The sequence below is a fragment of the Neoarius graeffei genome, chromosome 27 (assembly GCF_027579695.1).
Source record: "Neoarius graeffei isolate fNeoGra1 chromosome 27, fNeoGra1.pri, whole genome shotgun sequence".
NCBI classification, from domain to species: Eukaryota; Metazoa; Chordata; class Actinopteri; order Siluriformes; family Ariidae; genus Neoarius; species Neoarius graeffei.
The window spans coordinates 39,074,953-39,290,731 of record NC_083595.1 but is presented as its reverse complement, the minus strand read 5'-3'; the positions used below and the strand labels follow the sequence as shown (position 1 = coordinate 39,290,731).

The window sequence follows — 215,779 nt, the reverse complement described above, 5'->3', positions numbered from 1 at the left end:
AACCATTCTAGAGGCTGTACGTCTCCCACAGACTCTACTGTTCATCGGTTACAATCAACTTAAAGCCTCTTGGTATATAATCCGGGTCACCGTTTTCCCCTACTGCACACAGGATTGGTAAAGCCTTATAAAGATTATTAACCCTTTGGCCTCTTCACTTATAGTCCATTCTACTATCAAACAGCACAGTAAACAGTCGTGTTTTTCGCTCAATAGCCTGCTCAAGTGGAAGTTTATTAACTGTGGGTCACTGCCTGGATTTCTCCGCCGTTCAAAATGGCTGCCTTTCAGTAGGCAGGGAGATGGGCAGCCATTAATCAGAGCTCTGGCAGCTGCTGGAGTCAAAACTGAATTCTCAAGATTTTTGTTCGGAGGACAGAAATCCTATGAAGGATCAGAAGCCATGGTTTACACAGGTACAGAGAATTGGTGAAACTCAAACCAGGCTAGTTTGTTGTTGATGGAGTTTTGTGTTGGTAAAAAAAAAAAAAGAGGAAAAAGACTGGCAGAAGGCAGAAGGTAAAATATTGTATTCATTCATTCATCTTCAGGAAGTGCTTTATCTTGGTCAGGGTCATGGTGGATGCTGAGTCTATCCCAGGAACACTGTGGCGTGAGGCAGGAATACAGCCTGGGTGGGATGCCAGTTCATTGCAGGACACCATGAAGACACATGTTCACACTTCAGGGCAATTTAGATTCACCAATTCACCTACACTGACCGCAAGTTGGCCTTGTGGTTAGCGTGTCCGCTTTTCGATCGGGAGATCGCGAGTTCTATTTACGGTCGAGTCATACCAAAGGCCATCATAAAAATGGTACCTACTGCCGTCTGGCAAGGCACGCTGCAATACAGATGCGAGTGGGGAGTCAAACTCTCACGGTTACCAGAGGACCCGCCCCCCACTGTAACCCTAGCTATGTACTGTAATAGGCGAGAGGCCGAGGGCTACGGAAATGGGGCTCAGCGCTGCCCTATGTGCTACATGGTGTGGGAAGGACTTTGATTGATTGATTTGAATTCACCTACATGTGTGTTGGGAGGAAACCGGAGAACCTGGAGGAAACCCAAGTGGACAGAAGGAGAACATGCACAGACAGTAACCCAAGCTCAGGATCAAAACAGGAACCCTGTATTCGTGAGTCGGCAACATTGGTGCAACACTGCTGTAGAAGGTAAAACATCATCCATCCATCCATCCATCCATCCATCCATCCATCCATCCATCCATCCATCCATCCATCCATCCATCCATCCATTATCTGTAGCCACTTATCCTGTTCTACAGGGTTGCAGGCAAGCTGGAGCCTGGTAAAACATAATTTCCTATTTTATTCCCATTATACGTTTAACATCGAGTGCAGGATAATTTATTTAAGCTTCCTGGAGACTGAGGCTCTAAATTCCGCGGTGGAAGTGAGCAGGTGGATGAAGATATTTTTACTTTTTTACACAGGAGAGAAGACAGAAGCTTCTATCTCTATTATGAACAGAAGGACTAAGGCCTAAGGCGGGGAGTGTTGGCCAGCAGCATTCACCGGTGGGCAGGTGTCCAGTGAGCGCCAGTTGGAGAATCAAGCACCATTCCGATTGGCATGCACGAGCTGGTAGCGTCTTCTGTCTCAAGACAGCTGTGGCGCAGCAGTGCGCAACGCCGCCATCAGGTGTGTGTTAGTGCTGCAGAATGCTGATAGCTCGGCAAAACAGTCCACTGGTGAGATCTAGGTTGCTGACAGATTTTCCTCCTGAACAGAGATAGAAAGGAGAAGGAGGCACAGCAGGACAAATGGTGACCTTTGGGAAGATTAATTTGTTTACCAACAAAGGCAGGGGCTGTCATTGCTGTGTACGGTTGACCTTTATGTTACTGTCAGCAGGTTGGGAAGGTTTGCAGTTTGAGTCATCTGTTCATCCTGATCCTCATCATCAGAACCAGGACAGTTGGACAGTCAGTTAACGGAGTGTATATGACCAATTTTTAAAAGATGAATAGGTCTGGATGGGAGACATCATAAGTACAGTTGTCACTCCGTGGGACAATACAGGCAAGATAATTCAATAATTTACTCTAGAGTCATTATTCATTTTAATTATCTTAAAAACTCTTCTGCTATTATTTAGTATTAGATAATTGTAAAATGGCACATGTCTAAAAAAGTGACAATGGATTTGTGTAGTAATTGAGATCAGAGACATTTGATTCAGTACGTTGCGAGAACATTCCTTCAACTGGCTCATAAATGTCTTGCTGCAGTAACACAATACATCAGTGTAATGTAAGGCATTAATGGTGGCCCACAATGAAGCTCAGCAAGAGGAAAACCAGGTGTTGGTGAACAATAGCCATCAAGGAGCTTTAAACAATCAGCTTATGTACTTCAGACGCAATAGTCTCCAACTACCCCAGTGTGTCAGACATGTATGTCTTGACCTGTCTGCCTGTTGGGGTTTGCCTTTTTGAATCAGAAACCTGAGACTGTCTGTGACTGATTTAACAGCAGACCATTAGGACCTACTTTGGCCAACAGAGGGCACCAAGAACTCCTTCACAAGAGAATTCAGACACTTCACACCTAATCTGTACTGGTCTGTTTCCCCGAGCAAATTCTTTGGATCGTTTGGATGTCAAGACTGTAACTCATTTAAGGCTGAGATTTGCTAAGTGTAAGATTTCAGTACAAATCTGTCGCAGTTAAAATTCCTGTCTGTACTAGCACTGAAGTTTGGGATCTGACAGATTTCCAGTGGTAAGGCTGAGGTGCTTGACCTCTGGCTACTGACTAAATCATCTATCAGGCTCTCTCTATTATCTAATTTTCCATTACATACAATGACTTCCAGACACATTACATCATTCTTTACTCATGTAAGTAGGAGTTATTAAGATAAAGAGTTGAATGCTACTTGAGTTAATGTGTTATTCATTAGTAAAGAAAACATTGTGGTGATGCGTGCTAGCAGCAATCATTACCCTTTGTATAAAAAAAGGACATCACTATAGTTCCCCCCCCCCTTTAGAAATGGACATGTGGTATGGGAACTGAATATTCAGAAACATCTATAGATTTCTCAAACCACTAAAGAGGGTTTGTCTGAGTTCCAATCATGCATTTACACTAATTTAAGTATTTCAACTTTTGTATTCGAAGATAAAGACTACAAAGTATTGTATATTTACAACCCCGATTCCAAAAAAGTTGGGACAAAGTACAAATTGCAAATAAAAACAGAATGCAATAATTTACAAATCTCAAAAACTGATATTGTATTCACAATAGAACATAGACAACATATCAAATGTCGAAAGTGAGACATTTTGAAATTTCATGCCAAATATTGGCTCATTTGAAATTTCATGACAGCAACACATCTCAAAAAAGTTGGGACGGGGCAATAAGAGGCTGGAAAAGTTAAAGGTACAAAAAAGGAACAGCTGGAGGACCAAATTGCAACTCATTAGGTCAATTGGCAATAGGTCATTAACATGACTGGGTATAAAAAGAGCATCTTGGAGTGGCAGCGGCTCTCAGAAGTAAAGATGGGAAGAGGATCACCAATCCCCCTAATTCTGTGCCGACAAATAGTGGAACAATATCAGAAAGGAGTTCGACAGTGTAAAATTGCAAAGAGTTTGAACATATCATCATCTACAGTGCATAATATCATCAAAAGATTCAGAGAATCTGGAAGAATCTCTGTGCGTAAGGGTCAAGGCCGGAAAACCATACTGGGTGCCCGTGATCTTCGGGCCCTTAGACGGCACTGCATCACATACAGGCATGCTTCTGTATTGGAAATCACAAAATGGGCTCAGGAATATTTCCAGAGAACATTATCTGTGAACACAATTCACCGTGCCGTCCGCCGTTGCCAGCTAAAACTCTATAGTTCAAAGAAGAAGCCGTATCTAAACATGATCCAGAAGCGCAGACGTCTTCTCTGGGCCAAAGCTCATTTAAAATGGACTGTGGCAAAGTGGAAAACTGTTCTGTGGTCAGACGAATCAAAATTTGAAGTTCTTTATGGAAAACTGGGACGCCGTGTCATTCGGACTAAAGAGGAGAAGGACGACCCAAGTTGTTATCAGCGCTCAGTTCAGAAGCCTGCATCTCTGATGGTATGGGGTTGCAGTAGTGCATGTGGCATGGGCAGCTTACACATCTGGAAAGACACCATCAATGCTGAAAGGTATATCCAGGCTCTAGAGCAACATATGCTCCCATCCAGACGACGTCTCTTTCAGGGAAGACCTTGCATTTTCCAACATGACAATGCCAAACCACATACTGCATCAATTACAGCATCATGGCTGCGTAGAAGAAGGGTCCGGGTACTGAACTGGCCAGCCTGCAGTCCAGATCTTTCACCCATAGAAAACATTTGGTGCATCATAAAATGGAAGATACGACAAAAAAGACCTAAGACAGTTGAGCAACTAGAATCCTACATTAGACAAGAATGGGTTAACATTCCTATCCCTAAACTTGAGCAACTTGTCTCCTCAGTCCCCAGACGTTTACAGACTGTTGTAAAGAGAAAAGGGGATGTCTCACAGTGGTAAACATGGCCTTGTCCCAACTTTTTTGAGATGTGTTGTTGTCGTGAAATTTAAAATCCCCTAATTTTTCTCTTTAAATGATACATTTTCTCAGTTTAAACATTTGATATGTCATCAATGTTCTATTCTGAATAAAATATGGAATTTTGAAACTTCCACATCATTGCATTCCGTTTTTATTTACAATTTGTACTTTGTAATCGGGGTTGTAGAAGTTATTCCACAAAATTGAGTCGTACATGAGCTGATAGCCGACGAGACACATAGCACTGAGTTGGCTATAAGCTATGTATGACTCGATTTCGTAGAATGTTTTATTCTATCCACATTCACTGGATTTTGAGAAACAGAGCATTTTATTTTTTGCAAATTCGATAAATAAAAACTTTATACAAAGCGTCCAACAAAATAATTTCCACTTAAAATGTAAACAAACCGGCGAAATGACAGGAGCAATTTGTGAAAAATGCGATAATAATAATTCTTGAAAAATAAGAAAAGATCCATTCTTACCATGAAATACTTTTATTCCATCTTTTGTTGATTTTTTAAAATATTTTTTGAGGTTTTGTTCTCGAGGAGAGTTTTTATTTCGTCCTCGGTTGGTTCAGCAACACGCGCCGCCATTTTGTTTTTCTCTACTCACGGTATATGAGCTGATATCGTAGTAGTAGAGTAGCCAATCAGAGCACGCGATTGCTCATATCCAGTGAATGTAGATAGAATAATACACTATATCTTTGACTAGAAAAAAAAATAGAAGATATCTTTAGTAATATTTTACTGGGAGAAATTCTTATTCCAGGTATCTACGAAATTAGGACTTTTTAACGGATCATATACAGTCTACATACCCATAAAGCAGTTTTTACTAGCTGCAATTCCAGCTTGATATATCTGCAGTATTTAATATAACCCTAGCTATCTGTGTAACTAAACATGCAGTATCTTGAATAAACATTATGCATAGTAAAATTAGACTAATTTGACCAATTGACTTGAATTTGACAAAATAGTTGGTGGCATTTGAGGCTGAAATGGCTTGCCGAATACAATTTTGAGCACTGTACAAACTCGACCTTTGACCTCAGAAGAATTGGAATTGCTGCTTGTGCTTTTCATGGGAAAACTTTCTCACGAGTCTTGTCTTTCATAGCTTTAGGGTGTAAATATTATCTGACAAAATCAACCCAAATGCTACATGCTTTGTGTAATGCTTCAGTGCAGCGAGATTAGCGTATTTGAAAGTATTTCTCATGTAAGGGCAATTTACCCATTTGAATAAACAAGTAGAGATGTAGTCACATAAGTGGGCAATTCAAGCATGACATGAGTCATGTAAGTGCACGTCTGTAGTGCTGAGGTGAGAGTGAATACTCAACCTGTGTCCCATTATTATATCACTGGAGTGTGGGAGAGCAATAGATTAGCAGGTTCGTCTCACCCTGCCCTGAGGGTCTCCTGAACAAAGACTCCTGTCATTTTTGAATAGAATACAGTGTCTATACAGTCTGCTATGGGTCAGTAGCTGTGGAGTTGTGTTACACGTAACCAAGCAATACAGACACACAGCAGGGGAGCCAGACACCTAAACACAACAAGCTTAATATTGTCATGTGGAACTTCCTGGAATTCCACCAAAGAAATTCAATGTCAGAGTCACAGTGAACCCTGATGAATCATGTACTACATAAATCTGATATTCTTAGCATTGGATTTCCCAGGAGTCTCCACCTAACACCATCTCTTTTCGTTTTATAGCACTACAGTTTTTAAATTTGCTTCAAATTTATAACAGCCATGTCAGAAGAGATTAGCCAGACAGGTTCTCGCTGACTCAAATAATCACTCTATAACCGTGAACCTTGACGTGGATGGTCTGTCAGGCAAGAATGTAAATCTGAAGCGACAGTGAGCATAGGTTCACAGAAACTGAACAGTTGAAGAGCATTTGTCATTGACTTTGTTGAGTTTCTGTGAATCTGTGCCTACTTGGATTCTTGACCTGTATTTACATGATCTTATTCTTATGCATTACACTGTTGCCACATGATTGGCTCCTCGGATAATTGCATAAAGTGTCTGGCGAGTGTATAACCCCGATTCCAAAAAAGTTGGGACGCTGTGTGAACTGTAAGCAAAAACAGAATGCGATAATTTGCAAATCATGGAAACCCTATATTTCATTGAAAATAGAACGACGACAACATATCAAATGCTGAAACTGAGAAATTTCATTGTTTTTTTAAAAATATATGCTCATTTTGAATTTGATGTCAGCAACAGGTTTCAAAAAAATTAGGACAGGATCATGTTTACCACTGTGTTGCATCACCTCTACTTTTAACAACACTGTAAACATTTGGGAACTGAGACCAAGTGCTGTAGTCGGACGCGCAGCTTGTGAACAGGCAAGGCAGGCAACTGCTTGGGGCCCCCTGGCCCAGGGGCCCCCCAAGAGTCGGGGCCCGAGGGCTTATTTATTTTGTTTTTTATTGTTTTTATTGTTCTTTACCATTGTATTTTCACATTTGGAATTTAAAAAAACTTTGGTTTCATACATTTTTCGTTGGTGTCAGATTATTTATAACATATTGGTGATGAACACTGGTCAGAAGGGCCCCCTGGAAATTTTTGCTTGGGGCCACAACAGACTCTAGAATTGCCTCTGGCTGTAGTTTTGAAAGAGAAATGTTGCTCCATTCCTGCCTGATATACAATTTCAGTTGCTCAACAGTTCACAGTCTCCTTTGTCATATCTTGTGCTTCATAATGTGCCAAATATTTTAAATCTGAGTTACAAGATGGTGCCGCCGGTGTTTTCACGTTTGTCTGCGTAGTTTATTTGTGTTTGTATCTGTGTTTTTTGTAAGTTTGATGGGCTACCTGATTCGGAATAACTTTCATCCTGGGTCTCAGAACTGTGCTAACAACTTGGTGTTGGCAAACAGTAGGCTAAATAGCAACATAGCCTACTTTTATAACAACAAAGCAAACTGGACTGGTCTGGTTGCATTAACAACATGAGGCTATTGGTTTACCTGTTGCTCGCTTATGTGCTGAGCTCACCGGACGTTCTGGGAACTGGTGATGGATCATTCGCATCTTCCCAGATTATTCTCCCAAATTCTGGAACTATACTGCTTCCTGATACTGGCGGCTTTACATCAATCCACGTGGCGTTATCGGTTTTTCCTGACTGTTCTATTGAGACCCTGCACAAGTACGAACTTCTTAGTTGGGCAGAAATATGGCAGTTCCAGTTCATCTCCTGCAGGCGCGACCAGAGAGTCAGCACTGCCTACCCGACAAGATCAGCAGGCTTTTGGATTATTCTACTCCTGTTCCTATCAGGTAACATCCATCCCAAGCCAGGCCCAGAACTGATTGAGCTTTTGAACCCTGACGATTTAAAAAATAGTAGTGGCTTGCGGGCGGCATGGTGGTGTAGTGGTTAGTGCTGTCACCTCACAGAAAGAAGGTCCGGGTTCGAGCCCCGTGGCCGGCGAGGGCCTTTCTGTGCGGAGTTTGCATGTTCTCCTCGTGTCCATGTGGGTTTCCTCCAGGTGGTCTGGTTTCCCCCACAGTCCAAAGACATGCAGGTTAGGTTAACTGGTGACTCTAAATTGACCGTAGGTGTGAATGTGAGTGTGAATGGTTGTCTGTGTCTATGTGTCAGCCCTGTGATGACCTGGCGACTTGTCCAGGGTGTACCCCGCCTTTCGCCCGTAGTCAGCTGGGATAGGCTCCAGCTTGCCTGCGACCCTGTAGAACAGGATAAAGCGGCTAGAGATAATGAGATGAGATGAGATATTCGTCTTGTCAGAGAAGTGGCTTAAACCATCAATCACGAAAAAATGATTCACATTGAAGGGTATAATCTCTTTAGGACGGATCGTGTGAATAAAGTAGGGGGAGTAGTCATATATGCTAAGGCGTCGTTGGACTGTTGTTCCGTCGAAACAGTAACAAAGCCAAAGTTCTTCGAACTATGTGCCATTAAATTAAATCTTCCCAATGGTGCTTCTCTGATTGTGGTAGGATGCTACCGCCCACCATTGGCTGCAGCTGGAGCAACTGTCCTGCTGTCTGACTTTTTGCATAAACTGCCCAACGAGTATATTGTCCTAGGAGATCTGAACTGGGACTGGCTATCGACTTCATCAGCATTAAGTGACTTATGTGATGAGTTACGCCTGACACAACTAGTACAGTCACCTACACGCCTCAATCCAAAACAAATGGACAAGTCTACATTAATTGACGTCATTCTGACTAATGCTCCACATAAGTACTCGGCTGCTGGAGTTTTTTGTAATGATGTCAGTGATCACTGTATGATTGCCTGTGTTAGGAATTGTGAATTGAAGAAAACCAAGCCACGGTTTATTTTTAAACGAAATTGCAAATGTTTTAATGAACAAGCTTTCCTTCATGAAATCTATCAGAGTGATTTAAACTTAGTTTGTGACATGGATGATGTTGAGCTGGCTTGGAATTATTTTAAAAAGACCTTTTTAGCCATAGTTGACAAACATGCCCCTATTAGAAGATATCAAGTGAGGGGCAGAGATAATCCTTGGTTTAATGACTCTATTGCAACTGCTATTAGAGAACGGAATGAAGCATGGACTAAAGCAAAAAGAAATAATAATGATAAATGTTGGTTAAATTCTAGGGTATTACGAAACAAATGCACAAGACTAATAAAAAGTACAAAAAGTGAGCATTATCTGAATTTAATAAATGAAAACCTTAAAGATCCCAAAACATTCTGGAAAGCAATTAAATATTCTTCAGGTGATGTGCCATCCACCACGATCCCTGAAGTTATAATAACAAGCCAAGGTGAAGTCAGCGGTAAACAAAATATAGTAGCTATTTTCAATAAGCATTTTATTAATGCAGGAATACACGGAGTGCAGAATTATTAGGCAAGTTGTATTTTTGAGGATTAGTTTTATTATTGAACAACAACTATGTTCTCAATCAAACAAAAAGTCTCATAAATATCAAAGCTGAATATGTATGGAAGTTAGAGTGGGATGTTTTTAGTTTTGGCCATTTTAGGAGAGTATGTATGTGTTCAGGTAACTTTCACTGTGCAGAATTATTAGGCAACTTAATAAAAACCAAATATGTAGCCATTTCACTTATTTATTTTCACCAGGTACACTGATATGACAACTCCAGATTTGCAAATAAACATATCTGACATTCAAACACAAAACAAAAACAAATCAGTGACCAATATAGCCACCCTTCTTCATGAGGACACTCAAAAGCCTTCCATCCATAGATTCTGTCAATTTCTTTATCTGTTCACGACCAACATTGTGTGCAGCAGCAACCACGGCCTCCCAGACGCTGTTCAGAGAGGTGTACTGTTTTCCCTCTTTGTAGACCTCACATTTTATAATGGACCACAGGTTCTCTATGGGGTTTAGGTCAGGTGAACAAGGGGGCCATGTCATTATTTTTTTCACCTTTCAGACCTTTACTGGCTATCCACGCAGTGGAGTATTTGGACGCATGAGATGGAGCGTTATCCTGCATGAAAATCATGTTCTTCTTGAAAGATGCTGACTTTTTCCTCTACCACTGCTTGAAGAAGGTTTCTTCCAGGAACTGGCAGTAGGTCTGGGAGTTGAGTTTGAGTCCATCCTCAACTCGAAAAGGTCCAACAAGCTCGTCTTTGATGATACCAGCCCATAGCAGTACTCCACCTCCACCTTGCTGGCGTCTGAGTCGGAGTGGAGCTCTGTGCCCATTACTGATCCAGCCACAGGCCCATCCATCTGGCCCACCAAGAGTCACTCTCATCTCATCAGACCACAGCACCTTAGAAAAATCAGTCTTAAGATATTTCTTGGCCCAGTCTTGACGTTTTATCTTGTGTGCCTTACTCAGTGGTGGTCGTTTTTCAGCCTTCCTTACCTTGGCCATGTCCCTCAGTATTGCACACCTTGTACTCTTTGACACTCCAGGAATGTTGCAACTCTGGAATATGGCAGAACTGGATGCTAATGGCTGCTTGTTAGCTTCACGCTTGATTTTCCGCTGATCATATGCAGTTATTTTGCGCCTTTTTTTCCCCCACACGCTTCTTTCGACCCTGTTGACTATTTGCAATGAAACGCTTGATTGTTCAGTGATCACGTTTCAACATCTTCGCAATTTCAAGAGTGCTGCATCCGTCTGCAAGACATCTCACAATTTTATACTTTTCAAAGTCTGTCAGATCTCTCTTCTGACCCATTTTGCCAGAGGAAAAGAGGTTGCCTAATAATTATGCACACCTGATATAGGGTGTTGATGTCATTAGACCACACCCCCTCTCATTACACAGATGCACAGCACCTGATATACTTAATTGGTAGTAGGCTTTCAAGCCTAAACAGCTTGGAGTGGGACAACATGCATTAAAAGGATGTTGTGGTCAAAATACTCACTTGCCTAATAATTCTGCACTCAGTGTAGCTACTCAGTCAATACTTCCAGCCAACCCCATGGATAGTGCAACCTCCATCACAGACTCGTCTAATGCAAGTTTGAATAATTTTAATTTTACTTCTATATCTGCCTCTGAAGTACAAAAGGCACTGTTAGGCCTGGACTGTAAAAAGTCTGCTGGCCCAGACCAGATTGAGCCATATTTTCTTAAAATTGCTGCAAACTTGATTGCTGGTCCTATCTCTTCCATTTTCAATATTCGTCTATACAGTGGTTCTATCCCTAAGTCATGGAAATCTGCATTTGTCCTCCCACTATTAAAAAGTGGAGACCCGTCAGTCTTAGATAATTACCGGCCAATCTCCAGACTCTCTGTCTTGACTAAACTGTTTGAGTCTCTTATAAATGAGCAACTGAAACATTTTTTAGCTGATAATTGTATTTTAAGTCCCACTCAGTCTGGTTTCCGACAAGGACACAGTACAATTACGGTTGTAACCTCTGTTATAAATTATATTGTTAATGCTTTGGATAACAAAAAGTCTTGTGCTGCTCTATTCATTGACTTATCTAAAGCATTCGACGCCATTGACCATCATCATCTTCTGCATAGATTGCATAGGTTTTAGTAGCACTGTGTTAAATTGGTTTTCTAATTACCTGAGTGGTAGAACTCAGTGTGTGGTATTAGATAACTGTACCTCATCCTTGCTATAAGTAAAAATGGGTGTCCCCCAAGGATCAGTTTTGGGTCCTATTTTATTTTCTATTTATATAAATAATTTAGGTATGGATCTGAAACAAAGATTGATTCATCTTTATGCAGATGATACTATTTTGTACACTTCTGCTACAACCCCGATTCCAAAAAAGTTGGGACAAAGTACAAATTGTAAATAAAAACGGAATGCAATAATTTACAAATCTCAAAAACTGATATTGTATTCACAATAGAACATAGACAACATATCAAATGTCGAAAGTGAGATATTTTGAAATTTCATGCCAAATATTGGCTCATTTGAAATTTCATGACAGCAACACATCTCAAAAAAGTTGGGACAGGGGCAATAAGAGGCTGGAAAAGTTAAAGGTACAAAAAAGGAACAGCTGGAGGACCAAATTGCAACTCATTAGGTCAATTGGCAATAGGTTATTAACATGACTGGGTATAAAAAGAGCATCTTGGAGTGGCAGCGGCTCTCAGAAGTAAAGATGGGAAGAGGATCACCAATCCCCCTAATTCTGTGCCGACAAATAGTGGAGCAATATCAGAAAGGAGTTCGACAGTGTAAAATTGCAAAGAGTTTGAACATATCATCATCTACAGTGCATAATATCATCAAAAGATTCAGAGAATCTGGAAGAATCTCTGTGCATAAGGGTCAAGGCCGGAAAACCATACCGGGTGCCCGTGATTTTTGGGCCCTTAAACGGCACTGCGTCACATACAAGCATGCTTCTGTATTGGAAATCACAAAATGGGCTCAGGAATATTTCCAGAGAACATTATCTGTGAACACAATTCACCGTGCCATCCGCCGTTGCCAGCTAAAACTCTATAGTTCAAAGAAGAAGCCGTATCTAAACACGATCCAGAAGCGCAGACATCTTCTCTGGGCCAAGGCTCATTTAAAATGGACTGTGGCAAAGTGGAAAACTGTTCTGTGGTCAGACGAATCAAAATTTGAAGTTCTTTATGGAAATCAGGGATGCCGTGTCATTCCGACTAAAGAGGAGAAAGACGACCCAAGTTGTTATCAGCGCTCAGTTCAGAAGCCTGCATCTCTGATGGTATGGGGTTGCGTTAGTGCGTGTGGCATGGGCAGCTTACACATCTGGAAAGACACCATCAATGCTGAAAGGTATATCCAGGTTCTAGAGCAACATATGCTCCCATCCAGACGACGTCTCTTTCAGGGAAGACCTTGCATTTTCCAACATGACAATGCCAAACCACATACTGGATCAATTACAGCATCATAGCTGCGTAGAAGAAGGGTCCGGGTACTGAACTGGCCAGCCTGCAGTCCAGATCTTTCACCCATAGAAAACATTTGGGGCATCATAAAATGGAAGATACGACAAAAAAGACCTAAGACAGTTGAGCAACTAGAATCCTACATTAGACAAGAATGGGTTAAGATTCCTATCCCTAAACTTGAGCAACTTGTCTCCTCAGTCCCCAGACGTTTACAGACTGTTGTAAAGAGAAAAGGGGATGCCTCACAGTGGTAAACATGGCCTTGTCCCAACTTTTTTGAGATGTGTTGTTGTCATGAAATTTAAAATCCCCTAATTTTTCTCTTTAAATGATACATTTTCTCAGTTTAAACATTTGATATGTCATCTACGTTCTATTCTGAATAAAATATGGAATTTTGAAACTTCCACATCATTGCATTCCGTTTTTATTTACAATTTGTACTTTGTCCCAACTTTTTTGGAATCGGGGTTGTACATCATTGAAGGAAGCAAATCATTATCTACAGTCTGCTTTTAGTCAGGTACAAAAATGTTTGGTAGGATTAAAGTTGGTATTAAATGTCAAAAAAACCAAATCAATGGTTTTTACACGTTCACATTCTCTTATAGATTTCACTATTTTAACACAAGATGGTACTCCAATAGAGAGAGAGTAACTTCTTACAAATACCTAGGTGTTTGGTTGGATGATAAATTGTCTTTTGGGGTCCATATTGAGAGCCTTTTTAAAAAACTCATACCCAAGTTAGGTTTTTTCTTTAGATTAAAGAAGTGCTTTCCTTTTTCAACAAGGAAAAGGCTGGTGCAGAGCACATTCTTATCAGTGTTGGATTACGGTGACCTCATTTATATGCACTCTACTTCATCTTTATTAAAAAAAAACTAGATGTACTATACCATTTAGCCTTGCGTTTCATTACAAGTGCAGTAGCTAGGATTCTGTTTCTCAATGGTCCTCCCTCTCTCTCAGAAGGAAATTCCATTTATTGATTTTCACTGTTAAAGCATTAATGGGTAAATTACCCTTCGATATTTCAAACTTGCTTACTTACCATAATAGTGTTTATAGGACAAGGTCATCAGAAAAAATACTACTAATTATTCCATTAGCAAGAACAGAACTTGGTAAAACAGCTTTCTCATCATATGCACCAAATGTCTGGAATGAACTCCAAAACACTTTAAATCTAGAATCACTCCATCTTTCAATACTTTTAAAAACTTTTTAATGTCAACTCTGACTGAACAGTGTAATTGTTTTTAACTAGGTACCCTTTAGGTTGTGTGTCTGTATTAGCTTGTTATTTGTCATATTAAAGTGTAATGTCTTGTTTGTGTTTTAGTATGTATAGTACGGGATTTGTGGTATAGTATGTAACTTTGTCTTGTTTTTAATGTATTTTGAAACGTTTTGCCGCCAGTCTTGGCCAGGACTCCCTGGGAGAAGAGTTATTGTAACTCAATGGGACTTTTCCTGGTTAAATAAAGGTTAAATAAAAAATAGGAGACAGGTCTGAACTGCAAGCAGGCCAGTTTAGCACCCAGACTCTTTTACAATGGAGCCATGCAGCTTTAATATGTGCCAAAAGCGGTTTGGCATTGTCTTGCTGAAAGAACGAAGGCCTTCCCTGAAAAAAGATTTTGTCTGGATGGCAACATATTGCTCTGAAACATGTATATACCATTCAGCAATAATGATGCCTTCAAAGATGTACAAGCTACCCATGCTATGTGCACTAATGCACCCTCATACCATCGCAGTATTCAGGGGTTAAATCTTTCATAGGTTTCAACAGTGTATGAACATTAACGTTAATTTTTGTTTTAATAGGCAATTATTAACAAATGATTAAAATGTGAATAAAGCAAGGTTGCAATACACCTGTTGTCTGTGCATTAAGTAAATGTGAAAAGAAAATGTTTATAATTTATTGTGCACAGTGAACTGTGGACAGTGGCTGAAAGAATAAGGTCACTAGTAGGGATGTACTGAAGCATCATGACATGATGCATCACAAAGCAAAAAATCTGATGTTCATCATGAAAATGTGCAGTTCACATCATGGGATTCAGCATTCTATTAATTATACATCTAATATACAGTGATTGCTCTGTTTGAACACTAGATTTCCCAATCTGTGCAACCCTTAGAGTTAAAATATAATGAGCATGTGCTGGGGATGATAGCTCCAGATCACAATGACTGCTATGCATTATACATTATATGGTTACACAGCCATAATATAACAATTAAAAGAGCTCTTCAGTAGCTTTCAAACGAGACAAGCCTCACACTGCTGTGATCTACAGTGCCTGAGAATGAGGTTGCGGAATACGGGCATTTTAGCCGACTTTGGAGCTCTATTACAGTTAAAATGACACCTCAGGTGCTGCTGCAGAGCTCGTTATGTTTCAGTCAATCATTTGGTCAGAGACTTTGTTTAACCAGTCAAATTTTTGAGAGAATTTATCAACGTATCTATTTATTTTGAAGATATGGCAAAGCGGCCGGCAAGAGCCTTTCTGTGTGGAGTTTGCATGTTCTCCCCGTGTCCGCGTGGGTTTCCTCCGGGTGCTCCGGTTTCCCCCACAGTCCAAAGACATGCAGGTTAGGTTAACTGGTGACTCTAAATTGACCGTAGGTGTGAATGAGAGTGTGAATGGTTGGTTGTCTCTGTGTCAGCCCTGCGATGATCTGGCGAATTGTCCAGGGTGTACCCCGCCTTTCGCCCGTAGTCAGCTGGGATAGGCTCCAGCTTGCCTGCGACCCTGTAGAAGGATAAAGCGGCTACAGATAATGGATGGATGGATGGATGGATGGAATCTGTGCCCAAGGATAGGTAAGTCTGGGCTGAACTTCTCAATCTGCCATCACCACAACCACCAGGAAAAGCTTAAGGCTGACTAGATGAATGAATGAATGAATGATAATTTATGAAATGACCAACCACAGAACACAAAAACTCATTGTGTCACTGCTCATAGTGGATGATAGTGTATACGTATGGAAGTGCAGATAGATTGCAACAATTTGGTCGCAACTTGCAAGATTCTGGAGTTTGTGCCAGGGAAGTGTACAAAAAGTATCAGATGCTATCTGGGCTGTGAGCAGAGCATCGCAGAGTCTGGGACTATCTAAAGTGTGACAGCATGAATAGAAGTATATTATCAGAATTACTCATTTCTATTTGATTTTATCCTATTAGTGTTTGATACCCATCAGTGGGTGGCATGGTGGTGCAGTGGTCAGCACTGTTGCCTTACAGCAAGAAGGTTCCAGGTTTGAACCTCACGGCCGATGGGGGCCTTTCTGCGTGGAGTTTGTACGTTCTCCCCATGTCTCCTCCAGGTGCTCTGGTTTCCCCTACAGTTCAAAGACATGCATATTAGGTAAAATACCCAGCCACAAGCCAAATGCATCCTTAGTGCCAGTCCCAAGCCTGGCTAGATTGGGGAGGGTTGTGTCAGGAAGGGCATCTGGTGTAAAAACTATGCCAAATCAAATATGTGGAACAGATCTGCTGTGGCGACTCCTAATGAGAGCAACTGAAAGAAGAAGCTTGATGCACATCGGTAAGAGCAGGGGTTTCATGTGGAGGCCCTACTTTTTTTCAAGGGTGCCAACAGTGTAGATTCCGGTATTCCTTATTAGTTTTAGCATCAAAACAATATCAGTTCTCAATATTATCTGGAAAAGATACAAGACAAGAAAGCTTCTAATCTAGCTTAATGAATACATTCATCTTTAACGATAATAGAAGTAGCGCCTATCACTTCAAGATTAAAATCAAGAAAACCCTTCAACATCAAAACTTCCTGGAGACAGGAATGGAACCAGAATGTTGCCAGAGGTGGGGAACTAATAGAGGACCCCACCAATCCACTACCTGGCTTCCTCAACCAAACTTAAAGACAGTGGATTCAAGCAAATAGGCTTAGATCAAGACATACCAGAAGAGCCACCAGTTTGCATTGTTGGGGCTACATAGAGTCCTCTATATGCTCTAAATGTCAGGAATCCCCACAAGACACTGACTTAACAGCAGTGCTGGGGGCTACGCCACTATACATGAAGGAGGCAACACCTTTAACCGAGATGCTCATCTAGAGGTGTGACACCATACAAAACCATCCATCCATTCTCTCTAGCCGCTTATCCTGTTCTACAGGGTCGCAGGCAAGCTGGAGCCTATCCCAGCTGACTGTGGGCGAGAGGCGGGGTACACCCTGGACAAGTCGCCAGGTCATCGCAGGGCTGCACATAGACACAGACAACCATTCACACTCACATTTAGAGCCACCGATTAACCTAACCTGCATGTCTTTGGACTGTGGGGGAAACCGGAGCACCCGGAGGAAACCTACGCAGACAACATGCAAACTCCACACAGAAAGGCCCTCGTCAGCCGCTGGGCTCGAACCCAGGACCTTCTTGCTGTGAGATGACAGTGCTAACCACTACACCACCGTAATACTTTTACAGCCTTGTGGTTGTTAAATGGTGGACCTGAAAAATACGTCTTTGCCTAAACATGACGAAATGGTGAGAGTTTTGAAGCCGATCTACAAGCGTTTGATCTCAAAGGAATAAGAAGTGCTGTCTGTGTCTTTCTTGGGACAGAAACTTTCTCACGAGTCTTGCTTCAGATCTAAGCAGTATATCCAAGATATACCCAAGTTAACGATCATCACACCATTTGAGATATATCTTTTTATTAAAAGTACATTAATAACAAATACGATGTATGTTTGACATTTTAAATGCGGAGAAAAATAATAAAAGTACATATATATCTTCATACGAAAAGAAAGACATTTAAAGCATAAGCACAGCTAAGCACAATGTCACATAATAAGCCAAGTAAAACAGTCAACAAATAACAAGAACAACAATAATGCATACTACTCAAAGTTAACTCAACAATTTGCTGATAAACTTCAAATAAAATGTGTGTTTTTAGTTTTTTCCTCAAGGATGAAAATCTTATTGTTTGGCAATAGGATTTTAAATCCATAATCCATAAATACCAATATCAGGATATAACTGCTATAATTAATCACAAATGAACATTGTTTATTATAACAATACATGCTATTATTTCTTAGAACATAAATGCCTGAAGCATGGAATAAAAAACAACAACAACAACAACAACAACATATCTGTTGTTGGTAAACTGTAGTTACTAGCTTTTTGAAAATGTTGCTTGCTAAAGAGGTTTCCAGAATATTATCTGTTCTATTTAAACGTAAATTGTAAAATCCTGTAATTAATGCAGTAATGCACGTTTCTGCGATTAAACTCCAATAACCGAATCAGTTTGAAATACTGATTACTGAACATCTTACACAGGTATTTTGTGACAGTTGGCATGGCTCCATGTGGACAGATCACGGGGAAGTTTACTACAGGGATAATAACAACTTTCGTTGTTCAAGCAACTCACGACACGCTCCCGTCACCCACCATCACTGTTCTCAAAATGCTCTAAAATGCATTTGAGGTTAAAATTTAAACTCATTCATGCACATTCCTAGATTTCATAGTCTCCAGTCTCGTGAAATTTGGCAAGATTTGATGACCTGCACTTAAAAGAAAAAACAAAAACAAACAAACAAACAAACAAACAAACAAAAACCCCCAGAATCCGTTATACACAATCTCATAAACGTTTCCCTTTTAAAGCCCTTTCCCCACTTCTGTCTTTAGTATAAAAATACATGGCGGCCTCAAAAGAAACCCTGCCAGCATTTTATTTTATTTTAATTTTTTTTGCCTCATTTGAAATTGTTATCAAAATAGTACTTGGCTAGAACTTTCATCAAGCATGCGTCAATCTACAAGGCATATCTACAACTATTCAGGAATCATGAATTGATTAGTATCAAGCGTAGAAAGTTCATGCAAAGGCACACTCTGAATGGAGTGGACTGTTTCAGGAGGGGATGAGTTTGAGGACATCTATATATGCATGCTTGTAGAGAAATAAAAATAAATGCACCTGAATATATACATACATACATACATATCCCCATACCGTAGATACACTTTCATTCATTTTGTTTCATTTCAAATGCAATGCATTAAAAACAAAAGTAAAAAAAAAAACCACTTTGTTATAGAAATCTAATTTAAAGACTTAAATATAAACATTTTTTGAATATTATTACTTAACCAGAATTGAGTACAAAGGTACGGTTGTACTAAATGTCCAAAACAAAATGTTTTGTATATTTGAATCAATAATGCATCTTGGAAAATTTGGTCTATGGAAAAAAAAATTCGACATTTACACATTGCTTTGTTGCATAAGCCACATTAATGTACCAACTGTCCGTATTTGGAATCTGTACTGCCCCAGTACAGATCTTGTCCCGTTATTGTTGCTGTAGTTCAGTGCTGTATTGTTCATCCTGTACAAGTTCGTCCTTACAAAACATCATTATATTAAGCTTATGATTGTGCAGCACTTTGTAGGGCAAATAATTCGACGTTATTCATACGCTGAGGTGAGTTCGAGATGAATCAACACTATTTAACATGAATGTACAAGAAACTACAGCTCCTGGCTGAATGAGAAGGGGCTGGCTTTTCCTTCTGTACAAGTGACAAACGAAATGAAATCAAATGCAATCTGTGTTGAAGGAGAAGCGACGTGAGCCTCTATGACAAGCTGTCGACTGATATCCGAGATCCTCTTTAATCTAGTCAATGTAATGACCGCTTTATTTGTTGTCTACAAAACACCCGGGGACCTGGACTGAATTCCTGCTGCAAATATAGAACGGAATCACACAATGCCAGAGCTTCAGCACGGATATCAGTTACACGCACCTTCCACACACAGGAAGGAGGGCTGAGTGTCAACTGTTCCTCACAGACAAAGATTATCTGAACTCACCAGGAGCCTGGCCAGACACACACACAGACGCACAGCAGAGACAGCTGGCACGCAGATTAAACAGCTACCATAGGCACATCTTAAAAGAACACACACATGCACTGTGCGAGACTTGGCATGGCCCCATGTAGACAGATTAAAAACACTGATGTGGAGCTCTACCACAGGAGTAATAACAACCTTTCATCCGTCAGTAATCTACAGTGACACCCTTCCCCCCTCCATCATTCTGTTTTCTTAATGCCGCAAAATATGTGGTAGTGTGACTGCTCATGGCGATGCTGAGGCGAAATCGCTGTACAGCGTTCCGATAATATTTAAGGGATGATTAAACTTTCTCGATCTAATCTCGATCAACTGTGTGTGTCGTGTATGTGAGATTACTACCAAGAATTTCCACACGTTCCTCTGGACTGAAAAGAAAGTCTAATAACAGCTATTACATTCCATGGGTAGCACCCTGAGAAAACCTGTTGTATGAAACTTTGACATTTAACAGTTATTCCACGAAATCTCGTCGTACATGAGCTGATAGCTAATGAGGCGCGTAGCACCGAGTCGGCTGTAAGCCATGTACGACGAGATTGAGTGGAATAACTGTTTTATTCTATCCATGTTCACTGCATTTTGATAAGCAGAACATCTCATTCTCATCTCATTATCTCTAGCCGCTTTATCCTGTTCTACAGGGTCGCAGGCGAGCTGGAGCCTATCCCAGCTGACTACGGGCGAAAGGCGGGGTACACCCTGGACAAGTCGCCAGGTCATCACAGGGCTGACACATAGACACAGACAACCATTCACACTCACATTCACACCTACGGTCTAAGCAGAACATTTTATTTTTATTCTTCGCAAATTTGATAAAATCTTTATACAAAACGTCCGACAAAATGATTTCCGCTTAGAATGTAAACAAACCGGTGAAATGACAGGAGCAATTTGTGAAAAATGCTATAATAATAATAATAATAATAATAATTCTTGAAAAATAAAAAAGATACGTTCTTACCATCAAATACTTTCAATTCCATATATACAGTGCCTTGAAAAAGTATTCATACCCCTCGAACTTTTTCACATTTTTCCACCTTACAACCACGAACTTAAAAGTTTTTTACTGAGATTTTATGTGACAGACCAACACAGAGTAGCACATAATTGTGAAGTGAAACGAAAATGATAAATGGTCTTCGAAATTTTAAACAAATAAAAATCTGAAAAATGTGGTGTGCATTAGTATTCAGCCCCCTGTACTCTGATACCTCTAAATACAATCCAGTGCAATCAATTGCCTTCAGAAGTCATCTAATTAGTTAATAGAGTCCTACTGTGTGTAATTTACTCTCAGCATAAATACACTTGTTCTGTGAAGGCCTCAGTGGTTTGTTAGAGAACACTGAAGAACAAACAGCATCATGAAGACCAAAGAACTCACCAGACAGGTCAGGGATAAAGTTCTGGAGAAGTTTAAAGCAGGGTTAGGTTATAAAAAAAATATCCCAAGCTCTGAACATCTCAAGAAGCACTGTTCAATCCATCATTCAAAAATGGAAAAAGTACGGCACAACTGCAAACCTACCAAGACATGACCGTCCACCTAAACTGACAGAGCAAGCAAGGAGAGCACTGGTCAGAGAAGCAGCCAAGAGGCCCATGATCACTCTGGAGGAGCTGCAGAAATCCACAGCTCAGGTGGGAGAATCTGTGCACAGGACAACTATAAGTCGTACACTCCACAAATCTGGCCTTTTTGGAAGAGTGGCAAGAAGAAAGCCATTGTTGAAAGACAGGCATAAGAAGCCATGTAGGGGACACAGCAAACATGTGGAAGAAGGTGCTTTGGTCAGATGAGACCAAAGTTGAACTTTTTGGCCTAAATGCAAAGCACTATGTGTGGCAGAAAACTAACACTGCTTATCACCCTGCACACACCATCCCCACTGTGAAACATGGTGGTGGCAGCATCATGCTATGGGGATGCTTTTCTTCAGCAGGGACAGGGAAGCTGGTCAGAGTTGATGGGAAGATGGATGGAGCTAAATACAGGGCAATCCTGGAAGAAAACCTGTTGGAGGCTGCAAAAGACTTGAGACTGGGAAGGAGATTCACCTTCCAGCAAGACAATGACCCTAAACATACAGCCAGAGCTACAATGGAATGGTTTAGATCAAAGAATATTCATGTGTTAGAATGGCCCAGTCAAAGTCCAGACCTAAATCCCATTGAGCATCTGTGGCAAGACTTGAAAATTGCTGTTCACAGACGCTCTCCATCCAATCTGGCTGACCTTGAGCTATTTTGCAAAGAAGAATGGGCAAAAATTTCAGTGTCTAGATGTGCAAAGCTGGTAGAGACATACCACAAAAGACTTGCAGCTGTAATTGCAGCAAAAGGTGGCTCTACAAAGTATTGACGCAGGGGGGCTGAATACTAATGCACACCACATTTTTCAGATTTTTATTTGTTGAAAATTTTGAAGACCATTTATCATTTTCGTTTCACTTCACAATTATGTGCTACTCTGTGTTGGTCTATCACATAAAATCTCAATAAAAAACTTTTAAGTTCGTGGTTGTAAGGTGGAAAAATGTGAAAAAGTTCAAGGGGTATGAATACTTTTTCAAGGCACTGTATATATATATATATATATGTATATATATATATATATTTGTATTTTTGTTTTCGAGTCGAGTTTTTATTTCGTCCTCGGTTGGTTCAGCAACACACTTCGCCATTTTTTTCTCTACTCATGGTATATGAGCTGATATCCTAGTCATAGAGTAGCAAATCAGAGCACATGATTGCTCATATCTAGTGAATGTCGATCGAATAATTTCTACTATTTGTCATTTCTATGTACCTCTATGTACTACGAGTAATGTTCTAGTATTTTTAAAGTCTGCTTCACGTAGCATCACTAATGTTTTGACAGCTGATATCTGACGACAGACTGAATTGATTATGTGTTTTTTGCGACAGCATGTACGACGTGCAAGTTTGAAATTCGGTGTGTGACAAAAATCACACTTTTCTAGCAATGTTTTTGACAAGTTTAGTCAGTCTGACTTTTCATCATTTTGTTTTGTTAAACTGGCGTCTCAGCCGGTGTAATCTTTAGCTCTGAAATAATAAAAAGTAAGTAAAATATTTCCATGCCACTTTTGATGAACTATACACTACCGTTCAAAAGTTTGGGGTCACCCAGACAATTTTGTGTTTTCCATGAAAAGTCACACTTTTATTTACCACCATAAATTGTAAAATGAATAGAAAATAGAGTCAAGACATTTTTCTGGCCATTTTGAGCATTTAATCGACCCCACAAATGTGATGCTCCAGAAACTCAATCTGCTCAAAGGAAGGTCAGTTTTATAGCTTCTCTAAAGAGCTCAACTGTTTTCAGCTGTGCTAACATGATTGTACAAGGGTTTTCTAATCATCCATTAGCCTTCTGAGGCAATGAGCAAACACATTGTACCATTAGAACACTGGAGTGAGAGTTGCTGGAAATGGGCCTCTATACACCTATGGAGATATTGCACCAAAAACCAGACATTTGCAGCTAGAATAGTCATTTACCACATTAGCAATGTATAGAGTGGATTTCTGATTAGTTTAAAGTGATCTTCATTGAAAAGAACAGTGCTTTTCTTTCAAAAATAAGGACATTTCAAAGTGAGCCCAAACTTTTGAACGGTAGTGTATTTATAGTTGCTTAAAGTACAAGTGTCAAATTGTATTGTGCAGAAAAAAAAAACCAAGCACTTTTCATGCTATTTTCCATCTTTTTTGTCTAGATACATAACGGGTTTTTCCAGGCTGCCATACATACGGTACGTTAAAGGAACAGTCCACCATACTTCCATAATGAAATATGCTCTTATCTGAATTGAGACGAGCTGCTCCGTACCTATCCGAGCTTTGCGCGACCTCCCAGTCGGTCAGACGCGCTGTCACTCCTGTTAGCAATGTAGCTAGGCTCAGCATAGCCAATGGTATTTTTTGGGGCTGTAGTTAGATGCGACCAAACTCTTCCGCGTTTTTCCTGTTTACATAGGTTTATATGACCAGTGACATGAAACAAGTTCAGTTACACAAATTGAAACGTGGCGATTTTCTATGCTATGGAAAGTCCGCGCTATAATGACAGGCGTACTAACACCTTCTGCACGCTTCGGCAGCGCATTGATATCTGAGCTCCGTATCAATGCGCTGTCGAAGCGCGCAGAAGGTGTTAGTACGCCTGTCATTATAGTGCAGACTTTCCATAGCATAGAAAATCGCTACGTTTCAATTTGTGTAACTGAACTTGTTTCATATCACTGGTCATACTGTATAAACCTATGTAAACAGAAAAAACACGGAAGAGTTTGGTCGCATCTAACTACAGCCCCAAAAAATACCATTGGCCATACTGAGCCTAGCTACATTGCTAACAGGAGTGACAGCACGTCTGACTGCGTCTGACTGACTGGGAGGTCGCGCAAAGCTCGGAGAGGTACGGAGCAGCTCGTCTCAATTCAGATAAGAGCATATTTCATTATGGAAGTACGGTGGACTGTTCCTTTAAACTACACAAAATAAAATCTAAAAATACTTTACAATGCGGGCGGCACGGTGGTGTAGTGGTTAGCGCTGTCGCCTCACAGCAAGAAGGTCCAGGTTCGAGCCCTGTGGCCGGCGAGGGCCTTTCTGTGCGGAGTTTGCATGTTCTCCCCGTGTCCGCGTGGGTTTCCTCCGGGTGCTCCGGTTTCCCCCACAGTCCAAAGACATGCAGGTTAGGTTAACTGGTGACTCTAAATTGACCGTAGGTGTGAATGTGAGTGTGAATGGTTGTCTGTGTCTATGTGTCAGCCCTGTGATGACCTGGCGACTTGTCCAGGGTGTACCCCGCCTTTCGCCCGTAGTCAGCTGGGATAGGCTCCAGCTCGCCTGCGACCCTGTAGAACAGGATAAAGCGGCTAGAGATAATGAGATGAGATGAGACTTTACAATGCAAAACAATCGTACAGTATAAAAACTTGTCACACTCTAAGAATATAGATCTTGGGATCAGAAACAATCCGATCGTCCCTCTTAAAAAGTTTGGAGCCTTATAACATAACCGTAAAATGCCTTTAAGTGAAGAATTTATGAAACTGTTCTTCAACGCATAACCGTTTACTGACACCACAACAGCTGCTGTTAGACTTGCATCAAAGCTTAGTTTTGAGTAAACAGGGTTTCTGTTATTTTCTCACTACAAGCAGACGTGTTGAAATTCTTGTCTGTAGGAACCACACCTACACTTCAGATGTGGTGAAGAGACATTAGGTTGAAAAATGCTAGTGCATTCCTTTAGCGATTAATGTTAATAATTTCACTCTTCCATCTCAAGGCACTGAGGAATTATGGCTATGCATGGGGAGGGTGCTTCTTCAGTGAATGTGCTCAGTTCTACCTCCCAGAAAAATTTTCCTGGCATGAGACTCAAAAAAAAAAAAAAAAAAATCAGTCAGGATTAAATCAAAAGGTAAGCATGCACATGACGAGTTTTGCTCACAATCTCCAATCTCACATTAACATTTAGAATATACTACACCGTGAGCTTTCTTCTGTTATTTTGTTCAGAGATAATTAACCAAAACTACAGGTTTAACTAAAATATATAAAACTCCATTAATATTTCACTGTACACAGAAAGACAACAAAGGGAAATCTACAGTACACATGATCAACCAAATTGATTCAATTCACCAAAATACAAGAAGCTAAACAGGATGCCGGTGATCAACAATACGGACAAAGGAGAAACAAAAATTGTATGCTGAATACACACTTCCTCTTCGAGATGAATGTGTGTGTGTGTGTGTGTGTATGAAAGTGCTACTGAAATGGGGTGGGTTTTGTAAGGCTCTAGTTTCCTACTGACTCATGGCTTTTAAAATCTCAGTTCCTGGAGAAATACATATCTGTTTGTGTGGTTTTGGATTGGCTACTTCCTGTGGTGTTAATAAGAGGATTTTTCCTAGGACTCGCTGGAGCAGCGGATGGAGGGAGAGCCCATCTGGGTAAGGACCTTGTCCAGCCACTGCAGGGGTCCGTTGAGGTGGAGCTCTATCCAGCAGGGGGTGCTCGTGACCGTCTGCCGCCTACAAAACAAAGTCATGGGAGGGAGAGAGAGATTTATATTAATACGCTCAAACTAAGAGGTTCTTGCTCTACACCATACACAGGGACTGGTAAGACAGACATGTCACATAACCTAAACCTAAGAAACAAATACAAAAAAAAATGGGTTGTTATTTAACAGACAATTAAATGTAGTCATTGTGTTGGTGAAGTCTGCAATGAGATATTACATTACAGGCATTTAGCAGATGCTCTTATCCAGAGCGACATACTGTACAACATACCCAGAACAGCCTCGGGAGCAGTTGGGTGCCTTGATCAAGGGCATTTCAGCTTTTGCTGCTAGTCCAGGGAATCGAATCAACAACCTTTTGGTCCCAAAGCTGCTTCTCTAACCATTAGGTCATGGCTTTTTTTTTTTTTTTTGTATATATAGTGCTAGAGTGAACAATAGCCAAGTAGTTTCCGAAACTAAAGGACTAATCAGATGGTTCACAGCAGCTTAGACAGCCAGAAGAAAGCGGTGGGCCCGAGTTTTGAATGATAACCGCGAGTTGGCCTAGTGGTTAGCGTGTCTGCCTCTCGATCCGGAGATCTACTCACGGTCGGGTCATACCAAAGACCATCATAAAAATGGTCTACTGTTGTCTGGCAAGGCACGCTGCAATACAGATGTGAGTGGGGAGTCAAACTCTCACGGTTGCCAGAGGACTAGCCCCCTACTGTAACCCTAGCTATGTAATAGGCAAGAGGCCGAGGGCTACAGAGATTGGCGCCGCCCTATGCACCACATGGCATGGGAAGGGACTTTGATTTGGTTTTGAATGATGCCAGGTCTGCCAGGGTGATGTTACCAACCACACTATCTGGCAGAGTGTTCCAGACTTGGACTGCTTGGTGGATAAAGCTTCTGTCCAATGGCTTCTCCTTAACATCACTTAATGGAAGTTAATATCACTTTTATGGAAGGAGTCTCCAGTGTCCGTGTTTTATAACGTCCATCCATCCATCCATCCATCCATCCATCCATCCATCCATCCATCCATCCATCACCACTTATCCTGTGCAGGGTCGTGGGCAAGCTGGAACCTATCCCAGCTTACTATGGGTGAGAGGCGGGGTACACCCTGGACAAGTCGCCAGGTCATCGCAGGGCCGACACATAGAGACAAACAACCATTCACACTCGCATTCACACCTACGGTCAATTTAGAGCCACCAATTAGCCTAACCTGCATGTCTTTGGACTGTGGGGGAAACCGGAGCACCCGGAGGAAACCCACATAGGCACGGGTAGAACATGCAAACTCCACACAGAAAGGCCCTCGTCAACCACTGGGCTCGAACCCAGAACCTTCTTTGTTGTGAGGTGACCACGCTAACTATTACACCACCGTGCCGCCCTGCTTTATAACAGTCAGATGTAAAGCTGTTCCTTTAAGATTTCCTCCATACCAGGAGTGTGTGTTATTGAGAAAAACATGGCAAATTGCATTTTTTTCCAATTAAGTTTAAGAAAGAGAGAAAAAAGGTTGAGACTGGAAAGGAAACGACTGTTTATACTGTAGCTGCTCTAATGTAAGTGATAACAGGAGGCGCTAACTTGTTTCACAGACGCTCAACAACATTAAACATATGAGATTAAAACATATGACATGTTCTTTAATAAATAAAAAAGTAAACGTTGGAAAACTGCTGTAGTATCAGAAGAATAAAACGTCGATGAAAATCATGCTCCGGGTGGTAATAATAATGCATCACACCATCCTGTCATGTCGTATCTTCAAGTCAAAGTCCTTCCCACGCCTTACAGTACCTGGTATTCCTAGGCAGTCTCCCACTCAAGTACTAACCAGGCCCAACCTGTATGTGGCGCATCGGGCGGCGCCGATCTCCGTTTCCGTAGCCCTCGGCCTCTCGCCTATTACATAGCTAGGGTTACAGTGGGGGGCTAGTCCTCTGGTAACCACGAGAGTTTAACTCCCCATGCACATCTGTATTGCAGCGTAGGTACCATTTTTATGATGGTCTTTGGTATGACCCAACCGTGAATAGAACTCACGATCTCCCGATCGAGAGGCGGACACGCTACCACTAGGCCACTAGTCGGTACCATGTCGTATCTTTTACAGCTACTAATCTCAGATGCTTTATTTCGGTAATAAATCAGCAGGTCATGACACACACAGCCCAACGGCTGCAGTGACACTAGTGTCTCTGGATTTGAGCTCAGTCTGTGTGTAAACTCTGCTCTACACGACTCCAGTCTCTCCCAGGGACCACCACCACTGCCAAACACACTCTCCTACATTCCACTCTGATTACACAATGGCCCAGTCTCTTTCTCTCCATTACACACACACACACACACATATCTTGTCTCTGGGTCCTGGAGACCTTGACTCTATGCCTCACCTTATTCCGTTCTTATTCTGCTCTTCTCCGCAGAGTTACTTTTTCTCAGTCTGGTCTCTCTAGTTCTCTCTGATACTCATTTGCTCACTCTCTCACAACACACACACACACACACGGTCCAAATCTGTCTAATTGTGGTTTCCGCTCTGTGTTCCTAATTGAGTTTAATAGCTGCTTTGACACTTGAGGAAATGTTGAAACAAAGGCAGCTCCCTCACTCTCTTCCTCCCTGAACGTCTCTCTTCAGATGCAGCCGCTATTTTCTGCAGCACACTTAACTCCTTCATGTCCCTGAATGACTCTCAGCCTTGAACTGCTGGCAGCTCCTCCGCCACGACTGAAAACTCACCGGAGATCAAAGGGAGGGAGAGGAAGTATGGAGTGGTGTAGGGAGAGTAAGCAGACGGAGAGGAAAAACACAATGAAAGATTCGTTAAGAACAGGAGCGACAGATGAGATGAGGCTTTGATTTAAAGGGATTTATTGCCTTAACTTCAGTTTAAGGTTTGTGCTGCTTTACATTATTCTATTCAACCTGTGAGCAGAATTAATGACTCACTGACTGCACTAACGGAGAGGAAAATGCCAGCCCGAATACAGCTGCAGGCGCAGTGCTACATGCGGAATTTAGTTTAATATGCGATGAGGGTGAAGAGCTGCTTAAGTATTACAGCATAAATAAGTCATAAAGCATCTTTTGCATACTTACCCTTTTAAAAATTCAAAGACGGATATTTGAGTTCCCGAGTTGTGCAACAGAAAAACGGTCGCCACAGCCTGCTGTCTAGGTAGGGAGGATGGCGTTTTCATAGGAGGCCGTTTTAATAGGGACACCCTGTGCACTTGTTGATTCATTTAGTTCTTCAATCAGCTGGCGGCATAAAAAAACTTCACTGGATGTTTTTTGTACCATGTGTGAACTCTGTAGACTGATATCTGATGAAAATCACAGATCAGCGATTTCTGAAATACTCAAACCAGTCTGTATGACACTTATAACCAGGCCACAGTCAAAGTCACCGAGATCACATTTTTCCCAATTCCGATCCATCCATCATCTCTAGCCGCTTATCCTGTTCTACAGGGTCGCAGGCGAGCTGGAGCCTATCCCAGCTGACTACGGGCGAAAGGCGGGGTACACCCTGGACAAGTCGCCAGGTCATCACAGGGCTGACACATAGACACAGACAACCATTCACACTCACATTCACACCTACGGTCAATTTAGAGTCACCAGTTAACCTAACCTGCATGTCTTTGGGCTGTGGGGGAAACCGGAGCACCCGGAGGAAACCCACGCGGACACGGGGAGAACATGCAAACTCCACACAGAAAGGCCCTCGCTGGCCACGGGGCTCGAACCCGGACCTTCTTGCTGTGAGGCGACAGCGCTAACCACTACACCACTGTGCCGCCGGATGTAAGCATAAAGTTCTTTTTTTTTTTTTAACCTTGGCTTGCAAATCTTGACTTTTAAAGCTAGACGGCCTTTCGACTTCATAAAAATCGATGAAATTTAGTTCCCTCTGAAATTTGGTCATTGTGATATATGTTTATTTCTGTAATATCTAAACCCCTCCCCCCCCCCCAGCCATTCTGTGGCTGGGAAGTTATTTAATTTGAAGGGATTCCCAAGCAAATAATGTGCATGAAATCGCTCGCTTTGCTTCACTTCGCTTCGAGCAGACAGAGGAAGTCCGTATGCACATGCGCAGGTTTACCTTCGTTCTCTTCTTCTTCGTTTGGGTTTTACAGCAGCTGGCATCCATAGTGTTGCATTACTGCCATCTACAGGTTTACCTTTGACTGTGCACTGACAGTTCCAACATTCTGTTGCTAAACGAACAGCTGATCACACCGAAGTGCTCGCTGACCGCTGATATTTATTAGCTTGGTCCTGCGTTTCCTTTCCTTCGTATATAACATAACGTCTTTTCTTCTCGCTGTCTGGTACTGTAGTCGGTCTTTCACGTTTCATTCGCACACTCACGTCCTCCATTTTTCTCTCCTGTTTCAAATTTGTATCCCACAATGCCTTGCGTGAACGGGGAAAGCCCACCACATGATGCATGATGTAGTATCTTGAATTGGGTCATGGTGAAGCAGGAAAAAATAGTGGTGAATTTAGGGCCACGTGGCACTAAATTCATTAATTGTTCTATTAAATAATAATAATAATAATTAGACTGCATTTCTGCAGAGAAAATGCAAAGTGTGCTTGCTGAGCTGTAGCAGAACAGCTATCATGCTAAAAGCTAGCATGCCAACATGCTAATGCCAACATGCTAACAACTAGCATGCTAACAGTTAGCATACTAACATGCTAAAAGCTAGCATGTTAACATGTTAATGCTAACATGCTAATAGATAACATGCTAACAGCTAGCATTCTAACATGCTAATGATTAACATGCTATTTGTTAAAATTCTAACACTAAGGCTAATATGCTGACAGCTAACAGGCTAACATGCTAATTGCTAGTATTTTAACTTTTAGCATGCTAAGACGCTGAGGGTGACATGCTAACAGTTAACATGCTAACATGCTCAGGCGAACTCGCTAACAGCAAACATGCGAACTCTGCATGTTACCATGCTAATCCTAATATGTTAACAGCTCTCATGATAACATGCTAATGGTGAACATGCTAACAACTCACGAGCTAACAGCAGGCATGATATCGTAATGGGTAACATGCTAACAGCTAGCATGGTAACACGTGAATGCTTATATGCTAATTGCTATCGTGTGGCGTGTAAGTATTCCTAATAAAGCGGCCATTGAGCTGAAGTTGATTTGCTGTCAAAGTTTCAAATGAGCAGATCCTTGCCAAATGCATCATCACCTATGGGGGGAGGGAGGAATGACTCAGTCAAGCTTCCACTGATTAGCGGCAAAATGGAGAAGAAATGGACAGATGAAAGGCAAGACAAAGACGAGTGCGGGTCAGAACCGATATCATGTGTGTGATGGTGATTTGGCCTGAGGTGCCGTATGAAGTTTGGTGGATGTGTGGTGAAGTGTTACTGAGCAAAACTCCATTCATTTGAATGGGGCCAAAAATCAACGGAAGCCTATGGAGGTAAAAAGAGATGCGTGAAAACCAAGGAAAAGACGAGTGCAGGTCTCAGATGAGGGGATGGATCTGTGCGGGGACTTGGCCTGAGGCATCAAGTGAAGTTTCTTGAAGTTTGGTCACTTGGTTAAAAAAATTGGAGAGTGAAAGTTTTTCTCCTGAAACACCATTCATTTTCAATGGGGCCAAAAATCAATGCAAGCCCATGGAGGAAAAAGGGATGAGCAAAAAGAAAGGAAAAATATGAGTGCGGGTCAGAACTGATTGCATGTATGTGTCGGGGGAGTTGGCCTGAAGTATCACATGAGGTTTGGTGCATCTGCGATGGAGCGTGTCCGAGTAGGACGATTCGATTCATGAGCCCTGTTCATTCTCTATGGGAAAAAACCAAAAGAAAAACGACAAGAACAAGAGAACGGGCGCGTTGATCCAAAAGCTGTATACAAGCACACGACACCACTTCGGGCCAGACGTCTCAGAGTTGGAACGATGTCTCTATCTCGAACGCCCTAGGAGGAATAGTAGATCCAAAAAACTTGTCGGAATAAGGCAGAATAAGTAAACTTAAGAAGAACAATAGTGTGCTTGAGCAAGCACACGAATAAAATTGGAAGTCTGTGATTCAAATTCAGTAGCTTTTGGTCCACTAAACAAAAATAATTGGGTGTTGGGGGGAATTCTTTTTATGACCTACACTTGAAAAATCTGAAAGGCAGTCTAGCTTTAAATCTTGACTTAAAGGAAAACTCCGGAGTGAAATGCTTTTTAGGTCTATTTTCGCATTATTGGGAGTGCATACATTGGGCTGCTATCACAATCACGTCAATCGGATGTGTTTTGAGAAAATCAGTTTTTTGCGATTTCAACCGGAAAGCGCTAGCACGGCAGTGGCCGGGACATGTCTTTTTGCCGATACAAAATGCTAGTTTTAAAACCATTGCAAAGCTCAAAACAACATGACAGTTCTGTGGAAGTGAGTTTAGGGTTCCTACAAGCAAAACGAGTTGTCCCTGGCTCTGCATGTGCACGGATAGAGTGTGCTAGAAGAGTAAATAAAAATCCAGCGACCTTACCTGAAGTCGGGCTTCCTCAGACGCCATCTTCAGTGGACAGTCCGTAAAAGTCGAGTGCTGAGTGCAGAGCCCAACCCGCTGAAAATGCACAATGAGCTCTGCACTCGGCACTCGACTTTTACGGACTGTCCACTCAAGATGGCGTCTGAAGGCCTCTGCATGCTCTTACGACAAGGCTTTCGCAGATAGCTTTTCGCAGACAGTTGTAATTTATCGTTGAGCGGGGAGTAATAGGCGTGCGCGATGTTATTCACCGCCACAACGCAAGGGGGCGCAAAGTCGCGAAATCGCTAGGAGTAGTTGGTGGGTGTGGTTAGTGGAGTGTTTATCCTCCGGTTACTTATAATGACTAGAACTGGAGTTGTATAGATGTACGTACTTCCTCACTTCCTCGATCAACCGCTCTTTGTGCTGCGCCATCTTCGCTCGTGTTTTTAAAAATGGCGGTCGTGAAAACAAACCAAACCGGGAAAGTAGGGAAGCGGAAGTGCGTGTACAGCAGATGTAGAGTGGACCAATCAGAGCCCTCTTGTCTGCGACGCTGTCTGCGAGGCTTCTGCGGTGGTCACAATTTTTGGGAGGTGCGCGCAGAGCGTCTGCGAAGGTGGTGGTGGGGGGTTACGCAGACGCTATCTGCAACACCGTCTGCGAGGACTGCGTTGTCAGCATAAATTGGCCTTGAGGAAGCCCGACTTCAGGTAAGGTCGCTGGATTTTTATTTACTCTTCTAACACACTCTATCCGTGCACATGCAGAGCCAGGGACAACTCGTTTTGCTTGTAGGAACCCTAAACTCACTTCCACAGAACTGTCATGTTGTTTTGAGCTTTGCAATAGTTTTAAAACTAGCGTTTTGTATCGGCAAAAAGACATGCCCCGGCCACTGCCGTGTTAGCGCTTTCCGGTTGAAATCGCAAAAAACTAATTTTCTCAAAACACATCCGATTGACGTGATTGTGATAGCAACCCAACGTATGCACTCCTAATAATGCGAAAATAGACCCGGGGCGATTCTAGCATCTGATCTTTGGGGGTGCTTAGCCCCCAGATCTGACAGGCACCTGGCTTGAACGACAGTGTTTCCACGTTTATTCCGCATTTAGACTAGACTTAACTAGACAAGAAGACTAGACTAGACAAGACTAGACTTATGCAATGTTTTAACGGAAGCTGACCCAATAAACTATGATATCTACACATTTACAACCACTGACACAAATATTTACGTTATATTTTAAACTAAACAAGACCTACTACTGCATTTGTAATGTTGGAGCTATTCCGTACCTTCACATCTCGCTATCCCAGTAATACTCAGGTGCTACTTCGAGTTCCTCATCGGCGTGGAATCCAGTTAAAAAAAACACCATGTCGTAGCAAGCGCTCGCGCGGACAGGCAACCCAATCAGAGGGGACGCAAGGAGGAGAGGGATTTTACTGCTCATACAGTGGTGCTTGAAAGTTTGTGAACCCTTTAGAATTTTCTATATTTCTGCATAAATATGACCTAAAACATCATCAGATTTTCACACAAGTCCTAAAAGTAGATAAAGAGAACCCAGTTAAACAAATGAGATAAAAATATTATACTTGGTCATTTATTTATTGAGGAAAATGATCCAATATTACATATCTGTGAGTGGCAAAAGTATGTGAACCTTTGCGTTCAGTATCTGGTGTGACCCCCTTGTGCAGCAATAACTGCAACTAAACATTTGTGGTAACTGTTGATCAGTCCTGCACACCAGCTTGGAGGAATTTTAGCCTGTTCCTCTGTACAGAACAGCTTCAACTCTGGGATGTTGGTGGGTTTCCTCACATGAACTGCTCACTTCAGGTCCTTCCACAACATTTCGATTGGATTAAGGTCAGGACTTTGACTTGGCCATTCCAAAACATTAACTTTATTCTTCTTTAACCATTCTTTGGTAGAACGACTTGTGTGCTTAGGGTTGCTGTCTTGCTGCATGACTCACCTTCTCTTGAGATTTAGTTCACGTACAGATGTCCTGATATTTTCCTTTAGAATTTGCTGGTATAATTCAGAATTCCTTGTTCCAAAAATGATGGCAAATCATCCTGGCCCAGATGCAGCAAAACAGGCCCAAACCATGATACTCCCACCACCATGTTTCACAGAAGGGATAAGGTTCTTATGTTGGAATGTAGTGCTTTCCTTTCTCCAAACATAACGCTTCTCATTTAAACCAAAACGTTCTATTTTGATCTCATTTGTCCACAAAACATTTTCCAATAGCCTTCTGGCTTGTCCACATGATCTTTAGCAAACTGCAGATGAGCAGCAATGTTCTTTTTGGAGAGCAGTGGCTTTCTCCTTGCAACCCTGCCATGCACACCATTGTTGTTCAGTGTTCTCCTGATGGTGGACTCATGAACATTGGCTAATGTTAATGTGAGAGAGGTCTTCAGTTGCTTAGAAGTTACCTTGGGGTCCTTTGTGACCTCGCCAACTATTACACGCCTTGCTCTTGGAGTGATCTTTGTTGGTCGACCACTCCTGGGGAGGGTAACAATGGTCTTGAATTTCCTCCATTTGTACACAATCTGTCTGACTGTGGATTGGTGGAGTCCAAACTCTTTAGAGATGGTTTTGTAACCTTTTCCAGCCTGATGAGCATCAACAACGCTTTTTCTGAGGTCCTCAGAAATCTCCTTTGTCCGTGTCATGATACACTTCCACAAACATGTGTTGTGAAGATCAGACTTTGATAGATCCCTGTTCTTTAAATAAAACAGGGTGCCCACTCACACCTGATTGTCATCCCATTGAATTAAAACACCTGACTCTAATTTCACCTTCAAATTAACTGCTAATCCTAGAGGTTCACATACTTTTGCCACTTACAGATATGTAATATTGGATCATTTTCCTCAATAAATAAGTGACCAAGTATAATATTTTCATCTCATTTGTTTAATTGGGTTCTCTTTATCTACTTTTAGGACTTGTGTGAAAATCTGATGATGTTTTAGGTCATATTTATGCAGAAATATAGGAAATTCTAAAGGGTTCACAAACTTTCAAGCACCACTGTAGAACTATCACGTAACAGGTGAATTCAAGAACACACACACGCCCACGCACACATTCATTGCGCAGTGCGCAAGGGCACTTATTTCTGAAAATTACGTCCAAAAGCAGTGTTTTTGAGGGTGCTGAGCTAGGGGGTGCTGAGCTCGTTTTTGGGGGTGCTTGAGCACCCCCAAAAATAGGCTAAACACGCCCCTGAATAGACCTAAAAAGCATTTCACTCCAGAGTTTTCCTTTAAAAAAAAAATCTTGTCTGTATTGTCCTAAATTTTACCCTGTTGGTTTTATCTTTTAATTCTAGTATTTGCTTACAGGTATTAAAGGATTTGTACAGTTAATTTCTATTGCTGTTTATGTTCTTGTATTGGTACCGTATATTGTGTATTTGTATCAGACAGAGTAATTGCACTGGTATATCCCTGCATTGTTCACTTTTTGCACTACCGCCATGGTCCACATTCTGTTCTACCATAGCATCCTCCCAGCAAACACAAAACGTTTATAAAACGTTTCATTTGGGTTGCATTAAGGTTAGGTTTTATTAAACGTTTCTGAAACGTTAGCCAAACGTTTATACAACGTTATATAAACGTTTTTGTGTTTCCTGGGAAAGTACTTACCTATCTATCTATCTATCTATCTTGACCTGTACCTGCATGATTTTCTGCACTGCCCTCCTGCCACATGATTTGCTGATTGGATGAATGAGCAGATGCACAGGTGTTCCAAATACAGTGGCTGGTGAGTGTGTATTCGATGAGAGTTGGTTCCTGAAATGTCCCTAAAGCCAAACACATGTTTGTATTTGGTACCGTGTTTAGGTTTTCAAATAACACCCATGTAATAGGAAATAAAAATAAAGCTGAGTAAAGTCGAGCGCTCAAGCTTTAAACCAATACCAGTTTCTAATCAGCCTTGAAAGGCCACCATAACTCATTCTTTTAAGCTGCTGGATGTAAGATCTGGGATGTTTGGCCTCTCTTCAGAACTTGCCCTTTCGACAAACAAGAGCTCAAACAGGCTTCAAAACTCGTGAACTACTGACAGGTGCTTTTTTGTTCCAAGCCTGTTTCATAAAGTAGTATAGGGACTGGGATGTGTCTCACACGGAAGCATGGAATTATCCGCTGCCGTTACCACAGTGTTATGGAAATGAAAACTTCTGCATTTATTGTGCGCATCAATGTGACTGTCAGTTACTTATTCTACTAAGCAAACCCCTCCGACCCTCCTGCTTTAACAAGAACTTGTCTTTTAAGCCTAGGTCACAACCGGACGTACGATTTTTTGGCCGTCCGATTTTTGGCGTTTCCCAAATCACTGCGTTTTTTTTTGTTCGTGGAGAAAGACGCACGTTGGCTGTCTTGCAACCTGAAAAAAACGTAAGCGCCCGTAGAGTTTGTTTGACATGACAAAGAACCTCTGCGGCCGGTCTGCGGCCAGTCTACGGCTCGAAAATCAGCACGTCACACGCGCGCCCTCCATGCATTTCACGTGTTCCCTCCGTGCGTTTCTTGCGTTTTTTGCACGTAGACCGGCCGTAGGAGCACGTACGGCCGGTTGTGACCGAGGCACTAGCCATCACAGATCGAGTCCTACCATCAGCTGTGCTTTACTGAAATCATACAGTGCTGTGTATCTGATCACTGATCCCTGCGAGATCAGAACACAACACAGAGGCTAGTCAAGCAGCGCTAGCTAAAACACAAGGTCTGGTTAAATGCCTCGGTCTATTATGATCTGTAGCTTATCATTAGCCTCAGCCATAGACTGCAACTCAAAGACATGGGCAAAGGCATTTCTATGTTATGGACCTGTGTGACACTGGACGAGTAATTTAGGGTTGAGTACGTACACAGGCGCAATGATCGAGGACGGAGCCGAGCTGGGTGTGTGTTTGGAAACTCTCATCAATTCGATTCCAACAGCTCGGTCTGAGAATGAAAAAGTGAAGCAGATTTGCTGTTTTTCCTGTAAGTACTATAACAGAAGCTTTACGACACAGCAGCTCAGGAACATCACGTTATATTTTTCTTCCCTGTCACAATAATTTTTCAAAAAAAAAAAAAAAAAATCCTCAGCACTGCAGCTTTCAGAAAGTGTGCGGGAAATAAAACGTATGTTTCAGTTAAAGACAGAAACAGACAGAAAGAGCATGAGGGGAAATGTCTACTCAAATACAGAAAGCTGTTCAAGAAACAGACTCTGTATTTTTACTCTTTCTTCCTTTCTCTCTCTCTTTTTTTGGTCTCCCATATGCCTTTATGGTGAATTTCCCAGTGGAAATCCTCAACTGGTTTCAATTATGGACTTGGTTTCTCTCATTCCAACAAAAGATTAGTCATGAGAGAGAGTGAGACACAAAGGCAGAGGAAAGAGAGAGAGAGAGAGAGAGAGAGAGAGCACGAGCGAAAGAACCAGGAAACTCTGACACTTCTCGGAGCAGTGTGTGTGTTTTCAGAGCTGTGTGACTTGCTAGCACAGACCTAACAGTTTACATGGCTGGTATGCTTATCGAGAGGTCTCAAGGTGTTCATCCAGTGGTGATTCTGGTTGGTGAACACCAAAACCTGCCCAGGAAAATCCAGACAGCTCAGACAGACAGAAACATCTCTATCCAGCTGCTTGACACACATTCAGCTCTTCTAAACACTGCAACAAGAACCGCTACACTGCATTCAAAATCCCAAATTCGACCACTGAATTGCACGTTTGAACTCATTTTACAGGTTAACAGAAAAGAAAAAAAAAAAAAAACCTGACTCGTTGTGATACCTTTTCTTCATTTAAAGTAATACCTACTAATGAGTTCCACAAAAACAGCAGGTTTAGAAATAAGGGAACGAAACTAAACATTAACCAGACTTTAGTCTTGATGACGTCTTTGGTTATAGCCTGGTGATGAAGTAGAATGGATGTGGATCAAATAAAGCAGATTAGACTCACCTGTACTCAGCTCCCCAGCCCTTGACAAAGCTCATGCGGATGGTGCACATACGGGTCAGCTGATACACAGCCTCGAATCCTTGATTCACCGACTGAGCCAAAAGAGCAGCGAACTCTTGATTATTGAAGATCTTCAGATTACAGCCTGACAAAAGACCCACACACACCAGATATTACAGATACAGGTTGTCTGAAAGGGCAGACATATCTCATCTCATCTCATTATCTCTAGCCGCTTTATCCTGTTCTACAGGGTCGCAGGCAAGCTGGAGCCTATCCCAGCTGACTACGGGCGAAAGGCGGGGTACACCCTGGACAAGTCGCCAGGTCATCACAGGGCTGACACATAGACACAGACAACCATTCACACTCACATTCACACCTACGGTCAATTTAGAGTCACCAGTTAACCTAACCTGCATGTCTTTGGACTGTGGGGGAAACTGGAGCACCCGGAGGAAACCCACGCGGACAACATGCAAACTCCGCACAGAAAGGCCCTCGCCGGCCACGGGGCTCGAACCCGGACCTTCTTGCTGTGAGGCGGCAGTGCTAACCACTACACCACCGTGCCGCCCCGGCAGACATATCAATATATCGTATACTGATATCAATATTGTGATATATTTGGATCCACGTGTCATGATTAAATTTGAGTATTTCGAATATCAGTCACTAAACTGACCAGGGGTGGGCAACAAGGATGTAATGGTTACCGGTGTCACAGTAAACTACAGTAAATTTCCCAACAGTTCGTATTTTATGTTTACCCTGATGACCCTTTGCACACTACTGGCATTATCTTAACCAGCTTCATGAGGTAGTCACCTAGAATGCTTTTCAATTAACAGACGTGCCTCATCAAAAGCTAATTAGTGCAATTTCTTGCCTTCTTAATGAGTTTGAGATCAAACAGTAAATAGCAAATATTAAAAATAGGTACCCTATGTAGCTACTATGTAGCTACTACTTATAAATAAAATTATTTTCTGATCCCATGTCCATACAGTAAATATAGCATATATATTTACTCTATGAGGCAGTAGCCACAAAAATGAAGCGTCATCCAAAAATGAACAATTTAAAAATCACAGAAGTAAAATATACCAAGTGTCTGTACTTTATATTATTCTTTATACAGTTTTCGAAACTGAAACCTCCGAACCGAGGCTGACACACACACGCTGTCGCCATGACCCAAACTCTTATTTCCCGGAAAAGGCCCGGCGCTAGAGCTCAGTGGTCTCAATACTCTTTTTGACAACTTCCTGTAACAACTCGGAAGTGCGTTACATCTACATCACACGTGGGACCACTGGCCGAAGAAGGCGATGAAAAGGGGGACGACCTGGAGTATATTTTAAAATAGGAACGCACTTTCCCTCGGTAATAAGCATAAACATGTCTGAAAGCGATTTCTTTAGTCTAGTCCGTTTATTTTGAATGATGAACCGAATTGTATACACTCACTGGCCATTTCAATAGGAACACCTGTATGCGTATGCGCAGTGCGCGACTGTTACACTCATTCTTACATTCTTACAACATGATGACATAGTGGCTACAGCCTCTATATGATGCAGTAGCCACAAAAATACAGTAAATAGCTCTATTCCACAACTGTAGTAATCCATATCATGCCAAGAAAAGACAATCCATCATTACTTTAAGACATGAAGTGTCTTTTAATGAATAAAAATAAAGAAAAACCAGCGAATTAGAATGTCTATCCAGACATTTAACTGGTACTGTCTAGGTTTGCTCACAAACTGGCAGCAATAGGCTAGTGTTGCATAAAAAAAGAAAAATAAATAAATAAATTTAAAAATATTTTTATCAATGCCCTTGGACGAGTCACATACGTCATGAAATCTTTTACCGCTGTACCTTATGACGGAAGAATGTTTTAGGCATTGACTGTAATTCATATGTGCCACTGTGAAGTAAAAGTAATGTGCCATGTAAGGTACATAAAAGGAGGTGTTTATGACGAGTAGCGTACGTCATAAGGCACGGCGGTAAAAGATTTCATGACGTACGTGACTCGTCCAAGGGCACTGAAGGGGTTAAAAACAGACGAATATTTTATAGATAAAAACATTTTATCCACAGAAATAAAATAAAAAAGCATTTTAACATGTAATTAAATAAAAGCAAAATTAAATGTCAAATTCAATATTTATGTTTTTTCATGCATCTTCAAAGTGTTCAAGTACTGTGATATATTTTTGCCAAATTGCCCAACCCTAATAAAGGAAGGAAAACAAACAGGGGACACATTTGTGATTTCAGGCCAAGAATAAAATCTTGTTACTGAATTACTGCCTGCTTATATTTGTTGTTCATTTTAATGTCATGATAACGATTTACTTTAATCTTTCATATAATTTAAGTTCATATTCGACTAATGATGATACTTAAGAACAAGAAATGAGGAATAACAGGACCAAAGGAACTGAAAGAGAGAGACACAGAGAGAGAGAGAGAGAGAGAGAGAGAGAGAAAGTCCCCTCATTTTTCTAAACTCAGTTTAGTGATGTAATAACTGAACAAGATAGCTTATAAGATAGGCTCCAGCTTGCCTGCGACCCTGTAGAACAGGATAAGCGGCTACAGATGATGGATGGATGGCTTATAATCCAAAAACACATCATGTGTTTTGAGTTAGTGGCTTAGTTTGTCTCTGACCTGGTGGAATCTTGCAGACGGTGGCGGGGTGCCAGCCGTATCGCTGGTTGCAGTTGGGACTCTGAACAAAGATAGCGCTGTCACTGAGACACTCAGCAAACACCTCACCTCCGATGTAGTATAAACGCACCCCTCGGCCTAAATCAACACACACAGAGTTATAACATATATTAACCTAAACCATTATGTATAGTTAGAGCTCCAAGCACAAAAATAGATGTTGATTTCCTTGAATGAACTTGCCGTTTTAATAAAATTGTTGGTCCTCTTCCAATTTTATCATGTTAAAATGCATTAATAAGAAAAGTAGAGACACAGCAACAATGACTGGGTCTGGTCAAGGAAATTACTATCATTTATATGAAGTTGGATACAGTTTTAAACCATGATCACCATTTTACCATGCAACCTTACGTGAAGAAGAAAATGTAAACTGGTCATAATTCAGGGGACTTTTGTTAAAAAGTTCCACCATTGGGTTTCGCAGAAAAGTGGAGAACCTACTGAAGTCTTCTAGAAAAATTAATGACGTTCAACACTTGAACAATCAGACTGAGCCTCAGGCGGGGTTTACATTAGACCGTATCAGCGGATCATCAGATTAACGTTTTTAAAACGATTAGTGTGTACACAGCAACACCAATACACGATTCGCGTGCACACAGCAACGCCAATACACGGATACGCTCGTCTCCGCAGGCATCCTGCGCTCCAAATCACTCCGCCCTGAACAGCGAGTGCCCTCTGGAGGGTGTGCAGTCCGGCCCTGCGCAGCTCACAGAGCGCGCGAGTGAAGCGCACGAGCAGTGATTCGGGACTGAGCCGCTGTGTGTGTGATCCCAGCGCATATCACTTACCACTTGCAAGTGGAAGGATGGCAAGCCTAAAGACAATCATAACTACACAATGGGCAGTATTTGCATCAGTATTTGCAGTATTTTCATACTTTTATACTCTTTAATGAAAGGTGATACAAGGCGGAAGTCCGCGCCGTTTTTCAGCAGTCGCGTCACATGACCAACGCCAGCGAATCAGGAAGGTGGATGTCACAGTGACGTTGTCCAATGACAACGCCAGCTAGAGCTCAGCACAGCGTATCCGCGCATTCTTAATGTTTACACAGCACCGGAGCTGACACGATCTAGATTGAATACGTGGACGCTGGCGGATTCCCGTTTCCCGGCGTTTCCAGGCGGTTTAATGTAAACGGACAGTGCATCCGCGAAGAAAACGAGACAGATACGGTCTAATGTAAACTTGGCCTCAGTGGGCAAGTGAAAACAATCACTAGTTGATTAAGGGTGGGAAAAACAAACTAAAAACAACCCAATGTCTTTTCTAGCTAAATCCGATACCAGGCATTACTCAATGGTAGCAGTGCTTTTATCGTTACATCATCAAACCACAAAAAGTGCTCCAGGCAGTGCTTTTTCAATACAAAATGCCTAATGTGATCAGGGTGAAACACTGCTTTGGATGTCTCTTGTCAAGAGGAGGTGAATCTTGTCCATTTTTAAATTTTTTTTTAAAATCGAGAACTATATATTTGACCATTTCTTGTTTTTTTCCCCCTTCCTTTATGAAGTATGGAAATCTAATGTACCAATGTGTCTGCGTGTGAGCTCCACGGCAGCGTTGCGATTAATATTGGACAGCAGACCCAGGCAGAAACGCTCAGAGTTGGATGGATCGGTAAACCCGTCTACTGTGAGAGAGGGCTGGGATGCATGGAAGATTTCCCCCACCCGCTGGTTCAGCTCATAGTAGGATATGGAGCACCAGAACGCTGGCTCACAGTAGGTCACAGGCTGCAGGTCTGACAGAGAGAGGAAGACAGAGATGGTTAAAAAAACAATAACAATAAAAGAAATATATATATATATATATATATATATATATATATATATATATATATATATATATATATATATATATATCTCACAAGTAAAACTCAATCATGAAGTAAAAATAGTTTGCAGCAAGAAATAGGTGGAGCTCAGTGAGACAGTAATGATAGTATCAAGTGTCAATTCCAAGAAACAGGGCAATGGAAACACCAGCATTACTTGGGTAGGAAAATTATTGCCTTACACCGCCAGCTTCATAAACACACCATAATTCCTGTAACTGCTTCAGAAAAGGAAAAAAGAAAAAAAAAAAAAAGAAAGAAAGAGCTTCAGGAAATGGATTGGATGAACAAAACCCCTATGTGTAAGGGTTGCATGTGGAAGTATGCTATTTATTATTCCAGGAACAAGGGGGAAGACAAGCCCCAGGACCTTCACTTCGGATCATAAGCAACAGGATACTGTCATGCATGTGAAGTGTGTGTCTTATTTGTCCAAGTGCTCATACAGAGATCAGAGCAGGGGTTGACAAAAGGTTCATTCAGCTGTGGCTTCCTCTGGGTCAGTGACCAGAGGGAAGAATTTATAACAAGTGTACAAACACTGACACGTACACTACAGACACGCCGTAAGGTCCTACCTAAGTTGCTCGGTGGTGGAGATAAAGAATTTGGTGAAAGGCTTGGAGATCCTACAAAAAAGAAAAAAAAAGGAGATGGTTATAGATGAAGAGACTTCACTGAACTGACTAAATATGATGGAGTACACTGACAAGTATATCGAATCACAATCATTCTCATTCTCTCAGCACTAAAATATGACCTAATTTATATACAGTGCTGTGCAAAAGTCTTAGGCACATACAAAGAAATGCTGTAGACCAAAAATGGCTTACAAATAATGAAATGAAACGTTTCAATATGAAAAAAATATATATATATCTAAACAGCAGTAAGCCATAATAAATGAAAGTCAATATTTGGTGTGAGACAGCCCTTGGCTTTAGAAAAAAAAAAATAGTGATCTCAACGTCATGAAATCTTTTACCGCCGTGCCTTATGACGTACGCTACTCGTCATAAACACCTCCTTTTATGTACCTTACATGGGACATTACTTTAACTTCACAGTGGTACATTACCACAAATTGGCCTAGTGGTTAGTGTGTTCGCCTTTTAATCGTGAGTTCTAGTCACGGTTGGGTCATACCAAAGACCATCATAAAAGTACTAGCTTTCATCTCATCTCATTATCTCTAGCCGCTTTATCCTTCTACAGGGTTGCAGGCAAGCTGGAGCCTATCCCAGCTGACTACGGGCGAAAGGCGGGGTACACCCTGGACAAGTCGCCAGGTCATCACAGGGCTGACACATAGACACAGACAACCATTCACACTCACATTCACACCTACGGTCAATTTAGAGTCACCAGTTAACCTAACCTGCATGTCTTTGGACTGTGGGGGAAACCGGAGCACCCAGAGGAAACCCACGCGGACAACATGCAAACTCCACACAGAAAGGCCCTCGCCAGGCACAGGGCTCGAACCCGGACCTTCTTGGTGTGAGGCGACAGCGCTAACCACTACACCACCGTGCCGCCCCTACTAGCTTTCAAGTACTAGTAATTCATATTTATGGACAGGTTCTCATTGACAAGACCTGTTGTCTTGTTTTTTTTTGGGATGTTTTCGATTACTAAAGTTATTTTTACTCTACAACAGTGTTTTTTGGACACAAATATTAAAAATATAAAGTTCTGAACAAGTTAGAGAAAGACTATGAAAATATCCCAATTTTGACCTTTTTTTGTCCTATATGTCTACAATTAATTATGGCTGGCAGCCAAGGGGTTAATTTTGCACCAAAACCCAGTAGCCTTCATTATGTTTTCTTTTTTAATCTGAAGAGTGCTTTCTTGTGGAATATGCTGCTCAGATACAAACTTTTTTCCCCTGGTAACATTTAATTTTGTTCTGGAAAATGAACGTTTGGAACTCTAGAATGTTTTTGTACTGACTCGATGATGTAGAAGTCAAAAAAATAGAAATCTATAACAGAGTTTGTATGGGGCGGCACGGTGGTGTAGTGGTTAGCGCTGTCGCCTCACAGCAAGAAGGTCCGGGTTCGAGCCCCGTAGCCGGCGAGGGCCTTTCTGTACGGAGTTTGCATGTTCTCCCCGTGTCCGCATGGGTTTCCTCCGGGTGCTCCGGTTTCCCCCCACAGTCCAAAGACATGCAGGTTAGGTTAACTGGTGACTCTAAATTGAGCGTAGGTGTGAATGTGAGTGTGAATGGTTGTCTGTGTCTATGTGTCAGCCCTGTGATGACCTGGCGACTTGTCCAGGGTGTACCCCGCCTTTCGCCCGTAGTCAGCTGGGATAGGCTCCAGCTTGCCTGCGACCCTGTAGAACAGGATAAAGCGGCTAGAGATAATGAGATGAGAGTTTGTATGAAAAAAAAATAGTGTGCCTAAGACTTTTGCACTGCATGTGATGTTTTATAGACGTCCGTCTGGCACTATGACTCATCTCTGATGTGTTGATAATGTTGACTCACCTGTGTCCATGTTAGGGTTCAAGGAATAGTCGCTGGTCTCCCCATCCTCACTGAGGTAGCCTGGAGGAGGTGTTTCTGAAAAACAAACTCTTGGATTACTAGATGTGTGAGTTACTTATGAGAGTTTGTCTTGTTTATGAGTGCAGCTAAATACTGAACACTAACTCTGAGTAACCAGGACCTTTTACCTTTTGTTTGTTCAAAATGCAAAATTATTATGGATTTGTTCGCCACAAAAATATATACAGTAGACAGAATATTCTAGTGAGGTTTTTATTGACAATTATTAATACAGATAAGTAATGTTATGCTACACCTAAACCTAACCATCTTTTAGCTTTTTAAAGAGAAGGTGATTTTTTTTATTTAAAAAAAGATATCAGATAAGTCAGACCTGTTCCCAGTGCATGTTGGACTCCGGCAGGGCTGCCCTTTGTCACCGGTTCTGTTTATAATTTTTATGGACAGAATTTCTAGGCGCAGCCAGGGGCCGGAAGGAATCCTGTTTGGGAACCACAGGATTTCATCTCTGCTTTTTGCAGATGGTGTTGTCTTGTTGGCTTCTTCAAACCAGGACCTCCAGCATGCACTGGGGCGGTTTGCAGTCGAATGTAAAGCGGCTGGGATGAGAATCAGCACCTCCAAGTCCGAGGCCATGGTTCTCGACCGGAAAAGGGTGGCTTGCCCTCTTCAGGTTGGTGGAGAAGTCCTGCCTCAAATGGAGGAGTTTAAGTATTTTGGGATCTTGTTCACAAGTGAGGGAAGGATGGAGCGTGAGATTGACAGGCGGATTGGTGCAGCCTCCGCAGTGATGCGGTCGCTTTACCGGTCCGTCGTGGTGAAGAAGGAGCTGAGCCAAAAGCCGAAGCTCTCAATTTACCGGTCGATCTACGTTCCGACTCTCACCTATGGTCATGAGCTTTGGGTAATGACCGAAAGAACAAGATCGCGGATACATGCGGCCGAAATGAGTTTCCTTCGCAGGGTGGCTGGGCGCTCCCTTAGAGATAGGGTGAGGAGCACAGTCACTCGGGAGGAGCTCGGAGTAGAGCCGCTGCTCCTCCACATCGAGAGGAATCAGCTGAGGTGGCTCGGGCATCTCTTTCGGATGCCTCCTGGACGCCTCCCTGGGGAGGTGTTCCAGGCATGTCCCCCCGGGAGGAGGCCCCAGGACACGCTGGAGGGACTATGTCTCTCGGCTGGCCTGGGAACGCCTCGGTGTTCTTCCCGGGGAGCTGGCCGAGGTGTCTGGGGAAAGGGAAGTTTGGGCTTCCATGCTTAGACTGCTGCCTCCGCGACCCGGCCCCGGATAAAGCGGAAGAAGATGAGACGAGATGAGACGAGATATCAGATATTGCTTTTCTTTTGTAGAGTCCCCAGCATGACCTCCAACCATCCCCTCCCCACACACAAAGACAAAATATGCACTCTTACACAAACAGAGGCCATGCAGGTGATTCAAAAATTAAATTACAGTAAATTCAAGGACGCATTCCATTTCTGTGCAATTATGGACTCCTCTGCTGAACAATTCTTCTCTTACAGGCAGAGTGGTTTAGCCTTACATTTTTCAGGCAACATTAATCATTAATAGGGTGCTTATTCATCGAGCACAAACTAGTAGAGTGGGGTGTCTCCCATAACCCCGTATGGAAAGCATGAACCGGAATGGGACGGTACATGACAATAACGTTATGTTTTCTATATATTCAGGCGTTTCATACTTAACATCTTGTACTCACACGTATCACTGTTATGTATTCTTTGATTATCCAGTATTATTATATCCCGTCACATTGTATTAACGTTATATTCACGATATTTTCAATCGAAATTGATCTAAAAGCCCGGAACTCCAATTACGGAATATACCAGGGCGTGACGTCACAAAGAAATCCCGTGTGGCGGAACGAGCGCCATCCTGTTGGGATGGGCTCTCACTGGATAGTTGTCTCCACTTTTAACTGTCATGATGGAGATGTTGATGTGTTAAGTACGATTCGCACGGGATAAGTATTACCTATGGACCTCTGGTAATTCGCAATTACCCCCGCACCTCTGTGTTATTGTGTGGCGCATTCGGACGGGATAAGCAAAAGTCTGTAATTCACTGAATTTACAGACATTGTGACCGGATGTGTTGTAAGTTCACAGCATCCTGTTTCATCTTGTAGACAGTAGAGATGGGATTTATAGCTCTTTGATGGGATCCGCATCTTTGTGATCCGTTCTTTGAAAAGAGCCGTTCAAAAGACTGGCTCATTTGGCTCTTTTTAAATATTTATTCAGTTTTAAGAAGACAGCGTCTAAAGAAGCCAGATCCCTCTGCTTAGACAGTGACATCAATATTTCTGGACATACCTTTTATATAAAGCAACCTAGACTTACATTATTGTAACCCCTAAACGCTCATAAATAACCATTAAAAAACAATGAGGGCTTCAATGAATGTCCATGCAGAACGGCTTTTCTGTAAAAAAAAAAGAACCCACTCAAGAACATAGTTATCAAGAACGCAAGAATATTTTATAGAAAAACACTTGTTTTACAAAAATATTTAAGTCTGAGATACAAAATAGATACAACTACAATAAATATAACACAAGAACTAGTTATCACACAAGAACATTTTAATAGAAAAAAACAAACTTTCTATATTAAAAATATTGAAATTGTAACAAAAATAGATACAACTAAACAATCAGATAAATAGATAAAGTTATAACAAGAACACAAGATTATTTTAATAGGAAAAAACAAACTATTAATGCAAAAAATATATTATTAGAAAAATAGATACAAGTAGACAAACAGATAAATAAATAAAATACACAAAAATAGAACAAACAAAATGACGATAGAATAAATTAAATGAACGTCCGTGCAAAGTAGTTTTCCCACAATATTATCATTAATATCTCACAACAGCATTATAAACTATATACAAAACAATTTGAACTATTAGGCAAACAGATAAAACTTGAATAAATAAAAGACAAATGCTGTTTAGCCTACTTCTTGTCCTTGGGCAAAAGCTTTTTCATCTGAAACACAGTACAGAAAAAGAACGACAGAAAGAACGGCTCCCCCAGCTCGAGACTCGGTTCTCATCGTTCATGCCTAGGAGCCGTTCAAAAGAATCGGTTCGTTCGCGAACGTCATAACACTAGTAGACAGGGGTTCAAAATGCTTATCTGGTTCAAATACGGGATAGGCCTACTACCACTTGCCCCTGAAATGCTGTTTATCAAAATTTCGCCCGTATCCTCCATTATTCACTCCAGAAAAGTACAAGAGACGGGCGTTTAATAATTACAAACACAGACATGCGCATTCACACGGGACTTGTATTACCACTGGACGTCTGTGTTTTGCCGAAACACAGTAGGTAATTCGCGGCGGAATTATTACTTGGCAAATTACGGACATGGCGCATTCGCACGGGACTAAGAACTCAGACATTCTCTGTAATTATTCCGAATTACCAGAGGTCCACAGGTAATACTTATCCCGTGCGAATAGGGCTTTAGACAGTGGAGGAGGCGACTATCTCAGGTTAACATGCTTAAGAAGTGTGGCTCGGTTTGCAAGACCAGTGTCATCAATGTCACTAGTTTTGAAATTTGAAGATGTTCAATCCCAACCTGATACTAATTCCTGTGATGTGTTTGCCATAGCAAACTGTGTCAGTATTTTACATGGCATTGACTCGTGTACTGTCGAGTATGATATTAGGGTCATGAGAGAGCACTTACATACTTGTATGCAAAGCAAACTCTTGACCATGTTCCCACATAAAATCGTTGAGAAAACTGATAGATATAGAATTGTTCATGTAGAAAGGCTTTACTGTAGTTCTAAGTTACCAGAAGATTCAGATTTGTATTTTATGTGCAATGAATGTAAAATGTGGTTTCACACTGATTGTGGGTCATAAAACAGAAGCACAGAGCAAAACAGATAAGAACTTGAAATGTATACAATGTCAGCTGAAGAAATGAAAAGGTAGAGATAGGGGAAGAGGAAAGAAACTGTAAAATAGATGAATAAATAGTGGGTAAGTTATATGTTTGACAATAAAACAACTAAACAATATATTTTGTTTTTCTTCTAACTTTATTTATCATACGTGACGGGACGGGTTCATCTATAAAGGCGGGATGACTAATATAAGTACCGATTAAGAAAGTGGTGGACGTGACGGATGTCTCTGTGAAACCGGAACAAAAAAGGTAAGATTATACATTATGTAAATAAATGTCACAAAAATGGTATTGCAGGACGGAACACTTGTTATACATGGGACGGAACAGCATATAAAAACCCGGAAGGCAAATATAAGAAAATACGTGATGGTACTGTTCCGTCCCGTTCTGTTCCGTACCGGGTTATGGGAGATGCGTAAAGTAATAAGTTAAATTAATAATAATAATAAGTTAAATTTATATAGCGCCTTTCAAAAAACCCAAGGACGCTTTACAATTATAGACAAGGAAAGAAAAATAAATAAAAATAGATAATAAATAAATAAATAAATAAATAAATAAAAAGTCCACCAAGTAGGGGTCAGGATGTAATTCCCGTGGTGTAGCAGCCACAGTCCCACCAAAAGGTACACGAAAACAAGTCCCACATCTCCAGCACCGCCGCCGTGACGCCGTCAGCCACATCGCTCGAACACCACACCGTGGAGCCACAAAGCGAGCAGAGAAGCTCCGCCACGCAGAGCGCTGGTGTGTCCCAAACCGCCTGCACAGCCGCCACGACACCACCGAGCAACATCGCTCGGAACATCACGCCAAGTGTTAAAGCACAGAGCGCTGGACAACCATGATGTAAAATGAGCAGCGAGCTCGCTGCAGTCCACAGCTGGGAGCGCAGGCATCACCCACAGCGAACCAAGGCCTGGAGGGAACCAACGCCCAAAACTAGGTCCGGAGCTACACCACAACCAGCGGACAAAACACTCAAACAAACATCAAACTACACAAACACACAGGAAAAAAATAGAAAAAGAAATAAAATAAAATAAAAAAGCTCTGGTGAGAAGCGGCAGCCAGAACGCGCACGACGTACTCTCAACCGGAAACGTGGGTGTAGTAAGAGCTAGGTCCTCACTGTGTACCAAAAATGTCAAATTAAAAAAAAAAAGATATGCACCTGATATATATATATATATATATATATATATATATATATATATATGTTATTTACCAGCTGGAAGGTCCGTATCGTGAAATACCGTGACCGAGGTCTTGAAAGTACTGAGCGAGGCCCTCTGGGCCGAGGTCAGTATTCAAGGCCGAGCTCACGGTATTTCACCATACGGACCGACCTTAAGCTGGTAAATAATATATTTATTTTTTTCTTTACCAAATTCTAACAGAAAACGAGAGCGCCCGAAAGGGAAACCCGAGCCGAGCCGCCATTTTGAATCCTCATTCACGGCTGTAATGCAAATGGCTTCCTCCTCGGTATACAAGTGCACTTCCATGGCAGGAAAAAAACTACATTTTGCCGCCTATGTAGTCCCCTATTTATACAAATAGGAGTCATTGAGGATTCAGCCATGTTTTTGCTCGGTGTTAGCAAGTTAGAGGTTTTTAGCTTTCTCCTGAAATGTTTTCTTTTATTTCTTCTTCCTCAGGGCAGTAAAACTCGCTTTCACTGTGAAGACTGTCGTTATCGCTATCCATGCTGTAAAATTAATGCTGTTCTCCTGAGAAATGCTGGCAAAAATTTATGATTTTTGATAATCTTATAAATAAATCTTATTAAAAAAAGATAAATGTTGACAAAAAAAAAATGCGACTATGTTTGTTGTTGTGAACGAGCGAGTCGCCAGAGGTCCGTAACTGGGGTCCGTATCGTAGGATACGGACCTGCTCGCCAGCCAATCAGAGCGCAAGATTTGATGGAAACCGGACCGCGAAAAAAGTAAATAAGGTTATGTAACACCAAGAAATACACCCGATATGTAACGTAAGAGAAACACCTGATATCTGACATCATAATACACCTGACATGCGACATCATAAGAAATACACCCGAGATGCAAAGAAGAAAAACTTCAGCAGTCGATGCCTGCGCACGGACAGTTCCCAACTGCGCACTAGACTCACTACTGGTTTCAGTATGAAAGCAGAACGCTCAGCCTCACAACAAACACACAACCATGCAGATCCAAAGTCCTCCTGCTACTTAATGGAACCCGAGAGTCAGCTGAGGAGCAGAGCGTGAGCTGATGCTGAATTTACTGAGTAAAGAAACATCCGACGGTGTTCTAGAACCGCTTGGTGTTCTAGATGGGCTTCAGTGAGGCTGCAGAGCAGGGGTCTCAAACTCAACTTACCTGGGGGCCGCTGGAGGTAGAGTCTGGGTGAGGCCGGGCTGCATCAAGTATTCCACAAAAAAAAAAAAGGGTTTCAAGTATTCCCAAAAAAAAGTGCAACTGATCCAATCTTCTCAATCTTTATTATTAACAGTTCTTCAACATGAATGTTTCTTCTGAACATGAATGGGTTCTTCAGAACATGCAGCCTGTAACATGCACTTTTTGACGAACTCGCCTTCTTTGAATGGCTTTCCCGCCTTAGCAATCATCTCACTCAGCACGTAGCTAGCTTCGACTGCTGCGTCATTCTCTTTGCTTGCTTTCTTGAAGAAATCTTGTCGCCTCAGTAGACGTGTTTTAAGATCGGCGACCCGTTTCTCTCTCTCATCTCCCTGGTATTTTGCATACTCCTCAGCATGTCTAGTTGAGTAATGATGTCTGACGTTGTATTCCTTGTGCACCGCAACTTTCTCTGTGCATATAAGACACGTTGGGATGCCCCTGTGCTCAACAAAAAAATATTCCGTCTCCCACTTTTCCTGAAATTGTCTGTACTCGTCGCCAACCTTTCTCTTCACGGCAGGTTTTGAGAAAGACATGACTGGGGCTGGGTGACAGGATATATTTTCCTTCCACTTGGTGTCACTCCGGAATCACGTTTCAACCAAGTGACTAACGTTGCTAATTCGCGTTGGCTAACTTGACAACAAAACGCCACCGGAAGCTGTCACGAGCCTGAGCTATCTCATCTCATTATCTCTAGCCGCTTTATCCTGTTCTACAGGGTCGCAGGCAAGCTGGAGCCTATCCCAGCTGACTATGGGCGAAAGGCAGGGTACACCCTGGACAAGTCGCCAGGTCATCACAGGGCTGACACATAGACACAGACAACCATTCACACTCACACCTACGGTCAATTTAGAGTCACCAGTTAACCTAACCTGCATGTCTTTGGACTGTGGGGGAAACCGGAGCACCCGGAGGAAACCCACGCGGACACGGGGAGAACATGCAAACTCCGCACAGAAAGGCCCTCGCCGGCCACGGGGCTCAAACCCGGACCTTCTTGCTGTGAGGCGACAGCGCTAACCACTACACCACCGTGCCGCCAGCCTGAGCTATGGTGTGATAAAAAAAAAAAAGCCCAGGGCAAGCGCGGCACGCGTAACGACTTGGCAAAAAGGTGCGTTTGAGAAAAACACACGGGCCGCATTAACACTAAACTTTGATGTCAAGTAGGGGGCCACAAAATATCGTCCCGTGGGCCTCAATTGGCCCGCAGGCCGCGGGTTTGAGACCCATGCTGTAGAGGATGTTATTCAGAGTATTAGGCAGCCTTTTGAGTTCTCATTAGTACACACTTTGAATACTGATAAGGGTTTCCTTTTGGTTTGGACCTTCCTTGCACTTGACGGAGGATCTGAAATTTGCCGATGCTGCCAGGCACACCACAAAAAATACTGTATTTAATAATGTTGACAATAGGCTTTATTATAATCAGACCTCGTATGATAAATTTATTTCATTTGAGAGGCTACTAAAATATTTCCAGTAAAAGAAAAAAAAAGCATCTGATATGTAATATCTTGCAACATGATAAAAACCACCTGACATGTAACATAAGAAATATGCATAGTATGGAAGTTTATATGCTTGAAGCTCATTATACTGTATACAACCCCGATTCCAAAAAAGTTGGGACAAAGTACAAATTGTAAATAAAAACGGAATGCAATGATGTGGAAGTTTCAAAATTCCATATTTTATTCAGAATAGAACATAGATGACATATCAAATGTTTAAACTGAGAAAATGTATCATTTAAAGAGAAAAATTAGGGGATTTTAAATTTCATGACAACAACACATCTCAAAAAAGTTGGGACAAGGCCATGTTTACCACTGTGAGACATCCCCTTTTCTCTTTACAACAGTCTGTAAACGTCTGGGGACTGAGGAGACAAGTTACTCAAGTTTAGGGATAGGAATGTTAACCCATTCTTGTCTAATGTAGGATTCTAGTTGCTCAACTGTCTTAGGTCTTTTTTGTCGTATCTTCCGTGTTATGATGCGCCAAATGTTTTCTATGGGTGAAAGATCTGGACTGCAGGCTGGCCAGTTCAGTACCCGGACCCTTCTTCTACGCAGCCATGATGCTGTAATTGATGCAGTATGTGGTTTGGCATTGTCATGTTGGAAAATGCAAGGTCTTCCCTGAAAGAGACGTCGCCTGGATGGGAGCATATGTTGCTCTAGAGCCTGGATATACCTTTCAGCATTGATGGTGTCTTTCCAGATGTGTAAGCTGCCCATGCCACACGCACTAATGCAACCCCATACCATCAGAGATGCAGGCTTCTGAACTGAGCACTGATAACAACTTGGGTCGTCCTTCTCCTCTTTAGTCCGAATGACACGGCGTCCCTGATTTCCATAAAGAACTTCAAATTTTGATTCGTCTGACCACAGAACAGTTTTCCACTTTGCCACAGTCCATTTTAAATGAGCCTTGGCCCAGAGAAGACATCTGCGCTTCTGGATCATGTTTAGATACGGCTTCTTCTTTGAACTATCGAGTTTTAGCTGGCAACGGCGGATGGCACGGTGAATTGTGTTCACAGATAATGTTCTCTGGAAATATTCCTGAGCCCATTTTGTGATTTCCAATACAGAAGCATGCCTGTATGTGATGCAGTGCCATCTAAGAGCCTGAAGATCACGGGCACCCAGTATGGTTTTCCGGCCTTGACCCTTACGCACAGAGATTCTTCCAGATTCTCTGAATCTTTTGATGATATTATGCACTGTAGATGATGATATGTTCAAACTCTTTGCAATTTTACACTGTCAAACTCCTTTCTGATATTGCTCCACTATTTGTCGGCGCAGAATTAGGGGGATTGGTGATCCTCTTCCCATCTTTACTTCTGAGAGCCGCTGCCACTCCAAGATGCTCTTTTTATCCCCAGTCATGTTAATGACCTATTGCCAATTGACCTAATGAGTTGCAATTTGGTCCTCCAGCTGTTCCTTTTTTGTACCTTTAACTTTCTCAGCCTCTTATTGCCCCTGTCCCAACTTTTTTGAGATGTGTTGCTGTCATGAAATTTCAAATGAGCCAATATTTGGCATGAAATTTCAAAATGTCTCATTTTCGACATTTGATATGTTGTCTATGTTCTATTGTGAATACAATATCAGTTTTTGAGATTTGTAAATTATTGCATTCCGTTTTTATTTACAATTTGTACTTTGCCCCAACTTTTTTGGAATCGGGGTTGTATAATAATACATAGTGTGTTTCAAGGTCATGATGTTACACATCAGGTGTATTTTTTGCACTTTTCAACACAGAGCTGTTTCTAGATTTTTACTTCAACTGAAGTAAAATCTTGCAGCATGAATGAACCCGGACACACCCGCACACCCACACGGACCTGCTAACAGGTGTCGCACTTTTGACTCATAAGATCTTTCCTCAGACTGAACTTCCTGTTTAGAATAAGTTTATTTTCAGTAGCAGCAGTGCATAAACGGCCGTCTTGGAAATGGAAAGTGAACTTACTGTAACTGACCGCTTTTCCAAACCCTGAATTAAATACCATTCCTATGACGCAAATGCAAGGCACATCCCAAGTTACATCTGCCAAATGCACCACAGATTAGCCTTTTCCCACATGGACAATATTGTTTACATGGTTGGGTCAAGACCAGGAGCTCAGTGGTTTTTTTTTTACTATAGCCTGACACTGCCTTCACACTCAGTCCTGCAGATTTAATTCCAAGTAAATGAATATAAAACGGTTGAAGACATTTTTGTGGGTTTTTTTTCTAAAATATGCATTTTCTTTTTTTTTTAGCCTGTAAGAGTGTGAGTTTTTACCTACAGACCCTGTGTATTAATCTAGTATTTCAGTATTAATATTAAAGATGAACATGATATTTGGCTGTTACAGTAAATTTTGTTAGGTTTTGCCTAATCTTCAATCATTTTCAGAGAATATGAAAAAAAAAATACTGTAAGCCCACCTGTAACAAACATGAGCTAGCAAGCAATGAGCTGGCTAGCTGTTTAGGATGGGAGGAAGACAAAGGGAAGGGATTTCCAATTTTTATGAAGGTAGTGTAGTGATTTTCCTATGCCATTTTAATAGCTGGGCATTACAAACGTATCATTTAGAAGCTTACCAGGGTCATTTTTTCTTGATCGTGTACAGTGGTGCTTGAAAGTTTGTGAACCCTTTAGAATTTTCTATATTTCTGCATAAATATGACCTAAAACATCATCAGATTTTCACACAAGTCTTAAGAGCAGATAAAGAGAACCCAGTTAAACAAATAAGACAAAAATATTATACTTGGTCATTTATTTATTGAGGAAAATTACCCAATATTACATATCTGCGAGTGGCAAAAGTATGTGAACCTTTGCTTTCAGTATCTGGTGTGACCCCCTTGTGCAGCAATAACTGCAACTAAACGTTTCCGGTAACTGTTGATCAGTCCTGCACACCGGCTTGGAGGAATTTTAGCCCGTTCCTCCGTACAGAACAGCTTCAACTCTGGGATGTTGGTGGGTTTCTTCACATGAACTGCTCGCTTCAGGTCCTTCCACAACATTTCCATTGGATTAAGGTCAGGACTTTGACTTGGCCATTCCAAAACATTAACTTTATTCTTCTTTAACCATTCTTTGGTAGAACGACTTGTGTGCTTAGGGTCGTCGTCTTCTCTTGAGATTCAGTTCATGGATAGATGTCCTGACATTTTCCTTTAGAATTCGCTGGTATAATTCAGAATTCATTGTTCCATCAATGACGGCAAGCCATCCTGGCCCAGATGCAGCAAAACAGGCCCAAACCATGATACTACCACCACCATGTTTCACAGATGGGATAAGGTTCTTATGCTGGAATGCAGTGTTTTCCTTTCTCCAAACATAACGCTTCTCATTTAAACCAAAAAGTTCTATTTTAGTCTCATCCATCCACAAAACATTTTTCCAAAGCCTTCTGGCTTGTCCACATGATCTTTAGCAAACTGCAGATGAGCAGCAATGTTCTTTTTCCTTCAGTTGCTTAGAAGTTACCCTGGGGTCCTTTGTGACCTCACCGACTATTACACGCCTTGCTCTTGGAGTGATCTTTGTTGGTCGACCACTCCTGGGGAGGGTAACAATGGTCTTGAATTTCCTCCATTTGTACACAATCTGTCTGACTGTGGATTGGTGGAGTCCAAACTCTTTAGAGATGGTTTTGTAACCTTTTCCAGCCTGATGAGCATCAACAACGCTTTTTCTGAGGTCCTCAGAAATCTCCTTTGTTCGTGCCATGATACACTTCCACAAACATGTGTTGTGAAGATCAGACTTTGATAGATCCCTGTTCTTTAAATAAAACAGGGTGCCCACTCACACCTGATTGTCATCCCATTGATTGAAAACACCTGACTCTAATTTCACCTTCAAATTAACTGCTAATCCTAGAGCTTCACATACTTTTGCCACTCACAGATATGTAATATTGGATCATTTTTCTCAATAAATAAATGAGCAAGTATAATATTTTTGTCTCATTTGTTTAACTGGGTTCTCTTTATCTACTTTTAGGGCTTGTGTGAAAATCTGATGATGTTTTAGGTCATATTTATGCAGAAATATAGAAAATTCTAAAGGGTTCACAAACTTTCAGGTACCACTGTACAGTATGTGTGTATGTACATGTCCCACCAGGGGAATGAAACACAGTGTGTGAACAGGATATTAAGATTACAGTGAGGTACAGCACTGATTTTGATTTGTGTGTGTGTGTTGCTCGTCCTTGCTGGCCTCCTTGAAGTGGACTCTGCTAAACTGTTTCTCACCTCAAGTGCTCAGAGCATTCTGTGGTAAGAAGTGTTCTTTGAATTTTATTTGCTCTAAGTTTTAACAGCATGTTCTTGACAGGCGAAGAAGACAGGAATCTCATCTCATCCCATTATCTCTAGCCGCTTTATCCTGTTCTACAGGGTCGCAGGCGAGCTGGAGCCTATCCCAGCTGACTACGGGCGAAAGGCGGGGTACACCCTGGACAAGTCGCCAGGTCATCACAGGGCGGACACATAGACACAGACAACCATTCACACTCACATTCACACCTACGGTCAATTTAGAGTCACCAGTTAACCTAACCTGCATGTCTTTGGACTGTGGGGGAAACCGGAGCACCCGGAGGAAACCCACGGGGAGAACATGCAAACTCCACACAGAAAGGCCCTCGCCGGCCCCGGGGCTCGAACCCGGACCTTCTTGCTGTGAGGCGACAGCGCTAACCACTACACCACCGTGCCGCCCCTAGACAGGAATCTTATGCATTTAAACCAGTTCCTGGGGCAGTAGTGCTTTTATATTTTCTGGGAGATACGTACACAGAGTGAGTACAGTTTTGAAATTTATTAGTTTTTATTTTTGTGGTTACTGCCTCATATAGAGTCCGTAGCCACTCTGTCATCGTGTTGTACGAATTTAAGAATAAGTGTAACAGTCGCGCACTGTGCATGCGCATACAGGTGTTCCTATTAAAATGGCCAGTGAGTGTATACAATTCGGTTCACCATTCGAAATAAATAGACTAGACTAAAGAAATCGTTTTCAAACATGTTTATGCTTATTACAGAGGGAAAGTGCGTTCTTATTTTAAAATATACTCCAGGTCGTCCCCCTTTTCCTCGCCTTCTTCGGCCAGTGGTCCCACGTGTGATGTAGATGTGACGCACTTCCGAGTTGTTACGGGAAGTTGTTGAGAAAAGAGTATTGAGACCACTGAGCTCTAGCGCCGGGCCTTTTCCGGGAAATAAGAGTTTGGGTCATGGCGACAGCGTGTGTGTGTCAGCCTCGGTTTGGAGGTTTCATTTTCGAAAACTGTAAGAGGTCAGAGTAGAATAATATAAAGTACAGGCACTTGGTATATTTTACTTTTGTGATTTTTAAATTGTTCATTTTTGGATTACGCTTCATTTTTGTAGCTTCTGCCTCATAGAGTAAATATATATATGCTATATTTACTGTACGGACATGGGATCAGAAAACAATTTTATTTATAAGCAGTAGCCGCATGTACACAGTACCTATTTTTATTTAGTTTTGCAGTTTTTTATTTCAGTTTAGTTTTAGTTAGTTTTACAAGTGCATAAGTAGTTTTATTTTTAGCTTGAGGAATTGACGAGTTTTATTTTAGTTTTTTATTTAGTTTTAATTTTTAGGTATTGTACAGCCATAGGTATCCCATAATAACTTGAAAACAATTAGACGCCATATTGGTTTGCTGATTCTCATCATCTATCCATTGTCTGTAGCCGCTTTATCCTGTTCTACAGGGTCGCAGGCAAACTGGAGCCTATCCCAGCTGACTATGGGTGAGAGGTGGGGTACACCCTGGACAAGTCGCCAGGTTATCGCAGGGCTGACACATAGACACAGACAACCATTCACACTCACATTCACACTCACTGTCAATTTAGAGTCACCAGTTAACCTAACCTGCATGTCTTTGGACTGTGGGGGAAACCGGAGCACCCGGAGGAAACCCACGCGGACACGGGGAGAACATGCAAACTCCGCACAGAAAGGCCCTCGTCGGCCCCGGGGCTCGAACCCGGACCTTCTTGCTATGAGGCGACAACGCTAACCACTACACCACCGTGCCGCCCCGATTCTCATCATAGATATCCTATTTTATATATTGCATTGCTGACTATCAAGTCAAGTCAAAGTCCCTCTCATGCCAGAATCTGGTCTTCCCAGGCAGTCTCCTGTCCCAGTACTAACCAGCTCTTTAAGGCGTATGGGTGTGGCGCCGATCTCCGTTTCGACAGCCCTTGGCCTCTCACCTATACAGCTAGGGTTACAGTAGGGGACTAGTCCTCTGGTAATGCCTCGGTCACAACCGGCCGTACGTGCTCCTACGGCCGGTCTACGTGCAAAAAACGCAAGAAACGCACGGAGGGCGCGCGTGTGACGTGCTGATTTTCGAGCCGTAGACTGGCCGTAGAGGTTCTTTGTTATGTCAAACAAACTCTACGGGCGCTTACATTTTTTTCAGGTTGCAAGACAAACTTACGGCCAACGTGTGTCTTTCTCCACGAACAAAAAAAACGCAGTGATTTGGGAAACGCCAAAAATCGCACGGCCAAAAAATCGTACGTCCGGTTGTGACCTAGGCTTAACTGCAAGAATTTGACTTCCCCACTCGCATCTGTATTGCAGTGTGCCTTGCCAGACGGTAGTTGGTACCATTTTTCTGATTTTTATAATAAGTAGAACCCATGAGCTTCTGGCTGAGAGGCGGACACGCTAACCACTCGGCCAACTCGCGGTCATTGCTGACTCTATTGATGAAAATAGGTGTCTTAACACCGAAATAATTCTTGTCAATCATAAAAATCTGACCGAGGGTTTGTGATCACTCCGAACATGTCAAACAGTCGTGTCGGTGAGCACGCTTTTCATATGTTTACAGTCAACATGAATGAAATTTGTGTTTGCTCAACTAAATGATACTGGATATTATGACAGGTGAGACTATTATGTTTCATCGTAGGTCTGTCTGATACAGAATTCTCCTTTGTGCCTTTCAAATGTAAGCTTTATTGATATTTTTCAGTGTAACGAAGTATTGCTCAATTAAAAATTTTTGGAAAGAAATGGTGTTTGCTTGTCATCGTGGTGACTTGTGTCAGCTGTCACACCTGTTGTGACACTGAGACTCATCATCGTCGATAAGAACATTTAACTACATTTCTGAGCTGGGGAAAAGTCTTGATTAACATGCTGTTCCTTCATGCATGAATCCCTCCAGTACAGTTAGTTTGTGGTTAGCTATTTAGAATTCAGGAAGCTATAAAAATGTTGTACATGGGCTTTACCGAGCTCAATCGTCTTATCCGTCAGTCATCTAATCCTTTAAATAAATCTCTTCTACACCCTTCCTTCCATGCACAGTTCATTATAATGAGTCAGAACACATTATCATGTTATATAAATATCAGCGTACCGTATGAAAATCAGGACACCCAAACGCCAAAATACCAGAAATACGTATGTTTTGAACTTGAATTCTTCCTTGTGGAAGGCGAGAAGTTTTTTCTGAGCGCCAACATCTTTTTTCACTTGTTCCCAATAAGAAGAGAGTGTATGTCATTGATTTTATGTCACCGCTCTCAGCGCCTCAAGCCGCTCCTTTTCAGGCAACCAATCACACAGCGGTTAGAGGGTTAACATTTTTCACAATATTGTTGTCAAAGAAACAAAACCAACATGCAGCATGGGAGTGCTTTTCTGACGCTGGGGTGAAGCGATGGCAAGCTACCCAGCTCTGATTTTACCTGCATCTCATCTCATCTCATTATCTCTAGCCGCTTTATCCTTCTACAGGGTCGCAGGCAAGCTGGAGCCTATCCCAGCTGACTACGGGTGAAAGGCGGGGTACACCCTGGACAAGTCGCCAGGTCATCACAGGGCTGACACATAGACACACACAACCATTCACACTCACATTCACACCTACGGTCAATTTAGAGTCACCAGTTAACCTAACCTGCATGTCTTTGGACTGTGGGGGAAACCGGAGCACCCGGAGGAAACCCACGCGGACACGGGGAGAACATGCAAACTCCACACAGAAAGGCCCTTGCCGGCCCTGGGGCTCGAACCCAGAACCTTTTTGCTGTGAGGCGACAGCGCTAACCACTACACCACCGTGCCGCCATTTTACCTGCAATTTATTTTATTTTATTTTTGTTTGTGTCGCATTGTTCATTGTAGTTTTTATTTCATTCTCTTTTCTTTTTTTTGAAAAGAGTGATTTTTAAAAAAAATTTCAGTTAACAGAATTTTTCTTCATTGCGAGTTTAAGTCTTAATTTTCTTTAACTACATTAATCCTGGCATGTGCGCACACACACACACGCGCGCGCACTCTTGTACTTTTACCTGCAATGTAGTTGCTCGGTGGCTCGATGCCAGCAGGGAAGTTGGTGTTTTCAGGGATGGAGTGACTGTAGTCATCCAGAGGAGGAAACTCGCTGGGAATCTCAGTGTGCCGAGGCACCAGAACTGGTGGCAGGACTACAGACAGAGAACAGGGATACTGGTTATTAATGGACAACAAATCCCATATGACATAACCATATATTCATCTTTAAAAGGACAGCACGAAAAGCTTTGCTTTCAAGACAAGACGCCTTTATTTATCACATGTACACTCAAGCACAGTGAAACTCCTCCTCTGCATTTAACCCTTCTAAAGTAGTGAACACATAAGTGAGCAATGAGCGCACACACATACCCAGAGCAGTGGGCAGCTATGCTACAGCACCCTGGGAGCAGTTGGGGGTTAGGTGCCTTGCTCAAGGGCACTTCAGCCCAATCTTCAGGCCATGGCTAGCCCTATGCTAACCTAACCGCATGTCTTTGAACTGTGGGGGAAACCGGAGCACCCAGAGGAAACCCACGCAGACACGGGGAGAACATGAAAACTCCATACAGATAGACCCCGTTGGCCTCTGGGCTTGAACCCAGAACTGTCTTGCTGTGAGGCCATAGTGCTAACCACTACACCACCGTGCCACCCTTTCCAGACGTTAGCAATGTCTAGTTTCCAAACTAGATACATAGACAACCAAACACAATCATGCTACCTGATGCAACACTGTATGACTTGGTTTTAAGGTATTATTTAAGAAAAAAAAAATCAGGGACCCTTGGCTATACATACAGACCACCCAAAATGTAGATACCACTATATACAGTAGTATCGACATAATGTGTACATACTGAAAAGCGCTTTCTCTCAAGGTGGACACAAAATAAAAGGGATTTATTTTAAATCCAAAATAAAATGTATGAACTCTAATGTAGTTAATATCAGTGTGTGTAGAGCAAAACAAAAGTGTGGTGAGAATCAGCGTGGTGGAATGTAATGCAAAAAGAGAGGAAGAAGGAGAAAGAGAGACAGGCCCCAGCCAGGCCCGGTAACCTCTCTCCCTCTCTCTCCCGGCCCCAGAGCAGCACAGTCAGTTATAAACAAAGTCCGAGTTGGAGTCAGCCAGCCAGCAAACTCCCCCTACGGACTAGGAGGTAGTAGTAGTAGTAGTAGATAACTTTATTGTCTCCGAGGGGCAGTTGGGATTGCAGCACAATCACAAGGCACTTCATGACAGAACGTCAAACATATAACACAACACATAGTACATCCATCAGACACCAACAAAAATAACATTCATCACGCCTACAATGCACTATGCGCCATTGGGTATGGCCAAACCAGCTGGACGTCTAGCTACTTCAACTGATTTAAGGCTTTTATGGCTTGTGATACAAATGAAAATTTGGATCTGTTCTTAGTCAGAAAGGATGAGCAAAAACGATGCCTTGATGGCAGTAGTTTAAAAAAAAAACAAAAAAACAACCTGTATTACTGTAGGCTTCAGTGAGGAGTGAGGCGGGCGCGGCACGGCAAAGCCGGGTGCGACAATATACACTACCGTTCAAAAGTTTGGGGTCACCCAGACAATTTTGTGTTTTCCATGAAAAGTCACACTTTTATTTACCACCATAAGTTGTAAAATGAATAGAAAATATAGTCAAGACATTTTTCTGGCCATTTTGAGCATTTAATCTAGTCTGGCTAACGCGACTTCAAAGCTCTGCGAGCATTTGGTCTGGCAAAGATATTAAGCCCAACCGTTTCCCAAAGCGTGTGGTTGACCCGCCTCCCTGAAATGCCTCAGTTTGCTACTGGTCGAAGCCAGAAAAGGCTGTGACGAAGCTTAAACCAATCACATCACTCTTTCCTCTGACGTATGTGACGCGATGGAAACTGCTTGAGTGACAGGAAGAAGATAAATACCTCCAGGGCTGCTCTTTGCTCCGTTTTCAATGAGAACTTCCCGTTGAATGCTTTCAATACAGCATCTACCGCTGTGTCAAAGGCTTGCCGCTGCTCCATGTTCGTAATGTTTCTAGTGAATGAAGCGCTTCTGGCATAGATTCTGTAAACAATCTATGGCTTCCGGTCGCAGTTCTACTACGTCACTGCCTTGAACACGCCTCTACCCAGGGCCGTTGGAGATGCTCAAAGTTGATTGGCTCCCGATTTTTCGGGAGCTTGGAAGAGCTGGAGATAGCTTGCCTTGCCAGACTAAGCTCGCAACAGGCCCTCGTGTTGCGTCACACTTAGGATGGGCGGACCCAGGCTGCATTTAATCGACCCCACAAATGTGATGCTCCAGAAACTCAATCTGCTCAAAGGAAGGTCAGTTTTATAGCTTCTCTAAAGAGCTCAACTGTTTTCAGCTGTGCTAACATGATTGTACAAGGGTTTTCTAATCATCCATTAGCCTTCTGAGGCAATGAGCAAACACATTGTACCATTAGAACACTGGAGTGATAGTTGCTGGAAATGGGCCTCTATACACCTATGGAGATATTGCACCAAAAACCAGACATTTGCAGCTAGAATAGTCATTTACCACATTAGCAATGTATAGAGTGCATTTCTGATTAGTTTAACCCTCTGATGCAAAACATATGCACACCCCTTCTAATGCACAACATAGGTCAAAAATGACCCGCATTCATTTTCCAGGTTATTTCATGCTGACTGAGTTTTTCTTTGCTCTATCTTTTGAAATCAATTTATTTTATGATTTAATATTCCAAGTATTCTTTTTTTTTTTTTAAAGATATTTTTTGGGCTTTTTTCACCTTTATTGGATAGGACAGTGTAGAGACAGGACAGGAAATGAGTGGGAGAGAGAGACGGGGAGGGATCGGGAAATGACCTCTGGTCGGAATCGAACCCGGGTCCCCGGATTTATGGTATGGCGCCTTAGCCACCTGAGCCACGACGCCCCCCCAAGTATTCTTTAAATATCTTGTTTTTAATTACCACAAATCATTAATTTAATTTTTTCTTTCCTACTTTATGAACAAAAATACTTTTTATATTACTACACATGGGTCATCCAAGTGTGATTTAAAATTAAATATCTTAATACTATAATAATAATTTGTTTCAAGTAATTACTTTAGCAGTGAATGGGGCCAGTTATTTATTTATTAACTATGTAGTTAGCTAAGCCAACTACAATAAAATTAGCTAACTAAATTAGAATATGTCAACAGCTCGGTAGCTAATAGTAATTACTTGTAACTTTCTGACAAGTAATCTACTCACTCTCAAGGTAACCTAAACATAACCAATTTTTTTCTAAGGTAATGTTAGAACAATTGAAAAACATTACTTCCATGTATGAGATGGGCAAAGGGCGCTGTGCTGAGCTGTGAAATGTCTGACACAAGCACAATTCACAGTTCCCACCGAACGCTGGAGTAAATGCATGCGGGTCGGTTCTGACCCATGTGTGTAAACTTGATGTAGAATTACAAAAGCTGTGCTTGTTCATAACTTAAGAAAGGAAAAATAAAAAATGATGATTTGTGCTAAACAAAAACAAAATATTTGCTGCATATTTGGAAAAGTAAATGACAAAATGAATTTATTTCAAAAGTATATCATAGAAACACTCAGCCGTACATGAAATAATCTGGAAAATGAATGCAGGTCGTTTTTGACCCATGTTGTGCATTCGAAGGGTAGTGATACAAAAAGGGGTTTTATTCAAAAAGTAAGAAAGGAAAAAATAAAATAAGGATGTATGATGATCAAAAACAAGTTAATTGAGGAATACCTTGAATACTGAATGATGGAATTAATTTATTGCAAAGATATAGAAGACAAAAACTCAGCCGGGTCACTTTTGACCCATGTTTTGCATCAAAGGGTTAAAGTGATCTTCACTGAAAAGAACAGTGCTTTTCTTTCAAAAATAAGGACATTTCAAAGTGACCCCAAACTTTTGAACGGTAGTGTATATACAGTTTTTTTTTTTTAAACTGGCTCTGCTCCTGTCTATTTCAGTGTTAGCAGAATGAAGCTCTTAGGTCAGGTAAACTACTGCTGCTTGACCACGACAAACAAGCACAGTGCCTCTCTGAAAGCAGAACAGAAGGGCCTGTCTCTTACCTGGCGTCTCTACACGCTGATAGTGGTAGGGGTTCACACACACCTCGTCTTTCTTCATGTGGAAAGCAAACTCACACAGCTCCATGGCTCTCAGCTCGTGGTGAGACTGAAGGTCTGGCCAGCGCCACAGCCGGCAGTAGATCACATGAGGGAGACCCTTCCTATGAGACACCTGTAACCTCCCATCCAGAGACCTGACACACACACACACACACACACACAAAGATAGTAAGACAGACAAGTGATGGAAAAACATCAGCTGTCAGCAAGTAGTTAATTTATTTGGTTATCAAGCACCAGATCATTGTGTAGAAAACCCTTAAATATAAACATAGTATAAAACAGGATTGCGATTTTTTTTCATTGACACCTTTTTCCTCGCAGTGAAGTCAGTATGGAGACCACTTACATTTTTAAGAGATTTTTTTTTTAAAGTCATTATTCATTTGGTGTTTGCCAGAACCGCTTAACATAGTCTTAAAGGAACAGTCCACCGTACTTCCATAATGAAATATGTTCTTCTCTGAATTGAGACGAGCTGATCCGTACCTCTCTGAGCTTTGCGCGACCTCCCAGTCAGTCAGACACGCTGTCACTCCTGTTAGCAATGTAGCTAGGCTCAGCATGGCCAATGGTATTTTTTGGGGCTGTAGTTAGATGCGACCAAACTCTTCCGCGTTTTTCCTGTTTACATAGGTTTATATGACCAGTGACATGAAACAAAGTTCAGTTACACAAATTGAAACGTGGCGATTTTCTATGCTATGGAAAGTCCGCACTATAATGACAGGCGTACTAACACCTTCTGCGCGCTTCATCATTATAGTGCGGACTTTCCATAGCATAGAAAATCGCCACGTTTCAATTTGTGTAACTGAACTTTGTTTCATGTCACTGGTCATATAAACCTATGTAAACAGGAAAAACGCGGAAGAGTTTGGTCGCATCTAACTACAGCCCCAAAAAATACCACTGGCCATATTGAGCCTAGCTACATTGCTAACAGGAGTGACAGTGCGTCTGACTGACTGGGAGGTCGCGCAAAGCTCGGAGAGGTACGGATCAGCTTGTCTCAATTCAGAGAAGAACTTATTTCATTATGGAAGTACGGTGGACTGTTCCTTTAAACATTCTCCCGAGAAATGTTCATCAAAAGCCCGATAAAATGTACAGATGTGTACGACGACCGCAATGGAGACTTCAAAGGTCTACATACGGCTTTTCGTGACGTTGCGTGCGGGACGCCTCCTTCTGAATCCTACATCAGCGCTGGTTTGTTTATGAGAAAACGACCTGGTGATTTTCTGCAAATTTCTTCAACGTTATCGCGTAATTATTAAAATGGTTAACAGATGTATCGTAGGAGAGTGTAGCAACACTAATCTTGATGGGATTAGTACTCATCGTTTTCCAAAAGACCGGACGATGAGAGAGAAATGGGAGCGCTTGGTCTACACAGGCTGTGCACTGAAACCGTGCAAAGCTCGCGCAGCCTGCTGGCGCTTCCGCAGGTAACGTCACGGATCTGGCTCCAGACTCCCTTGGGATTTTTCCAGAAGTGCTTTGTTATTTTATTTTTTTTCTGCTGTAGACAGATGGCCTTGTGCAAAATTACCCTTCTGGATGAGAGTGTAAAGAGACATACTTTCATATAAATAAAAAAAGAAATTGGTCCAGAATATGCACTTTAATGGACGTAACCCTGTACCTTGGATCAATGGAGCCATAATAAATCTGATCAAGAAGAAAGACACTATAAGACAAAAACTGAAGAGATCGTCTACAAATCATCTCCTAAAACACAGGTTTATACCACTGCGAGCACAAGTAAAGCGCATGATAAGGGACAGCCGAAAGGAATTCTTTGGTTCTTTTGAACCAGATATCCGAAACGGTTCTGGTCCATCTTAAAATTGAAATCCAAATTACGCCTGATTCCTGGTCACATCACATTGGCAACATCTACCGGTGTGAACGAACAAGCTGTATATGATCGGGCATCTTGATGTTCAGCTGACACACCTCTGGAGATAGCCAACTTATTCCACTCCTACTTTGCCTCAGTTTTTTTTCATGTTGTGGAGCTTCCGAGACATCTATCAGTGTAGTTCCTGAACTTACTACATGTCAACTAACGCTCACAGTTGGTGAAGTTCTAACCACACGAGAATCTCTTGATGTCACCAAAGCAACAGGACCAGATGGCATCCCAGCAAAACTGCTTAAGGAGACGGCTTCTGTAATCACACCATCTCTCTGCAAACTATTTAATAAATCACTCAACACTGGAGTCTTTCCGCAGGAGTGGAAAGAAGCGAACGTCGTACCTGTATTCAAAAAAGGCAACCCTGAGTATGCAGAGAATTACAGACCTATCTCTTTGCTTTCGCTGGTGCCAAAAGTTCTAGAACGATGTGTCCTCAACAGCTTCAAAGACCAACTGTACAACACGATCAGCACGTGTCAGCATGGATTCCTTAGTGCAAAATCCTGTACGTCTAACCTCCTAGACGTCTTGGACCACATGGGATCAATGCTAGACAATGGTGAACAGATTGACGTGACTTACATGGGCATGTCAAAAGCCTTCGACAAGGTCAGTCAGTCATTTGGTACACAAGCTGCGTGAGTTTGGTTATGGTGGTACTCTCATACAGTGGTTCAGCTCGTACTTAACAGATTGCCGCCAATGTGCAACTTATGGCTGGTGCTACGTCAGACCCTCTGCCTATTGGTTCCGGAGTTCCCAAAGGCTCGATTTTGGGACCAGCCTTCTTCCTGCTGTTTGTAAACGACCTCCTGGATGCAGTTGAGTCAAGTGATGTCGCCATGTTCGCCGGTGACACGATAAGATCATCAAGTCTCTGGAAGATGCTGCGTTGTTACAATCTGATATAAACAGTCTACACGCTTGGTCGTTAGCATCCGGTCTCATGTTCAATGAGACTACATACAAAACGCAAAGAATCACAAGAAAGCTTAGACCTGTCATATCTACCTGCAGTCTCAAGAACACTGAACTCGTATCTGTTAATGCTGAACGCGATGTGGGTGTCTGGGTTTCTAACAACTTAACTTGGAACAAGCAGGTGCTGGAGCTAACAGCTCGTGCTAATAGACTTTTAGGTTTTATCAGAAGAAAGACTTGTTACATTCAAAGTGTCTCTGTGAGGTGAACGCTGTATCTCACGCTTGTTTTGGATACCATCTGTGCTGGTGGTGGCTGTGAGGCTGCCACAATCACTAGGGTGAGAGCCGCCAGGGGCAAATTCAGGGAACTGCTGCCTATACTGTCTTGCAAGAGCTTGTCGTTTCAAACACGGAGTAGGGTGTATGGTAGCTGTGTTGGGGTGCCATGCTGTACGCCAGTGAGTGCTGGGCCCCAGGAAGATCAACATGGCAAGGCCGGAGAGAAACGAGCGGGTGATGCTAAGGTAGATGTGTGGTGTCAAACCTGATGATGTTACCAGCATTAGTGACCTACGTGCAAGGCTTGAGATGGTTGACCTCGTGACTGCTATCAGATGTAAGCGGCAGCGATGGTTTGGACATGTAGAAAGGACTGAGAGCTGTATTAACACCATAAGGAACATCTAGGTTGATGGGCAGAAAAGAAAGGGTAGGCCACGCAAAACATGGTGCGAAGTGGTCACAAACGACCTAAAGGTGACCAATCTCACTGCAAATGAAACAAGGGACCGAACAGCATGGAAAATAAGGGTGAAAGCCTATCATGCAACGTCACACCTGCCGGCTGGTGGAAACTGATGTTAATGGATAGTGAGTATGAGTGTGAGTGAGCACAAACATGGGCACCACAGTCTATTGAACTGATCTCAAGAGTAGAAAGGATACAATGACGTGCCACCAAGTATATTCTTAAGCTGCCATTTTTATCCACAGTCTCTTACAGCTCAAGGCTGAAAACTGTCTTTACTACCGATGACTTATTGGCATGAATACCTAGACATGTTTTTTTTTTTCTTTAAAATGACTCATGGCCTGGTACACATGAAGTCCAACCTATTACCTGTTCCTCGTTGTACACGACCAACAAGATCATCAAGCAGCAACGCTGTCAAATACACCGTACGTCAGTGCAAGACTTCTACTTACCAGGAATCATACTTAATCGGGACAACTAGAATATGGAATGCTCTGGCTGATGAACTAAACCTGAACACGGACAAACTGAACTCAATTAAACGCATCATGTTACGCGACTATTTTCCGTCACTGGACAACTACAACTGTAACGATCCACGGACTTTTAAGACAGCCTGTTTGAAATGTAACTCTTGCAGAAGCCTTGCTCTCGCTACTTCTTGTTGTTAGTTATTTAATGTAAATTTAATGTGTTTTATATATTCTATTTAAACTTTTCTTATTCATCAATATTTATACATTTAGTTGTTACAAGATTTTTAGTTGGGCCTGCAGTAATTGGCTTAACGCTGTAGCGGTTTCCCTGTCTCATATACCGGTACTGTATATATAATATATAATATATATACACTGCCAGGGTCCCACTCATGCCCTTTTCCACCAAAGCAGTTCCAGGGCTGGTTCGGGGCCAGTGCTTAGTTTGGAACCGGGTTTTCTGTTTCCACTGACAAAGAACTGGCTCTGGGGCCAGAAAAACCGGTTCCAGGCTAGCACCAACTCTCTGCTGGGCCAGAGGAAAGAACCGCTTACGTCAGCCGGGGGGCGGAGTTGTTAAGACCAACAACAATAACAAGACCGCGAAAGATCACCATTTTTAAGCGACGAGAAACAGCAGCTGTACAAACGCGAAGTCATCCATTATTATTATTGTTGTTGTTGCTGCTGCTGCTGCTTCTTCCGTGTTGTTTTTGCTTTGATATTCGCGCCAAGGTTTATGCAAACGTAGCGACGTAACTGACGTATACATCCACGTAACTGACGTATACAGTGACATAATGACGTGGCTTCCCTTAGCACCGCGAGCTATGGAAAAGCAAACTGGTTCTCAGCTGGTTCGCAAGTTGAACGAGTTGTGAACCAGCACCAGCACCAGCCCCGAACCAGCCCTGGAACTGATTTGGTGGAAAAGGGGTACCAGTGCCCTCACTGCCTGTCTCCATGACATACAGGCATGGATAACAAGAAATTACCTAAAACTCAATAGCAGTAAAACTGAGCTTCTACTCATTGGAACCACAACAACACTTCAAAAAAGCAATATCAAATCACTCTCTATAGGTAAGGACATTATACCAGTCTCTAAACAGGTAAAGAGCCTTGGAGTTATCCTGGACAGCACCCTCTCATTCTCCAACCACATCAATAATGTCTGTCGAACTGCGTTCTTCCATCTCAGGAACATCTCTAGACTGCATCCTGTACTTACCCAGCACTCTGCTGAAGTGCTTGTTAACACCCTGGTAACGTCCCGCATAGACTACTGCAACGCAATTTTGACAGGCATCCCAAACAAACTCACCCATCGTCTACAGCTCATCCAAAACTCTGCGTCACGCATTATTACCTGTTCAAAGTCCTTCCACCATGTTTCACCCCTGCTGATTCAACTACACTGGCTTCCAATATCCCAACGTATTGACTTTAAAATCCTGCTAATCACTTTCAAAGCCTTCCACAATCTTGCCCCGCCATATATTAAAGAACTCCTACAGACCTACACACCCTCCCGTTCACTACGGTCATCTAACACGGGATTATTGGCTGAACCAAACGTCAGACTCACTACAATAGGAGAAAGAGCTTTCCCAGATCTTTCACCCATAAAAAACATTTGGCGCATCATAAAACGGAAGATACGACAAAAAAGACCTAAGACAGTTGAGCAACTAGAATCGTACATTAGACAAGAATGGGTTAACATTCCTATCCCTAAACTTGAGCAACTTGTCTCCTCAGTCCCCAGACGTTTACAGACTGTTGTAAAGAGAAAAGGGGATGTCTCACAGTGGGAAACATGGCCTTGTCCCAACTTTTTTGAGATGTGTTGTTGTCATGAAATTTAAAATCACCTAATTTTTCTCTTTAAATGATACATTTTCTCAGTTTAAACATTTGATATGTCATCTATGTTCTATTCTGAATAAAATATGGAATTTTGAAACTTCCGCATCATTGCATTCCGTTTTTATTTACAATTTGTACTTTGTCCCAACTTTTTTGGAATCGGGGTTGTATATATCTCATCTCATTATCTCTAGCCGCTTTATCCTGTTCTACAGGGTCGCAGGCGAGCTGGAGCCTATCCCAGCTGACTACGGGCGAAAGGCGGGGTACACCCTGGACAAGTCGCCAGGTCATCACAGGGCTGACACATAGACACAGACAACCATTCACACCTACGGTCAATTTAGAGTCACCAGTTAACCTAACCTGCATGTCTTTGGACTGTGGGGGAAACCGGAGCACCCGGAGGAAACCCACGCGGACACGGGGAGAACATGCAAACTCCGCACAGAAAGGCCCTCGCCGGCCACGGGGCTCGAACCCGGACCTTCTTGCTGTGAGGCGACAGCGCTAACCACTACACCACCGTGCCGCCCCGGTTGTATATATTACGAAGCTAATAAAATAAATAAAATAAAATGTAGCTGTGGTGGAAAACAGTTGCCATTGTTTGTATTGAGCATCGTTTCTTCCTGTAAAATCTGAGATGTCTATCCTAACAGGGATAAAATGACCAGATCTGGAGTTTGTCAAAAAACAGAAGGTATTTTCAGATGGAATTTTAGAGAGATAAAAAAAACACCGATATTACAAATCCAGACAGAGGTTGAATCACAGAGCTGCACTTGTAAAGGATCAGATTCCCAGAGCTCCACGTGCGAAACTATCACTGACCAAATAGGGCGATACTGATCGGCTATTCTAATAGAAAGAGGGTGTTTTTTCACTGTTTCTCAGAAATGACTTCAAATTGACAAAACACTGAGCTAAAAATGAGCAATGAGAACACCGTTTCCTGACAAAAAAAAAAAGTAAAAAATAATAAGTCACATGCTTTTGTACCATCGGTCCAAAAACGAACAGGAAGTGAATACACAAGAGGCTTTACAGGAAGGTTTATGGTGCATTTCTTTTCAAAGAAAAAGAAGCAGCTTGTTCGAATAGACACATTTTATTAAGTGGCACAAGGTCCTAAGCAGAGGTTTAAACCTCAGAGCTGAATGTTTTAAGTTCTGAACAAGGAGCCAGCTTTCTTTATTCTCCTCCAGATTCGTTACAAGCCTCGAGCATCATCCGAATCCGCTCAGCCATGAAAACACTATTGTGTGAAGACTTTTGAGACACCCAGAGGCAACTCTTTCTCTCTCATACATACCACATACTCTACGTTTAAACAAACGAGCATGGACACACATGTACGCGCGCAAACTTAAACGCTTTAAGGCACCATAATATCAAAGCCCGAGAGATCTTTAAAAGATGTCTGTTAGACTGTAGAAACAAATGTGCTTTCAGTTTTTAAGCCTTGATTTTGCTGCCAATTAGGAAGGAAAAAAAAAACTGATGTAAAAAACAGAAAGCCAGACATCCTGCTGAGAGACAGTAACAGTGAAGGTCTGAGTGAGCGAGCAAGAGAGAGAGAGAGAGAGAGAGAGGCTAAAAGAGAGGAAAATCAAAATAAATCTACTAAATATAAAGTCTAATAAAAAGAAAGGAATTACACGATGAAATGCTTTAATTTATTTCAGTCACAGCCTAATTTTTAGTCATCCACAGCTTGTATTTGATACAACTACGGAATTAAGGTGAGATCCGTCATTCACCCTTCTAAACACACACACAAACACACACACACCCCTCCTCGTGTCAGGGTCAGTGACTGGTCTGAAGGAGGAAAGGCAGAGCCGCAGGGGCTTCAAAGTTTGGGAGAATAGCAGGGTACAAATAATTTACAGCAGGGTGCAAAATGGTAAAATGTCTGCCAGCGGCAGACATAATGCACGCAAAGCGTGCAGAGATAGATAGATAGATAGATAGATAGATAGATAGATAGATAGATAGATAGATAGATAGAAGTACGGATTTTTCATGGGGCGGGATGGTTTGGAACAGGCCATCTAAAATTGGGATAACATTTACCCGGGATGGGTATTTGAGGCGGGTCGTCTAGCTTAAGCTTGATTAGAGTTGTTACGCACGCCAGTGTTTCCCACAGAAATTTTGGAGACTATGGGGGCAAGCCATGGGGGAGGTGCGGGGGTTGTTTAAAATTGAGTGATATGTTAAATATTAAGTTATTACTGAAAAACTATTGATTAAAATAAGACACTGAGAAATGGTCCTATAAACAACTTTACCAATATAAAAGATTACCAGGACTACAAAAATGCAGAAAAATAGGCTTTACTTATCCAAATACACCTCATCTCATCTCATTATCTCTAGCCGCTTTATCCTTCTACAGGGTCGCAGGCAAGCTGGAGCCTATCCCAGCTGACTACGGGCGAAAGGCGGGGTACACCCTGGACAAGTCGCCAGGTCATCACAGGGCTGACACATAGACACAGACAACCATTCACACTCACATTCACACCTACGGTCAATTTAGAGTCACCAGTTAACCTAACCTGCATGTCTTTGGACTGTGGGGGAAACCGGAGCACCCGGAGGAAACCCACGTGGACACGGGGAGAACATGCAAACTCCACACAGAAAGGCCCTCGCCGGCCCCGGGGCTCGAACTCAGGACCTTCTTGCTGTGAGGTGACAGCGCTAACCACTACACCACCGTGCCGCCCCCAAATGCACCTGTTGGTTCAAAAGTTAAAGTGCAGAGAACCTCACAGCACAACATGAAGTTACCTTAAAATATAATATAAATGCCTCAGCTTTCATGTAAGAAAAAAACACTATTAATACTAGTACTGTGTGCAGGCAGTCTCTCCTGAAGACTAAATTAAACAATAATTATAAACTAATAAAATAAATGGCTCAGGCTTCATAGAAGAAAAAAAACAATTTGAACAGAATCTCACAGTATGATGCTGAAGCTGCCTAAACAATGGAAAATAAAATACCATTTTGGCAAAAACGTTGTCATCCATTAATTTCTTGTATTAAGTAAAAAAATATGTTGCCAGATACTGCTGACGTTTTACAGCCCAAAATATGTTCAAAACCCGCCAAAATGCACTTAAAACCGCCCAAATTGGGCGGGAAAACGCGCAATCTGGCAACACAGGCGGCAGTAATGGCTGCACTCGTGTCGAGGATGTAAACACAGTTGATGCGGCAACGGACATACATGACATAGTGGATGTAATTTACGTTCACAATCTTTTTTGCTGTCAGAAATATTTAATATTAAATTTTGTGACTCGACTGACAGTAGCCGGTGGCATAACAAGCCATAGCCGGCGATTTGCCGCCGGTGACCGGCTACTTTTGAGACCGCTGAGCCGTGCTTTATTCTGTATATATATACACACACACATACACACACACACACACAAGCTGTCATTTCCTCTGGTTTACACTTCAGTGCACAGAGATAAGGGGTGTTCACACGGCAACTTTTACTCCGGTGTAGCACCGGGGCTGCCCCGGTAGCGCATTCACACGGTACAAAGTTATACCGGTGTCGCCCCTGAAAGCTGCTTAAACTGGTGCAAATCTAACCCTGCTCGGGAGGTGGTTTAAGAAATTTACTCCGGAGTAAATGCTAGTTTGCGGGGCAGCACCGATATAAAATGGGACGTCTGAACGCTACAGGGGTAGACTCGCTACGCGTGAGGAGAGTTGATTACATACGGGCATTGCATAATTTGTATCCTGGTATTTTGCGCTTCCAAAATGGTGAATATCAACAACAACAGAACTGCGTGTCTTCCAGTGTTGCCAGACTGGGCAGTTTTAAGTGCATTTTGGCGGATTTGAACATATTTTGGGCTGGAAAACGTCAGCAGCATCTGGCAACACTGGTGTCTTCATCCACGTTCTTTTCCCGGTGATGCCATGACAACCGGGAAAAGGAAGTATATTTTCACGCATGCGCATATTTCATTTCCGCATTATTACTATCGTGTAGCACGGTCGCAAAAACTGCCGTGTGAACGCAAGTGGGGCTGCACCGGTGCTAACACGCTTCTCTCTAGTAAGCAGGTTTGTGACGTGTGAACGCTCCACAAAATTTACACCGGTGTAAGATATATCGCAACAAAATACATCGGTGCAGCATCGATGCAAATATGTGCCATGTGAACACCCCTAGAAACAGAGAAGGAGAAAGAGAGAGAGAGAGAGAGAGAGAGAGAAACAGAGTCACAGAAACGATGAGAAAGAGACAATAAACAAAGATTTAAAAAAAGAAAAAGGCTACCCAGATACAGTAGCAATTTGATCTGAGCCGGATCAGCACCGGATGCACTCCAAAGTCCGGTCTGAATACAGCAAACGGATCCGTCCCACATAACTTTTGCTCTCCGCCCCGTATCCGGCACAGATACAATTTTTGGATCTGGAACGGATCACTAAAAGTCTCTCTCTCACTGCCCAAATCAGGTACGGATGTGAGTTGGATCAGGGCCGGATGGAGTCCAGATATGTACAACAACTGTCTGAGGTAAACCCCCAGCCCTGCTTTATTAGCATTAATAAGACAAATGTTAAGAAAAATCTTCAATCACAACGTGCTTTTATTGACATGTGACTTTGTAGATCAGCTATTTTCACACTGGTAATTGGTATCAGCTCACAAAACTTCTGGCGCAGTGCAATAATGAACAGTGCAAAAAAAAAGTTCAACAAAGTGCTGAACTGCATCGTATACATCACCATATACACTACCGTTCAAAAGTTTGGGGTCACTTTGAAATGTCCTTATTTTTGAAAGAAAAGCACTGTTCTTTTCAATGAAGATCACTTTAAACTAATCAGAACTCCACTCTATACATTGCTAATGTGGTAAATGACTATTCTAGCTGCAAATGTCTGGTTTTTGGTGCAATATCTCCATAGGTGTATAGAGGCCCATTTCCAGCAACTCTCACTCCAGTGTTCTAATGGTACAATGTGTTTGCTCATTGCCTCAGAAGGCTAATGGATGATTAGAAAACCCTTGTACAATCATGTTAGCACAGCTGAAAACAGTTGAGCTCTTTAGAGAAGCTATAAAACTGACCTTCCTTTGAGCAGATTGAGTTTCTGGGGCATCACATTTGTGGGGTCGATTAAATGCTCAAAATGGCCAGAAAAATGTCTTGACTATATTTTCTATTCATTTTACAACTTATGGTGGTAAATTAAAGTGTGACTTTTCATGGAAAACACAAAATTGTCTGGGTGACCCCAAACTTTTGAACGGCAGTGTATGTAAAACATGGATATAAAACAGATGGCTTTCACACCAAAATCTACTCAAGTTCACGGTCCAGGCTTGTAAAGTGAACCTTACGCATGCTGTCGCTGAGGTAAGAGAGGTTGCTTTCACACCAAAACGTCCTGAAGTTCACACAAGCCCAGCATGCCAAGTGAACCATGGCTTTAAAAATTGGGTTAAAAAAAAAAAAGAAAATGGCAGTGTATGGTACTGGTACAAAGTCTTCACACGTGAATCCGCGCCCTCAGAGAGCAGCCCTCTCTGCAATCACACGTCATCATTAGCCTCGCGCTCAGCCTCTCGTACCTGAAGATGAAAAACATTGATCAGTTCTCAAAATGGCATGATTCAAACACGATCACACACAAAATAACTTATCCCAAACAACCTTAGCTTCGTTCCGTAAAATACTATGGTTATTCATCCAAAAGAATCGTATCATAAAACAACTTAATGTCGAAAAGGCACTTACCGAAAAAGTCTGCCAAGTGCTGCATACAGCGAGTGGACTGGACTGAAGTGGTGTCTGTTGAAACTGTTAAAGAAATTGTTGGTGTCTGTTGAAACTCTTGAAGCGCGCGCCCGCGTGGTCCCGCCCCGCAGGTGTATAAACCTATCACTGCGTGTATCATTCCGCTCACATCCGACGCTGACCCGGGGAAAGGGTTGGCCTGTCAGACAGAGCCAATGCGGACCTTAGAACATCAGCCGCGGACTGTAATGCTATCTGGGTATCTGGTATTTCTCAGAATGAGATTATAATATAACATCTTAGGCTACGTTCACACTGCAGGCTGAAGTGACTCAAATCCGATCTTTTCGCCCTTATGTGACCTGTATCCGATCTTTTATTGACAATATGAACGACACAGATCCGATTTTTTCAAATCCGACCCAGGCCGTTTGGATATGTGGTGCTAATTCCGATTCCTATCCACTCTTTTCATATGCGACTTCAGTCTGAACCGCCAGGTCGCATTCATCCGACTTACACGTCATCAACAAGCCACAAACGTCACTATTCTGCGCTGAAGTAGGCGGCGGGTCTCTCAAAAAAGTTACAACAACATGGCGCATAATCACGGGCGCAGATAGAGGGTGGGACGAGTCATATTTAAATTCACCTCGTTCGGTCCCCCCCACTTATAGGGAGGAAAAAACGTCTATGCTGTCTTTCTTTGCATAAGGCAAACCTCACAGAAAAATCAAAAGACTAATTACCATTCGGTTTATTGAGGTGCACAGCAGTGTATACATAGTTGCAACAACTCACATAAAACAAAACAAAGACTGATATTCGGTTGGTTGAGCTGCGCAGACTGCACAGGTTGCGAGCTCGAGCTTGGTTGCTATGGTTACTAACAACAAGTTTGACAGGCCTATCGGGGTTGGGGTTGGTTTGCTGGCAGCTTTGTCCCCCCCCAGTTTTTTGTCCCTCCCAGTTCAAAAAACGTATCTGCGCCCCTGCGCATGACATCAATGCGAGGGACGCTTCGGGCTGTGAAGGTTCTGAATCCTCTCAATGGAAGGACGCAGAGGTTAGGGAGCTGATTTCCATTTGGGGGGATGCAGCTATTCAAGCTAGATTGGATGAGTCATACCGCAACCAGGCGGTTTTACTTCCGTAAACACTGGCCATGCTCACTGCGTGTGACGTCGTCGTATCCTGCAGTGCGCATGCGGAACACTTTGAGGTCGCTTTTCGTTCATACTGAGGATCACATACAAGTCGCATATATTTGTTAATGTGAACGACCTCACAAAAAAATCGGATTTCACAAAAAAATCGGAATTGAGCATTAAGCCTTGCAGTGTGAACGTAGCGTTAGAGGCATTAAATCTACTTCTAAACATATTGATTAATTTCACTGTTAAAACCGGCAGGTAATTCGGTTTAAAATAAAAGTGTGAAAGAGGCAAAATTATCTGGCCGTACAGAAAAACACAACTTTGTACTTGAGGAACAATATCTTAAAATTTGTAAAATATTTTTGCTTACGAAAATATTTTATACAGCGCTCCTCTGATGTGTTTGCGGCCTCGACAAAAAGTCGGCTAACAACGCCGACGTAACCTGTGCGGTCCAGTCTTCGACTCCTGACGTTACAGATAAAAGACATCATTATTAGAGCCTAATTGGTGTTTTTATTTTCTCTCAATACGTTTATCAGTCGGGCGGCACGGTGGTGTAGTGGTTAGCGCTATCGCCTCACAGCAAGAAGGTCCGGGTTCGAGCCCCGTGGCCGGCGAGGGCCTTTCTGTGCAGAGTTTGCATGTTGTCCGTGTGGGTTTCCTCCGGGTGCTCCGGTTTCCCCCACAGTCCAAAGACATGCAGGTTAGGCTAACTGGTGACTCTAAATTGACCGTAGGTGTGAATGCGAGTGTGAATGGTTGTCTGTGTCTATGTGTCCGCCCTGTGATGACCTGGCGACTTGTCCAGGGTGTACCCCGCCTTTCGCCCGTAGTCAGCTGGGATAGGCTCCAGCTTGCCTGCGACCCTGTAGAACAGGATAAAGCGGCTAGAGATAAAGAAATGAGAGAGACGTTTACCAATCAGGTGATGATTACTTACAGCAGGACACACTTGTGTGTTCCTGATTCTGTCAATAAATAAATTCTCTGTCATCCATGCAGGCTAATTAATCCACCTCGTAAATACTATCTTACTAACAGCACGGCTGATGAATACCGTGAGCTGGCCTAGTGGTTACCGCCTATCGATCGGGAGATCGTTAGATTTACTCACGGTCGGGTCATACCAAATATCATCGTAAAAATGGTACCAACGGGCAAGGCACGCTGGAATACAGATGCGAGTGGGGAGTCAAACTCTTGCGGTTACCAGAGGACTAGCCCCCCACTGTAACCCTAGCTATGTAACGGCCGAGGGCTACGGAGATCGGCGCCGCCCTATGCGCCACATAGCGTGGGAAGGGACTTTGATGGCTGATGAAGTTGGAACTACGGCACTCGCCATTTACAGCATCAACGGCTTATACACAGCTACATACTGAACGAAATCTTTTAATTTTGCGATCAATAAAAAGTTTTCTTCTGTTTGTTGAATCTGTTCGTTGAGTCTGCCAGGCAGCTATGAATGATAAACTACGAGCCCAGACACAAGACAGGTCCGTTTGGCACTACAACATAAACTTTTACTCTGCAAAAAGCAGTCATACTGTAAATAGCTTTACACTCGCAACCTTGTGCTCATGAATGCCTTGTTACTGACTTAACAAACGGCTTGTGAATACTTTTACAGTAGTGATGTGGACATGTAATCGCTGAGGAGTTTTATGGCTAACGATACGGCTAACCCCTGATATAGAGATCTTGCATGTGACGTCACAGCCGATCCAGATTGTGACAGACGCCATCTTGTCGGTCAAACGCCATATTTCCGCCTTCTACTTCTGCTTCTACCTTTTCTTCTGGAAAACCCTACTATATACAATTCTACTACAACGGCTGCGGCTACAAGCTCTCCCTACCTGTGCACGTTTTTTATGTTTTTCATGTGTATTTTGCGTGTTGTTCGTCTGTATCGGACTTCAATATCCACTACAACCGTATGGACTTACTGGACATTGGTTTTCAGCAGAAAATGACGGTTTGTAGCGATTTCCATCGCATGCACAACATTCCGGACGAGATAGCGAGACCAGCGGGGTCTCCGTGGATTGTTATCGGAAGCAAAGCGAAGGAGGCGGCGTCGGGAGCGGAAGCAAAAGCGAGGCTGCAGGCAGAGCCGGCCTGTTGACTGAGCTCAGAAAACAGCCACACAAATCTCCACTGCCAAGCCTCTACCTCTCCAACGCCAGATCCATGGTAAACAAGACGGACGATTTGGAATTACAGCTAGAATTACCTTATTCTATTCTATAATCGGCTGGTCAGTGCTATACTAGATACCACTGATATATCTAGTATCAGTACTAGTAATACTTAAGTGACTTACCCGTCCAATGAGGATTGTTATTTTCTTGTTTACAAGATGCCACATCTGAGTCGCTGACAAATCCTGAATTTCTGTAAAGATACACTGTAAAAAAAAATTTGTTGTTTTAACTTAAAAAAGTTAGTGCAAGGGCTGCCTTAAAATTTTGAGTTCACTGGAATTCACATAGTAAGTTAAATTGTTGTGAACTTACTATATTAATTTCAGTGAACTCAAAATTTTAAGGCAGCCCTTAAGGCAACCCTTGCACTAACTTTTTTAAGTTAAAACAACAAATCATTTTTTACAGTGTAACTGTCCAGAGATTTATAAGCACGCAGTGCTTCACCACTGAACAGCGAGGGAAAGTTAATGAGGTAATTATACACGTCTGGGTATTCCACCTCTGGCAGTTCAAAATCCACTGACACGGTCGTGAAAACTACGTCCGGAAAGCCATAAGGGTCACTAATCTGTAGATTGTTTATTTTAGACATATATCTAATTATCTGTTCATTAGAAAAATGAGCCGTGTAGTCCGTCGGTTGAAATTGATCCATTCTGTACACGAGTGCAGCAGTATTCAGCGGTGTTTTTTACCGACAAGATGGCGGCTGTGTACTTTCCGGTCACGTGACTGCAAGATCTCTATAGGGACGATACGATCTCTTTACAATCTTTCTCAATTCAGAAAGTTCTCAGCTCACATACAGTACATCGCCCAAATCCAATGCGAAACTGGAAAATTAGGTTTCCTTCCGGGCAAAATGTGAACTGTGAAATTTTAGCCCTTGAAATCAACGCTATATAGGACAAAAGCGATGCCGATTAATCATGCAGCGACAGCAGAGATACTTGGCGTTAAATGCAAAAAATCCACATGTTGGGAGTGGGATTGCAGACTCCTGAAGTTCTGACCCCCTGCTCTTCTCATACATTATGCATGACGACGGCATTATCCATTAAATATGCATTAGCGCACTCTTAGTCCTTTTACCCTGAGTGATCGGGAGAAACAGAGACAGACACAGAGAGAGAGAGAGAGAGAGACTAATGAAAAAGGTTATCCTGGTTCAGCAAAGCTTCCCAAGTCCTTTTCGAATCCAAGGCACAAACACCATTCATGTCACAAACACTTAATCATCAGGAGAGAGAGAGAGCGCGACAGACAGAGAATGAGGATACCAAGTAGCACCCTTTTCATATATTCAAGAACTTTATAGATGAATGATGTTCATGGCAAAGGTGAAATGTTTTTAAAATTCTATTACAAAACGCTAAACTTTGCTTAATAATTGTACAATTATATGAAAAGTTCCCTTACGTAAATGCTCACTTTTCAGTTCATTTACCTTGAAGTCACAGCACTCAGACTATATTGTCAGTACAGATAATGTGGGCGAAGCGGACTTGGAAAATGACTGTCGGCTGACTGTGGAGAGGAAAGTTGATTAACAGAACTGTGACATAAACGGGGACACGCACGCACACACACACACACACACACACATCCGGAGGGTAGGACTGCCCCGCTGCCCCAGTTCAGAACAGAGGCTGTCATTTCAGCTCAGAGAAGAGTGAAATGTAGGAAGAAGAGTGTAGGAGGGAGAAAAAGAGAGAAGGACGGAGAAATGACAGCTATGACCTGGCAAGATCTAAAGCTGGCAGGCAGATTTAATCTGTACAGCAGAAACAACAGGCTTTCAGATTCTGTGAATGAAACAGTACAAACTCAAGGTGCTTTGACATATACAGCGTTGAGTCAAATTAAATACGACCCTGGTGCTTTTTCCTGTTTGGTGTGATTCTTTTGGGCGAGTGACTAATGACACGGCGAATCACACTCAGGTAACTACTACTACTACTACTAATAATAATAATAATAAGTTAGATTTATATAGCGCCTTTCAAGAAACCCAAGGACACTTTACAATTATAAACAAAGAAAAATAAAAAATAAATAAATAAATGAATAAATAATAAAAAATAAAAGTAAAAAGTCCACCAAGTAGGGGTCAAGATGTAATTCCAGTGGTGTAGCAGCCACAGTCCCACCAAAAGGCGCATGAAAATGAGTCCCACATCTCCAGCACCGCCGCCGTGACGCCGTCAGCCACATCGCTCGAACACCAGGGCTTTGAACCAGAATTTTTTTCCTATTGGTTCGTTCCGAACAGAAACGGAATTTTAACGTTTCCGGTTTTGGGTTCCACCATTAAATAGACGTTCCCGAACCGGTTAGAACAAAAAAAATTTCATTCCCGGAACGGTTAATTACGTTCCCTGTCAGCTGTTTAACAAATGGCTATAAAATTATGTCTCTGTCTCATCCAGCTTAAGCCAAATGTAGGCTAATTCTATTACAACCTTCATTAAATAAGACAAGAAATAATTCAAAACAATTATTATTTCAAATGTTGGCGATTTGGATTCTCAGTATGTCTTCCCATCTACACAAACAGAAAAAGTGCCAAAAATGAAAGATAATTCGTTTAGTGTGTTACCAAAGGCTAGTCAGGCCCTATGCATTGATAGGCTAACAGAGGTTAACGTCATTTAATGTTCGCGAGCCTCTCATTAACGTGGACAAATATATTGATATCGTGTTTGAAATTGACGTTTTTGAATAACGATAGACTGCAATATTTACCTCTTATTTAAGATGTGGAGACGTGATAGTAGTCCACCCTCCCGCTCTCTCCATTCAGTCAGCGAACGTCACACAGGAAGTGAACCCCAGCGGGTCATAGAAACTTGCGCAGGAGAAGAATGACTTTTTTATTTGTAGGCTACGGAAACTTTGAGGAACGAAATAAAAACCGGTATTAACCAGTTACCATTATTTTTAATAAGCGTTTCTGTTCCGGAACATAAAAAATAATAACGTTTCTGGTTTCGTTTCTGTTCCATGTGAAATAGAAAAAGTTCCCGGTTTTCGTTTTCATTCCCTGAACCGGTTCAAAGCCCTGTCGAACACCACGCCATGGATCCACACAGCGAGCAGAGAAGCTCCGCCACGCAGAGCGCTAGTGTGTCCCAAACCGCCTGCACAGCCGCCGCGACACCACCGAGCAACATCGCTCAGAACATCACGCCAAGCATTAAAGCGCAGAGCACTGGACAACCATGATGTAAAATGAGCAGCGAGCTCACTGCAGTCCACAGCTGGGAGCGCAGGCATCACCCACAGCGAACCAAGGCCTGGAGGGAACCAACGCCCAAAACTGGGTCCGGAGCTACACCACAACCGGCGGACAAAACACTCAAACAAACATCAAACCACACAAACACACACAAAAAATAAATAAATAAAATGAAAATTGAAAAAGAAAGAAAATTAAAAAAAAAAAGCTCTGGTGAGAAGCGGCAGCCAGAATGCGCACGACGTACTCTCAACCGGAACCGGAACCGGAAGGAAAAAAAAGATGAAGGGTTTAGGAGTTTCCGAGTAACTGGTCAGAGCGAGGTCGTCCTGGTCCACTTGCGATTCTGACAAAACCGAGATAAAGGACGGAGGTGTAGCACCGCAGGAAATTTGGTCTGATTGGGGAAGAAAAAAAAACCCCCACAAACACTGGATGCAGGAAAAAGGTTTTAATCGAATGTATTTTAATAGGGGTCGACCGATTATCGGAGCCGACGTTCAGCGTTTTTCTGATTATCAGAATCAGCACTTCGAGTTGCTTCCTTGCCGATTAAAGCGTTCTTGTTGTTTGTGCAGATTACTGATGCAAAACAGCGCACTTCTGTCGTCTGGTCCAATGTCGCATCCACAGCTTTACTGGACTGCTTCAAACGTAGATGATGCATCGGGTATAACCACACAACACTTCTGTAGTCTGTCTCTATGTCCCGCCCACAGTGCTACTGGATTGGCAGAAATGTGGACCATGTGTCAAGTAAATCTAGTCAAACATGATTTTCAGTGTTTCTGAGAAACGCGGGAACGAAGCAGCGCCTGCATTCGCGTCCACAGTGACAGGAAAGGGAAGAACATATTGAGGTCGAACAGCGCAGTTGGCAAAAAGCATAATGCACTCAATCATATACTTTCACTCATTTACTCTCACAAACATCGTGAGACGACGGCTGTCAGTGTACTTTTCACACAGTTTTTGTTCAAAGTTCTTCATTTTTTAAATTATACTCTAATATTAAACATCGTGTTCATTTAATGCAAGTTGAGAATAAGAACTGAATTCTTGTAAAATGTTCAAACTACACACGTCAAATTTATGGTAAATGAATATCGGTCCCAGATATCGATTATCAGTGTCCTTAAAGGACATATTCTGGACCAATTTCGTGTTTTTGTTTTTTTAATATATATATGAAAGTATGTCCCTTTACACACTCATCCAGAAGGGTAATTTTGCACAAAAATCCCAACGGAGTCTGGAGCCAGATTCGTGACGTTACCTGCGGAAGCGCCAGCAGGCTGCGAGAGCTTTGCACGGTTTCAGTGCACAGCCTGTGTAGACCGAGCGCTCCCATTTCTCTCTCATTGTCCGGTCTTTTGGAAAACGATGAGTACTAATCCCATCAAGATTGGTGTTGCTACACCCTCCTACGATACATCTGTTAACCATTTTAATAATTACGCGATAACGTTGAAGAAATTTGCAGAAAACCACCAGGTCGTTTTCTCATAAACAAACCAGCGCTGATGTAGGATTCAGAAGGAGGCGTCCCGCACGCGACGTCACGAAAATCAATGTTTGCCGGGAAATCCAAATGCCAAGTTTTTTCAGAGGCGGACCAATTCACCTCAAATGGCTTGATTTCAACTGAATTTTTCTGGTATTGCGCAAGGTAAAAAAATTGCACAAAATGCAGAATGTTACAGATATTTGACCAAAGTTTAATATAAAATAGGAGAATTACATTGATCTTGCGCCTGAATTTACCCGTGATATGCACTTTAATTACTAATAATCGTTATTGGTATTGGCCCAGAAAGAAAAAAGGAAAAAAAAAACCACATCAGGTCGACCCGTCTTTTTTAGCACAATGTTTTCTCAGTGCTTGGCCGATTTTGACAAAGTTTTCTTCATTGTATTTGAGACCAACGAATTAAGGCAGAGATGTCCACAAGCGCAGGCTACTCGATCCCAGAAAAACAAACAAAAAAAACTTGCCTTTCAAATGTTCAGGTGATTTATATCGTCTCTGCTGCCCATAATTTGCTGCAAATCCAAATATTTCACCACAAAATTGTCTTCAAGTCGGGTCTACCATAAACGGAAGCGACACCATATTTGTTAGTCGATTCTTGTGCTCCGATTGGCTGAGCCAGACCACCTGACCATGCCGTAGCGTATGTAGTTACATTACAGAACCAGGCAGCGTACTACACAGGGTAACGGAGAAAGCCAAGCACACACACACACACACTACACATCTGGAGGGAAATTTCACACATTTTGTAAGTATTTTTACAAAGAAATGGTTAGTAATGTGTTAGCTAAGAACGCACCAGAAAGCATGTAAATTTAAAAATTTTCAGGGGGCCGCATGCTCCCAGACCCACCTAGCATTAGCGAGGCTTTTCCAGAGCCGCCTACTATTTTTTTTTTTTTAGCCGGCTACTTCAGATTTTCTGGAGAACCCTGATTACATCCCTACATGCCCCTCATTCAAATGTTTTTTTTTTTTTTTTGGCTTTTTGTTTAGTTGATGTTCGGATGTTTTGTACGGGGGGGTGAGATGTGGTGAATAGGATCCAGAAGCAGAACACAGACTGTAATCCAATAAATAAGATGATTTAATACAGGGAAGAAAGGGTGTGGCAAAAGGTAAAACAAACAGGACAAAAAACAAATGGCAAAAATAGTCCGGGAAAAATGAGAACAAACAACTTGACAAAAACCTGAGACAGGCAAAGACAAAAACGCTAGCGCAAAAAAACATGAACCAGAAAAACGCGAGTGCAAAAACCATGAACAAGAGAAAACCGCTAGAGAGATAAACCATGAGAAGTAAGAGAGGCACAGAAACGGCTAGAGTAGCAAAACAAGACGTTCTGGCAAAGTATGAGTCTGAGAACGGCGTATTTATAAGCAGTGGTGAAAACCAGGACGTGAATGCAGGTGAAAAGGGATTCCTGTCCCGGATCCGGATCGGCGCTGGCGTGAGAGATCCGTAATCTCCAGAGTGGATGTCCGGGGTGGAGCATGACACTTGCAAACAAACCAGAAGTATCAATTTCGCTCTGATCCCGAAGCACTCTAAACTTCAGCGCTGCTCCACATTACGTTAACAGCTTTACTCGCTTACTGCAAACATGAGCATTGTTCATTAAAATGTGTTAGAGCAGAAAATATCACACCTGGTGTAGCTGCAGCTAGAACACATTACAATAACTAAAATCCTCAAGCTGAAAATTGTGCATAATTACAGCATGAATTATTAATTATTTCTGCTACTTTTAATGCAAGATATAAACCTTCGAATCACTTTTTATGTAAATACCTCACTGCAAATACTCAGCTGCATTTACTGTTCTTTGTTGCACATTGAGGATTGTTAAAGATTATTATTAATATCGATAAATACAACATTATTACTCAACCGTGATCAACGTTCGGTGCTTCAAGTTCAAAGACCAACGGAGAAAATTCAGTGTTTCAGAAGACCTGAACAGTCTAAAGTCTGTGATGCAAATGTGATGCACAGAAACACTGAAAGAGCAGACTGCTTCCAGCACGCACATGACCTTTGACCATGAACCACAAAATACCAAAACTCCCTCCACAATGTGTGCTTACCGCCCCTCCTCCAAACCCACTCATTAAAATGATACGGTACCATGAAGGCTCCGGTCAAAGACAGGACAGGACAGCTTCCCAATTCAGCGTGTGGTTAAAAGATTGACGTTTTCAATTTAGCCATAACGTTAAAGTGCATATCACGGGTAAATCCAGGAGCAAAAAGAGAGTCCCATATACGTTTTCGTACATTGTGGGAGTGCCTGTTAGAGAGCACACTTGTCCTGGGCCATCGGCATAGTGAGGTAGGGTGGCCAGTTCCTTTCCTCGCCGCCTTAACTTCCCCAGTGTTTCCACCAGGTCCCCATTCACTGCTGGGTGGACAGGAGGCGAGCCCCAGATCACCGTCCGAGGCGAGGCTCGAACCGGGGACCGTTCGCTTAGTGGTCAAGCGCTCTAACCACTTGGCCACTTCGCCTCAAATCCAGGAGCAAGAGCAATGCAATTCTCCTATTTTATATTAAACTTTGGTCAAATATCTGTAACATTCTGCATTCTCTGCAATTTTTTTACCTTGCGCAATACCAGAAAAATTCAGTTGAAATCAAGCCATTTGAGGCGAATTGGTACGCCTTAGGGATGTTAACCGATGACCGTTTGACCGATGGTTGACCGACTCAACGTCAACCGGTTAATTTTTTTTTGGTTGTCGGTTAAAAAAAAAAAATCAATCGTTTTGAAGCTGCCGATTTTGGAGCGGAGAACCTGGAATTCTGTGTTGTAAACGCTTGGGGCATGCCATGCGGTGTAAGGACGACAGCTGACAAATCAGAAACACCCATTCAGTCATGTCCCGCCCTCCCGCCCCAGTTGAAGACAGCTGCCACTCACTCACACTCACTCACTATCCGTTTTTACGTCCTTTATCCTCAATGCAGAGGGTTGGACGGCGCATGGTTCGTCAGAGTTCTCCAACGCCTTCTGTCTTGGGTGTCAGTTGAACTTAGACCAAGCCCTTTAAGGTCAGTTTCCACACACTCCCTCCATGACTTCTGTGGCCTCCCTTTCCTTCTGTTGCCATCAACATTGAAGTTGTAAACGCGATTTAGTATTGAACTGCTCCTTTGCACATGGCCATACCAACGGAGTCTCCGCTGCTGGAGTGTAGACTTTAGATCTTTAAGACCAAGCTTCTCTCTTAGGACGGCAGTTCTTGTTCTGTCGTCAGGTCTTATGTGGCAAAGCCAACGCAACATGGCCCTCTCATTCCTTTCGAGTCTCTTGATATCGCTATCCTTCACTGGCCAGCACTCGCTACCATACAGCATAGCTCCTCTTATGCAGGTGCTATACACCTTCCCACGGGTTGACAGAGACAGGCTCCTACTGAACAGGACTGGGAGTAGCTCTCTAAACTTGCCCCATGCACATCTTGTTCTAAGGATAGTAGCAGTCTCACAGCCACCACCAGGCGTAAGGGTATCCCCAAGGTAACAGAACGAGTCTACAACTTCAAGCCTTTGGTTGCCAATGACCACACGGTCACACGGTCTGGTGTCGATTGGACGGGCTATTCCGCAACACCTACTACATCTAAAGGCAGAGTCAGCGGTCAGCCTTCCCTTGATGCCACTACACCTCTTGTGGATCCAGTGGGAACAGCCTGAGCAGAATATAGAGTTGCTGCCTACACCACTGCGACAGACACCACACGGGTGCTTTCCAGAGTCCTTGAGAGGGTTTAGGTTTGGACCACAGAACATAACCTTAGTTCGCCACTCGGCGAAAGAAAAGTGTAGACACAGGCTTTTTAGCTTACAAATTACTATTCTGTTTTTTTTTTTAAATTATTATTAGAAGGCACATCGAGTTTAGTCCTGCCTTGGCCAGTGCATTCTGAAAGTATGTTTCGGTCTGTAGCCAACAATGCATGTTATTGCAGATCATATCTCTCCACACAAACTAAAGGCGCAGACGCCGACTTTTGGAGGGAAGGGGAGAGAATGAAATGACAGCGGTGTCTGGAGGGGGAGTGACAAACGCAGCTTTTATGTCTGTGAGCCAAGTCGGTGACGGCTTCAGAGCAACTTCAATACCATGCAGTAATGGCGTGTTGATATTGGTAACGGCGTTATAACGATTGTAGCTAATTAATTAGATTACCCGGCATTATACCAGCCTTTATTTTAACGCCGTTATTCCCGTCACTGAATGTTATGTACTTCTTCTAGCACTTGACTTTATTTTCAACGCCATCATGACCAACTGAAACTGTCTCTAAGCTGGAGCCATTTGTCCTCCGCTCCAATACAAACCCCTCGACATCAGTGCCGCGTTTGACTCAATGTTTCGCGCTGTAGAAAAGGTAATGTGAGTGGAGGGCAGCGACTGGGGCTGAATGTGCGGATGCTCGCGGTTAGATTTAGAATAGATTCTAATAATTCTAATTCTAGAATTTTAAACTCATAGGTTAACCGACTTTAACCGGCTAATGAGGCTCGGTGGTCGGTCAAGATTTTTTTTAGTTTTCGCCATCCCTAGTCCGCCTCTGAAAAAACTTGGCTTTCGGATTTCCCGGCAAACATTGATTTTCGTGACGTCGCGTACGGGACGCCTCCCTCTGAATCCTACGTCAGCGCTGGTTTGTTTATGAGAAAACGACCTGGTGGTTTTCTGCAAATTTCTTCAACGTTATTGCGTAATTATTAAAATGGTTAACAGATGTATCGTAGGAGGGTGTAGCAACACCAATCTTGATGGGATTAGTACTCATCGTTTCCCAAAAGACCAGACAATGAGAGAGAAATGGGAGCGCTTGGTCTACACAGGCTGTGCACTGAAACCGTGCAAAGCTCTCGCAGCCTGCTGGCGCTTCCGCAGATAACGTCACGAATCTGGCTCCAGACTCCCTTGGGATTTTTCCAGACGCATTTTGTTATTTTATTTTTTTCTGCTGTAGACAGATGACCTTGTGCAAAATTACCCTTCTGGATGAGTGTGTAAAGGGACATTCTTTCATATAAAAAAAAAATGAAATTGGTCCAGAATATGCACTTTAACGTTTTCAATTCTTCCTCCATCACATGTCCTCTGCAGAAACTACGAGCTTCACAGCTATAACACAAAACCCTCAGACCCAGTTTACACTCAGTCCTTTCATGCATCTCGAGTATCAGGATTGTATGTGAATAGCGATTATCCACTTAAAAACGCAGGTGCCAATTCATCCATGACGCAAGAAGCAGGTTTATTCTGACATTTATTTTTGCAAGCTATCGCTCGAGAGTCCACTACAGCATATTACAGCCACTGTAGGCATAAAAAAAGATATAAATAGATAGATAAATAAATTAATAAAAATTACAGGGCTGAGGGAGGAGAAATATTTTGAGAAATAACTTGGAATTTGTAAGCTTAAAGTCATAAATTTACAATAAAAAACACTCAGATATTATCATATCATAATCTCGGAAATTCTCTGAAATAGTGTTTGGGTTTTTTTGTAAGAACCAGATCATTTCACTTTACAAGGCTGAATCAACGTCATCACGCCACAGATGTCACAGCTGAGCAAAGAGTGATAGGAAATGTAGTTTTTCCTCCTCAAACACACTATATCAAAGAATGAAGCTCCAAAAGATTTTCACTGACTACATTTCCCAGAATGCACTGCAGCCGGTAAGCATGTGACTGTTGTGCTTCCTGGATCCAACGGGAGATGAATGGATCAGTCGCACTGCTTTGTTTATCGGTCTCCTTTTTTGTCTTATAAATGTATAATTTTTGTGCAAGAGCAGTTTCCTGTTCCTTTCAGTGTGTGGATTCTTCTCACCTGTCCAAATCTCTGTTACTTTGAAACGGCTGAGTCGAGAGTTAGAGGAAATGCAGTCTTTCCTCCTTGAACGTGCAATATAAACAATTACTATACACACAGGACACTTTTCCCATGGAATAAAAACATGTGTTCTATTCCCTTCTAGCGGGTTTCATTCATTTGGTTTGATAGCATGTAATATTGTTAGCATATCGCTTATGCTACATGTATTACGTTACTCGACCCAATGGAGAACGAGTGCTGAATATGGTTTACGATATTGCATGGTTGTCAAGACAACATGACGTCACGCGTCGGAGATGTAAAACTTCCGCGCAAGTGAGCGACTGTGATAACACGTCCGCCAGGTTTGTTACGTTAAATACGGAAGGTTTTGAGAGAATTTTGAAAGAGAAAGACACGTTGAACACCCGAAAGGAATGTGTATGTATAATCATAATATTGGCTGGCTTTTTTTCGTGATATATTAGCTTGCCTAGCATGACCTGAATAGCTGAATGGAATATATCTGATATACCACTCAATGCCAGCCAATATTATTTAAATAAAGTGCGAAGACATTTTCGATCGGATTTCCCAGAATGCACTGCAGCCAGGAAGCAAGCGATTACTGTCTCAGAGAATACCGTTGACCTCTCGTAAATTTCTGACTTTTTAATTTCACAGAATATCCAAGTTTTTTCTTGTAAATTTACAACTTTACTCTTGGAAATTGAGCTTTTGCCCCTCTCAGAATATTACCCCTCTCTTCGAGTTCCATAATTGTGGGGTTTTTTTTGGCCTACAATGGCCCTCATACGCTGTCATGTTGCCCCTTTTCCACCAAAGCAGTTCCAGGGCTGGTTCGGGGTCAGTGCTTAGTTTGGAACCGGGTTTTCTGTTTCCACTGACAAAGAACTGGCTCTGGGGCCAGAAAAACCGGTTCCAGGCTAGCACCAACTCTCTGCTGGGCCAGAGGAAAGAACCGCTTATGTCAGCGGGGGGGCGGAGTTGTTAAGACCAACAACAATAACAAGACCGCGAAAGATCGCCATTTTTAAGCGACGAGAGGCAGCAGCTGTACAAACGCGAAGTCATCCATTATTATTATTGTTGTTGCTGCTGCTTCTTCCGTGTTGTTTTTGCTTCGATATTCGCGCCAAGGTTTATGCAAACGTAGCGACGTAACTGACGTATACAGCGACGTAATGACGTGGCTTCCCTTAGCACCGCGAGCTATGGAAAAGCAAACTGGTTCTCATCTGGCTCGCAAGTTGAACGAGTTGTGAACCAGCACCAGCACTGGCCCCGAACCAGCCCTGGAACTGATTTGGTGGAAAAGGCGTAACACTGAACAACTGAAAGGAGGAAATTACTCTCAATACACCGTTCCGATTTCAATCCGGTGAACCAGAGACACTCACAAATGAAACTGCATGGAAATCATATCTATCGTTTAACAAGAGTATGTGTGTTACAAATTGTGACTATGCTACAAATTTAAGCCGAACCCAGTCCACAAGTCCAGAAAGGCGCACATCTGTTAAATATCATATTGGGACTATTAATGGGCTGAAAAGCTAGACTGGTATCCGACTGGATGTGTCACATTTTCCAACCTGATCCACTGACATTTTCACAGATCATGGACCTAAACACAAAACACGACCTGACTTAAAGCGAATCACGGTCACACCTGTGACATTTTGCTTCGCTTGGAAACAGACAGTCTGCTCGGTTTCAGAAAATCTCAGAATCAGATTGGTATCAAACCACTTGCTGAGAAATTCAGCCCAAATGAAGATCCATATCACAACTCCTAATACTTTTATGAAAACCAGAATCGATGAAAACCTGCTCGCTCCTTTGCTGGCTTTGGTTTTTTTCCTCTCTGCTAAAGCCATTAAGGCCGTCTTTGTGTAAATAGAAACGAGCTGGAGTCTGATCCACAGGTGATACTTGTACAGTCCAAATCTCAGTGGGGTGCAGAACAGGGAAGACGTGAATACACAAAAAGGCCAGACAGACAGACAGACAGACAGACAGACTTTTCTGTAATTCTAACAGCAGTTTAAAAGTCATGTCTTCGGCTAAGGATTTGTCCCAACTATGCTACATGATTTGGCACATGCTCGGGTTAGCTGAATTACCTAGCTGTGAGCACCACAAGGAAAGCACGACATTATAACATTGACAGAACAATCACGTACCTTGCTAATGTTAACAAAATTTCCAAAACTGCTCCAGCCTCAGAATACACAGATAAAAGCAAGCTTGTGTGTTATTCTTGTCCATGATATTATATCAGTGCTGGAACGTGAACGCTGACTTTGGACGTCGGAACATCAAATTTATCCTCAATGAATCAGAGGTAAAACTCTCAGTGGTTGTTATTATTTTAATATCATTTATTATTAAACTCCCACATACGGTTATGTGATGGTTTAACTTCCAAAATGGTTGAAAACCAGGTTGGTCTCATGTTTTCCTGAACCCACATCAGCTCCAGCATCTGGCTGTCCTTAGTCTTTAGAGTAGTCTAGCAGATGCCATTTCGATCCATTTTTGCCCAACCATCTCACTCGGCATTTTTGGGCTGCTTTACTATCCATCCATCATCTGTAGCCGCTTATCCTGTGCAGGGTCGCAGGCAAGCTGGAGCCTATCCCAGCTGACTACGGGCGAAAGGCGGGGTACACCCTGGACAAGTCGTCAGATCATCACAGGGCTGACACATAGACACAGACAACCATTCACACTCACATTCACACCTACGCTCAATTTAGAGTCACCAGTTAACCTAACCTGCATGTCTTTGGACTGTGGGGGAAACCTGAGCACCCGGAGGAAACCCACACAGGCATGGCGAGAACGTGCAAACTCCGCACAGAAAGGCCCTCGCCGGCCACGGGGCTCGAACCCGGACCTTCTTGCTGTGAGGCGACAGCGCTAACCACTACACCACCGTGCCGCCCAGAATTTAACATTTATGTTGAAAACGTAGGTCTAGCTTACAGAAAATAGTGCATCTTAATTATTTATCTCATCTCATCTCATTATCTCTAGCCGCTTTATCCTGTCCTACAGGGTCGCAGGCAAGCTGGAGCCTATCCCAGCTGACTACGGGCGAAAGGCGGGGTACACCCTGGACAAGTCGCCAGGTCATCACAGGGCTGACACATAGACACAGACAACCATTCACACTCACATTCACACCTACGGTCAATTTAGAGTCACCAGTTAACCTAACCTGCATGTCTTTGGACTGTGGGGGAAACCGGAGCACCCGGAGGAAACCCACGCGGACACGGGGAGAACATGCAAACTCCGCACAGAAAGGCCCTCGCCGGCCACGGGGCTCGAACCCAGAGACTTCTTGCTGTGAGGCGACAGTGCTAACCACTACACCACCATGCTGCCCAAGTAAGAGTCTACAAGTGCAAAATAATGCATTCTGATGTCTAGCATTCAATAAAAAATAAAAAGGTCACCCAGAATACTTTCTAAGAGAAACTGAAAGAATAGCCTACAGTAACTAATGTAAATTTGGGGGCTTGAGGCTAATACAGAAAGTGTTTTTCCAGCTTGCAGTTGCAGCTGGCAGCCCAACATTTCCTCAACCAACAAAGTTTAACATTTATGTTTAACACACAGGCCTAGCTTACTGAAAAAAGTGAATCTTCATTCACATGCAAATAACAACTTACACTCTGCCACTTTCCTTTCACCTTAAGAATACTATATATGTGTGTGTGTGTGTGTGTGTGTGTGTGTGTGTGTGCCATTCAAGACTTTTGAAACTCTGAAGAGCCACTCGCATCACTACGACTCTCCGGTGCCGCCATCTTTGTTTTGGGTCCGACGCATCAGCATGCAAATTTTGTGTCGACGTCATCGATGACGTCGACGCATTGCCCCAGCTCTAGCGCTGACCGCTACACCACCATGCCGCACGGCTTTACTATATATAAAAATAAAAAACCTACTATAAAATTGGTAGCTTATGTATATTAGAGGGTGGCACGGTGGTGTAGTGGTTAGCGCTGTCGCCTCACAGCAAGAAGGTCCGGGTTCGAGCCCTGTGGCCGGCGAGGGCCTTTTTGTGTGGAGTTTGCATGTTCTCCCCGTGTCCGCGTGGGTTTCCTCCGGGTGCTCCGGTTTCCCCCACAGTCCAAAGACATGCAGGTTAGGTTAACTGGTGACTCTAAATTGACCGTAGGTGTGAATGTGAGTGTGAATGGCTGTCTGTGTCTATGTGTCAGCCCTGTGATGACCTGGCGACTTGTCCAGGGTGTACCCCGCCTTTCGCCTGTAGTCAGCTGGGATAGGCTCCAGCTCGCCTGCGACCCTGTAGAACAGGATAAAGTGGCTAGAGATAATGAGATGAGATGAGATGTATATTAGACTTCCTGTCTATCTAAACCCATGTTCACATATCAAACGACAGCAACAGGCAACATGAGGGACAGGGAACATCCAAAAGACTGTTTCAAATAATTCCTTGGACCAAATGCATTATACTGGAGGACTGGTCCACAGAATCTCTCTCTGTTGCACAAAAATGAATGTGTATAGAGGAAAAACAGAACTTGTAAGGAAGAAGAAAGAAATGGCTTGATCCCTCCTGTGACTGGACACAGTGTATTACAGTTAGCTTTCCTTTGCGAACCTTACATTACAGGCATTTAGCGGATGCTCTTATCCAGAGCGATGTACAACAAGGGGTTATGTTCCTTGCTCAAGGGCACTTCAGCCATTCCTGCTGTTCCAGGGAATGAAACTGATAACCTTTTGGTCCCAAAGCTGCTTCTCTAACCTTGGGGCTATGGCTTGCCCAATGAAGCCAACATGTAACTCAAACTTAAATACATTTTAAACAAAAGTAGTGTGTATAAAATGTAGCGTGGGTTACAGGCTATACCTTTTTTCTACTAACATTTTGCACTGGAGCTAAAAACATACGCTTGACAGTCCATGCCCACGAGAGACAAACTACAAGAAACGTGAGCAACTCGCTTGCTAGCAACTGAAAGGTCACTCCAGGATAACAGCGATGCCTCTAAATCATTTAGTTGCTTACACAATTCACAGAAGCTTATGAAAACATATGAACTGAGGCCCTGTTTACATTATTTCGAATCAGCAGATCATCAGATTAACGTTTTTAAAACGATTCGCGTACACACACAACATTTCTGTGCCCGCAACAAAACCGTTCCCCGTGCACACAGCAACGCCAATACACGGATACGCTAATCACGTGACTAATTAGACGGCACATCACATGATCCCAGTGCATATCGGGCATGCGCAAGTCACTCACCACTTGCAAGTGGAAGGATGGCAAGCCTAAAGACCATTTTTTCATGGACGGACGACGAGGTCCAATTGTTACTAAACGTAACATTGGATTATAAAACAACGGTGTCGGCTCAGGGTGTGGACTGGGAAAGTGTCCAAACAAAATATGGGGACATACTGGGCCGTTTTTTGGACGCGTCACATGACCAACATGGCATGGCCAACACCAGCGAATCAGGAAGGTGGATGTCACAGTGACGTTGTCCAATGACGACGTCAGCTAGAGCTCAGCACTGCGTATCCTCGTTCCTCAATGTTTACACAGCACCGGATCAGATACGTACTGGGTTGAATACGTGGGCCCTGGCGGATTCAAATTGTTCCGCCTGTGGAGTCGTTTCCTGGCGTTTTAATGTGCACGGACAGTGCATCCGCAACGAAAACGATACGGTCTAATGTAAACACCACCTGAGTTGTGTCGTGTTGTGTTCTTTACATACCACAAACACCGCTATGCCCACACGTGGAAACAGCATTACTTAAAGTGCATATCCTGGACCAAATTCTTTTTTTTTTTTTTGAAAGTATGTCCCTTTACACACTCATCCAGAAGGGTAATTTTGCACAAGGCCATCTGTCTACAGCAGAAAAAAAATAAAATAAAACGCGTCTGGAAAAATCCCAATGGAATCTGGAGCCAGATTCGTGACGTCACGTGCGGAAGCGCCATCGGGCTGCGCGAACTTTGCACGGTTTCAGTGCACAGCCTGTGTAGACCAAGTTTAGCAGCTCGCGATTTTGCACTGAAATATGGAATTGTCACCTGAGCGCAATATGGGAAACGATGAGTACTAATCCCATCAAGATTGGTGTTGCTACACCCTCCGACGATACATCTGTTAACCATTTTAATAATTACGCGATAACGTTGAAGAAATTTGCAGAAAACCACCAGGTCGTTTTCTCATCAACAAACCAGCGCTGACGTAGGATTCAGAGGGAGGCGTCCCGCACGCGACGTCACGAAAATCAATGTTTTTGCGGGAAATCCAAATGGCAAGTTTTTTCAGCTATAATATCCACTGAAAAAAAAAAGGGACAAATGGCTATAAAGACTACCTGGATTAGTCTATGTACACTTCCTCCAGACTTCAAAAATCCCTCACAGGCCACCCCACTCCCCATGACAAACACACACCCGCACACACACTCCAGAAACACTCCACAGCATTAAAGAAGTGCTGTTTTGGCGCGTCACTTTGGGAGTGGCTGTAGCAGTGTGTATGCTGGCTTTGATGACAGAGCAGCACAAAGCGGGCTTGTTGTCTGCACTACTCGGTGTGTTTTATCCTGGCAGATACGAAGGCGGCAAGCTGCTTTTTAAAACTTCCTTCAAACCCCAGCAGCAACCGCAAACCAAGCAGCAGCCCACTCCCTCCCCTGGGGACGCACGGCATTCCAGAGAGATGACTAACCACGCCTCACACAGGGCCTGCCCACCCACACACAAACACAAGGGTATTGACCCAGTCAGCCACACAAACATACACACAAACACCATAGATACAAGGACAGCCAGAATGAATTCCTCTGTTCATATACGATTTAACTGCTAAAAAAATCCACATTCGAATATCCAATGTTATAAATTTAGCTGCCTGATATTTATAGAAACACCTTTTCTGATGAAAATTTCTTAGTTGGGAGTTAAAAAGAAAAATACATGTCATTTGTGAACACGCTTTATAGTGACGTTTGTCGTGCCTACTTGGCTCAAAATAAGCACAACATAAAGGGAGTCCACACCGTTGTTCGGGTTAAATAGCATTTTATTTAAACATAATTAAGAAAATAGAAATAATAAGCATTTAAAGGAAAATAATAAAGTGCTGGTTGGCCCGTGCAGGGCCTCCATGGCGCAAAGCAAGAGTTACCCAAACCAAAAGCCCCGATAGCCAGCTCGCGAACACTGAATGGCCATGTATTTGAACTGTCATGGCTGTCTAGACCAGGTGTTACAGTACCAGACAGCTCCCCCTTTGGACTGGACGGAGACCCGGACAAGTTCAAGTTCAATATATGGGGAAGGAGTGAGCACTCTCAGCAAGACAAAGCCAGGCGTGACACATTTTAAAATGAGGTATTAAACTTCTAATTAAATATATATTCAAGTAACAAAATATATCTCGTAAAACTGATGTGACATTTAATTTCCATAAGTCACTTATTGGAGTCGCTCTTTTTTGTGGCTGAAACTGTTGAGCATGTGTGTAATATGGGTCTAACTACTGAGGATATGTGACACCCTACAGTATGCAGTGAGCGTATATAGTGAATACAGTAAGAAGGTTCTGGGTTCGAGCCCACTGGCTGGCGAGGGCCTTTCTGTGTGGAGTTTGCATGTTCTCCCCGTGTCCGCGTGGGTTTCCTCCGGGTGCTCCGGTTTCCCCCACAGTCCAAAGACATGCAGGTTAGGTTAACTGGTGGCTCTAAATTGACCGTAGGTGTGAATGTGGGTGTGAATGGTTGTCTGTGTCTATGGTGGGGTTTACATTAGACCGTATCAGCGGATCATCAGATTAACGTTTTTAAAACGATTAGTGTGCACACAGCAACGCCAATACACGATTCGCGTGCACATAGCAACGCCAATACACGGATACGCTCGGCTCCGCAGGCATCCTGCGCTCCAAATCACTCCGCCCTGAACAGCGAGTGCCCTCTGGAGGGTGCGCACTCCGGCCTTGCGCAGCTCACAGAGCGCGCGAGTGGAGCGCACAAGCAGTGATTTGGGACTGAGCCGCTGTGTGTGTGATCTCAGTGCATGTCGGGTATGCGCGTCACTTACCACTTGCAAGTGGAAGGATGGCAAGCCTAAAGACAATCATAACTACACAATGGGCAGTATTTGCATCAGTATTTGCAGTATTTTCATACTTTTATACTCTTTAATGAAAGGTGATACAAGGCGGAAGTCCGCGCTGTTTTTCAGCAGTCGCGTCACATGACCAACGCCAGCGAATCAGGAAGGTGGATGTCACAGTGACGTTGTCCAATGACGACGCCAGCTAGAGCTCAGCACAGCGTATCCGCGTATTCTCAATGTTTACACAGCACCGGACCAGACACGATCTGGATTGAATACGTGGACCCTGGCGGATTCCCGTTTCCCGGCGTTTCCAGGCGTTTTAATGTAAACGGACAGTGCATCCGCGAAGAAAACGAGACAGATACGGTCTAATGTAAACTTGGCCTATGTGTCAGCCCTGTGATGATCTGGTGACTTGTCCAGCGTGTACCCCGCCTCTCGCCCATAGTCAGCTGGGATAGGCTCCAGCTTGCACGTAACCCTGCACAGGATAAGTGGTTATGGATAACGGATGGATTTCCGCAATAAGCCTCGATAGGTAGAACAATTCTCAGGAGTATAACGTAAAATCTAACTCAATAAAAAAAAAAGAAGCCAACATTACTATTTGTAAACTATATATAATTTTTTTTAAATCTGAAACTTTACTGTACATGATGAAATTATGGTATCTCTCAATCATAATTTTCACCAACTAATAAAGACATGAATATTCCATATTTAAATAATATTGGCTGGCTTTTTTTCACGGTGTATCAGATATATTCCATTCAGCTAGCATGATACTGAAGGTCGACGACGAGTAGCTGAATGGAATATATCTGATATACCATGGAAAAAGTCAGCCAATATTGTTATTATTATTATTAATATTATTATGCATACACATTCCTTTCAGGTGTTCAATGCGTCTTTCTCTTTCAAAATTCTCAAAATCTTCCGTATATAACGAAGCAAACCAGGCTGCCATGTTTACAAATTATCACAGTTGCTTGCTAGCACGGAAGTTTTACGTCCCCGACGTGTGATGTCATGTTGTCCTGACAACCATGCAATATCGTAAACCATACTCAACGCTCATTCTCCATTGGTTAGAGTGATGCAATACACATACACTACCGTTCAAAAGTTTGGGGTCACTTTGAAATGTCCTTATTTTTGAAAGAAAAGCACTGTTCTTTTCAATGAAGATCACTTTAAACTAATCAGAAATCCACTCTATACATTGCTAATGTGGTAAATGACTATTCTAGCTGCAAATGTCTGGTTTTTGGTGCAATATCTCCATAGGTGTATAGAGGCCCATTTCCAGCAACTCTCACTCCAGTGTTCTAATGGTACAATGTGTTTGCTCATTGCCTCAGAAGGCTAATGGATGATTAGAAAACCCTTGTACAATCATGTTAGCACAGCTGAAAACAGTTGAGCTCTTTAGAGAAGCTATAAAACTGACCTTCCTTTGAGCAGATTGAGTTTCTGGAGCATCACATTTGTGGGGTCGATTAAATGCTCAAAATGGCCAGAAAAATGTCTTGACTATATTTTCTATTCATTTTACAACTTACGGTGGTAAATAAAAGTGTGACTTTTCATGGAAAACACAAAATTGTCTGGGTGACCCCAAACTTTTGAACGGTAGTGTAGGATAAGCGATACGCTAACAATACTGCATGCGATCAAACCAAATGAATGAAACCCGCTAGAAGGGAATAGAATACGTTTTTATTCCATGGAAAAAGTGTCCTGTATGTCTAATAATGATCCATATTTGTGTGATACAGACGTATAGTGTAGCCCTTCTGCTAATGGTCTCTTTTAAAATATAAAATTATATATATTAAAATGGAATTAAATCTGAATTCATGAATATGCAGGTCCGACAAAAAACAAAAAATTACAGAAAGGGCATACGTACTCTACGCACACGGACATGTCACAGAATAGCACAGTCTCGCTCACAAACAAAGCAGTTATTCAGTCAAACACGTCCAGACGTAAGTATACACACATCACACATCCAAAACGCCTACATGCTAATAATGTGCACGCACATGGCAGTCGAACTGCACAGCTAATCCTCGCCACAACCACAGCCAGACCTGGCATCTGCGCTCTACCTCGTCACCGTGGTCAAACAAACTGCTGTCAGCAGACCCACAAACCTACATCCATCCATCCACACACAAAACACACTTCTACTATTGAACCACAGTACATACAACACCTCACTATAGCGGTGCTTGTTCAGCCAACTAACTTGATAATGGTGAACTTTCTGACAGACAACTATAATCCTCATGTTGTCGTAAATGATGTCATTAATTTTTTTTTTTTTTTGACATACTAAGAGATCTTTTTAGAACATCTCGTGAGGCCCAGAAGGTGGAGGCCGCAAGTGAAAATGCTTCTATTTTGGATTGTTTTCTAATTGCTGTCCCCTTTTTGGTGTTATCATTTATTTTGGAAGGCATTAAATAAAACAATCGTGTAACATACATCATGTAGCAGTAGTGTTTTTTGTTAGCAAACCTATATATTGAGATACATACCTTATCCTTTTAGATATATCACACAAATGTCTTCAAAGATTGTGATATGATATATTTGTCATGTCGTCTATGCCACTGTTAACCGCAAGCATGAGTTTTTTAATTAACTCTAGTCACTGAATCATGACCTGTCCATTCATGTTAAAGGTGGAGTACGAGATTTTGGAATAATGGTTCCCGCAAGCCATATTTTGAAAAGAAACACGCCCGCCCTCGCCATGCTCCCACCCCCCGCGTCTCCACCCCTCCTCCCCCTCCCCCCGCGTCTCCACCCCCCTCCCTACCCGCGCCTCTGAAGCATGTTGCCAAAACCATGTTTATGTGAACATAATGGTACTTACAGGTCAGAGCCTGAGAGTGAATCCGAACAAATAGTGGATACGGGAGGAGGAGGAGGTTTCAAAAACCCATGCTTCATTGGTGTCGAACTGGCTTGTGCCATGCCTTCATAACTAATGTACAATTCGGACGGGATAAGTATTACCTATGGACCTCTGGTAATTCGCAATTACCCCCGCACTTCTGTGTTATTGTGTGGCGCATTCGGACGGGATAAGCAAAAGTCTGTAATTCACTGAATTTACAGACATTGTGACCGGATTGTGACAATCAATACAGTTGTAGCATGTTGGAAGTGCCAACATATTACTGTAGTACATTAATGGTGCATTAATAAGGTAGGATGAAAACACAGTAGGCATAAGAATAGCACTGTATCCAAATTAAGAGAGGGGAAACGCATATGATAGGGTTGCAGTATGTTTGCTCCACGCTCTCAAAATGAGAAGGCGGGGTCACTGCAAATGAAAACAGTCTTGAGATGACAATGTAAGTGAACAGGCAGTTTATGGCGCTGTTTACACATAGCCAGGTATTTTGCTAAACGAACATTTGTCTTCCCTCCGTTAACCAAAATATCTTCGTATTGCTGCAGGGCTTTGAACCGGTTCAAGGAACGAAAACGAAAACCGGGAACTTTTTCTATTTCACATGGAACAGAAACGAAACCAGAAACTTTATTATTTTTTATGCTCCGGAACAGAAACGCTTATTAAAAATAATGGTAACCGGTTAATACCGGTTTTTATTTCGTTCCTCAAAGTTTCCGTAGCCTACAAATAAAAAAGTCATTCTTCTCCTGCGCAAGTTTCTATGACCCGCTGGGGTTCACTTCCTGTGTGACGTTCGCTGACTGAATGGAGAGAGCGGGAGGGTGGACTACTATCACGTCTCCACATCTTAAATAAGAGGTAAATATTGCAGTCTATCGTTATTCAAAAACGTCAATTTCAAACACGATATCAATATATTTGTCCACGTTATTGAGAGGCTTGCGAACATTAAATGACGTTAGCCTATCAATGCATAGGGCCTGACTCGCCTTTGGTAACACACTAAACGAATTATCTTTAATTTTTGGCACTTTTTCTGTTTGTGTAGATGGGAAGACATACTGAGAATCCAAATCGCCAACATTTGAAATAATAATTGTTTTGAATTATTTCTTGTCTTATTTAATGAAGTTGTAATAGAATTAGCCTACATTTGGCTTAAGCTGTATGAGACAGAGACATACACTTCCTGTGTGACGTTCGCTGACTGAATGGAGAGAGCGGGAAGGTGGACTACTATCACGTCTCCACGTGATAATAAGTGAGTAAGTGAATTACTGAGTGTCTGAGCAAAGAAGAGCCTGAACGTTGGCTGTTTGTAAAAATGTATCAGTTGTTGCCCTTCCCACGGGAATCATCGCGGGCTCGAGAGACGAGACCTGACGAGTTAGTTCGTTAGTAGCAGAACAAAATGTCTGGACACAAATCGGGTTTTCAGAAAAGGAAAGAAAATAAACGGAGGGTCGAAAATACAAAAAAGGAGGCAGAAAATGCAAAACGAGTTTTAAGGTAGGACAAATGGTTACTTTTTAAGGCAGCCCGCCGTGGCTGCAGGCCTTCAGTTGTGTCATTGAATGGTTACTTTTCTGAGGCAGCCCGCCGTGGCTGCCTGCAGGCTTATTTATTATAGCCCATTTAGTTAAAATAGTTGATATAAAATGTTTATAGTTATAGTTATGTGATGGTTGTCCTGATTTAGACTGGTGTTTTTTTTTTTTGGGGGGGGGTTGCGCGATGTTGCACCCGGGTCCAGATTAGGGCAGAACCGGCCCTGGCTACATTTCAGGTGTAGTTTGTTTTATGTATGTATGTACTTGCATAGATGTGCACTTGGCCTTCCAATATGGCGCCTAACAAAATCTCGCGGCGCGGTGACGTCATGCGGTAGCCCTCTATAGGGCCTGACTAGCCTTTGGTAACACACTAAACAAATTATCTTTCATTTTTGGTACTTTTTCTGTTTGTGTAGATGGGAAGACATACTGAGAATCCAAATCGCCAACATTTGAAATAATAATTGTTTTGAATTATTTCTTGTCTTATTTAATGAAGGTTGTAATAGAATTAGCCTACATTTGGCTTAAGCTGGATGAGACAAAGACATAATTTTATAGCCATTTGTTAAACAGCTGACAGGGAACGTAATTAACCGTTCCGGGAACGAAATTTTTTTGTTCTAACCGGTTCGGGAACGTCTATTTAATGGTGGAACCCAAAACCGGAAACGTTAAAATTCCGTTTCTGTTCGGAACGAACCAATAGGAAAAAAATTCTGGTTCAAAGCCCTGTATTGCTGTGTCATGGGGGTTAGCGTGGCTCCTTACCATATGCTGCCACACAAGCCATCCAGTTGAAGATTCTTCGTGCTTTCTTCTTGGAGTTCTTCTTGGAGCTGTTTCTGCTTATCTGGTTCAAATACGGGATAGGCCTACTACCACTTGCCCCTGAAATGCTGTTTATCAAAATTTCGCCCGTATCCTCCATTATTCACTCCAGAAAAGTACAAGAGACGCGCGTTTAATAATTACAAACACAGACATGCGCATTCACACGGGACTTGTATTACCACTGGACGTCTGTGTTTTGCCGAAACACAGTAGGTAATTCGCGGCGGAATTATTACTTGGCAAATTACGGACATGGCGCATTCGCACGGGACTAAGAACTCAGACATTCTCTGTAATTATTCCAAATTACCAGAGGTCCACAGGTAATACTTATCCCATGCGAATAGGGCTTATGAAAACAATAAATAAGAGTTATCGTTTGTGCCACATACAGCTAAACTAACAAATCGTTTGTATGCATGAAATAAATACCATGGAAAAACTACCATCAAGGACGTAATACGACTATACGCGTTAGTATAACAATCCGTGTCAGCTAACTTTGCAAATCATGCTAACTTAGCAAAACCTACATTGTGGTCCGTATCATCGGTTATGCTCTCGCTGCCAGGGTGTACACTTGTTAAAACGACAACACTGTCCTATCTGAAAATGTAATAAATACATAATGTTATCTTACCTATTGAGTAGAAACAGGGCCACCATTGCATGGTAGGCTATCTATCCGTTGCTTTGAAATGGCTGGAGTGGTCCCTGCGCATACTGTACGCGCAAGGGTAGGGGCGGGGGGGTTTGGGGTCACGGGCTTCAGTCTGATTGACGTGTCAGTATCCAATCATTTTGAGGTGGTTACCTCGATAGGATTTGATGGCGTTTTTCCTTTATTTTACACTGTAGACTGGATTAAAATATTTCGTTTTTGGGTCAAACCTTCTATTGTACTGCTTGCAACATGGGTGTGAGGAGCTTTTCAAACAATATGGTAAAAAATACTCCTGAAAAAAATCTCGTACCCCACCTTTAACTTTGTTTAATCATCATCATTATGTTTATACACTGGCATCGAAGGAAAAAAACCCAAAACATAACTAACCATCAGTTATGCAGAGTGTAAAGAAGAGTCTTATGTTGATTATATATTAAAATGACACTGTCGTATTACGTACAATGTGAAAGAAAGCCTGTTTGCTGTTTATTTACAATGACAAAAAAAAAAAAAGGGCAGTTAGTTGATTTTAGTCCCATGTTGGTCGTACAATCGATCACTCATCCGTCTTCAGTAAGCCCTTTATTCAGGTCAGGGTTGAGGTGGATCCGGAGCCTGTAATGAAGCAGGAATACACCCCTGTTGGAACGCCAGTCCATCGCAGGACACCCCCACACACACACACACACACACACACACACACACACACACACACACACACACACAGCATTCATATACTCATTTGTGGATAGGGCCATTTCGAGTCACGTGACAGGAAACTAGGGTTGCTTTAGTTCCTGGTAAATTTGACATTTCAAACTGCACGGTACCATTTCACAAATTTCAGTAGTTGACATTCCTGCATCACCGCTTTTTTCACTACATTTTGAAATGTTATTTCAGTTCACGCTTTTGCTCACCCTTTAAAGTGCATATCACGGGTAAATTCAGGAGCGAGAGCAATGTAATTCTCCTATTTTATATTAAACTTTGGTCAAATATCTGTAACATTCTGCATTCTCTGCAATTTTTTTACCTTGCGCAATACCAGAAAAATTCAGTTGAAATCGAGCCATTTGAAGCAAATTGGTCCGCCTCTGAAAAAACTCGGCATTTGGATTTCCCAGGAAACGTTGAGTTTCGTGACGTCGCGTGCGGGATGCCTCCTTCTGAATCCTACGTCAGCGCTGGTTTGTTTATAAGAAAACGACCTGGTGGTTTTCTGCAAATTTCTTCAACGTTATCGCGTAATTATTAAAATGGTTAACTAGAGCTGGCGATATGGCCTAAAAAAAATCTCCGATTTTTTCACAAAAAATCTGATTTTCGATTTTAATCGATTTTTTCCCCCTACTAAAATTGCCTTCCACCGCGCCCCATTCTTATCATAAGGCACACAGTTCGAAAATGCATCCAGGACGGTTGCTTGCTTTACTTTGGATGGTGCGCTCGTGCTGCGGCTGTGTTCATTCCGCTGGGAGCAGCACTTCTCCCGCTCCGCTGCGTGCTTCTGTTTAAGGTGTTGGAATAAATCCGTCATCCTGCTTCCTTTGGAAGCAACCGTTTTCAAACACACCTTACAACGAAGACTTGTTTGGTCTGCATCCAACGCTGCAAAACCGAACCAATTCCAGATCACGGAGGAAGTTCCTCCTTTCTTGGGCGCAAGTTGTGGCTTTCCCCCAATCGCTGCCATGTTGTTTGTGTGTGTCTATGGCAAGCGTGCGGGAGGAGGGCTATAGTGTCAGTGCCCGATCCGTCCCTGCTGCCCGATCCGTTCTGCACACGCGCAGAGGGGAGCGTCGGTGGCGGAAGTTAAAACTAAGAGAAAACCGATTTTCATAAAAACACATCGTCCTTAACTGTAAATTCGAAATAATCGATAAAATTTATTTATCGCCCAGCTCTATGGTTAACAGATGTATCGTAGGAGAGTGTAGCAACACCAATCTTGATGGGATTAGTACTCATCGTTTTCCAAAAGACCGGGCAATGAGAGAGAAATGGGAGCGCTTGGTCTACACAGGCTGTGCACTGAAACCGTGCAAAGCTCTCGCAGCCTGCTGGCGCTTCCGCAGGTAACGTCACGGATCTGGCTCCAGACTCCCTTGGGATTTTTCCAGACACGTTTTGTTATTTTATTATTTTCTGCTGTAGACAGATGGCCTTGTGCAAAATTACCCTTCTGGATGAGTGTGTAAAGGGACATACTTTCATATAAAAAAAAAACGAAATTGGTCCAGAATACGCACTTTAAGCCAGCAGCTCATGCACTAACACTAACAGTGTTCACTAACAGTGAAGAGCTCTCCCGCTGCCCTGCCACACCACTTCCACTTATCTATCTAGCCAAGTTTTGGAAGACACTATGGATTCAGCAACTGCTGAACAAATTAGTGACATAAGATTGCTGAAACTTGTCGAGAAACAAGGCTGTCTGAGGTTTGATGATTAAGAGATTTTTGCTTTTAGAGCAAGTGATAGTCGAGACGTGGTGTCCTCTTCTACACCTTTGTGCAAATGGTGCCTAGTTTGAAATCTCCGGGATAGTGTTTTAGTGTAAACAGGCAAAAACGGACACGTTTGGAAACGATGACGCAGACACCCACGTTCGCATCACGATTGGGTTTCGTCAGTCACGATACATCCTTCCCTGATTCGTCGCGCTCCTATCACATGACCATTTCCTGGAAGAAAACAAATGGAATCAGCTGTTTATACCAGCACGCACATGAAAGGTCGCATTTTCAGGCATGTTAGTACAGACGGAGATTATTTCTGACACGGAGCTAAAATGCTCATCTGGACGGAGGTCGGTTTCCTTTTCAAATTAAAATGTATAACCAGAATAACAAAGCTGTAGAAATAATCTAAGTCAAATATTTGTAAAATTAGCTTACTTATAAATCCTTCTTTCTATGCCCGTCACCCACAGACAAACAGAAGCAAGAAATTTTCACTCATTTCAAACAGTGTTTACACAATACAACTTTTGAGATTTACACGAAGTAACTTTAAAAATGCACATTGATAAAACTTGCTGAATTCGTGCTGAGTTTATCTCAAGAAGAAAAGAAATATATCACAATGAAAAAATAACTTCGTTCCGCCCGAATAAGTTCCAAATCTGTGCTCAAATCAGAATTTAAGGGAGTTGTACTCAATAACGTACAATATGACTCGGGTAGTCAATGACATGGACAGGCTTTAATTTTCAAACAAATTTTGCATACACTGTACACACACAATCTTGCCTATAAATACCCGGGGGAAATGATGGGAAAATTGTCATTATTGAAGATGCCACGCCTAAGCCAAAATCAACGTGAACAGGCCATCGGGATGTTGCGTGCCGGAAGTACACAGACAGAGGTCGCCCGGCACTTCGGTGTTCATCATTCGACCATTTCCCGTTTGAGTCAGCGTTACAGACAGACAGGGAGCACCAGGGATCGTCCACGCCCTGGTCAGCCTCGAGTCACGACGCCAGTTCAGGATCAGCACATCAGGCTAGCTCACCTCCGTGACAGATTCCTGACACCCTCGGTCACTGCTGCTGAGACCCCTGGACGACACAGACCCAGAATCTCCAGCATGACGGTCCGAACATGGACCAACTGTCACTTTGAATTTTTTTATTGTGAATTAATTCTTGAGTTTGACAATAAATGTCCTTTATCGATGTTTCAAGATGTGTGTGCATTACATACAATATCATAAATTTCAAATATATGCATGGATCTAAAGTGATATCGTGTTGAATTCCATTGTGCGTTTTCAAAGTTACTTAGTATATTAATTTCGTCAGTTTGTATGAATGTTTATTTATTTATATACTGCACTGGTACTGAACTAGTACTGTTACTATGCCAGGTACCACGGGCGATTGCTCTAAGACAACGAGGGAGGCTTCAGCCTCCTCTAAAAATGACGAACATCGTGTAGGATGAATTACGCTAGGCTTATGTTATAGCCGACCTTATAACATTGCTATTTCAGATCCAGAATCATAGAAATATATGTGCTCAACCCAACTACAGTGCGAAATCATTCCGTTATAACTTTAATGTGTGCGTGAGTTTTTCCCCCTCGTGACAGTGCGATGCAGCGCAGCCTCAGTGCACTTCAATGGCATTTGGGAGCTCTGCGCTTTTCAATCTCAAAATGCAAGACGGTTATTGGACAAATACTGTGAAAACGCCCGCCCACGGAGTCCCACGGACTCCCAGCCTCAGTGGACTTCAATGGCATTTGGGAGCTATGCGCTTTTCAATCTCAAAATGCAAGACGGTTATTGGACAAATACTGCGAAAATGCCCGCCTACGGACTCCGAGCCTCACAGTGGGAGGGACATGGCAGTGTCCGCGAGGAGACTGGTGATTGGTGAAAGCGGCCGGATATTTTCTTTGATTGACAGCTCGTTTCAACTATACAGTAGACAGGCAGCGGTGAATTTCAGTTCAGTCCCATGCGGATTCGCAAGTGCTGTGGTGTATTGTAAGAGATCAGCTTACATTTCGATTTCATTCATTACATACGGTTTCTACCAGCTTTTTTAGTTTGTATATATTTTCATTGTAAATAAAGTGTAAATATAGTGTTGTCAAGTTTGCTATCTTAGTTCCAGAAATTTTGTTTATTTGAGTGACTGAACTTGAACTTGATGGGGCTAGTCAGCTAGCAAGAAAGCTGCGCACGGATGCCAAGCATTGCTGATTTAATTTTGGCGAAGCCATTTGCCAGTCTTCCTTTCGAGGAAAAAATTAAAATTAAAGAGCAGGGTAGACCAACGCCTCAAATTGACTTGGTGAAAAAGGTAGGGAATAATACTCGTTCCTTTCAGCTCTCCTGGTACGAGAAAGTGAATTGGCTAACAGCAAGTGACCCACATCAACAACAGTAAATAGGCTACTTTAGTAATATGTCATGGATGGACCAAAAATATAGAATCTATTTAAAATGTTTATGCTGAGTATATTATATTGGAATATATATTTCTCTGGATATGAATTAAACACAGCTACAATTTGGAAAACATTTTTAAACAAAAACACAGCCGAGAACATTTCACACTACAGACCTGGATTAAAAGTGAAGGGTTATCAAAATTGTCAATAAAACATCTCATCTCATCTCATCATCTCTAGCCGCTTTATCCTTCTACAGGGTCGCAGGCAAGCTGGAGCCTATCCCAGCTGACTACGGGCGAAAGGCGGGGTACACCCTGGACAAGTCGCCAGGTCATCACAGGGCTGACACATAGACACAGACAACCATTCACACTCACACCTACGGTCAATTTAGAGTCACCAGTTAACCTAACCTGCATGTCTTTGGACTGTGGGGGAAACCGGAGTACCCGGAGGAAACCCACGCGGACACGGGGAGAACATGCAAACTCCACACAGAAAGGCCCTCGCCGGCCCCGGGGCTCGAACCCAGGACCTTCTTGCTGTGAGGCGACAGCGCTAACCACTACACCACCGTGCCGCCCTCAATAAAACATTTCTCAGTCAAAATAAGTAAAATATAGGGAAAGTGTCAGTGAATGAAATGTGTGGCACCCAGCTCTGTGTTTGGCTCCCCAAGGTCAGTGCTTGTGCCTATTCCAGAACACTCTGCTGTTACTGCTGAGGTTCCTGACAAAGAGCTGCTTTCAATAATGATCAATTTTTAAACAACATGCCACAATTTTAAAATATAAAATGTTAAAATATACCCCCCAACACCACCATCATGTATATTGGACAGTAGGCTAATGGGCCAAAAGAACCTGTTATTTCACAGTTTGTGACCCTGCCAACAATCAGCCAGATCAGAGGCAAGAGTATGGGCAAAATTGATGTTTTTTCTTTTAAAATCTGGAAATATCGTAACCGACCAGCCTCCCCTGTTTGAAAGACTACCAGCCGCCACTGCCAGGTACTGTACCAAGCCCAAAATGTTGGTACCGAACCAACCCTACCAGGGCTCGACATTAAGGACTGCCGGATTGCCCGGGACAAGTGAAACATGCATTCGGGCAAGTGGGATATGTCCCCAACATGCCTGACCGGGCAAATTGGAATGCGCATATATTACAAACTAGCACCACAAAAATTAGGCTTTTTGATCTTTTATTTCAGTTCCTAAAAGCGTCCCTCACTACGTATCCGCCATTATGTCTTGGCTGTTTTCTTAGTCTCGGTTTCATTTACTACTTTGCAAGTTATTTTATATACCCCTGCTGTTGTAGTGTGGTACGCGTACTGTTTATAGACCCCTTGTGCATGACATCACGCATAACATGATAGTTATACGGTAGCTGGGGTCAGACAGACACTGTCTTTCGAGCAAGCAAGGCTTGATCTGTCTTCAATATGGTTCATTTTTGCGTGGTTTTTGCTTGTTCAAACAGAGAAATAGATTAAAGGCATTACCGTCTCCCCGCTATCAAGAAAAATGTTAACAAATAGAAGCAAATGCTTCAAGAACAACGAGGAAATGAGTGTTTAAAGAATACGAGGAGAGGAGCTCAGCCTGCAAACTCCAGAGAAATTCACTATTGTATTTAAAATGTATTTTACAAAAAACAGAAAGTCGGAAGTGAGGATGAAAGAGTTTGCTTCAGAATCTCATTTTATTAATTTTTTTCTGCTCGCATTCGAGTTTGCTCCTTCATGAAATTGCTATTGTCCGTTACAAGGAAAAAGTAACCAATAACCAAACTTCAACTCAATGTGTGAGCTTCATTTTATGTTGCAATTCACAACTATTCTATGGTTTTCCGAAAAGAAAAAAAAAAAGTCGCACTCGCAAAAGGGGGCAAGTGATAATATTGGGGGGGCAAGTGGAAATTAACCCCCACTTGCCCCCCAGGGCAAGTGGGTTTAAAAGTTAATGTCAAGCCCTGCCTACAGGAAACCCAAACAGAAATGGGGTGAACACACAAACTCCAAAGACAATAACCTGAGCCCAGGATCGACCCATGGAGTCTGGAGCTGTGCCACCATGTGTATCAAACTCAGCTGTAATCCCACGCACAAAAATGGCGAACTGGACGGTATTTGTGATGTCTGTTGTCTCCTTCAGTGTTTTCTCAATGTCTTGTGCCATGTCAGTGATCCGATTGGAGACGGTTCTTCGAGACAAACTGACACTTTGGAAAAGTTTCACTCTGTCCGGTGCGAGCAGTTCCGCGGCAGCGACAAGGCACTCCTTCACAAACTCCCCTTCTGAATGAGGTTTCAGTTTCTTAGCGATTAGCTCACTGACCACAAAACTAGCCTGTGTAATGTTTTCTTGGTTACCTTGAGGTCTTGTGAATGTTGCTTGTTGGGCGCCGAAGAGCGTTAATTTTATCCACACGCGCTTGTCCTTTCAGCTCGTCCAGCTTGGCGTGTTTGGTGCTGTAATGACGCACCAGATTAGTCTTTTTCATCACTGCAAGTGCTTCCCCACAAACTAAGCAAACTGGCTTGCCTTTTACTTCTACGAAAAAAGAACCGTTTGTCCATTTTCCCTGAAAAGCGCGACATTCCGCATCTACCTTTCTCTTCTTCATACTCGCCATGGTGTGTTTTGGTGAAATCGTTAAACAGTCTGTGTATGCCTGCTAAATGACGTGACGTGACCGCGCATGATCACAATCTGCTCGTGTGGGGTTCAGGACCCTGACCTTGGCCCGGAAAGACAACCACTCACCTATTTTATTAATTGCAGTCTCATTGTTTCTCATCTCATCTCATTATCTCTAGCTGCTTATCCTTCTACAGGGTCGCAGGCAAGCTGGAGCCTATCCCAGCTGACTACGGGCGAAAGGCGGGGTACACCCTGGACAAGTCGCCAGGTCATCACAGGGCTGACACATGGACACAGACAACCATTCACACTCACATTCACACCTACGGTCAATTTAGAGTCACCAGTTAGCCTAACCTGCATGTCTTTGGACTGTGGGGGAAACCGGAGCACCCGGAGGAAACCCACGCGGACACGGGGAGAACATGCAAACTCCGCACAGAAAGGCCCTCGCCGGCCATGGAGCTCGAACCCGGACCTTCTTGCTGTGAGGCGACAGCGCTAACCACTACACCACCGTGCCGCCCTCATTGTTTCTGATTTAATTTATATATATATATATATATATATTTTTTTTTTTTTTTGGTGTGTGTGTGTGTGTGTGTGTGAGAGAGTAATTATGAAATTATCTTGCGGGCCAGATCAAACGGTCTCGCGGGTGGTATACGGCCCGGAGGCCGGACGTTCCCCACCCCTGCTTTACACGCTCAGATCTCTAACGCTATGAAAGGGCACTCATGTCACATTATGACACACAAAAGTGATGATGAATGCTAAACCGCAAAACAACACACTCGTATCGATCTGACTCATAATCTCTCAATAAAACTCTCCTCACTAACCAGGAGCAAATAAGAAGTGCACAAGTCCCACATCACAAAGGAAATAATCAGTCAAATCAGGGCTCTAAAGTACATTCCTTTCACTAAAATAAATAAATAAAAATTACAGGATTTACCCAGACAACAGGGTCAGACTGATTTGACTGTCTGTCACAAACGAACAACTCTGAGTCATCTTTCACCTCCCACAGACGTCCTTCGCACTGAAAACGTGTCCCTCCCACACAAAACAGACTGCAGATCAATTAAAACCCAGAGAAATTGGATCTATTTAAGCTGTATCAAAAGCGGCTCGGGTTTCAGGAAGATAACGACAATGCCAGACGTCTCTTCAGTCGAGCAGACCGATTCAGCCGTGAGAAGAAATAAACTCCACAGGCACGACACCAGACGTGGCTAGACTGGGTTCACTGATAAACTTTCCTGTTTGCACAGCCACCTCGACACGCCACAGAATGAGCTCGTGGGCTCTTTCACAGATTCTACTGACTTTGAACTTTTGCACTGAGCGTGAAACCCACGCCAAGAGTGTGGTGTGACACAGCGAGCTTCCGAAAGCAGATACACACAGCAACACAGTGCAGATATCCTCTGCTGCTGGGCCAAACAGGATGTGAGACTGATGATGGAGGACACAAACAGGTGCAGAGGCTCATGTTAAAAAAAAAAAAAAACAACAGAAAACAAGCACAAGGCTTTAGATTTGCCGCCACCAGTTAAAAATATTATGAATGAAGTTTCCTGACATTTAAAAGAAGCCTGGCCTTAGGACTGAAAAGTCACGGAATTCCTGTTAGCAAAGAAATTTCGTCAAACAGCAATATTATGCACAGAAAATAAGAAGGCCACTCAAGTTTTTTTTTTTTTTTTAAAAGAAACAAATAAATGTGACAATTTTTTTTTAACACGACAATTTTATATAATTTTCGTACTTTTTATTATACGCTTTAGTGTTTTGTAAGCTGTATCAGTGTTGTAGTCGAGTCACTGAACCTTGAGTCTGAGTCCAGTCTTGAGTCACGTCAAAGTCATTAAAAATTTTGAGTCGAGTCCGAGAACAAGACTCCAACCGCGCCATTTGACGGTGTCTGTTTCAGCCGCATTAGTTTGTTCCTGAACGTGACGTATGAACAGGTGAATGTGCATTCTCTTTGTAAGCGAGTGTGAAGTATTCTGTTAGCCTAGTAAACTAGACCCACCCGCCTAGCGGCCAAAAATATTTTTGCCTACGAGTGGGTCTAGCCTCGCACCATATAAACAAAACACCCCGGGCATCAAATCGTGCCCGCCAATCACAACGCAAGGTTTTTGTTTGGATTCTTTGGGCGGGCTTTTGCAGGAGTGACGACAAAGCTGCGCGACGCTGGAGAAAGCACAACAGGAAAGATGGCTACGGCTAGAGAACAGCGCGCGTTTGACTCCGCTTTGGAATCAGTTTTAGAAGAATTAGACTTGGAGTTTTCGTTGAAACATGAGCAGGAAGAGGCTCTCCGCTCATTCCTTTTCAAGAAGGACGTTTTCGCTGTTTTGCCGACCGGCTATGGCAAAAGTCTGATCTACCAGCTGGCTCCGCTCGTAGCCAAAAGGATGGGGCTAGTTTGTGCAGTACGAAGAATTAATAAACAGCTTTGAAACATTATTTTTGATTGTTTCTTATTTTCCCGTTATTTTAAATTTAAGGGAAATTATTTCACCAAACACCACTAAATAAAAATAAAAACTCAAAAACAGTTTAAGCAAACCCTTGAAAAACACTTGAAAAAAAATAAGAGTTAAGTATGTGGTACAGACTCCAAACTTGTGGTCATTATCTCCAAACTTCTTAATATCTAGAACCTGTTTATTAATTAATACGCATTTTGAAAAATTATTTATTTCAAGGCCTCCCCCACTGCTTTCTGTCGCTCTGACTACGTCATAGTCACTGTTGCGCTGATTGGTCAGAGCGTTGGCCTATACGCACAGAGACAGTTTGAAAGACAGCGGGTTGTTCCTCCCACCCCCTTCGGAAATGTCTACGAGCGAGGCCAGACTAAATATTCACATTTAGTCTGGCTTGCCAGGCTAGTATTCTGTCAGAGATGATTGAGAGACAGACGCAAGTGCAGAAGGTGGGTTTATTAATACAAGTGAAGACAAATAAACAATCCAGAACGGCAGGCAAAACTGTAAAATGGTGAAACAGGCAATAGGTCGAGCGAGGCACAAACAGGCTATCGTAGACTTGGCAGAATCAAAGACGAGAAACAGGAAATCAGGGATCAGGAATCCAAACAAGGAAATAAAGCTCAGTAATGTGCCAGCAATGCAACTCAATACTTCGCAAAGCAAGTGTGTTTTCACAGTTTTTATATCAGCGTGCTGATTGCGCCTTACTCCTGTGCAGGTGTGAGTCGTTTACGGCGCGCACAAGAGAGTCCGCTTGGTGCACGCGCTGTCCGGAGTGCGCCCAAGAGTCTATCTGATGCATGCGCCAAGGCGTACAGGTGTGACACGGACACGAAATTAGTACAAAAATTAATGCAGATCTCATCTCATTATCTGTAGCCGCTTTATCCTGTTCTACAGGGTCACAGGCAAGCTGGAGCCTATCCCAGCTGACTACGGGCGAAAGGCGGGGTACACCCTGGACAAGTCACCAGGTCATCACAGGGCTGACACATAGACACAGACAACCATTCACACTCACACCTACGGTCAATTTAGAGTCACCAGTTAACCTAACCTGCATGTCTTTGGACTGTGGGGAAAACCGGAGCACCCGGAGGAAACCCACGCGGACACGGGGAGAACATGCAAACTCCACACAGAAAGGCCCTCGCCGGCCACGGGGCTCGAACCCGGACCTTCTTGCTGTGAGGCGACAGCGCTAACCACTACACCACCGTGCCGCCATTAATGCAGATATAAATATCTTATGCCAAATTATTATGGCATCCTCGTCTTCAATTTACGAGTCCGAATGCAGTTAATGCACGAGTCCGAGTAATCAGTGCTCAAGTCCAAGTCGAGTCACGAGTCCTTAAAATTAGGGCACGAGTCGGAGTCCTGGATTCGAGTACTACACGCCTGAGCTGTATTACAAAAGCTGCTAACAAACAAGAATTTTTAGACGTTTACCTGCAGGAATGTTTCCTCAAATTTCACTTTCAATGGAACTCTAAAGGACAATGGTTGAACTCAGTCTATCAACATTTATGCAAAATATGCATATATATTTGCAAATCAGTAATTAATCCTCCAAACATTTTTAAAAGTTAAAATCTGGGGTGTTTCACAGTCAGGGTACACAAGTTTGTGTCACGAACATCAAAAAATCAAGCTTGACTTTTTGGCACAGCTTGTGAACTACAGTAAATGAGGCCCTTGGCTGTGCCATTTATCGTAAATTCCCAGTGCTGTCAGTGGTAAGAATTTGTAACTAGACTACAAACAGCACTGTGCTGTTACCTGGTTAATGGTGAGAGTACCAGAGAGGACAATTTTTCACAGACAAACATCATGGTTTTTGTTGGTAACCACTGTAGCTCATTTTAAGGATTTAAGTGTATAACATGGTGGTGTAGTGGTTAGCACTGTCGCCTCACAGCAAGAAGGTCCTGGGTTCAGGCCCAGCGGCCGGCGAGGGCCTTTCTGTGTGGAGTTTGCATGTTCTCTGTGTGGGTTTCCTCCGGATGCTCCGGTTTCCCCCAAAGACATGCAGGTTAGGCTAATTGGTGGCTCTAAATTGACCGTAGGTGTGAATGGTTGTTTGTCTCTGTGTCAGGCCTGTGATGATCTGGCGACTTGTCCAGGGTGTACCCCGCCTCTCGCCCATAGTTTTGTGGGCAGCTTTACTGGCAATAATTCTTCAAGTATGAAATGAGGCTCCAACTGAACTATTCAGGGGATGTAAGGTAGCTTAATATTAGGACTGGCAACCTCTTCAAACGAGACCAAATAAGGCTGAAACATAAAAAATGGCCAAAAATGGGATTACTTAAAGTGCATATCCTGGACCAATTTTATGTTTTTTTTATATGAAAGTATGTCCCTTTACACACTCATCCAGAAGGGTAATTTTGCACAAGGCCATCTGTCTACAGCAGAAAAAAATAAAATAACAAAACGCGTCTGGAAAAATCCCAACAGAGTCTGGAGCCAGATTCGTGACGTTATCTGCGGAAGCGCCAGCAGGCTGCGCGAGCTTTGCACGGTTTCAGTGCACAGCCTGTGTAGACCAAGCGCTCCCATTTCTCTCTCGTTGTCCGGTCTTTTGGGAAATGATGAGTACTAATCCCATCATGATTGGTGTTGCTACACCCTCCTACGATACATCTGTTAACCATTTTAATAATTACGCGATAACGTTGAAGAAATTTGCAGAAAACCACCAGGTCGTTTTCTCGTAAACAAACCAGCGCTGACGTAGGATTCAGAAGGAGGCGTCCCGCAGATGATGTCATGAAAATCGATGTTTGCCGGGAAATCCAAATGCCAAGTTTTTCAAAGGCGGACCAATTCGCCTCAAATGGCTTGATTTCAACTGAATTTTTCTGGTATTGCGCAAGGTAAAAAAATTGCAGAGAATGCAGAATGTTACAGATATTTGACCAAAGTTTAATATAAAATAGGAGAATTACATTGATCTTGCTCCTGAATTTACCCGTGATATGCACTTTAACCCCTTCAATGCCCTTGGACGAGTCACGTACGTCATGAAATCTTTTACCGCTGTGTCTTATGACATACGCTACTCGTCATAAACTCCTCCTTTTATGTACTATACATGGTACGTTGGCCCAGTGGTTAGTGTGTCTCGTCTCGTCTTGTCTTCATCTGCTTATCCACGGCCGGGTCGTGGAGGCAGCAGTCTAAGCACAGAAGCCCAAACTTCCCTTTCCCCAGACACCTCGGCCAGCTCCTCAGGAAGAACACCGAGGCGTTCCCAGGCCAGCCGAGAGACATAGTCCCTCCAGCGTGTCCTGGGTCTTCCCCGGGGCCTCCTCCCAGGGGGACATGCCTGGAACACCTCCCCAGGGAGGCGTCCAGGAGGCATCCGAAAGAGATGCCCGAGCCACCTCAGCTGATTCCTCTCGATGTGGAGGAGCAGCGGCTCTACTCCGAGCTCCTCCCGAGTGACTGTGCTTCTCACCCTATCTCTAAGGGAGCGCCCAGCCACCCTGCGAAGGAAACTCATTTCGGCCGCTTGTATCTGCGATCTTGTTCTTTCGGTCATTACCCAAAGCTCATGACCATAGGTGAGAGTCGGAATGTAGCTCGACCGGTAGCTTCACCACGACGGACCGGTAAAGCGACCGCATCACTGCGGAGGCTGCACCGATCCGCTTGTCGATCTCACGCTCTATCCTTCCCTCACTCGTGAACAAGATCCCGAGATACTTAAACTCCTCCACTTGAGGCAGGACTTCTCCACCAACCTGGAGAGGGCAAGCCACCCTTTTCTGGTCCAGAACCATGGCCTCGACTGTATGAACAACTGACTTTTTTTCCCCGTTTCCGGTTGAGAATACGCCGTGTGCATTCTGGCTGCCGCTTCTCACCGGAGCTTCTTATTTTATTTTATTTTTCTCTTTTGTTTTTATTTTTTGTGTTTGTGTAGTTCGATGTTTGTTTTTGTTTTGAGTGTTTTGTCCACCGGTTGTAGTGTAGCTCCGCACCCAGTTTTGGGCGTCGGTTCCCTCCAGGCCTTGGTTTGCCGTGGGTGATGCCTGTGCTCCTAGCTATGGACTGCAGTGAGCTCATTGCTCATTTTAACATCGGGGTTGTCCAGCGCTCTGTGCAGCAGTGCTTGGCATGATGTTCCGAGCGATGTTGGCTGGTGGCGTTACGGCGGCTGTGCAGGCGGTTTGGGACATACCAGAACTCTGCGTGGTGGTGTGTCTGTGCTTGCTTTGTGGATCCGTGGCGCGGTGTTCCAAGTGATGTTGCCCGGCGGCGGCACAGCGGCTGTGCTGGCAGTGTGGGACTTGTTTTCATGCGCCTTTTGGTGGGACTGGGGCTGCTACACCATTGGAATGACATCCTGACCTTTATTTGGTGGACTTTTTTTTTTATTCCCTATAACTGTAAAGCGACATTGGGTTTTGAGAAAGGCGTTATATAAATTGAAATTCTCATCTCATCTCTAGCCGCTTTATCCTGTTCTACAGGGTCACAGGCAAGCTGGAGCCTATCCCAGCTGACTACGGGCGAAAGGCGGGGTACACCCTGGACAAGTCACCAGGTCATCACAGGGCTGACACATAGACACAGACAATCATTCACACTCACATTCACACCTACGGTCAATTTAGAGTCACCAGTTAACCTAACCTGCATGTCTTTGGACTGTGGGGGAAACCGGAGCACCCGGAGGAAACCCACGCAGACACAGGGAGAACATGCAAACTCCGCACAGAAAGGCCCTCGCCAGCCACGGGGCTCGAACCCGTACCTTCTTGCTGTGAGGCAACAGCGCTAACCACTACACCACCGTGCCGCCCCTAAATTGAACTTATTGTTATTATTATTATTGTACTTCAGTAATACTTGATCCATTCCATATAATCCACTTTGGTACCCTGACTGTGACACAGCCCATCTATACCTGTGTAATTTGTCCTTTTTCAGAATAAAAAAGTGCCTCTGTTTTTACCCGAACAAATACGCAAGCCAACATTTTGTGAGGAATACATAAGTAATGGGAAAAACTTGGGGAAAATGGGAAAACCATGGCCTTATGGTTAGAGAAGCAGCTTAGGGCCCAAAAGGTTGCTGATTCGATTTCCTGGACCAGCAGGAATGGCCGCAGTGCCCTTGAGCAAGGCACCTAACCCCCAACTGCTCCCCAGGCTGCTCTGGGTACGTTGTATGTCGCTCTGGATAAGGGCATCGGCTAAACGCCACTAATGTAATGTAACTTTTTACCGTACTGTTGGAAGGTTGGGTAACCCTTCACGGTCAGCCTTTCTCATTCTGTCTCATCCTAAAACCAATACTGTTTGTTTCACATTTGCATATTTTATGCTTTTATTGACCAAATTACCAACTGTCCTTAATAGTGCTTTCAAAGTGTTTTACAGATTTATTTTCCTCGGCGCACACATACATCCTATCTATTTGTATTGTGGATAGAAATTCAGATAAAAAAATAAGTATTCATTTATGTTTTTTCCACTGTCTGGTGGAGAAGCCATGCTGCAAATATGATTGATCTTGATCCACTTAGAATTGAAAAGGATGCTGAAATGTATATATGTATAATAAAAGACATATTCAGACAGATTTGACAGAGAAATATTACATAAACTATAGAAAGTGCATTTGAATAGGCAGAAAAAAAAGATAAATTAAATGGTTAGTTTTCTGGAAATATCGCTTGTTCCACACTCCAGCCCAGGCAGTAATGCACCTTTAAGTTGGAAGAAGAAGAAGAAGAAGAAGAGGAAAGCCCCAAAAATACAAAATAAAAGCAACAAAATATGGAATAAAAGTATCTGATGGTAAGAGAAAAAAAAGTCGTATCTTTTTTTATTTTTCGAGAATTATTATTATTGCATTTTTCACAAATTGCTCCTGACATTTCGCCGGTTTGTTTACATTCTAAGCCAGGGGTGGGCAATTATTTTTTCCATGGGGCCACATGAAAAACAGAAAATTTTGTGGAGGGCCGGACCAAAAAGCTGAACTAAATTCTGCATAATATTAATTGTATTTCTTTATATAAAGCAGTAAATAACATTGTTTTTACAAGCTGCTAAGACTGGTAAGAGTATGGAAAAAACGAGGTTGCCTTACAAAAAATGTCATTTATTCAATCAAATTTCCCAAAACAATGGTTAACAAAATGTGAACGTTTGTACCATTTTTTCAGTCACATTCACCCCAAAACATGATAAAGACATCACAATATTGTCTTTCTACTCCAAATATCAAGCAAGATACATCATATTATAATAATGATGTCCACATTTGTAGTCTAATCACCTCATTTGGTGTTTTTCATTTGGTAATGCCAACTCAAATTGTAGTCTTTGAACACTGCGATCTGCTCTCCGCAAACTAAACACACGGCTTCATCTCTGACTTCAGTAAATAAATACTTAGCAGTCCATGTTTTGTTGAAAGCCCTGCATTTGGCATCTACCTTTCTTCTTTTTGCGGACATTTTGGGGACTAAAGTCTTCTTGTGATCTGCTCGCAACAACTTCGATTCGGTGTAGGTATCAGATCTACAGATCGGCTCGGGCTCCGGCGCCTGCTAGTGACGTCACACGATGTGATTGGCTGGACCGTTTGAAGGATGACGTACAAGTTTGTGGTTGGTCTGGACAAATTACGGAAGTAGTTATCGCGGGATTAGGTTTCGTGGGATTTCATGTCATGCTCATTTCGTGTGCATTGCGTTTTTGTTGAACACAACTTCAAAATAAAAGCAATGCACATTCAGTCCATGCATGAGGTAAAATTAGAAAATATGTTTATTTTGTAATTTCTAATTAACCTTATGCGGGCTGGTCAGAATGAACCAAAGGGCCGGATGCAGCCCGTGGGCCGTAAAATGCCCAGGTCTGTTCTAAGTGGAAATGACTTTGTCAGACGTTTTGTATAAAGTTTTTATTTATCGATTTTGCAAAAAATAAAAATAAAAAAAGTTCCATTTCTCAAAATCCAGTGACTGTGGATAGAATAAGACAGTTATTCCATTCAATCTCATTGTACATGACTTATAGCCAACTCAGCAATACGCGCCTCATCGGCTATCAGCTCATGTACGACTTGATTTCGTGGAGCAACTTAAATATTCAGATGTCCATGGTATTTTTGGACATATTTTTAACACAAACCTTACAATCAGCACATATTCAAGCATGCTAGTTCGAGCATTTAGCTACAAAATCTAACCCTGTGTCCGAAATCACTCCCTACTCACTATATAGTGGACTATATAGTGAGGACGCCATTTTGTAGTGCTGTCCAAATGTATAGTGAGAATTATTACACCCTATACAGTGCACTCAAAGTATCCCACAATGCACCATGAAAAGTAGTGTACAACCATGCAGCGCAACGGAGTAGTGTCCGAAAGTGTTTCTTCATTTTACCAGTGAGCTCACTATATAGGCCGAATCCCATTTCACCCCTTGGACCAACCCCTTGGCCCTTCCCCTCCATTTTGCGCGTTCACGTGAAGGGGTAGGGGTATCCCAATCCCAGTTAACGCGGAGGGGTAGGGGAAGGGGTAGGGCTTCTGTACCCCTCCAAACGGAGATTTTCCTGGAGCTGACTCCGAACGAAGGGGTTTGAGTGATTTCCCACAATGCCATGCGGATTTCAGCGAGATTTCATGCAGATTTCATAAAGATGGCGGTTCCCGCGGCGAAAGATTGTCATAAATGTATTTTCTCCATTATTTACGTGTTTTAAGTTGTTATCCAGAGGAAACACGCCGCTTGATTCGCTTTCGAGCTGAGAATGAGCAGCGATTTCTGAAATCCAAGCTGCTGCTAAAAAGCTTTGGGAGTGAGTATTGTTTTCGGTTGCTTGACTGCGTACGTTTTGTTCTGTTATTCTCGCTTTTATTGTTTACATGAGTGTTCTGACACCTCATTCTGTCGGATGTGGTGCACGAAGCGCCAAAGATATCCCATTCAGTGGTGTTAGTTAACAAATCACACCCTGCCAGCAGAGATTTCTGGCTCTGACTGTAGCGGCTGGTCGCAGCCAATGACGCATTTGGTTGCGTTTTGCTAACGTAAACGCTCACGGAGGTACGCGATGACGTATGCGATCGTTGAAGGGCTATCCCAATACGTAAGGGTTGAATTTCAAGCCCTATCCCTTGTAGCTCAGTTTCAAGGGGAAGGGCCAAGGGGAAGGCGGAGGGGAAGGGGGAGGGGTAGAAATTAGAATTGGGATTGGGCCATAGTCCTCTATATAGTAATTCCCTATATTAGATTAGATTAGATTAGATTAGATTAGATAAAACTTTATTGATCCCTTTGGGCGGGTTCCCTCAGGGAAATTAAGATTCCAGCAGCATCATTACAGATAAACAGAGAAAAGAAATAGAGAAAACTTCTAGATAAATTAAAATAAATTTAAATAAATCTATATAGTGAGTACGGAGTAGTGAACGAGTGGTTTAAGACACAGGGTATCCCTCTGTTTGATTTTTCACTATCCACCATGACACCCTGTGCAAACATCAACATTTAGGCACGCTCTTGTTCTACATTCCCGCCAGCACCTTATGAGTCCTCATCTTACCATTTTTCTGCTCAATTCCACCGACTGATATCAAACAATCTCTCTGTATGTCTCGGAGCAGGCCTTGAGAGATATTGAGCAGCATGTACAGACAAGACAGCATTCTGTAGTACAGCAATGAACTTCAGTCTCACTCCCTCTGTAACTTATTGTGTGTGAGGCGAGACGAGGTGAGAGGAGGCAGAGACGTGTGAGGAATCAAATGGTCGGAGCCAGGGATCGAAGACAGGACTGAAGACTGTGCTAATTCAGAATACTCAATCAGGGAAAGAAAACAGATATGTAGACATCTGCAGAAAAAAAAATCCTGGGGGGGCGGAGGGGAACTAATACAGCTACGATAATACTCAGTGCGTTTACATGCACATAGAGAAAATCGAATTTCTGCCGTTGCTCGTCTGAAATCGAAGTTCTAAATGGCATGTAAACACCTTAGCTCGGCTGAAATTGAACCGAACTTGATTTCTCGCAATCGAGCTACACGACCTAGATTATGCGATTTCTGCCGAGCTACTTAGTGCATGTATATCCTATCGAGCTACGTATTCGAGCTACTTACTTCAGCACCGCCCCTTCCGGAAGTGACGAGTGACGAGACCACAAGCGGGAAACACAACAGCCTCGGTCGGCATGACACTTCACCTTAGCCGCCCACTTTATTAGGAACACTTCTGTTCGTACATACAAACTACAAACACTCTTCTTAGAGTTTAGGGACAGTGTACAAATTAAACATTATCCTTGTGGTAAGGACAGATGTCTGTACCAGGTTATAGCAGTACATGCTAATTTCCGCCTGTAGTCCCTTTGTTTATACTCTTGAATAGCTCTTCTTCATGACGACAACCGGAAGTGTACCAACACGATGGGGCGTGTAGCGCCACCTGTGGGTCGGGTGCACAATGCACCTCACTCAATAGCTCGATTTCACAGTGTGCATGTAGGATTGGATTTCTCTGGCACCCCTGCTGGGACCCTTTGCTCGATTACCGACAGCAGCTCGATTTGGATGCGCATGTAAACGTACTGAGTGACTAGAATTACCGGTAATCATAACCACAATCCCGAACTCCTGATCCACACATGAACTACTGTATAAATATAACTAACTGTTGTATTGGTGATTAAAGAACCTAAATAAGCTATAGCCTAATGGTTAGAGAAGTAGCTTAGGGACCAAAACATTGTCGGTTCAATTCCCTAGACCAGCCAGAATAACTGAAATGCCCTTCAGCAAGGCACCTAACCCCAAGCTGCTCTGGATAAGAGTGTCTGCGAAATGCCTGTAATGTAATGGAAATTACATATAGTATGTATTTTTTTCCCTTCAAAGTAGCCAGCGTTTCCCTTGATGACACTTTGCACACTATTGGCATTATCTTAACCTGCTTCATGAGGGAGTCACCTGGAATACTTTTCAATTAACAGGTGCTTCGTCAAAAGTTAATTAGTGCAATTTCTTGCCTTTTAATGCGTTTCAGCTCAACAGTAAACAGTAAATAATAAAAAATACAATAAATAGCCCTATTCCGCAAATGTAGTAATCCATATTATTTTTTTCACGGTCCGGTTTCCATCAAATCCTGCTCTCTGATTGGCTGGCAAACAGGTCCGTATCCTACGATACGGACCCCGGTTACGGACCCCGGTTACAGACCTCTGGCGACTCGCTTGTTCACAACAACAACAAACATAGTAGCGATTTTTGTCAACATTTATTTTCGCACTTCTCAGGAGAATAGCATTAATTTTACAGCATGGATAGCGATAACGACAGTGTTCACAGCGAAAGCGAGTTTTGCTACCCTGAGGAAGAAGAAATAAAAGAAAACATTTCAGGAGAAAGCTAAAAACCTCTAACTGTTGCTAACGCTGAGCAAAAACATGGCTGAATCCTCATCTCATCTCATTATCTCTAGCCGCTTTATCCTGTTCTACAGGGTCGCAGGCAAGCTGGAGCCTATCCCAGCTGACTACGGGCGAAAGGCGGGGTACACCCTGGACAAGTCGCCAGGTCATCACAGCGCTGACACATGGACGCAGACAACCATCCACACTCACATTCACACCTACGGTCAATTTAGAGTCACCAGTTAACCTAACCTGCATGTCTTTGGACTGTGGGGGAAACCGGAGCACCCGGAGGAAACCCACGCGGACACGGGGAGAACATGCAAACTCCGCACAGAAAGGCCCTCACCGGCCACGGGGCTCGAACCCGGACCTTCTTGCTGTGAGGCGACAGCGCTAACCACTACACCACCATGCCGCCCTGGCTGAATCCTGAATGACTCAATTTTGTATAAATAGGGGACTACATAGGCGGCAGAATGTAGTTTTTTTTCCTGCCATGGAAGTGCACTTGTACACCGAGGAGGAAGCAATTTGCATTACAGCCGTGAATGAGGATTCAAAATGGCGGCTTGGCTCGGTTTTCCCTTTCGGGCGCTTTCGTTTTCTATTAGAATTTGGTAAAGAAAAAAATAAATATATTATTTACCAGCTTAAGGTCGGTCCGTATGGTGAAATACCCTGACCTCGGTCACGATATGGACCTCCCAGCTGGTAAATAACATATATTTATGTCACGAACCGCTCAACCGCTCAATGTTTTTTTTTTATTGCAAAGCATAACACGTCTTGACACAGCAAAGTGAAACCTAAGCCGAGCACCGGCGCGGGGCTAGCAAGAGAACCATGAGTGAAATGATCTACTGTTTGAGTTAGTCTACAACTCTAATCAGAGAGATAGGTTACACAGTGACGGTAGGCTTGACATGCTTGATTATAATATAAAGTACACTATTATATTAAGTTTAAGTTGTTCGTTGATAAATATTGCATTGAATCTGATCTTTACTGTTTCAGCTCACTTAACACATTTTGTACTTTTACACTTTCTGCCTGTTGATGCGTCGCGCTGTCCAATCAGAGGCGGCCAAATTTGCATATTACAGGAAGGATTTCTGGGATAGCATTGAGTTTACAGTTCAGAGGGATCTGGCTTCTTTAGATGCTGTCTTCTTAAAACTGAATAAATATTTAAAAAGAGCCAAATTAGCCAGTCTTCTGAACGGCTCTTTTCAAAGAACGGATCACAAAGATGCGGATCCCATCAAAGAGCCATAAATCCCATCTCTACTATCGCGCCCTGCCCACGCTGGTTCTTTGGGGGAGGAGGGCAGAGGATTCTGGCTGTGCGGGGTGTGGCATTACAGTCTAGCTGCTATCGGTTTTCTAAGCAAAGTCTCTGTTCCAAGTTCCTGGCAGTTTCAAAAGCTTATGAAAAACCTACATCATGTCACAGAGCGTTAATCTCGCGATAAAAAAATTATCGCCGTTAAAATTGAGTCAAGTTAACGCGTTAATAACGCGACATTTTTGACAGCACTAATATATACATTTCACAAAGGAGTCTTGTCATGCTGTATAACAGCGAATAAAACAATCATTAAAATATATTAATGAACTAGATTTTAATTATTATCTTAATCGCCATCATGCAGCAGTAATAAGTTACTATAATACATTCAACTTAGCTTTTTTTTAAAGCCTGAACATTCATCTCTATAACCAAATTTGACTCCATGCCTCCTATTTTTGTGCAGTATCTGGGCTGTTTGGATTAAAATACACAGTTTTTCTTTCCTAATACCCCAACGGCTGATGTGTTTGCATGCCACAGTTTCTTTCTCAACATAGCTTCACCCAAAGACTAGCAGAGGGTTAGACCACAAGCCACAGGTTCACTCCTGAGTGACTGAGTCGGATCAGTGGCTCCAGGCTCTGCTTTCACTTCACTATCTGTTGAGAAAAAAAAAAACAACAACTGCTCTGCAGGGTAAAACCACCAGAGGCTTGGCCCTCTACAGAAACACACCTTCCACCAACACACACTCGGTTCAAAACACAAGAGGCGGTGTCTATATAAAGAATAGCTGTGAAAATGGTTTTAACAACTGCATAGCAAACTACTACTATAGTCAAGAAATATGTCCGATATACATGATATGAATGTTGCATATCTGATCCATACGTATATCTCAGAAGGATCAGAAACCGGTAAGACTTTCCAGGCTTCAAAGAACAGCACCATGCTCAAAAACTGAGCAGCTGGAACAATCCAGGGACTATTCAAGCTTTTTTTTATTTTTTTCCAGTCTAATCTCTATCCACAACACCTACTGTATGTATGCAGTTGGCATACAAAATGCATGTTTTCTGTGCTGGGAATAGAAACTTGTTGGGGCAGATGCTAACTTCCTCTACAACTCCCCATAGGCTTTCATTTTAAGTAAACAGGGTTTTTTTTTTTTGTATATTTCTCAGTACAGGGAAGAGTGTTGAGATTAAACAAAACGCTGGCCAAGTAATGAAACGCTCTCTAAAATCGCAGAACGGATTCAGTATCCATAATGCGTACTGCCTGGTACTTCCAGCTTTGGGTTCATAAAATGTTTAAAAGGAAACAAGTCATCAGCTAACACAAGCAGGTACAAATAAACTGATGGAAAAACTGAGCCAGTTCAGATGTTTGCTTTGCAGGATGCAAGAGGATGTCCGAGTGCACAGGATGGTCTAAAATAACACATTCGGGACTTTTATTTTGAGGGGTTTTGTTCTCTTTTCATGTATTTGACAGACGAGCATGATGGCAGCTTGTCAACCAAATAAGCTTGTGACGTTACAATAATAGTAGTAACTGACAATTAACTGAATAAAACCTCAAAGTTCAAGTTGTTAAGCATCACGGCCTAGTCAGGATAAAACGCAGGCTGATGAATAAACCAGGTGGCACGCCCTCACAGCTCCAGGGTCCACGGTTCGATCCTGAGCTCCAATTACCGTATGTGTGGAGTTTCACACGTTCTCCCTGTGTCCGTAGGGGTTTCCTGTAAGTTCTCCGGTTTCCTCCCACCATCCAAAAACATGCCGGTAGATGAATTGATGAATTGGCTATGCTCAAATGAATGAGTGAGTGTGTGTGTGTGTGTGTGTGTCCTATGACAGACTGGCTTCCTATCCAGGGTGTGTTCCCGCCTCAGGCCCAGTGATACGCTCTGGATCCACCATGACCAGGATAAAGCAGTTATTGAAGTTGAATGAATGAATGAATGAATGAATGAAAGCAGGACTGAAGGAATGAAAGAATGAACAAACAACGTGCAAGTTTAAAACCCTTACATGCCTCATACTTTCACACCCATAGACACACTGCACAGCAGCTGGAAAGCTCTACAGATTAAAGGTTGGTGGTGTTATATAACGTAATCAGGCAAGAGACCAGGGTGAAAGCCTGAGGCACTGTAGCGCTGTGCTCTCTAAACCACAGTGCATCATATATCCATGAAGACAAAGCAGTGGAAAATCACTTACGTGACGATGGTATTTCAGCGTATATGAGTAACACTGAATTCAGAGCTGGAATGTGTATAAATATAAAGGCTAGCAAGGCTGATCTTGCCAAATGACCAAAACTGAGAGTTCATGATGAGCTCTGATGGGTGTGAAGTCAAGTCCTACTGTAGATGTGATGCACTCACAAACAAACAAAAAACAAACATTCATTAATGAAAGCCTATACTTTCCTTGTTGCTGGTGTGGGCCACTCAAAAGTACATCTTTGGTAGCCTGGGCCCGCCCATCCTAAGCGTGACGCAACACGAGGGCCTGTTGCGAGCTTAGTCTGGCCAGGCAAGCTATCTCCAGCTCTTCCAAGCTCCCGAAAAATCGGGAACCAATCAACTTTGAGCATCTCCAACGGCCCTGGGTAGAGGCGTGTTCAAGGCACTGACGTAGTAGAACTGCGACTGGAAGCCATAGATTGTTTACAGAATCTATGCCGGAAGCGCTTCATTCACGCTTCCGCATCTATTACGCATAGATGCTGTATTGAAAGCATTCAACGGGAAGTTCTCATTGAAAACGGAGCAAAGAGCAGCCCTGGAGGTATTTATTGAAAGGAAGGACGTTTTCGCCTTGCTCCCGACCGGCTTCGGTAAGAGTTTAATCTACCGGTTAGCCCCGTCGCGTCGCATACGTCAGAGGAAAGAGTGATGTGATTGGTTTAAGCTTCGTCACAGCCTTTTCTGGCTTCGACCAGTAGCAAACTGAGGCATTTCAGGGAGGCGGGTCAACCACGGGCTCTGGGAAACGGTTGGGCTTACTGTAATATCTTGGCCAGACCAATAGCTCGGAGAGCTTTGAAGTCGCGTTAGCCAGGCTACATCTTTGGTACATTTAGTATGCATTTAGTATTATTCCTAGAACTGTGTATGTAGTGTACCTTTAAAGTGCATATCACGGGTAAATTCAGGAGCAAGATCAATGTAATTCTCCTATTTTATACTAAACTTTGGTCAAATATCTGTCACATTCTGCATTTTGTGCAATTATTTTACCTTGTGCAATACCAGAAAAATTCAGTTGAAATCAAGCCATTTGAGGCGAACTGGTCCGCCTCTGGAAAAACTTGCCATTTGGATTTCCAGGGAAACATTGATTTTCGTGACGTCGCGTGCGGGACGCCTCCTTCTGAATCCTACGTCAGCGCTGGTTTGTTTATGAGAAAACAACCTGGTGGTTTTCTGCAAATTTCTTCAACGTTATCACGTAATTATTAAAATGGTTAACGGATGTACCGTCGGAGGGTGTAGCAACACCAATCTTGATGGGATTAGTACTCATCGTTTCCCACATTGCGCTCAGGTGACAATTCCATATTTCAGTGCAAAATCGCTAGCTGCTAAACTTGGTCTACACAGGCTGTGCACTGAAACCGTGCAAAGCTCGCGCAGCCTGCTGGCGCTTCCGCACGTGACGTCATGAATCTGGCTCCAGACTCCCTTGGGATTTTTCCAGACGTGTTTTGTTTTTTTTTCTGCTGTAGACAGATGGCCTTGTGCAAAATTACCCTTCTGGATGAGTGTGTAAAGGGACATACTTTCATATAAAAAAAAAAAAAGAATTTGGCCCAGGATATGCACTTTAAAGCGTCACCCTCAAAACTACATATGGTTTATTTATGTACAACCCCAATTCCAAAAAAATTGGGACGCTGTGTAAACTGTAAATAAAAACAGAATGCGATAACTTACAAATCATGGAAACCCGATATTTCATCGAAAATAGTACAAAGACAACATATCAAATGTTGAAACTGAGAAATTTTATTGGTTTTTGAAAAATATATGCTCATTTTGAATTTGATGTCAGCAACACGTTTCAGAAAAGTTGGGACAGGGGCAAGAAAAGACTGAAAAAGTTGTGTAATGCTTAAAAAAAACTAATTTGTTTAACTGGCAACAGGTCAGTCAGATGACTGGGTATAAAAAGAGCATCCCAGAGAGGCGGAGTCTCTCAGAAGTAAAGATGGCGAGAGGTTCACCGCTCTGTGAAAGACTGTGTGAGCAAACAGTGCAACAATTTAAGAATAACGTTCCTCAATGTAAAACTGTAAAGAATTTGTGGATCACATCATCTATGGTCCATAATATCATTAAAAGATTCAGAGAATCTGGAGAAATCTCTGTACGCAAGAGACAAGGCTGAAAACTGACACTGGATGCCTGTGATCTTCAGGCCCTCAGGAGACACTGCATTAAAAGCAGACATGTGTCTGTAGTGGAAATCACTGTATGGGCTCAGGAACGCTTCAGAAAACCATCGTCTATGAAAACAGTTCATTCCTGCATCCACAAATGCAAGTTAAAGCCAGATATAAACAATATCCAGAAACACCGCCACCTTCTCTGGGCCTGAGCTCTTTTACAATGGACTGAGGCGAAGTGGAAAACTGTCCCGAGGTCTGACGAATCTCATCTCATCTCATCTCATTATCTCTAGCCGCTTTATCCTTCTACAGGGTCGCAGGCAAGCTGGAGCCTATCCCAGCTGACTACGGGCGAAAGGCGGGGTACACCCTGGACAAGTCGCCAGGTCATCACAGGGCTGACACATAGACACAGACAACCATTCACACTCACATTCACACCTACGGTCAATTTAGAGTCACCAGTTAACCTAACCTGCATGTCTTTGGACTGTGGGGGAAACCGGAGCACCCGGAGGAAACCCACGCGGACACGGGGAGAACATGCAAACTCCACACAGAAAGGCCCTCGCCGGCCATGGGGCTCGAACCCAGGACCTTCTTGCTGTGAGGCGACAGCGCTAACCACTACACCACCGTGCCGCCCGTCTGACGAATCAAAAGTAGAAATTCTTTTTAGAAATCACAGACACCACATCCTCCAGGCTAAAGAGGAGAGGGACCATCCGGCTTGTTATCAGTGCACAGTTCAAAAGCAGCATCTGTGATGGTACGAGGGGGCATTAGTGCACATGACATGGGTAGCTTGTACATCTGGGAAGGCATCATTAATGCTGAATGATATATACACGTCTCAGAGCAATATGCTGCCATCCAGACAAAATCTTTTTCAGAGAAGGCCTTCCTTCTTTCAGCAAGACAATGCCAAACCGCTTTCTGCACATATTAAAACTGCATGGCTCCGTAGTAAAAGAGTCCGGGTGCTAAACTGGCCTGCCTACAGTCCAGACCTGTCCCCCGTTTAAAACATTTAGTGCATTATGAAGCGCAAAATACGACAAAGGAGACCCCGAACTGTTGAGCAACTAAAATTGTATATCAGGCAAGAATGGGGCAACATTTCTCTTTCAAAACTACAGCAACCTGTCTCGTCATTTCCCAAACGTTTACAGAGTGTTGTTAAAAATAGAGGTGATGCGACACAGTAGTAAACACACCCCTGTCCCAACTTTTCTGAAACGTGTTGCTGACATCAAATTCAAAATGAGCATATATTTTTCAAAAAACAATACAATTTCTCAGTTTCAACATTTGATATGGTGTCTTTGTACTATTTTCAAAGAAATATAGCGTTTCCATGATTTGCAAATTGTTGCATTCTGTTTTTATTTACAGTTTACACAGCGTCCCAACTTTTTTGGAACTGGGGATGTATGTTAAATGATTTTAAAGGTGCACTACATGACTCCATGTGAAAGAGACTTAATAAAAGTGCAAGAGACAAGCAAAGGTACAGTTAGTACCTTTCTTTCTGAAAGTATACTACTATGTTTGCATGTTGGGAATATACAAAGAAATGTAGAGCAAAGATGCCTTCAAAAATAATGAAACTGGAAGGGCACTCGGTAGAGTGAAAACCTCCGCCAAGCCACATGTTATCAACATCAAAATCAAATCACTTGAATCCACGATAATATAAAAGCTGTTCATCAAATTTCATCAAAATCTGTTCATTACTTTTTGAGTTACGTTGGGAACAGAAAAAAACAAAACAAAACAAAAAAACAAACAAACCCTGGATCCACATACATATCTGGATTTGCATCAAAATCTAATCAATTGTTCCTTGACCCACGGCTCAGCTTTCCTCAAAATTTCATCAAAATCCGTTCACTACTTTTTGGGTTATATTGAGAACAGACAAAACTAACAAGCAAACAAACAAACAAAAAGCAAACAAATAGAGACAAAAGCATAACCTCCTCCAGCAAGAGGTAATTAAAAGTTTCCATATTTAAAAAATACTTTCAAAACAGCAGTAAACAATAATAAATGAAAAAGTCAATATTTGGTGTGACGATTCTTTGCTTTAAAAAAATAATGATCTAATGTGTGCAGTTTTATTAGGAAATGAATTGGTCTGTTGTTGAGTTTTACTGAGCATCATACAGAAACAAATACAGTTCTTCTGGAGAGTACGACTGTCACACTGGCTTTTTTTTTTCAGCAAAACCCAGCAGCCTTTGATATATTTTTTTTGTCTGAAAAGTGTCTCTTACATCCAGTAATATGCTGCTTTATTGACTGAAATATAAATTAATAAATTTAATTTTGTGCTGGAAAACTAATGTTTGGAAATCTAAAATGTATTAGTACTGACTTGATAATGTAGATGCCATCAAATTAAAATCTGTCACAAAAGTTTGTGCTGAATAATAATAATAATAATAATAATAATAATAAAACAGAGCCTAAGACAGTAGTACAGTAGTGTGTATAGTATATACAGTATTATATACTCGATTACAGTATTATATTATTTACAGTAGTGTGTATAGAATATACAGTATCATATACTTGATTATAGTATTATATTATGTTCAATAGTGTGTATAGAATATACAGTATTATATACACTTGATTATAGTATTATATTATTGACAGTAGTGTGTGTATACAGTATTATATATTTGATTATAGTATTATATTTACAGTAGTGTGTGTGTATACAGTATTATAAACTTGATTACAGTATTATATACTTGATTATAGTATTATTATTTACAGTAGTGTGTATAGAATATACAGTATTATAAACTTGATGGTAGTATTATATTATTTACAGTAGTGTGTGTGTATACAGTATTATATACTTGATTATAGTATTATGTACAGTAGTGTGTATACAGTATTATTATTTACAGTAGTGTGTGTATACAGTATTATAAACTTGATTACAGTATTATATATTTGATTATAGTATTATATTTACAGTAGTGTGTGTATACAGTATTATAAACTTGATTACAGTATTATATACTTGATTATAGTATTATTATTTACAGTAGTGTGTATAGAATATACAGTATTATAAACTTGATGGTAGTATTATATTATTTACAGTAGTGTGTGTGCATACAGTATTATATACTTGATTATAGTATTATGTACAGTAGTGTGTATACAGTATTATATTATTTACAGTAGTGTGTGTGTATACAGTATTATAAACTTGATTACAGTATTATATTATTTACTGTAGTGTGTATACAGTATTATATACTTGATGATAGTATTATATTATTTACGGTAGTGTGTATACAGTATTATAAACTTGATTACAGTATTATATTATTTACAGTAGTGTGTGTATACAGTATTATATACTTGATGATAGTATTATATTATTTACAGTAGTGTGTGTGTATACAGTATTATATACTTGATTATAGTATTATGTACAGTAGTGTGTATACAGTATTATTATTTACAGTAGTGTGTGTATACAGTATTATAAACTTGATTACAGTATTATATTTACAGTAGTGTGTGTATACAGTATTATAAACTTGATTATAGTATTATATTATTTACAGTAGTGTGTGTATACAGTATTATAAACTTGATTATAGTATTATGTACAGTAGTGTGTATACAGTATTATAAACTTGATGATAGTATTATATTATTTACAGTAGTGTGTGTATACAGTATTATAAACTTGATTATAGTATTATGTACAGTAGTGTGTATACAGTATTATAAACTTGATTATAGTATTATGTACAGTAGTGTGTATACAGTATTATAAACTTGATTATAGTAGTATATTATTTACAGTAGTGTGTGTATACAGTATTATAAACTTGATGATAGTATTATATTATTTACAGTAGTGTGTGTATACAGTATTATAAACTTGATGATAGTATTATATTATTTACAGTAGTGTGTGTATACAGTATTATAAACTTGATTATAGTAGTATATTATTTACAGTAGTGTGTGTATACAGTATTATAAACTTGATGATAGTATTATATTATTTACAGTAGTGTGTGTATACAGTATTATAAACTTGATTATAGTAGTATATTATTTACAGTAGTGTGTGTATACAGTATTATAAACTTGATGATAGTATTATATTATTTACAGTAGTGTGTGTATACAGTATTATAAACTTGATTATAGTAGTATATTATTTACAGTAGTGTGTATACAGTATTATAAACTTGATTATAGTAGTATATTATTTACAGTAGTGTGTGTATACAGTATTATAAACTTGATGATAGTATTATATTATTTACAGTAGTGTGTGTATACAGTATTATAAACTTGATTATAGTAGTATATTATTTACAGTAGTGTGTGTATACAGTATTATAAACTTGATTATAGTATTATGTACAGTAGTGTGTATACAGTATTATAAACTTGATTATAGTATTATGTACAGTAGTGTGTATACAGTATTATAAACTTGATTATAGTATATTATTTACAGTAGTGTGTGTGTGTGTATACAGTATTATAAACTTGATTATAGTATTATATTATGTACAGTAGTGTGTGTGTGTGTGTGTGTGTGTGTGTGCAGTACTACAGCAGTGTGATATGGAGTGGAGTGGAAGTGATGCTCCTGTTCACTCCATCCAAGAGAAGTAAATCACAGAGGTGCTCAGAGTCCTGTCCAAAGCTCACACACACACACACCCCAGTGAAAGCAGTGAGTTGTGTGAATGAGTGTGAAGGGGTCCCATGCGGCTGTGTGGCCCCGGGCCCCTTGGCTCCCCCCGGACTCACCTCGGGATGGTGATGCACTTGGTGTTGGCGTTCTGCGTGGTGATGGCTTTCTCCAGCTCGTCCAGCTGTCCCGTCTTCTTCAGCTTCTTCACCAGACTCTTCACCGCCTTCTCGCACCATTTCTCCTCCTGGCTGTTCTGCTCTCCCTTCTTCCAGCCCAGCAGCCTCTTCACGATGGGGGGAGTGAAGGGTAAAATAGACATTCTCAAACTTCAAACTTCGCCCTGTCTGTCTGTCTTTTTCTTTCTCTCTACGCGCACTTTTACACGGAGGATTTAAAAGCTGACTTGAAGTGACTGGATAAGCGATCAGCGCGGCAGGAGAGCAGCGGCGGGCTGAGCGCTCCGGCTCCGGGCTTCACTCTCTACCCGCTTCAGCACACAGCCGCGTGCGCGCTGGAGCACTGCAGCTCGATCCTTCCGCCAAGACAAGTAGTCCCAAACTCATGGCGAACTATTTTCTTCCATTTTTTTTTTTAAAGCAACACACTCACTATATGTCGTCTAGTATCGAGTTGTACCTTTATACGTGTACGTTTGGGGGTGTATTATTCAACACGCGCTATCATCTGAGAGTTTGTTCAAGTTGAGAGTCTTCCGCTACAAGTGCAGTGATGCGGCTCCCTGACGTCTGCACTGAGTCTGCTTCTCATGCAAATCAGCAGCTATATGACCCACCACAGACCCCCAGACTCACAGACACTTGGCCAGTCAGAAAGAAAGAAAGAAAGCACAACTTTATTCGTCACACACTTGTGAAAGGGCGGTACGGTGGTGTAGTGGTTAGCGCTGTCGCCTCACAGCAAGAATGGCCGGGTTCGAGCCCCGTGGCCGGCGAGGGCCTTTCTGTGCGGAGTTTGCATGTTCTCCCCGTGTCCGCGTGGGTTTCCTCCGGGTGCTCCGGTTTCCCCCACAGTCCAAAGACATGCAGGTTAGGTTAACTGGTGACTCTAAATTGACCGTAGGTGTGAATGTGAGTGTGAATGGTTGTCTGTGTCTATGTGTCAGCCCTGTGATGACCTGGCGACTTGTCCAGGGTGTACCACGCCTTTCGCCCGTAGTCAGCTGGGATAGGCTCCAGCTTGCCTGCGACCCTGTAGAAGGATAAAGCGGCTACAGATAATGAGATGAGATGAGATTTCCTCTCTGCATTTAAAGCAGTGAACACACACACACACACAGAGCAGTAGGCAGCCATACTAACAGCGCCCGGGGAGCAGTCAGGCGTTCTATGCTTCGCTCAAGGGCACCTCAACCCAAGGCCGTCCCATATTAACCTAACCGCACGTCTTTGGACTGTTGGGGAAACCGGAGCACCCAGAGGAAACTCACGCAGACAACATGCAAACTCCACACAGAAAGGCCCTCGCTGGCCGCTGGGTTCGAACCCAGAACCTTCTTGCTGTGAGGCAACCGTGCTAACCACTTACACCACCGTGCCAAGATTGTGTATGTCCTGGACGTGTGCATTTGTTCACCCAAACTTTAAAGCATCATAGATTCCTACTCAGTCATCTCATCTCATCTCATCTCATCTCATCTCATCTCATCTCATCTCATCTCATCTCATTATCTCCAGCCACTTTATCCTGTTCTACAGGGTCGCAGGCAAGCTGGAGCCTATCCCAGCTGATTATGGACCAGACGCGCAGCTTGTGAACAGGCAAGGCAGGCAACTGCTTGGGGCCCCCGGCCCAGGGGCCCCCCGAGAGTTGGGGCCCGAGGGCTTATTTATTTAGTTTTTTATTGTTTTTATTGTTCTTTACCATTGTATTTTCATATTTGGAATTTAAAAAACTTTGGTTTCATACAGTTTTCGTTGGTGTCAGATTATTTATAACATATTGGTGATGAACACTGGTCAGAAGGGCCCCCTGGAAATTTTTGCTTGGGGCCACAGCAGACTCTAGAATTGCCTCTGCTATGGGTGAAAGGCGGGGTACACCAGGTCATCACAGGGCTGACACATAGACACAGACAACCATTCACACTCACATTCACACCTACGGTCAATTTAGAGTCACCAGTGAACCTAACCTGCATGTCTTTGGACTGTGGGGGAAACCGGAGCACCCGGAGGAAACCCATGCGGACACGGGGAGAACATGCAAACTCCGCACAGAAAGGCCCTCGCCGGCCGCTGGGTTCGAACCCAGAACCTTCTTGCTGTGAGGCAACCGTGCTAACCACTTACACCACCATGCCAAGATTGTGTATCCCATGTATGCCAAGAAGCACTGTCACCTCACAGCAAGAAGGTTCTGGGGTCGAGCCCAGTGGCCAGCGGGGACCTTTCTGTGTGGAGTTTGCATGTTCTCCCCGTGTCTGTGTGGGTTTCCTCTGGGTGCTCCGGTTTCCCCCACAGTCCAAAGACATGCAGGTTAGGTTAACCGGTGGCTCGAAATTGACTGTAGGTGTGAGTGTGAATTGGTGTTTGTCTCTATATATCAGCCCTGCGATGACCTGGCGACTTGTCCAGGGTGTACCCTGCCTCTCGCCCATAGTCAGCTGGGATAGGCTCCAGCTTGCCTGCGACCCTGCGCAGGATATGTTTGGACCTTCTCTTGAAGGCGTAGAAGGCCCTGATGGTTCCTCTCTGGAACTGAGGATGTTGTCAGTAATATGCTGGAATCGGCATGGTGGTGCAGTGGTTAGCACTGAATTTCAGCCTGCTGGTCGATCTTGGTCTTTCTGTGTAGAGTTTCCATGTTCCTCTCATGCTTGCGTGGGTTTCCTCCAGTTTCATCCCACAGTCCAGACATGCAGACTGTGTCAACTGGCTACTCTAAATTGCCCCTAGGTGTCATTGTGACTGGCTGTCTGTCTCTCTGTGTTAGTCCTGCAACCCATCCAAGGTTTACTCTGCCTCTCATCCAGTGTCAGCTGGAATCGGCTCCCACGATGATAAGTGGCATAGACATTGAATGATAATCCTTTTTTTAATGAAGGAAACTCTCACATAGATAGTATTTTCAGCTGACAAGTTTGTGAGCACATCATAGGCTATGTTTTCATCATTTTCAACATCTCACCCATCCCTCCTCTACCTCAGGACTGAACTGAAATAATCATCTTGGGAGAGAAATCAATCGACATTGACTTTGAAACAACAGTGACTGGCAACGAATGCAGTTTGACCCATTGGACCATTATGCATTTTATTGCCTCTTTTCAAACCCTTCCCCATTCAAAACACTTCCAAAGCCTGAACAACAACGACTGCAATTAGACAGGAAGTGAGAAGCCAAATTGTCCTGGAAGATGCAATTAGCTTCCCCATCCCCCTTATTCTCTCCTGCAAGTTTTTAGAAGTGTGTGCAAGTAACCGAGCTACATCATTCATTCCCTATGAGGAGGATCTCAGACACTGCAATCCATCTGATACCCTTCACAGGCAGGGGACATAGACTGCTTTTTTTAGTGAACACAAGAACGAGAGAAGGGTGTCACAGCTGGCATGTAGGAAACCTGCCCCAGCTTGCCCCATCATAACATAGCGCAATCTGCACAGCCCTCTGAACTCATGCAAAGATACGAGTTATAGGCCTTGTTTGGGAATTTTAAGGTCGAACCCACTTGCTCGTGCCTATAAGTGAGGCTCATATGATGTGTCATGCCTATAACTGAGGATCATAAGACACAAAAGTTCCTTCTTCTTTTATATTTAGAGAACCCTTCAGTTTCATGTACAGTTTATACCAGAAGGTTGATTGCAGAGTCAAGTCTCAACTGAAGAGTCTAGAATGACGCGTTCTATACTTTTGTCAATATGTCCCAGCTCTCAGGGTGTGCACACACTCAATCCCACAGAGCATATTGAACATGGGGTGAAAGGGCAGAGTGCAGATGAAAGAAGTGTGTAGGACAGGGCCAGATGTTACCCCCAAAATGCAAATTAGCCAACACAATGACAAAATTAAGGCTGTGTGTATTTCCACACAAGATCAAGATTATTTCACAACCCATTGACGATAATCGCATTTGATCTATAATTAATAGCTTTAATCGGTTGAATATGTTTATATGAGTTGCACATATTGTTTCATGCTTGTACATTGTGATAAATATTTTTGATTATTGATTATTCAAATGTATTATGGGGCGGCACGGTGGTGTAGTGGTTAGCGCTGTCGCCTCACAGCAAGAAGGTCCTGGGTTCGAGCCCTGGGGCCGGCGAGGGCCTTTCTGTGCGGAGTTTGCATGTTCTCCCCGTGTCCGCGTGGGTTTCCTCCGGGTGCTCCGGTTTCCCCCACAGTCCAAAGACATGCAGGTTAGGTTAACTGGTGACTCTAAATTGACCGTAGGTGTGAATGTGAGTGTGAATGGTTGTCTGTGTCTATGTGTCAGCCCTGTGATGACCTGGCGACTTGTCCAGGGTGTACCCCGCCTTTCGCCCGTAGTCAGCTGGGATAGGCTCCAGCTTGCCTGCGACCCTGTAGAAGGATAAAGCGGCTAGAGATGATGAGATGAGATGAAATGTATTATGACAAATGCAGCTATCATGTCATGACTTTTTTTTTCCTCACAAAGTATACTTCAGATCCTTCTACACAGTCCAAATGCACAATGTCCTTAAAATAATTTAATGCTTGATATTTTTTAGCAAAATCCATATTGAATTACTCATCATTACAGACTATAACTTATCACAGTTCACAAACTACAGTAGCTCTACAGTAGCTATCATGTAAATTTTTGATTCAAATATGTAAGTACAGTATTCTGGGCTATAAACACATCTATTCATCATTATTACAGGTCAGTGTGCGTGAAGAAGTGTATAAGAACCTCTGAACAGAGACGCACTGTGAAAGCCTCATTCTCTTTGATGGTGTGTGTTCCTCTCTTAAAACAGCATGTTAGTGGTGCTAAAAATAAACTGGGCTACCACTCGGCATGGTTGAAGCCCTTCCGCTTGCTTATATTTGTGAGCCATCAGTGTATATTTTCACGTCTTATCGTGCCTGCTGTTTTTGTGAAATAGAAACTACAAATAAAATCTCAACCTCATCATAAAGACCAAGAACAAGCTATTAAATGAATAATTATTTGCTATTAATTTTATAACAGCTAATGAAGGTGAACTATTAATTTACCATAATTAAAAACACATTTTTTTTCCTTTAATGAATAATCCTGATTCCTTGTCATATTGAAATTTAGCTGTGGTTTTTTCTATAAACATCTTATTACCGAAATATTAGATCATGGTCTGTTGAAGCAATCAGCAGAGGAAAAATGAAAAAAAAAAAAAAGACAACCCCCCCAACCCACACACATACTTGTGATATTTCTCTTTAATGTACCGTGTGTGTGTGTGTGTGCGCGCGCACGTGTACACACGCAATGTGTTGTTTTGTGTTGTGTTTGTGGTTGGGATGAGGTTATGAGCTCTACCATGTGCCATCTGAATGCAGAAGCTAGCACAAGCTCAGCACCTGTTTATTCCCTCAGGACTCGAGCTCCAGGACAGCTGGCTTGGTGCCTGTGTGTGTGTGTGTGTGTGTGTGTGTGTGTGTGTGTGTGTGTGTGTGTGTGCATGCATGCACAAGAGCATGGGAACGTGGAGAGGGGCAGATGGGATCCAGTAGATAGATCCAGGAAGAAGGAAGGGAATGTGGCATAAGTTTTGTGCGAGAAAGATCAAACAAATGGACGGACGGATGGATGGATGGATGGATGGATGGATGTGTGGATGGGTGGATGGATGAACAGATAGGTGTGTGGATGGATGGATGGATGGATGGATGGATGGATGGATGGATGGATGGATGGATGGATGTGTGGGTGGGATGGACAGATGGATGAATGGATGGACGGCTGAATATGTGGATGGGTGGATGAATGGATGGGTGTGTGGTTGGGATGGACAAAGGGATGAATGGATAGTTGTATGGATGGATATGTGGGTGGATGGATGGACGGATGGATGGATGGATGGATGGGTGTGTGGGAGGGATGGACAGACGGATGAATGGATGGATGGATGGCTGAATATGTGGATGGATGGATGGATGGATGGATGGATGGATGGATGGATGGATGGATGGGTGTGTGGGTGGGATGGACAGAGGGATGAATGGATAGATGGATGGATGGATATGTGGGTGGGTGGACGGGTGGACAGACGGATGGATGGATGGATATGTGGGTGGGTGGATGTATGGATGGGTGTATGGGTGGGATAGACAGATGGATGGGTGACTGGGTGGGATGGACGGATGGATGGGTGTGTGGGTGGGATGGACAGAGGGATGAATGAATGGATGGATGGATATATGGCTGGATGGATGGATATGTGGGTGTGTGAATGGATGGACAGATGGATGGATGGGTGTATGGTTGGGTGGATGGATGTGTGGGTGGGATGGACAGAGGGATGAATGGATGGATGGATATATGGGTGGATGGATATGTGGGTGGATGGATGGAGTGATAAATGGAAAGCTAGGTCAGAATTTTATTATGAGAATATATTTAAAGGAAATAAAAGTTATCTACAGATACTGCATTATTAAAACTTTTTTTTAGTGAGTAGAAAGATTGAGGAAAGTGCGAAGTAGGAGCAGCAGCATAATTGTTCTTAAATCTTTCCTGGAAATGAAGCACGCAATAAAACAAGATATCCAGTGCGGTCAAGCTTGACAAAGCATGGACAGATCTAAATCTGCCATGGCACGTGTTGTTTTGAACCCCTTGCATATGCACACTATTCACTTCTGCTTTTGTCTTATGAGCTTTGACCTTTTTATCAAAAATCTCAACTGTGAAAGCCAGCTGGTCTGAGGGGTATTAAATACATGGTGTAATATAACTACACACACACACACACACACACACACACACACACACACACACACACACACACACACACACACACATATCACCCCACCCATAACACACCATCAGGCTATTTAAGGCCAGAGAGTGAAGCTGGTAATTCTGAAAAGGCTTCCTAACTAACCTGTGTCATACATATTGTGATTCATAGGTACACCCTTCCTCGAAACTGTATTTCTTATTTAAAATCTCTTGCGTAAAATCTCTGATAAGGCTGAAATCCTTCAGTGTTTCTGTGAACATTTAATTGCCTCTGGTTCCTTTTATGATTCTCTAAACATTTCTCATAAAAACTCTGGTACTGTTATCTGTTCTGATGGTTATATGGTGAGTCACCCCTTTAGTTTCTATCCCATTACAGTCCCTGAGGTGCGTAAAGCCCTCAAACTTTTAGATGATAAAAAATTGGCAGGCCCTGATAACTTGAAGCCTTATTTTTTTAAGCTTGCAGCTGATTTTATTGCGCCACGTTTGACATATCTTTTTAATCTCTGCTTAATGAAAAATGAAATTCCTCTTATATGGAAATCAGCCTTTGTACTTACTCTGTTAAAAGGGGGTGATCCTACTGTCCTAAACATTACATTACATTACATTAATAGCATTTAGCAGACACTGTTATCCAGAGCGACATACAACATACCCAGAGCAGCCTGGGGAGCAGTTGGGGGTTAGGTGCCTTGCTCAAGGGCACTTCAGCCATTCTTGCTGGTCCAGGGAATCGAACTGGTGGCCTTTTGATCCCAAAGCTGCCTTTCTAATCATTCGGCCATGGCTTCCCCCATAAACAATGACCCAAACACAAATTTTCACTTTTACGCTGATGATACAGCGATCTACTGCTCTGTACCTACTCCAAATAAGGCTCTTCATAAGCTACAACTTGCTTTTAATACTGTACAACACACTCTATATGATTTGAAACTTGTTTTGAATGCGGACAAAACCAAACTTGTGTTGCTTTCAAATACAAATTCAAAGATACCGAGTCATCAATCTATCACCACCTTGCAAGGCTCTGAGATTGAGAGGCTGTCCACACGGCAACGGATTCAGGTGAATCTGATAAAATTGTTTATCGTTTCGGCCTGGCGTCCACACGGCACCGGCGTTTTGGGTGCCCCAAAACGATATTTTTTGAGAACGGGTTCCAGAGTGGGCGGCACGGTGGTGTAGTGGTTAGCGCTGTCGCCTCACAGCAAGAAGGTCCGGGTTCGAGCCCTGTGGCCGGCGAGGGCCTTTCTGTGCGGAGTTTGCATGTTCTCCCCGTGTCCGCGTGGGTTTCCTCCGGGTGCTCCGGTTTCCCCCACAGTCCAAAGACATGCAGGTTAGGTTAACTGGTGACTCTAAATTGACCGTAGGTGTGAATGTGAGTGTGAATGGTTGTCTGTGTCTATGTGTCAGCCCTGTGATGACCTGGCGACTTGTCCAGGGTGTACCCCGCCTTTCGCCCGTAGTCAGCTGGGATAGGCTCCAGCTTGCCTGCGACTCTGTAGAAGGATAAAGTGGCTACAGATAATGAGATGAGATGAGATGAGATGAGATGAAGTTCCAGAGTGGAAAAATCTGGTAACGGCGCCGTTGCGAAGTCGTCTGGATGAGTAGAACGGATTTGTTTACGATGATGTCACAACCACATGACTAGAACAAGCAGCACTCTCGCTGTTTTGTATGAACCACTGCATTGCATTCACTTTTGTATACAGCTTTTCTTTTAAATAAACAAGTAACTGAACCATTTCTTGCATTTATTTTTTTATTGGATAAGACTGCTTTTCAAAATGTTCACACACAATATAAAAAGTTATATAAATTGTATAAAAATGCTTTTCAAAATGTTCACACACAATAAGAAAATTAAGTTATATAAAACTATGCACACTAATAAAACTAATTTGTACACACAGAAGGCACGATTTCCTCGTGTAGTCGCAGCCATCTTGTTGTTGTTGTTATTGTGTGTTTGTTCCTGAGAGTGCTTCACGCCGGGTAGAAGAAGGGGTTTATGTGCATGCGTCCTACTTCTTCTATTGTTCTGGTGTCTCCGATGGGACCGTCTTACAGCGCACGTAGAGGTGTGGCATGTGTATTGCATTGTTTTCAGCAAGCGTTGCATTGCCATATGTACCTGATATTTTACTGATCCGATGCCCATGTGGATGCGATATTTTTTAAAATAAAATCTCATTGCCGTTGTCGTGTGGATGTAGCCTGAGTCGGTATCTCAAGACAAATATCCTGGTATTGTAATAGATGATGGTCTCACATTTAAGCCTCATATTCAGCAACTGGAAAAAAGTTGAAATTGAAATTGGGATTTTATTTTCAAAATAAGGCCTGCTTATCTTTTGAGGCCAGGAAGAGACTTGTAGCTGCTACTTTTATGTCTGTGCTGGACTATGGGGATGTTGTATATATGCGTTACCGTGCATTATCTTCTCATGTTGAAAATATTTTCACTCATTCGCTTCACTCACTCGTGAATATGTTCACCACTCGAAGATAAACTTCATATCTTCATGCAACCATGTAATATCTCTGATATACGTCATCTGTGAACATCCAGGTCAGAAGACAGGTAAGATGGTAGTGGAGTACTTCCGAATTGTGTCCTTACTACTCATTCACATACTCATAGAACGTACTACAGTTACGGTTGGGTAGTAGGTACTTCACCATCATTAGCACATACTGAGAATTCAGATGCAGCCCAAGAAAACCATAGTGTCCGGTTAATTTTACTATCAGAATCTGGCTAGCTTAACCACAGCGTTTTGATTTTTGATGTGCTCCTTTAAGTGAACCAGTGAGAAAGTCACATGATACAGTCTATCATGGAGCATTGAGATTGATCACGAATCTCAAGGCTCTCACACACCATCGCTCTCTGTATGAGCGGGTAGGTTGGTCTGCCATGTCTACCCATTGACTGAAGCAGTGTTGTAGTCGATTCACTAAACCTTGAGTCCGAGTCCAGTCTCGAGTCCCCAGTGTTCAAGTCTGAGTCAAGTCCAAGTCATTAAAAAAAATTTAGAGTCAAGTCCACTATTGATCCGAGTCAAGTCCGAGAACAAGACTCCAACTGCACCATTTGACGGTGGCTGTTTTAGCGTCATTAACATTAGTTAGTTCACGTATGAATAGGTGAATGTGCATTCTATTTGTCAGCGAGTGCGAAGTATTCTGTCAGAGATGGTTGGGAGACGGATGTAAGTGCAGAAGGTGTGTTTTTCAATACAAGTGAAGACAGGTAAACAATCCAAAATTGTAAAACAGTGAAACAGGCAATAGGCCAAGCGAGGCACAAACAGGCTATCGTAGACTCGGCAGAATCAAAGACAAGAAGCAGGAAATCAGGGATCAGGAAACCAAACAAGGAACTAAGGTTCAGTAATGTGTCAGCAACTCAACTCGATACTTTCCAAAGTAAGTGCATTTTCACAGTATTTATTTAGGCGCGCTGATTGCGCCTTAATATTGTGAGTCGTTTACGGCGCACACGCAAGAGTCCACTTGGCGTGCGCGCTGTCCGGAGTGCACCCAAGAGTCTATCTGCGGGTGTTGCACGAAATTAGTACAAAATTATCTCATCTCATCTCATTATCTCTAGCCGCTTTATCCTTCTACAGGGTCGCAGGCAAGCTGGAGCCTATCCCAGCTGACTACGGGCGAAAGGCGGGGTACACCCTGGACAAGTCGCCAAGTCATCACAGGGCTGACACATAGACACAGACAACCATTCACACTCACATTCACACCTACGGTCAATTTAGAGTCACCAGTCAACCTAACCTGCATGTCTTTGGACTGTGGGGGAAACCGGAGCACCCGGAGGAAACCCACGCGGACACGGGGAGAACATGCAAACTCTGCACAGAAAGGCCCTCACCGGCCCCGGGGCACGAACCCAGGACCTTCTTGCTGTGAGGCGACAGCGCTAACCACTACACCACCGTGCCGCCGACAAAATTAATGTAGATATAAATATCTTATGCCAAATTATTATGGGGTGTTACAAAATATCATGAAAAAATCAAATCAGAGTCCTCGTCTCCAATTTACGAGTCCGAATGCGGTTAATGCATGAGTCCAAGTCCGAGTCATCAGTGCTCAAGTCCAAGTCGAGTCACGAGTCCTTAAAATTAGGTCACGAGTCCTTAAAATTAGGTCACGAGTCGGACTTGAGTCCGAGTTCTGGATTCGAGTACTACAAGCCTGGACTGAAGCAGTGGCGTATTGTTATTTATAAGGCAGTTATTAGACTTCTTTTTTATTACCTACAGAGTTACATGCAACAAAAAAGTACAGGCAGTTATTCTTTTCACTCCCAGGATTTATTCCTTCTTACGGTCCCCAAAGTCCGTACTGAACTGGGGGAAAGGGCCTTTAAATACGCTGCTTGGACCCAGTTGCATAATCACTTAAACCTTCAGGAGCTGGTCTCACTGAACCCTTTTAAAGTGATTTTAAACAACTTGGATGCAGCTACATCTGGCTGTAGATGTTTAAAAAAAATTGATTAAATTTTTATTTCTAGTTTTATGTTTGCAGTGTTTTACGTTTGTGTCTGAAACTGTTCTGTGTGCTGCTGTCTTGGCCAGGACACTCTTGGAAAAGAGGTTTTTAATCTCAATGAGTCTCCTACTCCTGGTTAAATAAAGTTGACATTAAAATCGTGTAAATATATAGGCCATGTACGTGTGGTAAATACTACTAGCCATTCGGATTGAATGTAAATCTTTGTGATTCTACAAACAGTTTACAATACATGTGAGTATCCCTGTGTTAGTTTTAGTAAATTGAGCTTGTCTTAGGCAAACAGAATATTTGAATATTATGCAATAGCAGGAAATGGGAGTACAACTCATAAAACTAGATGTTTATGGGGTTCCTGTGAATGAATGAGCCGCTGTAAGTCCAAAATGACTCAACACGCTGAGGTTATACTAATTTTTATTAATCATTTCTACAAAACACTTCAAATCCATACGTAATGAATAGTAGTTGCTGAGATTTACGGGGTCCACATGAGGCACCGAGGAGGCTGGGAGCAAAGTGACTCATGTCATTATTTAGTCTTGATGAAATGAGCTTTTTAGTATTGTCAAACGCTCACGTCTTTTTGCACGGCAACCTCATGAATGAATAACTTTAATGTTTATACTTTTACTAGCCATTGACGGCTTGTGGGCTTGCAGCTGGATTGTACGTTATTCCCTATAAGGCTTGGATTGCTGAAGAAGGTCTGTGTACTATTATTCAGTGTTTGTTTTGCTACTGTTATTCATCCAGGTTAAATAAAAAAAGGGCCAGTTTGAAGTCACAGAGGGCACACCTAGCGTAGTTTCGGGTATAGTTTAACTGTTATAGCAGTGTGGGTTGCTCTACTCCAGGGTGATGATTCAGATGTTAATGTGTACACACAGGCCTGGACACAGCCTGCTGAGCTGACTGTTCTATTGTCCTCCAGCATGATACATGCTAGTTTTAGCACACAAGTCAGACTGTAGGGTTTACTGAGTATGATGGAAATATAGCAAAGGGAATGACAGGGATTACCAGCTGCTGACTCAAACCTCAAGCCATATACGGTCAGTGTCACTATACTGACTCACTGTGTTGTCCAAGACATTTGTTATTTATTGACAGCTTGTGTATTACATGCACATTCCCACAGATGGAATTGTTAAGATACAGGAAACAGATGGTATAGAGGTAACCTTTGAGAAAAAAAAAATAAGCTTGCAATTTTCTAGGGCCCCCTTGTGGTCAAAATTCTATAGTGAAACTTGAGAGGAAATTAGCAACTTTGTTGTATTACATTAAGGAGATATAATTATAATTATATAATTATATTGCTGTATTACATTAAATGGATATAAAATTATATTTTTCTAGATGTTAACCATTGTTGTGTTTTTATTTAACTCATTATACCCATGTCTTAGTATTTAGTTGTTTTAATAATAATAATAATAATAATAATAATAATAATAATAATAATAATCTCATCTCATTATCTGTAGCCGCTTTATCCTGTTCTACAGGGTCGCAGGCAAGCTGGAGCCTATCCCAGCTGACTACGGGCGAAAGGCGGGGTACACCCTGGACAAGTCGCCAGGTCATCACAGGGCTGACACAGACACAGACAACCATTCACACCTACAGTCAATTTAGAGTCACCAGTTAACCTAACCTGCATGTCTTTGGACTGTGGGGGAAACCGGAGCAGCCGGAGGAAACCCACGCGGACACGGGGAGAACATGCAAACTCCGCACAGAAAGGCCCTCGCCGGCCATGGGGCTCGAACCCAGACCTTCTTGCTGTGAGGCGACAGCGCTAACCACTACACCACCGTGCTGCCTAATAATAATAATAATAATAATAATAATAATAATAATAGTCAAGTCAAGTTTATTTGTATAGCGCTTTTAACAATAAACATTGTCGCAAAGCAGCTTTACAGAATTTGAACGACTTAAAACATGAGCTAATTTTATCCCTAATCTATCCCCAATGAGCAAGCCTGTGGCGACGGTGGCAAGGAAAAACTCCCTCAGACGACATGAGGAAGAAACCTCGAGAGGAACCAGACTCAAAAGGGAACCCATCCTCATTTGGGCAACAACAGACAGCCTGACTATAATATTAACAGTTTTAACATGAGGACAGTTTCGTTGATGTTATATCTCTTCATTGATGGAAACTTGAGTGCAAAACTGTTCATGATAACTGCAGTCCTAAAGTTAGTAAGACAACTGTAGTCCTCAGCCATAAAAGCATTACTGTAAGAGTCCAGAGCGTCCTCCAGGTATAACCCTCAACTGTCCTCATGGGGCCATCCTTCACAGCCCCATAATAGTAATAATAATAGGCAGCATGGTGGTGTAGTGGTTAGCATGGTCACCTCACAGCAAGAAGGTCCTGGGTTCGAGCCCAGCGGCCAGCAGGGACCTTTCTGTATGGAGTTTGCATGTTCTCCTCGTGTCTGTGTGGGTTTCCTCTTGGTGCTCCGGTTTCCCCCACAGTCCAAAGACATGCAGGTTAGGTTAATTGGTGGCTCTAAATTGACCGTAGGTGTGAATGGTTGCTTGTCTCTGTGTCAGCCCTGCAATGACCTGGCAACTTGTCCAGGGTGTACCCCACGTCTCGCCCATAGTCAGCTAGGAAAGGCTTCAGTTTGCCTGCGACTCTGCACAGGATAAGTGGCTACAGATATTGGATGGATGGATAATAATAATAATAATAATCATCATCATAATGCAACCCCAAATCAGAAAAAGCTGGGACAGTATAGAAAGTAGAAATAAAATAAGAAAGCAGTGATTTTTAAATTTAAATTTTCTTTGACTTGTATTTCATTGCAGACACTATGAACCCAGTATATTTCATATTTTGTCTAGTCAACTCCATTTCACTCCATTTCATTTTATACATCCATTCCTGTGTTTTAGGCTTGCAACACAAGCCAAAAAAGTTGGGATGGAATTAATTTAGGGGTAGTGATGAAGTAAAACAATTAAATAATGATGTGATTTGAAACAGGTGGTGTCAACAGGTGATCGTAATCATGATTGGGCACAAAATCAGTATCCAGGAAAGACCTAATCTTTGAGGGACAAAGACGGGTTGAAGATCTCCAGTTTGTCAACATATGCATGAGAAAATTACTGAAATGTTTAAAAACAATGTTCCTCAAAGAAAGATAGGAAGGGATTTGGATATTTCACTCTTTATGGTGCATAATGTCATTAAACGAGTCACGGAATCTGGAGCAATTTCGGTGCATAAAGGGCAAGAGCGCAAGCCTAAGCTGAACACCCATGATCTCTGATCTCTCAGACGGCACTGCATCCAGAACTGTCAGTCATCTATAGCTGGTATAACCACATGGGCTCTGGATTACTTTGGCAACCCTTTGTGAAGTTCTACGACACATTGTTACATGCACAAATGGCAGTTAAAACTTCACTGTGCAAAAAGGAAGCCTTATGCTAACTGTGTCCAGAAGCACCGTCGACTTCTCTGGGCTCAAAGGCATCTGGGATGGACCATCACACAGTGGAAACATGTGCTCTGGACCAAAGATGAAAGAACCATCCAGACTGTTACCAGCAACAAGTCCAAAATCCAGGGTGTGTCATGGTATGGGGTTGTGTCAGTGCCCTTGACAAAGGTAACTTACACTTCTGTGATGGCAGCATTCTGTGATGGCAGAAAAGTACATTGAGATTTTGCAGTAACATGTGCTGCCTTCAAGACGACACCTTTTCCAGGTCAACAAGACAATGCAAAACCATATTCTGCTCACATTACAAAGGCATGGCTGTGGAAGAAGAGGGGGCCTGTCCCCTCTGTCCCCAATAGAGAATGTGTGTGGCAAATTTTGAAACAAAAAATATGGCAGTGACGACCTCGTACTGTTGCATACTGTACTATAAGATCTGTTTGCAGGAAGAATGGGACAAAATAAAGCCTGAAATACTTCATTACTTGGGGTCTTCAGTCCATAAACATCTTTTAAATGTTGGGGGGGGGGGGGGGGGGGGGGGGGCTTTTTTTAAACATTTTTGACCAACATTTTAAAAAAATTTTGATCAAAAAGTCTTATTCTACATTTCATTGGTTCTCCCAGATACATCACACTCCAGTCCCAGGTAGACTTCCCCAGTTGCTTGCTGTGACATCAAAGGTGAGTCTAGACATCTGATCTGGGGTTGTGTGCTTTGCACTGTCTGTGTCATGGTGAGTTTGAGCCCAGTTTCTGAGAGACGTACTGCCTTACTGTATTACTGGGTGGAGGCACGAGCACCAGGGCTCTGGAAAGGAGGTGAGTGGGGGAGTGCTTAGAAACAGCCCATATTACAGTATCTATAATTACACACACACACACACACACACACACACACACACACACACACACACACACATTGTCAAAGGAAATAACAGAGCATAACAAGTACAAGAACAAGCATGGCATGTCATTTACCCACCATCCCCTGCTCAGAGTGGAAGGGTGTTCATTTTAAGTAAATTGCATGTTGCTAAATTACATGATTTGTGACTATAAGTTTGAGTTAGCCTGACTGAAAATAAAATAAAATAAAATAAAATGGACACAGATTTCATGATGCTATATATAATGAAAATGAAGCACTGTGTCGTGCTGAATTACTTGTATTCATGGAATGACTTCTTTTATTGATATTGATATATTCATATAAATATCATCAGAAGGAAATAAAATCCACCCTGATGTAAAAAAACAAAACGTTCACGTCTGAAGTTTCTGAAGTCCAAGATTTACACAAGTACTATATATTTCCAAGATTGATGTTTCAAAAAATGTCTCTATCCCTGCAGTATAATAATTTTCACAATAAAGCCGCGCAATGAATCTCACTGGTTTCTTTGTTTCAGGGTTTTGGTTTAAATTTCTGGTCTGGAAATAGGCTCCACCCCCAGCCAACGGAGCTATCTGCACCCTCTTTACCATAAAGGCAACTGACACAATTAAACTTTAATGGGGCATGGCCTAATGGTTACAGAAACAGTTTTGGGACCAAAAGGTTGATGGGTTGATTTCCTTGAACCAGCAGGACTGGCTGAACTGCCCTTGAGCAAAGTGCTTAACTCCCAACTGCTCCGGTAAGTGTGGCGGCGTACCTTGGGTCTCATTAGCCAAAGAAAAACTGATGATGTTTGGGCGGGTAACCTGGCCAAATAAATAACTTTAAAAAAACTTAGCTTTTTCATCAACTTTTAGATGGTTCTCTATTTAAAACTGCTCCTTTATATTTAAAGGTGGTGTAGTGGTAAGCACGGTTGCCTCACAGCAAGAAGGTTCTGGGTTCGAACCCAGCAGCCGGCGAGGGCCTTTCTGTGTGGAGTTTGCATGTTCTCCCCATGTCTGCGTGGGTTTCCTCTGGGTGCTCCGGTTTCCCCCACAATCCAAAGACATGCGGTTAGGTTAATATGGGACGGCCTTGGGCTGAGGTGCCTTTGAGCGAGGCACCAAACTCCCAACTGTTAGCATGGCTGCCTGCTGCTCTGGGTGTGTATGTATGTGTGTGTGCTCATTGCGCATGTGTGTGTTCACTGCTTCAGATGGGTTAAATGCAGAAAGGAAATTTCACAAGTGTGTGATGAATAAAGTCGTGCTTTCTTTCTTTGCTTTTCTTTTAAAACACTTCCTTCCTTCCTTCCTTCCTTCCTTCCTTCCTTCCTTCCTTCCTTCCTTCCTTCCTTCATCTTTAGTGCACTCTCAGAAAATAAAGTACATTATTGTACCTTTAGTGATACGACAGCTTGTCACTAGGACAGTACCCTCTAAGGTACTTATTTGTACCCTTTATATACAGCTCGGGAACATATATGCACCTTTTTGGCCCTAAAAAGGTACACATAGTTACCTCAAGGTCCAATAATGAGCCCTAGGGGATACATTACTGTCAATTGGACCTTGGGGGACAGAAATAGACTCCTACTGTACCCCTGTTTCTGACAGCGTGAGCGCTTTATCTTAGTCAAGGTTGTTTGGTGTGAGACGGGAACACATTCCAGAAACCACACACAGACTTTCACGCATTAACACGTCAAGGTAATTTGGAATTTTATATTTTATACATGTTAGAAATACCGTAATAGGAATATATGCAGTGTGCCGGCATCACACCTCTTAGGGCCATGTAATCCAGACCCAGCTCATAAGTGTGTACTTGGCATGAGGTTATTTTAGTCTAATACAAACATATTAACTTGAACCTTATGTAATACCTACAAATCCTAGAATTATTTGGTACTATGTTGATATTTTTGTGCATTCGCATGGATTTGTTAGTTTATACTCATGAATGGCTTAAAAAATCCTTTTTATCGTAAAGGATATACTTTTAACTTTTAACAAGGACACAAATCTTTGAGCAATAAGTCTTAAATTGGGAGCCTCAGTACATTCATCATGATTAGGATGTGTTGGGATTTGGCGGAAACGTTTGTGGCGTCTGCTAGTGTAATTCAGTGGATTAAACAATAGGCCTTCTGCACGTTATAAATCACCAGTGTATCCCTCAGCTATTTAGGCTTCAGTCCAAATCTTCATGACTGGGCGCAGAAAAGGCAAAAGAAAACATATGAGGTGGCTGAGCTCCAGTGAGTATTCAGATCTCATGTTACTTTCAGGGAAATATTGACTAGTTATGTGGCTGGAAGCCAGACACTGATGCCAGATATTGTCCTGCTCCTCAGACTAGACGAAGGTCATTACCAGATAAACTGTTCATCAACTTGTCACTAGATGGCAGCATACACTGATAAAGAAGCTCTGTGACTTTTGGATGAAACTGTGGCCTAAATATTATGACTTTCTTAGAAAATGCCAGCAAGCATCATTATATGAAATGGATGTGGGTGTAATATAAATAAGAAAAGTGGTCAAAAGGTTTTAAGGCAAAAGGCATAATCGGTTGAAGACAGAAATACTGCTGTAATAACACAAGTGAATGGGTGAGAGGTAATGAGAGCCATTGTAGGAGATAACTTTACATATTGTGCCATTTATTTTATTCCGCCTTGTTATATTAACTGTGTTAAATGGGCAGCTTGGGTTAAAATGGACTCAGTACGATGTATATGACATGGCGCTGTCTCAGATTAAATGACGCAAACTGACATTAACAAGTTCTTGAGTCTTCTTCTTATAATCATATTCTCATATCTCGTGATTTAGTGCAGTGATCTAGTGTTTACATTTGGCCTTTTTAAATAAAGATTTCAAAATTAGAAAACTGAAATCTGCTTTAAAAGCAAAATTACAAATTGCAATAAAGGTGGAAGCGAAGAAGAAAACAGTGTTTTCCAAACAGTTGAGCTGGGAGCTGAGAAAGTGCAAGAATGTGAACCATATGATGGAAAATCCCTGCCATAAAGGAAGAAATCATCCCTGGCTACAGTCAATTGTTGGTGTCACTTAGACCGAAAAAAAAAATCATGTGAAGAGGAATTTAAGCCTGACCGTAAATAATTGTACAATGCTTTTATTGTTCAGTTGTTCTGACAAAGGGAAAGTTTCAGATATCTGTAAAAAAGAAAAATGTTTTTGTTGTATTGCAGCAGCATCACATATGCCATGTATTTGTGAAAGACACGTTTCAGCCTCGACCCCCTCCTTAATTTTAATTAACTTTTTTTTTTTTTACAAAATTTGTGCGCACAAACATGTGTAACTATCAGATACCTTTGCTGTGGATTAATCCAAGTGTCAAGTAGTTTAAAAAGACCTTTTTTTTAATTTGCCCTCAGAGATATTTTAGAGCTGATCACAAGAAGACAATTGCCTTTAATTAACACGAATACTTTTTACATAGAGCCTTTAAGCGTTTCCCCATGGTGACAATCAAAGACTTGACAAATAAGCCAGCGGACTCTTCTGACGAGTAAGATGGAGAGCGCAGGGGTGGCCCATCATCTTACCTCATGGACTATGGACTATCTCACAAACAGACCACAGTATGTGAGACTGAAGGACTCAGTATTCTCTGCAGCACAGGGGTTCCACAGGGGACAGTCCTGGCCCCATTTCTGTTCACACTTTACACTGTGGACTTTAGATACGATACAACTACCTGTCATCTACAGAAGTTCTCTGATGACTTTGCTATTGTGGGCTATAGCTTCGATGGCAATGATAGTGAGTACAGAGAACTGACAAGGAACTTTGTGACTGGTGCCAACGGAATTCCCTCCACATCAATACAAATAAAACCAAGGAACTGGTGGTGGATTTCCACAGGACGAGGTTCTCTTCACCTACCCCAGTGAACATTCAAGAAAAGGACATTGAGATCATTAGGAGCTACGAGTACCTGGGTGTTCATCTGAACAATAAACTGGACTGGACTGGACTGGACTGATCACACACATGCCCTGTACAAGAAAGGCCAGAGCAGACTCCACCTGCTGAGGAGGCTCAGGGCCTTTGGAGTTCAGGGTCCACTTCTAAACTCTTTTTATGACTCTGTGGTGGCATATTCTATGGAGTTGTCTGTTGGGGAAGCAGTATCACAATAGCAGAGAGGAAAAAACTTAACAAGGTGATTAAGAAGGCAGGATCTGTCCTGGGCTGTGCACTGGACTCAGTGGACGTAGTGGGGGAGAGGAGGATGTTGGCTCAGTTGTCATCCTTAATGGCGAACACCTCCCATCCACTCCAGGAGACAGTAGCAGCACTGGGCAGCTCCTTCAGTGACCGGCTCCTCCATCTGCTGTGTGTTAAGGAGAGATATAGCAGCTCCTTCCTCCCTACTGCTGCGAGACTGTACAACTGGCACCTCACCAAGCACAGCACCAGACACTCCTCACAATAATCAACAATACTGTCCAGATCACTTCTACATCCATAGAGACCCCTCTGAACGTATACTGTGTTCACTGACTATCAGCATCAGTACTTTACAGAGAACTGCTAGCTACACACTGTTAAAATGGCTCTTGTGCAATATACCAACTTACTTGTGCAATACTACCCGTGCAATACTTACACGTGCAATACCACCTGTGTAATACACTTACGTTAACTGTATAACTGCAAACCTGTTAATTTATGCAAATTTGTTAATTTTTATCTTTAAATTTGTAGTTTATTTCTTTTATAAAAATATCCTTTTTTGTATACTTAGTAATTTTGCACTACTCCTTCACTGCCTTATCTTTTTCTCTTTCTATATTTTGCTGCTGTAACAATGTAAATTTCCCCTTGTGGGATAATAAAAGGCTACCTTATCGTATCTTCTCATCTCATCTCATCTCATCTCATCTCATCTCATCTCATCTCATCTCATCTCATTATCTCTAGCCGCTTTATCCTGTTCTACAGGGTCGCAGGCAAGCTGGAGCCTATCCCAGCTGACTATGGGTGAAAGGCGGGGTACACCCTGGACAAGTCGCCAGGTCATCACAGGGCTGACACATAGACACAGACAACCATTCACACTCACATTCACACCTACGGTCAATTTAGAGTCACCAGTTAACCTAACCTGCATGTCTTTGGGGGAAACCGGAGCACCCGGAGGAAACCCACGCGGACACGGGGAGAACATGCAAACTCCACACAGAAAGGCCCTCGCCGGCCGCTGGGCTCGAACCCAGACCTTCTTGCTGTGAGGTGACAGCGCTAACCACTACACCACCGTGCCACCCCTTATCTTATCTTTAAATAAATAAATAAATAACTACTACTACTACTACTAATAATAATAATGATCATCATCATTATCATCATCATAATTATAAATTATGATTATTATTACTATTATTACTTCATTTCAACAGTGATGCACACAAAGCTCCACCTTGTGGACAATACTTTTCTTGTTAAACTGCATGTGTAAGAGTATCAGAGTGAATGAGCAAGTGAGCTAGTGTGTTAGTGAGGAAAAGAGTCTGTCAATAAAGGCTTAGTCCCTTGCATTGCATGCTTCCGATCTATAACCCTATGCAGTTTAATGATTAGTGTTTGGAATCAACAAGCAGGTTCGGTTGAGTCCAGTGAAAGTAGAGCAAATGAGAAAATGTCTGCATTTGAGGATGCTCAGTGTAATGTGGAGCCAGTCCGTCTGCCGACCAACTGCCCTCCTGAAGACACACGAACATCCGATCCTGATCCTCCTGCAGTGAGAGAGGGAGAGAGAATGCACTCATCTTTTGTCAGCTCCGTTCTCAAAATATCTTAATCAATTTCATTAGATGTGATATAGAAAAGTGTGCAAATGTTTTCTTATACAACATGGGCCTCAGAATACTTATATGTGTTGTATATACAGCACATGCTCCATATAAGTGTCATATATCTCCAGAATACTCCAAAGGAATACTCCAGCTTTACAACGACTGAAGAAAATTCTTTGCATCTAATCTTATTGAGATTCCAGTTCCTCTTTTTTTAACACAGGAGATTTTTCTTACCTCTCACAGTAACATCTAGAAACAACATTGTGTCCAAGATTTTATTTGTTATTAGAACAAGAACAATAAGAAGCTTTTATTTATCACACGTACACTCAAGTACAGACTTAAGCACAGTGAAATTCCCCCTCTGCATTTAACCCATCTAAAGCAGTGAACACACACATGCACACACAAGTGAGCAATGAGCACACACGTACCCAGAGCAGTGGGCAGCTATGCTACAGCGCCCGGGGAGCAGTTGGGGGTTAGATGCCTTGCTCAAAGGCACTTCAGCCCAACCTTCAGGCCACGGCTGCCCCATATTAACCTAACCACATGTCTTTGGACTGTGGGGGAAACCGGAGCACCCGGAGGAAACCCATGCAGACACGGAGAGAACATGCAAACTCCACACAGAAAGGCCACTGGGCTCGAACCCAGAACCTTCTTGCGATGAGGCGACAGTGTTAACCACTACACCACTATTATGTCGAAGACATAATGCCACTCGAGCTCACTATCAAATGCTCTTGATTATTATTATTATTATTATTTTTGAGACTTATGAGCCAAGTTAAGTCGAATTTTAATAGGAAAAGTACATTTAAATGTATAAATCTAACACACTGTAACTGCTTGGGTTTTGTAAAACTTGTGGAATAAAACACTGTAAACAATCTGTAAACGTCATAGTACAGATTTGCCTCATATTTGAATATTCATGGGCAGTGGTGCCTGAAAGTTTGTGAACCCTTTAGAATTTTCTATGTTTCTGCATAAATATGACCTAAAACATAGTCAGATTTTCACACAAGTCCTAAAAGTAGATAAAAAGAACCCAGTTAAACAAATGAGACAAAAATATTACACTTGGTCATTTATTTATTGAGGAAAATGATCCAATATTACATATCTGTGAGTGGCAAAAGTATGTGAACCTCTAGGATTGGCAGTTAATTTGAAGGTGAAATTAGAGTCAGGTGTTTTCAATCAATGGAATAACAATCAGGTGTGAGTGGGCACCCTGTTTTATTTAAAGAACAGGGATCTATCAAAGTCTGATCTTCACAACACATGTTTGTGGAAGTGTATCATGGCACAAACAAAAGAGATTTCTGAGGACCAAAGAAAAAGTGTTGTTGATGTTCATCAGGCTGGAAAAGGTTACAAAACCATCTCTAAAGAGTTTGGACTCCACCAATCCACAATCAAACAGATTGTGTACAAATGGAGGAAATTCAAGACCATTGTTACCCTCCCCAGGAGTGGTCGACCAACAAAGATCACTCCAAGAGCAAGGTGTGTAATAGTCGGCGAGGTCACAAAGGAGCCCAGGGTAACTTCCAAGCAACTGAAGGCCTCTCTCACATTGGCTAATGTTAATGTTCATGAGTCCACCATCAGGAGAACACTGAACAACAATGGTGTGCATGGCTGGGTTGCAAGGAGAAAGCCACTGCTCTCCAAAAAGAACATTGCTGCTCGTCTGCAGTTTGCTAAAGATCACGTGGACAAGCCAGAAGGCTATTGGAAAAATGTTTTGTGGACGGATGAGACCAAAATAGAACTTTTTGGTTTAAATGAGAAGCCTTATGTTTGGAGAAAGGAAAACACTGCATTCCAGCATAAGAACCTTATCCCATCTGTGAAACATGGTGGTGGTAGTATCATGGTTTGGGCCTGTTTTGCTGCATCTGGGCCAGGATGGCTTGCCATCATTGATGGAACAATTAATTCTGAAGTATACCAGCGAATTCTAAAGGAAAATGTCAGGACATCTGTCCATGCACTGAATCTCAAGAGAAGGTGGGTCATGCAGCAAGACAACAACCCTAAGCACACAAGTCGTTCTACCAAAGAATGGTTAAAGAAGAATAAAGTTAATGTTTTGGAATGGCCAAGTCAAAGTCCTGACCTTAATCCAATGGAAATGTTGTGGACGGACCTGAAGCGAGCAGTTCATGTGAGGAAACCCACCAACATCCCAGAGTTGAAGCTGTTCTGTATGGAGGAACGGGCTAAAATTCCTCCAAGCCGGTGTGCAGGACTGATCAACAGCTACCGGAAACATTTAGTTGCAGTTATTGCTGCACAAGGAGGTCGCACCAGATCATTTTCCTCAATAAATAAATGACCAAGTATAATATTTTTGTCTCATTTGTTTAACTGGGTTCTCTTTATCTACTTTTAGGACTTGTTTGAAAATCCGATGATGTTTTAGGTCATATTTATATGCAGAAATATAGAAAATTCTAAAGGGTTCACAAACTTTCAAGCACCACTGTAACTGAGTAGGTGGAAATTTCAAGAATAAAAATAGCTATTAAACCTCATAATGTCTACACGTAATATGTTTGCAGATCTATTTGAATAATAGAGAGATTAAGCTAAAGGTCAAGTTTGATAGACATCAAGCTTCAGCCTTCACCTCAGTAAGGGAGGGTTCCCATAAAACCAAGGTGAAAGAGCATTTCTGAGAGTGTGTCTGTCTGGTGTCCGGTGAGGCTATTAGACATAGCTGGCCCCAGTGACTTTTCTCAACTATCTGTATCAGCTGGAACTGATCAATGTTGAAGCAGAGCAGGAGCGCTTTACTGGGTCCCATCGCCCCTATATTGATCTCCTCACTATACTGCAGAGGTATCGACAGCATGCACAAAGCAACACTGTGTGCACAGAGGATATCATTCAGACTTTCTGAATTTATATTTATACTTCCCAACCCCAAAAAGTCATATACAACTGCTTGAACTAAAAATCATAGAACGGAAAGCAAAAAATATCCTCCTGAGGCAGCAGCTAAGACGTTTACAGAAGAGTTTTTCCAAGGATGGGGTGGATTTAAAGCCAAATGATTTTGGGATGTCCGAAGGAGTGAGAGATAAAGAGCGCGAGAGGAGGGCTGAGCTGAGAGAATAGCACGGGGGAAGAGAAATGTTCTTGGCTGACTTTCAAGAGCAGAGCCTGAGGAGTGCTGTGGTTGAGAGCTGTTGAAAGAGTGGGCTGTCCCGGCCCAGTCTCTCTGTCTCTCTATAATTACCACAGCGGCTGACAGACATAGTGCTTAAAGAAAGAAAACAGAGCCTGGATTAAGAATAAACACCAAATGCAAGTATACACAGAGGACGTTTACCATGCAGAAATCTATATATCATACTCCAGGGTGTATGACATTTGTAGATACACATGGGTTTAAAATGCTATCAGCCAAAAGGTTATATAGGCTGGTGAAGGATTTATCTGGATAATGAGACAGAACCAGAAAGATACATTAAGATGCAACACATTTCAACAGGCAAGTTCCCAGACTTGGAATTAAGATATGACAGTAGGCAACTTGTAGAAAAGGTGGCTATATCCTGAACTCACGATTAATGGTTGAGGCCTCAAGAGGGGCCATTGGTGTAATACACAATTTCATGGCAATTACTGACTGACTGACTGACTGGATTCCAACTGACTGACTTTACTTATACTTTTAGCCCTGCTAGTAGTAGCTCATTCAGTAGTTTCTCTTGCAGGACACATTTAGCTTTCAGGCCATATCGGAGTTTCTCTAAGGAGAAAAAAAGTTTTAAATCTTTCACACTATTTATTGTATTTATTTAGAGATTGTAATCTTTGTGAGAAATTGATGGAAATATTCTGATCTGATCTGATCTGATCTGATAACATACTGTATGATCAAGCATTAACACAGAATTCATCACTAACACGTTTGCTCAATACATTACATTTTAGAAGTTAGGACAATACTGTCCCATCATGGCTCGCTCAATACACTGATGTTCCCATCACTAATAATCCCATATATAATCCTATAATCCTATAATCCCATGTTTTTTTTTTTTCGAAGTATCACACACCTACTACCAGTCAAAAGGTAGGCAGCTAGATAGCGAAGGGTTTTCTTCATTTTGTACTGTTTTCGAATATTTTAGAAGAATAATGAAGCTATTAGCACAATGTACATAAATTAAGACAATTTTTAATCTTTATTATACATTCTTAACAGTATTCCCGATGAAGCTTTTCAAACTCTCGACAAGGAGCGTCATCAACCAGTAGGATTTTCTTGAGCTTCCCAAAACTGGGGTGAGTTTCCCAAAAGCATCGTAGCACAAAGACCATCCTTAAATGGTAGAGCGAGCATCACAATGAACACTCTCTCTCCTAGTTAAGATGCTCTTAGCATTAAGAGGCTTTTGGGAAATCCACCCCTGTTTGCTGAGGGAAACAATTTAATATGAAGTAAAAACTGCTTGTATTGTATCCCGAGTGGTGCAACAGAAAAGCATTCACACTATTGTTATGGGATCGTTGAACCCTAACAATGCCACAGCCATTCATAGTCAGAAACCAAGCAAGTAAAATAGGCCTCCGGTGCTCTCTGGGTGAGAAGGATGGCGTGCTGTCGTTCTCCTGTCAATCACAGTAATGCTAGCCAATCATGGACACCTGTGAGATCATGTATGTGGAAGAGGGCAGACAACATTTTCTTCTGAGTGACTACCTATCCTGTAGCACAGCATTGGCACAAGTTCGAAAAGATGCAGTTGTTTGCAGGGACGGATCCAGCCCAAGAATCTGACAGATGCACATTTGCAGTAATATTTTCACGAATTTTACCAGATCACTATGGATTTTCACAGGGGCGTAGAGCATGCTGAGCCCTTTCCGAAGAGGGCAGCCACGGCCCGCTATGACCGTGGCTCGTCCTGCTATTCGCCCCCGAACCCCCTTGCGAGCGTGGCTCGCCGAAAACTTTAAGATAAGCCCTGGCTCCAGCTGCGTGTGCACGCACACAGGGATTTAAAAATTCAGAACTTGACCACCGAAAGTCCTAGCCCTGCCCAACTTTACAGACACCTCCCTCTCCCCAAGACCTTTTGAAACAGCCCAGGCACAGCCTGCTACGATTCACCGTTTTTCGTGGTGAATTTTGAATTTCGACCTCCTTCTGCAGCATTTTACTGGTTTGACCTAGATTCTTTGTCTCAGGACATGCTATACAAAGCATTTTGAGAATACAGGTAATGAGGTCAGGTAAGCATTACCGCTTACTACAGGTGGTTGGATCCTTAACCATTGGTCTGTTGGTTGAGCGTGGCTATAGCCCATGTAGCCGGCTACCGATAAAGTGAACAAACACCCCGTGACAGATGCCAAGTGGTGCACATATATTTCTGACCGATGCACTGCATCGGTTGCATCGATCTGAATCCATCCTTGGTTTGGAGGATGTATGTTAGCCTTCACCCTACCCTGTTTGTAGTTGTCGTATCATAGGGGAGAACTGGCTGGTGGGTGGGAAGTGGCAGGTGCTGAAATTGGGGAGAAAATGCCAGAAAAAAACCCTACTTGCTTGAAGTGAAGATGACGTAAACAAATTTACACATGGGTTTCAAATTGACTTCTTATTTTCGTCTCCCATAAGGTTTTACAAAAATGTCTTTAAAGGTACACTATTACAATTGTTTTCTTATAAATCATATGAATAAACTGGAAAAATATCTAGAGCATGATTTTTAAAAAATGATGATTTAAACCATGACCTCAGGAGAAAAATATTACATGGCTGAGAAAACAACTTTTGGTCCAGAATGCATGCTTGCGTTTACATGGCTATCCTGCAAGTCATTTTATCGACACTCCCTTCCTTCACTCGGCACCTTGCTAACACACTAATACCACTTATTACGAAAGAACAAGGACAGGGACTGCACTTGTGACCATTCTCATAAATCACTGAGCTGGACTTTGTGTGTTTTGTGTGTTTATAGTGTTATATAACGTGCTTGAAAGTGATTTCATGACAATCCGTGCTAATGCTAACTCTGTTAGCATGCGAACTCTAGTTGAACCTTCGCTTTGTGTTCATGGGTGGGAAAAGGGGGTGGGTGGGCTAAAATAGTAAAAAATCATTCCAATTGTACTCAGCTCCACCTACTTCATCAACAGAGACCTAATCTTGACAAATTTTGAGAAATATTACCTAATTCACCTTTAAGACATGAGAAAACGTGTATTCCCTGGATTGTGTCCACACTTCTGGCTTGTAATATAGAATATTCTGCACAGGAATCATCTCATCTCATCTCATCTCATCTCATCTCATCTCATCTCATCTCATCTCATCTCATTATCTCTAGCCGCTTTATCCTTCTACAGGGTCGCAGGCAAGCTGGAGCCTATCCCAGCTGACTACGGACGAAAGGCGGGGTACACCCTGGACAAGTCGCCAGGTCATCACAGGGCTGACACATAGACACAGACAACCATTCACACTCACATTCACACCTACGGTCAATTTAGAGTCACCAGTTAACCTAACCTGCATGTCTTTGGACTGTGGGGGAAACCGGAGCACCCGGAGGAAACCCACGCGGACACGGGGAGAACATGCAAACTCCACACAGAAAGGCCCTCGCCGGCCACGGGGCTCGAACCCAGGACCTTCTTGGCACAGGAATCAGTGTTTCATATCTAATAATTGCAATACAGAGCTTGTTATTCAGCACTGTTATTCAGGGAGGCCTGTTTTCAGCTGTAGTGTAACTGGATGTGAATTATAAAGGTGTTGAATTAATATGGTTCAGTGTGAGGGTACAAAGAAAGAAAAAAAGCTTGGAAACAGACCATAATAGTGTATGGAAGCTAACTTTAAGTGCAATATAATTTTTTTAGAGGGCTACTGTTAACTACCGAGCTTCTACATTCATGGGAAAGAACCAAACAGGGTTGAAATTGAAACTGACTAACTTTTCCTCTGTTCAAAACAGCAAAGTGAGTATTAGAGGAAACAGCAGGACACGAAACACAACCGTCCCTCCCATCCATGAGGTCTTTTCCAGTGTAAGGCACAGACACAAACCGTGTGAACATGCTAATTTTCCTTGCCTGTCTCCACAGTCATAATATAACATTCATGGCCCTGAAGAATGCGTCTGGAGCCTGGGAGGCCAGGGCATCATGGCGCATGCATATAATGTGCATGTGGCTTTCTGAGAGCCTTGTTTTAAAAGGGATGAGGTGGGGCCGGCCTGGCTGCTGAATAAGCCAGAGCAGTCGCCTTCCAGAACAAACAGAGGCTTTAAAGGAAAACGTTGCCTTCCCCCGACCCCGGATGCGAGCCCTTGTACTAGACCTGCAGCTTAAAACAAGGTGGATCAGAGTTCAACACGGTGAACACGAATGCATGCTTGGCAAATCAAAATTGTGAATAAGGACAGCTGACACTGAACATATCTGAGGAATACTTTATTATGAATGCGTCCATGGTACTTTTTTTTTTTTTTCTGGATATTGATCGTATATGAAAATTATACACCAAAACCAGGGTTTCTGTACACATCCGTTAGTAAAAATGGCAAAGATTCCATGTGAGCATACAGAATCCAAAGTGCATCACCTGATCATCTTGTTTTTCCTCACGTCCATATACACATTGCACCATACATAAATAATTACACTGTAAAAAGGACTCATTATTTACAAGTATAATGTCCTTTATATAATATGTATATATAAAACTTTATATTAAATCTAGATAGATTACATTTTGGGATTGTGAATGTATTTGTGTGCCTGTGTGTGTGTGTGTGTGTGTGTGTGTGTGTGTGTGTGTGTGTGTGTGTGTGTGTGTGAGAGACAGAGAGAGAGATAGAGAGAGAGAGAGAAATAAGCATGATTAGGTAAATGGCCACTGTGTGTGTGTGTGTGTGTGTGTGTGTGTGTGTGTGTGTGTGTGTGTGTGTGTGTGTGTGTGTGCTATCTGTGGTTGTTGAGCAGAATCTCCAGCCAGCAAGGACATGACGTGACAAACTGTCTCGAGTAGCATGGCCCCCAGCCCTTAGCAAAGCTGATCCTCACGCTGTTTGGATCGTATGGCCCTTCCGAGTGTGTCAGGTGCCCAATTTGGCATGACTTCTCGTAGTCGAAAACCTTAACCGAGTAGCCTGGCATTACCCTCGTGACAGTAGGGCTGCGGCAGCGGGGGAGCTCCAGGGTGGGTGAGTTGATGAAGATGGGGTGCTGGCTGCGGTTGTAGGCCCACACGCCGTCAGTCTCTCGGCTCAGCAGGATACCGTGGCCGATCTTGGCGCGTGCACGCTGAACTGATGAGCTGGCGCGGCCCATGTTGGGCAGCAGGCCCAGGCACAGGCCCGTGCCCTGAGGTAGGTCATAGAAGATGCTGAGGGAGGAGTCGTACACCGGATACAGGCGGCCCACACGCATCCGGTGCTCCCAGTACGCTACATTACACCAGTGAGTGCGTCCAAGCGAGGAGGGAGACGTGCTGGTATCTGCAAGTTACAAAAAAAAACAGAGATATAAAAATACTCATCAGGGAAACAGTCCAATCAGCGTATTTTTGATTTTATATTACAAAACATCAATACTTATTAAGGCACAGCAGAACAGACAAACTGGACTTGGGATAGTGATTACAACAGAATGCATATTAAAGTCCATCCACATATTTCTAATAGTTGTAGCAAGTAGTTGTATTGTGAAATAAGGGAGTACTGAGTTCAAACATGAACAGACCCACAAATTTTAGCCAGGAGGATCCAAAAAACACGCTTTCACTAGACACTAGTGAAAGATCCATACGTATCAGTTAGCAGCAAGCTTAGGTATATAGTAGCCTAATTAAAACACCATAGCATCAGTAAACATCCATCCATCCATTATCTATACTGTTTATTCATCAGGGTTGTGGAGAACGTTGGAGCCAATCCCAGCTGACTTTGGGCGAGAGGTGGGGTTCACCCTGGGCATGTTGCCAATCTATCGCAGGGCTAACACAAAGAGGACACTCACATTCACGCCTAGGGGCAATTTAGAGTAGCTAGTTGACCTAATCTGCATGTCTTTGGACTGTCGGAGGAAACCGGAGCATCCTGAGGAAACTCACGCAGACACTAGGAGAACTCTACACAGAAAGACCCCAGTTAACCACAAGGTTCGAACAAGGAACCTTCTTTCTGTGAGGGTACCATGTAAGTAAGCATTAAGACAATATTAAGAACATGATTTTAATGCTTTATATGTATGATTTTGGGGCGGCACGGTGGTGTAGTGGTTAGCGCTGTTGCCTCACAGCAAGAAGGTCCGGGTTCGAGCCCCGTGGCCGACGACTGCCTTTCTGTGCGGAGTTTGCATGTTCTCCCCGTGTCTGCGTGGGTTTCCTCCGGGTGCTCCGGTTTCCTCCACAGTCCAAAGACATGCAGGTTAGGTTAACTGGTGACTCTAAATTGACCGTAGGTGTGAATGTGAGTGTGAATGGTTGTCTGTGTCTATGTGTCAGCCCTGCGATGACCTGGCGACTTGTCCAGGGTGTACCCCGCCTTTCGCCCGTAGTCAGCTGGGATAGGCTCCAGCTTGCCTGCGACCCTGTAGAACAGGATAAAGCGGCTAGAGATAATGAGATGAGATGAGATGAGATGTATGATTTTGTGGTTAGCACTGATTATTAGCACATCCGGCCGACAAGCGATGGTGAGCTTAAGCCATCATATGTTGTCTGTCGTTCGTCCGGCGTCGTCCACATTTCACGAAAATCCCTTTTTCTTTCTCAATTCTTCACTGATTTTTATTCTTTTTGACAGGAAAGTAGGTCTACCTGTGGTGCATATGGCTTCTACTCAAATTTGCATAATTGCAATTAATAATGAGGATACGGAGTAATTAAGCCCTAACAAACAGTTTCCACACAAATCGCTTCTTCTCCCTCAATTCTTCACCGATTTTGATTCTTTCTGGCATGAAGGTAGGGGTACCTAGGGTGCATATACTGTAACTTCTACCCAGATTTGATTTCTCAAAGGGCCGGAGTGAGCTACGCCGTAATTGACAGTCTCGTTATATCTGTTCAAGGATCCTACATTTTCTTGTAGCTCTTGTAGCTTCATTTTGCCATTTTTTATCATTGCAGTTTGAAACTACAGTTCACTCCAGCGAACTCCAGTACATTAGCAATAAAAAGCATGTAGTATAAAAGAACTAGTCCCTCATTATAGTCATTATCATATGAAGTTGTAGGAAGAACTCCTGATATAGCCAGTCAAAATGGTGAGTAAATGAATTTTCATGAATGGGTTTAATGCTGTTAATACAGATCTGATATAACAGTCACATGACAGCACCAATCTAAGCCAAATCCAAGTGATTGTCTTTCTTGCATCATTCCTCAACTCAAGCCTTGGCTATAAGTACAGATTGTTGTGATGGCAGAATCATGATGGTGCATTTTTTCCGAAATCGGAGAACGCTAAAGCAAACACTGACATCCATCGAAACAGCACATACATGCATAATATTGTTAGTATGGTAATTAGTCGCATATGTAGTTACAACAATGACTATGTACATAGCCATCGATTTTTACTATAAGAAAACCATCGGCGCTAGTCTGCAGGGTTCTGAAACATGACAACGCTGCCCTGAAGCATTACATCGAACGTTCCAGTCACTTTCATGTTGATCCTTTTTTTGTTGTTATGCTGAACGGAAGAGCTACCTCATTTCCTTACAGTTTTACACTTCCCTTTGAGAGGAATTTGGAAATGAAGAGCCACTGGTTCCCACTAAAAGGCCCAAATCTGTCATCTTTACCTCTCTCTCTCACACACACACACACACACACACACACACACACACACACACACACACACACACACACACACACACCTCCCTGCATTCCAGCGGGCCACTTAGGGGCCCTTCTCCCCCTCTGAGGGCCTCCATTCAGCTCCCTGACAACTCGTGACCTCCTGACCCCCCAGCCGCCAGCCTATCAGCTCTGATTAACTGGCACACAGACTGATGGCATTATTTTGCTTCACAGGCTCCATTGAGGGGGAGGATCTAAAGGCCCGGGCCTGTGGCGCCATTCTGCTCACGCTTCTCTCCCTGAAGCAGCCGGAGAAGCGCTGCTAATGAAACGAGACTGGTTTAAGGAAAGTGCAGGAAGACGCATTGTCTCCCCTACTGATGATTCTTTATGACTCCACGTGTAATATGAGGAGGAAATAGTACTGGCCTTAGGTGTAAATATGGACAGTAATTAATATATGCATGTGAGTGAGTGTGTGTGCGTGTGTGTGTGTGTGTGTGTGTGTGAGAAGGAAGAAAAAAGCAGAGCTGTGTGGTGAATCGAGCCATCAATTTTCCGAACTTTCGTTAAGGTTTGCCCAAGAAAAAGCATCAATGTTTTAAAAGAGCCGCTTCACATTTTAAACAGTTAACATTATAGCATTATATACACAGTACTGGGCAAAAGTCTTAGGCACCCAATTTTTTTTTTCCATCTAAACTTTGTAAAAGATTTCTATTTTATGACTTCTACATTATCGAGTCGGTACAAAAATATTCCAGAGTCCAAACGTTCGTTTTCCAGCACAAAATTAAATGTTACAGAAAGAAACGGCTTGTAAATGAGCAGCATATTACATAAGAGAGGACTTTTCAGATTAAAAAAAGAAAACATAATGAAGGCTACTGGGTTTTGGTGCAAAATGAAGAAGCGAGTGTGACAGTCATAGTGTCCAGAAGAACTGTGGCTGGTTCTGTAAGACGCTCAGTAAAACCTACAGCTCATTTCCTTATCAAACTGCACTCACTGTACCTCAGACTACTATTTTGTTTTTTAAAGCAAAAGGTCGTCTCACACCAAATACTGACTTTGTTTCATTTATTATGGCTTACTGCTACTGTTTATAGTATTTTTTGAATGTTGAAACATTTCATTTCATTATTTTTAAGTCATCTTTGGTCTACAGCATTTCTTTACATGTGCCTAAGACTTTTGCACACGACTGTATTTTTTTTATTTAGCCTGCAGAGCTTACGATGTGAAAATCTATGACCTTTACCTGCATTTTAAAAAAAAAAACACCCTCAAAATATCAACAACATACAAAAACAAACTATGTCCTGAAATGCTGCTGCTAATTTTACTCTATTTCTTTTTCAGATTTTCATCCAAATGGTTCACAGAGTGTGTATTACTATTCAAGCTGCTCATGGGTGGTGAGGCATGTACGCCCATCAGAAGAAGTCTGAGCGCGGCTAAGCCTAAACCAACATCACCAAACGAGAGGAGGAGGGGAGCAAAGCGGTGCTGTGTGTCCTGCTGAGCCAAAAATGAGATCTCCCTGCACAGATTACACTCTTGCCGCATGCTGGGTCAAGAGCGAGAGAGCGAGAGAGAGAGATTTCTGAAGAGGGAGAAACATGCAGAAGCCAAAACCAAAAATGCTTGCAACACAACTGCTGGCTTGACAATGCAATGAGAGCTATTTTTGCTATTCTGGACCAAAAACAAAGTTCATACTCTTGCAGAAGTAAGACAGTGTTCCTTTTGTGACTGATTTTTTAAGGTGTGATTGTGCTTGGAAAGCTTAAAAGGACCAAATGCCCTCTGTTGCTCTCTCAACCCTGCGTTTTCGAGCAGTGGACAACGCCAGTGGACGGTCTGAATGGATTTTGCAAGCACTGGCAATTATTTCTCAGCTGGTTGCCCCTTTCTGAACTATATTTAGCGCCAGTTTCCTTTTTATTTGAAGTAAGAAACTATTAGATCTTATCCATGACAGCTCTGTACTGTATCTAATATAGAAGACGCCTCTAGAATAAGCGCATGGTATTATGCGCTCGAAGGGCTTTATTTATCAAGGTGATATGTGATAGAAGTGAGCAAATAGCCTGGATATTGATCCAGCCCTCAAATGAAGAAAACGAGATTTGTCATGATGATAGAAGGCAGACGCTTCACACTGTCACAATACTCAACTCAGAGAAAAATGCTCAGTCTCACACACACACATACACAGAAAGTCAACACTGCACCCCTTCAACTGAACAGAAACACACCCTTAACCGTCTCCTCCACTTTTCCAACAACTGATAGAGTCGTCCCTTGTCGACATCTGTAAAGAATCTCTGCTCAGACTGGCAGGATTTCATTAGTTAAATTGCGTGTTGGCCTGCGCTCAGTCAGGAAGAGGAAAAGCCACAGTGAGCCCTGTAATTTAAACCTTATTTTAAAATGCGACTGGCTGGCTGCGCCGGAGCCTGCGTTGCAAAACTCAGCAGGAAACAACAACATGCAAATAATGGAGCAAGAGCCATGTGTGACACGCCAAAAGAGGATCTCGTTCCTTGTCTTCAGACCACAAAAGGCGCGGTAATTATGCGGTGCTCTGAGACTTCCCACTGCTGCTGGAAGCAGCGAGGCCCGCGCTCACAAAACTGCCCATTGTTGGTCATAATCTAATTTACAAGGAGTTGCGCCTCAAGTCTGGACGCCGAAGAAGTGTGCAAATGACGTTGAGGAATCTTTTCACTGCTCTAAAGAAGCCTTAAAGAGTTCAACTCGATTAGCAACCAGGAAAATGTTTAGCTGTTAAGCTTTTGAACTGGGAACTAAATGGACACGCAGTCCAGGAGGGACAAGACCATACAGCACAAAGTCAGATGAAAATTGTGTAAATAATGGGCTACTAATAAAAACAAAGAGTAGATGGTTATGGTAATCGCAACGTGGTCCACAACTTGGTTCTACTCATCATTCGGGTTTATTTTAATTCTCTCAACTTCCTCTAGGGGGTGAGCTTCCCAGTAAAACCACCACAGAGCTCCCAGAATACATTGTAATATTAATCTCCCCATTGCGATTAATAATAAATAATAAATAATACATTCACACCTATGAAGCAACCATACTAGCAAGAACGATGCGTTCCTCATCAATGCAAATTTAAAGAGCACGCCAGCATTTTGCAATGTAATCTCTATCTAGTGTACATGTAGTGTGTGATTACCACGGACAAATTTTTTTTTTTAAAGAATGTTTCCTTGTAAAAAGGCAAAAAAAAAAAAAAATGCAAACTCAAAACATACAAATGATCCAAGTCTAAGGAATTTTTTTCCCAACTACAACAAAATTCAGATTAAACTGTTAATAATCTTTGATGTGAGTCATATTTTTGCAGCACACTTTCATGAATTGTATTTTAAGCTCTAAATCAGGATCATTTTTGTGCTTTAAGGAAGGAATACTTTTTTCCGACAGAGAAGCTGTGGATATATGTGAACCAATGTGACCGTCAAACCTTCAGTACTCGATAAATAACGAGAATTACTATTTACTCTTTTGCTCCAGTGTCGTGTTGTTAAGTTGGATAAAACGACATAAGAACCACTTCACTCATGTCTGTCTCATCCAAACACCTTTACAATCAGAAATTCGAATTGTTGGTTTGAATTCATTTTAAGCCTTGATTGATGAAACTAGCTTTATACTTCTCTTACGTGTGAGTGAGTTTTGATTCAGAATCAGACTCTGTGGGGTTTTTTTTCAGTACAGGTAAACAAGGGGAAATTATTATCCAGGATAATCATTTTTATTCTATCCACATTCACTGGATATGACCAATCGTGCGCTCTGATTGGCTACTCTACTACTAGGCTATCAGCTCATATACTGTGAGTACAAAAAAAAACAAAATGGCAGAGTGTTTTGCTGAACCAACCGAGGACGAAATAAAAACTCTACTCGAAAACAAAACCCCCCAAAATACAAAAAAATAGCAACAAAATATGGAATGAAAGTATTTGATGGTAAGAACGTATCTTTTTTTATTTTTCAAGAATTATTATTATTATTGTAGCATTTTTCACAAATTGCTAGTCATTTCGTCGGTTTGTTTACATTCTAAGCGGAAATGATTTTGTTGGACGTTTTGTATGAAGTTTTTACTTATCGAATTTGCAAAAAATAAAAATAAAAATTCTCTGTTTCTCAAAATCCAGTGATTGTGGATAGAATAAAATTGTCATTCCACTCAATCTCGTCGTACATGGTTTATAGGCGACTCGGTGCTACGCGCCTCATCGGCTATCAGTTCATGTACGACTCGATTTCGTGGAATAACTGTTAAACCTGCCCCAGACATGGTGGATAGAGAATACTAACACTAACCCAACACTTAAGCTATAGACTAGAGCTGTCCAAGTGAAATACACAAGCAGCTAACATCTGATCACAGCCCCCTGCTGAATGGTATTTCACTGAAGAAAATGAAAGCGCTCACCTGAGTGACCCCCGGATGTGCTGCTGGGTGACCCAGTCGCCTCAATCTCAGTATAAGGCAACACTGGATGTATAGGAACTATAAAAGATCATTCAAAAAAGAAGACTATAAAAGATACTAAAAACAATATTACATGATTTCTGTCAGAATACTGTACAAATGCAATGTCTGTCTGGTTTGTGATTTTTTTTTTCCTGCTTAGTTCTTTGTTCTTTTTTATGTTCGATCAAAATATATCACAAACGATTACCGTCACTATCATACAGCAATAAAGTGAGGGAAGATGTAAATGACTTACCCAGAGACTCCTGTCCTAGTTTGGGAGAGAGCTGTGAATAGGGAGGAGGGGGAGAATCTAAAAGGTAAAGAATTTACATTAGAACTTGCTTATATATATATATATATATATATATATATATATATATATATATATATATATATATGATTTTTATCAAAGCCACTAAGACTGCATCAGGTGTGAAACATCCTGGGCCAAAGCATAAGACATCAGCGAGTGCAGAGTCATCTTATGTCTCACCTGCTGCAAAGCATGCACTGTCTGGCTGAAATTTTTTTTGTTTTTTAATGAATAATTCCTTAAAACGGTTTTACAAGTTGTCGCTTTGACCATTTCTCTAAGACTGAAATCAAAAATGACATTATTCATTGCAAACTGTAACGACAATCAAGTCAGCACTAGTTCACGTCATAAACTGTTCAGATTAGAGACTCTTCAGTGGAGACACACCTGCATTACAGCGCATTTTCTATTACGCTAGTGTCTATTTTGCATGCGAAAACCTTACAGGGAATTATTAATATGCCTACCGAACTTATACGTATCATTTCTCTTTTAGTTACATTTGCATTATGTTCAGAACGCCATTTATTCTGTACATGATGCATAATCTGTACTTTGCACATTGCACACACGGTGACATTGTATTTATTCATCAATGTCATCAATTTTATTATATTCTTGCATTATTATTATTTTTTTTTTTACATTTTCACTTATTTGCTTCAGTTTAATGTGTGTCAATGAAGCAATTGCTAGTCCAGTAAAACTCTGATTCTGATTCTTTCTCGTTTTATTTCAATGTCTCGGAAAAAGTGTTTACAGCGAATAAACTGATGAGAGTTAAAGGATGAAACTGCCACTGAGAATAAATCCACATCACACGTCTAGTATACAATCTTTCACAAGACCCTTACATAAATACACAATATGCATATTTGCATTATTTCATTGTTGCAAGAACAGCCCTAATATTCACTTGATTACTAGGGAGACCTATGACTCAGTGAGAAGGAAAATTTGGTGAGTGCACAAAATTAAGCTTGTCTTTTACAGTCCAAAATATGGAAAACCTCTAAATTAGTGATCTCATGAGAACTACTACACCCTTCCTGGGCAGCAGCCCTGAGAGCTGCTCTGTGCGCACTGACTGTGTGTTTTTGTGAATAACAGACTTGAATGAGGAGTAAAAGAACTAAGCGTCCCAGTAGGGTAATGAATTGGGAATTCCACTTCCTGAACGAGAGAATGTCACAAGCCAGCTCCTCTCTCTCTCGCTCTCTCGCACGAATTCCCACCATGTAAGCGCAGGATTGTGTGAGATTGTGCAAGATCTTATAAGAAATGATGGACATTTGATATAGCCTTGCATGTGAACGTGCAACGTTTCATTGAAAATTTAAGCCTGGATACAAATCTGTCACTCAAATTCAGAAGAGAAATGGTGCTCTTTCTTTCCTTCTCTCTCTCTCTCTCTTTCTGTATATTTGAAGGTTTACATATCAGGCCCCTTGCTGCATTGCTGCCGGCAGTACATTTTGCAAACCCAACTCTGAATTTTAGTGGACTCGTCAGATTATTGCAGAAGCCTCCTTCACTTGTCTCCTGACTACCCTCAGACATTTCACGACACCATCATGACCCTGAAGCCTCTTTTGTTTCGAGCATCCTCACCTGGTCCACAAAGGCGGCTGTAATGATAGGGGTTGCAGCATGGCGCCTCACCGCCTGGCGCCCTGAAACTCTCACAGCAGCACAGTGCTTTGAGCGGGGAAGCGAGCTGCAGGTCAGGCCAGCGGAAAAACCTACACAGCAGGTATTGAGGAGACACAGCACGACCTCCGACGTGCAGCTCGGCCTGAGGAGCTCCAACGCAACCGCCCAACACGGCGCCTTTGGACTCCACTGCCTCCAACAAGACGCCCAAAGGTTTCTCCTTCAACTTTTTCAGGAGCGCATAGGCACACCTCTGAAGTTCTTGCTCCAGTAACGTTCTACGAGTTCTCGACTCGGCAGCACCGTGGTCTCGATCAGATTCTGAAAGGTCACTTTTGCTTCGATGGAGATCTTTAAACCAACAGCAGGTCACTGTCCCGCTGTCGCTGTCCTCCCATGGAGGGAGTCCACGCTGTTCCTGGACGCACATGTCCACCTGGATGCCTTCTTGGTCTAAAACAAGCTCTGATCCTGCATTTTCCACCAGAGCCAGGGTGTCGCTGGATCCCCTGGAGTTTCCCACAGCCCGAGGCTCTGTTTGGGAGATGTTCTCCGGATTGTCGCCGCTCTTGCTGCCTCCTCCATCGGCCTCCTGTCCGTCCGCGATCAAACGGCTTCTCCAGAGTCGCCGCACCAGAGCGCCGCGTCTCGTCCTGAACATACGACACCTTAACCGCTTCTCATGCGCGCTTTGTGTGTCAGTGTGTGTGTGCGCGCGCGCGCGCGTCGGTGTGTGCGTCCTACGTCTGTTCCCGATCCCGACGATGCTCGTGCACGGTATCCGACATCAAGGCTCCGTGCCTGGACGCACAGCCGCGGGCGCTTTCTTCCTGGCCGGCGCACAACATTAGAGTCGGCGATCGTGGCAGTTCTGCAACAAAGTGGCGACGCTGTCACGGCGCATCAGTGCCGACAAGATAAAACCCGGTGCCGCGTGCAGCCTGAAGTCTGCAAAAACATGAACATAAGAAAGTTGATTTATAGGCTTGCTTGAGTCCTGTGCATTCCTGGAGAGCCGTTAGATTCACATCCAGAACAGGATTAACACACTCTTGATCAGACAGAACCCTTGATCACCACCGATTTTTCAGATCGGTGCAGGCGCGCGCACAGACCAACTCGGCAACAAACCCAAAAGTAATCCTTTCACAATGAACAGCTCCATCCTGATCCACCAAAAAAAAAAAAAAAAAAATCTTCATGCAACGGAAACATCCATTAAGTCTGAGTCAGGAAGACTTGCCCTTTAAATCCTTGCGCTCTTGCGCAGATGAACGGGATCCTACGATTGTTCTTTACTCTCTCTCCTCTCTCTCTCACACACACACACGGTCGCGGGGCCCTCGGAGGAGCGCGGCGGAGTCATTGGCTGGTTCTCATCATGTGCTCGTCTAGACTCGGTGGCGGCTGCGGGGCGCGCGGGGTGCTGCGCAGGCGCGGTGTCGGGTTTCTGCACACTTAAAGGGGCCACTCGGAGAGCACTGGAAAACCTAAAACTCCAGTACACATATACACATACATATACAGGACCAGTCAAAACTTTGGACACCTCTACTCTACTCTACTCATTCATAGTTTTTTTTTCCTGCATTGTGACTATTTCTACATCATACTAAAGATATCAAAACTATGGAACATGTGTTTCATAGTGGTTAGTACTGTCGCCTCACAGCAAGATGGTCCTGGGTTCGAGCCCAGCGGCCGGCGAAGGCCTTTCTGTGTGGAGTTTGCATGTTCTCGCCGTGGGTTTCCGCCGGGTGCTCCGGTTTCCCTGACATGCAGTTAGGCTAATTGGTGGCTCTAAATTGACCGTATGTGTGAACGTGAGTGTGGGTGTGAATGGTTGTTTGTCTTTGTGTCAGCCCTGCGATGACCTGGCGACTTGTCCAGGGTGTACCCCGCCTCTCACACATAGTCAGCTGGGATAGGCTCTAGCTTGCCTGCGACCCTGTAGAACAGGATAAGCGGTTACGGATAATGGATGGATAGCACTGTTTTGGATAGTGGTTGCACTGTCGCCTCACAGCAAGAAGGTCCTGAGTTCGAGCCCCGTGGTCGACGAAGGCTTTTCTGTGTGCAGTTTGCATGTTCTCCGCGTGTCTGCATGGGTTTCCTCCGGGTGCTCTGGCTTCCCCGACAGTCCAAAGACATGCAGGTTAGGCTAATTGGTGGCCCTAAATTGACCGTAGGTGTGAGTGTGAATGGTTGTTTGTCTATGTGTCAGCCCTGCGATGACCTGGCGACTTGTCCAGGGTGTACCCCGCCTCTCGCCCGTAGTCAGCTGGGATAGGCTCCAGCTTGCCTGCGACCCTGTAGAACAGGATAAACAGCTACAGATAATGGATGGATGGATGTTTCATAGTTTAGATTCTTCAAAGTAGCCAGTGTTTACCTTGATGGCGCTTTGCACGCTACTGGCTTTATCTTACCCAGCTTCATGAGGTAGTCACCTGGAATGCTTTTCAATTAACAGGTGCCTTGTCAAAAGTTAATCCATGCAATTTCTTGCCTTCTTCATGCGTTTGAGATCAAACAGTAAATAGTAAATAAAAAACGCAGTAAATCGTCTTGTTCCACATTATATCAAGAACCGCTCAACTAAGTAAAAAGAAACAACATTCATCATTACTTTAAGACATGAAGAAAGAAGTGTCTTTTAATTATTATTATTATTATTATTATTATTATTATTATTATTATTATTAATAAAGAAAAAAACATTAAATTAGAAGGTGTTTCCAAATTTTTGACTGGTACTGTACATATACAAATACACCTACTTAAACATATGCATATGAGGCAAAACATCTCATCTCATCTCATTATCTCTAGCCGCTTTATCCTTCTACAGGGTTGCAGGCAAGCTGGAGCCTATCCCAGCTGACTACGGGCGAAAGGCGGGGTACACCCTGGTCAAGTCGCCAGGTCATCACAGGGCTGACACATAGACACAGACAACCATTCACACCTACGGTCAATTTAGAGTCACCAGTTAACCTAACCTGCATGCCTTTGGACTGTGGGGGAAACCGGAGCACCCGGAGGAAACCCACACAGACACGGGGAGAACATGCAAACTCCACACAGAAAGGCCCTCGCCGGCCCCGGGGCTCGAACCCAGGACCTTCTTGCTGTGAGGCGACAGCGCTAACCACTACACCACCGTGCCGCCCCATGAGGCAAAACATGCATGATCATTTTGTGCATGAAAGCAAACTAGCAAACAATAAATAAATAACTTAAAAATTGTTCAGTTCGTCAGGTTCAATGCCCAAACTGATGATCACATCATCAGTTTTTCTTTGGCTAATCAGACACAAGGTACACCACCACTCTTGCCAGAGCAGTTGGGGGTTAGGTGCCTTGCTCAAGGGCACTTAAGTCAATCCTGCTAGTCTGGGGAATCAAACCAGCAACCTTTTGGTCCCAAAGCTGTTTCTCTAACCATTAGGCCATGACATGTAGGTACATGTGATACAAGGGGGAAAGAATACAATAACAATAACATGCAAGCACCATGCATTATAGTACTATTAGTGAAACAGTACCAGCAAACTCCATGAAAGGGTTAATTCTTCGCATGTGGAATCAGAGAAGAGAAAACACACCCCATAATACACTAACTTGATCACAGTAACTAAAGTTCTAAAAAAAAAAATTATCCAATTGGTGCCTTTGATACTGAGAAAGTCTTATTTTCACTGAGAAGGTTAGAGTTTAATAGTCATTTGGCCCTCCCTTTAAAATTCTTCAGGAGGCAAGGCAGACGTGCCCATGTGCTATTAATGGATGAAATCATCAGGCTGTAAATCATGGGCTAACTCCTGTAGACCTATGCTTAGGCTGTAGCTTTTGATCATCCTGACAGAAACTCTTCTCACGCTTTTTACAGGGTGTGCACTTGAGGCTTCTGTAATCCTGTCTCACCTAGTTAATTTTTGCCTCATTTACAGAAAGTAAGCTCATGCCTTTACAACTGGTCTTTACAATCAGAATGATCATTTCTGTTAGTAATTGTGCACTCGCTGATGTGGACAGTCAAAAAAAATTTTAAACAATAATAAAAAATTTTTTTATAATGAAATACATTGAAAGTTTCAAACTGCCAAAGAAAATAACAAAAAAAAATGTAGAATTGAGAAATTCTGTCCAAAGTTACCGAATGATTATTAGAAAAGTCCCATTTGTCTTCTAATCAACAACAGCCTTTGACTTGCATGAGCAATTGGACTCTGTTATTGCATTTGGTGTTTAGTTCATGCATACCTTTTTCATGAGAATGAATGAACTCGCTGTTATAAAGAAATTCGCACCTACAAGTTTGCCATCAGTAAATGTTTCCAAAAAGCTTTATGCGTTACATAACGATGTGAAATAATTTGTCAGTGCCAGTGCCACTTGCTCAGTTACGACGCTGCTTGAAAACTTGTGTCAACTACAAACTCAACAAAATACTGCATTATGGCCTTCCTCTGCATGACGATTGGTGGGATCCTCATCACAGCTTCCGTCACTTATCAGTGCTCTGAGTGGACGATAACCACACTCGCCTGGCATCAGGTTCATAACTGCTCTGACTCCCATTTAGTCTCCTGTAGATAATCTATCAGCAGAGAGGTTTAGAGCTAAGGAGACAGGGAGTCCGGCACCAAACCATCTCCCAAAATAGCCCTGTGTCCACCCAGGCTCTGGGCAGCCGTGGTGCTGTCGTAAGGGGCCTAGCAAGACCCAGCACAGGAATGTCATGTCATCAGGAGCAGTAATGGGGCTATGGCAAGGTTGCAAAAAGCAGTGAATGAAGGAAGTCACTCTGAGTCCATGAAGGCCTGAAGTGGATTGGGGGCAGATAGAGTAGCCTTTGCAGGCTGGAATTGATCTCAGGCTACTGGAGAAAATGGATAATGAGAAATGGATACAGAACAGTGAGATGGTGATTTAAGAGGCTAGATGAAAGACGCCATTCTGAAGTACATTTACACTTGTATTGTGCTTGTATTGAGTTTGTAATGCAATAGACAGGAAATCAGACTTTCTGACTCCAGTGCATAGTCAAAGAATGTTCTCAACAAACACATTAAACACATAAAAACATTATAATTAGAATACTTTCCCAGAGAAACTGGATTCCCAGAATATATAGTACCAGTCAAAAGTTTGGACATACCTACTCATTAATAGGGGTTTTCTGTATTTTGACTACAAACCCCATTTCCAGAAAAGTTGGGATATTTTCCAAAATGCAGTAAAAACAAAAATCTGTGATTTGTTAATCACGTGAACCTTTATTTAACTGACAAAAGTACAAAGAAAAGATTTTCGATAGTTTTACTGACCAACATAATTGTATTTTGTAAATATGAGTGGAGTTAGAATTTGATGGCTGCAACACACTCAACAAAAGTTGGTATGGAGGCATTATAAGACTGAAAAGTTCATAGGATATTCAAATTCATTTTGGAAGATTCCACAATATGTAGGCTAATTGGTAACATGATTGGGTATAAAAGGAGCATGCACCAAAAGGTTCAGTCTCTGCAAGCAATACAACCTGAAACTGTATTACACAAGGAGGAAGCCACTGATCAATTCGATGCAGAAATGTCACCTATTTCTCTGGGCCTGAACTCATCTCAGATGGACCGAAAGACAGTGGAAACGTGTGCTATGGTCAGATGAGCCCACATTTCAGCTTGTTTTTGGGAAAACCGGACATCAAGTCCTCTGTGCCAAAGCTGAACATGACCTTCCACTTTGTTATCAGAGAAAGGTGGAAAAGCCAAAATCTGTGATGGTATTGGGGGGTGGGGGGGGGCATCACTGCCCATGGCATGAGTGAGTTGCATGTGTGTGATGGTACCATTGACACAGAGGTACAGTGCCTTGCAAAAGTATTCATACCCCTTGAACTTTTTCACATTTTTCCACCTTACAACCACAAACTTAAGTTTTTTATTGAGATTTTATGTGATAGACCAACACAGAGTAGGACATAATTGTGAAGTGAAACGAAAATGATAAACGGTCTTCAAAATTTTAAACAAATAAAAATCTGAAAAATGTGATGTGCATTAGTATTCAGCCCCCTGCGTCAATACTTTGTAGAGCCACCTTTTGCTGCAATTACAGCTGCAAGTCTTTTGTGGTATGTCTCTACCAGCTTTGCACATCTAGACACTGAAATTTTTGCCCATTCTTCTTTGCAAAATAGCTCAAGCTCAGCCAGATTGGATGTAGAGCGTCTGTGAACAGCAATTTTCAAGTCTTGCCACAGATGCTCAATGGGATTTAGGTCTGGACTTTGACTGGGCCATTCTAACACATGAATATTCTTTGATCTAAACCGTTCCATTGTAGCTCTGGCTGTATGTTTAGGGTCATTGTCTTGCTGGAAGGTGAATCTCCTTCCCAGTCTCAAGTCTTTTACAGCCTCCAACAGGTTTTCTTCCAGGATTGCCCTGTATTTAGCTCCATCCATCTTCCCATCAACTCTGACCAGCTTCCCTGTCCCTGCTGAAGAAAAGCATCCCCATAGCATGATGCTGCCACCACCATGTTTCACAGTGGGGATGGTGTGTGCAGGGTGATGAGCAGTGTTAGTTTTCCGCCACACATAGCGCTTTGCATTTAGGCCAAAAAGTTCAACTTTGGTCTCATCTGACCAAAGCACCTTCTTCCACATGTTTGCTGTGTCCCCTACATGGCTTCTTATGCCTGTCTTTCAACAATGGCTTTCTTCTTGCCACTCTTCCAAAAAGGCCAGATTTGTGGAGTGTACAACTTATAGTTGTCCTGTGCACAGATTCTCCCACCTGAGCTGTGGATTTCTGCAGCTCCTCCAGAATGATCATGGGCCTCTTGGCTGCTTCTCTGACCAGTGCTCTCCTTGCTCGCTCTGTCAGTTTAGGTGGACGGCCATGTCTTGGTAGGTTTGCAGTTGTGCCATACTTTTTCCATTTTTGAATGATGGATTGAACAGTGCTTCTTGAGATGTTCAGAGCTTGGGATATTTTTTTATAACCTAACCCTGCTTTAAACTTCTCCAGAACTTTATCCCTGACCTGTCTGGTGAGTTCTTTGGTCTTCATGATGCCGTTTGTTCTTCAGTGTTCTCTAACAAACCACTGAGGCCTTCACAGAACAAGTGTATTTATGCTGAGAGTAAATTACACATAGTAGGACTCTATTGACTAATTAGATGACTTCTGAAGGCAACTGACTGCACTGGATTGTATTTAGAGGTATCAGAGTACAGGGGGCTGAATACTAATGCACACCACATTTTTCAGATTTTTATTTGTTTAAAATTTTGAAGACCATTTATCATTTTCATTTCACTTCACAATTATGTGCTACTCTGTGTTGGTCTATCACATAAAATCTCAGTAAAAAACTTTTAAGTTCGTGGTTGTAAGGTGGAAAAAGGTGAACAAGTTCGAGGGGTATGAATACTTTTGCAAGGCACTGTATATATTGAGATTTTAAAGAAACATATGTTGCCACTGAGGCAATGTCGCTTCCTGGGAAGTCGATGTTTATGTCAGCAGGACAACGCCAGGCCTCATTCTGCACAGGCTACAACAGTGTAACTTCATAGACACAGAGTGCATGTGCTTGACTGGCCTGCTGCCAGCCCCGATCTGTCTCCTGTTGAGAATGTACGGTGCATCCTGTAGAGGTGAATCAGACAAAGATGACCACAGACTGTTGAGCAGCTGAAGTCCTGTATCAAGCAAGAATGGACAAAAGTTCGAATTATAAAACTACAACAATTAGTATCCTTAGATCTCATATGATTACAAAGTGTTATTAAAGGGAAAGGTGATGTAATACAATGGTAATAATGGCCTTAATAAAACCTTTTTTGAGTGTGTTGCAGGCATCAAATTCTAACTTCATTTATATTTAAAAAATGCAATTAAGTTGATCAGTAAAATGATTGAAAGAAGAAACCTTTATTTGTCACATACACACTTCAAGCACAGTGAGAGTCATCCTCTGCATTTAACCCATCTGAAGCAGTGAACACACGTGCGCACACACACCCAGAGCAGTGGGCAGCCACACCAAAGCACCCGGGGAGCAGTCAGGGGTCAGGTACCTTGCTCAAGGGCACTTCAGCCCAAGGCTGCCCCACATCAACCTAACTGCATGTCTTTAGACTGTGGGGGAAACCGGAGCACCCGGGGAAACCAACGCAGACACGGGGAGAACATGCAAACTCCACACAGAAAGGCCCTCGCCGGCCACTGGGCTCGAACCCAGAACCTTCTTGCTGTGAGGCGACAGTGCTAACCACTACACCACCGTGCCGTCCAAAGAAAAGAAAATCTTTTCTTTGTACTTTTTTCAGTTAAATAAAGTTTCATGTGAATTAAAAAATCACAGATTTTTGTTTTTATTGCATTTTGGAAAATATCCCAACTTTTCTGGAAATGAAGTTTGTATTTTCTACACTGTAGAACAATACTGAAGACATTAAAACTATGAAACAACAACATTTGGAACATATATGGAATTATATGGTTAAAAAAAGAGTGTTAAAAAACAAATGATGTTTCATATTTTAGATTCTTCAAAGTAGCCAGCGTTTACGTTGATGACGCTTTGCACACTACTGGCATTATCTTAACCAGCTTCATGAGGTAGTCACCTGGAACGCTTTTCAATTAATAGGTGACTCATCAAAAGTTAATTAGTTCAGTTTCTTACGTTTTTAATGAGTTTGAGATCAAACAGTAAATAGTAGATAATTAAAAAAATACAGTAAATAGCCCTATTCCACAACTGTAGTAATCCATATTATATCACCACTCAACTAAGTAAAGAGAAATGACATCCATCATTACTTTAAGGCACAAAGTGTCTTTTAATTAATAAAAAATAAAGAAAAAAAATTGAATTAGATGGTGCGTCTGAACTTTTGACTGGTACTGTGTACAGTGCAAAAGTTTTAGGCACCCTACATTTTTTTAAAATGTAAATTTTGTCTTATATTCTAATTTTATACCTACTGTATTCCAGTAGAAAAGAAAGCAAAAGACTTCCAAGAATTGATTTATTTTCAAAAGCTCCAGTGTCACAGAGAAATGTTTATGTTTTGTTTTGAAATGGACCACATTAAGTAACAGAGCACACCATCAAGGCTGTCTGGGATTTTACTTATGCAACAATAGAACTGAAGCAAGTTCTCCAAGAAGTGTATAAACAGCATTCCAGGCAGTTTCCTCACAACACTGCTCCATAGTGTTCCTGAGAGAACTGATGTCATTGTAAACACAAAAGTAATTTACAGTTTGATTGAATTATTTATTGGTTGTGTTATTGTTTACTGCTAAATACCACTATTATTTTAATACTATTCATTGTGGCATTGTGGTACGTTGGGTAACGTTGCTGCCCTGAGCTGGGGTTACTGACTATGTGGAGTTTCTGTGCATGTTCTCTTCACGTCTGTGTGGGCTTTACTTCCCAAAAACATGGCAGAAGCTGGGCTGGTTAGGATAAATTTATTTTAGGTGTGAATGTGTGTGTGCAACACATCCTGCAATCAACTGGCATCCTAGTCAGGGTGTATTCCAGCCTCGTGCCCAGTGATCTCAGGATAGACTCTTGATCCATCATGACCCTTCAGTGAAGGTTACTGAACGTGAGTGAGTGAGTGAGTAACTTAATTTCATAATTTCTGAAGGTATATTCACTTTACAAATTTTCTTTAGAAGTGCCTAAGACTGTTGCATATAAAATATAACATTTCTATATAAGTATATTATTAGTATAGTAAAATTTGTTAGAATTGTAATTCAAATATTTAATTTAGAGGGCCATTATGCACTTTATTTCTTTTTCAGTATGTTTGTCTTGTAAAAAAACATTCACAAGAAAGATATTGGAAGGGACTTCATGAATATATTTATGCATTTCCAATATGCTCATCTCATATTTGGTCCATATATAATATTGTCTCCAGTCTTTGTTTGAACTCAGTCACATTATTATATAAACCTTCCTTGACTTAGTACCTTTGGTCAATTGATCAAATATTGTTCAGTGTTTGATAAAGTGACCGATTAGTATGCACAGTGCTTAAAATCCCGAATATCACTACAGGGCCTGATATACTTGGATGTGCATGACAATACAACCCAAATACAATCTGGTCAGTTGTTGGCCCTTTCCACTGACAGATGGAACAATATATGTGCATAGCAACAGATATTTGTAATTATTCTATCCACATTCACTGGATATGAGCAATCACGCACTCTGATTGGCTACTCTACTACTAGGCTATCAGCTCATATACCCTGAGTAGACAATAACAAAATGGCGGCACGCATCAAGCCAGATATATCACTATCTTATCAAGTATTTAAAAGAAACAGAAATAGCTAAAAGAATGTACCCCCCCCCCAATATCTCTTGTTCCACACTCCAGCCCAGTTGTTGGTGGTAATACACCTTTAAATTGGTTTGCCAACTGCCAAAAAACCCTAAAGAAGAAGAAGAAGAAGAAGAAGAAAAATGACGGCGCGTGTTACTGAATCAACCGAGGACGAAATAAAAACTCTACTCCAAAACACCCCCCCCAAAAAAAGCAACAAAATATGGAATAAAAGTATTTGATGGTAAGAACGTATCTTTTTTTAATTTTTCAAGAGTTATTATTATCGCCTGTCATTTCGCCGGTTTGTTTACATTCTAAGCGGAAATGATTTTGTCTGACGTTTTGTACAAAGTTTTTATTTCTCGAATTTGCAAAAAATAAAAATAAAAATGCTCTGTTTCTCAAAATCCAGTGAATGTGGATAGAATAAAACAGTTATTCCACTCAATCTCGTCGTACATGGCTGATAGCCAACTTGGTGCTACGTGCCTCATCGGCTATTAGCTCATGTTCGACACGATTTTGTGGAATAACTATGAATTATATCTGTAATTATATACCTACAAACTGCACCCTGGATGTTACTTGACAAAAATGGCCTATGTACGTACACATTAGTAAGGGATACAGTAACTGGATCTCTGGGAGTCATAGGATTTGAAGGCAAAACCTTCTGGTCATTAACACAAACTCATAAGCACTGAGCTACCACTGACTCTATGCTTTGTAAAAAATATCCATGTCAAATGAAAACCACTTGTATCACAGCGATACAAAGACCTTCACTAGTTTTGCAATTTCACTGACAATGAACTACACTGTAACAGCAAGACTCAGACAGGCATATTCAGTGGAATCTGTCTGGGGAAATTTCTGGCCTTCAAACCAGTGTTTCGGCACGTGGAGCCTCATTTATGGTTAAACAAGGGAGACAGCCAGAGCCCTCAATGAGTATCTGCCGGGAAAACATGGGGTAGATTCTTCAACGTGGCACAAGCTGGGAAAAGAATGAGCAGAGTTAAATCTACACCAAAAACGTTTCATTGGTTACGTTATGTAGGTTCAGGAGACACAGGGATTATTGATTAAGTAGCTGAGTGTACATGTTCTTGTAGTTTACAATAATGCAACCTTGCGTTATATACAAATGCGACCATGTGGTATGTAAGAAATAAAACACAATGGGCAATGCTGTTATAGAAAAATAACCAACGATGTAGTGGTGTGGTCTGGCTAGATGTGAAACATAGGACCGCTACAATCCAGAAGTTTATTCTTTTCAAATATTGGATTATTTTCCATTGAAAATCTCATCTCATCTCATTATCTCTAGCCGCTTTATCCTTCTACAGGGTCGCAGGCAAGCTGGAGCCTATCCCAGCTGACTACGGGCGAAAGGCGGGGTACACCCTGGACAAGTCGCCAGGTCATCACAGGGCTGACACATAGACACAGACAACCATTCACACTCACATTCACACCTACGGTCAATTTAGAGTCACCAGTCAACCTAACCTGCATGTCTTTGGACTGTGGGGGAAACCGGAGCACCCGGAGGAAACCCACGCGGACACGGGGAGAACATGCAAACTCCGCACAGAAAGGCCCTCGCCGGCCACGGGGCTCGAACCCGGACCTTCTTGCTGTGAGGCGACAGCGCTAACCACTACACCACCGTGCCGCCCTCCATTGAAAATGTTTAATTTTATCCAGCAACAGTTTGCCAAAGATTACAAGTTTTGTCAACTAAAGAACAACACATAATGCACTTTATTTTGTTCGTAGTTAGTGTTGAAGAACATCCATGAAACACTTACAATAATAGCAGCTATACACTCACTGGCCACTTTATTAGGTACACCCATACACCTGCTGTTTTATGCAGTTCTCTAATCAGCTCATCCCTCGACTGCAGCACAATCCTTAAAATCATACAGATACGAATCAAGAGCTTCAGTTAATGTTCACTTCAAACATCGGAATGGGAAAAATTGTGATCTCAAAGTGTGACTTTCGCTGTGACATGGGTGTTGGTTTAAGCCAGATGGACTGGTTTGAGTATTTCAGAAACTGCTGATCTCTTGGGGTTTTCACACACAACAGTCTCTTGAGTTGACACAGAGAGAATGGTGTGAAAAACAAAAAACATTGAGTGAGCGACAGTTCTGTGGGTGGAAACAAACGCCTTGTTGATAAGAGGGGTCAGAGGGAAATGGCCAGATTGGTTCGAGCTGCCAGGAAGGATACAGCAACTCATAGCAACTTTTTGCAACCGTGGTGAGCAGAAAAGCATCTCAACATGCAATGGCAGAAGACCACACTGGGTTCCACTCCTGCAGCCAAGAACAGGAATCTTGGAATCAAGAACAAGTTCCTATTAAAGTGCCTGGTTAGTGTATATAGTACCAGTCTCTTCTCATTTCTCTTTCTTTTTTCCCCTCATTTGCTTACCTGATAATTCCCTCCCACCTTCCAGATTGGCTGACCTTGCTATGATTGACAGGAGACAGAGTATAGAGTATGCCATCCCTGTCACCCAGAAAGCACGGGAAATCTTCCTTCTTTGGCTTCCAGCCACACATGGCAGTGAAATTGTTGGGATTCAAACTCACAATCTCTCAATGATAGAGTGAATGCTTTTAAAAAAAGTTGTAATGTTCCCGATAATCAGGGCGGCACGTTGGTGTAGTGGTTAGCACTGTCGCCTCACAGCAAGAAGGTCCGGGTTCGAGCCCAGTGGCCGGCGAGGGCCTTTCTGTGTGGAGTTTGCATGTTCTCCCCGTGTCTGCATGGGTTTCCTCCGGGTGCTCCGGTTTCCCCAACAGTCCAAAGACATGTAGGTTAGGCTAATTGGTGGCTCTAAATTGACCGTAGGTGTGAATGTGAGTATGAATGGTTGTTTGTCTCTGTGTCAGCCCTGTGATGACCTGGTGACTTGTCCAGGGTGTACCTTGCCTCTCGCCCGTAGTCAACTGGGATAGGCTCCGGCTTGCCTGCGACCCTGTAGAACAGGATAAGCGGCTACAGATAATGGATGGATGGATGGATTCCCAATAATCTGCAAAGCCCTCCATCCCAAAAATTTCTCATGTTGGAAAACTTAAAGTTGCATCTTTACATCTAATTGCTACAACACATGATCATTGAATACTCCTTCCATAATGCTAATGAAACATCCATAAATGCTGACAGAAAACAGCATAACGTCAAATAAACAATGGTTTATGCAGCATGTTTGCTATACCAGTTCAGCCGAACTGTCTGCATGTGTAACCCTACTGCTCCCTTAGGTTGTTTGAGGGGGGACAAAATTTCTTCATATGTTATTGTGTACAAATAAGAGTTTCTTGTGTCAATTCGTCTACTATCTTAATCTAATCACATAACCGTAAACTAAATCTGTCATCACTTTTGTGTACGCAAAACAGCTCTACAGTGTAGCTACAATGTCGTGTCCAGTTCCCTAACATGCAACTTCATGACAGTTATATGGAATTACAGGCATCTTTGTGTTTCGAAATCTGTTATTGCGAGAAATATAAGCCTTTAAAATTTCCAGTAAATCTTGAAGCACATTTTTGGTTACAATAAACTAGAAAGGACCACAAAGACTGAGGTATTGCTGTTTACACTGAACAATCATAAACAAAGTCAGGAATACACAATGAAGGTCCTGGTCCTGAAACACTCTCGTAAACACTCTTAACCAACAATTATATGGCCCACATCCAGCTTTTTATCATGCTGGACAGAAATACAGTCATATAATATATTTGCGTATTAAACCAGAGTCGGGTAACGCCAGACCCAAGGTTCTGTGTTCAGCTCCTTTCATTCCTCTACATGCTTTCTAAACATGCTCATGTTTAGACTGAGGGGGAAAGAGAATATCTAAGAAATTGAGGAAGGAAATGAGTTGAAAACAAAGGAAAGGGCAAGAAAGGCAGTGTGACAGAGGGCTGCGCGGCTACTGATTGCGGCGGAGGCTCCAAAACGCTCGGCGCCGGCTGAACAGGCCACAGAGTTCCAGACAGTGAGATTAGCTTCTGCACTCACACGGGTGCAAATATACACCGTCTGCGCTGCTCTGGTGTGCTTATGATGCACTTACGAAGGGTGATGGGATTCTGTCTATATCAACTGAGTAGTCTTTGGTAAATGCCAGTTAAAGGTGCCTACCTGGCTTACATCAATAACTGTAAAATATTACTTTTTTTTTTTTACAAAAAATAATTGTTCTTGATTAAAGAAGCTTGGCAAGTTAAAAAGAAGAAGGCCAACAATGACTGCATGACCAACAGATCAGTTGGGAAAAAAAAAAACTGTGTACAGGACATTGTCATAGTCTCAGCAGGTATCTGAAACTTTCTGCAGAGTTGTACATTTTTTTTGGGGGGGGGTGAACAGAGAGGCAGAGATGAAGAATTGATTGTGTACATCACTAACCTTACAAAAGCAGAGGCAGACATGTCCTGTCAACAGCCGTGGCCTTTGCGTGCATTTGACCAACTGTGTTTACGTCAGCAGGTACAGAGAACATATCTAATCTCTAAGAGTGAGACGGAGAAGGGGGGCTCAAGTGCCACTATGGGCTGGGGTGCCTGAGGGGCCGACTGCTTTGAGAGAGAGAGAGAGAGAGAGAGAGAGAGAGAGAGAGAGAGAGAGAGAGAAAGCAAAGGGAGGGAGGAGAAAGGGAGAGGCAAGGGAAAGAGAGAGTAAATCAGCAGAGGAGATTTGAGACAGGAAGAGCATGGCGTCAGTACAGGCTGGAGATAAGGACTTGAGCTCCATAGACAAACATGCTTTTTCCCTGGGCCTGGCAAATACTCTCTCTCTCTCTCTCTCTCTCTCTCTCTCTCTCTCTCTCGCGTGCATTTCTTTCTCTCTTTGTCTCTGAATCTTCCAGTAAAGGAACTGTGCAGGTGCCACTTTGCTGTTTATCTTCATCCTGACTCATAAGCCTTCCTCTGAGAGAATTTTTCAGCACGTCCTAATAAGCACACATTCTCTTAAAGTCTTAAACGTTTTACGTATGTCCATTTTTGTCAGTCACATTCACTATATTGCCAAAAGTATGGCTTAATTATTGAGGTCAGGTGTTTCAGTCACACCGTTTGATAAAATGAAGTATGTAGAAATGCACTCTCTATAGATGACCATCGGTAGTAGAATAGGTCTTATAGAGGCTTTGCACTATCATGTGACCCCATAGCAATGGTAACTAGGGCGCCATGACAGGAGGCACGCTTGTAGTGCTTCATTTAGCTGAGTTAGTTGTTATTGGTCAGTATGGGAAGGTTTTGCTGGAATTTTGGCCCCAATTTTGTTTTTAATTTACCAAAAGTAATTCATCCTCAAGAGGGAAAAAACTAGAGAGATTTCTAAACGTAAAAGGGAAAAAAAAACATTCAGCGGGACTCGATGTCGAATGGAGAGGTCAGAAGCCCTATGGTATGCTTACTTCATTTCCACAAAGGTAAGAATTCCAAATAAAATTAAATTTCACAACTACAGCAAGGTGCTCATTCTTATCCAGTGAAGTGAACATGAGCAACAACATAGCAGCTGTGCAGAACCGCTTTCACTGAGGGGCATTTACATTCGGGGATCCTTCAGAGCGCGTTGTGCGTGTGCTTGGGACCCAGTCATTATGGGAAACACCTGATGCTGATTTGAGCACAATCAGTGTGCTGTTTTCATAGAGTCTTTGCAAGTATTCTGTCAGGTATGTGGTGGTAGACGGGTCTAAGTGCAGGAAGAGTGTTTATTAGCAGGCGTGATATTTACATGATATTTCTAGTCATAAACATGGCTAGAAACAAACGTGACAGTGATAATGATAATACTTCACAAAGCTTCTGTGTCCTTACATGCATGCACTGATTGCTCTATGGGGTCACGTGATGGTGCAAAGCTTCTATTGAAGAGCTCAGTGAGTTTAAACATGGCATTGTCTTGACCACAAGTCAACTGTATGTGTTATTATTGAAAAATAGAAGCGTCTAGGAAGAGCAGCAGGTCAGCTGTGAAGTGGTAGACCATGCAAACTCATAGAGTAGGGTTGATGAGTGCTGAAACACATAGGGCATAAAAGTTACCTACCCACTGTGGCATCACTCACTGATAAATTCCAAACTGTCACTGGAAGCAACATCAGCACAAGAACTCTTCATTGGGAGCTTCATGAAATGGATTTCCGTGGCTGAGCAGCTGCACCAAACCAAAATTCACTAAGCATTGGCTTTGGTGTAAAGCACTGCCACTGGACTCTGGAACAGTGAAAATGTGTTCACTGGATGATGAATCACACTTCACTATCTGGAAGTCTGATGAATGATTCTGGGATTGGGGATGCCCAGAGAACGCTACCTGCAGGAACGCATAGTGCAACAGTCAAGTTTGGTGGAGGAGAGAGGTAAAGTTAATTTGATAGCATATAAAACATTTTTGGCAGTTGTATACTTCCAACTTTGTGGCAACATTTTCGGAAAAGACTCTTTTCTGTTTTATCATGACTTTGCACAAATCATGGTTCATAAAGACAGGGTTTTGATGAGTTTCACGAGAAGAAACTCCAGTGGCCTGCACAGAGCCCTGACCTGAACCCCACTGAATACCTCTAGGATGAATTGGAATGGCCTTCTTCTCCAATAACTGACTTCACAAATGCTCTTTTGACTGAAATATTCATACAGACACACCCCAAAATATTGTAGAAAACCTTCCCAGAAGAGTCTGGAGCTGTTATAGCCACAACGTTGGTGAGGGTGGTGGTGAGGAGGTTGTAACTCCTTATTAATACCCATAGTTTTGGAATGGGATATCCGAGTAGCTCATATAGATGTAATGGACAGGTGTCCACGTACCTTTGGCCATATAGTGTATCTCTCATCTCATTATCTCTAGCCGCTTTATCCTTCTACAGGGTCGCAGGCAAGCTGGAACCTATCCCAGCTGACTACGGGCGAAAGGCAGGGTACACCCTGGACAAGTCGCCAGGTCATCACAGGGCTGACACATAGACACAGACAACCATTCACATTCACACCTACGGTCAATTTAGAGTCACCAGTTAACCTAACCTGCATGTCTTTGGACTGTGGGGGAAACCGGAGCACCCGGAGGAAACCCACGCGGACACGGGGAGAACATGCAAACTCCGCACAGAAAGGCCCTCGCCGGCCCCGAGGCTCGAACCCAGGACCTTCTTGCTGTGAGGCGACAGCACTAACCACTACACCACCGTGCCGCCCCATATAGTGTATATATACATATATACTGTATGTATATTTTTGCATATTAGTAATATATTTTTGACTCTGACCTTTACAGTTATGCTTGGCAACAAAACAAAAGTTGTAAAAGACACAGCAAAGTATGTGCAAGGCACAAATGGACTCTCATCTCCTCTAGTAAAGCTGTCCTAATATTCTCTATAGTATTTAGATCCTGCTCTTCTGCATCTTCTTACCTCTATCCTACCTATTAAATCCTGGCAATAATCTGAAACATTTCCTAATTCTCCAAAAATGTCCTTAAGAAGAAGCAGATTATGAAAAACACGACTTATTTCCATGTTAAATTTTATGACTCAAGTCATGTGGTAAAGATTGCAAACCATGATAGTTAAATTATAATAGAATTGACTCAAATGTAAGACAGAAAGTTGCTATTTTTAAATGTATTTTTTAAATGAATATTTTAAGCTAATGTCAGGGTGGCACGGTGGTGTAGTGGCTAGCACTGTTGCCTCACAGCAAGAAGGTTCTGGGTTTGAGCACAGTGGCCGATGGGGGCCTTTCTGTGTGGAGTTTGCATGTTCTCCTCGTGTCTGCATGGGTTTCCAACGGGTGCTCTGGTTTCCCCCACAATCCAAAGACATGCAGGTTAGGCTAATTGGTGGCTCTAAATTGACCGTAGGTGTGAATGTGAGTAGTTGTTTGTCTCTATGTGTCAGCCCTGTGATGACCTGGCGACTTGTCCAGGGTGTACCCCGCCTCTCGCCCATAGTCAGCTGGGATAGGCTCCAGCTTGCCCATGACCCTGCACAGGATAAGCGGTTACGGATAATGGATGGATAGATGGAAGATAATGTCAGGTTTTGTGAAAGTAACTTTTATTACTTATCTGTTTTCACTAACGGAATCAATCAATCAAACAAACAAAAAACACATTAACTTAGTTGCATATAGTTAGTATTCGCAAATTTGCAAAATGTACCTAAACATGCTTTATTTAAAAATTGGATGGAGTTCATCTGCGAGGTAAAGATATCACCTCACTGTATATGAGTTTCTGCTTACTTCAGCAGAGAGAACCATTTTACTAAGGTAGGGCTGGAGGCGCTCATCCTCAAGGTTCATACTGCAGTCTTGTGGCTTATCTATTTTCAAAAGCACATATATAACTATAGCTGTAACTATATTGTTTAGAACAAGAAGGTCACAACCGAACAAGAATTGGTATGATTCTTGATATTTTTTTCTACAATAAAGAACCTGATTAAATGCTAATCTAAAATGATTGGATGCTAAAGTGAATAAATGTTAACCTGAGGCTATTCTGTTGATGTATAGGGTACAGTCGTTGGCGGAATGAGCGAGGGCACCTTCAAGATTTATAATGTGTATTTTGAAAGTCTAAGTAAAGATGATACTCAAGTAAAGTATAAATATGACACAAAAACACTTAGAGTAACAGAGTATAATTATTCAAATATTGTCCATCACTGCATATTAATTACTGTTTCATAGCTTAAATCAGAATGACTGAGCTGAAATTGTCAGGTGTTAAATACCTTTTTTGGAGAGAAAGACCCTATTTGGCATACTTTTGGAGCTGTTTTTATACTCTGAGTCACTTCATATGGCTACGGATAAAACAACATAAATAAACCCTTTAAAATTTCACAGCTGTCAGGGGTTTAGACTTCCACAGACATTCCCCATTCTCATAATTACATACTTTTTCTATTCCCTGTAGGAACTGAATAATTAACATAGATTACAGAATAATATGCATAGATCAGTACCTGAATAATGAGATGACAGAGTAAGGTGTCAATTAATAATAATACATTGCTATATTTGTAATATTAGTTCAGCATATTTGGGGTTAAAGCCAAACAAAAGCCAAAAAAAAAAAAAAAACTCCTTTATACTGACATAATATCCATACAAGGCACATTTGATTATTTGTTTGTTCATATTTGCACCCAGATACTGTGTACAGACTGTTTTTCTTTTAAAATAAAATGTCCCGGCGGCACGGTGGTGTAGTGGTTAGCACTGTCACCTCACAGCAAGAAGGTCCTGGGTTCGAGCCCCGTGGCCGGCGAGGGCCTTTCTGTGTGGAGTTTGCATGTTCTCCCCGTGTCCGCGTGGGTTTCCTCCGGGTGCTCCGGTTTCCCCCACAGTCCAAAGACATGCAGGTTAGGTTAACTGGTGACTCTAAATTGACCGTAGGTGTGAATGTGAGTGTGAATGGTTGTCTGTGTCTATATGTCAGCCCTGTGATGACCTGGCGACTTGTACAGGGTGTACCCCGCCTTTCGCCCATAGTCAGCTGGGATAGGCTCCAGCTTGCCTGCGACCCTGTAGAAGGATAAAGCGGCTAGAGATAATGAGATGAGATGAATAAAATGTCCCTGTGTGCTGCCATCTTATGCTCTCCAAAGTTCACGCTCTGAGTACAAATTACATGAGGGAATCCGAGATTGTGACATTTCTTACACACCACATGACTTACCGAGGCTGAGATCTAGTGGATACATCACTTCTACATTGTTGTAAACAATCCTGAAGATGCCCGAGTGTCAAGCAGTTGGATGTAAAAGTAAGTACGAAGGTCGCAAAGGGATCGTTTTTTTCAATCCCCAATCCTATAAAGGATATTACTTTAAAGCAGCAAAATGGCTGCATTTCATCACTTCCTGTATCACTGGAATCACTTTCACTGTTTGTTTCTTCCTCCCCAGGTTCATATTCTGGTTCAAAAATATACAGTTGAATTGCTTTTTGTTCAGGAACATTTTCCATGTTTGGACAGCAAAACTATGGAAAAAAAAAAGACAAAAAATTTCCGAGTCATTCGCTCTGTGTTACGAAGGCAAACAGTGTACTAGTGTGCAAGCTACGTCACAAGTGGACAGGTTTCAGTGCAGATGGCCACGCCCAGGTAAGCCTACTTTTAGCAATATCACAACTTTTAAAATGAATAAATTGTTGTTCTAAAGTTTTATTTTTAATTACAACATCTGGGTGGGGGGCACTTCAGGGCACTTGCCATAATTGGCACACGGAGTTTATTTTTTGGGTTTTGTTTGGCTTTAAGATCTGTGCTATCCTGAATAATACAACAACATGTTTATGCTGTGTTATGAACCAAACAGCAACAATGGACTAGCTGAACTCAACTGTTTGTTCCTCAAACCAGCAAGGCACATAAGGCGATACCACAAGGAAACAAGGCCTCGAGCAAGCAATGTTTTGAGTCTTGGTCCCGCCAGGGGTCAGAGGAACTTTTCCTTAAAGATAAGAGAGAGAGTAGGCGGAAAGGAGACATAAAGGAAAACATTGCGTCTCTTGGGAAGATTGTTTGCTTTGAAAATGTTGTAATTGTGATGTGAAATTGTTTAAAAGGAATACATGTTTTTAAGTGTGTGTGTGTGTGTGTGTGTGTGTGTGTGTGTGTGTGTGTGTGTGTGTGTGTGCGCAGCCTGTGATAAAGTTGGCAGGAAAACACAGCATGCTTAATTTTGTCAGAGTAGAATAATTAAACCTACTGTCCTCCTACTCAACTCCGTTCACTCTCCCTTTCTATGATACACTCTCTTTTACTGTCACACACAAAAAATCCAAGTGTTTAGTTCCATCACTTCCAGCGTCTCTTACCCAAATGATCAGAAAACAATCACTGAGGTTTTTAAGACTCCATACAATAATTTAGTACTGTTAGAATAACTTTTTTATAGGTAAAAAAATACATATCCTTTACTTATTATAGCCATGGGTGGAAAATACCAGTAATTGTACTTTGTTGCTATACTTGGTTACTATTTTCACATATTTGTACTTTACTACTGACTGTATTACTGTGTTATTGAAATTGAATACATGTACTTTTCCTGAATTAGATTCAAACTTACATTTTACTCCCTACATTTTAATTTTCACCTTTAATGACGTACTTGTTACAAATCTCATAGGTCTCTTTTTCTCTCATCCAGCCACTGACTGTATGCTACACATCAATCAAATGGGATCAGTGTAGCATTAATTCATTTCAATCATTAAGCAGCCTATCAAGTTCATCAATATAGAAAAATATATCAAGAATTGTGCCAATTCATCATATACAGTGACCTTCCTATGCTACACGATGTATTCCAATGCTAATCACTATAGCTGTCCGTGTGTGTCTAAAGATACCGTAGATAAGCCATAAGACTGCAGTGTTGAACTCGAGGATGAGCACATCTGGCGCTAACTCTGTAAAATATTTCAATAGGCTGAAGTAAGCAGTATAAAATAAAATGTTTCCTTTACCTCAGTAGACAGCATGAACTCTAAGTTAGCTTGTTCGCTTTGCTAATGCCAGGTTAGACTAACACTCATTCCAGTAGCTAACATACAGTAAATTTCCTGGATTCTAGCAAATGGTTAATATGGTGGTGGTGGTGGGGGGGAACACTATTTTCTGTATTTATTTACCAAAGTATTTTACTTCTGATTAATTTATTGTAAAACCTTGTATTGTTAGCCATGCATAGGACTAGCACACTTACAGAGATCATCTTAGATAAGTGATTAAAGTTACTTTTCACATGCAAACATGACATTAACTTAATTTCATCAGTTAAAAACTTTTACTTTTTAATACTTGGGCACATTTAAAACTAGCAAGTAATTTCTTTCTTTTAAACTTTCTCTTCAGTATACTTTTGGCTGGATACGTTCACTTTTCATTCAGTACTTTTCCACCCCTAATAATAGCTTATATTAATTAGGGAGGAGACTTATTTATCAGAAACACTTTATGCAACTACTATTTAATAAGTACAGTGGAGGAAATAATTATTTGATCCCTTGCTGATTTTGTAAGTTTGTCCACTGACAAAGAAATGAACATTCTATAATTTTAATGGTAGGTTTATTTTAACTGTGAGAGACAAAACATCAAAAAGAAAATCCAGAAAATAACTTCATATAAAAGATATAAACTGATTTGCATTTCTTTGAGTGAAATAAATATTTGAACCCTCTAGCAAACAAGACTTAGTATTTGGTGTCAAAACCCTTGTTGGCAAGCACAGCGGTCAGACGTTTCTTGTAGTTGATGACCAGGTTTGTCAGGAGGACTTTTGGTCCACTCCTCTTTGCAGATCATCTCTAGATCATTAAGGTTTTGAGGCTGTCGCTTCGCAACTTGGAGCTTCAGCTCCTTCCATAGGTTTTCTATGGGATTAAGGTCCGGAGACTGGCTAGGCCACTCCATGACCTTAATGTGCTTCTTCTTGAGCCACTCCTTTGTTGCCTTGGCTGTATGTTTTGGGTCATTGTCGTGCTGGAAGACCCATCCACGACCCATTTTCAGTGTCCTGGCAGAGGGAAGGAGGTTGTCACTCAGGATTTTACGGTACATGGCCATGCCCATTCTTCCGTTGATGCGGTGAAGTAGTCCTGTGCCCTTAGCAGAGAAACACCCCCAAAGCATAATGTTTCCACCTCCATGCTTGACAGTGGGGATGGTGTTCTTCTGGTCATAGTCAGCATTTTTCTTCCTCCAAACACGGCAAGTTCAGTTAATGCCAAAGAGCTCGATTTTGGTCTCATCTGACCACAGCACCTTCTCCCAATCACTCTCAGAATCATTCAGGTGTTCATTGGCAAACTTCAGACGGGCCTGCACATGTGCCTTCTTGAGCAGGGGGACCTTGCGGGCACTGCAGGATTTTAATCCATTACGGCGTAATGTGTTACCAATGGTTTTCTTGGTGACTGTGGTCCCAGCTGCCTTAAGATCATTAACAAGCTCCTCCCGTGTAGTTCTAGGCTGATCTCTCACCTTTCTCATGATCATTGATACCCCATGAGGTGAGATCTTGCATGGGGCCCCAGACCGAGGTCGATTGATGGTCATTTTGTATTTCTTCCATTTTCGAACTATTGCACCAACAGTTCTCTCCTTCTCACCCAGCTTCTTGCTTATGGTTTTGTAGCCCAGTCCAGCCTTGTGCAGCTCTACAATCTTGTCCCTGATATCCTTAGACAGCTCTTTGGTCTTGCCCATGTTGGAGAGGTTGGAGTCTGATTGATTGATTGATTGATTGATTCTGTGGACAGGTGTCTTTTATACAGGTGTCAATTTAAGACAGCTGTCTTTAATGCAGGTGACGAGTTGATTAGGAGTGTCTAACTGGTCTGTGGGAGCCAGAACTCTTAATGGTTGGTAGGGGATCAAATACTTATTTCTCATCTCATCTCGTTATCTCTAGCCGCTTTATCCTGTTCTACAGGGTCGCAGGCAAACTGGAGCCTATCCCAGGTGACTACGGGCGAAAGGCGGGGTACACCCTGGACAAGTCGCCAGGTCATCACAGGGATGTGTTCTACCCTGTTATGTATTTAAAAAAAGTGCAAGGTTTGTGCAGCAATACTTGGTGCAAATATATTTTAATTTTATGTTATGTACAGGTAAAAATGTTGTACGAGTAAGAGCAGATGCGTAAGCTGTGGGAGTAAAAAATGAAAGTGAAAAAGTGAAAACTATCACAGAAGGTAATGCGAGGGAACAACATAGTGTAGTAATGGTAAAGGTTACCAAACTGAAACAATTAAGTAAGTACAGTTAAGAATTCATGTCAGGTTTTTTTGGTCTGTTATATAATGATCCAGAATTCACTTGAAAATAAATGATTATTGAGAACTTCATATCTAGGTGGCACGGTGGTGCAGTGGTTCGCACTGTTGCCTCACAACAAGCAAGTTCTGGGTTTGAACCTGCCAACTGAGTGGAGTCTTTCTGTGTGGAGTTTGCATGTTCTCCTTGTGCCTGGTTGGGTTTCCTCCTGGTGCTCTGGTTTCCTCCCACTGTCCAAAGACATGTGCATTAGATGCATTTGGCGACTCTAAGTTGCCCCTAGGTGTGAATGTGAATGGCTGATTGTCTCTCTGTGTTAGTCCTATGATACAGGTTGGTGACCTGTCCAGGGTGTACCCCGCCTCTAACCCGAACTCAGGTGGAATTGGCTCCAGCTCACTCATGACTTGCAATGGATAAGCAGTATAGAAAATGAATGAACAAACTTCATATCCAAGTATGGCTCATAGGACCAAGTACCACTGTACACTTGGTATTGTTTTCCACATTATTTACTATGCACTACATATTTGCTAACTTATGCATGGAGTTCATACAAAAATAAAAAACAAAACTCCAAAACTAGTGGCACCCTTTAAGGGCAAATGTAATATTACAAAATAAATATAACACAAAACAAATTTAATTTTCCACTCAAACAGTCAGATTAATTAGCTGTAATTAGCCAGGAGTGGAGCACTGACAAATAAGGAGGATGGTGAGCTAGGCAAAAAGGGCCAGTTTCAAGATTGGTTTCAGAATTATACAGTTAAGTTAATTCTTAATATGATCAAATTTTAAATCTTGACCCAACTATCAGACTATCAGATCCCACCTCCATGACAACAAACTGGAAGCTTTGCAAGAAACAAGCCTTTCCTGAGAACATCTCGTAAATTGCAGCTCCTGAACATTCTCACTCGTCATTCAAACTATGACTGGAATCAGGTGTTGTGGCCAAATAAAAACCAAACTGAAATAATTGGCCATCAGCATGTTTGGTAAAGAATGGGCAGTGCATACATGAAAATCCTCCAAAACCACTGTACAATATAGTCACTGAGGCTTTGGGGCTGTTTTGCAACTAGTGGTCCACAGGATCTCATGAAGATTGATAGCGGCAGATATTTTGTCAAGAGGTTACGACTTGGCTATAGAGAGATCTCTTAAGGACTATATCCAAATCAACACAGAAATGGTTGAGGGGCATAAAATCAACGTTTTACGATGTCAGTCTCTGTCTGCAGACTTGAATTATTGAAAATATGTGGTCTGAATTGAGAAGAGTGCAAGCTAAAGAATTTATAGTAACTAGAAGAGTTCTGTGGTGGTGGTGGTGGTGGGGGTTCCAAGTAGAACATATTTGAGAGCATACAGTACTTATCCAAATGGACACTTAATGGACATTAAAACTATACAAATATGATTTAAAAAGCCACTGCTGCTCAATCTGCTTTACACAAAACATCTCATTTTATAGAGATGTGCCTCTGTTTTTCACCACCTGTTCCTCCTTGTTAAAATGCATAAAAAATTATGCATTTCAATAGGTGTTGATTATAGGACAGTAGTCAATGTTACCCTTTCTGCAGATTCAGAATGATTTTAATGCAAGTCGAAAAATGTTTTGGGGATTGATGAGTTGGGACCGTATCTGACATTTGACCCCAGCCCAGCCTTACATCATCTCTTTATGCTTAAAACATCATCTCATTCATCTCATTATCTCTAGCCGCTTTATCCTTTTACAGGGTCACAGGCAAGCTGGAGCCTATCCCAGCTGACTACGGGCGAAAGGCGGGGTACACCCTGGACAAGTCGCCAGGTCATCACAGGGCTGACACATAGACACAGACAACCATTCACACTCACATTCACACCTACGGTCAATTTAGAGTCACCAGTTAACCTAACCTGCATGTCTTTGGACTGTGGGGGAAACCGGAGCACCCGGAGGAAACCCACACGAACAACATGCAAACTCTGCACAGAAAGGCCCTCGTCGGCCACGGGGCTCGAACCCGGGCCTTCTTGCTGTGAGGCGACAGCGCTAACCACTACACCACCGTGCCGCCCCGCTTAAAATATCACATATTATATTAATTTTGGCTCATTTGGTTCCAGGACCTTGACTTTATTTGCCCTCTTAGGTCTGATTTATTTGGAAAGTAATGCAAAGTACAGGCATACACACTTGTTAGTTTTTACACTAATTACTATGTAGTCAGCTTGACTATTGAAGCAGACATTATTTGTAATTACCGCACTATTAAACAGTAGGTAGTTACCGTAAAATAAAGTGCTACCGGATTATCAGAGTTCAACGGCCTTCCAGGAAAAACTCTTTCATATGGAGAAAATGGGGCGGCACGGTGGTGTAGTGGTTAGCGCTGTCGCCTCACAGCAAGAAGGTCCTGGGTTCGAGCCCTGGGGCCGGCGAGGGCCTTTCTGTGTGGAGTTTGCATGTTCTCCCCGTGTCCGCGTGGGTTTCCTCCAGGTGCTCCGGTTTCCCCCACAGTCCAAAGACATGCAGGTTAGGTTAACTGGTGACTCTAAATTGACCGTAGGTGTGAATGTGAGTGTGAATGGTTGTCTGTGTCTATGTGTCAGCCCTGTGATGACCTGGCGACTTGTCCAGGGTGTACCCCGCCTTTCGCCCGTAGTCAGCTGGGATAGGCTCCAGCTTGCCTGCGACCCTGTAGAAGGATAAAGCGGCTAGAGATAATGAGATGAGATGAGATGAGATGGAGAAAATGATGACTGAATAAGGACAACACTACAGGCTGCAGTGTAAGACATTTTATACACCAAAGAAAGTTTAAAGCAACCTAATTCTACATTAATGAGAGATAAAAATGGAGGCCCAGGATTACACTGGTATAGTGATAACTGTAACTACTACAGGAAGAAATGTGAGTGAAAGAGGACGGAGAGGGAAGCAAATAAGAGTGTTCATAGGATTGGAAGAAAAATGGGGAATGAGAACTGAGCGACCTCTCTTACTTGTCGCCACATACCCTGTTGTGTGTGTGTGTATGTATGTATATATGTATGTGTGTGTGTGTGTGTGTGTGTGTGTGTGTGTGTGCTTTCTGGCCAGGCCCCTGCTTTCGTCTCTGCTCTGATTGTTGCTCTGCGGTAGTGTGAGGAATGCTTTGCATTCTGTCTCTCCAGGGGAAGCGAGAAATTTCCCCCTCCCTTACCATATACATGGCACATAGACACACACATACACACACACACAAAGATTGAGAAACAAGAAGATATTTCACTAGGTTAAAGCCATATAATGGTGTCAGCTGTGCAAAAGTTATGTTTAGCTTTCTCTTCATGCCATCATTCATCCATCATATACAACCCAAAAAAGTTTCCAGAAAAGTTGTGACACTGTGTGAAGCATAAATAAAAACAGAATGCCATGATTTGCAAATCATGGAAACCCTATAATTCATTGAAAGTAGTACAAAGACAGCATATGAAATGTTGAAACTGAGAAATCTTATTCTTTATATATATATATATATATATATATATATATATATATATATATATATATATATATATTTGATGTCAGCAACATGTTTCAGAAAAGTTGGGACAGGGGCAACAAAAGACTGAAAAAGTAATGTTATATGCAATGTTAAACAAAAACTAATTTGGTTAGTTGGTGACAAGTCAGTAACATGATTGGGTATAAAAAGAGCATCCCAGAGAGGCGGAGTGTTTCAAAAGTAAAGATGGCGAGGGGTTCACCGCTCGGTGAAAGACTGCATGGGCAAACAGTGCAATAATTTAAGAATAACGTTCCCCAGTGTAAAATTGCAAAGAATTTGTGGATCACATCATCTATGGTACATAAAATCATTAAAAGATTCAGAGACTCTGGAGAAATCTCTGTATGCAAGAGACAAGGCTGGAAACTGACACTGGATGCCTTTGATCTTCAGGCCATCAGGAGACACTGCATTAAAAACAGATACAATTCTGTATCAGAAGTCACTGCATGGACTCAGGAACACTTCAGAAAACCATCATCTGTGAACACAGTTTGTAACTGGATCCACAAATGCTAGTTAAAACCATATATGAACAATATCCAGAAACACTACTGCCTTCTCTAGACCTGAGCTCATTTATGATGGACTGAGCCAAAGTGGAAAACTGTCCTGTGGTCTGATGAATCGAAATGTGAAATTCTTTTTAGAAATCATGGACACCACGTCCTCCAGGCGAAAGAAGAGAGAGACTTGTTATCAGTGCACAGTTTATAAGCCAGCTTCTGTGATGGTATGAGGGTGCATTATTGCATATGACACGGGTAGCTTGCACATCAGGGAAGGCATCATTAATGCTGAATGATATATACACGTTTTGGAGCAATGTGCTGTCATGCAGCTGACGTCTTTTTCAGGGAAGGCCCTGCTTTTTTCAACAAGACATTACAGGCATTTAGCAGACACTTTTATCCAGAGCGATGTACAAGTTCAACAATTTTTAAAAATCTAATCTGCATGTCTTTGAAATGGGAGGAAGCCCTCACAGACACAGGGAGAAAATGCAAGCTCCACACAGAAAGGTCCCCATCGACTGTGAGGTTTGAATCTGGAACCTTCTTGCTGTGAGGCAACAGTGCTAACTACTGCACCACCAAGACAATGCCAAACTGCATTCTGCATGTATTACAAGTGCATGGCTCCGTGTTAAAAGAGTCTGGGTGCTAAACTGGCCTGCCTGCAGTCCAGACCTGTCATCTATCGAAAACAGTTTGTACATTATGAAATGAAAAATACAACAAAGGAGACCCCGAACTGTTGAGCAACTGAAATTGTATCAGGCAAGAATGGGACAATATTTCACTTTCAAATCTACAGCAGTTGGTCTCCTCAGCTCCCAAACATTTGCAGATTGTTGTTAAAAGTAGAGGTGACGCAACACAGTGGTAAATATGCTCCTGTCCCGACTTTTTGGAAATTTGTTGCTGATATCAAATTCAAAATGAGCATATATTTTTCAAACAACAATAAAATTTCTCAGTTTCAACATTTGATATGTTGTCTTTGTCCTATTTTCAATGAAATATAGAGTTTCCATGATTTGCAAATCATCACATTCTTTTTTCATTTATGTTTTACAGAGAGTCCCAACTTTTTTGGAAACGGCGTGGTAAAACATTGTGAATATGTTTAGCGCTAAACATCTGATATCATAATTGAGCTAGCTGAATGCTGAAATTAACTTAATTAAATAATTTAATTAACTTCAAGTTCAGTGAAAGATTTAGACATATTTTTGGCAAGTAGGTCACAAGGAAAATGTACTGTATGGGAATGCTCATAATAGAAGTCACACATCTGACTCCTGTAATTAGTTCATTTGTGCCATAGATTTTGGATTCGGGCAGCACGGTGGTGTAGTGGTTAGCGCTGTCGCCTCACAGCAAGAAGGTCCGGGTTCGAGCCCCGTGGCCGGCGAGGGTCTTTCTGTGCGGAGTTTGCATGTTCTCCCCGTGTCCGTGTGGGTTTCCTCTGGGTGCTCCGGTTTCCCCCACAGTCCAAAGACATGCAGGTTAGGTTAACTGGTGACTCTAAATTGACCGTAGGTGTGAATGTGAGTGTGAATGGTTGTCTGTGTCTATGTGTCAGCCCTGTGATGACCTGGCGACTTGTCCAGGGTGTACCCTGCCTCTCGCCCATAGTCAGCTGGGATAGGCTCCAGCTTGCCTGCGACCCTGTAGAACAGGATAAAGCGGCTAGAGATAATGAGATGAGATGAGATTTTGGATTCGACAGCTCTCATAAATCAACCATTTTTTTAAAAAGATGAAGTTGGATGGAAGCGTTAAATGTTAATCATGAGTATATTTTCAATACAGTTATTTTCATGAAGTATAAAGATTCAGGTTGTGGATTCACAGGCGGTTACATGTCACTGCGGCAGTCAGACAAAAGGGCACCTCCGCTAACAACAGAGTCTGAAACTGTGCTAATCAGCCCCTGGAGGTATACAGGAAGAGTGAAAGAACAGGTATAGTGTGTGAGTGTGTGTGTGTGGGGGGGGTATTTCAGTTTTTCTGTTTTTCCTTCTTCAAATTACAATCTACGGTTGTTTAAAGCCATTTATGTGATTTTGGTTGTTGCCTTTGATCCATTAAAAAGTAGGTAATATAATTAACACACTCAAATGTCACAGGATTCTTTTCAGAATCCTCTCCAGAGTTTGTTTCATTCTTTCCAGAGTTTGTTTCTCTGGCGAAGTCCTGACAGGGTAGGGTTAGGAGCCCAAGAGCCCTACAGAGGGCTTTCATATCAGAAACATTTTGGAAGGTATACTGGTAATTAATCAAGCAACCCTTGAAGAACTCTTTAAAAATATATATTTTCATTTAAAAGAACATTATCAGAGCCTTACGTTAGTCACAACATCCAGAAAAGTCGACAGATTGAGTGTCCTAGGAACCGAGAGGTTATGTTCTCGAAAAGTTCTGCTAACCTAAAATTATTCCACCCAGCACTCCTCCTAAGTGTGTTTATGTAAAGGGGAAAGAACTTCTATGAAGACTTTAAGGAGGAGAGCCGAGGTTATTATATGGTGTATAGTTTACAGAGTTTGTGTGTGTGTGTGTATGTGTGTGTGAGAGAGAGTGGGAGGATGTGCTCAGCATGGGTTGAGCACTCTTGGAGAACGTGCTTTATATCACAAGTAATTGCATGTGATTCTCCTTCTAACTTCAAAGCGTGCAGCATTACAGTTCAGGGGTCGGAGGCCAGACCACTACCAAAGCGTTCCCCAATTTCCTGTCCCTCGCTGGCTTCGAGCAAGACAAGAGGCCCAGTGGTCTCGGAGCAGAGATGAGACATATCTGCACCTTGACCCTACTGAAGGACAAATCCAAAAGGAAAAAAATAGCTAAATGTCAGGTTTCTCATCTTTTCCCTCAGCATTCAAAAGCAATCCCTTAGCCTTTTTAGTTACGTTTTCTAAATGTTTAAGATCTCAGGATGCAGGAATTTGTGATAAGAGTAAAAAAAAAAATCCTACTGAAGGAGAAAATTCATTTGTTTTCAGAACCTAATCCCTGTGGAATGAGCCACCAGTGATAAAAATAAAAAGGATAATAATCTTCAAATCCACGATAAAACATACAGCTCTTACAGTAATTCATTAAGATACAGCAAATAAACTACATCATTAAGATACAGCTTTATGACTCCTTAACCCTCTTACATCTGCAGGAAATATCCAATCTTTTTTCTATTAGTTTCATTTAATAGTTAATAAATCATATACTTCAAAATGAATAACTGAATAAAAGGATAAAAGTGTATCCAGGATTTATTGTTCCTTGATTAATTTTATTCTGGGTTTTTTTATAAAGATTTTAAATGATTTCTACTTTCTTTTTCCTATACTTACATTTCTTTGTCTATTGATGTTACATTGCAATGATGTTGATTGTCCGTGTAATATTAAGTGAAGCTACCTTGTGGTCATTTTAAAGTAAAATGGATTGGAGTTGGTTTGAATTTTCTCCAGTCCAGGTCAGATTTACTTTCCTTTTAATTAAATAGGAAATTACATTTTAAAATTTATGCAGAAGGTTTACAGAGTCACACTAATTTTCAATTGTTGTTTGAACATCTACATTTATTTGCTGTCATTTTTTGTTGCCGTTGTTGTTTAAATTTGCTGTCAAGGTTTCTCTAGTGAAAGAAAACAGACATCAGGTAAAAGATGAATACTGCTTTTTGGTCAGTTGTCTAATATTTCCCAGAAGTGGTTTATCAATATGTTCTAGATATGTCAAGGAATGATAAGACAAATCTTTGAGCATGGGTTCTGTCCCTTGTCACGTCACACGATATACAACATTATATATGATGTCTCAGAGCGTCATTTTCCCTTCACATCAGATAGAGTCAGCTAAATCTCCCCATCTCTTACCCCCCCTTCTCTTCCTGACATCTCTCCCTGACATTCCCATTTGAATCATTTCCCGTTTTCCTGTGCCTCTGTCAGTGACACAGAGCAACAATTGTTAATTGTCAGTAAGATAAGAGCATGCACAGACATTAGGTGCCCAAGAAGAGACCAATAGAAAAAGAAAAGTCTCAAAGGACCAACCAAGGATCAGCTTCTCTCTTTTTGATCTAGCCATAAAATAAACAGTTATTCCACAAAATCAAGTCATACATGAGCTGATAAGCGACGAGGCGCGTAGCACCGAGTTGGCTAAAAGCCATGTACGACGAGATTGAGTGGAATAACTGTTTTATTCTATCCACATTCACTGGATTTTGAGAAACAGAACATTTTTATTTTTATTTTTTTGCAAATTCGATAAATAAAATCTTTGTACAAAACGTCTGACAAAATTATTTCCACTTACAATGTAAACAAACCGGCGAAATGACAGTAGAAATTTGTGAAAAATGCTATAATAATAATTTCTTCAAAAATAAAAAAAGATATGCTCTTAACTAGTCTGGTTAACACCAGACCATATCACAAGTGAAATATGGTCTGGAATCCGCCTATTGAATTTCTCGTAGGGGAGGTGTGGTTTACGATTGTCAACGGCCGATTGGACGTTGCGAATGTCTATCATTTGGCGTATACGTAGCCCATGGCCAATCATGGCAGTTGTACCCGGTGACATAGTTAGAGCGACGAAGAAGACGAAGAGGCAAAGAAGAGAAGGAAAGAGAAAGAGAAGGCAAAACAAAAATAGGAAAACAATGGCACCGAACTTATTTCACTTGTGATATGGTCTGGTGTTAACCAGACTAATTCAGAACAGTGTCTAAAGCTTGATCGAAAGTTTGGTTCGTATCGCTCACCGCCATGTTAAATGTGATCTGTAAACAGTCCCAAATAAACTACAAGCTTCCGTTTGTCGAGTAGTACGCGTCACCGTCTTTCCACCCTCCCCACTCTCTGATTGGCTCCCTAACTCAGGCGAGCCTTTAGACCATAGTTTCCATGCTGTCTTTTCAGATCGGAACGATTGTGCAAAGCAGCATGGGATTTCCCAGGCTAGCTCTTAACATCAAATATTTTTATTCCATATTTTATTGCTTTTTGTCTTCAAGTAGAGTTTTTATTTCGTCCTTGGTTGGTTCAGCCATAGACATATAAACATAGATGCCGCATTCTGCGTAGAATCATACGTCATCCTCGCCGCCATATTGGATGTGGCAAAGTGGAGATTCTTCAACCGTCTCTGGTATAGCGTCTAGACAGTAGCCGAGAATAAAGATGCCTCATTCATGTGCTGCATTTAACTGTACCAACAGGTTTACCGTCCAAACGAGATCACATGGAATTACCTTTCACAGGTGAGACTGGAAAAATACTTTTCATTGTATTTGGTCATTATAACGTAATTTTACGAACAGATTTTCCTGACTTTGTGGCTAATATGAAGTCTCGTGCATAATAGCCGCTCGGTGAAACCTGTCTCCAAACAACGAAGTATTTCCTTCGTAACTACGCTGATTGTTGTTAGTTGCTTAGCTAACTTTTCACATACTATGTAGGTTTCCCAAAAATAAAGCCATGAAAAAGCAGTGGGAGACAGCTGTGCGACGGGAAGGGTTTTCTGCTACTCCGTCATCCGGAGGATTTTGACAGAACAGGTCAGACAGTCAGGATCAGAGAGAGAGCTGTTCCTTCAGTCTTCAGTTTCCCAGCTCATCTCCACCGGGTAGGTGTATAGTTATAAGCGGTGAGAATTAGATAATACAGTGCCACACTATGATGAACATTTTTGAACGTATGATGAATGTTTTTAACTTTTCTGAATGTGAAGGAATCAGTGATGTATTTTGTTTTGGTATGATGTTAGAACCTGGCCGAACTCAGTTTGGCGCTCATTCAGCTCACTTTATTCAACGAGAGTAGGTCTGTGTGGTGACTCAATAAATAAAACAGTACATTTTTATTTTCATTCACTATTTCCAGTTTTTCCACTATTTCCATCATTTATCATATTCAGTCTTGTAGGTTGGTTATTGTGGCCTCAGGTTTTGGTAGCTTGCTACGGTATGCTGACTGATTAGCTTACCTGAGCTATCTATCGCGTATCTGTCGCTAGTTTGCAGTGTACAGGGTATTTCGCACACTATTTATAACCATCACATTAAAAGTTATATGTGTTGTCTTGATGCCTGTTTGTTTCCCAAATATATACGTGTGTGTCTTAATGGGTGAATAAAAGGCATCGAGTTAAATATTATTGTAGAAAGGGGCTTTATGAAGTTCAGTCCATTTACTTGCATTGGTTTACGGGGAAGATTTGCCACATCAAATATGGCGGACACTCTGACGTATCCCAGCAACGGGCCACCAGCTCAATGCGGCGTCTATGTTTATATGTCTATGGGTTCAGCAACACACTCCGCCATTTTCCTCCTCTACTTCTTTAGGGGTTTTTTGGTGGTTGGCAAACCAATTTAACAGTGCATTACCACCACCAACTGGGCTGGAGTGTGGAAAAGGAGATATTGGGGGGGATATATATTCTTTTAGCTATTTCTCTTTCTTTTAAATACTTGATAACAAAGTGATATATCTGACTTGATGCGCTCTGCCATTTTGTTTTTCTCTACTCACAGTATATAAGCTGATATCCTAGTAGTAGAGTAGCCAATCAGAGCGCATGATTGCTCATATCCAATGAATGTGGATAGAATAATAAGGTTTCGAGGTGTGCATACATTACCAAGGAATAGTTTTTATTCCATTAACTATATTTCCAGAACAAGGTAGAAGGACAACCCATTGTGAAATATTTCTCTCATCATTTTTTGGATGAATAATAGCCTATTTAGACCCAGTTTACTTCCAGTTACCTGCTACCTGCTCTCCCCTGTCACATGTATTAGCCACCACCATAATAGTTACCTTAATGATAGCTAGACTACAAGAGAACTTGGCTAATACTGACAGTTTTAACCAAACAATATAACAATCACTTTAATGTTGGATAGTTTGCTAGACAGCTTGACTAATGTCTCAATCTGTGATTATGAACATTACAAGGAGGGAAAGGGAACCAAAAATTTCGTTGAACGTAATAAACAAATGCAAACAAACAAATTAACTTAAAATTGTTCCAGAGTGAAAATATACTTTTCAAATAAGCTTTTTAGTTACTTCTTCATTATGGACTCGGATAGTACTATGATACAGAGATACAGAGCTGTACAAATGACTGCAGTCAAAAGTCAGTAGCTAAAGGTTAAGGGCTAAACGTCTATTTTGCTATCAGAGATGGACTGGACTCCAGACAGGAAGAGGTTTGTGCACTGGGAAGGGGTTGTTCACACTGCTCAAGACATAATCACACGTACATGAGAGCAAAGATACAATGTGCAAGTGCCTGCAGTCACGTCTCTCTTAAGTGTGCATTACTTTTATCTGTCTGGCGTGCACACACACACACACACACACACACACACACACACACACGGGTTACAAATGCTGTAAAGTCATGCCATATTTATGTCCATCACTTTTACTACAATCATGTTCAGTTTCTGACAGTATTAACGTGATTAACCTCAGTGACTGATATAACATAAAACAGTAAATGTAACTTTGATACCCAAAAATGGTAGTGCTGGCAAAACTCAAATTTACTTTGCCTTAAGCTGGAGTAGACCCTGCTATGAGACTTAGATTAATATATACACTCATGAAGAAACACCCTTCCACCCCCCACTCACACACACACACACACACACACACACACACACACACACACACACACACACACACACATGTGCAGTTCTGGTGCTCCAGATCATGGCTTCATGGTCCATGTCACGGCTCATAGCATAGATTGACTATGACATATGAATGTGGAGCAGCCCTAATTTAGGTGGCCATGTTTTTAAACCCATAATGGCTGCACTATAAGAGCTAAAAGAGCCAGGCGGAGACACTCCAGAGCACTGCAAGCTAGACAATATTTCCTAACCTTCGTGTCGTATCAAATATGAAAAGCCAATCTGTTCTTTGTACATAACTGTGTAAACTGGAGTCATAATTTTATTATTACATTAATATGTGTCTCAGGGAGGACAGAAAGATTATGGACGCTTCTAAATATGATTCAATTATATTTGAATTTAAAAAGAGAAAGAGCCCTTGAGTAACTGCAGTGTAGTTCAGTAATAATTGTAAAGATCATAAAATTTGCAGTAGGTTTCCAGAGAAACAGGATGTTTTGGACAATTGTCCTTCATCACCCTGTGGGTTTCATGTCCTACGGCCTCCAGAAGCATTTCACTTCCACAGTTGAGGAAGGACGTTTGTGCTGGATAGCATGTTTTGTTTAATGAACGTGAATGGCTAAAGTGGAATTCTACTCAGCCATTAGAAGTACGGTACAGACAGGTACAAATGGGGGCAGCCATGGCCTGATGGTTAGAGAAGTAGCCTTGGGCCTACAGGGTTGCTGGTTTGATTCCTGGGACTGTCAGGAAAAATATGAGGGGAGCTGAGTGAATGAACAGCACTTTCCCCTCCCTCTGTATCATGGCTGAAGTGCCCTTGAGCAAGGCACCTAACCGCCAACTGCTCCCCAGGTGCTGTCATATCGCTGCCCACTGCTGTGTGTGTGTTCGCTGCTTCAGCTGGGTTAAATGCAGAGGAGGAATTTCACTGTGCTTGAGTGTACATGTGACAAATAAAGACTTCTTTAAAATTAAATCAAACAACAACAACAAAGTATCTCAGTAAGGTTTTGGGCCACCAAAATTCCCTTGAACAGCTTCAACACCCAGTTCTCAGGAACTGTAATGGAGGAATTAATACCATTCTTCCACTGATGTTCTTTCACTTAGTTATTCCTTCACTTAGTGTCTTGATGATAGCGCTGTCCAAAAAATCAGGCCAAAATCTCCCATAGGCTTTCAAATGGGCTGAGATCTGGTGACTCTGAAGGCCATAGCATATGACTTACATCATTTTCATCCTCATTAAACCATTCTGTCAGTCCTCATGGCCTGTCGAAGGGGGCAGGGTCATACTGGAAAAGGTCCACTCCTATCAGGATAGATGTTTTATATCACAAAACAAAGATGATCAGTAAGTAGAACTTTGTTTTAATTTGCAGCGACTCTTCTCTCTAAGGGGATAAATGGACCCAAAGCAAAAATTTTATTTTATCCAACGTGACCTAAAAAGAAAGCAGACTCATTAAAGGAGCTGAGGGTGAAACTTGAGTTTCCAACAACCAGCCAACAAAGTAAGATAGTTGTAGGAATGCCATGGAGGTCCACACTGAAAACTAAACACAAGGGTTAGGGGTAGTACGTGGTGGTAATCAGGAGTGATACACAGTGGTCACAGTGCAGCAGGTCACAATACAAATGATACAGTCAATAGCATGAAGTCAAAAAGGCTAACGTGCAACAGATTAAGTAATAAACGTAACCATGAGCAACAAACTTATTAAAACAGGGTGTGTAATAATTTACAGTCATTTTGTCATTAAGTAATTCATCAGTATTCATTACTATTAGGCTTGGTGTTGAAACACAGAAAGGGTAGCAAATGTCACTTACAAAGCCTTCCCCAACGGAAAAAAAACAGCTTACACTACCGTTCAAAAGTTTGGTGTCACCCAGACAATTTTGTGTTTTCCATGAAAAGTCACACTTTTATTTACCACCATAAGTTGTAAAATGAATAGAAAATATAGTCAAGACATTTTTCTGGCCATTTTGAGCATTTAATCGACCCCACAAATGTGATGCTCCAGAAACTCAGGCCAAGTTTACACTAGACCGTATCTGTCTCGTTTTCTTCGCGGATGCACTGTCCGTTTACATTAAAACGCCTGGAAACGCCGGGAAACGGGAATCCGCCAGCGTCCACGTATTCAATCCAGATCGTGTCTGGTCCGGTGCTGTGTAAACATTGAGAATACGTGGATACGCGGATACGCTGTGCTGAGCTCTAGCTGGCGTCGTCATTGGACAACGTCACTGTGACATCCACCTTCCTGATTCGCTGGCGTTGGTCATGTGACGCGACTGCTGAAAAACAGCGTGGACTTCCGCCTTGTATCACCTTTCATTAAAGAGTATAAAAGTATGAAAATACTGCAAATACTGATGCAAATACTGCCCATTGTGTAGTTATGATGGTCTTTAGGCTTGCCATCCTTCCACTTGCAAGTGGTAAGTGACTTGCGCACAGCGGCTCAGTCCCGAATCACTGCTCGTGCACTACACTCGCGCGCTCTGTGAGCTGCGCAGGGCCGGAGTGCGCACCCTCCAGAGGGCACTCGCTGTTCAGGGCGGAGTGATTTGGAGCGCAGCCGCTGAGGAGGAAGCGATGAGCCGCACTGACACATTTCAACTTACGTGCCGAATTAGTCATGTGATTAGCGTATCCGTGTATTGGCGTTGCTGTGTGCACGCTAATCATTTTTAAAAACGTTAATCTGATGATCCGCTGATACGGTCTAATGTAAACCCCACCTCAATCTGCTCAAAGGAAGGTCAGTTTTATAGCTTCTCTAAAGAGCTAAACTGTTTTCAGCTGTGCTAACATGATTGTACAAGGGTTTTCTAATCATCCATTAGCCTTCTGAGGCAATGAGCAAACACATTGTACCATTAGAACACTGGAGTGAGAGTTGCTGGAAATGGGCCTCTATACACCTATGGAGATATTGCACCAAAAACCAGACATTTGCAGCTAGAATAGTCATTTACCACATTAGCAATGTATAGAGTGGATTTCTGATTAGTTTAAAGTGATCTTCATTGAAAAGAACAGTGCTTTTCTTTCAAAAATAAGGACATTTCAAAGTGACCCCAAACTTTTGAACGGTAGTGTATATGTAGTGTAATATGTAGTATAATGTAATACAATGTCTAATCTTTAATATAATATATTAAGGCTTAATGTATCAACATCATAAAATCGATCATTTTAGATATTAGCCCATGTGTGCAGAAATTCTGGTCCACTACCCAAAATGACTTTTTAAAAACTTCTTCTATATATTCAGGATGACATCTTGTTAATGAAAGACATGAAGCTGAATCACTACCGCTTTTCTATTTCCTGGCCAAGGATCCTACCCGCTGGAATTAAGTGTAAGACGTTTCAAAAAAGTAATCTACCAAAATAACTTTACCACGAAATCTTGAATAATTACAGACAGGTTGTTCTGTTTAATAGCTGAGCACATCAATGAGAAGGGAATACAGCACTATGACAATCTCATCAATATGCTCCTGGAGAATCAGATCACACCCATTGTAACCCTTTATCATTGGGATTTACCTCAGGTGAGTATTACAGGGAGTTTAGGGATCCCTATTTTAAAAATGAAGCTTTCTTATTCAAGGTTAATAACTGTAGTACTCAGATTCTAGAAAAAGATTCAGAGATTATTTCTTTAGCCTTTATCCTGTGCATAACCCATGGTGGGAATGTGCATCGCCGTATTGTCTGGGAATGGACATGGGCCTCTATACACCTATGGAGATACTGCACCAAAAACCAGACATTTGCAGCTAGAATAGTCATTTACCACATTAGCAATGTATAGAGTGGATTTCTGATTAGTTTAAAGTGATCTTCA

At 42.2% G+C, this 215,779-nt stretch overlaps 2 protein-coding genes across 2 annotated transcripts; both read right to left on the bottom strand.

Annotated features, from left to right (window-relative positions):
- Positions 1 to 24,784: 24,784 nt before the first annotated feature.
- smad3a (SMAD family member 3a) lies at positions 24,785 to 137,387 on the bottom strand. Its single transcript, XM_060911691.1, has 9 exons — positions 137,028 to 137,387; positions 66,064 to 66,257; positions 61,968 to 62,102; positions 45,669 to 45,743; positions 43,753 to 43,803; positions 42,869 to 43,081; positions 41,266 to 41,403; positions 38,578 to 38,722; positions 24,785 to 26,034 (listed from the first exon to the last, which is right to left on the bottom strand). Exons 1-9 carry the CDS (start codon positions 137,228 to 137,230, stop codon positions 25,911 to 25,913), a joined length of 1,278 nt encoding a protein of 425 aa, XP_060767674.1. The 5' UTR covers positions 137,231 to 137,387; the 3' UTR covers positions 24,785 to 25,910.
- Positions 137,388 to 166,058: 28,671 nt separating this feature from the next.
- smad6a (SMAD family member 6a) lies at positions 166,059 to 177,252 on the bottom strand. The gene is made up of 4 exons (XM_060911280.1): positions 175,887 to 177,252; positions 174,213 to 174,269; positions 173,915 to 173,992; positions 166,059 to 167,119 (listed from the first exon to the last, which is right to left on the bottom strand). Exons 1-4 carry the CDS (start codon positions 176,587 to 176,589, stop codon positions 166,584 to 166,586), a joined length of 1,374 nt encoding a protein of 457 aa, XP_060767263.1. The 5' UTR covers positions 176,590 to 177,252; the 3' UTR covers positions 166,059 to 166,583.
- Between the last annotated feature and the right edge of the window lie 38,527 nt (positions 177,253 to 215,779).

Excerpts from the sequence above, each read along its gene's own strand:
- smad3a (XM_060911691.1), bottom strand. The coding sequence starts at position 137,230 with ATGTCTATTTTACCCTTCACTCCCCCCATCGTGAAGAGGCTGCTGGGC. Across the intron at positions 62,103-66,063 it reads TCAGCGTGTAGAGACGCCAG|TCCTGCCACCAGTTCTGGTG; the intron begins GTAAGAGACAGG and ends CTCTGTCTGTAG. Across the intron at positions 41,404-42,868 it reads GCTCACACGCAGACACATTG|GCCGAGGGGTGCGTTTATAC; the intron begins GTACATTAGATT and ends GTGTTGATTTAG.
- smad6a (XM_060911280.1), bottom strand. The coding sequence starts at position 176,589 with ATGTTCAGGACGAGACGCGGCGCTCTGGTGCGGCGACTCTGGAGAAGC. Across the intron at positions 174,270-175,886 it reads CAGCCGCCTTTGTGGACCAG|ATTCTCCCCCTCCTCCCTAT; the intron begins GTGAGGATGCTC and ends TTTACCTTTTAG. Across the intron at positions 173,993-174,212 it reads ACTAGGACAGGAGTCTCTGG|TTCCTATACATCCAGTGTTG; the intron begins GTAAGTCATTTA and ends GATCTTTTATAG.